Source organism: Pelodiscus sinensis, chromosome 2 (assembly GCF_049634645.1).
Source record: "Pelodiscus sinensis isolate JC-2024 chromosome 2, ASM4963464v1, whole genome shotgun sequence".
Taxonomy (NCBI): domain Eukaryota; kingdom Metazoa; phylum Chordata; order Testudines; family Trionychidae; genus Pelodiscus; species Pelodiscus sinensis.
Window position 1 is genome coordinate 255,353,066 of NC_134712.1, and position 279,518 is coordinate 255,632,583.

At 58.2% G+C, this 279,518-nt stretch overlaps 2 protein-coding genes across 2 annotated transcripts in view; both read left to right on the plus strand.

Moving 5' to 3' along the window:
- The first annotated feature begins 14,177 nt into the window (after window positions 1-14,177).
- On the plus strand, window positions 14,178-196,320 carry NBEAL2 (neurobeachin like 2). The gene is given in 57 exon segments (XM_075922980.1): window positions 14,178-14,525; window positions 76,796-76,884; window positions 97,216-97,380; window positions 107,910-107,991; window positions 109,545-109,669; window positions 110,004-110,086; window positions 120,182-120,267; window positions 122,923-123,229; window positions 124,947-125,053; window positions 130,854-130,937; window positions 134,963-135,046; window positions 139,733-139,831; window positions 141,979-142,559; window positions 143,500-143,632; window positions 145,627-145,746; window positions 147,651-147,978; window positions 148,331-148,413; window positions 149,884-149,976; window positions 150,758-150,929; window positions 151,085-151,218; window positions 152,964-153,123; window positions 153,291-153,393; window positions 154,201-154,354; window positions 155,309-155,467; window positions 155,575-155,734; window positions 155,865-155,950; window positions 156,881-156,975; window positions 157,157-157,298; window positions 157,301-157,570; window positions 159,894-160,072; window positions 161,341-161,500; window positions 161,899-162,036; window positions 162,199-162,504; window positions 163,012-163,161; window positions 163,979-164,136; window positions 164,472-164,596; window positions 164,776-164,896; window positions 165,730-165,887; window positions 168,862-168,995; window positions 169,470-169,577; window positions 172,701-172,796; window positions 173,783-173,907; window positions 174,529-174,669; window positions 175,603-175,733; window positions 177,778-177,887; window positions 178,017-178,134; window positions 178,233-178,330; window positions 178,531-178,647; window positions 178,899-178,988; window positions 179,639-179,748; window positions 180,133-180,305; window positions 180,737-180,831; window positions 181,591-181,707; window positions 184,693-184,854; window positions 189,284-189,432; window positions 190,562-190,697; window positions 191,579-196,320. Coding segments are annotated over 57 exon segments (8,142 nt in total). The 5' UTR covers window positions 14,178-14,474; the 3' UTR covers window positions 191,681-196,320.
- A 41,133-nt stretch (window positions 196,321-237,453) lies between these two features.
- LOC102462804 (tumor necrosis factor receptor superfamily member 16-like) overlaps window positions 237,454-279,518 on the plus strand; it is a 46,859-nt gene continuing 4,794 nt past the window's right edge. Inside the window, exons 1-4 of the mRNA XM_075922981.1 lie at window positions 237,454-237,746; window positions 263,016-263,148; window positions 265,380-265,757; window positions 274,862-275,078. Coding sequence (XP_075779096.1) covers window positions 237,687-237,746; window positions 263,016-263,148; window positions 265,380-265,757; window positions 274,862-275,078 — 788 coding nt within the window. The 5' untranslated portion in view covers window positions 237,454-237,686. The remainder of the gene's footprint in view (window positions 237,747-263,015; window positions 263,149-265,379; window positions 265,758-274,861; window positions 275,079-279,518) is intronic.

Below are 279,518 nucleotides of genomic sequence, written 5' to 3' on the forward strand. Positions count from 1 at the left end.
AGCACCCACCAGATGCATCGGAAGAGAGGCTCACTCCTCCAAAGAGTTTACAAATAGATGCGACAAAAGGAGATGAAGGGACTGACCCAAAGGAGAAGAACCAAGCTCTTAGAACGTCCCTTTGAACGTTCCAGCTACAAGGCCACACTTAAGATGGAGAAGGGCATGATTTTAATACTGGCTCAGAGCAAAGCTCACCAACCACTGACCAGTCCACAATGTAGCCCACAGAACCCAGCTCTTCCAAGGCAGCCTCCTCTCCAGGTGCTGACCCTGCCCAGCCCTGCTTAGCTTGTGAGAGAGAAAAGGGAAGCCAGCCACACTGGAATGTCTGTAGGGCAGGAGTAGCGTTCCCTGTAAGCTGAGTGGTGGGGCAGCTACCGAGGAGAGACTGAAATGCCACCCAACTGATTAGCAGAGTGCCCACCGCCAGCAGCATGTGTGTCTACTGGTGGTGCACATCCGCACATGCCCCAGTGCATATAAAATTTATTCTGCACGTGGATGGAAAAAAATAGAGGGAACCTGTTCTTGGAAGCTAAGCAGGGTCAGGCCTGGTTGGTACTTAGAAGAGTGACTGTCTTGGTGCTGTAGGGATGCTTCTGCCCACACCTCTGGATTTTTAAGTGCCTGGTCCTGCTCCCAATGAAATTATTGGCAAAACCCCAATTGACGGGCATGGGGGGGGGGGCAGGCTCCCTGTGCCCCTCTCTGTGGGAGGAGGCTCTTTGGCAGTTGATGCTGTAAAATAAGAAGCTGCCTCTCTATCTGGGGGCTAATCACACAGCCACCTGCTCCGCCCCCCATGGCTGGGATAAGCTCCGTGATTTCAGCGCTACTAGCAGCTCGGTTCGTGGGTTGCTTCGGGGGCTCCCAGCAGGCCCCGCCACACGTGGAGGGTGGATCAAACGGTGGTGCCAGCTGATTGCCAGCGCCTGTGCTGGGTGCCCTCCCCAGCAGCCAGGCCAGAAGGGAAGAGGTCCCAGCCCTACCAGACATGTCCCCTACTAGTGATGCTCCTGGATTCATGCAGCCCTTTGCCTCCAAGATGCCAAGGGTCTGGCATAGGGGCCTCTCCCAGCGCAGGGGGAAATCCCACGGCAAGCCAGCCCCGCACCCTGGGCACGGCATTTCAGGGTGTGCCAGGGCCGAATAGGAACGAGTGGGTAGGAGCAAGCCTAGCACACCAGCACCCTGGTAGCTCTGTGTGAGTGGGTAACACAATGGCCGATGGAATTCAATGTTGCTGAATGCTAATTAATGCACATTGGCAGTGGTGTGGCGGGAGGGGGACAGTTGCCCTTGGGCGCCACGCTTGGGGGGGCATCAATTTAGTCCCCCTCCGCTCCCCCTGTCATCCTTTAGCTCGCCTGCTCCTCCTCTGCCCGCCTTTCTGCCCTTCTGCCCCCAGCCCAACCCTCCTCCATCTCTGCCGGCGAGTTAGTGCATGCGGGGCCTTTACTTCTGGGCTCATAACACCTTCGCTACGCCTCTGCATATCGGAAAACCTAGTCCCAACTACCCGTACAAAAACATGGGGCGTGAATTAGCTGCTACGAGAGAGAGATCTTGGAGTCATTGTGGACACTTGTCCAGAAACATCCACTCAATGTGCAGCGGCAGTCAAAAAAGTTTCAGAGGGGTCGCCGAGTTAGTCTGTAACTGGAAAAACTTAAAAAACAATGAATAGTCAAATAGCGCTGTGACAGCGCGTCAGGGTTCCCTCCGATCCTGCACCCCGTAGCAGCCAGAACAGACTCCGCCAGCCAGTAGAACAGAGAAGGTTTATTGCTTCTCCAGGATACAGCCCAGCACAGACATGTCGTGGTTACAGGAGTCAGGGCCAGGATGCCTCAGACCCCTTGGGTTAGGGGGTCCCTCACCCCCTCAACCCTCAGCTTAGTCTTTTCCCTTTGTGTTTCCCAGCCAGAAACTGCCTCGCTCCCAGACCCTGCCCCCAGCCAGGTGGCCACCTCTGCCTCCCTTCCTTTGTCTCTCCCTCTGGGAAGAGCTTTATCATCCGCTCAAGCTGGACCTAGGTGTCTGGGCCAATCCACATGTGGGAATGTGAGTGGGAATCACACCTCACAGCACAGGGAAGCCCTGGGGTTACAAAGCAGACTGCCCCCCCACTACGTCACAAGCACCTTAAAGACTAAGTCAAAAAAGTGAACAGATTGTTGGGAATCATTCAGAAAAGGATAGAGACTTAGGCTACGTCTACACTGGCATGATTTTCTGGAAATGCTTTTAACGGAAAAGTTTTCCGTTAAAAGCATTTTCGGAAAAGCGCGTCTAGATTGGCAGGACACTTTTCCGCAAAAGCACTTTTTGTGGAAAAGCATCCCTGGCCAATCTAGACGCGCTTTTCCACAAAAAAGCCCCGATCGCCATTTTTGCGATCGGGGCTTTTTTGCGGAAAACAAATCTCTGCTGTCTACACTGGCCCTTTTGCGCAAAAGTTTTTTGGAAAAAGACTTTTGCCCGAACGGGAGCAGCATAGTATTTCTGCAAAAGCACTGACAATCTTACCTGAGATCGTCAGTGCTTTTGCGGAAATTCAAGCGGCCAGTGTAGACAGCTGGCAAGTTTTTCCGCAAAAGCAGATGATTTTGCAGAAAAACTTGCCAGTCTAGACACAGGCTTAGGGAGAGAATGTCTTATTGCCTCTACACGAACCCATGATACGCCCACATCTGGAACACTGTGTGCAGATGTGGCCACCTCATCTCGAGAAAGAGGGGTTGGAATTGAAAAAAAGTACAGCAAAGGGCAACAGAAATGATTAGGGGCATGGAACAGCTTCTGTATGAGGAGAGATTAACAAGACTGGGACTTTTCAGCTTGGAAAAGAAATAACTAAGGGGGGGTAGGTAGGATAGAGAGCTATAAAATCATGACTGATGTAGAGAAAGTCAATAAGGAAATGCTGTTTACTCCTCGTAATGCAAGAACTTGGGATTCACCAAAAGAAATGAACAGGCAGCAGGTTTAAAACAAACAAAAGGAAGTTCTTCTTCACGCATCACACAGTCAACCTGCAGCACAAACAAAGCATGTTGTGAAGGCAAAGGCTGTACCAGGGTTCAAAAAGGAACTAGATGGCTACGTCTACACTGGCATGATTTTCCGGAAATGCTTTTAACAGAAAAGTTTTCCGTTAAAAGCATTTTCGGAAAAATCGCGTCTAGATTGGCAGGATGCTTTTCCGCAAAAGCATTTTTTGCGGAAAAGCGTCCGTGGCCAATCTAGACGCGGTTTTCCACAAAAAAAGCCCCGATCGCCATTTTCGCCATCGGGGTTTTTTTGCGGAAAACAATACTATGCTGTCTACACTGGCCCTTTGGCGCAAAAGTCTTTCGGAAAAAGACTTTTGCCCGAACGGGAGCAGCGTAGTATTTCCGGAAAAGCACTGACGATCTTACATGAGATCTCAGTGCTTTTCTGGAAATTCAAGTGGCCAGTGTAGACAGCTGGCAAGTTTTTCCACAAATCAGATGATTTTGCGGAAAAACTTGCCAGTCTAGACACAGCCCATGAGTTCATGGAAGAGGAGTCCATCAATGGCTATTAGCCAGGATTTGCACGGAGGGTGTCCCTAACCTGTTTTCCCACCAGGATAACGATTCCCTGTTCTGTTCATTCCCTCTGGGGCACCTGGCACCGACCACTGTCAGAAGTCAGGACACTGGGCGAGATGGAGCTTTGGTCGGATCTAGCCTAGGCATTCTTGTCTTCTGCATCCCAAAAACCTTCCTAGGGCACTGCAGCAGGAATGGCAGATCCCTGAGGGGCCAAGCTGCCTAGCCTGTACCACAGCCCCCATCATCCCCTCGAAAGGGACGATACCAAACGCCTCTCTGCGTCAGTGCAGGAATGGCAGCGGCTCCCAGGAAGCGGGGAGCAGTGAGGAATGCAGAAGTGCTCAGTGGCAGACACAGATCTATACCCCACCAGGGCTATTTCTACCCTCCTTGTGCGAGAAAATATGCAAATGAGGTGGAATATCGCCGAGCCTCATTTGCATACCTAATGAGCCGCCATTTTGGCAGAAGAGGCTCTTGCGCCAGAGGGAGCTGTCTACACGGCCCCTTCTTGCGCAAGAAAAACCCTCTTGCACAACGCCGCCACGCCGATTATTTTCAGGAAGAACGGCGTTGCGCAAGAGGGGTTTTCTTGCACAAGGGGCAGTGTAGACAGCTCCTTCTAGTGCAAGAGCCTCTTCTGCCAAAATGGCGGCTCATTAGGTATGCAAATGAGGCTCGGCGATATGCCACGCATAGCCTCATTTACATATTTCTCGTGCAAAAAGCCGCGAGTGTAGACACAGCCCATGTGTGTCCTGCATGGGGTTTGCGTGTAGAATACTCTCGCCATTGTAAGGCCTCAGAGCTGCCTGCTGTAACGGTGGGCGCAGACCCTGGCAAGTCCTGATGCACAGGGTCAGACAGGCAGCAGCCCCATGGCTCCTGGCTGGTCCCATATACACCGAAGGAGCTTTCCTGGAAGTAGCCAGGTGACTCTCCTGCAGTTGCCAAAGGTATTTCTGCTCCTGGCTTTGACCTCAGCTTGATTTGGATTTTCCCTCTCGAGGGAGACTCTGAACTTTGGTAGCGCCCCCGGTCTGGAACCCAAGGTGAGCCCCTGGGTCCTGACTGCCCTTGCAGGGAAGCTGGTAGCACGGTTAGCATGGAGGTTAACATGTTTCCTTGAAGCCCCAGCCGTGGGCTTTGCTGACTTTCAAAACTGGAGTCCCTGTGTTTGGAAACAAACTTGAAAACATGGTCCGAGAGGGACCCGAAGGCTCAGAAAGCAGAAGGAAAATAAACAGAACCCCAATGTTCCTTTTTTTTACAAAACTAAACCAAACCAAACCCATGTGTGATCTGTAAGCCTGTCTCGTGGTTTGTGAGCAGCCGGGATGGGCGAGGCAGGGCGAGACACTGAGCAACTGAGCTGTTAGCTGCGGAGTTTCAAACTCGGTCCAAATCTGGCCCTGATCTGCAGTCTGCGGGAGTCTTTCTGCTCACGCCATTGGGTCTTTCGGGGAGGGGAGTGAAACCCACCAGGGGCCGGACAGGGTTAAAAACCCAGTTAGTCTCATTTGCTCCACCTGGGCTGTAATGAATCCCTTAGTTCAGTGGTCCCCAACACGGTGCCTGCGGGCGCCATGGCCTGGCCCCGGGCACGTGGCTCACGGTGAGCGCCGGCCCCAGGAGCACCGCGGATTGGCCGCCTGCGCTCTGGGCATGCGGGGTATGGGGGGAGCGCTGGCCCCGGGTGCGCGGCACTTGGGGGGGGCGCCAGGCCCAGGTGCGCAACACTTGGAGGGGCCGCCAGGCCCAGGTGCGCAACACTTGGAGGGGGGGCGCGCGGCGCTTGGGGGGGCGGCACCAGCCCCAGGCATGCAGCCCTTGGAGGGGGCACCGGCCCCGGGCACACGGCTGGGGGGGCGGGGGGTCCCGCCCTCTGGCGCCCAGCGGACGAACGGCCACGCCCCCTGGCGCCCGGCAACCTTAAATGGTTGGGGACCACTGCCTTAGTTGCTCCTCCACCAGAGGTGGGGCAGGGCTTAACACCTCAGGGGATAATTGAATAGACAGCTGGTCCTTCCTGGAAGGGAGGGTGGTCTAGTGAATCCCCCGCCAGACCTCCCCGCAGATCATTGACGCAGTGACGGAGCCATTCAAGTGGCAGTGCCAGGCTTGTACAGGCCTTTGCCAGCCCTCGGTACGTACGGTCTGGTGTGGAACTGCCTGTGTTAGTTGCCGGGTCCTTAGTTTAAAATGTGCTTTAAAAATCTTTCATTATATATTTGATTATAAAATCACATCTCTGAAAATATCCTTTCCCCCTCCCCCCCAGCTGCTGTCAGGCATAGGGTCACCAGTTGAACAGGCCCCATAAGTGCTAAGGACGGCCCTGCAGGGTCTCGGATGGGCATAGACTTGGGGTGGCTAGTCCCAGGCGCTGGGGTGGCTCCCTTCCAAGCCAGCAAGCGAAAAACGATCAGCGCTAGACCAGGTGCGTCTCCCTTGGGTCCAGCTGGCAGCACCTTTGCTCCGGGGCCCAGCTGTGCTGTCTTCCTTTGCCCTGCTTTCTCCCCACGCCGCCAGCCAGGCTGTCCAAGAGCTCACCCTTGCAATGGCTGCTCCATTGTTCAGCGGCTGGCCGTGGGCCAGGTCCGCCTTCCTGGCACGCAGTGCCGGGCCTCGTGCGGAGACGGCATTTCCTGGGCTGGATGTTGTCTCCTTCATCCCTCTCCAGGGATGGATTATCCAATAAGCAGACTAAATACGTGCTTAGGGCACCAGCAAAGCAGAGGCACCAAAAAAAAAAAGAGAGATTTTTTTGGAAAAAATGTGATATTTCCAAAAAAGCATCAAAGTTGTCATCGTGGGAAAAGTCAGAACTCCGCAGAACGCACTTTTTCTCAGCTGAAAAGAATATAAAGCCCTCAGAGAACACCAATGTGTCAGGACAGACTCGATTCACTTTCCCTATTGTGTACGGAAGCGGACGTGCTTCGTCAAGTCAGCTTCGATGAACGTAGCCAGAATTTTGCAATCTAGAAAGAAGCGATTTTAATTTCAGAAGACATGTCAGTTTTGTGTCATTTCGAAAAATCCAATTTTAGTTTACGGTTCGAGTATTGTTTTTATTTTGAATTACATTGGGGGGGGCACGATAATCTTTTCAGTGCTTAGGGCCTCTAAAAGTCTTAATCCGGCCCTGCCTCTGTCGCTTCCAGTCTCGCGGTGGGAGTGGGTGAGAGGACAGGGAGGGAAGCCGGGGCAGTGAAGAGCGGAGCTTGGCTGGAGGTCACCCGACCGGCCCCTTCCCATAGCATAGAGCGCTCCGCTTAGCCAGGGAAAGTGGATTCTGGATGCTTTGTCCTGGCTGAACCGCAGGGAGGGGAGAGGAGTTGCTCTGGTCACCTCTGCTCCTGTTCCACGCTTCTCAGGCAGTGTAAATGAGTTGAAGAGCGAGTGATAATACAGTCCCCTCTGTGTAAAGTAGAGAAACACCCAGCAGTGCAGCCCAAAACCAGCCTCCCTTATGATGGATGCTTTCGGGAGGTACAAAATTTCTGAAGGCCGGAAGAAAAAACCCCCCTTCTGCTGCTGAAAACCAGATCTCCTTGCTGGCATTAGCACACCCTGCCTTGCATGCCATGGCCGGCAGGACGGCCCTGGCCATCCCTCAGAAGCAGGGCTCTGGAAAACACCCGACCAAGCATTCACAGGTGCTCAAGCAGGCCTGCAGGAGGAGGGGCATGTGCCGGGGTAGGGGTCGCTGTCATTGCCTCTGTTTCTTTAGGTGGCAGTAAAACAGAATCTAGTTTCAGCTTCTAGCCATCGGAACTTGTTATAGAACCACAGAACTGGAAGGGACCTCGAGAGGTCATCAAGTCGCACCCCCTGCCCTCACGGCAGGACCAAGCACTGGCTAGATCATCCCTGACAGATGTCTATCTAACCTGTTCTTAAATATCTCCAGTGATGGAGATTCCACAACCTCCCTGGGCAATTTATTCCAGTGTTTAACCACCCTGACAGGTAGGAAGTTTTTCCTAATGTCCAACCTAAACCTCCCTTGCTGCAGTTTAAGCCCCTTGCTTCTTGTCCTATCCTCAGAGGCCAAGGAGAACAATTTCTCCTTGTAGCAATCTTCTACGTGGATATTCTTCTTATGCTTTTTTTTTCCACTTTGGCTGATGTTGCTTCCGAAGGAACTGCACTGCAGGTGCAGCTGAAATTCCAGGAGGGAGCAAATGGCAGAACGTTCACGGGAGTGTCCTTCACTTTGTAATAATCTACTGACTCCTCATTTCAGTGGCGTTACCATCTGCAGAGGGACAGGACCAATTTGCTGCTGTCCCACGCCACGTCTCCCAGGTGATGGGCATGTCGATAATACAGTGGAATGGGATATAGGGCAAACTGAGTGCCACTCGAAAGCCCTTTCTCCTGGCGATAGACAGTCAAAAATGTTTACAGATCAGCAGTTTTCCAAGTACAGGCAGTCCCCGGGTTACATGGATCCAACTTACATCGGATCCCTACTTACAAACAGGGTGAGGCAACCCCGCACTAGCTGCTTCCCCCCAGCAGACCAGGGAGACGCAAAGCTAGCGCCCCCCCCCCCCCCAGCAGACTAGGGAGATGCAGAGCGGCTTTTCTCAGCAGACACCTCAGCTTGAGAATAAAGGACTGAGGGAAGTGAGGTGTGGGAGAATAAAACTGAGCTCTGGAGAAATGTTTGGCTAGAGTTTCCCCTACAATATGTACCAGTTCCGACTTACGTACAAATTCAACTTAAGAACAAACCTACAGTCCCTATCTTGTACGTAACCTGGGGACTGCCTGTACACGCAACCCCAGGCATGTTAAACAAACTTAACTAGGTGGCCCTCAGCTGACAGTACTGCATGACCAGCTAATGCTCCGAACATGATGCCTGCTTCCTTTTTCGAATGCTGCAGATGACTGTAAATGGAAGCAGAGCTGCAAGTTGTTCTGCCAACACTGGCAAAAAATGTAGCCGTTCAGTAGCATTGATTCCCAGGTTGGTTTAGCACGCCAAAGGAGTTCCAGGAGGTGCTGGTAAAGAAGTCAGTATCCTGGAGGAAATCACAGGAATCCCAAAGGCATGCATCTAAAAGCGTCAGAGGGGGAGCTGAATTAGTCTGTAACAGGAAAAACTTAAAAAACAACCAATAGTCAAGTAGCACTTTAAAGACTAACAAAACATATAGATGGGACCATGAGCTTTCGTGGGCACAGCCCACGTCTTCAGATGACCGGAGTATAATTTACTTAATGTACATTACACCAGTGGTTCCCGATCTTTTTTATACCGGGGACTGGCAAGGGAATATTTGCATATTCATTATGGTCAGGGCTCGACGAGCTTATTTAATCTACTCACCCGTGGGGAGTAGATTACATCCCGGAAGATGTAAGTTGTGGGGGCAAGCGCGCTGCTGTCTGGCACCATGGGGCGGGCGCTGTGGGAGCTGGGCGCGCGGCTCCTGATGACAGCTGTAAGGGACGCCATGCGCCCCTTACAGCTGCCATCAGGCACCCCCCGTGGGTTGGTGCCCTGGGCAGCTGCCCGGCTCGCCCATGCCTCCGTCCGGCCCTGATCATGTTGAATGTCCGACTGAGAGTGTACACACTGTGCTTCATCCAACGGCAAAAGCAACAGAAAATGGAGTTCACTACTGCAGTGTACCCAGCCGGAGTTCAAGAATTGCCTGCTGCAGGCTCTAAGGTGGGGGTGGGGAACCTTTTTTGGGTTGGGGGCCACTGACCCACAGAAGAATCAGATGGGGGCCGCACAGAAGTGAGAAGAAAATAAAAACCTAACCCCCCTGGGCCTTAAGTTCCCCACCCCTGCACTAATGGGCGGGAAATGGTGACGACTGACGGAGAGGCAAAGAGCGGACATGTAGGTGCACTGAATGGGATTAAAGAGGAACAAACGCGCAGCCAAAAGGCGCTGGAAACGTGTGTCAAAAATGAGCTGCTGGATAGGGGTGTTGTTATTAGCATTCCTAGCCGCAGAAATGAATCACAGCCCAGATCGTCCAAAGCTGCAAAAAACGTGGCCCTATCAAAGGAGGAAGAAAGTGCTGATGTCAACAGTGATATGGAGACTCAGGCTGCAGATGTTAAACTTTTATGCAAAAGTATATTGTCCTGCAGGATGTGGGAGTTTCATAGCCGATGCTCCTCTCCCGGCTGCGTTCAGATTGCTGCTTGATGATGATTTATGTGAGACTTTGGGAAAGTGCAAATTCTCCAGGGTTCCCCAGCGGATGTTTGAATGTGACAGAACAAGGCATGCGTGCAGGCGGAGAGTAAATCAAATACACATGTCGCAAGGTCTTCTGAAATCCGCACCTCCTGGCAACATGACCAGCACTCTGAGCCACCCGACGCCTTTCGGTGCCACCATCACAGATGGCATGAAGAGAGATTAAAGAGACTGGGACTTTTCAGCTTCGAAAAGAGGAGACTAAGGGGGATATGATAGAGGTCTATACAATCATGAGTGGTGTGGAGAAAGTGAATAAGGAAAAGTTATTTACTTGTCCGCATAATATAAGAACTAGGGGCCACCAAATTAAACTAATGGGCAGCAAGTTTAAAACAAATAAAAGCAAGTTCTTCTTCATACCGCGCATTGTTAATCTGTGGAACTCCTTGCCTGAGGAGGTTGTGAAGGCTAGGACTATAACAGTTTAAAAGAGAACTAGATAAATTCATGGAGATTAAGTCCATAAATGGCTCTTAGCCAGTATGGGAAAGGAATGGTGTCCCTAGCCTCTGTTTGTCAGAGGGTGGAGATGGGTGGCAGGAGAGAAATCGCTTGATCATTCCCTGTTCTGTTCACTCCCTCCAAGGCACCTGGCATTGGCCACTGTCGGCAGACAGGTTACTGGGCTAGACGGACGTTTGGTCTGACCCAGTCTGGCCGTTCTTATGTTCTTATGGCTAATGTACAAACTCAGGACAGATGAGAAATGATTAACGCCTGCCACGATTTGGCTGAACACTTCATTATGAGGCTAGAGAGAGATCTTGGAGTCAGTGTGGAGAGTTCTCTGAAAACATCCACTCCGTGGGCAGTGGCAGTCAAAAAAGCAAAGAGAATGTGAGGCGTCATTAAAAAGGCGATAAAGAATAAGACAGAAAATATCTTATTGCCTCTATATAAAATCATGGTACGCCCACATCTGGAATACTGCATACAGATGTGGTCATCTCATCTCAAAAAAGATATATTGCCATTGGAAAAAGTTCAGAAAAGGGCAACAAAAATGATTAGGAGTTTGGAATGGGTCCCATATGAGGAGAGATTAAAAAGACTTGGACGTCTTGGACGTCTCTAGGGAGTCTCCATCCCTAGAGGTGTTTAAGTCTCGGCTTGACAAAGCCCTGGCAGGAGTTGATTTAGTTGCGATTGGTCCTACCTAGAGCAGGGGGCAGGACTTGATGACCTTCTGAGATCTCTTCCAGTTCTATGATAAGGGGATGGGTTGATGAGATAATATGATCTTGGTAACTAACTGACCATTCATTATCAGTGGGAAATAGGTCAATGGAGGGATGATAGGAGTTACTATAGAGAATTTCTGGGTGTCTGGCTGGTGAGTCTTGCCCACGTGCTCAGGGTTTAGCTGATCACCATATTTGGGGTCGTGAAGGAATTTTCCTCCAGGGTAGATTGGCAGAGACCCTGGAGGTTTTTCGCCTTCCTCTGTAGCATGGGGCACAGATCACAGCTGGAGGATTCTCTGCATCTTGGGACCTTCAAAGTATTAGAAGGCTTCAATATCTGAGATATAGGTGAGAGGATTATTCTAGGAGGGGTGGGTGAGATTCTGTGGCCTGCACCGTGCAGGGGGTCAGACTAGATGATCATAATGGTCCCTTCTGATCTTAGAGTCTATGAGTCTCAGCCTAAGGGGGGATATGATCGACGTCTATAAAATCATGACTGGTATGGAAAAAGTGAATAAGGAAAAGTTATTTACTTATTCCCATAATATAAGAACGAGGGGTCATCAAATGAAATGAATAGGCAGCAGGTTGAAAACAAACAAAAGGAAGTTTTTCTTCACTGAGCGCACAGTCAACCTGTGGAACTCCTTGCCGGAGGATATGGTGAAGGCTAGGACTTTAACAGGGTTCAAAAAAGAGCTAGATAGATTCATGGAGGTTAGGTCCGTCAATGGCTATTAGACAGGATGGGTAGGAACGGTGTCCCTAGCCTCTGTTTCTCTGGAGGTGGGTGACAGGGGAGGGATCAGGGAAGGATTACCTGTTGTGATCCCTCCCTTTGGGTACCTGGTGCTGGCCACTGTGGGCAGACAGGATACTGGGCTAGGTGAACCTTTGGTCTGATCCAGTGTAGCCGTTCTTATGTTCTTCTTTCCAGAAAGAAGAGACACCATGGGACTGCTTTGTTCAATACAAAATCCCTGATTCTACAAACATCTCCAGTGTCACAGTGAAGAAGCGACTGTCTGGAACTCACCCAGAGGACGTGTTAGCCGCATACCTTGCAGGAAACTCCCCAGCATGCGAGGAAGTGCTGGAAGACTTTTGCCATTAGGCGGCATAATGAAACCGCTGCCTCATCCTGTTGAGTGGCCTTTCTTTGTAGACCCCAGGCGGAGGCTGGCACTACAATGGTCTCGTCTCGCCTGCCCTGCGACTAAACTCCAGATTTCTGCCCAAGTGCTTGCTGGGAGGCAGCCCGAGAAGTCTGCAAGATTCCGAGTTTGTGCCGGCTGTGGGACTGGAATTGCTGATCTGATCTCAGAGATCTGGTCCTATCACGTGGACTATTGAAAGTGCCAGGTTCCCATGCCCTGTCATCTGGCCCATGGACAATTTTTATGCAGAAGCCCTGAGCTTTGGCTCCCCACCCGCCGCTGGGCTAGAGCCGCGAACAGCACGGCTGGCTCCCCGCAAGCAGGGAAGCTCCGCACTCTGCCTGCAGGTGCCGCCCCCGCAGCTCCCACTGGCTGGATTAAATTAAGCAAGGGGCCAGAGATTCCCCACCCGTGGAGCAGACGCTCAGCAGCCTACAGATGTTTGGCCAGCAGCCTGCCTTGTTCGGAGACGCACGCGTGCAAGATGGAGCGGAATCCGTGTGATGAAAGGTCTAGCAGTGATATCCTGCACTGATCGGACACTGAAGATGACCTGACCTGGATGCATTAAACGTGTTCGTTCCTACGCCTCAAGGCTAACTCCGCTCGGATCAATGTGGGATTTTTTTTTCAAGGAGGCCATGCAGCTCTGTGGTACAGAACAACAAAGCAGTTGATTTTAAAACATTTTCTCATGAGAACATCAGAACGGCCAGACTGGGTCAGACCAAAGGTCGGTCCAGCCCAGTGTCCTGTCTGCTGACAGTGGCCAATGCCAGGTCTCCCAGAAAGAATAGGTAATCACTAAGGGATCCATCCCATCACCCATGGCCAGCCTTGACAGACGCTAGGGAGACCAGCCCTACCCATCCTGGCTAATAGCCATCGATGGACTTGTCCTCCATGAATTGACCAAGCTCTTTTTTGAACCTGGTTGAAGTCTTGGCCTTCACATCCTCTGGCAAGGAGTTCCACAGGTTGACTGTGGGTCGTGCGAAGAAATACAGGCCGCCCTCGCTATAAGTCCAAGATACGTTCCAAAAAACTTGGACTTATAGCAAAACAACTTAAAGTGGGGAATTTTTTTCCCACAGCTGACTTCCATTTAAGCAAATTGGGGAGAGTGTTTCGCACCACTTGTAGCAGGGAATGGGAGGACTTATAACGCATCTGTTCCCACAAACGTCAATGACTTTAGTGTGGAACGGATGTATACCGGGGCGACTTATAGTAGGGATGCCTTGTACTGCTTGTTTTTCTGTTTAAACCTGCTGCCTGTTAATTTAATGTAGTGGCTCCTAATTATTGTGTTATGGGAGCAACTAAATAATTCTCCCTTCTCCAAAACATCAATGATTGTATTGACCTCTATCATATCCCCCCCTTCATCCTCTCTTTCCCAAGCTGAAAACTCCCAGTTTTATTAATCTCTCCTCTTACAGAAACTGTACCATAAGCCTGATCCTTGTTAAACACGGAGCAGTCCCCTAGCACCATAGAGACTAACATTTATATCTATAGTACCATGAGCTTTCCTGGGCAAAACCCGCTTCCTTAGATCATTATTTTGCCCTTTTTCTCACCCTTTTCCAAGTCCAGGAGCTCCGTTTTGAGATGGGCTGGCCACCTTCCTGGCTGTATTCCGGAGGTGGGCGGACCGTGGCTTTATAGAGCGGCAATTGGGTATTTTCCGTCTTAGTCTCTCTTTCTTAATGAGTCCCAAATCGCTTCCCCACACCGGTTGGCCCCTGTGGACTTTCCCCACGGCTGTTCGCTTCCCGGGCCATGAGTTAAACCCATGAACTCTTCTGTCCCTGTTGAAAGTCGCACCCCGACCTCCCGTGGACCTCCCACCCGCCCGTCCCACGCGTGTTTTTCCCCGCTCCGCGCGTTAATACTCCCCAGGGAGCCGCACACGCGGCCTTCCCCGGCGGATCCCCGGGGCAGAGCGAGCAAACAACCAGCGAGGGGCGGAGGAGAGGCCCGGCGGGGCGTGTCCTCTCCTCTTGCCCCAGCCGGGCGCGCAGGCTGGCTGGCGGGCCAGGTGGCACCTGGGGGCGGCTCCGGGCCGCCGCCGGGCGGTTCGCTAATCAGGTGCCAGCGGAGGAGGGGCCGCGCCCGGAGAGCTCAGCCCCGCCGCCCCCAGCAGCCATGGCGGAGTGAGCCAGGCGGGCGCAGCGCACGGGGAGCCGCAGCAAGTTGCCTGAGCCGGGGCCATGCGCCCTGGGCGCACGGGCTGGGGGCCGGGCGCAGGCGGCAGCGGCTGCCCGGGGAGCTAAGGAGGCGGCGCGGGGGAGGCGGCAGCATGGCTTCCAAGGAGCGGCTCTACGAGCTGTGGATGCTCTACTTCGCCAAGGTGAGCGGGGGCAGGGTGGGACGCGCTCCCCGGGGGGCGCCTGCCACCCCCTCCCGCGGGCTGGCCAGCGACCCCCTCCCCACTTGGTTCCGGGGGGGGGGCACCTGTCACCTGCTCAGGGCGCACCTGTTATAACCCTCCCCCCTCGCCCTGCCCACCCGGCATGGGGGGCGCAGCAGCAGGTGGGTGGATACCGGCTCGCTCCCCAACTGCGCGCCCTGGACTCGCCTCACCAGCCGCGCCCAGAATCTGCCCCCCTGCCCTGGAGAAAGCCCCCTCCCCCCTCTAAGCTTGGCACTAGTTTGGTACCGGGTGCTCGGCTCACCAGAGGGAACGCCCCCAGCCCGGAGCACCCCCGCGGGGGCAGCTCGCTCGCTTCCTGGGCTCGTGTTTGTTTGGACGGATTGGTTCGCATGGGCAGCCGCTAGCAACTGCTCCCCTGCGTGCCCGGGAGAGCCGGGATCCTGGCGCGGGGAAGTCCGGGCAAAGGGCTGGGAGAGCAGGCGTGCGCCCCGGCCGCACGTGGCAGCGCTTTGCGGGGGGCGCTTAGGGGTTACGGGCCTAGGACTCTGGGGGTGCCGCGATTCCGAACTGGCCCGGCGCCCCGCTGTCTGGCGCGCCCCTACCTCGGCTTCCCCTCGCCCAGGGGTGTGGTTTGCCCAGCACGCTTTGCTGCTGCCGTGCGAAAGACACCGAGCAGCCAGCAGGGGAGCTGGGTGGCCCCGGCGCGCTGTCACTCAGGGGCCCAGGGAAACGGGGGAGGGAAAAGTCCTTCCCTCGCTTGAGCTCCAGCAAAGGGGCTTTGGACCAGAGAAACTTTTTCAAAGCAGGAGGCTTTCTTCCCCTGGATGATCCATGCCACTTTGGAGCCGCCTGCTGCATTCAGACAGGCATTTCTTCCCAAGCCCTTCCCTTCCCTATAGACAGGAGGCTTGCTTTTAGCAGGGCACCTCGGTTAGCAATGAATGGGGCTAGGCCCTGTCCTTGCTTTCCTGTCTGTTGGGCTTTCTGCTGGCCCTTCCATCGCTTCTTTTTTGGTTTTCGTCTACAATGCACCATGCATCCTGGTTGCGTTGCAGGTGCTCTAAGGGCAACGTATTGGCGACGCCGGTTCCTTTTCAGATCTCTTTTTTTAAAGACGAAATGGTTTTGTGGCTTTCTTGCCTTGTAAAGATTTTTTCACCAGACTTAAATGCTGCCTGCAGTGGGGTTGGTGCTGCCCTTTGAAATGACATTGGGGATAGGAGACAACTTACTTTGTCCCTTCCAATTCATTTGGATTGCTGCTTGCAAAACACTGTTTTGTAAAGAGGAAGACAGGCATTGTATATTCATGTCAACAAGGGCACGTGGCTTGTATTCTTGTTTAATGCCTGTGTCTTCCCAGAACTCTCTTGTTTTGGGTACTAGCTGGCATTGGTGATAACATCTGACGTGTGCCTTATTTTATTCTGCTAGTGCCGCTCCAACAAGCAAACACGGCCCGTACAGTAGCGCTTTGTTTTAGTGTTGTAAATATGGCATCGGCTGGGGGAATTCCTCTTTTGTCTGGAAAAGGAAGTTTTCGTTGCTTTTCGCATCTCCGTAAAGTCAGCTCTGTGTTGTGAGGGAGTGGGACAAAAAAAGTCACTTCCTCACCTGCAGAAATCTTTTATAGTGCAAAATCACATGGCACTTGCCGTCTTCTGCCACCGGTTGCTTTTCTAAAGGCTCAGGCTTGCAGGGAACAAAAAGATACAGTTAGGGACAAAAGAGCAGCCCTCCAACTAAACGCTCTGCGTTTTGAGATCGATTTTTCTCTCCAGGACTCAGGATTCCATTTTACCACTGACTGTACACAGGTGATTGTGGCGCATGGCTTGAGTCTTGGGGAAAAAGCACCAACCTCGAAACTGGAGCATTTTGATTAATCAGTGCTAAAATGGGTGGTTCATCTACTCATAGCTGAACAGGTGTAGCATAACCCAGCCTTTGGTTTTTCTTTAATGGAGATCATAGAACAAGCAGGGACCTTGAGAGGTCATTGAGTCCAGTCCCCTGCCCTCATGGCAGGGCCAAGTACCATCCCTGATAGATTTGCCCTAGATCTCTAAATGCCCCTTCTCAAGGATTGAACTCACAATCCTGGGTTTAGTAGGCCAGTGGTCAAACCACTGAGCTATCAGTGCTCTCTCCTCCTCCCATGTCACATACTGGTCTTCCCTAGAATGGGAGGACTGACCCATCTCTTCCTGAACCTTGCTCCAGAGTTGGCGCAATCTTTCCCTCGGGGAGTGAGACGGTACTTTGAATACCGGAAAGACCATGGGCTTGGCCTGGCGCCTCGGAACCAAAAGCGGGTGTGATGTGCACATACAGCGCTATTTCGGTGTGTGTGTGTTACAGGTGACTTCAACTTGTCTTAAAAAGCAACCCCCTCACCCCTAACCAACAGCCTTTCAGAAACTGAAAAGGAGTAGCGATTGCCTGTAGCGTGGGTAGCCTTCAAGCAGAAATTCGCCCTTAACATCCTGGAAGGGTGCAGGGACTGTTCTTTGTCAGCCAAGGGGAGCGGAGGCTCACACAACAGTCAAAGTAGCTATGAATCACCGACTTGACAGGGTGCAGCGTTGCTGTTTGGAGTTACCGGAGATGGACGTGGCAGAGGGCGGTGTGAACAGAGAGAGGGAGAAGTAGACAGGAGCGTCTTGGCTTACCTCCGGTCGGTCACCAGTCCCCTGCGCTGTGTGAATAGGCACGAACAGCTGTAACTGCGGGCATCTGCGACCGCACGCTGGCTAACGGGGAGGGCTGGAAGCTGGATTTCAAATGCTAGCTCTGTTTGCAAGGGTGGTTTTTCGGATGTGCCAATGCAACTCTGGAAGGGCCTGCAGGGGGATAGGCCGTTCACTCTGTTAATACCGGATTTCTGTACACGTAGCCTTTGTATATAGCCCCTGTTCCCCTATACGAATACTTGCCATTAGAAATATCTGTACACCTGCACCTGCTGCCTTTGCTTGTTCCTAACACATGAAAAGGTCAATTGCTTGTCCCAGGAGCCTGGCTTTCCCCTTCTCCCCCCCCCCACCCTACATGAGTTCTTGGTTCCTGAAGGGTTATTCATGCCCCCCTGCCCTGTGAAAAATCCCTCTACAGAATCTCGGCGGAGGAGGGGGCTGCTGTTCTTGGATAGCACTCCGGGCTGAACCTCTCACCGCGAATGTAGGCCAGTCAATGCCATGGCCGGCCCTCTCCTCTGGCAGCGGCGCTTGAAATGCAAAGACGAGGACTCCCGCAGCGATCTCGTTATCTCTCTTTGCCATCCTAATGGAGCGCGCGGCTCGCCTGCTTTGATCCTCCGATTTGGGCTGCGTAGCCCGCGCCGCTCAGAATTCCGCCTCGCTTTCATTTTTCTGACTGGCAGCGGGTCAAACATAAAATCCGGGGGGCTGGGGAGGCGTCTGGGGAGACACAGTCAGCGTGGCGATGGTGAAGGGTGCCCTGGGTGCGGGCCGGTAAATCGACTTTCCTGTTGGAGAATACTTGACGCAGCTGGTGACTTCTCAGCTCGGGGAAACGCCCTTGTGCGTGGGTTGGGTGGGTTCGTTAACAGATCACGGCAGAGACTTCCTGGGCAGACTGATGGGTCCTTGGTGTTACGAATTATCTTCTCTCTGAGTTTGCTCTGGGAAGCACCGGGGAGCTGAAGATGATCACTGAAGTTGTCTCCTGCCCTTGTTGAAACACAGCCCTCCTGCGGTGGAGTGAAATGGGACTAGAAGGAAGGGGCCTTCTGGGAGGATGTGAGCTTGTTCCAGCTGCTGGCCGCCCAGCAAAGCCCCAACTGCTGCTGTTCGGCAGTGAGAGGATGGCTACGTTGAAATCCGAGCCTGCGGGGTGCATGACGGGGCAGCTCCTTGGCCGCAGCCCTCTGCCCGCCGAGCCTTTTAATCTGGCCCGCCCGTTCCCTGCGGCAAGGAGCAGCGCTGCTCAAAGTGACTGGCTGCTCCCTGTGGCTCTCTGTGCTGCGGGGGAGGAAGCTTCGCGTGCTGCCCCCGCCCCCAGCAAAATCTCTCAGCTCCTATTGGTCGGCTTCCGGTCAATGGGAGCTGGGAGATATTGCAGGGGGCGGGGGCAGCGTGTGAACCCTCCCTCCCTCCCCTGCAGACAGGGAGCCACATGGAACTGCCCCCGGGGGCTACCTGAGTGCTAAGGGCCAGGAAAAACTATTTCTCGAGGAGGGTGGGGAAGCCCTGGGCTGGGTTCCCTAGGGAGGGGGTGGAATCTCCATCCTTAGAGGTGTTTAAGTCCTGGCTTGACCAAGCCCTGGCTGGGATGATTGAGTTGGGCTTGGTCCTGCTTTGGACGGGGGGCTGGACTCGGTGACCTGCTGAGATCTCTGCCAGCCCTGGGATCCTGTGATTCTAAGCTGCTTAGGAAAGCGCCTCCCATCCAGAGCCTGCCTCTGGACTCCAGTGCCTCCCGCACCCTCCCAGACCCTGCCCTCCCTCCTACGTACCTTCCCCAGGCCAGAATCCTCTCCTGCACCCGTACCCCCTCCTGGACCCTGCACCCCAATCCCCTGCTCCAGCTCACAACCCCCTCCTTCACCCAAACTCCCTCTCAGACCCCACACCCCCTCCTGTGGTTCTGTTACAGCAACTGAAGGAGTCAGGTTAAAGCTTAAACAGTTACTATTTTATTGTTACAGGGTAAACTTAGTTGTTAAATGTTACTACTGTGTTACAGATAACACAGACACTACAAAGGACAGGACAGAAATTACACTAATAAGTCACTTACAGGTACCATGAAACCCTTTTGGTTCTCTGAGCTCTTATTAAATGCATGCAAATAGACACCTAGCAGGTATATATTCTCACCCCTGCGTTCCAAACTTGGCGTGGCCAGCGTCTTTCTCTCAATCCCTCGGGAAGAAGTAGGGCGAGGTTGGGCATCCCACAGACCTCGGGAGACAATCAATACCTGCCAGCAGGTATAGATGATTGGAGCTCAAATGGGGTGGGCTGCTGAACCTCTTTTATACCCCTTGGGTCATGTAGGCTTCTTCCTGGTTTCAAGTGGCCAATTAGGAAAAATGGCTTTGAACGCCAAGTTTCCCACAAAGGGTGCAAAGCATAATTTACACCTGGGAAAATGCAGACAATGGGCACCTCTGGTATGTGATGGGCGAAGATTCCTCTTCTGGGACAGTGCAGGCGTGTCAATTACTGGTACTAGCCATCAGGACGGCGGGAGGCCACGGGTCGTCAGCTAGCCCATTTACTGTCTGGTTTCTGTTTATGGTAGAGTCAGGGACAGGCAGCACACCTGTGTTCCCAGAGCATCAAAGGCTGACTGCCTTTCTCTTGCTCTCTGGGGGGGGGGAACCAAGATGGGGTTCGTGGAAAACCAAGGGGTTTGTGTCTGGCTACAAAGTGTCACCGCATAGTGTCCCTGCTACAGCAAGGAGAGGAGCAGGTGTGTCGGGTGGCACATACCAGCTTGCTCTACACACGTTTTGGAGCTCGGCTGAGGATTGCTGGGTTTTGAGGGACGTGAGTTGAGCTCCCTTTAGAACTGGGCATGTGGCCGTCTCCATGTACCAGCTGGCCTGGAGGCTGGTGGGGAGAGGACGTCTGAGGCCGGCTGGTCCCTAGAAAGCCACACTACCGCCTGGCTAGCCTCTGGAAGCCTGGGGGTGCCCGGAGCGCTTTAAAAGAGCGGCAGGTCTCTCGGTGGCTCATGGCAGGGCTCCGCTCTGTGTTGTCACGGCCCAGTGCAGCCATCGGTGGCTTGTATTACACAGCCGCAGGTGTGTACTTCCTGTTAACGTGTCTGATCAGCCAGGCCCCTCTCTGGGCCTTTGGCTGCAGGTAACCGGACCTGGCCTCTGTAGAGTTTTCCTGCGGCTGTTGACACTGCAGGGCTGGGCTGGGTTGTTCGTTTCCTCAACTGGCAGGAGAATGATGCAGTTTTGACAGTGAGAAAGCGGACGGGTAGGCCCAGGCGCGCGTCGGCAGGCCGGGTGTCTGGGGATGCCAGGCAGCTGGAGCCGGCTCAAGGTGCCGGCATCGGAGTTCTATAATGGCCCCATTTTCCAGACACGCTCCCCTTCATCCTGGCCCCCGTTTTCCAGACACGCTCCCCTTCATCCCGGCCCCCGTTTTCCAGACACGCTCCCCTTCATCCCGGCCCCCATTTTCCAGACACGCTCCCCTTCATCCCGGCCCCCGTTTTCCAGACACGCTCCCCTTCATCCCGGCCTTGTTTTCCAGACACGCTCCTCTTCATCCCGGCCTCGTTTTCCAGACACCCTCCCCTTCATCCTGGCCCCCATTTTCCAGACACGCTCCCCTTCATCCCGGCCCCCGTTTTCCAGACACGCTCCCCTTCATCCCGGCCTTGTTTTCCAGACACGCTCCTCTTCATCCCGGCCTCGTTTTCCAGACACGCTCCCCTTCATCCCGGCCTCGTTTTCCAGACACCCTCCCCTTCTTTGTCTGCAAGAGTGAAACTTTCTGGGTGCCCGGGCAGCTCCCTCGGTGGGAGCAGCGAAAAGGCCGACGTGGGCAAAGTGCGAGTCGTGTCTTCTGCAGCTTCTGGGCGAGCTCGGAACAGTCCTAGCTCCGAGCCACGCTGCACGATTGTGAGGCATCAGCCTGCCCTGCCTCGTCTTAGCCAGAAGCGCCGCTCTGCGCCCATTTGGCAACACTGCCTCCCCGGGCGTCACGGTCGATGTGGCGTCAGTGTAGACGCCGCGTTGCTTGTCGATTGTCCCTGGCTGTCAGGAGCCAGAGGCGCGGGGACATTTTTTGAGAGTGGGGACCCCGACTGAGACCTGGAGCGCAGCCGTGATATGCTCCAGCCCCCTCATCATTTTGGTTGCCCTCCGCTGGACCCTCTCCAATGCGTTCACATCCTTTCTGTAGTGGGGGGGCCCAGCACTGGACAAACAGAGTGAGGGGGGATTTGGTAGCAGCCTTTAAACACCTGAAGGGGGGTTCCAAAGAGGATGGAGAGAGGCTGTTCTCAGGGGTGGCAGATGGCGGAACGAGGAGCAATGGTCTCAAGTTGCAGTGGGGAGGTCTAGGTTGGATATTGGGAAAAACTATTTCCCTAGGCGGGTGGGGAAGCACTGGGATGGGTTCCCTAGGGAGGGGGTGGAATCTCCATCCCTAGAGGTTTTGAAGTCCCGGCTTGACCAAGCCCTGGCTGGGATGATTGAGTTGGGATTGGTCCTGCTTTGGGCAGGGGGCTGGACTCGATGAGTCCTGAGGTCTCTGCCAGCCCTGGGATTGGATGTTGCTCGGTGTTGCACGTAGAGAAGTGTGATCGGTGTGTGCACCTCGCAGTCTGTGCTGTCAGCACTTGGTCCCTGTCTCCTGAGCAGCTGCCTCTGACTTCCTGCTTCCTTCGAGGAGAGCCCTGTGGACGCTGCCCGCCCGGCGCGGCGTCTCTCTGCGACGGAGCGTGCTCAGCCCCCTGGGTATGTCTACCCTACAAAGTTAATTCGAATTAACGGACGTTAGTTCGAATTAACTTTGCTAGGCGCTACACTAGCGCTCCGCTAGTTCGAACTTAATTCCAACTAGCGGAGCGCTTAGTTCGAACTAGGTAAACCTCATTGCACGAGGATTAAGCCTAGTTCGAACTTACTAGTTCGATTTAAGGGCTGTGTAGCCCCTTCATTCGAACTAGTGGGAGGCTAGCCTTCCCCAGCTTTCCCTGGTGGCCACTCTGGCCAACACCAGGGAAACTCTATTGCCCCCTCCCAGCCCTGGACCCCTTAAAGGGGCACAGGCTGGCTACGGTGCCCGTGCCAGGTGCAAGCCTGCCAGCACCCAGCCAGCAGACCCTGCACCTGGCACGGCTCGAGCCAGCCACCCAATGCCCCCCAGCCCTCCCCCTCTTCCCGGGACCAGGCTGGCGGTTCCCGGGAGCTTGCCCGGGACCGCAAGAGGCGGGCACCCGCCTGGGCTAGTGCGGACATCGTGGACCTCGTCCACGACCTCCACACTAGGCACAGGAAAGTGGCCGGCTAGGGCAGGAGAGCTGCCAGCCTGGCCACCCAGGAGCAGGTGTGCATGAAAATCAAGGGGGTCCACTGAGACCCCCGACCCTGAGCCCTGAGCTTACAATGGCCGTACTGGGTCAGACCAAAGGTCCATCTAGCCCAGTAGCCTGTCTGCTGACAGTGGCCAACCCTAGGAATCCTGGAGGGGATGGACTGAAGACAGTGACCAAGCCATTTGTCTCGTGCCATCCCTCTCCAGCCTTCCACAACCTTTGGGCAGGGACACCACTCCTACCCCCTGGCTAATACCACTCCATGGACCCAACCTCCATCACTTTATCTCACTTCTCTTTAAACTCTGTTCTAGTTCTAGCCTTCACAGCCTCCTGCAGCAAGGAGTTCCACAGGTTGACTCTTTGCTTTGTGAAGAACAACTTTCTGTTACTAGTTTGAAGCCTGCTACCCATTCCTTTCCTTTGGTGTCCTCTAGTCCTTCTTTATGGGAACTAATGAAGAACTTTTCTGGATGCACCCTCTCCACCCCACTCCTGCTTTTAGAGACCTCTATCCTGTCCCCCCTCAGTCTCCTCTTTTCTAAGCTGAACAGTCCCAGTCTCTTTAGCCTCTCTTCATATGGGACCTGTTCCCAACCCCTGATCATTTTAGTTGCCCTCCCCTCTCCCAGCCTCTCTCTTCCCCTCTCCCACCTCCTTTTCCCCAGTCTTCCCGAGTTTTGTTCAATAAAGAGAGATTCTATTTTTGACCACAGGTGTCCTTTATTTTTTACATCAGGAAGGGGGGCTAGGGAAGGGTAAGTGGAAGGAGGTGAGGGAGGAATGGGGTACGAGCCCCCGATGGGGAGGACTGGGCTGGCTCTGCGGGCTTCTGGGGGTGGAAGCTCTCCTGCAGCCCCCCAATTGCCCCCTCTCCCCAGATGGCAGCCTGTGGCAAGTGCAGCCGGTCTGATGGCCGAGTGCTGTGATGTGCCCAGTGTGGGCACTCAGGGCACTCCAAGCCAGGACTGCTTTGCAAGTGGGGCACCCCTGAGAACTGTCTGTCCGGGGTGGGGGTCGGGTCCCTTTAAGCACAGCCCTCGGCTAGCCTGAGACAGCATCTCCACGCTCTAAGTCCTCCTCTGATGCCCTGCCGGCACTGCTTCCGGCCATCCTTAACCCCGGTTCAGGGTCCACTCAATGTGGACATGCTAGTTCGAATTAGCAAAACGCTAATTCGAACTAGTTTTTAGTTCTAGACGCGTTAGTTCGAATTAGCTTAGTTCAAATTAACTAAGTGCTGTAGTGTAGACATACCCCTTGAGAGCTCTCTGCTCCCTCTGTCTGACGCCCGCCTCGCTGCCGTCAGAGCGAGGGTAACTCACCACGGGCTGAGACCGGTTGCTGGAGCTTTTCTTAGAAACAGGTTTCCTCTCGACTCATGGATGGGGGTGTTGCAGGACAGTCTGGGGGAACCCCCGGGCCTAGTTAGATCTCAGGTCACGCTACATAAGAGTGGCCAGGCTGGGTCAGATCAAAGGTCTGTGGCTAATGCCAGCTGTCCCCGAGGGAGGGAACAGACAATCCCTGCTCCTGAGCCTGACTAGACAGGACAGTCAAATGGTGGGCCAGAGGGAGGATGATTGTACCCATTTTATAGACGGGGAGCCTGAGGCACAGAGCCCAAAGGCTTGATCCCGCAGAGGGCTGATCACGCTGAGCCTGACCTGGTGCTGGACGTCAGCCTGGGCATGTCGCCGGAGCATGTGGTAGAACCGAGGCTTGGCCCATGGCCACCCAGCAGCTTGCTGCAGAGCTGGGAGTGAATCCCAGCTCTCCCAATGCCCTTGCCCACAGCGGCCTGTCTCCTCCCGTCCCTGCTACCTCGAGCACATGGAGGGGTCAGCTGTCGGCTAGGGTTGCCAGATGGTTTCGGAAAAAATACAGGAAAAAAAAAAAACCATGCCAGGAAAAAGTTTGTTGAGCAAAAAAAAAAAAACCCCTGTGGCCCCTTTAAAAACTGCGTGCTGAGACTTTTTGGCCCTAACTGGCTGCCGGCAGCTGCCCACCAACTTGCCTCCCTGCACCGGACCGGACGGCTTCCCTGCGGAACCCGGTAAGCACTAGGGTTGCTAGGCTGCCTCCATATTGAGCCGGGCAGCCTGGGATTTTCGCCTCCTGTCTGGGAAAAAAATCAGGAAGTACCAGACGTTTCAGGTATCTGGTATTTTCTGAATTTTTTACCGGCCAGGAGGTGAAAATACCGGACCGTCCAGTTCACTACCGGACACCTGTTGGCAGATGAGCCCCAGGAAGGTCACTCATGCTGAAATCCAGGAACTGGGATTTAGGGGCAAAGCAGCCTGAACCCCCCCCCCCCCCCCGCCTCCCCACACACACCCTGTGGCCTGTGGCCACACTGGTCCTTCGCTGCTCAAGTCACCGCTGCTTCCGGTGGGGCTGCCTGTCCCTCCGTCTTCCTGGCTCCCTCTCTGATAACCACGCCGGGGAACTGGTCTCCTCGAGAAGTCCCTGTGTGCCCTAGCAGCCTTCAAGCCCCGGGCCGTGGGACCAAACGCGAGGGAAGCAGCCGGAGAGCAGGCGTGATCAGAAGAAAGCCAGCTGAGGGGTTTCCCCGATGTGCCGGTGGGTGCGACCAAAATTCAAGTGCCGGTAACCCCTGCCAGTCCGTTCGTTCTCCCCCGGGCCTGTTTGAGCCCCGCTCCTCAGTGTAACTGTCGGAAATAGGCCTGTGGGTACAGCACCTGTCCGTGTCACAGCTAGGGATGGGGATGGTTAACGGGTTAAGCAGTATGGGTGATGCTTACTGGTTATGGTTAACCAGCGGGGGCGGGAGCAGCTCCCCTGTACCACGCCCCTGCTCAAACGGTTAACCGGTTAAATAGGCTCTCTTCTACGTCGGCGCAGCATGCGGCCTCCTCGCGGCGCTGACTTTCAAAGCTTGTCTGCCCTCCTCCTTGGCAAGTGATGGGCCGTCACCGATTTGTTCCTAGCACCAGTACCCGCAAGGCAAAGGATTGCTCTGCTCCTGGCCCAACGGAGGCGAAGCCAGCACAGCTTACGAGCGGCTTGGCATCGCTGCCCCTCCGCCAGGACTCTCTAGCCCGGGGGTGGGGCAAAAGAGCCTCTGCGGGCCGGATTCGGCCCGCCAAGTGGGTGGATCTGGCCCATGGAGGCCCTGCTGCTGTCCCTGCCCCGGGCCGGCTGGGGAGCGCATGAAGCCTCTTCCGCCCTGCAAGGAGCACGGGGCACTTCTAAGTGCCCCGTGCTCCTTGCAGAGCAGGGGAAACTTTGCGCACTCCCCACCCCCAGACCCTGATTGGCCTGGGGGTGGGGGAGCACGGGAAGTCTCATCCCACCGCCAGGGGCATGGGTGCTTAGTGGGGAAGGGGGGCAAAGGGGCTCCCCTACCCCAAAACCAATCATGGTCCGGGGGTGGGGAAGCTCAGAAGCATCCTGGCTCCGCCCACTTCCCAAACATTTTTGAGGTGGCCCCCAGCAAAAAATGATTGGCCACTGCTGCTCTAGCCCCAACCGTGACCTGGAAAGACGAACAGCCCCACGTTTCTGGTTCTGAGGGGCCGCTCCAGGGACGTTCAACCGGTAGTGACTTGCATCAAGTTGCATTTGCGTGGGAACGGGAATCCAGTTAACTCACGCAGCGTTTTAAAGCGCATGGAAAGCATCTTAAACGTGCTGGATACATCAGAACGGAGTGAATCCAAACGTATTTTGCATCTGAAACGGGTTTAGTATAATGGAAATAGCTGTAGCTAGTGAATTGAGAAGGTTGTTTCTGGTCACCCCGTCTAGTAAGGTTTGAGCTTTACTGCATCTCTTTACGCCTTGGTTTTATGCATAGGTTGGAAGAGGGAAAACAAGCTCTCCTGCCTTTGATTCCCAGCTGGGTTTTGAACTCCGCATGAACTAATCATTTAACTGAATGAGATGAGCACACGGGAAGGAAGAAAATTGCCTCCTCTGCGAGTGCAGACAGAATACTTGTCTCAAAAGCTGGTTTAGCTCTTCAGCCAACTCTGGGTCGCTAGGGACTTCCAGCCGTTCAGGGCTTGACTTCCCTTCCCTTCAGTAGCAGATGTGTCCTGCTGGAATATTTTAGACGGGCCTTAATATTGTTGCCCTTCCCCCTTTTTTCTTTTTTAACCCAAGTGGTTTGCCAAAGTTTGGGTTTGCCAAAGTTTGGAGATGTTCTGGTTACGACGAGCAATTGGTGAGAATTGGGTACCTCTTTGCAATCTTCTTTGTTTACAAGGAATGTACAAATGTCTGCGTCTCTGAATACGGGGGGGAATCAAATAGTCGGAAAATTGCTTCTTTTGCTCACGGCACCATGAGCTGTCTACGCCTCACTTAGAAACCTCTCTGCATGTTTCTTCCAGGATCAGACACCTGGCTTTCAGCTGCCCCTCAAAGCTGTTTCTCTCAGAGCCTCTGTGTTCCTCCGTCTCTCACTCCCATCCTTACCCAAAAGGCTCCTTGGCAAAAGTTTGTGGCCCAGTTCACACCCCCTTGTCTTAGATGGGGACTTAGCCCTGGACTCGGTCGCCATGACAACGTAACTCTGCCCGGACCAAGATTTCACTCTGCTCAGAACGGTGCGGAGCATCACGTTTCAGTGTTTCTCTGGAAATGGGTGAATCGAACAGGCAGTGATCGATGTTCCATACACTCCCTCTGGGTATCTGGCATTGGCCACTGTCGGCAGACAGGAGACTGGGCTAGATGGGCCTTTGGTCTGACCCAGTACGGCTGTTCTTATGTTCTTAGGATAAGTCGTGCACTTGGGATGGAAGAATCCCCAGCATTGTTACAGGTTGGGGGCCGACTGGCTACGTAGCAGTTCAGCAGAAAAGGACCTGGGGATTCCAGTGGAGGAGAAGCTGGATAGGAGTCAACAGGGCGCCCTTGTCACCAAAAAGGCTAATGGCATATTAGGGTGCATTAGAAGGAGCATTGCCAGCAGATCTAGAGAAGTGATTATTCCTCTTTATTCGGCTCTGGTGAGGCCACATCTGGAGTATTGCATCCAGTTCTGGGGGCTCCCCCTACAGAAGGGATGTGGATGCATTGGAAAGGGTCCAGCGGAGGGCAATGAAAATGATTCAGGGGCTGGAGCACATGACGGAGGGACTTGGGTCTGTTTAGTCTGCAGAAGAGAAGAGTGAGGGGGGATTTGGCAGCAGCCTGCAACTCCCTGAAGGGGGGTTCCAAAGAGGATGGGGAGAGGCTGTTCTCAGTGGTGGTAGATGGCAGAATGAGGAGCAATGGTCTCAAGTTGCAGTGTGGGAGATCTAGGTTGGATATTAGGAAAATCTATTTCCCTAGGAGGGTGGGGAAGCGCTGGGCTGGGTTCCCTAGGGAGGGGATGGAATCTCTACTAGAGGGTTTGAAGTCTCCACTTGACCAAGCCCTGGCTGGGATGATTGAGTTGGGGTTGGTCCTGCTTTGGGCAGGGGGCTGGACTCGATGACTCCTGAGGTCTCTGCCAATTCTAGGATTCTGTGATAAGGGCCAAAAAGAGGATGGGTATTTAGAAACTTGGTTACCCTTTAAAGCGTGCTCGGCTCTCCCAGCTAGTGATCCAAAGAACCTGGCTGTTAACCAGTCTCGATTATGCAGTGAACGTTGAACAGCCCGGTGGGTGACTGTTTGTTGTAAAGAAAGGGCTGCAAGAGCTGGCACCCTTCGCTTTCCCTTTAAGGCTGGGGGGTAGCAGTGCTGCGTGCTGTCAAACAGTCACGATGGTCCACCCCAGAGGTGGCTGCAATGTGTGGATGAACCTGGTTTGTGGGGTGTTTGCGGGAAGCGCTTTGGGATCCCTTGAGCTGAGAGGTGGCGGGATAAATGCAAGTTCCTGTTGGCCACCGCCTCGGGGTCTGGTGTTATGTGTTCCAGGAAGAGCCTTCCCCGCAAACAGCTCTCATCATCCCCTGGGAGACGTTTCCTTGCGCTGCTCTGAGCAGGGTGGTTCGTGAGGGACTCAAAAGTCTGTGGCCGCTGCCTCTGTCCGTGAGGGAAGCGAAGCTGTTAGGCCCCGTCCTGTTCTCCCTCCCACGCTGTGGCGCTTCTGCCCACGTGGCCCCTGTGCTTTGGCAGAGCTCCCTGTAACGGTCCTCAGGGCTGCCCCGTGGTCCCCGCCAGCCACTGTTGGCGTCTCCTTATTGAGCTGAATGGAGTAGGTGGCCTCTGAGGTCCTTCCCACCCTGGGATTGCATTTACCTCCCATCCAGCGTTCCCTATAAGCTGGGCACTTGAGCGGCCGCTCAGGAGAGAGATTTGTATGCCACCCAGCTGATTGCCAGAGCGCCCACAGCTAATCGTTGTTTCTATTGGTGGTGCACATTCTACGTGCATCGGCGCACAACACAAAATTTATTCTGCGCGTAGATGCAAAAAAAATCTGCACTTGGTTAGAAAAGATTTCCGGGCAGTGTCCCCACTAGGGTGGGAGTGGGGGTTGCACGGCATGGGGAGGTGTGTGTGTGGGGGGGGGGTCTCACAGCATGAGGCATGGGGAGGGAGTCCACAACCAGCAGGCTGGGGGGGGGGGAGGTTGCCCAAGTCTCCACCTTCCTCCAGGAAGGTCTTGTCACTTCCAGGAAGCAGATGGGCCCGGGGTGGTAAGAGCCAGCTGCTCCCATAGGCCCTGGTGGCCTCTCACCAACCAGCGACATAAAACCAACGGTGGCACAAGGGCGAGGCGCACGGCAGAGATGCTGGGGCAAAAGGGCCCTTTGGGGATGCCCAAGTCGCCCCCAAGCCTCTGGTGGAGGAAGCCGGGGGAAGATCTGCGGAGAATGTGCTGGTCTCCTGGGGCGTGTCAGGCATTCGCCTGAGCCTGCAGAGTGCAGGGAGGAGGTGGAGACCTTTATGGTGCCTCCAAGCTCTTTAGGAGGGAGAACTCAAGGTCTCAAGCCCACATGAGAGTCTGTTCTTGTGCCTTCTGCTCACCCCTTAGCCCTGCCCTGTTGCGCCCACGTCTTGTTCCTGGAGCCGTGTGGATCTCGCACCGACCTGTCCCTGTCGGGGCTGGAAGGGGCACCCTGCTGGCTGGGCAGGGACTTTCTAACACCCTCTTTGTTCCGTCAACGCCGGATGCTCCACGGGTTGGTGACGGGTTCCTCTGTCTTCCCCTGCCCTGTGATTAGTCAGTTTTATTTAACGAGGCCCAGGCTGACTCTGTCCTTGGTGCTGGCCGACTCGTGCGCTGCCCTCTGACCGCGGACCCTACAGCTCTGCCTCTCAGGGAAAGCCCCTTCATCCCCGGTAGAAAAGACTTATGCAGCAAAACAGGACTCATGCCCTCGGGTGGGCTGCACAGCACGGGGATGGCTCCCACTGGTTGTATTGGTGCACGATCGGGCCTCACTGCTGCACACTGGTGACCGTGCGAATTAGTGACAACACAAGCCCATCAAAAGAAGTTGCCAACTTCATTAGCTGCCTGGCCCTTCACAGTCCCCTCTCTCTGTTAAGTGCAGCGTCCCTCTCTCTGTTAGCAACGGAGCAACCCAGAGAGAACAAATGCAGGTTTATTTACATCCCAGTATCAAGGAGCTGGCGTGTAAACGTGACGTGATTGGCCGGAGAGTGGGATGGACACACAATGTGTGTGCTGTCTGTAAGAGCCGTCCGCATGATCTCTAGGCTGGGAAGGGCTCCATTTTTAATTGCAAAATGTCGATAAATCGAGATATAATCCCCCACAGGCTGAAACATTTCTATGGCTGAGCAAAGCACGCAGCGAAGCAAAGTAAGACTTGGCAGGTGACTTTAGACTTTTGAATGAGGCTTGTTCCAGATTGTCTGGTGAATGCAGAGTAACAAGGACGAGCTGATTTGAGGATATTGGATTTGTATGATTTTGAATTGTAACGTTGATGGCTCGTGGCGCTGAGCGTCTTCGCCTGCCCTGAGCCGTTCTGCAAACTGCGATGGCGCAAGGACTCTGATGGACCCGTTTCCCGATCTCTGCCCTCTCATACGGTTACGTGTGGACAGGGGAATCCATTGAGCTTGTTCACTGTTGGCTTGCACAGCATCTAGTCCCACTCCTCCAGATCCCTGGCCCTGCTAGGAGATGCTGCCACAGGGCATTAAGGAAGAGCCTTGGGGAGGTGGGTATCGGGAAGCAGTGTGATTTCAGTACAGCCGGGTGGAGTGTCTGCTTCTGCTCCATCCCCATCTGGATTCTCTTGTGTCCTCTAAGGAGCCAAAACTCGGACTGACCCGATTGGCTTGCTTCTCCCTTCCCTGGGGGGTGACTCCTGACTCCCACTACATTGCCCTGGGTGCTTACCCTTTGGCTACGTCTACACTGCAGAGTGTTTGCGCAAAACCTGCTGTTTTTGCGCAAGAAAAAGTACAGTGGATTGTCAGAAGACAGGGCTTTTTGCGCAAGAGTTATATGTTTGTGTGGAGAGACAACAAGGGTTTCTTCCACAAGAAACCCCTATCGCAGTGTTTCTTAAACTGTGTTGCGCGGCACACCAGTGTGCCACAAGGCAGTTGGAGGTGTGCCACGGAGAACAACAGAATTCAAAATGGCCACCCTTAAAGGGACAGACTACTTTTTTTTTTTTGGCTTAATAATTTTCCTCTGACCCTTTTTTTTCCTCAATAGCTTTCCCTTCTGACCCTTTTTTTTTTTTTTTTTTTTTCCCCTTCCTCAACAACCAGCAGACTGGTGGGGAGGTTGCCCATGTCTCCACCTTCCTCCAGGAAGGTCTTGTCACTTCCAGGAAGCAGATGGGCCCGGGGTGGTAAGAGCCAGCTGCTCCCATAGGTCCTGGTGGCCTCTCACCAACCAGCGACATAAAACCAATGGTGGCACAAGGGCGAGGCGCACAGCAAAGATGCTGGGGCAAAAGGGCCCTTTGGGGATGCCCAAGTCACCCCCAAGCCTCTGGTGGAGGAAGCCAGGGGAAGATCTGCAGAATTTTAAAAAAAATTGTTTGTTCCTCAGTCTTAAAAAGTTTAAGAAACACTGCCCTATCGGAAAAAGCACAGGCGCTCTGATGGCCGTTCTGTGAATGGTCATCAGAGCTTTTTTGCTCAAGAGCATCCATGTCAGTGTGGACGCGCTCTTGCACAAAAGCACATGGCGGTGTGGACACGCTCTTGCACAAAAGCACATGGCGGTGTGGACGCGCTCTTGCACAAAAGCACATGGCGGTGTGGACGCGCTCTTGCACAAAAGCACATGGCGGTGTGGACGCGCTCTTGCACAAAAGCACATGGCGGTGTGGACGCGCTCTTGCACAAAAGCACATGGTGGTGTGGACGCGCTCTTGCACAAGAAGCCTGCAGTATAGACATAGCCTCCATGCCTTGGAAAATCTCTCTCCTATTTGTATCTCCCCAACGGTCAAGAGATGCTCTAGGGAAATCCATAGACACTCTGCCTAGTCCTTTTGCATCTGGCCTGCTTCTCCAGATAAACCTGCCTGATTCAATGCTCCCCTTTTAATCTCTTACTGGCGTATTTTTTCCTTTGCCTATCACTGCAGCTTGTACATATTTAAGATAAAGCGTGTTTGTGTGGTGCATGTGACTCTAGTGACTTCCGCTGACATACAACTGGTTTCTCCGGGCACAGTGCGTTTCTAATCAGCAAAGGGAAGGCAGAGCAGTGAGGAAAAGTGGCTGAGACCTGGGAGGATGCAAATTCTATTCATAGCTTGGCACTAATTTCCTGTGAGATTGTGGCGAAGTCACTTCACCTCTTCGTGCCTCTGCTTCCCAGCTGTGAAGGTGGAAATAAAACCGACCCTGTCCCTATGCAGGGCGCAGAGAGGATTCCTTAGCTTATTATCTGTCCCTCTTTGCCAGAGTCCCGAATGTGTGTCTCCTCCTGGTATGGCAGTATCAGCAATGCCATCTTAGGGCTTGTCTTTACTGTAGTGATCAATCTTCCGGTATTTGATTTAGCGGGTCTAGTAAAGACCCGCTAAATCAAACGCTGATGGGAGCCTCTGTTGACCATGGTACGCCTTGCAGTCATGACGAATAAGGGAAGTCGACAGGAGCGTTTCTCCTGTCAACCCCCCGCTGTGGGGCTGCCCCATAAAATCAATGTAAGGTACATTGACTCAAGCTACATAGTTTTCATAGCTGGAATTGAGTATCTTGCATCAATTTTCTCCACCAGTGTAGACCTGGCCTTAAAGGCTGTGAACATGCTAAACCAAGGAGGTGAACCCATAATTTGTAAGGTTGCAGTGTAAACTGTTTCAGGGGGTAGCCGAGTTAGTCTGTACAGGATAAACTTCAACAACAACAAATAGTCTGGTAGAACTTTATAGACTAGCAAAACATGTAGATGGGATCATGAGCTTTCATGGGCACAGCCCACTTCTTCAGATGACCCAAATGTTGGATGTCCAGAACTAAAATAAATAGGGGGGGGGGAGGAGACAAGAAGAGGCAGTGTGTATAAACAATATCAAGGGGAAATCCAAGCTGGAATGTAACAGGAGAAACAAATAGCCTAGGTGTTTATAGACTGTCTACATTGCCCAGTCTTGCGCAAGAACATAGGCAAATGAGGCGGGGCAATGAATATCACTGTGCCTCATTTGCATACTTAATGAGACACCATTTTTGCGCAAGGGTCTTTTGCGAAAGAAGAAGCAGTCTACACTGCTCCTTCTTGCGCAAAACCCCCTCTTGCGCAAGAGTCGTTCTTTCTGAAAATAAGTGGCAGAACGGCTTTTGCGCAAGAGGGGGCTTTTGTTCAAAAAGGAGCAGCAGAGTTAACTGCTCTTTCTTGCGCAAAAGCCCCTTGTGCAAAAATGGCAGCTCATTAAGTATGCAAATGAGGCATGGCGATATTCATTGCCGTGCCTCATTTGCATATGTTCTTGCACAAGACTGGGCAATGTAGAGTAGCCCTTAAGACTGGTGATAGAGATGTAGCCGTGTTAGTCTGGGGTAGCTGAAACAAAAGACAGGACTATGTAGCACTTTAAAGACTAACAAGATGGTTTATTAGATGATGAGCTTTCGTGGGCCAGACCCACTTCCTCAGATCAAATAGTGGAAGAAAATAGTCACAACCACATTTACCAAAGGATACAATTAAAAAAAAATGAACACATATGAAAAGGACAAATCACATTTCAGAACAGAAGGGGGGTAGGGGGGGAAGGTAAATGTCTGAGAGCTAATGATATTAGAGGTGATAATAGGGGAAGCTATCTTTGTAATGGTGTAAGGTAATTAGACTCTTTATTCAGACCTAGGTGTAAAGTGCCGAATTTAAGCATGAATGGCAGTTCAGAGGATTCTCTTTCAAGTGTGGTCTTAAAAGGCTTTTGAAGCAGGATGCAGGTAATCAAGTCGTTGAGACAATGTCCTTTCTGGTTGAAATGGCAAGAAACTGTTTTTTCTTTGTGATTCTGTCTAATGTCTGTTTTGTGGGCATTGATCCTTTGGCGAAGTGTCTGAGATGTTTGTTCAATGTACATAGCAGACGGACACTTTCGGCACATGATAGCATAGATTATATTTCTGGATGCGCAGGAATATGTGTTCTTGATCTTATAACTCACTTGGTTAGGTCCAATAATGGTATCAGCAGAGTGAATATGTGGACAAAGCTGGCAACGGGGTTTATTGCAAGGGAAGGTACCAGGGTTGGTATTAGTGTGGTATGTCCTGTGGTTGTTGGTAAGAACCCTGAAGACTGGATAGTCAGAAGAGGCAGATAAGAACCATTAGTAGGCAATAGAGAAGAAGGGTACTAACATCAGCTACTACACAGACAAAGAATCATTGGCACCTTCGTTGTTTGGTAGGTTGATAATGTCCTAGCCATCCGGTATCTTTATTTAATCCATTACATGAATATCACACTTGTGAATGAATTGTAGTTCCAGTCCTTCCCTGTGTATTTGGCTTGTGGAATTGGTCTGTAACAAAACAGCCACAGGAAGATCTGTTAATGAATGCCCAGGTCGATTGAAGTGTTCCCCAACAGGTTTTTGTATGTTCCCTTTACGGATATCTGATTTGTGTGCATTAATTCTTTCCCGTAGGGACTGTCTAGTTTGTCCAGTATATGCTGCAGAGGGGCATTGCTGGCATTTGATGGCATAGATCACATTCCTGGATGTGCAGTTAAATGAACCTCTGATTTGGTGGCTTATGTGGTTGGCTCCAGTAACGAATGCGCTTGTATAGATATGTGGGCAGAGTTGGCTTCGGGGCTGATGCAGGGCTGGGTTCCTGGATGTTTATGATGTAGCTGTGTAGCATGGTGACTGGAGAGAATTCGTTTCAGGTTGGGGGGTTGTCTGTAAGCGGGAATAGGCCTTTCCAAGGCCTTTGAGAGTGAGGGAACATTTTCCAAGATAGGTTGAAGATCAGTGGTCCCCAACACGGTGCCCGGGGGCGTCATGGCACCCACGGGGCCATCTGTGTGCGCCTGCCAAGTGCTCGGGGCTGGCCTGGCCCCAGGCATGTGGCGCACGGTAAGCACTGGCCCCAGGAGCGCCGCGTATTGGCCGCCCCCGCTCTGGGCACGCGGCGCATGGGGGGGAGCGCCGGCCCCGGGCGCGCAGCGCATGGGGGGGAGCGCCGGCCCCGGGCGCGTTGCGCATGGGGGAGGGGAGGCACCGGCCCTGGGCGAGCAGCCCTTGGGGGGGACACCAGCCCTGGGCGCGCTGCTATGGGGGGGCCACGCCCCCCCGCTCCGCTCCGCCCCCTGGCGCCTGGCGGCAGAATGGCCCCGCCCCCTGGTGCCCGGTGGACAAACGGCCCCGCCCCCTGGCGCCTGGCAATCTTAAATGGTTGGGGACCACTGTTGTAGATCGTGGATAATGCGTTGGAGGGGTTAAAGTTGTGGACTGTAGGTAATCACGAGTGGAATTCTGTTGTTTGCTTTTTTGGGTCTGTCTTGAAGTAGTTCATGTCTGGGTACTCTTTTGGCCCTGTCAATCTGTTTTTTCACTTCTCCAGGTGGGTATTTCAGTTTCAGGAATGCTCTGTGGAGATCCTGTAGGTGTTTGTCTCCTGTCTGTGGGATCGGAGCATGTCCGGTTGTATCTTAGGGCTTCGCTGTATTCAATAGATTGAGAAATGTGTCTGGGATGGAAGCTGGTGGCATGAAGGTAAGTGTAGCGGTCGGTGGGTTTCTGGTATAGGGTGGTAGAAATTTGTCCATTATTTAACTGTACTGTAGTATCCAGGGGGTGGATTTCCTGTATGGACTGGTCCAGGCTGAGGTTGACGGTGGGGCGGAAGTTGTTGAAATCCTTGTGAAATTCTTCAGGAGTCTCTTTCCCGTGGGGCCATATGATGATGGCATCAATGTAGCATAAATAAAGTAGGGTATGTCTACACTACAAAGTTAATTCGAACTAACGGACATTAGTTCGAATTAACTTTGCTAGGTGCTACACTAGCGCTCCGCTAGTTCGAACTTAATTCCAACTAGCGAAGCGCTTAGTTCGAACTAGGTAAACCTCATTGCACGAGGACTAAGCCTAGTTCGAACTTACTAGTTCGAATTAAGGGGTGTGTAGCCCCTTAATTCGAACTAGTGGGAGGCTAGCCCTCCCCAGCTTTCCCTGGTGGCCACTCTGGCCAACACCAGGGAAACTCGTATATGCCCCCCCTCCTGGACCCAGAGCCCTTAAAGGGGCACGGGCTGGCTATGGTGCCCGTGCCAGGTGCAAGCCTGCCAGCACCCAGCCAGCAGACCCTGCACCTGGCACAGCTCGAGCCAGCCACCCGATGCCCCCCAGCCCTCCCCCTCTTCCCAGGACCAGGCTGGCGGCTCTCGGGAGCCTGGCCAGGACTGCAAGAGGCGGGCACCCGCCTGGTCCAGTGCAGACATCGTGGACCTCGTCCACGACCTCCGCACTAGGCACAGGAAAGTGGACGTCTAGGGCAGGAGAGCTGCCAGCCTGGCCACCCAGGAGCAGGTTTGCATGAAAATCAAGGTGGTCCACTGAGACCCCCGACCCTGAGCTTACAATGGCCGTACTGGGTCAGACCAAAGGTCCATCTAGTCCAGTAGCCTGTCTGCCGACAGCGGCCAACCCTAGGAACCCTGGAGGGGATGGACCTAAGACAATGACCAAGCCATTTGTCTCGTGCCATCCCTCTCCAGCCTTCCACAAACTTTGGGCAGGGACACCACTCCTACCCCCTGGCTAATACCACTCCATGGACCCAACCTCCATGACTTGATCTAACTTCTCTTTAAACTCTGTTCTAGTTGTAGCCTTCACAGCCTCCTGCAGCAAGGAGTTCCACAGGTTGACTCTTTGCTTTGTGAAGAACAACTTTCTGTTACTAGTTTGAAGCCTGCTACCCATTCCTTTCCTTTGGTGTCCTCTAGTCCTTCTATTATGGGAACTAAGGACGAACTTTTCTTTATGCACCCTCTCCACACCACTCTTGCTTTTATAGACCTCTATCATATCCCCCCTCCGTCTCCTCTTCTCTAAGCTGAAAAGTCCCAGTCTCTTTAGCCTCTCTTCATATGGGACCTGTTCCAAACCCCTCATCATTTTAGTTGCCCTCCCCTCTCCCAGCCTCTCTCTTCCCCTCTCCCACCTCCTTTTCCCAGTCTCCCCCAGTTTTGTTCAATAAAGAAAGATTCTATTTTTGAACACACGTTTTCTTTATTTTGTACATCAGGAAGGGGGGCTAGGGAAGGGTAAGTGGAAGGAGGTGAGGGAGGAATGGGGTACACGCCCCCGATGGGGAGGATTGGGCTGGCTCTGCGGGCTTCTGGGGGTGGAAGCTCTCCTGCAGCCCCCCGATTGCCCCCTCCCCCTGGATGGCAGCCTGTGGCAAGTGCAGCCGGTCTGATGGCCGAGTGCTGTGATGTGTCCAGTGTGGGCACTCAGGGCACTCCAAGCCAGGACTGCTTTGCAAGCGGGGAACCCTGAGAACTGTCTGTCCGGGGTGGGGGTCTGGTCCCTTTAAGCACAGCCCTCGGCTAGCCTGAGACAGCATCTCCACGCTCTAAGTCCTCATCTGATGCCCTGCCAGCACTGCTTCCGGCCAGCCTTAACCTCTGTTCAGGGTCCACTCTGTGTGGACATGCTAGTTCGAATGAGCAAAACGCTAATTCGAACTAGTTTTTAAGTCTAGCTGCGCTAATTCGAATTAGCTTAGTTCGAATTCACTAATTCGAACTAAGTTAGTTCGAATTAACTAATTCGAACTAAGTTAGTTCGAATTAGCGCTGTAGTGTAGACGTACCCGTAGGGATCTTAGGAGGCAGGAACTGGGGAAACCTTGCTCAAGGTCAGTGACCTTTCCCGCAGCTGGTCACAATGTGTCTGACTCCAGTAGGCGTTGACGCAGCTCTGAGACGCTCCCCGCTGATGCTCCCGCCGAGCGAGCGCCATGCACGCTTAGCGATGCTTTGGGAGCGAACAGGCAACTTGCAGCATATTGCTGCTATCGGTGGGTTCCCACAGGTAGGAACTAGGAGGTCTAGCGACATTGTCCCGTGCTCTCCTGGCGAGCTGATCACGTGGAATCCTGGCTCCTCCCCCTGTAGACCAGTGTTCCCCACAGGAGCTGGGTGATGCGATCGTTGTGCATGGAGCGAGCGTGCTAGATGAGTTTGTGCTGTGAGTGCAGGGTTCATAGAGGCTGCCTGGTACCCGGGCCCCTCGGCATGGACTCTGACGCGGTATTCCCTGTAAGATAAGTGCTGGGGCAGCCGCCAGTGAGGTTCAAAGGCTGCCTGCTGATGAGCAGAGCGCTCACAGCCAGCAGCACGTGTTTCTACTAGTGGTGCGCGTCTGCACATGCCTAGGTGCAAGTAACAAAATTTATTCCACACCTGGATGAAAAAAAAATTGAGGGAACGTTGCTCCGGCCTTCTGAATTCTGCGGCTTTCCATATAAAGCAAGACGCTCCCACCCATGGAACACCAGTACCTGAGCACTGCCGCAGTAGGGCACTACACTGCTATAAAATCGTTGCAGAGTAGGGGGAGACCATGTGGCGGGGTGACCTGGTTTGGGGAACCGCTCTGCAGGAGATGGCTGAGGCTCAGCCGTGCTCAGCCTTCGATTTTGTAAAGGTGTCACTTGGTGTGGGTGTTGGGATGTGACTGGCTAAGCAGTGAACCGGTAAACTTCACCCATAATGGGTGAGGCTTAGCAGTTCCCGGTTAACCACTAAGGGCTGGAAACCAATGACGTAGTGGGGGGTACCTTGCTGGTTGCTGTGCTGGGCAGTGGGTTGTGAGTGACCTCCACTGGCTGCTGGCTGCAGCACGGCCCAGCAGGGCAGGGGATGAGTCATTATGCAAGGGGGCTCCGAACCTGTCTGACGAGTTATCTCCCAGGGAGCGGAACAATGGGAAGAAGGGGAGTGGAGCCCTGGCTGGGGGCAGGGCTGGAAGAGAGTGGTAGTTTTCGGTCTGGGAAGCAGGGGAGAAGGAGCTAGGGAGGGGGGCTGGGATTGTAAGGCTCAGCCACCCCCCATCTCAAGGGGGGGCACTGAGGCCTCCTAGCCCCAGTTCCTGTAACCAGATTACATCTGTGCTGTATCCTGGAGAAGCAATAAACTCCCTCTATGCTACTGGTTGGTGGAGTCTGTTCGTGCCACTACGGGGGTGCAGGAGACGGGAAAACCCCAACGTGCCGTCACAGTGGTTAACCAATTAACCGGGATTTTACATCCCTCGTTGAAAACCCCCGTGGAAGCCCTTGGGACGCTGGTGGTCCGTGGCCTGGACTGAACATGTCTCTGTGCTGAGGGGAATTAACACCCTGAGGTGTTTTTCTTCATTTCGACCCCCAGCAAAGGAACCTGAGCAGGCCCGTGAATCAGCACTGCCCTTGGAAACAGACACAGGAGAGTCAAAGGACGAGCTGCCCTCCCGCCCAGGATCTGAGTTTTAAGGTCCCCTAAATCAGGCTGACCGCCTCTTCTTAGACCCTTACCTGCCTGGTAATACCCTGGTGTGTTTCACCCCTGGATCGCCAAGCTCTTCCCATGGGCAGGGGATTCTGATCCTCTCCACCTGGGAAACTGAGGCACAGTTATGATGGAGGGTGAGTTACAAGTTATTGGCCAAGTGGGAGGCAGCGGTCTGACCCACTCCGGTGTCTTCCCCGGCCACCACTCCACTAAGGAAGGAGAAGGCAAAATCTTCCCTCCTCACGGCAGCTCTCCTCATCCGACGCAGCCTTGGAGGGGTAGAGGTGGGGAGGGCGTGTTCTGTGCCTTGGGGGTAGGGCCCCTGGGTGGGGGCCTCCCTGGCTGCAGAGTGCACCAGAGTCACCTGCACCCCTCCAATTGCTCTTGTCCATCCTGTGCTACCCCAAGGAGCAGTTCTCTGTGCCCCGAGCACGCGGTAGGCCTGGCCGTGCTCTCTGGAGCAGTGACCGCCTGTCATAGAACCATAGAGCTGGAAGAGACCTCAGAAGGTCATCAAGTCCAGCCCCCTGCCCTAGGCAGGACCAATCCCAACTCAATCAACCCGGCCAGGGCTTTGTCAAGCCAGGACTAAAAAATCTCTAGGGATGGAGACTCCACTACTTCCCTAGGGAACCCATTCCAGTGCTTCACCATCCTCCTAGGGAAATAGTTTTTCCTAATATCCAACCTGGACCTCTCCCACCTCAACTTGAGACCATTGCTCCTTGGTCTACCATCTGCCACCACTGAGAACAGCCTCTCTCCATCCTCTTTGGAACCTCCCTTCAGGGAGTTGAAGGCTGCTATCATATCCCCCCTCACTCTTCTCTTCAGCGCTCCACACTGGGGAGATTGGGTTGCTGGCTTTCGGCTATACGACAACGGCCTGGCGCATGCTTGGGGGACAGGGGCTTCCTTGGCTGCCTGCGCCCGTCGCAGGGCTGCGGTGGGGTTAACCCCAGCACCTTGAGCAGCTGTGAGGAGATGGGGAGATGTCAGAGCAGGCTGCCAAACGGAGAAAATTCCCCTCACGGCCTTGCTCATCAGACAGCTCCTTAGCCCTGCCGTAACTTTGTCAGCTCACCAACCCGGGAAGCCTGCCAGAGAACCTTTTTGAGTGGCTCCTGTGGGACGGTGGCATGTTAACTCCTTACAGACTCCTAGAACCGGAAGGCACCTCGAGAGGCCAAGTCCAGCCCCCTGCCCTCACGACAGGACCTAGCGCCGTCTAGAGCGGTGTTTCTCAACCAGTGGTACATGCACACTCAGGGGTATGCGAGAGACGTCTGAGGGCGAGTCAACACAACTGAAATTTGGAGAAAACGGAATTTTTGTTTGACGTGTTACAGCGTTTTATTATTTTTGTACTTTTGACACCCAAACATTTCATCGCCCGCCCGGCTACAATTAAGAAAAAATTGTACAATTGTAGAAAAAAATGGTGTGTCTGAAAACTGTAGGTACTGGGGGTACTTATAATTTTTTTTAAAAAAAGTTGAGAAACACTGATCTAGACCATCCCTGACAGGTGTCTGTTTAACTTGCTCTTAAATATCTCCAGTGATGGAGATTCCACAACCTCCCTGGGCAATTTATTCCAGTATTTAACCACCCTGACAGGCAGAAAGTTTTTCCTAATGTCCAACCTCAACCTCCCTTGCTGCAATTTAAGCCCATTGCTTCTAGTCCTGTTCTCACAGGTCATGGAAAACCCTTTTTCTCCCTTCTCCTTGTAAAACCCTTTCAGGTACTTATGGCAAGAGATGAGCGGGTAAATCATCTGCAGAATCCAGCTGTTCCTGCCTTTAAAGTAACTTCTCTGCTCTCCCCCTTGCTCCGCTCAGTGACAAAATCTGGTTGTTGGGGAGAGCAGAGGAACTTGACACTTAACCCTCTCCTCTCCAAGGCAAATTACAAACCGGCGTTAATCCCAGCCACGCCCTCGTGACACAGGGGTGTGTGTGTGTGTGTGTGTGTGTGTGTGTGTGTGTGTGTGTGTGTGTGTGTGTGTGTGTGTGAGACTCGCCCTCTGAGTCAGTTTCCTTACTTGTGAAATGTGATTCACCTGAGGCCACGGAGAGTGTCAAGCGGTAGAACTGGAATTAGAACCTCTTGGTCCCAGACCCCGCTGCAGAGCGCTAGCACCCAACATTGTTCCCAATTTTCATGCCTCTGTTTCCCCTCTTCCCTAGGACCCTCCCCTAGAGCATCGGTCTCTCCGGAACCGCCTTGTGGGTCTCTAACAGGCAGTTCTGGGTCGGGGGGTCTGTTCTCAGCAGGATTCTGTGGGTGGAAGTTTCAGATGTGGGACCTGCAATGCAGAGAGACACCCTGGGCCGGGGGCCAGAACGTGATCGGTTTCTTTTCACGTGTGCTCCTCCCAAAGAGAGGCAGCTGCTTGTCCCTTCGCTCAGGGGACAAAGGCCCAAAGGTGGAGGGTCCTGGGGCCCGCCCTGCTGGTTCCCCTCTTGTACAGAGTGGGGTTGGCGAAGGACTTTGGCTTGCGCTAGGAAATCTCCCTGCCGTTGGCTGCGGGACGGACGTTCGTGGCCGTTTCGGGCCTCGGTTAAAACACTTCCCCTACAAGCACTTTTCTAAGCCTGACTGATCCATCGCAGCTCCCTGGCCCCCTCCTCCCTGTGCCACCCCCCAGGCAGGGACCTTGGGGCAACTTCTGGGGGAAGGAAAAAGCCCATCTGGAAAAGGCTTCACTGGCTTGATTTTCCCTGGCTCTTGCAGGACCGGTTTTAGTAGGATCTAAGACCCCACTTCCCTGCAGCCTATATCTGCAGAGTTCTGCCGGCCTGCACAGAATTCCCTGCAGGAGTCACTTCCCGCTTGCAGGGAAGGCTCCGTGAGTGCGGTTGTTTGTAGACACGGCCGGCCGGCTGGCAGGGGAAGGAGGCAGGCCGGGTGTGGACGTGCAGAGCAAATATTTGACATCTGCCTGTTGCAAAAGTACACACCACCACCTGGCTACACCCCCGTGCGGGGGCTCCGCGGTTCTGCTGCTCTCTCCCCCGTGGGAACCAAGAGGGAATCGAGGCTCTTAAATCCCAAGGGTGGGTGGGTGGGTGTGTGTGTGTGTGTGTGTGTGTGTACGTGCACGTGCACGCGCACACACACCCACAGCCAGCTCCTTTGGCTGCACTTTCCCGTTTGGACTGTAGCCCACTGTTCTCCTCTCAAAGCTCTTTGCAAAGACGGGCCGGGGGTGGGGTTATAGAAGGCTATGCCGATTGCACCGTGGCCCTCGTGCCCTGTTTGGTGAGCTCATGCCGGCTCGCACGCGTGCCGTGAAGAGCGCCCGAACGCAGCGTGAGGATTTTTGGCTCCCTTCACGAAAGGAGCTAGCGGCGTGACAGCCGTGACTGGCTGGCGTGTGATCACCACGCAGTGGTGACCGGTTGCTGCCCGGCTGGTTACAGCACCTGCGGAAGTAGGAAAGGGGTCACAAGTCGGGGGGGGGGGGGTGAGGGCCCGGGGGATTCAGCAGTTCGGGCTAACCCAAAGCACTTCAGAATCATGGAGCTGGAAGAGACCTTGCCTGTGTCTTTCCCACTCTCTGGACGGGTCTGTCAGTGTAACTCGAGCACGCTGGTGTTCACACCCGTAGTGTCCTTGTGCAAGGCCACATTCAGCTGGCTGGTGAGTGTCTAATGGCAGAGGCCACGTGACCCCAGCCCATGGCGGAGCAGACAGGGGAGCAACGGTCTAGAATGCACGGGGCCCGTTGGGGTAGGAGGATCGTGGGTGTCAGGGACGGGGTGTGAGGGATGTTTGTGGCCGGCTGGCTAAGAACTGCCCACACAGTCGGCGTTAAAAACCCTGCGGTTACCCCTGCTCGTCCCTGTCTCCTCCCCTGGCTGCGCCTTGTCTTGGGGCACAGTTGGGTCCTTCCTGTAAGTTTGTGTAGCGCCCAGTGCGATGGGTCCCAGCCTGGCCGAGGCATCCGGGGGCTACCACAGTGTGTCCTGCTTTCCAGACAGGGTCCTGCCACGCAATCAGCATGGGTTGCGTGTACACACACGCACACACACACACACACACACACACACACACACACAGGCTCAGGCGGTGAGAGTCGTACCCCCCGCTGGGGAGACAGGCAATTCTTTTGGGGGGGGCCCTTGGCTGGATCCAGTGCAGGGGGCCCCCTGTGCTCTCCACCCTCTGAACCGTGCCCACGTGCAGTGTACATGTAACCCACACACCTCGTGTGGTTACCATGCAGTGACACTTCGACCACAGCAACAGCTAATGTCAAGAGATCTCTACAGCAGGGGATGGGAGCCAGCTGGCTTTGAGCTCGGAGCAGCGGTCACCAACCAGTCGATCGGGATCTCCTGGGAGATCTTGGAACCTCTGACAAGGGCTCTTGACTGGTTTAGCCAAGAGGCTGTCAAGTGCCTACACTTCAGCTGCCCCTCTCCCCACTGCTGCACATCTCCTGCCCCTCCCCCTGGGAGTCTCCTGCTTTCTGTGCAGGGCAGGGGAGGGAAAAGAGGGGTGCTGATGTCAGGGTGCCCCCTCTCCCATTCTGTATCCTTTCTCCACAGAGCAGAGAGGAGGCACAACAGGACCAGGGATGGAGGGAGTGTGCTGGCTGCTTTTGGGAGTGGTTCAGGGCCAGGGCATGAGTGAGCCTGCCTTAGCCCCACTGCACCACCCCCCAGGAGCCACCAGCAGTGCCCCGATGGAGCCCACATCCCAAACTCCTACCCCAGTCGTGAACCCCCTCATGCACCCCAAGCCCTTATCCTAGCTCTGAGCACCCCTGCATGCAAACATCCTGCCAGAGCCTGCCCCAAGAGCAGCTCAGAGCCCCCCTCACACTCCAGATCCCTAAATCCAAGACCCCCATCCCTCTGCCCCTGCCTGGTGAAATTGAGTGAGGATGGGCAAGAGAGGGAGGATGGAGGGAGCAGGGGCGGGGCCTTGGAGAAGGGGTAGGAGGGAGGCGGGGCCTTGGAGAAGAGGTAGGAGGGGGGCGGGGCCTTGGAGAAGGGGTAGGAGGGGGGCGGGGTCAGGGTATTTATATATGAGGTAGATCTTGGGTAGCACTTGCAATCAGAATGTGATCTCGTGCTTAAAAGGGCTGGAGACCCTGGCTCCGAGGGTGGAGGCCCCTATACGCCGCTTCAGAGGTCCCAGGTTCAAATCTGCCTGGGGGTGGTTACAGAGGCAGGGAGCTGGGTGGCCTTGCAGGGCCAGGATGAGGGTGACACAACCATCAGCGGGGACCCCTCCTGGTTAGGGTGCTGCGTGCTCTCCTGGCCCAGGGGCTGGGGGGGTTCATGCCGTTGGCTGCCTCCTGCTTTCCAGGAGACTAGCCCTGTCTGGTTGGCACAAGGGCAATGCGGGGCTGGCGGAGGGAAGGTTGACTTCTGGAGACTTGGGCGGGAGCGGGGGGAGGGTGCTCCTGGGTGGGGCGCCCCACCCTGCCGGTAAGCCCAACCCTGATACTTTATACCTGGAAACCTGGCTTTATGCCAGCCTACCTGCTCCCTAGTGCTGTGTGGAGCTGCCAGGATGCAGGCTACAGCCCACAAAAGGCCTGGCTGGCCCTACTGCCCCACATTAACCCCACCTCCCCCCCCCGCGCCTCAGGGCAGGGTGAAGGGGTACAGGTGGATTCACACACTGGCGGGGGGGGCACCATGGTCCCCAGCCCCCTAGCACGGGCTCTCCACCTCAAACTCCCACTGTGGCAGCAGCCCTGTGGGTCGGAGCGCTGTGGGGTTCCTGCAAGGAGGGGGGTGTCCCCCCACTGGTGGTTCCGAGCTTGGGGTAGGCCCGGGAAGTGGAAGCCGTTGTTTGGGGGGCTGGCGCAGCGTTCAGCTCCCCGGCTTGGCCTACTGGCTCCGGCCTGGCCCCGTCAGCAGGCTGGCTGCTCCGGGTCGGACTATCCGAAGCGTCCTGTGCTGCAAAGGGGCGGCTGGGTTGGTTTCTGGAAGCAGGAGCCTCTTCCTTCAGCCGAAGGACCAGGCTCGGGCTCGGAGCCCCCTCAGCCCCCTTATCTGGTCCAGCCTGGGAGCTGCGGGAGGGGGCCGGTCGGAGCTGGGAAGGCTGGACCAAGGAGCCCCATGGGGCAGGAGGAAACGGGGCAGGCAGGCCCGAGTCTCCGTGGGGGGAGGTGCTTTGCCCTATTCCCAAAGCCTCTGCCTCAGGCTGCGTAATGTTTGGAAACCTCCCTCCCCGGAGCAGCCTTTCCCTGCCTCTGAATGGGCCCTGGGCCAGGTTCCTGGGCACTTAGGGGCTTTATTCTCAAGCAAACAGCCCTTGCTCCCTGGAGTCGCTTCCTCTACAAAACCTTCCCCGCCCCATCGCTGCCCCCTCCCGGTCTCCCCTCCGGCTGCACGGCCAAGCCCTCTCGATCCCCCACCAAGAAGCCCAACTTCTCCGCCAAGTCCCTGGCCCTGCAGCCTGCTTCCCCCTCCCCTCGGAGCTGGCAGGACCGCCGGAGGGCTCATGCCGCTGGGTTTCCATGGCTGGAGGGTGGGGGAAGCACGTTCCAAAGGAAATTTTACTTTTTGACGCCCCCACCCAGCCCTGCTCGACGGAGGACTTGGAGTTTTATTTTTTGCAAAGCAACTGCTCCCATTGGTCAGTCTCTCTTGGTGCCCCAGCGGGTAAAAAGGCTGCGGGTGGGACAGCCCGGGAGGGCGAGTGTGTTGCTTGGTGCCAGTCTCCCTGAGGCGCTGCCCTGGTGTCAGGGAGGGGAGGGCGTGGACACCATGGGGGGAGGCCGGGAAGAGCTGGCTCCGTGGCCGTCACATGCTGCTTCCTTGGGTGGACGGGTGGCTTTTTGTTATCCAAGCTCTCTGCCACTTTTGCTGCCGTCGCCCAACTTCCTGCAAGTTCCAGGCTCGGCAAACATGAGTCCTGCTGCCGCTCCCGTTGAAATCAGCATCCCCCGGTGCCTCGTCCCCTCCAGGTTTGTTTGCGGTTGAGAAGGGGCCGGGTGTGGGTAGCCGCTGACGGAGGTGGAAAGCCGCCTGCAGCTCTCTGCCCCGCTGGTTCTGACAGGTGCCAAGCCGCCCGCGGCAGGGGCGAGGAGCCGTGTCTGTTGCACATGGCGTGCACATGCCTACCCCTTGCGGGGTGTGTCAGATATTTGCTCTGTGTTGCTTCAATAAACATAGGACAACAGCCACGAGAAGCCCATTCACAGAAGCCTGCCCAGTTCTTAGGGTCTGGTCTGAGCTCACGCTGGTTTCTTTGTGACAGTGAGAAGGAAAAGATCCGTTTGCACCATGCCGCTTAAAAGACCATCAGAACGGCCAGACTGGGTGAGACTAATGGTCCATCTAGCCCAGTGTCCTGTCTGCAGACGGCAGCCAATGCCAGTTGCCCCAGAGGGAGTGAACCGAACAGAGAGTCATCACGTGAGCCCATTCCCGGCCTCTGACATACAGAAGCCAGGGACACCATTCCGACCCATCCTGAGTAATAGCCATTGCTGTACCTAAGCTCCATGAATTTATCTAGTTCTTTTTTGAACTCTGTTAAAGTCCTGGCCTTCACAGCCTCCTCCGGCAAGGAGTTCCACAGGTTGGCTGTGTGAGGAAGTCCTTCCTTTTGTTTGTTTTAAACCTGCTGCCTATTCATTTCATTTGGTGACCCCCTAGTTCTTGTGCTATGAGCGAAAGCAAATAGCATGTTCTTGTTTACTTGCTGCACACCGGTCATGATTTTATAGACCTCTGTCCTATCCTCTCTTCGTCATCACTTTTTCAAGCTGAAAAGTCTTCTCCTATGACAACCGTTCCATACCCTTAATCATTTTTGTTGCCCTTTGCTGAACTTCAATTCTGATACCTCTTTTTTTGAGCTGGGGTGACCACATCTGCACTCAGTAGTCAAGATGTGGGCGTACCGTGAATTTATATAGAGCCGAGATGGCATTTTCTGTCCTATTACCAATCCCTTCCTTAACGATTTCCAGCATTCGGTTTGCTCTTTTTCGGTTTGCTGCGCATTGCGTGGATGTTTTCCGAGACCTGCCCACCATGACTCCAAGGTCTCTCTTGAGTGGTACCAGCTAATTTTAGACCCATCTTTGATATATATAGCTGGGATGATGTTTTCCAATATGCATGACTTTGTATTTATAAACTTTGAATTTCATGTGCCTTTGTTGAAAAGCTTGAGGGGGTAGCTGAGTTAGTCTGTACAGGATAAACTTTAAACAACAAATAGTCTGGTAGCACTTTAAAGACTAACAAAACATGTTGGTATTATGAGCTTTCGTGGGCAAAGCCCACTTCTTCAGATGACTGGAGTGTTGGGTGTCCAGAACTAAAAGAAGTAGGGGGGGTGGAAGAGGGAAGAAATGGGAGAGCGAGGGGAGAGGGGAAGAAACAAGAAGCAGTGGGTATAAACAATATCAAGGGGAAAGCCGAGCTGGAATGTAACAGGAAAACCAAAAAGTCTATAAGCACCTAAAGACTGGATCGTCCAAAGACTTTGTGTTGCTTAGTCACCCAGTTTGTGAGAAACGTCCTCTCTTCCCAGACTCTGAAATGACCTCTCCTGGACTGTCACGTCTTGGAATACGGTGACGCGGTTCGGGAGGCGGAGGGGGGGTGGGGACATAGAAAGAGAAGAGCAGCCAGTCGATCTGGGCACTGACCGAGATCAAAACCGGGAGAAAGGAAGAGGGGCGGATGTGTCTAACTTGGCCATTAGATAATAATTCCATAAATTCTTGGCTTGGGTAAGTGCAAGGCAGCTCAAGGTTGATCGTAGAATCTTAGGGCTGGAAGAGACCTCGGGAGTCATCGAGTCCAGCCCCCTGCCCAAAGCAGGACCAAGCCCAACTCCATCATCCCAGCCAGGGCTTGGTCAAGCTGGGACTTCAAAACCTCTAAGGATGGAGATTCCACCCCCTCCCTAGGGAACCCATCCCAGTGCTTCCCCACCCGCCTAGGGAAATCATTTTTCCTAATAGTCAACCTAGACCTCCCCCACTGCAACTTGAGACCATTGCTCCTTGTTCCGCCATCTGCCACCCCTGAGAACAGCCTCTCTCCATCCTCTTTGGAACCGCCCTTCAGGGAGTTGAAGGCTGCTCTCAAATCCCCCCTCACTCTTCACTTCCCTAGATCTGCTGGCAATGCTCCTCCCAATGCACCCTAATATGCCGTTAGCCTTCTTGGCTACAAGGGCCCCCTGTTGACTCAGATCCTGCTTCTCATCCACTGTCATCCCCACGTCCTTTTCTGCAGAACTGCTACTTAGCCAGTCGGTCCCCAGCCTGTACCAACGCTTGGGGATTCTTCCGTCCCAAGTGCAGGACTCTGCTCTTCTCCTTGTTGAACCTCATCAGATTTCTTGTGGCCCAATCCTCCAATTTATCTAGGTCACTCTGGACCCTATCCCTGCCCTCCAGCGTATCTACCTCCCCCTCTAGCTTAGCGTCATCTGCAAACTTGCTGAAGGTGCAATCCTTCCAGGTCATTAATAAAGACGTTGAACAAAACCCGCCCCAGAACCGATGAAGCAAAGGAGGATTAAGGGGAAAGGGAGGAACTAGCAGAGAAAGATCTGAGTCTGCATAGCAGGGGAAATATCCCAACAGCAAAACCTCGTGGGATATTCTCCCCAGGGAGGTCCTGGATGCAGTGGGTCAGTTAAAACGAGACTTAGTGAATGCCCTGTGGGGAATAGCCCCGCAAATTTAATAGCTTGAGTCATGCAGGGGGCCTGGCTGCATGTACGTGCTTATCTCCATGCAAAGGTGAGCCTGTGTCACTTTTCAGGTGCTTTTATGGATCTTTTTCTGTTTGTTTCAATCAGATTTTGTTTTGGTTTAATTTCAGTTGATTAGGACCCTGCTTACGCTAAACCTACAGGGAATGAGTGACGGGAGGGATCAGGTGGGGATACCCTGTTGTGTTCCCTCCCTCTGGGACTGTCGGCAGACAGACACTGGGCGAGATGGACCTTTGGTCTGACCCAGTCTGGCCGTTCTGATGTTCCTGTGCAGGGGCGTCCTGTGCTTAGAGAGCTTTAACAAACCCGGCTGGATTAAACCAGTGCAGGTTTGTGTGGACCAGGCCGATCCACGGAGGCCTCTCCTCGTCTCTACTTCCTGAGACCGATCCCCCTTGGCACCAAAACGATTCAAGCGTTGGCGCAGTTGCCTTTCGGTGAGAGACTTGAGCTCATCGAGAAGATGGTGAAGGTGGCGTGTTCATACCCACAGACCCTCCCTAGAGGAAAAACTGCCGGGTCCCTCAGGTCTCCTGAATCCAACGGAGAAGGGCCTATCGAGAGCCATGGATGGAGACCGGAGCCCTGGACGCAGAAATTGGAACGGAGGCTCAGGTTTTTGTCAGGGGGGCAGATGAGCCAGTGCTGAGGGAAACCGGGGCTCTCGATGATTTCCCGAGACAGGAGGTTGATTTGGAAGATGCTGTCGTCTTGCGCCAGCCTCAGGACTTGCTACTGGAGGGACAGGCTGGGCGTCCCTGGCTTGTGTTGTGCAGCAGGTCCGACTGGGTCTAGCTGGCCCTGCTGGTGTGCGGCGCTAAGCCCTGAAGCCTCTGCAAAGTCAGGGGTCCCGGGGACTGCCGCACTAAGGACACCTGGTGTTTGCCTCTTGCAAAACTGGCAAGGAAACTGCCCTGAGAACGGTTGGTGACTCAGAGGAAGAGGGAGGGCCTGGCCCCACCAAGCCTGTCACTTTGATAAATCTGCACTTTCCCACTCCGGGTTAGACAGGCCGGGAGGTGGCGAGAAGTCAGCCTCCCCCGCCCAGCCTGGCCAACCGCCTGGGAGGTGGAAAATATAGTGCTGGCCTGGGTGGGGGGAGGCTACTTCAGCTCCATTCAAGCTAAGGCAGGGAAATGCGAATGGGTGAGGCCATGAGCTATTCCCCCCACCCCAGCTCAGAGCCCTGCGGCGTGGAGTTCCGGGGTTCCAGCATCAAATCGAAGGGGCCTAGGGCTCCAGCCCCTGATGCCATCGAAGTAGTGGGGGCAGCATCCGGGAGCTCCAGGCCCCTTGAAATCTCCAGGCTCCGGGGCAATTGCTCCCTTTCCCCACCCTGGTCATCGGGCCTGAGGGAGGGGGAGGGCTGTGCCGGGGTGAGTGGGCATGGTGCCCTCTAGACACGGGCTTGGCAGGATTCTCTCGCGTGTCAGTACAAGCCCAAGTCCTCCTCCAGCACCGGTCCCGGCCTGTCCGCTCTGCAGCCAGAGCGTAGCTTCCGGCCTAGCCCTCTGACCGGCCATGGCTGCTGTCCCGCCGTTCCTTTGCCTCCCCAGCCCTGGGCGCAACTTGCTGGCCCAAACAGAGCGTCGCTCCCTGTCCCGGGGGCTCTGCGACTTCAGCATTGTTTGGAACAAGCACAAGTCGGCTCCTTGCCTCAGAAAAGACAGGCCTGATCTCTGTGGCGACGCCCCGGGACGTCGGCGGCCGAGGCCTGGCGCTCAGCCCGGAGGCGTGGCGATGGCCTCACACCCCACCCCCTGCAGTCACTGCACGTGCAGCTCGCTGGCAAGATTTGCTTCCCCCACGAAGAGGCTTGCCAGATGCTTTCAACAAAAATCCCGAACATGGCAAACTTTGTGGGGGGGGAGGCGGGGGAAAAAAAAAGGTCGCTGTGCCTTTAAATGGCCCCACGCTCCTCACGGATTCACTAGTCAGTTAGCTCACTAGTGAACAGACTTAAAGAAACAGCGCTGCAGAGCGAGGAACAGCAGCCAGGTCTCTGCTCCTGGCTCAGCCTCCTCCAGGCCTTAGAAAAGCATCTGCCCTGCCTGCTTGCTCATGAAGTCTGACCCCAAACTACTCAACCCAACTCCAGGAGCTTCTGGGTGGAGGCTGAATCAACCCAGCAACAGTAACACTCAACTCACTCCTCCCTCCCCTAACAGAGATAGCTCCCTGTTACTGCGTGGGTTACACACGCGGGAGAAAAGACCCCCCCCCCCCCCGCTGCCATCTTTCACACAGCACACTCCCGGGACTGCCTGGGCTCTCGGCGGCTTGGGGCCCCATGGAGCGGCTGCAGTTGGGAGGAGAGCGGAGCTCTGGTCAACTCGGGAATCCAGGTGCCACTGTGCGTCCCCGCTCTCCTAACCGTGATCCACCCCCTGCCACCCATTCCCAGCTTCTAGCAGAGGCTAGGGACACGATTCCTACCCATTTTGGCTAATAAGTATTGATGGATCTAACCTCCATGAGTTTAGCTAGTTCTTTTTTGAACCCTGTTAAAGTGCAGGCCTTCACAACATCCTCTGGCGAGGAGTTCCACAGGTTGACTGTGCGCCGCAGGAACAAAAACGTCCTTTTGTTTGTTTTAAACCTGCTACCTATTGAATTTTATTGGGTGATCCCTAGTTCTTAGGTGGATGCCCGTGACTCTAGCCGCTTCCTCCCAGGGGATCAGCAAGCACATGAAATAGCCCCCTCCCCAATATATATCTATATCCAGGAGCACCCTAGCAAGGGCCACGCCATTCCCGCCGTAGCCGGGAGCAGAGCAAAGCCGGGTGATGTCTCGAAGGTTGTGGAGGATGCGCTCGGCATGGCTGCTTTCCCGTGGTCTGTCGCTAGGCGGAAGCTCTGAGCCAGAGATCAGCGTGTCGGCCGGGGAAACCAAAATGACTAATAATTGTGGGTACCTCGGGGCTCGCTTCCTGGCGGGGGGGCTCGTTCTCAGAGGGCAGGCCTTGCACGGTCTGAATTGGGGGGGTCCCCGTTGGTGTCCACCTTCAGCCAAGCAGGTGCTAAACCAGGTGTGGGACAGGGCCGGAGAGCTAGGAACAGCCTGTCCAACCAAGGTGGGCCTGGAAGTGTTTCACTCCACTCAGGGACCCTTTCCAACAGGGGGGCGGCTGGAGACATGGACGGGATGTCCAACCACGGGATGTCCAGCCGCACAAGATGTCCAGCCACGACTCCCTGAGTGGATTTCGCGCTGACCAAGTAGCTGGCTTAGCTGAGCAGGCAGCTGCGTGCACTTTGGCTGAACGGGGTTTGTTGCAGCCATGGGAGAAGGCGGGGTAACCGACTTGCCGCGGCGAAGACGCTTGTGTTGGAGGAACGGCGGCTTGCGAACCTCTCGGGCTCGAGCGAAGGTCCACCCTGAGCTCGGCCCGAGCCCTGCAGCTTAGTGGAACGTCTCAGATTCTGCCCCTTTTCCCGATGGAAGGAGCAGAGCGGCATTGGTGAACCCCTTCCCCCCAGTGGCACGGCCCCTTTCAGCTCGAGTGCAAAAAAACCCCAACCCCCCCCCCCAAATTGGTGGCGCCGCGAGGACCCAAAATCAACTCGCCGGCACCAGGGAAGCAGCAGCACTGTCTGTTTGGGGCGGATTGCGAGCCGCGGTTATCGGTCAAAGGCTTCGATAGCGGGGATGGAGGGTGCCGGATCAAGGTGAAGGGTTGCTGCTGTTTGGGGTGGAAAATGGCACGCCCTCACGTTTTGCTCGCCCTCTCCGTGGAGCCGGTTTCGGTATGAAACGGCAGGGGGCGGGGGGCCCTCGCTCAGCACGCTCGCCTGTGGCTGTGTTGACAGGAAATGAGGTGGGACGGCGGTGCCGAAAGGTGTAAAATACACTGGGAGATGGAGCTGATTAGCTCCGGCGCGTCCAATCCCCGGTGGCGGAGGGTGACCAGAAATGTTCAGAGGGGGGGCGCAGGCAGGGCGGGGTGCTCGCACCCTGACACGCTTTGCGGTGGCCTGGCGTGCTCAGCAGTATTTCATCAGATACAGCTGGGGGCTGGCGAGGCCTACGGTGCTACTGTGATTAATCTTTTGGCCTAGAGCGAGCCGTGGCTTGTGCCTGTGCCTTGTCGCTTCCTCCCGAGCTGTTCAATTCCAGGTTGAACCTCTCTAGTCTGGTACCCTCAGGCCCTGACGGTGCCGGACTAGAGAATTCGACGGACCACAGGAGGTCAATATTGTCCAGCAGCATTTCCAGCATTGACCGCCCCTGCTTGCTGGGCTCTGAGGAGACATCTAGGGGTAAGAACATAAGAACGGCCATTTTGAGTCAGACCAAAGGCCTATCTAGCCCAGAATCCTGTCTGCCGACAGTGGCCAATACCAGATGCCCCAGAGGGAGGGATCACAACAGGTAAACCTCACATGATCACCCACCTCCAGAGAAACAGAGACTAAGGTCACCATTCCTACCTATTCTGGCTAATAGCCATTGATGCCACCATGAATCTATCTAGCGCTTTTGTGAACCCTGTGAAAGTTCTAGCCTTCCCCACATCCTCTAGCAAGGAGTTCCACAGGTTGACTGTGCACTGAGTGAAGAAAAACTTCCTTTTGATTGTTTTAAACCTGCTACCCATTCATTTCATTGGGTGACCCCTAGTTCTTATATTGTGGGAATAAGTCAAAAACTTTTCCTTATTCACTTTTTCCACACCAGTCATGATTTTATAGATCTCTATCATATCCCCCTCCTTGGACTTTTCAGCTTGGAAAAGAAGAGACTAAGTCTTTTTAATCTCCCTTCATATTGGACCCGTTCCAAACCCCTCATCATTTTTGTTGCCCTTTTCTGAACCTTTTCCAATGCCAAAAGATCTTTTTTGACATGAGGCGACCACATCTGTATGCAGTATTCAAGATGTGGGCGTCCCATGGTTTTATATACAGATTCTCTGTCTTCTTCTCTATCCTTGTCTTAATGATTCCTAACCTATTTGCTTTTTCGACTGCTGCTGCCCACTGAGTGGATGTTGTCAGAGAACTATCCACAGTGAATCCAAGATCTTTCTCTTGAGTGGTTGTAGCCAAATTAGCCCCCATCATATTGTGTATATATAGCTGGGATTATGTTTTCCAATGTGCATTACTTTACATTTATCCACATTAAATTTCATTTGCTATTTTGATGCCCAGTCACGTAAATTGGAGCTAAATCACAGCGCACAGCACTGAGAGCCAGGACTGGTGACTAAACAAACTTTATGAGACCGTGGGAAACTTGCCCACACCCACGCTAAGTGGACACCCTGCTAGCTAAAATCTGGACCACAGATGTTGCCGGTGCAGAGAGTGCCGGACTAGAGAGGTTCAACCTGTACTGAGATGGGCTGTCCCAGAGACTGCATCCTTTCCGCTCGGCTGGGCAGCTGGACTCTCAGGCTACGTCTACATTGGCACCCCTTTCGGAAAAGGGATGCTAATGTAGCACTTTGGAATAGGCAAATCCGCGGGGGATATTTAAATCCGAAAGTAGGAAAGTAGGAATAAGAAAGTAGGAATAAGAAATCCTCCAGAAAAGGCTTTATTTTCCGGAGAATAACGTCTAGACTGGCGCTTTTCTCCGGCTTTTCCCCAAGCTGGAAAAAAGCGGCAGCCATATTAATGCAAATGCCGCGGGGGATATTTAAATCCCCCGCGGATTTGCCTATTCCAAAGTCTACATTAGCATCCCTTTTCCGGAAAGGGGTGCCAATGTAGACACAGCCTCATGGTCCTGCTCTCTGCCTGCACAGCTCCTTGTGGCTGGCTGTCAGTAGGAAAGATGGTTGAAGCCGCCGACCGATCCGAGGGTTTGTAGGCTGTAAGGAGCCGTTCCAACCAGCCAGGCTGGGGTGGGTGTGATTCGCCCCTATAGCTGCATGACCGTGTCTCCATCATCCCCAGCCAACCTCATGGTTCCACTAAGCTAGGGGGAGAGGTAGATACGCTGGAGGGCAGAGATAGGGTCCAGAGTGACTTAGACAAATTGGAGGATTGGGCCACAAGAAATCTGATAAGGTTCAACAAGGACAAGTGCAGAGTCCTGCACTTGGGACGTAAGAATCCCCAAGCATTGTTACAGGCTGGGGACCAACCAGTTAAGTAGCAGTTCTGCAGAAAAGGACCTGGGGGTTACAGTGGATGAGAAGCTGGATATGAGTCAACAGGGCGCCCTTGTAGCCAAGAAGGCTAATGGCATATTAGGTTGCATTAAGAGGAGCATTGCCAGCAGATCTATAGAAGTGATTATTCCCCTTTATTCAGCGTTGGTGAGGCCACATCTGGAGTATTGTGTCCAGTTCTGGGCCTCCCACTACAAAAAGGATGTGGACGCATTGGAGAGGGTCCAGCGGAGGGCGACCAAAATGATGAGGGGGCTGGAGCATATGACCTATGAGGAGAGGCTGAGGGACTTGGGTCTGTTTAGTCTGCAGAAGCGAAGAGCGAGGGGGGATTTGAGAGCAGCCTGCAACTTCCTGAAGGGAGGTTCCAAAGAGGATGGAGAGAGGCTGTTCTCAGTGGGGGCAGATGGCAGAACAAGGAGCAATGGGCTCAAGTTGTGGTGGGAGAAGTCCAGGTTGGATATTAGGAAAAACTATTTCACTAGGAGGGTAGTGAAGCACTGGGATGGGTTCCCTAGGGAAGTAGTGGAGTCTCCATCCCTAGAGGTGTTTAAGTCTCGGCTTGACAAAGCCCTGGCTGGGTTGATTTAGATGGGATTGGTCCTGCCTAGAGCAGGGGGCTGGACTTGACGACCTTCTGAGGTCTCTTCCAGTTCTATGATTCTATGATAAGGGGATGGGTTAATGAGATAACATGATCTTGGTAACTAATTGACCATTCATTATCTGTGGGAAATATGTCAATGGAGGGATGATAGGAGTTACTATAGAGAACTTTCTGGGTGTCTGGCTGGTGAGTCTTGCCCACATGCTCAGGGTTTAGCCGATCGCCATATTTGGGGTCGGGAAGGAATTTTCCTCCAGGGTAAATTGGCAGAGGCCCTGGAGGTTTTTCGCCTTCCTCTGTAGCATGGGGCGCAGATCACAGCTGGAGGACTCTCTGCATCTTGGGGCCTTCAAATATCGGAGATATAGGTGAGAGGATTATTCTAGGAGGGGTGGGTGAGATTCTGTGGCCTGCACTGTGCAGGGGGTCAGACTAGATGATCATAATGGTCCCTTCTGACCTTAAAGTCTATGAGTCTGAGTTCCCCATCTGATGCAGGATTTAATAATTGGCTCTTCTCCTCTGTCTCCATCACTAGACACTCCTGTTTCTTCCTATACAGCGGGTCCCCGACTTACGAACGTGTTACGTTCCGAACACCTGCTCGTAACTCGATTTGTTCGTAAGTCGGAAATACGTGCTTTTACATATGGCCGCGCTGTTCGTAAGTGCGGATGGTCGTAAGTCGATGTGTTCGTAAGTCGGGGACCGGCTGTAACCGTATCTCTGCCAGGGCCCTATACTTGATTTGTTGGCTGCACCTCACTTAGTGGTTCCCACTAGCTGTAGATCGGAACGGGGAGTCTGACACCCCTCCGGCACTCCCAGGTGGGGTGTAGGCAGCAGGGACTTGACCCTGGAACACCTGTCTCGAGAGTGATTTTCCTGAGTGCGGAGACTGATTGTTGCCCCAGCCTGGCCACTCCCCGGATTGGTCCCCTGCACGATCTCGCTCTCGGCCGTGCACGGTGCTGAGGATGCGCCGAGAAGACGTGGCCTGGCCCCTCACGTCAGCCAAGAGAACGGCCCCAGGGCGAGTCTGATTGGCATCCTGTGGGGTTCTCGGGGAGGCAGGCCTAGCGCAGGGAATAGTGCCCAGACCCTAAGATGCCCGGACCCTGAGATGGCCCTGGCACAGTTAGGAAGGCAGCAGGCCAGTTCCTGGGTGTCCCAACACCAGCCTCCAGGCACCTTAATGTTCAACCATTGTTGCTACAAAAGGAAAAGCACGAAACCCGGGTCTTGGTGGTTAAGCTTGGGGAGGGAGGCCTGCGCTGCCATCACTTTAAAGGAGGACGCATTGCGCTGGCTTAGTGCGTGCCATGCCGCGCTGACGGTCCCTCACCCATCTCTGCAGTCCTGGCTGAGCACGGCCTGCAGGGCCACCCAGCTGCCTGCCCACCCAGCTCTGGCCTGCAACCAGACACATCCTGCCTTCAGCAGGAAAAGCCCTTGTGCCTTCTGTGGGTGGGCGTTCGGAAGCGGGGGGGCAAAGGGAGCTTGTGGGGGATCCATTTCTGCATCCCGCATGCAGCACCCAGCGGAGCGATAGTGGGTAGCAGACTCCCAAGGCTGCATGCCTGATCCTGCCATGAGAGGGACAAATTGGAGAAAGGGTCAGAGGTAAAGAGGATGAAGTTTAATAAAGACAAATGCAAAGTGCTCCACTTGGGAAGGAACAATCCGTTTCACACGTACAGAATGGGAAGCGACTGTCTGGGAAGGAGTACGGCAGAAAGGAATCTAGGGGTTGTAACGGACCACAAGCTGAATATGAGTCAGCAGTGTGATGCTGTTGCAAAAAAAGCAAACACGATTCTGGGATGCATGAACAGGTGTGTTGTGAGCAAGACACGAGAAGTCCTTCTTCCGCTCTACTCTGCGCTGGTTAGGCCTCACTAGGAGTATTGTGTCCAGTTCTGGGCGCTGCGTTTCAAGAAGGATGTGGAGAAACTGGAGAGGGTCCAGAGAAGAGCAATAAAATGATGAAAGGTCTAGAGAACATGAGCTATGAGGGAAGGCTGAAAGAATTGGGTTTGTTTAATTTAGAAAAGAAAAGATCGAGGGAGGACGTGATAGCCATGTTCCGGTATCTAAAAGGGTGTCATAAAGAGGAGGGAGAAAACTTGTTCATCTTGGCCTCTGAGGACAGGACAAGAAGCGATGGGCTTAAACTGCAGCAAGGGAGGTTTCGGTTGGTCATTAGGAAAAACCTCCTACCTGTCAGGGTGGTCAAACACTGGAATAAATTGCCCAGGGAGGTTGTGGAATCCCCATTTCTGGAGATATTTAAGAGTAGGGTAGATAAATGTCTATCAGGGATGGTCTAGACAGTATTTGGTCCTGCCATGAGGGCAGGGGGCTGGACTCGATCTCTCGAGGTCCCTTCCAGTCCTAGTATTCTATGATTCTAGGGGATGATGGGGGTTCTGCATAGGTTGCTAGGCAGGCAGGTGGGATTCTGGGTTGGAAAGGCAAAGTGGCGCGCCACGTGACTTCCCCGTTCGCCCGGCGCGTGGCACACCGTGGGGGTGGAGGGTTCCCAAAGCGGCGCATCTCCCCCTCGTCGCAACCCTTCCGTGCAGGCAGAAGTTGGCCTCTGACTCCTTGAATGCTCGGCTTGCCTGGCCAGGCTCAGCTGCTCCGGAGCTGCCGCGGGGATGGCGAGGCTGTAAACGTGCCACTCACCTTGACAACACGTCAGGCTGCTATCAGGGGCAACAAACATGCCCCCTTTCTCCCCCCGGCCACGCGCCATCTGGTGCCGCCAGGGGCTGGGAAGCTCAAGGTGCTGCAGCCTTAATGTCAATATTGACGAGGCAGGCGGAAGCCACGTGACTGCGGTGACGGCCGGCGTCTGTTGACTGGGTGGTTGTTCTTCCCTTAGTGGCAGGTCTCTGCTCTCGCCTGGGGGGAGTTCTCCCTTTGCACCGGTTTGCTCCGAGGAGGGATGATGGACTCTGAGTGGTTTGATGGTTCTAGGTGCTGCCGTGTAGCTGTTAGAAAAACAAGAGGGACCACTTAAAACACAGGGAGGAATCTCAGATCCGGCAACTCCCCAATAGCTTCCTTTTCCTCCTCAACCCTCTCCGCAAATCCTCTGCCCTCTCCGCGAATCCCCTAACTGTGCTGGAGCCAAATTGTGGCCTCTTCAGCCTTGAAGCTTGAAGTTTTGAGCATCCCGCTTCAGAGCTGCGGGTGTCTCTTGCTTGAGCGAAGGTAGGAGCGGTTACCACTATAGGGCTCATGACACACAGTGGAGGAATTACACTTCCATCCAGCAGAGGGCAGTGGTGCATACACTCCCAGCTGGCAAAAGCTGGAAGCGTGGGATGCAAAGCGTGCTGAAGAGCTGATAGAAGGGGCCCAAAAGCTATTAATGCGGGGAGTGGGGAAATTCTGGCGGTGGTTGTTTTAATGGAAATAAGCTCCCGGAGCCTCAGTCTGAGCAGCCGTTTTGTTTTGGGTGTGGCTTGCTCTCACTGCTGACAGTGAAGGCTCAGCAAACTGGAACATAAGAACGGCCAGACTGGGTCAGACCAAAGATCCATCTAGCCCAGTGTCCTGTCTGCTGACAGTGGCCAGCGCCAGGTGCCCCAGAGGGAGGGATCACAACAGGTAATCCTCACGTGATCCCTCCCCTGTCACCCACCTCCAGAGAAACAGAGGCTAGGGACACTATTCCTACCCATCCTGGCCAACAGCCATTGATGGACCTAATCTCCATGAATCCATCTAGCTCTTTTTTGAACCCTGTTAAAGTTCTAGCCTTCACCGCATCCTCTGGCAAGGAGTTCCACAGGTTGATTGTACGCTGAGTGAAGAAAAACTTCCTTTTGTTTGTTTTAATCCTGCTGGAGAGGTGTTGTGGGACTACATGGGGGTGATCCCTCCTTTTCGAGAGGCCTGCTTGTATCTAGGAGCTCTGCTTTGGAATTTGAACTATCCAAGCCCTTTGTAGAGGATGATGACTTGCTGAGTTGTTGGCCAGGCTTATAGTAAGAGCCCATTAAAAGTTCATAAAGAGTTAATAGAGAGGTTAATAAAACATTGATCCAACAGGTCAATAAGCTATTTCTAACCATCTAGACCAGTGGTTCCCAGCCCTTTTTTTTATTTTTTGAGAAACCCCCATGCCCCTCCCCTCAAAAAAGCAGGAAAACGTGTTGAGCAAAAAAAAAAAAAAAAAAAGATTGCCCTTTTAAGAACAATTGCCCCTTTAAGGTGGCCATTCTGAAGTCTGCCCTAGCCAGCCCGAGCTGCGTGTGTTCTGGCGGATGCCCAAGTGGACAGACGGACTGGGCTCTTTCTTCAGGGGTATTGACGGGGGGGGGGGGCAGCTGGATCATCTCATGCCCCCCCTGGAATTTCTTCAGTTTGGGAAGCCATGATCTAGACCATGTGCTGCTGGTGCAAGAGGAGCTAGATAAATTCATGGAGGAGGGGTCCATCAACAGCTCCTAGCCTGCTATTAGCATCCATGTGCCTCTGGCTCTTTGGGCTGGAGAGGGAATTGATTTACTTTTTTTTTCTCCTCCTTGGGAAAGGCCTTTGACTTACAGCTGCTTCCCCAGGAGGGCAGAACAACCCCATGGCCTTGCAATGGAGAAGACCCCAGCCTCTCCTGCAGGGCTGGAGCAGGGGAAGCAAGGCGATGTGCTGTGATTGGGCCAATACGGGGGGGGGTTCCAGCTTGCTGAGCGACGGCGCCTTGTTTTGGAAAACAGCATCGTGTCAGGTCGCCACCCTCCGGGAAGGGCCAAACAGTGCAGTGAACAGTCTACTGTGGGCTACTGTGTTTGGGTACCACTTGAACAAGCCCTGATGTCTGGGTTATTTTGGTGGCGGGGGGAGGTGGAGCGGGGGCGGGGCCTTGGGGAAAAGGGGCGGGGCCTCGGTTACCAGCCATTAGAAAGGTGACATTCCTGACTGGAGAGGAGATGCTTTAGGGGGTAGCCGAGTTAGTCTGTACCGGTAAACTGAAAAAACAACAAATAGTCCGATAGCGCTTTATAGACTAACAAAACGTGTCGGAGCGTCGAATACGCCGACGTTGGGTTTTGTGAGGTGCTGGAGATGGGCCAGCCGCTGGTCTAGAACTCCCTCTGCACCCCGTGCCGTTACTGCGGTTGGATATGGAAGGAAAGGGTCGGACGGGCTGCTGTTCTGGGAGGCCCTTTGGCCGGCCGAGCCTAGCTCCTCTCCGGACTCCGCGTCCGAGCCGTTCCGCCAGCGTGCAAAGGCCTGGGCGTACGAACGCGCCATCGATCTGCCAAGCTCGGAGCTGCCAAACAGGCTTTGCCAGCCGGGGAGGCCCGGGTGTGAGCCGAGGCCCAGGCCGGCTGTGTGAGCGTGCGTGTCTGGACGTGTATTTTCTGGGTGTTGCGTGCTGTGCGGGCTGAAGCACGCCCCCACCTCTCCGAGAAGGAGTCTCGGTGAGCGAGAGCTGCAGCGCGGAGAGCAGCGCGGGGCCCCGGCTGCACGATGGTATCTCAGTGCCTCAGCGGGGAGCGTGTGGTAAGACCCGGTCTCACGTGGCTTCAGCTCTGCCAGCGCTGCCGGGGCTTCCGAGCCCCTGGGGAGCTCACGCGGGAGTCTTGAGAGTGTGAGGCTCACCCCCGTGGCTCTGCTGGGATGCTGGCTTGGGGGCTGCCTCCCCTTGGCTGGGCATGGTGGCAATGAAAGGCTCCAGGGGAACCAGGCGTGGTCCTATTTCTAGTTAGACCCTGCCTTCAAAATGGTGCGTGAAAGTGGGGGGGTTAAAAAACGGATGTGAGGCAGTGGAACCTAGTGCACAGAGTGCTTTGATCGACTGGGTGACCTGGCTGGGGCACGGTCCTCTCGTGCCTCAGTTTCCCCCTCTGTAAATTGGGGATGATCGCTGGCCTTGGAAAGCTTATGAGCGCTACGGGGAAGAAGATTTGTGGAGGAAAAGCTGAATTTTGCCAGCCACAGGGTACCCTAGGGATGAGCTCTTCTCCCCCCCCCCCCCACCACCTCAAAGCCTCAGAGGAGGATGTCCCCACCCAGCCCTCTTCCTTCCTCTCAGCCTACGTGCCGTCGTCTTGACATTTGGGTCACGCTCTAAAAATATTGCCTAGCATTTTTATAGCACTCAACAGTCGGTTCCTTTCGAACCTGTCGAGAGACGCCCTCCTTAACCCTCCCAGCATCCCCGGGAGGCAAAAAAGTGCTGGTGGTCCCACTTTGGGAATGGGGAAACTGAGGCACAGGAAGGCGATGTGACTTGCTCAAGGTCTATGGCGGCGGTTGGATTAGAACTCAGGGCCTCTGCTGGACTGCAGCCCTGAGCTTGTCCTGCCCAAGTGGCTTTGCCCCTTTCTTCCTGCTGCCCCGTTTGCCGGATGGGAATGATATTTGGCGGCTCGGGTGTGGCTCGGGGGAGAAGGAAATGGCTCAAGTCATCCCCCGGTCTTGGCCGAGTGCCTGTGTGCCCGGGGAGTGTTGACTTGGCCTTTGGGGCCCGGGAGAAACTAGGGCAGAATGTCCGAGTGAGCGAATGTTTCTAGCCCCTCTGGAATCCCAGCCGCTCGGTATTTCTGGGCGCTGCCTCGTGCAAGGCCGGGCCCCGCTGGCATGGCCTTGGAGGCCACACCGCCGCAGTGTGCGCCGCAAAATGGAGTCCCCGGCAGAGATGACAACTTGCACATACAGAGTTGGGAAGCGACTGTCTAGGAAGGAGTACGGCAGAAAGGGATCTAGGGGTCAGAGAGGACCCCAAGCTAAATATGAGTCACCAGTGTGACACTGTTGCAAAAAAAGCAAACATGCTTCTGGGTTGTGTCCACAGGAGTGTTGTGAGCAAGACACGAGAAGTCATTCTGCCGCTCTACTCTGCGCTGGTTAGGCCTCACTTGGAGTATTGTGTCCAGTGCTGGGCACCACATTTCAAGAAGGATGTGGAGAAATTGGAGAAGGTCCAGAGAAGAGCAACAAGAATGATGAAAGGTCTAGAGAACATGAGACCTATGAAGGAAGGCTGAAAGAATTGGGCTTGTTTAGTTTAGAAAAGAGAGGACTGAGAGGGGACATGAGTGGTTTTCAGGTATCTAAAAGGGTGTCACAAGGAAGAGGGAGAAACTTGTTCTCCTTGGCCTCTGGGGATAGAACAAGAAGCAATGGGCTTAAACTGCAGCAAGGGAGGTTTAGGTTGGACATTAGGAAAAAGTTCCTAACTGTCAGGGTGGTGAAACACTGGAATAAATAAATCTCCAGGAGGTTGTGGAATCCCCATCTCTGGAGATATTTAAGAGTAGGTTAGATAAATGTCTGTCAGGGATGGTCTAGACAGTTTTGGTCCTGCCATGAGGACAGGGGACTGGACTCGATGACCTCTCGAGGTCCCTTCCAGTCCTAGTGTTCTATGATTAGTAGCACCAGATAGGGGACAGTCTAAACCCAGCCTGCCTGGTGCCTGTCCGTCTGTCCTCCCCGAGGCTGTGCCGCCGGCAGCTGGTGCTCCAGGCTTGCCCTGGACCAGCAGGGGCAGTGGCTAGGGAAGAGCTAATTGACGTTACCGCTTGCCCTACGGAAGAGGCTGCCTGGTCTACACTGGGGAAGGCCGGACTGAGCTGCCAGAGGTCTCATTCTCCTGGTTTTGTGCTCAGTAAGAGAATACTCAGCTGTGTTGTGCTGCTAGAGGCTGTTTGTGCTGAATGTTCTATTCAGGGGGTGTCCTGTGTCGGGCGGGGCTAACGTTGGGTTAGCCAGTGGGCCAGGGCCACCAGGTGGTACGGAGAATGCAAGGTTGATACCCCGTTAGGATCTGACTGTATTGAAGAGGTGGGTGGTAAGGACGCCACGGTCATGGATTTCTAGGGCAGATTTCGCCCACCATCGCGGGAGAGTGGATAACACAGGCCAGGGCATCTCCCCCCGAGATTCCCACCTGGAGGCCAGTAGCTTGCGGCTGAAGGAGAGCGGCTCCTTTATGAATAGCTTTGTGCATGTTGTTGCCGAGCGAGGAGCCAGGGAGGCCCTGAGGTGGGCCCAGCTGCTGAGGGCGTATGGAGGAGACGAAGGGTTTCTGTGCTTTGGAAGACTGGGGCGGGAGAGGCTGAAAGCATTCAGGGAAAAGGGGATCTTTCTTGAAGGGCGACGCCAGGCTGAGAGAGGCTTTCCTGCGCGCCGGGGCCCCGATCCTGGCGCTAAGGCAGCGAGAGCGACTGCTTCGGTGCGCAGGATAAACGACAAGCGCCCCGAACCAGCTTGAACGTGGAACAGCCTCCAGATCTTCCGCCTGGCCTGGGGCCAGTTTCCGTAGCTCCCTCAAAGGGACAGCGGCTTGGAATTTCTGGAGCCCCTGAAACCAGCAGAGCAGGCTGAGAAACGTGGCGCCCACCCGCCGCTAGTGGCCCTGATGACGGTGCCAGCAAAGCTGTTTCACGCGGGACCCATGGCGGGACTTGAACCTGCCAAGGTGGCATCCTGGTGCCGTTCCCCTGAATGTTGTCTGGGCTAACGCGGGTCCGTTCTTGCTCCAGCAGGGCAGGAAGGATGGCATCAAGGTGAACGCTCAGCTGTTGGTCTTGCATCCGGACTAGGGATGTACAATTGTGGTTAATCACTTAACCAGTTAATGTTTAACTGGTTAACTGTTATCCCATGGGACGGGTGAAATGGGGGGGGGCGCTCTGACCAGGAGGGGTAGCACCCCTTGCCCACGCTGGCCGGGTTGGAGCGGGGCTACCGCTTCCATACGGCCAGCTGGGGTCCTGCCTGCCCCCTAGTGGGCACAGCTGGGGTCCTGAGCTATGCCTTTATGGCTGGGGCTGCTGTTTGCTGCCCTGTCTAGGTTCCTTCCCCCCAGCCTGGTTAACCAGCTACCTATCCAGGAAGGCTAATGCTTACCAGGTAACTGGATAACCACTTACACCCCTAATCCAGACTAGTACTTAGCTCAAGGACTGCAAACCCTAGGCAGACCTTGCATGTAGAATAGTAATAGAGATGTAGCCGTGTTAGTCTGGTCTTGATGAAACAAAAGACAGGACGATGCAGCACTTTAAAGACTAACAAGATGGTTTATTAGGTGATGAGCTTTCGTGGGCCAGATTCACTTCCTCAGATCAAATTGTGGAAGAAAATTGGCACGACCATATATAGCAAAGAGATACAATCAAAAAAATGTGAACACACATAAAATTGACAAATCAGATTTTAGAACAGAAGGGGAGTGAAGGTGGGAGGTTAGTGTCTATGAGATAATGATATTAGGGGTGATAATTGGGGAAGCTATCTTTATAATGGGTAAGATAATTAGCGTCTTTGTTAAGGCCCATTAGTAAAGTGTCAAATTTAAGCATGACACTTAACCCTCAGCATTGTCATTCATGCTTAAATTTGACACTTTATGATCTGCCCAAGGTGGCCTAAGAGGGGAAGAGGTCAAGCCAGAATAGATCTCCTCTATCCAAAAAAGATACACTGGCATTAGAAAAGGATCAGAGAAGGGCAACTAAAATGATGAGGGGTTTGAAACGGGTCCTATATGAGGAGAGATTAAAGAGACTTGGACTTTTCAGCTTGGAAAAGAGGAGACTAAGGGGGAATATGACAGAGGTCTATAAAATCATGAGCGGTGTGGAGAAAGTGAATAAGGAAAAGTTATTTACTTGTTCCCATAATATAAGAACTAGGAGTCACCAAATGAAATTAATAGGCAGCAGGTTTAAAACAAATAAAAGAAAGTTCTTCTTCACACAGCGCACAGTCAACCTGTGGAACTCCTTGCCTGAGGAGGTTGTGAAGGCTAGGACTGTAACAGGGTTTAAAAGAGAACGAAATAAATTCATAGTCCATTAATGGCTATTAGCCGGTATGGGTAAGGAATGGTGTCCCTCGCCTCTGTTTGAGAGAGGGTGGAGATGGATGACAGAAGAGGGATCACATGATGATTCCCTGCTCTGCTCACTCCCTTTGGGGTACCTGGCGTTGGCCACTGTTGGCAGACAGGACATCAGGCTAGATGGACCTTTGGTCTGACCCAGTCTGGCTGTTCTTATGATCTTGTGCTTCTGTGCTCTAGCCACGAGGCCACTCTGCACCCCATAGATTCCCTTTTCTGTGTTGCCTCTAAATCCTATGGAAATGTTAAAACCCACCCCCCATGGCCAAGGAAGGCCGTCTCAGACAGTCGATAACTCCCCTGCTCTGTACGCCCCACGCCCGTGTCTGGCTCGGTCTCGAATGGCAGCGGTCTCGCAGAATGAGTGAGCCGGGGAGGACGGGTTAAGCACCTGAATACAAGGCAACCCGGTCAGACCCCGAGGGACCGGCCCAGGCAGCGGAAGGCTGATCTGATGGGGAGCCAAGCGCTGAAGCTCTGGGAGCAGTCTGCGGCGCAGCAGGCGAGCCAGTCTGTCACATCCTGCCTTGTGGCAGCAACTGGATTTGAATACAGGTCGCTTTCTTTTCTCACGGCCACCCCCTTCCCTTTCCAGGAAACGTTCGCCCGTGTGCTGCCGCGCCCACCGCCCCACGAGGCCGCGGTGTATCCGGGGAGCAGGCGCCACGGCCGCGAGCTGGATGCTAGTCACGCGTTAGAGCGAGACTCTGTTCCAGTCACATCTGCTTCAGCAGAGATATTCACGTTCATACTGGGGGAGCACTCAGGCCTTCCGGGGCTGGGCCCAGTTCTGCTAGGTGCTGTGCCAATGCCCCACCCTTAAGAGCCTGCTGCTTGAATTTCAGGGAGGGAGTGCAGTCTAGTAGCTAGAGCAAGTAGGACCGGCTTTCATTTCTGATTCTCCCGCTTACTCACCGGGCAACCTTGAGCAAGCCTAACCTCTGCCTCAGTTTCTCCCTCTGTAGGATGAGGGAGACTATGGCATGCCTCATGCTTACATTAAACAACATCCCTCCCAAAGAATCATAGATATGTGGTTTTCCAACTGTCGCAAGGCAGGAACGGAACCAGCTGCTTTTATATTTGATATGTTCACATGCCTCTATATGATACAAATAGCTCATGGGCGTGTCGTGACCCTGTAACAAGCCCTCTTGGTTTCACAGTAAAACGGCGCTGGCGTGTTCTAGTGCAAGGTGGATTCGAACCCACCTTCCCCCAACTCAGAGCCAGAAGCCAGGAGGGTCCAGCAGGCATAAAAACTGTGCTGCTGTTTAAAGTTATCAGATGCTCCTCTGCTGGTCCTCCTTCTGACTGTCAGCGTGTTCCATTGCAACACCACATCTTTTAACATTGGCTTCGCTGCTGGCTCTTTCGTAGGATCCAATTTCATGCTTCAGGGCGCCACGTGATTATCCCAGGGATCAGGCAGGCTCGGGGCGGAGGGGCTTACCCATACGCAGAATATGCAGTGACGTAGGACATCCGAAAACTTGGGGCACCACTGGGTCTTCATGTCCCCCCTCCTTTCTCTTCCTGTCATTAGGTTGGACATTAGGAAAAAGTTCCTAACTATCAGGGTGGTTAAACACGGGAATAAATTACCTAGGAAGCTCGTGGAATCTCCATCTGTGGAGATATTTAAGGGTAGGTTAGATAAATGTCTATCAGGGATGGTCTAGACCCGTGGTCCCCAACACGGTGCCCACAGGCGCCATGGCGCCCGCGGGGGCATTTGTATGCGCCCGCCAAGTGCTCGGGGCTGGCCTGGCCCTGGGCACATGGCGCACGGTGAGCGCCGGCCCCGGGAGTGCCGCAGATTGGCTGCCCGCGCTCTGTGTGCAGGGCGCTTGCAGGGGGCGCCGGCCCCGGGTGCGCGGCGCTTGGGGGGAGGGGAGAGCGCCGGCCCCGGACGCGCGGCGGTTGGGGGGGAGAGCGCCGGCCCCGGGCGCGTGGCGCTTGGTGGGAGGAGCACCGACCCCAGGCGCGCGGCGCTTGGGGGGAGGGGAGAGCGCCGGCCCCGGGCGCGCGGCGCTTGGTGGGAGGAGCACCGACCCCAGGCGCGCGGCGCTTGGGGGGAGGGGAGAGCGCCGGCCCCGGGCGCGCGGCGCTTGGTGGGAGGAGCACCGACCCCAGGCGCGCGGTGCTTGAGGGTGGGGGCGCCAGCCCCAGGCGCGCGGCGCTTGGAGGGGGCACCGGCCCCGGGCGCATGGCTATGGGGGGCCCCCGGGCATGCGGCTATGGGGAGGGGCGCCCCCGGGCGCGCAAGTGTCCCCGCCCCCTGGCACCCAGCGGGCGAACGGCCCCGCCCCCTGGCGCCCGGCAACCTCAAATGGTTGGGGACCACTGGTCTAGACCAGTGGTCCCCAACACAGTGCCTGCGGGTGCCATGGTGCCCAGTGGGGCATTTATGTGCGCCCCCCTAGCGCCACGCCCAGGAGCCCCCCCTGGGCGGCCCAGCAGCCCTGCGCGGCGCCCACCACACAAAAAGGACCACTGATCCAGACAGTACTGGGTCCTGCCATGAGGACAGGGGACTGGACTCCATGACCTCTCGAGGTCCCTCCCAGTCCTAGTGTTCTATGATTCTATCCTGCCGTCCTATGTCCCCCTACCGCCTCTTCCTGCTGTAGCCTGGTGAGTCTTCCTCCGGAGAGGAGCTCGTGAAATAGCCTTCTAGCAGGCCCATTTGCAGAACCCTGACCCTGTGAGGGAGTCATTCCAGTGGGAAAGAAGCCGATTGACTAGTCCGTCCTGTCAGTCATTTACCGCGAGTCGACAGGACCTTGGTTTAAAATGTGCCTTAATAATATTTCATGCGTGTGTTCCTGAAGATGATAAAATCACATCTCTTAAAACGTCGTCCCTGTCCCCCAGCCTGCAACTGGGCATAAGGGCACCAGTTTACTAGTACGGCGCAGGGTGCCGTAAAGCTTACGGATGGCCCAGGCATTGTGGGATTGATTCACAGGCATTGTGGGATTGATTCACATCAGGTGTTGGCTGCTGCAGGAGGTCGCTTGACTGGGCCACATCTGGTATGGAGAGTCTTGTGTGGAAGGAGTTAGCCCGCTAGTGACGCTGTTGTTTGAGTGCCTGTCCTGTGAGGCCCAAAGAACCCTCTTCTCCTATTGACTTGAACACCCTGTCCTATTGTCTGAGGCCTGTATCCTCCTATGAACCGCCTCCCCTTTCTCATCATGGCTTTTCTGGTTGCCCTGCGGTTTTCCTTAGGGAAAGGGGGGGAGAGCTGGCTTGCAGATCAGCTACCCTCCTTTGCCAGATGGCACGGTGTGAGCCATGGTGAGCTGTGACCTGGGCGGACGCACCCAGCGCAGGTTGGTTTAACCACCTCCTCTTGCCCAATATCCTGAGCAGAAAGGGGATTGCAAAACGCTTGCTTGCAATGTGGGAAGCGTTCAGGGGCCTCTGCAAATTCTTCCTCCTGTGGCTGGATGGGGGCTGCTTGTGGCTCGCTGCCTTTCCTCCGGCCCGCTGTTACGGAGAAGGGATCTGGTCTGGCGTGAGGAGAGGCGGGGCCAGGGCAGCCTCTCCCCACCGGGGCGGCTTGGGAACCTTCCCCTGGTTGAAAAGGGCCTGAGAGCCGACTAGTGCTGTGTGCCGAACTTTGGGGGCAGTCGGCCAAAGTGTGGGGCCCATCTCCAGTGCCGCGATTGGTAAATTATAAGGGCAAAAGGGACCCGGGGGATCACCTCCCCTCCTGTCTAGCACTGGCCACAGACTGAATCAATTCCTGCTTGAACCAGAGCAGAGCATCCAGGAAACCAGCCAGTCTTGATGTAAAACCTGTAAAACGTACCACAACCGCCCCCAGTCGGCTCTTCCAGTTCACAGCCTCTAGGCTTCATGTCACCGTGGAACGCCTGGCCAGATTGCACAAGGGTGGGATTCGGTACCTCTAGAAGCCGATCAAATACAAACGGAGAGTGGACGTGGGCAGAGGAGAAACAGAAGGCCCGGGAAAGAGGATGGAGAGAGGCTGTTCTTATGGGGGCAGATGGCAGAACGAGGAGCAATGGTCTCATGTTACAGTGGGGCTGGTCTAGGTTGGATATTAGGAAAAACTATTTCCTAGGAGCGTGGAGAAGCACTGGGCTGGGTTCCCTAGGGAGGGGGTGGAATCTCCATCCCTAGAGGTTTTGAAGTCCCGGCTTGACCACGCCCTGGCTGGGATGATGGAGTTGGGCTGGTCCTGCTTTGGGCAGGGGGCTGGACTCTGACTCCTGAGGTCTCCAGCCCTGATTCTCAGACCAGTCCATGTTAATCGGAGCACTGCCAAACTCCGCTTCCCTCCGTGGGATCTACAGCCCCCTCCTCCAGCCCTTGGCTGAGCCGTCAGCGGGTGAACTCTTCCGGTGTGCCCCCTCGTTCCTCGCGGCGCTCCCCCGGCGTGAGTGCAGGGCGCTGCGTGAGTTCCGTCGCGCTCGCTTCGAGGCGGGGGGCCAAGCTTTGGGGCGCGGTGCGCAAGCCGCACGTGGCTCCGTGTACAGGCGCCCCCTGCTGGAAGAAGACAGAAAACGGGGAGCATCCTAGGACGTCTTTCCTAGCCCTCTGGAGAGCTGCGACGGGAATTGTGTCCCCGGTGTTGGCAGCCTATGGGACAGCTCTAACCCGCAGAAAAACCTGTCATGCGGCAGTGTAACAGCATCACCCCCTTACCTCACGTCTACAAGTCCATCTGGGACTCGCCTCTGCCTCTGGTCCACCTTCTGCACTCCCTCCCCTCCCGGGAACCTGGCCTCTCTCCCTCCTGAATTGTGGAGCACAGAACATAGCTGGATGCCCTTGCAAAGCGTCAGCTGTCTGGGGACCCTTCTCGGAGGCGTCCCTGCGTGTAGGGCCTGGTTCTCGTCTTGCTGCCTGCGCCTATCGCGCTCCTGTGAGCCTGCCCTTTGCCCTCCAGGAGGCGTTCCCATGGCTGGGAGCTGGGCGACGAGGCCCAGGGGCCTGGCCGTGGGTCGTTCGGGACAGCGCGGTGCCAGAGAGCCGAGGAAGCGAAGGCTGAGCATTGAGGTTCCTGAGTGGCAGAGGTGCTGGCATTAGGAAAGCAGAAGAGGCAGAGCAGAGGACTGGGACCAGCAAGAGATGCTGGGGCTCTGGTGTGAGGTCCCCCCGGCAGGGATGCAGGGCTGGAACAGCAGGGGGCGCTGCAGGGCAGGAGCCGGGGCCCCTGGTGTCTGGGTCGTGGGGTGCCGGCTGCTTCTGGCTTGCTTGGGCTCCCGTCTCTGGCGTTGCGCCGTGAACGTGGGCGGAGCGGGGCCGGGGCCGGGGCTGCCCCCGCGGCCTTAGCGATGGAGCCGGGGAGGAACAAGCCGGCGTTGTTCTGAGACCCAGCAGCTTCCCCTCCGGCGGGTGCTGTCGAGCGAGGGTTAGCAGCCAGCGCCGCCTGGCACCCCGGCCTGCCCCCCGGCCACCGTGGCGTTGGGAGAGGAAGTGTCGCGGCAGCTTCGAGTGACTTGGCATTTCCTCTTGACACAACGCTTTTTTTTTTCTTTTTTTTTTTTTAAAGTTACTTTGTTTTGCTGCCTTTCACGCTCACGTTCTCCCTTTCCCCCGCCCCTTCCCGGAGCATCAAGTGGCTTTGCTCTCGGCATAGCGCCTGCATGGGTTCCCCGCTCAGGCGGCCGTCTCTGGATTTGACTTCGCCCTGGGTGGAGGATGGAGGTGCCAAGCTGCTGGAAGGGGTCTCCGGCCGTTACCTGCCAGGTAACACCTGGGCTTTGCCGTTGAGGGGACTGCAGCCCCCGCTCGAGTGGCGTACGGGCGGTGGTAGCACGCCGCGCTGCATCGGTGGTGGGTCTGTGCCGGTCAGGGGGCGTCCGCCTCTGATCTAGGGTTTGCCGGGGAGTGACAGGAAACCAGTTTTGCATCTGGGGCGTGAAAAGCAAGCGAGTCCTCGGAGCTTTCGCTTGCTCTCGCGGCGGCGGCGGGCGAATGGATCGGTCGCGTCTAGCGGGAGGGAGGCTAGAAAGTGGTGTGTGAGTGTGTCGGCTTTTCCTGGTCTGCTTGGTGCACACCTCCCTCTCCGGGAGCTCTGTGACTGGCAGGATCAGGCCCTTCGGAGGACACCCACTCCTGTTGCAATTGTCAGAGGATCAGCCTGCGGGCCGGGTATCTGCAAGGCTCCTGTGGAGCGGGAAGCCACTCCCCTTGGTGCGAGGCAGAGGTCCATGAGACTGGGCCCCAGCCATCTCTTCCTGTGGCGAGCAGCAGGGGTGGGGGTAGGGAGGAGGTGCGAGACTAGGAAGCTGGCCAGACCAGACATTGGAAAAGCCCCGACACCTTCACAAGGTGCACGCTGAAAAGCCACAGTGGCAAGAGCGCGAAATCCAGGCCTGCTGAACGATGGAGCAGGGACCCGAGTCTCTTGGTTCCAGAGGCTGGTCCAGACAGTCTACGACAGGGAGATGCGTCTCTACGAAAGCTGACGGCCCTTCCATAAGGGTGCGATGTCTCTGCAGCTTCCCTCCCTGTAAGCCCCTCCGTGGCGGGGCCTGGACTCGCCCTTGGCTTTCCTGGCCAAGTTTTTTGCGGGGGTAGCTGCCCGGGGTCGTCCGGACGTGGAACCAAAGGGCCATCGCGCGCCCGCTGGGCAGGAGACCCAGGGACTCGGGACCTGGCTCCCACGACGTCCGGATCTAGACGGGCGCGGAGGACCAGCCTGTTGGTTTGCCTCCCGCAAACTCCACCCACCCAGACTTGCTCTTAAGAGCGCCCGCGGGTCTCTCGGCTCCGGACCGGGGACTGTCGTGAGAGACGCAGCCAGTCTTCCTGCAGCTGCTCTGCCTTATCGGCCTATCTCGGCTGCAGCGCTGTGGTGCACCAGTGACGAGTGTCTCCGTGAAAGCGGCTCAGAGCTATCCGAGCTGATGCAGCATCAGATGGCTGTCTAGGCAGCCTTCCACTCGATGGAGGGAGGGGAAGCCCACACTGCTGCCCGGGCGGGGGCGGGGAAGAGCCCGCCGCAGCAGGGAAAGGAGAAGGGAAGAAAACTTGTGCAGCTGTCGGTCACCTGGGAAGCGCTTAGATACCAGGGTGATGGGCACCAGGCGGTGCAGCAGCAAGGGGGTGCAGAAGAAAGGGAGAGGTGCTCTCCTGGTTTCATATGTCCGTCTGACCCAGGAGGGTGGTTCTTGGGGGCAGGCCTGGATTGCCACGGGGTTGGGGCTGTGGTTCGTCTCCGTGAAGGTGCGGGTCGGTCTCTGGGTTCCACCAGGCCCTGTCTCACCCACGCGTGGGAACGTGCCATTGCAGCCGGGGAATCCCAGCGGCGAGGCCCAGTTCCGTGCCGCTCAGATGGCCTGAAGGGAGCAGAACCCTGCCTGCGGATTCCCCCACGGTCAGCGTGAAGTGAGAGCTCTCTGGCTGGGGCCCGGAGCCAGCTGGCAGGAGGTAGAGCAGTCTGCTGGCTGGGCTGGGGCCACCTCTCCGCCCTGAGCCGGGGGAGCAGCCTCCCGAGCCTGCAGGACGTCAGCCCGCCCACGGGTGTTCTTCGGCGACCCCGGCTTCGTCGGCTCCCGGTGCGGGTCTGTGTCTGCCGTGTCATGGGATCCACTCGGCTGCTACTGCCTCGGAGCCAGCCCATCTGGTCCTTCCGCTCACGCAGCAGTTCCGGGGTCAGGCCCGGCAGGTGACCCTCGGCCTATCTTCACGGTGCTGCTCCTTTCTGTTGCTTGTTTGCACCGCGTGGGCCGTTCCTCCCCTCCCCCAAGGACCGCAGGGGCAGCTTGTCTGATGAGTAAGGACAGAAGGTGCTTCCGGTCCCCTAGACTGGAGCTCTGAGTGCTGTCCCTGGCCACTCGGCCAGCTCGCGCTCCACTGGCGGCGTCCATAAAGCTCCTGCTCCTGGAGTCCTGTTATTACACGGCAGTCTCAGCTTCTGGGAATAGCGGCCAGCCCTCCTGCTTGTGGCACAAGACTTGACCATGCAACCTAAAGGCTCAGAAACCAGCCGGCGAAGCAAAAGAACCCAAAGGGCATGACAAACCTCAGGAGAGTCAAGGCGGGGGGAGGGGGGTCTCTCTTGTTGGATCAACTTGTGGTGGGTTACGTAAACTTTCATAGAACACTAGAACGGAAAGGGACCTTGAGAGGTCATCAAGTCCAGTCCCCTGCCCTCACGGCAGGACCAAGCACTGTCTAGACCATCCCTGACAGGTGTTTGTCTAACCTGCTCTTAAATATCTCCAGTGATGGAGATTCCACAACCTCCCTGGGTAATTTATTCCAGTGTTTAACCACCCTGACAGGTAGGAAGTTTTTCCTAATGTCCAACCTAAACCTCCTTTGCTGCAATTCAAGCCCATTGCTTCTTGTCCTGTTCTCAGAGGCCAAGGAGAACAATTTTTCTCCCTCCTTCTTATAATAGCCTCTGAGGTACTTGAAAACCACTATCATGTCCCCTCTGTCTTCTCTTTTCTAAACTAAAGCCCAATTCTTTCAGTCTTCCCTCATAGCTCTTGTTCTCTAGACCTTTCCGCATTTTGTTGCTCTTCTCTGGACCGTCTCCAATTTCTCCACCTCTTTCTTGAAATGCGGCGCCCAGCACTGGACACAATACTCTAGCTGAGGCCTGATCAGCGCAGAGGAGAGCGGGAGAAGAACTTCTCGCGTCTTGCTCACCACCTTACGGGCAGCTTTCGGGCTTACCGAGTGTCGCCGCTCGTTCCAAGACCAGACAGATGCTCGCTGGCTCATCCTTTGGAATGGGCGCGAACTGCTTGTGCTGAGTCATCTCTTTGGGCTTGACTTTAGCTGTGACACCAGACGTTTCCTGGACTTGGAGAGCTCAAAAGCTCGTTTCTCTCTCCTGCAGAAGTTGGTCCAATAAGAGATGGCTTGGCCCGCCATTGGCTAGGAACAGGTCACCAAGGTGAAGGCCCAAAACCTCTCTGAGTTCCCTGGAGGATGCTCTTTGCTCTCCTGTTTGGATGGCTGGCCATTCTCCGGCATGGTTTACGATGCGGCACATGGCAGCAGGTCTGTCATGGCTGGCTAGCAACATCCCCCTGCCTTCCAATAAGGGGCGTGAGTGGGACCATGCTCTGAGGATCTTAAGGTCCTGTCAGCTTACGGCAGAGCCTGAGTTGGCTGCTCTGTTACTGCTTGTGTTTGGAATTGGAGCAAGTTTATGGAACGTGCATTGAGTACCGGGCTGCAAACCACTGATCGAATCATAAAACACTAGGACTGGAAGGGACCTCGAGAGGTCATCGAGTCCAGTCCCCTGCCCTCATGGCAGGACCAAATACTGTCTAGACCATCCCTGATAGACATTTATCTAACCTGCTCTTAAATATCTCCACAGATGGAGATTTCACAACCTCCCTGGGCAATTTATTCCAGTGTTTGACCACCCTGACAGGCAGGAAGTTTTTCCTAATGTCCAACCTCAACCTCCCTTGCTGCAGTTTAAGCCCATTGCTTCTTGTTCTATCCTCAGAGGCCAAGATGAACAAGTTTTCTCCCTCCTCCTTGTGACACCCTTTTAGATACCTGAAAACTGCTCTCATGTCCCCCCTCAATCTTCTCTTTTCTAAACCAATTCTTTCAGTCTTCCCTCATAGCTCATGTTTTCTAGACCTTTCATCATTCTTGTTACTCTACTCTGGACCTTCTCCGATTTCTCCACATCTTTCTTGGAATGTGGGGCCCAGAACTGGACACAAGACTCCAACTGAGGCCCAATCAGCGCAGAGTAGAGCGGCAGAATGATGCTTTGTAGCGCACAGACGAGATGTGCAACCTGCCCCTCAGAGCTTGCTCTCCGGCAAGGATGAACCCAGCAAGCAGGAGAAGGGGGTTAGGGCTGCGCCTGCTTCCTCTCCAGGCTCTGCTGTTCAGGGCCAGGCTTCCAAAGGGCAGAGGGCTAGCGGGTCGTCTGCGGGCCAAGGCTGTTCAGAAAGGCAGGTGTGGTAACAACTGCATTGCACAACCTATGTGGTAATCTCCCCTCGCGCTCTCCGACCACAGCACTGCCGAGATGCAGCCCGCTCTGGGGGGGAGGCCTGCAGCCAGGCCGTGTGTGTGTGGAATGCCTCTGAGGAGGAGAGAGGGACCGGAGCCAAGGTTACTTGGGTGGACGGTCTCTGTTGAGCAGACGGGGGGCGCCCTGCGAGTCAGGGCACATTACAGAGCCATGCAGGGCTGAGCCAGCCTTCGGGATGGACCGTGGGTCCTTGCACAGCCTGCTGGTGATTGACGACAGTGCAGCGGGAGAGCTCCCCTTCTGGATTTGGGCCCTCCCAGGTGTATGTCACGTGGGAGGGAGCTCAGAGGCGGGGCCGGACTAAGGGGTGGGCTAGCCAGGCAGCTGCCCAGGGTGCCAACCTACGGGGGGCGCCCAGCTCCTGGCGGGTTGCAGCGGCCGCCCAGGGCGGGGGCCATGTTAACCCCCGCAGCACCGGCCAGCAGCGCCCTTCCCCCTGCGGCCACAGGGCTCTGCACGGCCAGGCACAGCCCTGGGCTGCGCGCCATCAGCAGTGGCTGGGCTGACCGGGCAGCGCATGCACCTGGAGGCGGGGCTATGCACCCTGGGGGCGGCACCGCGCGCCTGGGGCCCGGGGCACCAAAATGGTTCAGGCCGGCCCTGGTCAGAGGGGCAGCTGCTTATGGGACTTGTCAGCCTGGCAAGGCTCGGAGCCCATCGCGCCCCCGTCAGGTCTCAACGCGCTGCAGTCGGGGTTCCCGGTAAGCTGGGCACTAGGGCAGCCCCTCCGGGAGAGATTCAGATGCTTCCCAGCTGATTAGCACAGCGCCCACAGCCGGCAGCCTGTCTCTCTATGGGCGAGGCAGAGGGAGCGCAGCCGCCGGTCCCGCTCACTTTTCCACGGGTGGAATCCGTTTTGTGATGTGCACGGCGTCAAAGTCCTACGATGTCCAGTCCAGAGGGCTCTCAGTCAGGCCCCTCTCCTCTGCGCCCGGCTTGGGGGGGGGTGGCTACGTCGGGCTGATAGTTACTCCCCCCACGTCTCACCCCCTCCTTGCTTTGCCTTTCAGAAAGACTTGACCTACCTGCAGCAGTGGCTGGAGGCGTTTGTGATGAACTTTGAAAAGATCATCGGGGTGCAGTCTCTGGACCCGAGACGGTGAGTCTGTCTTCCCCCTCGCGGGACTGGGTGGGGGTCCTTCCACCGAGTGCAAACACGAGACGATCCTGCGGGCAGGGAAAGAACCCAACTCGAATAGAACCAGCTCTCCCGTGTGCGGAATGAGCCGGTTTCTCTGCCAAGGGGCAAGGCAGATCTCTAGCTAATGGTTTTCTTTAACCCCCCGTGAATTGAACGGTGCCGGAACAATCGCGCTTCGGGCGACTCCTCTGAACCCCCGCAGATAAGGAGAGCCCAGGGCTGAGACGCAAAGCCAGATGCGTTCAGCCGAGTGGCACGTCAGGCTGGTTTTAGCTGCGCCGGTAACTGACCATTCCCCAGGGAGGTGGAAGATTCTCCGTCGCTTGCCAGCTTTGTAAATAGCCGCCAGCTGAACCAGACACGAAAGAGGGGCGTGGTGGAGGACGTGTCGCTGACTTTCTCCCCCCTACGATGGTGGAGGTCAAGCGGGATGATTACAACAGGCTCTTCCAGCCCTTACAATGAAACCAACAATAAACTGTGATGAGCAACGGCACACGCTGCGGTGGGACCAGAACATTCCTCTGGGCTGGTCTCTCGAACAAGCCTTCACTTGGTCCTAATCTGACCATTTTCTGGGGGCTGAGGCTCGTAGCTGAGGGCCTGCTCGGATTTTAGTTGTTCTTTTGAGGCCACCCGGCAGGGAGCTGGTGAGTGCCACCTGGTTATAGTTGTAAAGTGAAACTGTCCTTCCAGGGCCTGCTCGGAGACGCCCCATATCCATTGCTGCCAGCGTGAAACCAAGCAGCAGCAGCACTCGAGCCATCTGTTCACGCTGAGTCCGGCACCTGGGAAGTACATAAGGCCAGAACATAAGAGTGGCCACACTGGGCCAGACCAAAGGTGCATCTTGCCAGTGTCCTGTGTTTCGACAGTGGCCTATGTCAGGTGCCCCGGAGGGAACAGAATGGGGAATCAACCTGTGACCCCTCTTCTGTCATTCATTTCCACCCCTGACAAACAGAGGCTGGGGACACCATTCCCACCCAGCCTGGCCAACAGCCATTGCTGGATCTATCCCCCACGAATTTACCTAGTTCTCTTTTGAACCCTGTTAAAGTGCTGGTCTTCACAACACCCTCTGGCAAGGAGTTCCACAGGTTGCGGGAAGAAAAACTTCCTTTTAGTTGTTTTACAGCTGCTGCCTATCAACTAGAAGGGTTACCCCATGAAATTCTTTTGTTATGGGAACAAGTAAATAACTTTCCCTTCTTTACTTTCTCCACCCCAGTTCTGATTTTGTAACCCTCTCTCATATCCCTGCCTTAGTCCCCTCTTTTCTAAGCTGAAAAGTCCCTGTCTTTTTAATAGCCCTTTGGCAGCTATTCCAAACCCCTCATAATTTTTGTTGCCCTTTTCTGAACTTTTCCCAAGCGCAAGAGATCTTTTTTGAAATGAGGTGACCACATCTGCATGCAGTATTCATGAGGTGGGCAACCCATGGATTTATACAGAGGCAATAAGCTATTCTCTGTCTTCCCTATCCCTTTTTTAATGACTCCTACCATTGTTTGCTTTTTTGACTGCTCGGAGTGGATGTTTTCAGAGAACTCTCCACCGTGACTCCAAGGTCTTTCCCTCGGGGGGTCATTTCATTCATTTAGTCCTTGTCATTTTGTACGGCGAGTTGGTATGATGTTTTTCAACGTATCATCTTCTTGGCGGGTATCAACATTAAAATGCCTTTGCTATTTTGTTGCCCAGTCATCTAGTTTTGTGAGAAGCTCTTCCCAGCCTGCTGGCACTGTAGCTAGTCAGAGCCTCGCGTCCTCCTCCGCCCCAGGCATCCCTTCTCCTGCAGGAAGAGCTGCGTGACCTTGCCTCGTGGTCCTGGATATTAGCGTGGGGGCATCGTTGTGCTCGGTGTGTTACCTGCAAGGGAGGTGTCTGCCCCAGCAATCTTCCAGTAACCATGAATCTAGCAAGGATCCACAGGAATGGACGTTCCTCTCCGGCTCCACGGCTAGCTGCTGTTGCCTGGAAGCCGAAATGGACGTGTGCTCCTGGGGTGGGCGTGTTTCCGTGCCTGTTCTGCGACCTGGAGGCGCCTTCTCTCTGGATGGGGCGTGCGGGAGCGTGGGATTGGACTGCAGACTCAGTAGAAGAGCGTTCTACAGGGCAGGCCTGAGGATGTGCCTGATTGTCTCCTGCCTCCAGGGGAGAGTTCCCCTTGCTCCAGCTTCGGGGCTCTCGAAAACCTCCTACGAGGGCAGAGTTTCTCCAGAAGCAGCAGCCCAGGATTGAGCTGTTCTGTGCCGGGAACGGGGCAGCAGGCGGAAAGCGAGCGACGCTTGCAGCAATCCCCCGAGAGCCCGTGGAGTCCGTTGTCCGCGTTCTCCGGGAGGGGTGCAAATCGTGTGGCTCACCTGTCGCTGCGGGACCACGGCGCAGGTAGCTCTAGCTGGTGCAGCTTTCCTTTGCGCGGCTGCAAACGCTCTGCTCTGGCCCCGACCCCTCTGCTACTCCAGTCTTGGGTCCCGACAATTCTCCTGCCTAAAGATCTGACTCATCCCTCCCTAAGCCGTGCTCTGTGCTGGGAGCCCAGAAAGAAAGCCAGGCTCCAGATATCAGCTCTATTTAGCAAGTCCCTTAATTGTTGTAATTGCCCTTGGCACCACTCTTCTCTCCCTCCCTCCCCGCCCATTAGCAATCAGCTAATCTCTGCACTAGGGTGGCATTCGCGGCTGCTCTCCGGCCGGCGTGACTCGGGCAGAGCGCGCCGGCAGTGGCGTTGTGAACCATCGCACGATGCATTCGTTCAGGCCTGCAATCGCGTTGGGCGAACGCGCTATGAGGAGAGGAGGGGTGGGATTTAGGGCATGCGAGTCTTCTGCGTCATGATGCTGCTGTTTGCCGTGCAGGCGACCAGCCCTCCCTGCTCGGGCGTGGCCTTTTGCTTGAGTTTTATGCCCTGAAGCATGGGGATTGATACGGGGCTAACTTACATGAGCGAGTGTCAGTGCGGATTCATGCAGGCAGCCACAACAGGGCTCTTAGGTTCCTGTCCTGGGTGAGGGGAACTGTTTTTGGCAGTGGATCGCTGACGTAGGAATGACCATGTGTAGAAACCTTTGCTTGCAGGTTTTACCGCCTGCTCCTCCGTCTCCCCCTGCCTGTGGTTAGCACAGGCACAGGGTCTATTTCCACATCCCTTCGCAACGTTTTGTCCGCGCGCTGCAATGGAACAAGCTGTCCTCGTGTCTTCCAACCTGCAATGCAATTTCCTGGTGGCTTCCCTCCTCTCGTAGGGGTGGGGCGGGAAGGCAGAGGGCTCAGTGTGGTACGGGGAATGGCGGTGGCCGCGAGGCGCTTTCCCTCTGCGGGGAATTTGTCACCTTCTGCAGCGGGGGGGCTGTCAGTTGGGTTTCCTTGTGCAGACTGCAGCGGCTCATCTCCATCTCTAATAATATACTATATGGAGTCAAGTATCAGAGGGGGAGCCGTGTTAGTCTGAATCTGCAAAAGCGGCAAGGAGTCCTGTGGCACCTTATAGACTAACTGAAGTGTTGGAGCATAAGCTTTCGTGGGCAAAGACCCACTTCGTCAGATGCATGTAGTGGAAATTTCCAGAGGCAGGTATAAATATGCAGGCCAGGATCAGGCTGGAGATGATGAGGTGGATCCAATCAGGGAGGATGAGGCCCACTTCTAGCAGCTGATCTGGAGGTGTGAATTCCAAGAGAGGAGAAGCTGCTTTTGTAGTTAGCGAGCCATTCACAGTCTCTGTTTAATCCTGAGTTGATTGTGTCAAACTTGAACTGTAGCTCAGCAGTTTCTCTCTGAAGTCTGGTCCTGAAGTTTTTTTGCTGCAGGATGGCTACTTTTAGATCTGCAATTGTGTGTCCAGGGAGACTGAAGTGTTCCCCTACTGCCGTGGTCCCCAACACGGTGCCCGCGGGGGCATTTGTGTGCGCCCGCCACGTGCTCGGGGCTGGCCTGGCCCTGGGCCCTGGGCATGTGGTGCATGCACAGTGCCAGAGCCGGCTCCAGGCGCATGATGAGCACTGGCCCCGGGCGTGCGGCGCTTGGAGGAGGGGGGGGGCGCACGGAGCTTGTGGGGGGAGGGGGCGCCGGCCCCGGGCATGGAAGGCGCGGCTATGGGGGGCAAATGGCCATGCCCCCTGGTGCCTGGCAACCTCCACAGGTTGGGGACCACTGCCCTACAGGTTTTTGTAGGTTGCCATTCCTAATAATAATACTATATGGAGATATAGGATCTCATAGAGCTGGAAGGGACCATGAGAGATCATTGACTGTAGTCCCCTGTGCTTGTGGTAGGACCATGTACCATCCCTGACAGATTTGCCCCAGCTCCCTAGATGGCCTCCTCAGGGATTGAACTCACAACACTGGGTTTAGTAGGTCAATGCTCAAGCCACTGAGCTATGCTCCCCCCCACTGCTTTGGAGCAGTGATCACCACCCAATAGATCGGGATCTGCTACTAGATCTTGCAGCCTTAGACGGGTGATCATGACAGGTTTGGCTGGGAAGCTTTCAAGTGCCAGCACTTCAGCTGCCCCTCTCAGCACGGCTGTGCTGCTCCTGCGCTCTGCCTTGGAGGGGTCTCTCACTCCCGGGAGCCTCCTGCTTGCTGTGCAGGGGATGGGAAGAAGAGGAAGCGGGGGCAGTGCTGGTGTCAGGGTGCCCCTCCCTCCACCCTGTACCCCATCTCCACAGAGCAGAGGGGGGCAAGGATGAAGAGTTTGCTGGCTGCTTTTGGGAGCGGTGCAGGGCCAGGGTGGGGTGAGCCTGCCTTTAGCCCTCGGCACCACCACCCAGGAACCACCTGTGGTAAGCGGAGCCCAGCTGGAGCCTGCATTCTGAACCCCTTCCCCAGTCCTGAACCCCTTCTGCACCCCAAATCCCTGCCCCTAGCCTGATGAAAGTGAGGGAGGAGGGAGTGAGCAGAGGCGGGGCTCCGGAGAAGGGGCAGGAAGGAGGCGGGACAAGGATGTTTGGATTTGAGGAAGATCCTGGACTGCACTTAAATTAAAGTGATCTCATGCTTTAAAAGGTTGGGGACCACTGCTTTAGAGGAAGGAGACTGAAAAAAAATTCTCCCAGCATACACTGGGGGAGTCCCTTCCTGACCCCTGCCAGGGGCTGGCTGAAGCCCTGAAGCATGAGCCTGGAAACACAAGATAGAAACCAGAAGTGAGTTTCAAGACCATTGTGTGTTCTTAGGGCTGTATATGCACGTTCTTATAAAGCCCCCATTACTGCATCACCCTGTGATGGCTCGGACTAGGCTTTGAAAGGCTCTGAAAGAATCCAAATGTGAAATTGTGGAGCTATTAACTGTGGTTCGCAACCTGTCCTTTAAATCAGCTTCTGTACCTAGTATCAGAGGGGTCGCGTGTTAGTCTGAATCTGCAAAAGCGGCGAGAAGTCCTGTGGCACCTTAGAGACTAACTGAAGTGTAGGAGCATAAGCTTTCGTGGGCAAAGACCCACTTCGTTAGTCTATCAGTTAGTCTATCCTCGCCGCTTCTGTACCTAGTGACTGGAAGATAGCTAACGTGATACCCATTTTCAAAAAGGCCTCTAACTGTGATCCTGGCAATTACAGGCCGGTAAGTCTAAGTCAGTACTGGGCAAATAAGTTCAAACTGTAATTAAGAATAGAATTATCAGATACATGGATGAACGTAATTGTGGGGAAAAGTCAACATGGTTTCTGTAAAGGGAAATCATGCCTTACTAATCTGCTAGAATTCTTCGAGGGGGCCAACAAGGAGGATCCAGTGGATATAGTGTACTTAGATTTCCAGAAAGTTTTTGCCAAGGTCCCTCATCAAAGGCTCTTTAAGTAAAGTTCATTCTCTTGGGGACACCCGGCATTGGCCACTGTCGGCAGACAGGATACTGGGCTAGATGGACCTTTGATCTAACCCAGTCTGGCCGTTCTTAAGGCCACACCCTGACCCAGAACAGGGCAGTAGAGAGGTCCTCCAAGCTGCCTAGAGTAGCTGTGTGGGAAGCAGCCAATCAGGGCCCAGCAGGTGAGTATAAGAAGAGCGGCAGGGCCAGACTGAGAGCAGTTCCTTGCTAAAACTGGAGGAGAGTGGATGGTGCTTTGGGCTGTCTGCTGGATTCCAGCAGAAAAAGGCCCCGTGGCAAGGGTGAAGAATGTGCTAGCGTGATAGGAACTATAGCAGCAGCACAGTTTATTTAAAGGGACGTGGTTGATGGCTGCTATCTATAGGGTCCCTGCAGTGGGCTCTGGCATAGGGGGTGGACTTGGGGAAGTGCCCTAGATTTTGGGGCACCCTAGAAGGGAAACTGAACTCTTTCGGGGCCCAGGTGAAGAACTGGGGCCAGAGGGTCGGGGAAAGAGCGGAGGAGGATGTGACCTGGCCCAGGACTGCTTAAAGAGCAGCGATATTTTGAGGGCGCCCAGAAGGAACTGAGACTATTTGGCCAGGATAGTGCGATAGGCCCTGCTGGACGGATGGGAGCATAGGAAGACCTTGCCAACGGCTCTGAAATAGGTCCCTAGTTGGATTTACCCTCCAGAAGGGGTTTGCTTTGCATTTATCAGGTGAACAGGCTGAGCGTCTTGGTGGAGGGTGGTTTACCCAAGACCCCCTTACACACCCCAAGGCCTGACCCTCGTAAGGAAGTTTCACTCTAGGAAGACTGGTGGAGCTCGGAGCCAGCTCTGTAGAGTCCCCGGCTGCCTCTCTTACCACTGGGCCGTTCCGATTCTGCTGGTGGCACACGTTACTCTGAGCGCTGGGGCTGGGGAGAACGTGTCTCGCGCTGAACTGGCTCCCTCAGATGCGGAGAAACCCCTTTGCATTCTGGGGTGTGACGGACCGGGCCGGGTCTGGCCACAGCTGAGGGTGTGCGCTCAGGGCAAATTGCTCAAACTCACGGTTCTCTCTAGCCCCCAGACTGGAGACCTTTCCAAACAGGCCACACACCAGTCCCACAGAGCGCTTCAGCTGCCTGCCTGAAGCCTCACGAGCTAAACCCCTCCGACACCCCAGCAATATCCGTGCCCCAGATGGCCCCGGGCCTCATACACAGGTGAGGGGTCTTAGAACCCAATCCCACCTACCCCGAACAAGTTCTGTCCGGTTCCAAGAAACCAGCCACAGATCCCTGGTCAATTTACACTCTGGACCTTACCCACAAATCATGCTGAGCCAATCCTTTAGCATCTAACAACTAAAGGTTTATTGCTACAAGAAAGAAAAGCATGAGAGTGAGGTTGCTAAAGTATCATACATTTCATGCATCGAATCTCCCAGTTCTCGATGCAGGCTCTAACAGAGATGTTACAGCTGCTGGCTTAAAAGTCCTTGTTGCACATTCTAGGTCAGGATGGGTCCACAGTTCTTTCCGGCTCTTTGATCCCTGCACTGCTGCCTCTGGGATGAAGTGCTGAGCTGAGTACCAAGATGGAGTCCGCCACATGGCCTGTTTATCCCTCCTTCCTGGTCTCTTCTTGGCTGCAGCAGGTCACCTGGCCAGCGGCCTATCCCTGTGTTCCCTGCTGGTAGCCCCTAGGTGTCGGTCACTGTTCCCGAGGTGTGTCCTTGGCCCAGTGAGTGCTATTGTCCCACAGGGCCTCGCTAATTAGCATGTCCATAGGCCGGGCTCTGCCCAATGCTCAACCACATTCAGAGAGACTTCCAGTCTCCATACAGATTACAGATTCCTAACTACACCCACAGTTCATTATCAGAGGGAAATAGGTCAATGGAGGGATGATAGGAGTTACTATAGAGAACTTTCTGGGTGTCTGGCTGGTGAGTCTTGCCCACATGCTCAGGGTTTAGCTGATCGCCATATTTGGGGATGGGAAGGAATTTTCCTCCAGGGTAGATTGGCAGAGACCCTGGAGGTTTTTCGCCTTCCTCTGTAGCATGGGGCGCAGATCACAGCTGGAGGATTCTCTGCATCTTGGGGTCTTCAAAGTATTTGAAGGCTTCAATATCTGAGATATAGGTGAGAGGATTATTCTAGGAGGGGTGGGTGAGATTCTGTGGCCTGCACTGTGCAGGGGGTCAGACTAGATGATCATAATGGTCCCTTCTGACCTTAAAATCTATGAATCTATGATATTATACAGATATATGAAGAGCAGATACAGAATCAGAAGAAAGTAAGCTTTTGTGTGACCCCTCACATGGCCCCCTTTGTACCACTTTTGGGGCGAACACCCCCCCAGAGACCCGGCTGCTCCCCTCACAATCCAATAACGTGACATGGGGTTCGCCTCTTGGATCCCGCGCGGGTCTATTTTCGGAAGGCGTCTGTGCGGAGTGGGGGAGAGCGTCTCATTGAGTGCCTAGATTAAGTAGCTTTAATCCCCTGCCAAAGGAAGCTGTCTCAAGCCCATGTCTTTCCCAGGCTGAGGGTGTTTTGCAGGGCTTTCAGCAATGTGTCCTGTCCTCGGTGCCTCTCCTCAGAGAGGAGCATGCCAGCTGGGTTTCAATTCATGCCAGGCCAGAAAAAAGGAGGCTTTTGGGCCAAGTCTTATTTGCGTGACATATGAACGCTGTCGAGTCCGAAATGCTCATTTGAAAATCCCCAGTGTGATTGTGAAGGGCGTTACTTCCTCGCTGTGGCAGCGTGCAGCTTGCAAGGCACAGCAACAGTGTAAGCTGGGGGGGTGTCTGAAGCTGCCCCCAGTTTCCCGAATGCTGTTACTCAGAGCACTCCTCTTCCTAGTCCGCCACATGTTTCTTGTCTCTCTTTCCTCTTGGATCCAGGCTGCGAGCATTGTGTGTGTCTGCTCTGGCCTGCAGTGTGGTAGAAGCAAATTTTGCATCAGAGAAACTGAGTTCTGTAGCAATGTGGATTTCTTCCAGGGTGCCCTTGTCGCCAAGAGGGCTAACAGCATATTGGGGTGCATTTGGAGGAGCGTTGCCAGCAGATCTAGAGAAGTGATTGTTCCCCTTTATTCGGCACTGGCGATGCCACATCTGGAGCAGTGCGTACAGTTCTGGGCCCCCCATTACAGGAAGGATGTGGGCGCATTGGAGAGGGTCCAGCGGAGGGCAACCAAAATGATGAGGGGGCTGGAGCACTTGACTATGAGGAGAGGCTGAGGGATTTGGGTTTGTTTAGTCTGCAGAAGAGAAGAGTGAGGGGCGATTTGAGAGCAGCCTTCAACTTCCTGAAGGGGGGTTCCAAAGAGGAAGGAGAGAGGCTGTTCTAACTAGTGATGGATGGCAGAAGGAGCAATGGTCTCAAGTTACAGTGGGGGAGGTCTAGGCTGGAGATTAAGACAATTTCCCTAGGCAGGTGGGGAAGCACTGGGATGGGTTCCCTAGGGAGGGGTGGAATCTCCATCCCTAGAGGTTTCGAAGTCCTGGCTTGACCAAGCCCTGGCTGGGATGGTTTTGTTGGGGTTGGTCCTGCTTTGGGCAGGGGGCTGGACTCGGTGACTCCTGAGGTCGCTTCTAGCCCTGGGATCCTACGATTCTATGAAGCAGCTGTGTTTTCCAGGTAGGGGTGAGCACATCCCCAGCACCCCGAAACTGGAGAACTTTGCTTAGCAGTACCTGTAGGGGTGGTGCTCATGCCCTGGGACCCTTGTTGTTTAACTATAAAGGGGTGCTGTTGTCCTGACCCCCCCCCCAGTTCCTTCTCCCTGTGCACAGCTAGAGTTGCTACTTGGAGTAGCGTTTTCAGTCTGCTCTGAGGGTTTTCCCCCCTCTAGGTGATAGTACTTGAGGTTGAGTTGAGTGCATGCAGAGTAGTTAGCTCTCACTGTGGTTCAAGCACCGTCCTATCTTGAGGTGCGCTCTCCCCGCAAGCGGCTTGTGTTTTGGTGAAGGATGCGCGGAGGGACAGCCCTCCGCCTGTAAGTCCTTCCAAGAGAGGCCTCGGGTGGCCGGAGCTGATGCCCCTTTTGCATCAGGCCTCCCAACTTCAAGACCCTCCTCTGATCAGCGGTTACCTTCCGACCCGGCCGGCGATGTCGCTCCACATTTGGACGCTGCCGTTTTCCCCCGTGAGAACGGGCAGTTCTCCCTCCTCTAGCGTGGTGAGGAAGAGGTCCCATAAAACTCATGGGGGCCTCTCCAAAGCAGAAGGAAACGCTTCCTCATCCTTTGAGGATGCGCCTTATTCCTTCCGGCACACAGGCTAGCGCAGGTCTCTCCAGCCGCTCCCTAGCACAGCGCCCAGGTCTGCACGGAGACGTGAAGTGAGGGCTGTAAATACCCGTTGACACAGTTAACCGGTTAAACAATTGCAATGATATTGTTGAACCAGTTAACCGTTCGAGGGCTGGGGCAGAGCAGCGGTGGTTGGGGTCCCTGCAGGGCTGCAGACCTACCAGGCACAGCGGGGGCTGCTCCCGTCCAGCCTGCCCCGGCTGGGGTCCTGTTGGCCGACCCATCGCGGCCAAGGGCTGCTCCAGGCAGAGGCTGCCATGGCTGGGGTCCTGCAGGCCAGCCCACCACAGGTAGGGAGACCCGTCAGCCATGGGAAGTGGGCTGCTCCACTGCACCGCAGGTAGGGGGACTGCTTCTCCCCTCCTCCCCCGGCCAGAGTTTGGGCAGGTCCAGTTAACTGGTTACCGGGTAAGCATGCAGGCAAGACTAATGCTTACCGAGTAACCAGTTAACCTTTTGCAGCTGAACCCCAGGTTCAGTTCATACTGAACTTAAGTTCTCATCCTAAATCCAGGGGTCCTAAACATCAGAAAGCTTCATCCGAAACATCAGCTGGTCATCTGAAGAAGTGGGCTGTGCCCACGAAAGCTCATGATCCCATCGACATGGGTCGTTAGTCTTTAACGTCCTGTCAGACGTTATTTGTTTTGTTGTTTGTTTTTTTAAGTTTATCCTGTACAGACTAACTTGGCTACCCCCTGAAGCTTCTTAAATAACCAGTGTGTAGCAGTAGGAATATACTATGGACCACCTGGCAAGAATGGCAAAATGCTTGGGAGATTAGGTTACAAAACCAAACTCCAATAATAACAGTTATCCCATAATGGCTGGTTACATGTCACCCGAGTGCGGCACGCAGCGAGATACTTTCCAGACACCGTTAGTGACTGTTTCTTGGATCCCACAAGGTGAGAGGCGATTCTTAAATTAGTCCTAAGTGGAGTGCAGGCTCTGGTCCAAGAGGCCGAACTGCTCGGTAATAATGTAGTTCAAATTAACATTCCTAGGATGGGGAATACCCAAGAAACCCACCACCGTAGCATTTAACTTCACAAAGGAAGTACACCAAAATGAGGGACTAGTTAAATGGAAAATGAAAAGGGGCAGTTACAAGAGTAAAATGCTTGAAAGCTGTATAGGCACTTACTTTAAAACCCTCTTAAGGGAGGCTCGTACTAGAGATACATCTCAAATAAAGAAAACGAGGACCAAAATAAAGTCCCCGTGATTAACCATCTCTTCTACTCTGTACAAAGACCAAAAAAAAAATCCTTTAAAAGTGGGAATCCTAGACTCGTATGAAACCTACAGCTGGAAGGAACGTAGAGAGGTCATCCTCATTCAGTCTCCGGTATTCCTGTCAGGACTAAGTCCAATCCTCTTGGAGAAAAATAGAAAGGTAGCTTAAATTCTGGGAAGTCAAGTGTAAAGCAGAAACCGCAGAACAATGAGCAAAAGACTAAAAAAAACCAAAGCTGTTAGTTTTATGTACCTCAGAAGCATCATGCCTTCCGAATGCTCAGCAGGCTATGGGCTGATGTAAGTGCTAAATAAGCACTCAAGAAAGATGAGAACTTTGCGGGGAAGCTAAATAAATTCTTTGCATCGATCTTCACTGCAAAGGCTGTAACAGAGATTCACACCTCTGAGCCTTTCCTTTCATGTGACAGGTCTGAGGAGAGGTTTTGGAACAAATTGAAAACATGAACCGGCACATTAAAATACTAGATGGCATTCACCCAAGAGTTCTGTGGGAACGCAGATACCAAATAGCAGAACTACTAGCAAGTTTGTAACTTCTCTCTTAAATCGGCCTGTCGGGGCTGTTGCCCACTCTGGCACTCCGAGTGCAGAAGGTGGGGACCTGTGACCATAAAATACCTTGCCTCTCAAGACTTCTGTTTTTAAAAACTCCATAAGGTCACAGATTCCCTGACCTTGGGCGGTAGCTGCCACCACAAGTGGTGGGGAAAAAAACCTCTTTCTTCTTGAACCCAGGAAGATTCACTTGGGATCTTCTTCCACAGGGCACCCCAAGCTTTTTTACCACAAACAGGGGACAGGCTAGCTCAGTGGTTTGAGGATTGGCCTGCTAAATGCAGGGTTGTAAGTTCAATCCTTGAGGAGGCTGTTTGGGGCAAAAAATTTTCAGGGATGGTACTTGGTCCTGCTGTGAAGGCAGGGGACTGGACTTGACCTTTCAAGGTCCCTTCCAGTTCTAGGAAATAGGCAATCTCCATTAATTTAATTTAAAAGAGATTGAAAATAAACAAACTGTAATCTCTGATAGATGACTTCTCAGTCTTAGGCATGCATACACCTCCTATTACCTTCCAGGACCTAAGAATCAGATCATAGTTTTTAAAAAAGGTGATTTTATTTGTAACCCCCTTTTTCCTCCGGGAGCAGGTCACACTCACAGGTGTGCCTGTGCGTGTGATGGCTTTAACATAAAAGGAGATCCTGAGTACCCCAGTGGTGATATTTAGTTGGGGAAACTCTATCCACCGCCTTGCTGCTGTCCCTTGCTTATAAAGAACATATAATGGCAGTGCCTCCACCTGGCTGGCCCTGTGCACGCTTAATGGTGTGCCTTGAGAGCCTCCAGAAATAAAATTATTCCAGCAATAATCTGGATCTAGCTACAGAACAATTACAAATCATAAATAGTATACATCTGATAGATTACAGTAGAAAGAACAACCTTTACGACGTAAAGGAATAGAACTGAACAGATTAACAGTGAATAACATTAACAAAGTACACAGAAATAATAGGAGAGTATCTATCTGGCATTTGCACTGCCCCTGTTTATTACACCCCAGAGTATGCCGTCCTCAGGACTCTCAGTGCCATACTCTTGCTTGCATGGGCACGCTTGAAGATTTTGCAGCTGGAGTGGATGATTCTGGTCTCCTTCTGTGTGCTGGGTGCAGAGTAGTACTTCTAGCCACAGGTACAGCCAAAGGGCAATCGGAAGCAGCCGGCTAGATTCCAGTCCCAAAGGCTCTGAATCCAAGTCTGTAGCTGCAACCTCACAGCTCCTGGACTGGCTAAAACTCCTCCACAGCAGCCTGGCTTCTCTTTTCCAAAAACAAAGGGAAGAGTCTACAGACTGCTGAGAGTCTCTCCATACATGTGGAGAGACCCAGCACCCAAAACAGAGTCCTTCCTTCCTGGTTTCCTCCAGGGCTCATGGGAATTGTAGTCTCCAGGGCTAGATTGCAGCACACAGGATCTTTCCAGAGAATAAGCAGAGGCACCTTTAGTAAGGGGGCTACATATTAATGAAACAAAAAGATATATTTGGTTGCTAGGTGTTATAGAGTAGCTGAAAGAGACAAATTAAAGCACAGAGAATTGTTTCCCTGGGATTAAGTTTGTTACAGTGCAGGGGTCGGGGGGACAAATGTATACCTGGGTTCAAAAAAGAATTAGACAAGTTCATGCAGGATGGGTCCATCAATTGTTAGCTGAGATGCTCAGGGACACAACTCTAGCTGTTCCTTAGCCTCTGGCTGTTCCTTAGTGCCAGAGGCTGGGATTATTTTGGCCTTGCAAAGGGTTCAGAAAAGGGCAATTAAAATGATTAGGGGTTTGGAACGGGTCCCATATGAGGAGAGGTTAAAGCAACGGGGACTTTTCAGTTTAGAAAAGAGGAGACTGAGGGGGGGATATGATAGAGGTCTATAAAATCATGAGTGGTGTGGAGAGGGCGGATAAAGAAAAGTTATTTATTAGTTCCCATAATAGAAGAACTAGAGGACACCAAATGAAATTAATGGGTAGCAGGTTTAAAACTAATAAAAGAAAGTTCTTCACACAGCATGTAGTCAACCTGTGGAACTCCTTGCCAGAGGAGGCTGTGAAGGCTAGGACTATAACAGAGTTTAAAAGAGAAGCTAGATAATTTCATGGAGGTTAGGTCCATAACAGGCTATTAGCCAGGGGATAGAATTGGTGTCCTTGGCTTCTGTCAGAGGCTGGAGAGGGACGGCAGGAGACAAATTGCTTGGTCATTGTCTTCGGTCCACCCTCTCTGGGGCACCTGGTGCTGGCCACTGTCGGCAGACAGGATACTGGGCTAGATGGACCTTTGGTCTGACCCAGTACGGCCGTTCTTATGTTCTTATGGATTGAGCAAGAGGGTCACACAATAAAGTGCCCTGTTCATCCTCTCTGAAACACCTGACACCAGTCACTGTTGGAAGACAGGACACTGGGCTAGGTGGACCATCTGGCCGTACCTATGTTCTTTATGTTAGCCCTGCTCCCAGCTCAATGAATTGAGTTCTTTGGGGCCTCGCTAGACTCTACGAGGGCAAGAGCGTTTCGGCCAACAGGCCAGTTCCAGGTGTGTTAGCCACCTATGGCTGGAGCTGCAGTCTCGCCCCTCACATGGAGCATGCGTGTGCCAGGCCCTTCCTGCGCCAGGGTGGGGGTCACACGGCAGTGTCCCCTGACTAGTTGCCACTGGCGATGCGGTTCTTGAAAGGAATCCCTCCACTCCATCTGTCCTTTTACAGGAGCTCCATTCACGTCTCGGGCAGCTTCTTTCTCCCTTCGGTGAGAACTTTTTTCCTTGTGGCAATAACATCTGCCCGGAGGCCCCCTTCCACGCCATTCTAAAAAGACAAAGTCACTTTGCAGCCACACAATCATCTTTTTATCTAGAGTTTTTTCTCTGTTTCACTTGAACCAAGTTACATCCCTCCCCGTGATTTTTCTCTGGCAAAGTTTGGCTTTTTTTCTGGGGAAGACTAAACGTTTCCGTTCTTCGTGCTGTTTCATACGCAGACTGAATGAAGAGGCAAGCAGCTAAGTTTCCTCTACGCTGCACAGCCGCGCAGCTGCCTACTAAGCCCCATGCAGAGGCTGAGGACTGGGACAGGGACACCTGCTGGAGCTGCTGCGGCCACGCAGAAGGACGTCTCACTTGACCCTGAGCTGCTAATGCCTCCGGCCCGCACACATCCCAACACCCTGCCCCATCCCAGCCTCGGAATCCCTCAGCCCCGCCCCCACCCCAGATTGCCCACACGTGGAATGGATTTTGTGACATGCCCCAAAAGTTTTTGCTTCTCGCTTGTGTGCACCCCCCCAATTGATTTTTCTGTGAGTCACTGGCCCCCGACCCAAAAAAGGTTCCCTGCCCCTCCATTAGAGGGTGCACAGGCAAGCACACGCTGCGTAGATGATCTCCGGGTGGTTAATTTCCTGTATCATGCCTGTCGAGGATGTATCCTACTATGGCCCCTCAAAGGGTGGAAGCTCATTCCATATAGTCCCAGGCCATGCCGATGACGTTTCTAGGTGATGTTCCTATATCGCACGTTGCTGATCGTCTCAATCTATCCTCCATTCCTATCCCCCATCCTCCAGCTCAGGACTTGCAAATAGTCATCTGCCTAAACATTGATCATCCAAGCGGAATGGGGGCTTACGGTCTCTGCAACAACATGGTCTACAATTACAGAAGTGCGCAGCATAACCATGGCTATGCAGCCAGGTCTTCCTGCCCCCCACCTTTCCATGTCCCCAGGCAGACCTGCAGCAGACAGATTCCCCCCGCCTTGAAGGGGAGGGAGCCTTCAAGGTGGCATGTGGTTTGGGGCTGCAGAATCGCAGGCGTCCACAGAGCCATGATGGAGACGAATGGGCCGGTTCACACTTCTCCAACCTATCGATTCAGGCTCTCTGCAGATTAAGACTGGCATTACCCCGGCAGTTCGTTGGCCAGGGTAGCTCATAGCCATGAAGGCTTGAAGCAAAATTCTGCTTCGTCCTGCATCGGGCGGATGGATTTACCTCACCGAGCTGGATACAGCTGCACATCTGTTATTGAGCCTATATTGCTCCAGGTAGCTACCTTCAGAAGCTTTACCATCCTATAGTAACCTCGTGGCCATGCTGTTGTGTGGCAAAGGGTGCTCCAGGCCACGGAGGGGTAAGCCAGACTGGCAGGTGGTACTGCCTACATGGGTAGTGGCGGGGATGGTAAACGGCGATGGGAGCATGAATCGGCATTAACTGACAGGCCAATCTGGCCAGAGGGGGATGCCTCCTGGTTGTTCTGTAGCTTTGATCCTGGAATGCATTGTCGCCAGAGAGGAGGGGGCTGCTGCGGCTTGCATCCAGGAAGATCTCTCCGACCTCTCTTGCCAAGCAAAGGAAGGGATGCGCTGGCATCCACAGGACAGCTGAGTCTGGCTGCCCCTTCCGGATGATAATTGGGGACTCCCCTGCGTAGATCTTCCCTGCAGGCCTGCCTGGGCGTGGACAGGGAGACGTGGCCCCGGTTATGCCGTATGTTCTGGAATGGCTCTGAGCCGTGGCTGCTGTGGGTGCGATGAAGCAAAGGGTGTGCACTGCAGCAAGGAGTAGCTAGAGAGATAGGGAGCTTGATGCAACATCCAGCGAAGCTTATGGAAAGCAACTGGGCATGCCACTTATAGGCTGGGCGACTTGCTGTCATAGTTGCGAGTGCTGACCAGCACCCGGTGACTAAGGGGTTAACTAATGCCTCCTGTATCTGGCCAGGTATGGGGTGGTCAGCCAATAACAATGCAGGTAGGAATTTCAAACTGGAAGAGAGGGGTTTTCCTCTCTCTGTTCTTTGTCTGAGAAGCAGAGCAGGGTCTTTCTAGTACTGAGGGAGTCGGGAGACACTTCCCTTTCCAAGAACAGACTTCTTACAAGGTGTAAGTAGGGAAAAGTTTAGCTAGTCCATCAGGATTGATTGTTTTCCTTGTTTGGGGATGTGGAAATAATGTCTGAGCTGGTTAAGTGGTTGTTTTTTTTTACTTCAGCCCAGGGATTTTCCCTGAGGATCTATATCATAGAATCATAGAACCATAGAGCTGGAAGAGACCTCAGAAGGTCATCAAGTCCAGCCCCCTGCTCTAGGTAGGACCAATCCCAACTCAATCAATCCGGCCAGGGCTTTGTCAAGCCGAGACTTAAACACCTCTAGGGATGGAGACTCCACTACTTCCCTAGGGAACCCATTCCAGTGCTCCGCCACCCTCCTAGTGAAATAGTTTTTCCTAATATCCAACCTGGACCTCTCCCACCACAACTTGAGACCATTGCTCCTTGTTCTGCCCTCTGTCACCACTGAGAACAGCCTCTCTCCATCCTCTTTGGAACCCCCCTTCAGGAAGTTGAAGGCTGCTCTCAAATCCCTGCTTGCTCTTCGCTTCTGCAGACTAAACAGACCCAACTCCCTCAGCCTCTCCTCATAAGTCATATGCTCCAGCCGCCTAATCAAATGATGGCTCTTTCCATCTAGCCACTTTACTAAGCTTGCAACTGTAGTTTTGTGTTGATAATAAAGGATTGTTTTCTTTTTTTCTAATTAACCGGGATTGGTTGATTGTTGTGTCCTGGAAGGTCTGTCTGTGTGTATCTGCATGCCTGACTGAGGGGTCGACGATCACAAACTGCAGCTTGTTTTTCTCTCTTCTTTTTCAAGCTCTTTTGGGGAAAAAGACCTTGGGGTACCCTGGGGTTGGTTTCAAGTGTCCACCCGTTTGTGGGTTAAAAAGCACTTGATGGTAGCAGCAGATTCCCCAAAATCTGAGTATTAGGATTTTTTGGGGGGGGTGGAGTTTATGTAGCCAGAGCCTGTGGAGGCAAGAGTTTGGAGTGCTCTTGCAAGCCCCCAACTTCTGTATTCATCATGCCAGAGTGGGGAACAGCCCTGACACTTGCTTACTGCCCCTATTCTGCTAGTGCGGAATGGGTAGCAGGTTTAAAACTAATAAAAGAAAGTTCTTCTTCACACAGCGTGTAGTCAACCTGTGGAACTCCTTGCCAGAGGAGGCTGTGAAAGCTAGAACTATAACAGAGTTTAAAGAGAAGCTAGATAATTTCATGGAGGTTAGGTCCATAAAAGGCTATTAGCCAGGGGATAGAAATGGTGTCCTTGGCCTCTGTTTGTCAGAGGCTGGAGAGGGATGGCAGGAGACAAATCGCTTGGTCATTGTCTTCGGTCCACCCTCTCTGGGGCACTTGGTGCTGGCCACTGTCGGTAGACAGGATACTGGGCTAGATGGACCTTTGGTCTGACCCAGTACGGCCGTTCTTATGTTCTTATGTTCTTATATGCCTCCCATGGCACCCAATGAGACACACCTAGGACCGTAGCGCTGCCCAGACCCTGGCCTCATGCACTGTGGATGTAGCCAGCCAAAAAAGAGAGAGAGTGGAACTGGAAAAGGAACAGACAAGGGCAACCGAAGTGATCAGAGGTATAGAACAGCTGCCGTATGAGGAGAGACTGGTAAGACTGTGGCTTTTCAGCTTGGAAAAGAGATGACTAAGGGAGGATATGACCGAGGTCTATAAAACCGTGACCGTTGAGAAAGTAAACAAGGAAGTGCTATTAACTCCTTCTCGTAACACAAGAACTAGGAGTCGCCCCATGAAATGAATAGGCAGCAGGTCTAAAACACCAGGAAGTATTTCTTCATACAACGCTCAGTTAACCTATGAAACTCTTTGGTAGAAAATGTTGTGAAGGCCAAGACTACAACAAGGTTCAAGGAAGAGCTAGATCCATTCATGGAGGGTCAGTCTATCAATGGCTACTTGCCAGGATGGGTAGGGATGGTTTCCCCAGCCTCTGTTTGTCAGAAGCTGGGAATGGGCAGCACTGGATTGTTGGCTCACACGATGATTCCCTGTTCGGTTCACTCTGTCTGGGGCAGCTGGCATTGGCCACTGTCCGCAGACAGGATCACGAACCAAACAGGCCTTTGGGGTGTCTCGGTAGGGCTGTTTTTACTGTCAAATAGAAACAACGTACGTAGATCAATCAATACTTTATCATATGCATATGCAGGGCTCGATAATCTCTGTAATCTACTCACCCGTGGCGAGTAGATTACAACCCAGAAGAGCCGGGTTCCAGCAATCTGTGCATGCGCAGAACGTCGAAGAGCACGGCTGGTGAGCAGGGTTCCCCACGGCTCCCCACGGCTTGGCGAGATGGTACATTACACACACACACACACACACACACACACACACACACACACACACACACACACACACACACACACACACTCTCTCTCTCTCTCTCTCTCTCTCTCTCCCCCTTGCCCCCACCTCCACCCCCAGCTTGTTGTTACCAATAGTGGCTCCCCCTAACTGCACTGGCCAGGTGAGTTAGATGGGGGAGGGGTGGAGCCAGGCTTCTGCCGATCCGGATCGATGCTCCGATGTTGACAAGACGAAAACCCGGGGTCCCTCTGCAAGATGCCTCATATTTATCCCTCTCATGCAGCCAATTAGTCATCACCTCGCCTTCTTTAATGCTGCTTCAGAGAGGGTCCTTCCAAGGGCAGGCACTTGCTGCTTGACTCCCAAGGCTGTCTGTATGTCCAGTCTTCAATGAGCTCACTTCATAGGTATTGTCCTTGGATCTGGCTCCCAGCCTCTCTCCATCCTTGCAACTGCTGCTGGAGGTGCTCACCTTTCAGTCTCCATTCACACCTCATTCATTTCAACAGGAGAAGACATTTTTCTTTACCTTAACTATTCCTAAGACCTATAACACACTGGATACAAGGTTTCTCTTCATACAAGGGATTCTATAAGCAGGAAAAAATATATCTAAAAGGACAAGATCTATAAAACGACTTACAAGTTTCTCTTAATACAAAGTTACATGAGAATGAGACATGGCTATATGGAAAAGTTACAGAGATTTATCCACATGCTAAGTACTGGGAGCATCAGTGAACTGGTGGTGACCATGGCCAAGGTATTTGCTTATCCTCGTATGACGGACAAAACTGGACATTTCTTACGGCCACTGCCTGGTCTGCCCCAGTTGGTGACCTGCTTTGTGTCTCATTTGTACAGACCGTCCGGGGCCGGTTTTGTGTTTAGCTGAGTTTGGTTTTGGGTAGCAGCTAAAGAATTGGTTGCTTCAGTTGAATCTTCAGTCCTCCTTGCCGTCTTGTCCCGTTGGGGCCCTGGAAACACCACTTTGACAGCCCAATGCACATGGTAGGGATGTCAAACCCCGGTTATTTAGTTAACTCATTAAACATTATGTTTAACTGGTGAACCGATTAAACAGGGGTGGGGGGCCACTCCATCTGGGGGGGGCAGCTGTTAGATTAATTGTTCTCCTCCCTGCAGGCCGGAAGATTCAGTCTCCGAGATCCCGCTGCTCCCACGCGACGTCCTGCACGTGCTGAGCCAACAGCTGGCGCACTACGTGGCCCAAATTGCCCGGGAGGAGGCGGCTGAGGCGGGCCTTGGCCAGGCGCTCCTGCACGTCAAGTTTTTTATCATCATCTGCAGGTAGGCGGACGAGACCAGTCATTGCTGCTTTGCACTCAAACGCCTCGGAGCACCGGGTCGCGCTTCCCGAAACCTCCAGAGCAGCGTTTCTTAAAGTGTGTTCTGTGGCACGCCGGTGTGCCGCAAGGCAGTTGAAGGTGTGCCGCGGAGAGAATCGAATTCAAAATGACCACCCTTAAAGGGACACGCCTCCTTTTTTTTTCTCAACAACTTTTCCCTGGAGGCTTTTTTTTTTTTTTTTTTTTTTTTTGGTCAACAATTTACAACATTTCCCTGGGGAATGGCCACCCTTAAAGGGGCAAGCCTTTTTTTTCCTCAACAAAAAAATTCTTGGTGTTCCCCATTAAAAAAAAAAAAATAGATTGTTTGGTGTTCCTCAGTCTTAAAAAGTTTAAGACACACTGCTCCAGAGGCAAGCGTGCGGGGCAGGGCCGCAGGATTTTGTCATCTCATAAACGATGACTCTTGTTTTCTGATTTCTGAGACACAGAGAGGGTCTGCCAGAGGGTCAGGCTGGAAGACTGGCCAGTAGAGCTGGGAGGAAATTCAAAATTCCTGTCAGCCAGGGCGTGGCTTTGGCCGCAAAAATCGGCCTCCCTTCCAGTTATTCGCAGTGGAAAAGGATATGGAGGACCTGTCCCCCTAGGGACCGAGGGGGATTCCCCTTTCAGAGAGCCAGCTGGGTATACAGACCCCAGGGCCTTGCTGAGTGAGCATGGCTTACGGTATAACAGTCAGGGAACAGGGGCGCAGGGCGAGTACGTGCAGGCGTTCGGGGCCGAGGCTGGAGAGGCAGAGGGGGAGCTGCGAGGCTGAGCTGAGGGCGTGTGGGGTTTTCAGCAGGGAAGAGGGATTGGTGTGGCAGGGAGGAAGGGGTGCGGGCTAATACCTACGCCCCTCGGGGTGGAGGGGAAGCCCGCACCAGGGGAGCGGAAGGAAACAGGCTTGGTCTGAGGGTGAAATAGGGAGCAAGCGTGTTTCTCTCCCACACAAAGCCAGTGCCCCCCGCTTCCGAGCTCCCCCCGCCAGGCTTTGGGGGACCCCAGGCCGAGCAATGTGCTGGGGAGGTCCCTGTAGCCATGACAGCCGCTGATTGTAGTGGCTAGCCCCAGAGCTGTTTCCATGGAAACCAATCCACCATCACTTGCGATGGCCGTGTTTAAGCTCGGAAAAGAGACTCGCTTCTCCCCTCCCCTCCGAGCGGCCGCGGCCCTTCGGCAGCTGCCTTCGGACAAGTTCTGGAGGCAGCCTGCGGTGTCCCAGGCCCCGGCGTGGAGATTTCAATGAAGTGCCCTGGCCCATGGCCGCGGGGGCTGCTAAACACCCCGCAGGGCATCCCGGGGCCAGCATCCCGTGATCAGCAGGACTTCCGCTGGAGACTTTAACCAGGAGACGAGAGCCTCACGAGTCCTGCTGCTTTCCTCTGCGTCCTGCCCCCCAAACACCCCACAAGCTTCCTGTGCGTTCCCATTGCTCTCCGGCCCTGAGGTGGAGGGGACCTTGCGTTGCTGCCGTGGCTAGAGGAGGGTGTAGGAGTGAGGGCACCTTGGCGTTCCCCCCCTGGCGTGTTGGATTCGGGGTACGGTTCTCGTCTCCCTCGAGCCTAGTTTCAGATCAAGATGCGCCAGGCTAGTTCCTGCCTGTGGTCGGTAGCCCTCCGCCCTGGCCTCCCCTTCCCCTTTCAGAGCACAGGCTGGCGGTTTTCCTTTCTGTTGTGGTGAGACCATCGTGTTCCTTCAACGGTTGCCGGCCTTGGCAACGCCAGGCTGCGTGGAGCCGTTAGTTTATCTGCCCACTATCTCGCCGCCCTGGCCTTTTGAAGTAGGGCGAGGGGGTGGGCCTGGGGCTACGTGGGGGGCAGGTGCTAGTGCTGGGGGGTGGCTCCGTTCTGCTTGGGGTGAGGTGCATGCAAGGCCGGTGCAAAGAGAGGGGGGGCAGCTTAATTCTCAGCCGCCTCGTCTCTTGGTGAGGGGCCTAGTCCTTGCTTACGTTTCATAGGAAGGGGGAGTGACAGAGGAAGCGCGGGGGGTGGAGGAGCCCGGGAAGGGTGAGAGGAGGGTGGCTGGAGGGGAACAAAGGCAGAATGCTGAGGCTACAAGGGCTCACCCTCCAGACCCCATCATTCTCTGCAATTCCCCACCCTCGGTGTGGCTCTTCCTACCCAGGTCTTTCTCTGGCCAGAAGATCAAAGCTCCTTGCCGTTGTGAATGGACTCGCAGTACCCCCAGGAGATAGGGCAGTGCTGGTATCCCCATTCTGTACCCAGGGAAACTGAGGCACGGAGGGACTGACTTGGCTGAGGTCTCTCTCCGCAGAGTGGCAGGAGTAGAACCCAATCCAGGGCTCTCGCCACCGGCTTACGCAGTGTCTGTCCCGTCCTTCCAACCCATCCCGCGGTACATGCTGGCAGCGCTGTTCCTGCCCCAGGTGCCAGCGGCGCGGCTGATAATGCAGCATTGAAGTATTTCACTTCACAGCCCCCCAGAGGGGCAGGTGTAGTGTTTCCCCATTCTACACGTGGCACGCCGGGGGCCCACCACGGCTTGGCTAGGCGCTCCCAGCATGACTCCGGCAGAGCTAGGGTAGACCCAGGAGTCCTGTCTCCCGGCCCTGCGAGACTCCGGCCCCAGCCCCGCTACGGGAGCCTTTGCTAGGGCGATGCAGCTGCATTGTCACTTTCTCTTCCTCCCCCTGCACCCGCAGCGAGAGTGAGAGGAGCTGGCGCGTTTGGGGGTGTGGTGTGGGGGGCAGGTCTGTTGGCTTGCCAGCGAAAGGGGAAGTGGTGCAAGCAAGGTAAAGAATAGCCGGCTCAATGCTTCACTCCTGGCTGCGAAGTGATGCCGCTTGGCTCTCAGCCACCACGGAGGGATCGGCTCCCCGGTCGCAGGGAAAGGCTAGGGATGGGGTGTGACAACCCGGCTCCCTCCGGCCACCAGGGAGGGCTGGGGTTAGGGCCATAGCACAGCAGCCCCGGCCCTCTGGGTGGCCAGTAAGGATTGTGTTGGAGTGGGTGGGGTTTGACTCCAGGGGGCGGGGCCTCTGGCAAAAGGGGCGGGGCTTGCCTTCCCCAACTGGGCCCGTGAGGACTATGCACCGGGAGATGGGCTACAATGCAGGGTAGCTCCTGGGGTGTAAGATACCTGGCTAGTCTGTGCTGGTGGATGACAGAGGGAGGAGGGTCTGTGTTCATAGCACTGGAGCACTGGCCCTGAAATCACTTCATTGCTCTGGGGCTTTGTCCCCACCCCCGTTTGTACAGGGCGAATGACTTTTCTTCCTCTCACACAAGGCCTTGTTTGTTTACATGGCATGCTGTTTTAGGGAAGCATCCGCCTGTACAGCACCTAGCATAGGGGGCCCCAATCCATCTTGGCTGGGTGTCTAGGAGCAGAGAAGCAGCCCGCTGGTGCTCAGAACAGGGCCTGGCTTATGCGGTTCCTCTCGCATGACCACGTGGATTCTTTCTCTGTGGAGTGAAAGAAGCCAGCGGCCATCAGGGGAGGGAAAAGGCTCCTATGGGGTCTGCCAGGCTGCTGATGTGTGGATAACAGGAGTGAAAACCTGGCATGTCAAGTGCATTTGAGCTTCTGTCTTTGTCAGCATTCCTAGCATCCTCCCTGTTGTGAAGGGGAAACTGAGGCACTGAGCAGGCAAACCCCTTGCCCAGAGCCGCACACGATATTGGCAGCAGAACTGAGATTAGAACCTGGGTCACCGTGCTCCCAGTTCCCTATTCTAGCCTCTAGATCAGGTTTCAGATGCTAAAAATGGCACGGTGGTGGATGTTCTCACTTCTTCCTGCCCTGTGTGCTGGTGCCAGGCTGGCTTGGCAGGAGATGGGGTATTGGTGGTTTTAGGAGAGGCTGTACGGCTTTGAACATTACAGCTGGCCTTTGGGGAGAGGACTATTATGTGATGCCCCGGTCACTTCCCATCTCTGTCCCTCTCTCTTTCGGCCTTTGTGTCTTTTCCCCCAGCTGAGGGATGGCCACGCTTTAGGATGATCCCTGAATGCAAACCTTGCTACCCGCCCGCGCTCTGAGTATGTCGACACTTGGGAGCCGGAGCTTATCCCGGAGTGGCATAAGGATCTTGAAGAAAAAGGGGTTTTTTTGGCGCAAAACAGAAACGGCTACACGGCTTCTTTTTGTGCAAAAACCCCTTGCACAAAAAGAATCGGCAGAAAATATGCTAATGACATTGCGATTCATGCTAATGAGTCCCTCATTAGCATATTTTCTGCCGCAAAAGCTTGTAGTGTAGTCATAGCCTAAGACAGGGGGTTTCAAACTCTGGGTTGCGGCTTGTAAGGGCAAGCTGCTAGCTGACTGTGAGACACTTTGTTTACCTGAGCATCTGCTGGTACTTCCGACTGCAGCTCCCATTGGCCGCGAATCGCCGTTCCTGGCCAATGGGAGCTGCAGGAAGCAGTGTTCTGATCTGCATCTCTTCCCGCAGCTCCCATTGGCTGCGAATCTCCATTCCTGGCCAATGGGAGCTGCAGGAAGCAATGTTCTGGTCTGCATCTCTTCCCGCAGCTCCCATTGGCTGTGAATCGCCGTTCCTGGCCAATGGGAGCTGCAGGAAGCAATGTTCTGATCTGCATCTCTTCCCGCAGCTCCCATTGGCCAGGAACAGAAATCTACAGCCAATGGGAACTGTGGTCGCCCATACCTGCAGAGGCTCAGGTAAACAAAGCATTCCACAGCTAGCTAGCAGATTGCCCTTACAAGCTAGAACCTCGAGTTTGAAAATCCCACCCTAAAACACAGCGCTTGTTTTGTTCTCTTTTTCCCCATCATAACTTGCACATATTTCTGTTTCCTGGGTACATTTTAATGGTAGACAAATTTAAAAATATCAGCTCTTCCGTGGTCTTACAAAACTCTCTTCTACAGCCCGGTACAACCCTCCATTAGAAAACATCGTGTGCTAGTGAGTTCCTCCTTCGTTCACCCCTACCTACACCCGGTGGCCTGCCCTAAGTGAAGCATGATAGCAGCATGACTGTTCTGTATTATGGCGGCAGGTAGAAACCCCATTCGAGATCACAGTCCCGTGGTGCTTGGCGATGTATGCCTTTAGTACAGTGTTTCCCAAATGGTGTTCTGGGGTACCCCAGGGTTCCGTGAAGTGAAAATAAGGGTTCCGCGAGAAAATTCCATTACAATAACATATTATTATTTTAAAAATAATAATGAATATTAAGCATTTATGAATTTTATTGAAAACAATTTTCATTTGTGTTGATCTCATGACCTTGTTTAGCATTTGTTTATTATTATCCTTACTTATTTGTGGTCTACTTTTTCAACTCCATATATAAGACTGCTAGTAGGGGTTCCACAAAATTCTTTTGAGTTTAAAAGGGTTCCGTGGCCAAATAAAATTGGGAAACACTGCTCTAGTAAGAGACAGCTCCTGCCCTGAAGCATTAATGGTATAAATGGACCAGACCAGGGTGGAAGAAAGGAAGTAGTATCCCCATTCTGTAGATGGGAAACTGAGGCACGGAGCTTTCACGACATGCCCAAGTTTGCGCAGGGAGTCTGTGGCTGGGGCATGTGCAGTGAGGACTAGTGGGTGGAGCTGGAGTCTGGGGCTTGGAGCCAGAACTGGGAGCCAGAGCCCAAGGTCAGAGCTGGTCTTAGAAGCCAGGGACTGGGAGCAAGATGAAAGAGGATGTGTCAGAGCAGCCAGCTGGGGATCTGCCAAGGGGCGTGCACACTTTCCTGGTGTCCCTGGGTTTATAGAGAGCACCGGCACTAGCAGCATGTCGTGTGATGCTTGGGCCCACGAGGCTCATGGCCTGTCAGTCGCCACTCAGCCAGAGCCGTCAGATGGCAGGGAGGACGTGTCAGCTGCCCGGGCATTGGCAGTCCCAGCAGGATCTTCATGCAGTCCTAGTCCCAGTAGGCGGGGAACCGTTTTTAGGTTGGGAGCCACCAGGGGCAGCAAGTGAAGGAAGGACTGGAGGAGGCAACCCCCCAGCCCTGCCCTCAGCTGAGGCCCTGCCCCCCATGGAACCCAAGCCACCTCCGTGCCCCCCCCCCGTGGGGGGAGGGGTACGGCCCGGCCTACTGGCCTGGAGCATGAGAATGGAGGAGGGTGCACATCCCCGGTCCCGAAGCACAGGGAGGGCAGGTGGCTCGCTAATCCTGCATCCCTGGCCACTCATCCTGCATCCCTGGCCAGAAGCACTGGGAGGGGTGGGCGTTTGGGGGCAGCAACCCTCTTCCCCCTTCCCTCTCCCAGAAGGCCTACAGTAGGTGTGCTGGGGACGGAGTGCAGGTGAGGCCAGGCTGGCAGTTTGGGACACCAGTACCTTCCTCCGCCTCGCATATCCACCACCCCCGGGGCTGCTGACCCACAGAAAAATCAATCAGGGGCCACACAGGTGAGACGCAACAAACAACAACAAAAACCCTCGCTGACATGGCCCCTGATTGACAAGGAGAAAGACACGCCCCACATTTCCCTCTCGCCAGAGTCTAGGGAGGCCCAGGCTAATAGATTTTGTGTGCTCCAGCCCTGTGGGGTGGCAGAGGGGGGAACCCCAACCCACAGGAGCCAGATCCAAGCAAGCTGGGGGTCTCATCCAGACGCCGGGCTTTAGGTTCCCCACTCCTGCTGTAAAGGATTCCTCCTTCCTTTCACATGCACGTCCAGAGAAAGCCCTCGCTATCTGCAGATTTGTTGTTTGTGGTTTTGCATATTCGCGGGGTGCTGCGCCCCACCCACCCAAGTGCATGACGCAGCACGGTGGCACTTTCAGCTGGCCCTCGTGAAAAAAGATTACGTTCTCTGAATTGTCCGTATTAACCATACGTCTGTATTAGCCAGACGTCCGTATTAACCCCTCCCCCTTCCTTATGGCACCGAAAAGAAACGCGAGCGATGCAGAGAATGGGCCAAAGGCTAAAAGGAGGGGGAAAAGGTGATGATTTGGAGCCAGAAAGTGGAATTATTGGCTACGCTTAACTTGCGAGTGGAATTCATTTTTAACTCCCACCATTCCATCATCATAATCGTCGTTATCGTTGGTCTTATCCCTGTCGTTGTCACCACCATTTTACAGAAGTCCAGCAAAAGGATGTTTGGTTTACTTTAGATATTGGCATGTGTTTATTGCATTGTTACTTGTACATATTAGTCGATTGCATCAGTAGCTCATTTTGCACAGGAAAAGGGCTTGTTTTGTGTCTGGAACGCCCCCTGCCCTCGGTATTCGTGGATTTCACTGTTCACGGTGAACTCCAAAACTGATCCCCCACCCCCAAATGGCAAGGGTCTCCTGTAGCGGATGAGTGTCTCTTTCTCTCTTCCCCTTCCCCCTGCTTAATTAGTGCTTAGCTGGGTTCTTAATGGGCTCAGCCAGTCCCTGACCACCTCCCGGGGAGCTCCCGCTGATTGGCCCGCAGCTGTGTGTGTGTGTGTGTGTGTGTGTGTGTGTGTGTGTGTGTGTGTGTGTGTGTGTGTGTGTGTGTGTGTTGAGGGGGGATGCTTTGTTTCAGGTCTGTGAACTCACCTTCTTGGATGGTGGTGGGGTCCGTCTGCCTCCTCTCCCCCCTCCCCTCCAAATTTTCCTGCCAGTGTCTGCCCTGGCGTCGGGGAGTCCCTTCCATTGGTTGCAAAGAGTTAAATGCAACTGCTGTCCCCTTTCCACCCATCCGTACCCGGCCTGTTCATGTGGGATATTCCTGGAAAGGGGCTGTGGAAACCCTTGTTTTCTCTCCCTTCCTGCATTCCTGTCCGCTGGTGCCTGCAGTCTGCCAGCGAGAGATAAGGAAGGGCTGATAATTGACTTGTGTTCATGGTGGAGCTCGGTGCCAGGGGCTCTAATTCAAGCCGAGGGCTTGGGAGACTTGGCAGCCGCCTTCCTCATTAACTGAGCACTGGAGGGTCCCTTTGAAGCGCAGCCGTGAGGGCCTCTCCACCAGCTACCTCCCGAGTCTCGCCAGGGCTCATCCCTGTCACACGCACACCCCCGATCTCAGAACGGGGCTGTCTCGCGGTGTTGAGCTCTGGAGACGGCCACTTCTGAATCACTGGGACTTGTGTGTGTGTGTGTGAGGCTTTGTGGCTGGTTTGTGCAAACCGGTGAGGTTCATGCCCTCTGGCTGGGCCGACCTGCTCTTGTGCTCTCTCTTAACCCTTGGAGCGGAGGAATTCCCACCCAGGGAGCTATTCCTTCAGCTCCCCTTAGTAAGACCACATCCCATGACCGCCCTCGCCTGCCGCACCCCCCACAGCCCGCACTGGGCTTCCTCTTTCTTCCCCCCAGCACCACCTCCCTTCTGCCAAAATTCAGGCTGTTGGGGACAAAACTCGAGCTTTCAGAAGGTTTCCCAACCTCAGAGTGTTTAGCCATGTGGTGGTCATTGTTGCCCCAATGCTATGGCTGGAGGTGCAGCCAGGACGGGGGCATTGGCATGAGCAGGTGGAGTTCACAGACTGGTCCTGCCAAGCAGAGAGGACTTGATTAAAATGGGAGGGAGGGGGGAGTTTTGGCAGAAAATTTAGTTTTTTCATGGCAAAAAATTGAAATTTTAGCTAAAACACCAAAGAATGAAAAATTCTGAAGAGCTGCCGCAATGCCTCATGGGAGTTGTAGTTTGGATGATGTAGTCCACTCAGGGAATCCACCCCAGCCGAACTATTTTATTCCATGGAGTCAGGAAGTGGGTGGGGTGCATGTCCCGGAGTGGCCTACATCTCCCATGAAGCAACATAGTCTCTCCCCTTTGGTCAGGGGAGGCTGTGCATCATGGGAGATGTAGTCCAACCAGAGAGCCCAGCCCGCAGTGAAGAATGACTGGGCCGGTGGGCAATATAGCCAAAAACTTCAGGTTTCCACACAAAGCAGATGCTTTTTCACACAAAATGGAGGGTTTTTTAAGAAAACAGTGTTCGTGGACCATTCGTGGCCTGCAGGTGCCTTGAGCGACTCCTCCCCCCGTGTCTGCCTGGAGCATTTGGCCTGTCGAGGTTCTCTCTGAGGGCCCCGCTGGACTAAGAGGTTGGTGGGAAAGAGGAGAATCTCTGGGCCCGTGATGGCCCGTTGTAAACAGGGGTAACTGGAACCGGCTCTACGCCAACTGCAAACCCGCCCCTGCCAGACGAGGCCGGTCAGCGCCTTTTACTGACCCAGCCCTGGGAAATTCGCTTGTCTCTAGCAGCATTCAGGTGGGATTGAGTGAATTTCCTCCAGGGAAATTGTGCGTGTGCCTCTTTGAGTCCTGATTGGAAAGTTCCTCTGGCTGAGAAGGGCTCTTGCCCCGTCTGACTGCCTCCATCCCATTGCTGGAGAGGTGTCTGGACAAATATGGCTGTCCTTTCCCCTCCTCCAGTTCACCACCTCCCTCCGTGGCAATTACCAAGGGACTTTCTTTGGCTTAGGGGAGAATCCGCCAATGCCTCTCTGTAGGCATGGCTGTAGCAGTGGGACTGGTTCTGCTTTCAATTCCCTTCCCATCAGTTGCAAGCACAGCTCTGCCTCTTCAGCACTCCATGCCTCCCCCTTGGGGATCTAGGGATGAACGCATAGTCAACCTATGGAACTCGCACAGTCAACCTGTGGAACTCCTTGCCAGAGGATGTGGGGAAGGCTAGAACTTTAACAGGGTTCAAAAAAGAGCTAGATAGATTCATGGAGGTTAGGTCCATCAATGGCTAATAGCCAGGATGGGTAGGAATGGTGTTCCTAGCCTCTGTTTCTCTGGACGTGGGAGATAGGGGAGAGATCACGTGAGGATTACCTGTTGTGATCCCTCCTTCTGGGGTATCTGGTATTGGCCACTGTCGGCAGACAGGATACTGGGCTAGATGGACCTTTGGTCTGACCCAGTGTGGCTGTTCTTCTGTTCTGTTGGGAATGAATAGAATGAGCAACCCTGCTACCATGTGCCAGCACTTAACTTCCAGTCATTGCTCCCTTTAAGCTCTGCACATGGGTGGCCGCCCATGAGAGAGTCCAGTGCTGCCCCAGTTGGTGAGTAGAACGCTCACAGCTGGCAGCCTGTGTTTCTACTGGTGGTGCACATATCTCAGTGCACAGAACAAAATTTATTCCACACACTCGGAAAAAAATTGGTGTGACAGTTGGTGCCAACAAGCCCTCTCTGCAATGCTAGTCAGACAGCAGGGCTGGCATTACTATGAGCTCGTGTTTGGTGTCTCCATCAGACTGCGCTGCCTTTAGGGTGCAGTGGAAGATCCATCTGGTTGAGTTACCTGCCCCCTGGACAATTTTCAGGGTAGTAGGATAATTGCTTCTTTTGACCCTCATTATGTGGCTATTGTATAGAAGTTGCCTCGAGCCATGGATAAATCCCTAATTAGCACGGTTATGGACTAATTCACTAAAAAACCAGGCACCGCTCAGCTGATCTCCCTCCCCCCTCTCCCTCCCCCACCAATCTATCACAAACAATGCAGTTCACAGCTTTCCCCTTTGCGCCCCTGATCTAAACCAATTGCAAGAATTTCTGATCCTCCCCCTTTTCTTCCTTTCTTTTCTCCCCTTGCAGGAATTTAGAAAATGTCCAAGCCGACAGGACGCCAGTTTTTATCCACGAGGTGCTTAGCTTGCTGGTTGCATGTACAGCCAAGGTAAGGGCCAGCTTTCTAGCATGTGTGTTTATGCCAGTCACGTGCCCAGTGAAACAAGGCTCTAGACTGGTGTTTCTCAACCCATGGTACGAGTACCCTTGGGGTACTCAAGAGACGTCTGGGGGTGCGTCAACACAACTGAAATTTGGAGAAAACGGAATTTTTGTTGTAAGTTTTACCGCGCTTTGTTATTTGTGTACTTTTTACACCCAAAAATGTCATCGCCCACCTGGCTACGATTAAGTTGTTTAAAGAAATGTGTTGCAATGGTAGAAAAAAAATGTGTGTGTCTGAAAACTGTAGGTACTGGGGGTGCTTATGTTTTTTTTTAAAGGGGTACTTTTTTAAAAAAAAAAGGTTGAGTGTGTGGCCATTGAAGCTGCAGTGTAAGCATGTCAATGTGTTTGGCTGGGATTTGACCGATGGCTGAAATCAACCCAACATGCCTCTATGGCTGATGGATATGAAGAGGCCAGCAAAACGCAAGGGTTTCCTGTGGCGTGTGCTTTACAGGAGGCCATAGTAGATGATCAATGATTCCTTCTGCCTTGTAATCTATGAACGTGGACTAGACTGACGTCACACTGGGGCCAGGACACCGAATTCTGCAAATAACAGCCGCAGGGGACATGTTGCCATGCTCTGAGCTCTTCCAGCCCGGACAAGGTCTCCTATGCCACCGTGTGTGGCTCTTGAGTGGGGCCACTATGTCGGGGTGAACTGTTCCATTATGGAGCTCACATTTTCAGGATTTCTTCTGGGGGGATTGCTGCAACTTGCAAGTTCTGAGACCTGTCCGGTCCCCTACCCCTGGAAGCAGATCCACAAAGAGAAACCAAATCAGATGGTTCCTGGGTTTCTTTTGTGTTATGGTGAAGAAAGGCAGCTTGAAAACGCTGCTGCCCCGATCCAGTTTGGCATGCGAGACTTAACTGGAGAGCTGCACCAAGACCTCATAAATATAGGGCAGGAAAGCTGAGTTCTTGCGAGGGGGAGGGATTTTTTTTTAACTATGCTTCATAGAAGTTGTTTTGGTAGCATTCATTTAATGCCGATGATGAATCAACACTGTGGAAAAAGAAGTTTTTGTTAAAGCCCCTCAACGCTTGATAAAATGCCCTGTGAGGATTTTCCTGTGTGTGTGTGTGTGTGTGTGTGTGTGTGTGTGTGTGTGTGTGTGTGTGTGTGTGTGTGTGTGTGTGTACACACATACGCAGCACCTTGTACACAAAGGCCCTTGGATCCAGCCTGCACGCTCCCGATGCTACTTTTTTAGCACAAGTAGTCACAATGAAGGTGACCTTCAGGAGCAGCTGTGACAGCCTCAAACACATGCTCTTCCACTTCCTCTGAAGGAGCTTATGAGCAAACGAGTGAAATTAGCCTGAATAATAAGACCGCGTTTCAATAGCCCTTCACATCTTCAAGGCACTTTTCAGCAGCATGACTGAATGTTAATGAAGATTATTTAGTGGGGGGGTGGGGAGGTGCAAAGGTTTTTTTTTTTTTTTTTTTAAATGCAGGAGATTAAGCAGGTTTCTCCGTCCTTGCAGCTAAAGAGCAGCCCGGAGCAATGTGCGCCCAGCAGGTCTCAGCTAGAGACGGTCACTGTCTATGCACTGCACCTCTATGAGTGCCTCTTCGACCCCTACCAGACGTGGAGGAGGCAGCTGAGTGGGTGAGTGGTGCGGGGCGAGGGTCTCCATTTGCTGTGGTCTGGGCGGATTTCTGATCGCTCGGCCGGTCTGCAGGTCACATTCAGCAAGACGCCCCGATCCGTTGCTTATAGGGCTGGGATGTCGGGCCGTGGGGATTCGAGGGCTCACAAGCCATGTGACTCCCCTGTCACATGGAATGACTCAGCTCTCCCTCACTGAGATGCCTTGGCCAAGTATTCAACCCCCCCCCCCCCCCCACCGACCATCTGCCCCCAACTCTGGTTTGCTCCCTGTTAGCTGCTCCCTGCCTGGAATCCGGTCTCACTCCCCCCTCTGCTTTTCCTGTGTTTCTAGGGAAATTGTCAGCATGAAAGAGAAGAGCAAATACAAGTTCGCACCAGCTGCTTTGCCTCTTGAGTTCAGCACTTTCTTCCAAGGTAAATGCCAAACCACCAACTCCCCCTGGTTGGAGGTCCATCTTATGTCTCTGTTCAGGGGCCCTCCTCTTCCCTCCCCAGGCTGCTGGAATGAAATGTCACCCTAAATTTCCAGCTGGTGGAAGGTCTTCAGTGGCCTTTGATTTCTCCCTCCCCAGCATCCTAAGGGTCTCTGTGGTTTAGAAAAGAACCAAGGGTGTGCACCAAAAACTAAACCATGCTTCTGCTTCCTAGATCGGTGCTCAACAGCCAAGACCCCCCCCCAGCCAAGACCCCCCCCCCAGGCAGCTGTGATCTGGCAATACGTATTGGGAGGGTGTATTTGGGAGGGTGTATTTGCATATTACCCAGAATCCCTAAGTCCCTGTAGCGTGGGGACTTAGTGCATTGTTTCAAATGGGGGGACTTAGTGCATTGTTTCAAATGGGGGTGGGGCTGATGAAACGTACCAGTCTGCCAGCTTTGGAGACTGGACCCACCTGTTCAGGCCTGCAGTGGCCCCATGGGGGTGCCCCTCTGCTGGGACTCTGAGCGTGTTCCTCCCAGCCTGCAGCGTTGGCCAGGTGGAGGTGGCTGTGGCTGGATGCTCCCCTGCGAGCGGCTGGGGTTTGTTCTGATGTGGTGTCGATGCTGGGCATGACCCCTGCAGGCTTCCCTAGCTGCCTCTTGTCCCCCCTGCTTGCAAGGAGAACTCTGCTCCCCTCTCCCCTCTTGGCAAGGCTAGGAACACCTTGGCCCCACACCCCATGGGGCAGTGTAGGGCAGTGTAGAGCCTAGAGCCTGGTGTTTCCTTCTAGGCCGGGTTCTCCCCACATGGCATTGCCTGGGAGCAGAGCACACACCGTCTTGGACTCCTCACCTCGCCTCCGGGGCTTCCTGGCCTCATTCCTAGGGGTAATGAATTTCCCACGCAGTGTGGTGCAGGGACCAGTTCTGTGGGGGCCCAGCTGCTCTGAGGAAGCCCGTGGGCTTTCACTTGTAGCCCTGGGGAAGCCCCCTCCCTCAGGGGGTAGGCTCTGAGGGGAGCAGACTGGCTGGCTGCGGTGCCGGTGCCTTCCACAGGGCTTGCCGTGGAGGGAGCTGGTCTGGGACCTGGCACTCATAGAATCCTAGACTGGAAGGGACCTTGAGAGGTTGAGTCCAGTCCCTTGCCCCCATGGCAGGGCCAAGCACCATCCCTGTCAGATTTGCCCCAGATCCCTAAATGGCCTCCGCAAGGATTGAACTCACAACCCTGGGTTGAGCAGGCCAATGCTCAAACCACTGAGCTATCCCTCCCTCTAGCCTCCTGCATGTCGCCCCGCTCTGAGGTAACCAGCAGGGACAGCAAGCCGGTACAGCCACAGACTCTGTGCCGACAAAGCCCGGTCCGGGGCGTCAGGGAGACACGGCACCGCCCCGGCACCTCTGCGGTGCTGCCTCCTCCAGCTCCCTCTGGAAGCAGCAGCCGCGCAGGAGAGCAGGGCGGGGGGTGGGGGGAGGGAATGGGAGCAGTAGGGCAGCTGGGGGAGCTGTCAGCATTCAGATCCTTCCCCCGCCCAGTGTGAAAATTAGCAACCCCCCCGCCCCCCGCCCTGTCCCCCGGCAGAGCTGCTCCTGAACAGAGGCTGTGGCGGGGTGGGGGTCGAGGTGGGACCGGGAGAGGCAGTGGGGAAAGCTGCAGAACTACCGGCATCTCCTCCAGCGGCTGTACCGCCCCCAGCTCCCCCTCCGTCAGGCAGCATGGGACGGACAGAGGGAGAGTGGGGGGGTGCTGAGCTGGAGGCTGTCACAAGGGAGGGTCACATGGCCCCCTTAACTGGTGTGCCCTATGCCCCCCCTCCCAATCCTCGCACCAGGAAGAAAATCACGTCCCGTTCACCTCTAGCGGTCACACCCCGACCCTCCTGCCCTTTGTGTCTCTTGCCCTTGGAGACTGTAGGCTCTGCGGGGCAGACACTGGCTTGTCTCCCGTACAACCGGGCCCGGATCAGCTTATGAATTTCAGCCCCCCTCCAGGAGGGGGCAGGGCAGCAGAGAGAGGGGGATGCTACAAATCGGGGCAATGGCATGGGTGCCCCCCGATCAGGTGGGCCCCAAGCTGGGCATGGAGGGACGGCTCTGCGGCCAGCACTGGTCCCCGACATGCAGTCTCCCCACTAGTGCGTGTTTGCCATCCGTGGCCAACAAGGGTCAGCCCTTGTCCTGGTCCATCCAAGTGGCAATTGACGCTCCGGGGAGCATGACCGGTCTTGTTAGCTGCCAGAAGAAAACAGCAGTCATGTAACCGCCACTAGGTAGATTTGAACCTGGGGCCTCTGGAGCTTAGTAGCGGAGTCTCCACCCTCTGAGCTAAAAGCTGGCTCGCAGCTGGCGCTGTAGAGGTCTCTGGGTTTTATCTGTTGTTATGGACTAAGCACCTCTGCCCGAGACTGTGAACCACACTAGGGCTATGTTTACGCTGGCACGATCTTGCGCCAGAAGTATGCAAATGAGGCTAAGCGTGGAATATCGCCGAGCCTCATTTGCATACCTAATGAGCCGCCATTTTTGCAGAAGAGGCTCTTGCGCCAGAAGGAGCTGTCTACACTGCTCCTTCTGGTGCAAGAAAAACCCCTTTTGTGCAGTGCCGCTATTCCTGAAAATAATCAGCGTAGCAGCATTGCTCAAGAGGGTTTTTCTTGCGCAAGAAGGGGCAGTGTAGACAGCTCCTTCTAGCGCAAGAGCCTCTTCCGCAAAAATGGGGGCTCATTAGGTATGCAAATGAGGCTCGGCGATATTCCACGCTTAGCCTCATTTGCATATTTCCGGTGCAAGACTGGCCTAGGTGTGTGGGTTACACTAGCACCCGGCCAGTCTCGTTAGCCACCATAAATAACCAGCGTGAGCACCCGGCCGGTCTCTTTCCTTTTTGAAAGCCCCCTTCCCCACTCCAGCTTGGTGACTTTTTACGTTGGAAACGCAGGTCTTGGCCAGCCCGCTGCTCTTGGAGGACTCTCTGGCTGGCCGGAGTGAAACCAGATTTAGGGAAAGGGATTCTTTTTGTTTGCTGTGGAACTTCTGGGTTTGCGTCACTCCCATACTGAGCAAGAGAGAGGCCTCTTTATGCACCATTCATCCATCTTCAGTTAAGTGCCAGTTTCTTCTCCCCCCAGGAAGTTCTGCTGGCTTGTTTTAGAAGTAGCAGATCTCATCTTCTCTGTTCTTGGGGGAAGTCTCATTGGAGGACTAGGGAGTTGGAGTAAGAGCTTTCTTAGCCGTCCACGGAAGGAGGTTCATGATTGTATTGGGTGTTTCTCCCAATTGTTTCTTGGGTATTGCTGTTAAATAGGTGATAAGCAAAACAAACACCTAATTCAGATGGTCTAAAACATGGGTTCCCAAACTGGGAGGTGTGAAGAAATTCCAGGGGGGGCGCAAGACGACTCAGACTCCCCCCTCCTATCAAGTTTTGCTGCCCCGGTCAGTTCCTTTTTTGGCTCAAAAAGTTTTGCTGCTATTCGGAAGGAGGGCGTGAGGTTTTTTCAAAAATCAAAAAGGAGGGCGTGATGCCAAAGTTTGAGAACCACTGGTCTAAAACCATTTTCATCCCTCCATGCTTTGCAGGAGTTGCTTCCCAGATGACACAACCTCGTTCCTTGTCCTGTACTTGGAAATCTTTCAAGAACAAGACCTGAATTTCGAACGTAAAACATTGTTTTGGGAAATAACCCTTTTTCACAACACTGTTAAGAAGGAAGAAAGTCCGCAAACCCTAAGCGTCACTGTATTTCCCAAAGTAACTGCATTTCCAAGTTACATTTTTAACTAGCGTGAGGGGGGGCTTGGTTTCATGAAATATCTCCCCCTTTTTCTCAATATAGCCCCTTGTTTTCTCAGATTATCTTGAATTCACCCAGGATTGACTGACAAATGGAGGCGTGTGCTATCGGAGATAAAACAGAGCCGGGATTACAGAGAAACCCTGGATTCACGCCCCGCTATATTGCAGATGGGGTACAGATCACAGCTAGAGGGTACAGATCACAGCATGGGGTACAGATCACAGCTGGAGGACTCTCTGCATCTTGGGGTCTTCAAAGTATTTGAAGGCTTCAATATCTGAGATATAGGTGAGAGGATTATTCTAGGAGGGGTGGGTGAGATTTTGTGGCCTGCACTGTGCAGGGCGTCAGACTAGATGATCATAATGGTCCCTTCTGACCTTAAAGTCTATGAGTTTATGAGATGGGTGAAATCCAAATCCGAATACATATTTTTGAAGAAGCCCTATGTTTTCTTGAGGGGCTGCATTGAAGCTGTGTGCTTTTCTTGTGGCAAATAAGCAGCATGGGGTAGCTCCTTGCATTGGGAGATTTTAGATCGGATCTTGCCTTAAACACATTGGACTGCATATGCGCACGTTGGAAGTGACTGGATAGGTTAGATAAATGTCTATCAGGGATGGTCTAGACAGTATTTGGTCCTGCCGTGAGGGCAGGGGACTGGACTCGATGACCTCTCGAAGTCCCTTCCAGTCCTAGTATTCCTACTATTCTATGATTCCTTTAACCTCTGTTCCCCCAGACTCTTGGGTGTAAGCTGCAGAAGCATTGGGCTGGATCCACTCCAGTAGCCCCTGATGCCAGGTGGGTGTGTCTCTTAGAAGGGGGCCTCGCTGGGTGACCCCTCCTTAAGACGACACACGTCCCGGTGCTTAATTTTACACCCCTGACGTAGGGCCCCAAGCCAGGAGGCTGTGAAGCTGTGAAATTTAGAAGAGCTAGGAGGAACCCTTGGTCAGTTTTGTTTTGTTTTTTAAATAAATCAAGCAGCCAGAGGTCGCACTGAGATTTGAACGCAGATCGCTCGATTCTGAGTGCTGACCGTTATACCATGCACGGCTGCCCAGGTGCAGAAAGTTAAGTATGCCTAGGTCTGATTGACAGCGCACGGCCAAAGGCCCTGAAGCTTGCAGTATTGTGGTTGGACTGGATAGCTTGAAGGACTGGCGTCTGGCTCATCAGTTGTCCCTTTCCAGTCGTGACAGCAGAAAAAGCCCCTAAAACTACACGGGAAGGTTTTTTCTCTCCATTTGACTACATGGTGTAAATCCCCTCGCCCAAGTTGAGCCATTTCAGTTATTTTTAGGGAGAGAAAAAATCCCTCTTGCACCTGGGCTGCTGTCTCACATCGCGGGTTCTGTCCCGGTGCCTGTTGGGAGCGAAGGCTATAAGCACAGCGCACCTGCGTGGTTGGTTAAACTCCCACCTCGTCCTCCAAAGAGCCAGGGTGCATCAGGGAACCCTCCCGAGCCCGTGTCCAGCACCCCGTCTCACTGATGGGCTATGACGTGCACGGTGAGTTTTTGCCCTAGAGCAAGCATCTTCAGATGCGTCTTTTCTTGGAATTAAGTGGAAAAAAAATCCTTTCGGGGTGGGAACCTGCTTCTGGGCTGTCAGGCCTTGTGGGGTTTTCAGGGCCTGGTGTTTGTATGGATGCAGGTAGCTGAATCCCTGACCTGCCATAGCATTGAGTCGTTTTGTACATACAGTTGGGTGATGTTTTCCAGTGGGCGTTACTTTGCTTTTGTCACCCTTAAAATTCATCTGCCATAATGTTGCCCTGTTGGTGAGATCCTTTGGAAGCTCTTCACTGTCTGCTTTGGTCTTAACTAGAGCAGTTTGGTATCATCTGCAAAATTTGCCACTTCACTGTTTACTCCTTTTTCCAGATCATTTATGAATATGTTGAATAGGACTGAGCCCAGCACAGACCCTTGCAGGACACCACTAGTTACCTCTCTCCATTCTGAAAACTGATGGGGACTAATTTAGCTATAACCGCTCAAATGAGAGATCTTGGAGTCATTGTGGAAAGTTCTCTGAAAACGTCCACTCCATGTGCAGCGGCAGTCAAAAAAGCCAACAGAATGTTAGGAATCATTTAAAAAGGGATAGAGAACAAAACGGAAAATAGCTTATTGCCTCTGTATAAATCCATGTGACCCCCACGTCTTCAATACTGCATGTAGATGTGGGCACCTCATCCCAAAAAGGATATCTTGGCATTGGAAAAGGTTTGGAAAAGGGCAACAAAAATGAAGAGGGGTTTGGAATGGGTGCCATATGAAGAGAGATTAAAAAGACTGGGACTTTTCAGCTTAGGAAGAGGAGGGTTTCTAGCCAGTGACCCACAGAGTTTGGTCAGCAAGTCACGCCAGCAGAAAGTTGTTGGGGGACAGTGTGAGACGTGATTACGGGACTTGGGGAAGGCTGCTCCAGGGACAGCCTACGGGGCGACTGACAGGAGGCGTCATTCTCGCTCTCGGTACTTTGCATCTGGGTTGGCTGGAGTGCGCTTAGTCCGTCTGTTATGTTTGTAGTTGGTCTGTTGCGCTTTCTCCTTCTCCCCCGGGTTGGTGGCATTTCCCCAGGGGTGTGAGGAACACACTCTCTGCAAAGCATGCTGCACAAACACTGCTGCCCAAAGGTCTTGTGGCATTTCTTGGTCTCTGGCATTCTGTGTGTGTGCAGCATTTTGCACAATGGGCCGCTGATCCTGGGTGGGTGATATCTGGAGCACGCGGTAACTCTCACAGCAACGATACGGTGACCGATGTTAACGACGTGCGCTTCCCAAGCTCTCAGTATACCTCGTAACGGCTGTGGGGGCTCAGGGTTAAATGGCCTGCCCAAGGACACACCGGGCAGTCTGTGGCAGAGATGGGAATTAAGTGTTTCTCTCAAGTCTCCCTCCAGTGCCTGAGCCACGAGGCCTCTGATGCTACCACGAAGGGGGGGACTTTTTGGCAAAGAAATCTAGGGTAAACGCAGGTTGTGACAAACCCGGCTCTTGGTCTCGTCTGTTTGCAAAGATGCTCTCTGGGGGGAGAAGAAAGATGATTATGAGCTAGCAGCCCATCCGTTTTCTGTCTCCAAGGAGAGCTCTGAAACGTTGAGTCTTGTGAAAAGCATTTTGCATTGCCTCCCATGTGTCCAGGGAGGGACCAGTAGCCCAGGGCTCTGCAGACCCCGTGTGTCTGGTGAGGGACCAGCAGCCCAGGGCTCCTCAGGCACATGGGTGAGCGGGAGGTCTTGGCCTCTGTTCCATGCCTTGCTCTGGGCCTGCTGGGACTTGGAGCGCTTTCGCAGTCGCTGGCGACGGGCCGTGCTCCAAGGATGAGAGATCAGGAGCAAGTGCTGGTCTTGTCCCACCTCTCACAGCGGGCGCCGGGCCCCTCGGCAGGAGGGCAAAGGAAACCGACCGTCTCTGCTTGACAGGTGCATGCTGTGCTCGCCGCAGGCACAAGCCGGCCGGACAGGTTCTCCCCACGCTGCCTCCGCCGGATTGGGGGCGGGGGGGTGGTATTCTCCTATCCTCAGTTCCTGGTCTCTCCACTGGCTCTGCCCCCGAGGGGGAGCTGATTGGAGGTGGCAGGAGACCCCGTGGCCAGAGATGAACGTGGTGGCTGTTTGGGGGCAGCAGACCCCCATAAAGGGTGGCCAGGTTGGGAATGGACCCCGGGTGGGTGCTGCAAGTCTCCTGGGACTTGCTCTATTGGCACGCGAGGAAGGCAATCCCAGGTCATGCTCCCCTTGGTCGTAACTCACGGGCCTCCCTTCCCCCCCATTACCCCACACCGGCTGTGTGCTAGCAGGATGCTCCCCTCCCTTTCGGAGGAGCCGTGGGATTTGGGGGGGCACCGCGGGAGCTCCTCGCTCTGGCTATGCACTGCAGCCGGCTTGCAGGCATTCAGCGGCGGGGGGTGTTTTGTGTCCCTGGTGCCGGCTGAACCCAGGGAGCTCGGTAGCTTGTCACTCGTCTGTGTGTAGCTTCCCGGGGCCCTTCCTGTAGGAAACGGTGTGTTTGGCGCGCTGGCTGCTTCCCGGAGGCGAGAGGCCGCCTCTCAGGCGGCTGCACGGCGAGGACTCAGCCAGCGCCCTTGTCACCTTCACAGCGCTTCCCGAGTGCCCGTCAGTTCCCCTTGGAGCTCACACACTGGGCTGGGTTTGATGCCGAGGGGCAGGTGCCCATCAGAAAGAGAGACCCTCTGCCCTGCCGGACCCCGCCATCCCTGTCGTGGGGGGTGTCATGGCTCCTTCCCCACTCTGGCACGATAAATGCAGAAGTGGGGGCCAGCAAGTGTACCCCAAAGCCTTATCTACCAGGCTTTGGTATAAAACTTCCCCCAAAAACTAAAAAACTTAGATTTTGGGAATAAAACTTCCGCTGCCACCACCCAAATATTAATAACGAGATTAGGGGAAAGATCATTTGGGAAATCTCACCCCATTATAAAAATCAGGACACACACGTAAGCAATGCCAGGTTAATAAAAAGAAAAGAGAAAACTTTTATTATTACAACAATATTCCTGTTGCAAGCATAAGGATGAGATGGAACGGTAACCAAATATACTCATGGAGGAATTACACCATGGGCTAGAAGTTAGTTAAAAAGAAAAGCCAAACATCTCTTAAGCAGTGCCAGATATCAGATCCCAGACCCAACCCGTAAAACAGTAAAGCCTAACGAAACTACCTAAACTTTACCCTACTTACAGAAAGTGAAGAATTGTTTCTTGGAGAGAGAGAGAGACATGCTTGTCCCTCTCTGTAGCTGCAGAGCACTCTCTTTCAGAGGGACAAAAGGAGAAAGGAAAAAACCCAAATTCCTTTGTCCCTGTTTGAAAGTCCTACCTACATTCCTACTGGTCACTCCACCTGGCTAGATGTAGTTAACCCCTTAATCCCCAGGCTGCTGGCTAACCCTCTTAATCATGACAGGGGGAAAGCCGTCCCACCCTCCCACAGCACCCCTTCAATCAGGGACAATCCATAGCAGTTGCAGTCTCTCTCCTGCCCTGCCTGGGGTGGCTCCGTTCCCTGTGTGCTCTAGGGGCGATTTAACCATGAGCATGATTAAAGGTCTAGAGAACATGATTAAAGGTCTAGAGAACATGACCAATGAAGCCAGGCTTCATGAACTGGGCTTGTTTAGTTTGGAAAAAAGAAGATTAAGGGGGGACATGATAGCGGTTTTCAAATATCTAAAAGGGTGTCACAAGGAGGAAGGAGAAAATTTGTTCCTCTTGGTTTCTGAGGGCAGGACAAGGAGTAATGGGCTTAAAGTGCAGCAGGGGAGGTTTAGATTGGACATTAGGAAAAAATTCCTAACTGTCAGGGTGGTCAAATATTGGAATAAATTGCCAAGGGAGGTGGTGGAATCTCCCTCTCTGGAGATATTTAAGAACAGGTTAGATAGACATCTGTCAGGGATGGTGTAGATGGAGCTTGGTCCTGCCTTGAGGGCGGAGGGCTGGACTCGATGACCTCTCGAGGTCCCTTCCAGTCCTATTATTCTATGATTCTATGTCGGGGAGCCGGGGAGAGCGTTCCAGTAGTGAGCCAAGTCCAGGGCTGGAAGGAGGGAAGCAGGGGACAGCCTCCAATTATGGGAGGGGAAACTGAGGCCCAGAAAAATTCTAGTCCGAGGCCCCCAGTGACTCAGGGGCAGAACTGGCAGCACGACCCCAGCGCTTGGTCTCGCAAGGGGCACTCACACCCCACCCTCGCTAGCATGATTTTCTCCTCCTCTGGGGACGTGGTGGGGGCCTGTGCCCTTAATGACTGTGGATTGTGTGGAGCGTGGTCACGCGAAGGTCTCATGGTGCTCGGGGCTCTACGTGCGCCTGACGCGAGCCAGTCGCTCTCCCATGGAGCTCACAGAAGGGAAGCTGAGTCATTGTCCCCTGGGGAAACTGAGGCCCCAACCCACGAAGAAGTCGACCTGAATCCCTGGGAACACTTTCCATTGATCTCTGTGGGCCACACACGCTGTGTGAGGCCCAGCCTGGCGCTGTCACCACGAGGCCAGCCTCTCCTCCCTAAAGAAAGCATAAACAGGAGAGCTCCTTCTTCCTCCAGTTGCCAAGCTGTTGGCATCCCCTGCCTGTCACCTGCCTGGCCACCGGTTCCAGCCTGCTCCTGCCCCTGCTTTTGCTCGGTGCTAAACGAGGCTGTCCAGGTGCCCTCCTGTGGGAGTTTGCGGTTGAGCTCAATGCACCCCCTTCCGGAGACAGGTGCCCCGTCTCCAGCTAACAGGCTAACGGGCTCGCTCCTCTCGCCCTTGCAGGTTGTTTCCAGGATGAGGAGCAGCTTCCCAAGGCGCTCCAGCTGCGACTCATCCACCTCTTTGGAGCCATTATCTCTGGAGCCAAGGTAACTTGTCCTTAGCTGCTGTAGTCCCCTCCTTCCCGACAGCCAAGCTCCGCCCCTCGGGAGGGGGCGTGGCAGTGGGCGGGGCCCTGTCTGGAGTGGCGGAAGGGGCGTGGAATCCCCCTCTTTGGAGGCCTTTCAGGGTTCCGCGGCCAAACGCCTGCCAGGCACGGTCTAGGATCGCGTGGTCCTGCCTCAGGGCGGGAGGCTGGACTGGAGGAGTCCTCGCGGTCGCTCCCAGCCCTGCATTGCTCGGACCTAAAAGCAAACTGAAATCCAAGCACCTGGGCAGGTGTAAACAGGCTCTGGGTGCCCCTGAGGCAGCTGAACCAAGAGCCGTGGAAAGATCCGGTTCGGATTTCATTGGGAAGCACTGGGCATGCTACAGAACGAGCTTTCCCTGGATCCCCTGGCCTGACAGTCCCAAAGGGGCCAGCGCTGCCTTTAAATGTTGCTGGAAGGGGGAAATCGTTTTATTCTAGCTGTGCCGATGGGCCCCTGCAAGATCCGGCCCACTGTGCAAGGTGCTGCACGTGCAAATAGGGAGAGAGTCCCTGCCCGAAGGAGCTCCCAGGCAGATGGCGGGAGAGGAGAGGATGCTGTCCTCGTTTTACAAGCAGGGAGCTCAGGCCTCAAGAGACTGCGACGATACTTAGCCACTGGGAGGCAGTGTGGTTCAATGGTTAAGGGCACTAGACTGGGGAAACGAGAGACCAGGGTTCTTAATCCCACCTCCGCCCCAGTGACCTTGGGCCTGTCACGTTCCCTCCCTTTGCCTCAGTTTCCCTGCCTGCAAAACAGGGAAGATGCTACTGATCCTGTTGGGCATGAAACATGCCATATGTCGCATCAACTGGCGAGCATTCAGAGTCCTGCCTCTGCCAAGCTGAGGGCTGAACGGAGTCCCTCGTCTCATCCCCCACATCTTTGTTGTGGTGGGGAAGGGGGTGCAGGACGAGAAGAGAGCCCTGCATGCTTTGGGGGCCTTAGGAATCTGAGGAGGGGCAGATAGAGGGAGGTGGGGAGTGCCCCAAGGATCAGTTCTAGGGACGTTTTTTTTCAACATCTTTATTAATGACCTGGATGAGGGGATGGATTGCACCCTCAGCAAGTTTGCAGAAGACACTAAGCTAAGGAGAGAGGGCTGGAGGGCAGGGATCAGGTCCAGAGTGACCTGGACAGATTAGAGAATTGAGCCAAAAGAAATCTGACGAGGTTCAACAAGGACAAGTGCAGAGTCCTGCACTTGGGTTGGAAGAATCCCCAAGCGTTGGTACAGGCTGGGGACCGTCTGGCTAAGCAGCAGTTCTGCAGAAAAGGACCTGGGGGTTACAGTGGATGAGAAGCTGGATATGAGTCAACAGGGCGCCCTTGTAGCCAAGAAGGCTAATGGCATATTAGGGGGCATTAGGAGGAGCATTGCCAGCAGATCTAGAGAAGTGATTATTCCCCTTTATTTGGCTCTGGTGAGGCCACATCTGGAGTATTGTGTCCAGTTCTGGGATCCCCACTACAGAAAGGATGCGGATGCATTGGAGAGGGTCCAGCAGAGGGCAACCAAAATGATGAGTATCAGAGGGGTCGCCGTGTTAGTCTGAATCTGCAAAAGCGACGAGGAGTCCTGTGGCACCTTATAGACTAACTGAAGTGTAGGAGCATAAGCTTTCGTGGGCAAAGACCCACTTCGTCAGATGCATAACATCTGCATCTGACGAAGTGGGTCTTTGCCCACGAAAGCTTATGCTCCTACACTTCAGTTAGTCTATAAGGTGCCACAGGACTCCTCGTCGCTTTTGCAAAATGATGAGGGAGCTGGAGCATATGACTTATGAGGAGAGACTGAGGGAGTTGGATCTATTTAGTCTGCAGAAGCGAAGAGCGAGGGGGGATTGGAGAGCAGCCTTCAACTTCCTGAAGGGAGGTTCCATAGAGGATGGAGAGAGGCTGTTCTCAGTAGTGACAGATGGCAGAACAAGGAGCAATGGTCTCAAGTTGCAGTGGGGGAGGTCTAGGTTGGATATTAGGAAAAACTATTTCCCTAGGAGGGTGGTGAAGCACTGGAATGGGTTCCCTAGGGAGGGGGTGGAATCTCCATCCCTAGAGGTTTTAAGTCCCTGCTTGCCCAAGCCCTGGCTGGGCTGATGGAATTCCTGCTTTGGGCAGGGGGCCGGACTCAGTGACTCCTGAGGGCTATTCTAGCCCTGGGATTCTAGGATTGTGGGTCACAGCCTGTCTGAGGCCGATTTCCAGCGGGGGCACTAGAGCGATTGCAGACACCTCCTGTGCTCTCCGTCCCTTCCCTCCCCTCCAAATAGCACCCGCCTCCCTGTGGGCTGCAGCCAGTAGAGGGCGGCCTGATTGCGGGGCATTATTTCCGCCTGACGATTACTGCCCTCTGCTGGACAGGGTTTGCAGAACAGACCCAAGCCGCCGAGCCTGTGATCAGCCACCCTTGCGGGAGTCTAGATGAGGCTAGCCCAGGGCACCGCCACCTGCTTTGGCCCAGATTCCCTGGGGCGTGCCCCGTGCCGCACAGAAGCGTGCTCAACACAGGGCGGGTGCGAAGTCCCCCTTTGGGGCTGCGTCTCTGGGCTCCGGGCCCTGAGCGCGGCCGCGTGGCGCTTGGTTTCCTCTCAACGGGCTGCTTTGTGTCCCCAGCAAAACGCCCTGCAGGTGATCACGCCGGCCTCCGTGGAGGTCCTCATGCTGGTGCTCAGGCGCTGGTGCTCCCCGGGGGACAGGGACGCCAGGGACCCCCGGCTACTGCAGCTGACCTTGAAGAGCCTGGTGGGAATGATTCACACCTTGCACACCAGCAGCCCGGGCCAGCGCCAGATGGAGATCAGGACCATTTTGGACAGCTACTTCAAGGTCCTCAACTCTGACCAGCCCATGGCCTGCCTGGAAGGCCCGCCGGCCGCTCACTGGGAAGAGGGCCTGATTACTCTCAGGGTAAACATGCTGGGTAGGTAGCCCTGGGCCTGGAATTCGGGGTTGGAGGCGTGTTTCCGGTGGGGGGCATGCGTCTGGGTGGTGAGGTTTTTCTGCAGGAGGTGGGTACGGTTCCCTGGCCTTCCACCAGGCTGATGGGAGCTGCCGGCCAGGTTGCTCTGTACCCCTTAGTAGGATGATGCAGGTTGTTCCGCATCCTAGGCCAGCAGGGCTCAAACGCCTCGACTGCCAGGACGGCTGCCACTAATGCTAGCGAAAACAGGGCACCGCAGTCTGCTGCGTTGTAACCGCCTGCCAAGCGCTGCCCATGCGTCGGCTCGCCTTCTCCGACGACGCCGGGCTCTGCCCTGGCTCCCGTGGCCCTGGTGCTGACTGAGGCCACGCAGCCTGATGTGACACTGTTCCGAAAAAAGCCAACGTGCTTCGGGGCTGCGTTGACAGGAGTGTGGTGAGCAAGACAGGAGAAGTCATTCTTCCGCTCTATTCCGCACTGATGAGGCTTGGCCACCGGTCTACTGGAGGATTGGCCAGCTGGTGGATTGGGTCCAGTTCTGGGCCCCACATTTCAAGAAAGATGCGGAGAAATTGGAGAAGGTCCAGAGAAGAGCCACAAGAATAAAGATCTAGAAAACATGAGCTGTGAAAGAATTGGGCTTGGTTAGTTTAGAAAAGAGAAGACTGAGAGGGGACATGAGAGCAGCTTTCAAGTATCTAGAAGGGTGTTACAAGGAAAGAGGGAGAAAAATTATTCTCCTTCACCTCTGAGGACAGGACAAGAAGTAATGGGCTGAAATTTGAGTGAGGGAAGTTTAGGTTGGACATTAGGAAAAACTTCCTACCTGTCAGGGTGGTTAAACACTGGAATAAGTTGCCCAGGAAGGTTGTGGCATCTCCATCTCTGGAGATATTTAAGAGCAGGTTGGACAGACACCTGTCAAGAATGGTCTAGATCAGGGGTTCCCAGCCTATGGATCGGGACCCAAATATGGGTGGCCATTACCAGGGCTCGCCGAGCTGCGGCGAGCCTCGCTCGCCAGCCGCGCTGTCCGGCGTTCTGCGCATGCGCAAATCGCCTGAACCCGGCTCTTCCAGGATGTAATCTACTCGCCACGGGCAAGTAGATTACATAGATTGTCGAGCCCTGGCCATTACATTTCAAAAGGGTCACCCAGTGTCTCCCATGTGGCTCTGTCCCCTCTCCTCCCCCCCGTTTTTGAATTGCCTTGGGTCACCAAGTCTTCCTGCATTGTCAAAATGGGTCCCCATCTGGAAAAGGTTGGGGACCGCGGGTCTAGATGGTGCGTGGTCCTGCCGTGAGGGCGGGGGCAGAACTCCATGACCTCTTGAGGTCCCCCCAGTTCTGGGTTTCTATGATTCGATGTAGGGGAGGCCTCGCTGTTCCTCTGGCATGAAATCAACATGCTCTGAGAGAGGCTTCCGCCTCACGTCCCCCCCCCCCCCCCTTTGCGCGTCTCTCCAGGAGGGGAGGATCACCCTGTAAAGGAGACACCCTGCTAGAAACCAAGCACCTGCTGCATCCCAAGTCTCCTTTCGGCCCTCCAGGAGCTCTGGGGGTGGGTCGTGTGGGGACCGTGAACTCTGCTATCGGGGGTGCTCCATAGCCCGAGGCTCCTGCGGGGGGTTTCCTTCTGCTCCTCTGGCTGGCGCGAGTCTCCAGCGGCGCTCCCTGGGCGGCTCGCGTTGACGGGCGGCTCTTCTCTCGCCGCCAGACGCGATTCCGGAAATGCTGAATTGTGGCGACCGGCCTGTCCTGCAAGCCATATTCCTTAGCAACAACTGCTTCGAGCACATCATCCGGCTGATCCAGAACAGCAAGGTACGCTCCCCGGCGCGCTCCGCGGCACAGGCGGGGGGGGAGGGACGCTTCCACCTGCCTGGAAGAGCCTGACGCTGCAGGGCTGGTGTGAGCGGGGGGCTTGTTCTAATCCAACCTAACCAGGCCGGGCTCTGCAAGAACGTGAGTAATTGACTTGGGGTTGCTCCTTTTCTTCAGGCCCATTAACTGTCTCTTGAGTCAGATCCCCTGAAGATCTGGAGCAGGCCCAGTGTGGGAGACTAGCTCAGCCAGCTCATGGAGCCTTGTACAGGCTCTCCAAGAGGAGTCACTAATTCATGTAAAAACGAGGAGTCCAGTGTCCCTTTAAAGACTAACGCATCTGTTAGGGTGTGTGGCAGCCCATACTAGCAATGCCTCTCTGCCACGACCATCGCAGCAACAGGGCTGCCTCGAGGCAAGCGAATAAATGGGCACACATCAGACATGAAGAATGGTCACGCCCAAAAACCTGCGCGGGAGCTTGTTGACCTCCCTGGACTCGCCGATTTGGGCTGGCAAGTTGCCATTCTCAGGCAGAAAAACTTCAAAACCGGACTGCAGAGAGGAACTTAAAACAAATAAAACAATACATCTGAAAACAATTTAAAACAAATCAAAGGAAGTTCTTCTTCACACAGTGCATAGTCAATCTGTGGAACTCCTTGCCTCAGGAGGTTGTGAGGGCTAGGACTGTAACAGGGATTAAAAGAGAACTAGATAAATTCATGGAGGTTAAGTCCATCAATGGCTATTAGCCAGGATGGGTAAGGAATGGTGTCCCTGGCCTCTGTTTGTCAGAGGGTGGAGATGGATGGCAGGAGAGAGGTCGCTTGATCATTTCCTGTTCGATTCACTCCCTCTGGGGCACCTGGCATTGGCCACTGTGGGCAGACAGGACACGGAGCTGGATGAACCTTTGGTCTGACCCAGTCTGGCTGTTCTTATGTTTAAATGCGGAGTCGGAATTCATGTGGAAATTTGATACCCTCAACCAAGGATTCAGTCGAGTGGGGAACCTAAGGCCGGGGGGCTGGATGCGGCCCCTGGCTTGCCTGGATCCAGCCCCCCATGTTCAGGGCTCCCCCCCAGCATTGGGGAGCCCACACTAGCACTCCAGGCTCCCCACCGTCCCATGGGGCTGGAGCACACAAACTCTACTCGCCTGGGCCCCCCCAGGCAAGAGAATGTGGGAGTGTCTCCCTCTTCCATTAGGGGCCGTAGGGGCCGCATAGGGAGGGCTTGTTTTCTTTGGGTTTTTTGCTTTGCACTTGTGTGCGGCCCCTGATGGATTTTTCGATGGGTCAGCGACCCCTGGCCCAAAAAAGGCCCCTCAGCCCTGGGTTAAATTAACACATGGAGTGGTTCTTGCATTAGAATAGGTCAGTGTTTCCCTGGCTTGGCACTGCCCCTCCCTCTCCCGCTCTTAAAGAGACAGAGCCTCTTTTTTTTTTTTTTTTTTTGCCAGACAAATTTTAACCCGGCAACCCTAGGGGTTCCTTGAAATTCAGGTTCTCTCAACTTCTCACTGCTGCTAGAGATGAGCCCCTTCCTTTCAGTTTTCATTAGCACCGTTGTCACACTTCCCCCTCTGAATCCCTCCATCCGTCCGCAGCTGAGGACGTGAGTTGTAGCTCATGAAAGCTTCTGCCCTAATGCTCTAATCCATTTGTGAGCCTTGAAAGGGCCCCTGGACTCCCTATTGGTTTTGCTGAAACAGACAAACACGGCTCCCTCTCTGAAACTAATTCTTGTGGTGCTCATCCGCCCGGACCCACTCTGGGTACATGGTAGCCTCCGCTTCACCCTCTTGTCTGCCTGTTGCCATTCGGATGGCAAGCTTGGGGAGGCAGACTGATTTCCTAGGTGTGTAGGGGAGGCTACTGCACACAAACGGATCATTGTCATTAGCATGGAGCAAGCATTGTGTCTCTGACGCTAACCCCCCACCACCAGTGCACATTAGAAATGCTAATCCACTTTTCTCAGGACTCGGCTGTCCACCCAGCTGTCCTGGCCAAATTCTAGCAGGGCCCTATATTCCCTGAATGTTTTCACTTGCGCACAGCATCCTTCACCTCTGTTCACTCCTTGCCTAGTATTCCTGTCTGCTGTGAGCCAGCACCCCCCAGAAGTGGCTGCCTCTCTGGGCACGTGCATGCAGATCCTGTCATTGATTAGTTGGGGAAAAGGCGGAAAGAGCCCAGCACGGGGTTTTGGGTCTGCAGGCTGCCTTTGGGAAAGAGCTGTTAACTTACAGAGCAGGTTTGCCCTGGACACGGGATGGATGCAGGTGCCACACTCCCGTTTCTAATCATAACGCAGAGATCCATCCCCGATTCAGCTGGCTGCAGTCGGAGACCACTTTTTAGTCAGCTCACTGTTAATTAAAAAAACCCCAACATCCTTTTTGCTCCTCGATTCACGCTGCCTGTCCTGCAATGGGTCTTTGGGGCTTGTCTCCCGCCAGGAGCGCTGTGTCGGGTGTCCCTCTTGCTGCAGTTTCCAGGACTGGCGAGAACACGCCAGCCTGTGTTTGGCCCCGTGCCTGTTCGTTCTGCCTGGAAAACCCCTTCAGTCCTTCTGGTATCCAAAGGACGATTTACATCCACTAGTAGCCAGCGGAAAGCGGGACCCTGCTGGAATCTTGCTCTCCCTCTCTTCGCCCGCGTGTTATTTTTAACTTGGGTTTAAACAAACCAGGTGCAGGCTGGCTGGAATTTTCCCGTGTATGGCGTTGCCGGGAGCGGTGGCTCAGAACACGCCCCGTGCGTGCGCCCCTGCCAGGTGCCTCTGCCCATGTTTGGCATTGAGGGAACATCTTGGCTCCCTCTTCAAAACCCAGGCTAGCTGGGGGCGTTCGTCACTCAGCAGCATCCACCAATAAGGTGCCACTCGGGCAAAGCCTGAATACCAGTGGGCACTGTTGCCAACACATGCAAGGAAGAGAGGGCCTGGGAGAAGCTGAAATTGCCCATGGTCCTGAGTAGCTGGCTAGAGCAATGATTCCCAATCTTTTTCCCATGGAGGAACCCCTAAAACAATTTTTCATATCCCAAGGAACCTTAGATATGAACTGACCAAAATAAAGAGGCAGTCGGTAGCATATGAACATTACTCCAGTATTGCCAATTGCTGGACAAAAATTCCCACGATATTTCTCCGCTCTGCTCTGCACTAGTTAGGCCTCAGCTGGAGTACTGTGTCCAGTTCTGGGCGCCACATTTCAAGAAAGATGTGGAGAAATTGGAAAGGGTACAGAGAAGAGCGACAAGAATGATTAAAGGTTTAGAGAACATGACCTATGAAGCCAGGCTTCATGAACTGGGCTTGTTTAGTTTGGAAAAAAGAAGATTAAGGGTGGACATGATAGCGGTTTTCAAATATCTAAAAGGGTGTCACAAGGAGGAAGGAGAAAATGTGTTCCTCTTGGTTTCTGAGGACAGGACAAGGAGTAATGGGCTTAAAGTGCAGCAAGGGAGGTTTAGATTGGACATTAGGAAAAAAATCCTAACTGTCAGGGTGGTCAAATATTGGAATAAATTGCCAAGGGAGGTGGTGGAATCTCCCTCTCTGGAGATATTTAAGAACAGGTTAGATAGACATCTGTCAGGGATGGTGTAGACGGAGCTTGGTCCTGCCTTGAGGGCGGGGGGCTGGACTCGATGACCTCTCGAGGTCCCTTCCAGTCCTATGATTCTATGATTCGAGGGGTATTTGGAATTGTTCACGGTATTTCAAAATTTGTATTTATTTATTCCACGATTTCTCGCGATGACGGTCTGTGGAACCCCAGTGTTTCGTGGAACCCTGGTTGGGAACCACTGAGCTAAAGCTACAAGAAGATTTGTTTTTCTTCTGGCAAAGCCGAGGGTCCCTGCAGCAGGTGGCGATGAGCCGGTGAAGGTGGCTTGGGGTTGGAGAGAGGAGACAAGCAGGTAGTCGAATAGGTTGAGACCTAGCGGCAGCTACTCCCTTCACCGGGTCTCCTTTTGGCTCTTCAGATCTGGGCCGCCGTGGGGTGGTTTTTACCCCTTCGCAGCCCTGCCGGGGCTCTCGGCTCTTCTCAGTGTTTCTGACCTTGGGAATCACCCGGCAGGGAGCGTGTCGCTCTCGCTCGGATGAGCTGAGCAGCCCCGGGCCTTCACCACAGGAGCCGGTGAGGGGGAGCTCCCGGATGCATGCAGGTCCGGAGCAGGTTGCCTTGTGGCAGAAGTTGCCTGGCGCTGGATGCTTGCACCATGCTTTGTGCACACTAATCAGCCCTTGGCAGGGGCGGGAAATGACGGCATAACACAGCTCTAGGGATCTTCGCGGGAGGAGAAGGGGGGTGACTTCCCGGATGCAAACTCAGGACCTCTTGTCTCCCCAAGTGCCGTGAGGGGGTCACGCCACTGACATGTGCCCTCCGGGTGCCCGTGTCCCACCCTGGCAGGTGGCACGAACCCTTTGGCACAGACTCCCGTGGCCTTGGCTGGGGCGTGCTTGGAGTCTCTGCCGCGGGCGGAGGTCTTGCGAACAGCCCTGCCTGCAGGCGGATTCTCAGAGAATCAAGTGCAGCTGGGTGGCGCTTTGCTCCCTGCTCCCCTGGCCTGCAAGACCAACCCTTGGGGAAGCTAAGAAATGATTTTCCCTCTCTCTCCATCTCTGACGTCCTGGCCAGGGGGCGTGCAGCCTCTGGGCCGCCTGTGGCAAATCTGCTGTTGGCTGCTTGGTCGGAAGCAGCTGCTGCCGGGAGAACAGAGTGCCGGGGAGGTAACTTACAATGGCCAGCTCTCAACACGGCCTTCCCAACGCCAGGGGCAGGCTGTTCCCCAGTGCTCCAGGGGGCTCCGTGCTGCTAGCAGCCACTCCGGTGCTCCAGGGAGGAAACCAGTGACAGCGGCACCAGGCGTTGGTCTCTGCCGGTCTCATCTGCCCCCCTCTGGAAGCAGCTGTGCAGACTGGCTGCGCCACTTGGCTTTCGGACAGTCGGGTGGGTGCCCTACCAGGTGACCCGCATCCTCCTGTGACTGTCCTCCCAGGCTCCCTCGGAGCATCCTGGTTTCCGGGACGTCCAGCTCTTCCCAGTCCCCTCTGGGTGCCCTGCTGACCTGTGACTGGCAGGAAAAGCTTTTTTGCCGATTCCCGAAGGCCTCGCGGTTCCCGGTGGCCACCGCTACGCTGTCTGTGACTGGCCTGTTAAGGCAGACCCCGCAATGTCAATGCCAGGCGTTTCCTCTCCTTCCTCCCCTCCCCCCTCCATGCTGCACCCTGCTCTCTAAAGTGAACGCGCAGGAGAACTACCAGCTGAAAATATTGAAAAAAATGAATCATTCTTCCATTGAAACCACTGGGCTTCCTGCCATTTTAATATATCGAACCACCAAGGTCATCTGTTCTTAATCGGGACAGTCTGGGGTTGCATCATTGAAAAGTACTTCACATCTGATGCTGCGGAGCTGAGACGTCATAAACCCTACGTCAGAGGCAGGCGGCCGTCCGGAGTTCAGACCCTGACCCAGGACCCGTGGGGAGGAGGGGGGAGGGGGCTGTGCTTTGGATCAGGCCCAGAGCAGGAGTTGTGACAAGCTGGGCTTGAACACAAGACCTGAGGGGAAACCCCATGGGAGTTCGGAGGGTCTCTCTCGCCCCGGCCCCTCTGGCTCGGGGGGCACCCACGTTGGAGCTGCGTCCCAGCGGTGGCGGAATGCGGCTCTGTCGACAGCCTGGCTGGTTACTCCTGCGCCTGTCCGCCGCGTGCTTCACCCTCTGTGTCTCCCCCCTGTGGCTGACGGAGCTTCTCTGACCCCCTTTCCGACAGCTCTACGTGGGCGGGGCGCGCCGGGCGGACGCGTCGGGGAGCGAGCTCGCCGCACACTTGCTGATGGAGAGCGATGTCCAGCAGGTACTGCCTGTCACTTGGGGGTGGCCCGGGCACCGCACAGACCGGGGGCTGCTTTCGCGAATGTCTGTTGTGCCACAACAAACCGGGTCATGTCAGCAGCCCCGTCCAGTCAGGGCAGGGGGAACGCTTTTGTCTGTGGCTCTGGGCCCTTTTCTCAGGCCGGGTCGGCCGGCACCATCCAGCAAGAGCGAGGAAGGAAATAGCGAGACCAGACCTGAGCCAGCCCAGTACCCTTTGGCTTGGCTGGGGGGGGAGATTTTCGCCCTTGCTTGGTGATTTCCGTTCCCAAGAGCTTTGCACAGAGGGGGAAACTGAGGCAAGGCCCCAGAGCTGGCAGTAATGGAGCAAAGGGGACGCCTGGCTCGCCACTCACCCTCCCCACTAAAGCTAATGTTGCCTGCATCCAGACCAGGACTAGCGCTCTGAGCAGAGCCAACAATAATGCTGCTCCCCCATGGTACCTGAGGGCCTCCCAGCAGCCCTGAGATAGACACAGGCCAGTATTCTCATCCCCCTTTGGCAGGTGGGGAAACCGAGGCAGGCTGAGAATTAGTCCTAGAGCAATGATTCTTAAACTGTCGATGCCCTTAAAGGGGCAGGTGACCTTTTTTTCCCCTCAATAACTTTCCCCTGACCCCCCCCTTTTTTTTTTCCTCACAACAAAAAAATCCTTGTTGTTTCTCATTTAAAAAAAATATTGTTTGGTGTTCCTCAGTCTTAAAAAGTTTAAGATACACTGTCCTAGAGTCAGGCCGTTCAAAGCCGGAAGGGCCCCCCCCCCCCCAGAACATCTGGCCTCCTGCCTGATACGGGCCCCCCACATCAGCTCCCCCCAACCCAAATGGGAGGAGACCCAAGTGTCGCCACCCGCAAGACACTGCAGCGGGATGGGCCCCGAGCATAGGATATTAGCGACCGAGGCGCTCCAGTGCCCGAAGCCGTGCAGTGGTAGGGGATTAAGTGAGACCCCCCTACCCCCGGCGAGAGCCCTGTGCTCAGGAAGAAGGCAACCCGCCCTTCCCCCAAGCCACGGCCAGTCTCAGCTGGGTTGAACCCAGATCTCCTGGGCCCCAGTCTAGCCCCTACTCTGCCCCTACCCTGTCCCGCCTGCCTTGGGAGCTGGGGCAGATTTCGAGCGGTAGCCATACCGCATGACTGGGCCCTGCCACGGTCTCGTGCCCACGGCAGGCCTGTCCCCGCTGTGGCTAGGTGGGAAATAACCCAGCCCCGTCACTGCTGGCTGCACGAGGCTCTTTGAACCGGCTCTTAGCGGCTCCCTGGGCGCGATGGCCTGGCGTGCCCCAGAGCCTGGGGGAAGAGAGCAGCCGGCGCTTTCCCGGGGTGCACCCTGTCGGCTGTAGGAAGAGGGTGGAGTCAGAGGTTAAATGGCAGTGTGGGGGGAGATCTTCCTTTGCCCCTGTAACGGGACCATGTGTACGCCCCTGATGCTGACATCCCCGGTTTGGGCACGGTGATGGCACGGTGGGGGTGAGTCTGCACCAGTTGCATGCGTGCGTGCGTGTGTGTGTGCACGCCATGGGAGTTTCCCGTCCCTCGCTCCGAATACGCCGGCTTGCTTGTGTGGAGGCTGAGGGGGAGCCGTCTGGCGCGGGTCGTGGTGACGTGCTCCTCAGCCTTCCACGGGCACGGGGGGGGGGGTGGGTGGGGAGGTGCGGAAAGGCTTCAGCTACTTCCTGTCAGGCCGCCGAGCCGAGCGCCGGGAGAGCAGCCGCCGGCTGGTGCTGACCGAGGCCCTTAGCCAGGAACCCTGCCGTCCCGGGGGTAGATTTCCCAGTGGTGTTGGCAGGCCGGCAGGGCCCTGTCCTGTCAGGTGCCAGGCCCCGTCCAACGCCAGCTGTTTCCGTGAGAGTTTGCCGGTGGGCAGGATTGGGCCCGCAAAAGCCACTTCCACGTGGGACACTCCTGTTCCAAATCTGATGCCAGCCGGCTCCCGGGGGGGCTACTGAGGGATGGGGGGGTGTCTTTATCCCCTCCTAGTTGCAAGGGCCTCCTGTGGCGTGGGCTCCCCCATCGGGAGCGACCTGCCCAACCCCCCACCCTCCTTGGGCCTGAATTCCCAGCCCGGGAAGAATGGGGAATGGCTGTTTGAGTAGTCGCTGGAGCCTGCCTGCCCAGCTGGAAGGTGCTGACCCGTGTTCCTGGCTTGCCCTTCCTTGTCGGCTCGGTAGCTAGGGAACCGAGAGAGGGTGGCTGGGCAGACTGGCCCTTCTGGCTGGCTGCCTTTGAAACGGAGCAGCAGCTTAGCCGAGGAGGGAGCCAAGACCGTCTCCTAGCAAAGGGAGGCGGGTAGCCGCTGGAACAGCTGAGAGGTGTTAGCAGCTGGTGGCACGATGCGGTTTCATTCCAGAAAACCCAGGCAGGCCAGACGGTTCTCTCCCCTTCCGGCGCCTGGCTGGCTCCGCGGGAAAGCTTACTGCGAAGTGTGTGATTCTCCCGCGCTTGCCCCGCGCATGAGCCTCTTGGGAGTGGGTCTTGCGGCATGCCCCGGGGGTGCAGCACTCCCAGAAGGGGGGCGGGGGAGCCCTTGCTGAGTCTGCAGAGCGGGGCGGAAGAGGAGGTGGCTGAGGTGAACTCCTCTCTTTCCTCTGCCTCCTTCGCATGCCTCCAGGCCAGGGGGAGAGCCTCAAGCAGCTGTTTACACCAGTGGGGCTTCAGGCCCCTCACGGGCTGCAGGGTGAGTGGGGTGAAAGTCTTTGAGGCCCAAAAGAGGGTCCGGGGGGGAATGACCTGGGTTGGGGGAGCAGGCCTGGGGAACCCCTCACCGACTCGCCTGTTTTGGGGTAGGACCTTGTCTTTGCTTCCGACCCTTCCTTCCCTCCAGGCCTGCACTCCTTTCGAGCTAGGGTTGCCAGATACTGTCACCAAAAATCCCCCACATGGCAGGATTGAGCAAAAAAATCCGGAGGGTCCACTTTTGTCGACAAAACCCTATAGACTGCAAGGCTCTTTCGAAAGAGGCTTTTGGAAACGCGCGTCTAGGCGACAAGCAGTACTTTCGGAAAAGCGAGCTGCTTTTTCGAAAGAGCGCACCCCGGGAGTCTGGCTGCTCTCTTTTGAAAAAGCACCGTTGCATTACAGAGCGCCGTTTTACAAAAGAGCGCTTTCGAAAAAAGCCGTTCTTCTCGTAAAACGAGGTTTTCCGCCGTCGAAAAAACAGCCGCCTTCTTTCGATTTCCTTTCGAAAGAACGTGGCAGCAGTCTAGATGCAGGGGAAGTTTTTTCGAAAAGAGGCCACTTTTTTTCGGAAAAACCCTGCCGGTTACACACACCCCTAAAGGCCTTAAAACAGCCCGCAGATGCAAGGCCCGGGTGTGCTGAATTTCTCTGCAGATGCAGACGGGGCCGGGTGGCATGGGACGACCACGCCACCCTGCGGTCACCTCCTGTCCCTGCTGGGTCTCCCCCGAGGAAGACGCTGCCACGTGGCCCTGGACATGACCTGCGGAGTTTAGCATTAAACCCAGCTGCATCTGAGCCCGCACCCCCCAGAGCTGGGGGCATTCTCTCAAACAGCTGCCCAGGGGAATCTACTCCCGGGGGTAGAGGGGACAATGGAGCCCTTCTTTCCTGCGGACCAGTCAGGCCCGGCTGTGGCGCTCGTCTGCCTCGTCCCAGGCATCCTACCGCTTTGGTGGCTCTGGGGAGCTCAGGGCGCAAGCTCTGGGATCCGCAGAACTAGGATCCTCCCAGCCGCTGACACCAGGCAGAGACCCAGCAGCTCCCCGGTGGCTTCACGATCCAGTTTCTCCATGAGGCTGGGAGACCTGCGGCCCCCCCCGGGCAGTCTCAGCTGACAGGGTCTGAGCTTGGCGCCCGTGTGCTCGCCAGCCTGGCAGCGGCCGACCTCCCCGGGCTCGGAGGCCTGGCAGTTCTGGGCTCGGCTGGTGCTGCGGTGAGGCGGCGGGAGGAGCTGTGGGCACGGGGCAGGAGTAGGCTACCGGCCCAGCAGATTTGAACCGGAAAGGGTCAGCGCCCAGTGATCCCTCGCTCTCCCCCGCCTGCAGGTGTTCGACCGCAGTTCTGACGCCATCACGGTCCATGCCATCAGCGTGCTCACCTCCATCATGAGCAATTCGCCCTCCGCCAAGGTAAGAGGGGGAGGCCTGATGGCCTCTGGGGTGCCGGGTGGGGGGGGGGGGAGCGGGATGCAACACGTCGGTGGAAGGGGGAGGGAGAGAGGCCAAGGGGAGAGCGCACTCCGGTTCTCCGGAAGCCTGTGTTCAACTCTCTTTCCCCACCCCGTGCCTCAGTTTCCCCATCTGCGAACTGGGAATCGTCACACGAACCTCCTCTACCCAGTGCTTTGAGATGGCTGAGTGACAGCCAGGAGGGAGAACACACTGGAATCCAAGCCTAGTCGATTGCCTGCTTGAGGAGGGTCTGGAGATCGGGTCCTAAGGGGAGGTTCTGCCACCCTGCGTCGGAGCGGTGTCCCCATCTCTGCCTCGTCACCTTGTTGGCCCCGGGACTCAGCGCAGCGTCAGAGCCCCCTCCCGGGGAAGCCTGGCTGCCCTCGGGCCCCTTCGCGGTCTCCAACGGGAGCTTCCGGCCCTAGAATTGTCAGTCGGGTGGAGACAGAAACCAGCCAAACTGCCGCTTGCGTGAGAGTTCAGTCTGGCCGCGCAAACACCTGCTGGCAGCGTGAACAGCCGCTCCTGGCTGCTGGCCTTTCTGGCGGAGGAGCGCCGGACCAGCTGAGGGACGGCGGTGTCAGGGGTAGTCCCGCCAGGCGGAGACGTGGGCTGGGGATGAGACGGTTTCTAACCAGCGGAAGAGTGAGGCCCGGGAGTGGCCTCCCCATAGACGTGGGGGCAAAGAACCGAAGTAGATGGAAGAGGGTGCAGGGTACGTGGCTGGTGGGGATGCCTGTGAAAGAGGGGAATGAAAGACCATGCTGGGCCCTGCTGGGAGAGCAGGGATCCGGACTCCATGACCCCTTGAGGTCTAATAGTTTATGACTATGAATTTGAGCTGACGTGGTCCCTATTCCCCAGCTGCCTGGCTCTGGCCAGATCTTTTTTTTTTGGACGGTTTTCTCCACATAGATGGCTGCGGGGAGGAATGCGACTGGGCTGCGGGTGGGTTTCTGCTCACCCCGTCAGACTCCCTTTGCTGCTCCCCGCGCGCTGCACCGCGGTTTCCCGGTGGGCTGCCGTGTCTGTGGCCTGCTCGCGGGGAGCTCGGTGCTGGCCACACTGCCGGGCGCTCGGTCCGCCGGGGGCTGCGCTGGGAGCCCCTCTGTTCGGTGCCGGCGGGACGAGGCCCCTGGGGCTGGAGAGCATGCGGGAGAGTTGCTCTGCGATGCAGTGCTCTCCCAGGCAGCCGTGTGTCGGGTCCGTGCAGGGCGGGGGCTGGCTGCAGAGGGCAGTGAAAGGGACAGGCTGCGGGAAGGCAGCAGGATACTGAGCGTAGATGGGAGGCGCACCGGGCGGGTGTGTACGGGGCTATGCGGGGTGTATACTCTGCTGCTCTCTCTCGGGGGTGTACTATCTACACTGCTCTTTATACTGCACACCCCCCCCAGCACAGCTGTCTACATCCAGGGCGGGGCCTCAACTGGAAGGGGTGGGGCCTAAACTGGCAGGGCGGGGCCTAATCTGGAAGAGGTGGGGCCAGGATGCTTCTGGGCTTCCCCAGACATGCTTGGTCTTGGGGTGGGGGACCCCTTTGCTCCCCCCTTCCCACGAGGCACCCATGCCCCTGGAAGGGCGGGAAGAGGCTTCGCACACTCCCCCACCCCCAAGCCAATCAGGGCTTGGGGGCGGGGCAGCCGGCGACGTCTCTTCCCACCCCGCGAGCAGCACAGGGCACTTCAACGCATCGGTGCTCCTGGCAGGGCAGGCGGAAGCTTCCCGCGTCCCCCGCCCACAGGCCGTAATTGGCCCGGGGGCAGGGGAGCGGCAGGGCCTCCGCGGGACGGATCAACCCGTTTGGTGGGCCGGATTCGGCCCACGGAGGCCCCTTTGCCCACCCCTGGTCTACGTGCTACGTAGTGTCGTGATTTCGAATGAATCCTCCGAGGCGGCTACTTTCACCGCGCTGGTGTTGAATGCCTGGGACGTGGCGGCTGGTTTTTCACGCCCAGGAGGATTCTGCTCCCAGGGCGTCCAGCCAGCGTGTGGCTCCATCCGGTTCAGATTCGACCGTATTCCCGGCGTGCCGGTTCCGTTGCGGTTCCAGCCACCGCAGACCCGTCACGGGGGGGTGACCCGTTCAGACTCCGCTCTGGGGGAAGGGAATTGAAATCGAGCCTCTTTGGGTTGGCTGGTTGGCGGGAGTTCGTTTTTTAGCTTGGCGCGGATGTTCCGGGGGGCCTCTCGCGTTGTCCAGGAAGCAGGAGTTCGGTTTCAAAGAGCGGCATGGCTGAGCCAAGGCTCCAGCTGCTCGTATCTGCTCGTTTGTCTCGAACCTCTGCCGCGATGGGACACGATGGCGCTTGGAGCCTCCGGTGGGGGACTGGAGGAAGGAGCTGCCCCGGGATTGGGGCTGGTAGGAGGATGCAGAAAGCTAGGGAGCTATTTCCTTTTGCCTCGGGCTTGAGGGAGCAGCTGACCGCTTCTCTCCCCCGGGGGCGTCTCCAGGGGCGTGTCTGCACTGCGCTGAAAGACCCGTGGTGCTGAGGCACGGACCCTGAGTCAGCTGCCCCAGGCCCTGGGAGTCGCTGCTGGGTAGGATTTGATTACTGTGGAGACATTGCTGGAGATGGTTCGTCTATCTCTGGGAGCCACCAGCTGCCTCATGAGTCATTCCAGTAGCTCCCCGAGCATCCTCTCCTTCCCTACTCTCGTGGGCTGGCCTCCTCCCTTTCTGTTTTCTCTTCTACTCCTCCTCCTCTTTTACTTGTTCCCATAGCACAAGAACTAGGGGTCACCGAATGAAATGTATAGGTAGCAGCTTTAAAACAAACAAAAGGACGTTTTTGTTCATGCGGCGCACAGCCAACCGGTGGAACTCCTTGCCAGAGGATGTTGGGAAGGCCAGGACTTTACTGGGGTTCAAAACAGAGCTAGATAGATTCATGGAGGTTAGGTCCATCAATGGCGATTAGACAGGCTGGGTAGGAATGGTGTCCCTGGCCTCTGTTTGTCAGAGGCAGAGAATGGATGACAGGAGATGGATCACTTGATGATTCCCTGTTTTGTGCACTCGCTCTGGGCATCTGGTGCTGGCCACTGTGGGCAGACAGGACACTGGGCGAGATGGACCTTTGGTCTGACCCAGTCTGGCCGCTCTTATGGGCAAGGCCTTTCTGAGAGCTTGCACAGGCCCATGGGTCATTTGGGCTTTAACAACGGCAGTCGGGTCAGAGTCAGGTTTGGTTTCAGTATTGATCTTACAAAGGGCAGAGCCTTTGTTTCACCTGGCAACCCGCATTCTTTTCCCAGCTCAGTGCAGGTTCTAGGTAGACAAACGTGGGGATTCCAGCTGGTTCTGGTGCCATTCCCTGTCTCAAAACACACACACACACACACACACACACACACACACACACACACACACTCCGAATGCCCATGGCGCACACCTGTTAACTACATGAGTCATAGAATACGGTTCCTTATCATCGACTGCTAAAATCGGACCGTGACTGCTCACACAAACACACCCTCTTCCTGCGTATACAACAGCTGACTTCTATTCCGTGGTTATCTCAAGAACACACCTTTGGGTCCCTTTGTCTTTTACATAGAAACATTCATCCCTTTCTCGTAGATTCTTATCCTCACACACCCATCCCAGATGTTTCTGGGTCACACACGGAAGCATGCCCGCGGTTTCCCGTTGTTGCTTTTCTTTCTGATGGTCGGTGGGAAACGTAATCAAACGTTTTGTGAGCTGGATTCCCATAGGACAGATAGTTAGGCTGGGGTGTGCGGTTACTACCTATTCTTGTAGAACTGTGGAATGATTAAAGATTGAATGATGAAAGGTCTAGAGAACTTGACCTATGAAGGAAGACTAAAAGAACTGGGCTTGTTTAGTTTGGAAAGGAGAAGACTGAGAGGGGACATGAGAGCAGTTTTCAGGTATCTAAAAGGGTGTCACAAGGAGGAGGGAGAAAAATTGTTCTCCTTGGCCTCTGAGGATAGAACGAGAAGCATTGGGCTTAAAATGCAGCAAGAGAGGTTGAGGTTGGACATTAGGAAAAACTTCCTGCCTGTCAGGGTGGTGAAACATTGGAATAAGTTGCCTGGGGAGGTTATGGACTCTCCGTCACTGGCGATATTTAAGAGCAGGTTGGACAGACATCTCTCAGGGATAGTCTAGATCAGGGGTTCTTACGCTGTATTCCGCAGAGAACAACAGAATTCAAAATGGCCGCTTTTTTTTTTCTTTTTCGCTCAACAAAAAATCCTTGGTGTTCCTCGTTACAAAAAATGATTGTTTGGTGTTCCTCAGTCTTAAAAAGTTTAAGAAACGCTGGTCTAGATGGTGCTGGGTCCTGCCGTGAGGGCGGGGGACTGGACTCGATGCCCTCTCGAGGTGCCTTCCCGTCCTAGTGTCCTAGGGTTCTAACTATTGAATCTTTGTTTAGGGTAAAATCTTTGTTTACCAATTTCCACCAGGTCTCTCCCCTTCTGTAACATTTTCCCACGGCAGTTTTCTTATTTCCAAAGGCAAATTTCCTTGCAGACTTGCCCGGGTGATGGGAATGACCAATTGCCGGCTTTCGGGAGACATTTTCTTGTATTGATCCCCTAGTTCCTGCTACTGTGCTGCTCACCCCTTATGGGATGTTTGTACACACGACACCCATCTGCACGCCTTGCTTGCAGGAGGTGTTCAAGGAGAGGATTGGCTACTCCCACCTGTACGACGTTCTCAAGAGCCAGAGCCAGCCCACCACCCGCCTGCTGGAGGCGCTCCTCGACATGGTAAGGACAGCACGCCGCTGCAGCGTGCCTCGGGGCTTCCCAGTGCCTGCCCCACACAGCCCAGCCCCCCTGCGAGATTGGGGGGATAATGCTCCACTACCATGTGACTCTGTCCCCTTCTGCGTGGGCGGCCGTGCGGCCTGGAAGCTGAGCGCTTGGGCAGCCACGCGAGAGAGATTCAAATGCTGCCCAGCTACTTAGCAGAGCACTTGTGTTTCTACTGGTGGTGCACATTTGCATATGTCTCGGTGCACAGAACAAAATTTATTCTGTGTGTGGATGGAAACAACTAGAGCAGTGTTTCTTAAAGATGGGTGGCAAACAGAGTTCAAAATGGCTGCCCTTAAGGGGGCAGAGTGACTTTTTTTTTTGCTCAACAAAAAAATTGTTGGGTGTTCCACATAAGAAAAAAAATTAAGAAACCCTGAATTAGAGGGAACCATGGGTGGGACAGGGCTAGAGGCTTGTACTGCCTCAGCCTGGTCCTTTGCCTCACCAGTAGAAGTTGATGGTTTCACAGCCAGAGGTCCTGGGTTGCTGGTGGCCCACCCAAGGCTCTTGCCGAAGCTGTACTGCCAGACACAGCGTGTCCCCATGTGCTACAGCACATCCACTTTCTCGCGGGCCGAACGGTGAAGTGATGAGATGCAGCTGGTCCCTTTTCACTCCTCAGTACAGTGGTGGTGTTTCCACGGGCCTGACCTTTGGCATTTGGTGGGAATTTGGCCCATGCGAAGGTGGCTCCCTGTGTGTGGCCACATGGTTGGTCTGGACTCATGCCAACCCCACCTCACGCCCCACCCTGTCCCTGCCTCGTGGGCCAGCCCAGCTGGGGAACCGCAGGTCTGCCGCCATGTCCTCGCACGGGAGGCCAAGGGCACGTGAGGGAATGAAACTCGCGACAAGCTCACGGTTAGGTAGCACGTCCGGCATCCTCAGTCCAGACGACCGTGAGAGACAGCACTTTCCCGCGAACGCCCCGGGTCCAGTGTGATACCCACACGCGCAGGGGGCCCTGCCCGCCGGTGCCACTGAGTCAGGCAGCTCCCTCGTGCCGGCACGCCCAGGCATCGGAGCACATGTTGTGGGGCCTGGTCCCCAAGTGCGTTCGCACGCATCCCAGGCTCTGGGGCAGATTCTACCAGTCGTCCAGGTCCAGCGTGCGTACGGGCCCGTGCTCGCGTTCAGCGCACTAGTGCTCTACGTGCAGGAGCGTCCTGGCGGGATGGGCCCCGCGATGATCCGTATCCTGCTCCCCGCCCTCCCTCCAGAGCTGCTCTTGTATTCGCCCGCCAGCTCAGTCAAAGCAGGGGGCGGGCGAAACCTTTGACAAAGGAAGAGTTCTCTCCACTTTCTATGGAATGGGACCCAGGGCTGCCCCAGACGCCAGGGCACATCCATAGGAACGGGGAGTAGGGCCCGACTCCTGCCCCAGCGCCCCCGGCCGTGTCCAAGCAAAGGCCCGAGGCATCCATTCCACCTGCTCGTTCAGGTGCCGCCTGCCAGGCCGAGGCCTCGGCTTTCCCTAGAGATCGGGATCGAGGTTTCTCTTCCTCCCCTGCAAGCGGCCCGATGACTCTGGCCCCAGAAGTGGGGGGCTGCAGAGCGAGCCCTTTCCCTGGCGTAGCAGGCGATGCCGAGGGAAGGAAGGGAGGCTCGCTGGGGAAGATGCCTTGAGAAAGGGGAGGCCTTGAGAAAGGGGGTTTGAACGGCGAGCGGGTATTTCCCCAGCCGCGAGAGCGGGGGCCGAGATTTCGGCCGCGGGTTTGACGTCCGTTCCAGCGATACCGTCGTCTGCCACGCCTGGCCCCTTCCTCGCAGGTCTGGGGGCGGGTGAGGGAGGATCCTGCCTGATCCGCGAACCGGTTAAATGCTACGTTTCGCCGGCTAACTGGTGAAACGGGGTTTTACATCCCTGGGGAGTGGGGAGGGGGCCTCCTTGCACATCTCCCTGGCAGCCGGGTGGAGCCGCTTCTGCCTCCCAGCCGGGTGCGCTTAGGGCAGAAGGGGCCGGGGCGAGCGGCCGAAGGCGCCGGGAGGAAAGGAAGGCCCAGGAGGAAGACAGAGCCCCGTTCCCCCGCAGATCACCCGGGGCAGGGAGAGCGCTATGGCCCCGGGACGTGACCCCGCGGTTTGTGTCTCGCCAGGCCGTCGAAGGCGACCACGCCGCCTTCCCCGTGCGGCTCATCCGCAACGAGCAGCCGCTGCTGCTGCTCACCGCCTGGCTGCCCGAGCTGGCGTCGCGGGACCTGCAGGTCTTCCTGTCGGACTGGCTGAAGAGGATCTGCGACGCCTCCCCGCCCAGCCGCGTGACCTGCGTCAAGGCGGGCCTGGTCGGCTGCCTGCTGGACGCCCTGGGCGCGGAGCGGGCGCTGGACCGCCAGTGCGCCGAGAACCTCATCTACCTGCTGCAGGTGCTGGGCGGCCTCTCCATCCGGCCGGGGGAGCTCCGCCAGCTCCTGCGGCTGCTGTGGACCCCGCCCGGGCAGGAGCCGCATCCCTACACCACGCAGGTCGTGCGGGCGCTCTCGGGCATGGCCAGGAGGGAGCGGTCCGAGAGGGCCCTGCAGTACTTCGACCTGACGCCCAGCATGGCGGGGATCATGGTGCCGGCCATCCAGAAGTGGCCTGGGAGCGGCTTTGCCTTCCACGCCTGGCTCTGTCTGAACGAAGAGCCCCAGGAAGAGCTGGATCGGCCCACCCAGCTGAAGCGGAAACAGCTGTATAGGTAGGGAGGGGGCAGGGGGCCGGGGGGGGGGGTTACTCTTGTCTCCTTCCCTTCCTGGGAAACCCGCTGTAGCTCCCTGGAGTTGGGAACCCAGCAAGCCCAGGGTTAAACCCGCCGGCCGCTGCCTCGCGAGCTGGTATTTGCCTGCTCCTGATTTAAAACAGTGGGTACCAAAGAGACTGCCCAAGGTTGCAATTTTTATCCCATCTCCCTCCGTAAAGAAGTTGCATCCCAGGCCAGCCCACAACAGGGCGCGCGCTTCCTACGGGAGATTTCTCAAAGGTGTTTCAGGGAATTGCTCCTCCAAGAGGTGGCGTCCCGGTTGCCTCTTGTGCGGTCGTCGCTCACCTTAGCAATGGCGTTGAATTCCTGCAGTGCTCACCCATCTCTGGAGAGGGAACTGGCGTCTGCCCTGACTCGGACAGTAGCACAACGTTGCATGAGGGGGAGTACGGCCCAGTGGTTAGGGTGCTACGCTAGGACTGGAGAGACCTGGTCCCTGCTCTGCCACAGACTTCCTGTCTGACCTTGGGCATGTCACTTAGCCTCTCTGAGCCTTGGTTCTCCCGTATTTGTGAGGATAGATCTGGTTCTGTGAGGGGCGTGAGGGAGGCCACATACTTAGAGCCGAGTTGATAGCCAAGCTCCTGCCAGGCCGAACTCGGCTCTCCCACCCCTAGCAGCCCCAGCGTGACTGCGGGGGTACATGAGGTCGCTTGGGGCAGAATCTGAAGACCACGGGGTCGTGGCTTCACTGTGAAGGGCTGATCCTTTATTACTGGGTGAGAAGAGCCCAGCTTGCTCTCAGGGTCCTGGGGGCAGGAAAACCACCCTGGGGCATGGAGACCCACTTCCCAGCCATTCCCTTCCACGTGCGCCCTCCCGGCTCCTAACACCCACGTCGCCGCTCTCCCTCCCTCCTGATGACGTCCCCCTGCAGCTTTTTCACGGCCGGCGGCACGGGCTTTGAGGCATTCTTCACGGCCGACGGGATGCTGGTGGTGGCGGTGTGCACCAAGAAGGAGTATATGACGGTGGCGCTCCCGGAGTTCCCCTTCAACGACTCGGCCTGGGTGAGTACGGCCCCCTTCCGCTGGCGTGGGGCACCCCCTTGCAGTGCAGCTGAAGGTCCCGCGCGGGAAGAGTCCTAACTAGGTTCACAGCAGAGCTGGAGAAACCCACGGCGGACAGGTCCCTCCGTGGGCATGAGGGCCCCGCTATCTTCACAGCTATGAAGAACGCGTCCCAGACCGGGAAATCTGCTGTGCCCCGGTGCCCCATGAAAGGGGGCTTCCTCCCGCCGACTGGGCCGGGAGAGGGCAGAACCTGCCCTGCTCTGGCGGGGGGAGGGAGACCAGACCAGACCCGCCTCTCCCCCTTGCAACCTCCTGCAGTTGCTGCCTTTGGAGTCCAGTCCTGAAGGCAGCACAGAAGGGAGGGTGACAATCCCATGCCCCCCTCCAACAGGTTTGTGACACCCCCCCCATAATCTCCTTTTGGGTCAGGACCCCGTGGTTACAACACTGGGAAATTTCACATTTACACAGTCGGAAACGTGCCATTTACCAGTGTTCACATCCTGTGGCTGTGAAATTGGCCGCAATGGACTGTGAATTTGGTAGGGCTCTTGCCAGTAGGCAAGCTGGCCAGGGATACAGCCCCGTGCTCGGGGTGCCAGAGGCTGGGAGGGGAGAGCCAAGCAGGGCCGGATGGGTGCTGTACGTGGCCCCTGAGGCTCCGGTATTGGCCACTGTGGATATGGGATAGTGGATGGTGGTCTGTCGGTCTGTCCACGCTGATGCGCTTCAGCTCCCCTGACCTCTCTCCCGGGCCTGCGCTGAGAGCTCGGAGACCGACAGCTACCCCGGCCACCGTCTGTGTGGCACACGCTGTGGCAGTGGCAGGCCTGCCCTGCAGCCGAGCCGCTGGCTGTCCCGGGCAGCACCTGCTCCCCTGCCGCGGGGCCCGCTTGGGCTGCGCGCGGGTCTCTCGCAAGCTGCTCCGGGCTGAGCCAACCGGCGCTGGCCCTGGAGACCTTTGGCGAATGCTTGAGCAAAGCGTGGGGCATTCGGGAGGTGGCGCCCGTCCCCGCGAGGCACCTCCGAGGCAGCGGCCCGGCACGGAGCCCTCCCGGATCCTGTGCGTCTTTCCTGAGGGCAGAGGTGCCTAACCTCCCTCGCTGGCCCTGGTCCCTTCTCACTGCGCTCCCCTGGGTTCCGTGGGGCGCGGTGTCCCCCCCCCCCCCCAGCCCTGTGGTTGCTTCTGCAGCCGGGCGCTCCGGAGAACGCTGCTTGTCCCTCCCCCGCAGCCTCAAGGACCTGAACCTCCGTTGATCTGGTAGCCGGGTTCGCCTTCCGATCCTGGGGCTGGAGGAGACCTCAGGAGGCCTCGAGTCCAGCCCCCTGCCCAAAGCAGGACCAACCCAACTCAATCATCCCAGCCAGGGCTTGGCCAAGCTGAGAATGCAAAACCTCTAGGGATGGAGATTCCACCCCTCCCTAGGGAACCCAGCCCGGCGCTTCCCCACCCGCCTAGGGAAATAGTTTTTCCTAATCTCCAGGCTAGTCCTCCCCCACTGCAACTTGAGCCCATTGCTCCTCGTTCTGTCATCTGCCCCCACTTAGAACAACCTCTCGCCAGCCTCTTGGGAACCTCCCTTCAGGGAGTTGAAGGCTGCTCTCAAATCCCCCCTCACTCTTCTCTTCTGCAGACTAAACAGACCCAAATCCCTCAGCCTCTCCTCATAGGTCAGAGCCCCCTGAATCGTTTTGCTCGCCCTCCGCTGGAGCCTCCCCAGTGTATCCACATCCGTGCGGTCGTGGGGACCCAGCATTGGACTAGGGTCCCGCGTGGCCCCGGTTCCAGGACGAGATGGCTTGGCTGGGCTGCGCCAGGCTCCTTGGCGAGTCCGGGAGGAGGGGGCTGGACCCCTGGGGCTCTGGCGTTCGGGGGGGGAATGGGCTTGCAGGCTGGGGGGCGCGTGCGATAGTCAGGGAAGGGGCAGGGCGGAAGCTGCCGTCCAGCCCTCTGGCAGGCCCTGACTCTCCCCGCCCGGTCTCCCCTGCAGCACTGCATCGACATCGTCCACGTCACCGGCCGCCGGCCCTTCGGCCAGAACCTGGTCCACGTCTACGCGGACGGGCAGCTGCGGCAGGTGGCTCAGCTGCGCTTTCCTTCCCTCAATGAGGTAACGCGGGGGGGCGGTGGCAGCCCCGTGCTGATCCCTCCCTCCCCGCGCACCGGGCCAGACCCCTTTGCCCTGCCGCCCCCGGCGGACTGGGGGCGCACCAGGCCACCCGCGCCTGGGCCGACCAGGCTCCGGACTCCTCCCCGCCCGGAGAAGTGGAGCCCAAGGTTGTTCCGTGGCCCCGGTGGCAGCGCCGCGTCTCCGGCGGGGTTCCCACCGCGCCACCCGCCTGCCTCTTGGGGCGCGGGGCTCTCCGCTGCCTCGGCCTGCCGGGCGCCGGGCGCCCCTCCCTGTGGCGGGGTCTGGAGACTAGGCCGAGAGGCCGCACGCCTTCCCAGACCGGCTCCCCCGTTGCCGGAGCGGCGTCTGTGACCAGCTCCTTCCCGGGGCTGCCTCTGCGGGCGAAGGGCTGTGGAGAGCTCTGCTTCCGAGGAGGGACTGAGCTAACCCGCAGAGCTAGGCGTCCCTGGCCATGGCCAGATCTGGCCTCTCCTTTCTCCCGCGGGTGCGCTTGGGGTGAAAACCATCCCCCGCGTGGCGCTGAGGGCACAGCTCCCTTGACTGCACCAGGCCAGGGTTTTCCCCAGGCCTTCTGTGGCCCTCGGCCCGGCAGTGGGGAGAGGGCACTGCTGAGGTGGCCGGCGGGGGCCCAGTTCAGCACAGCCCCCTGGCTCAGCCCCCCCCGGGGGAAGCGCCAGGCTGGAGGGAGACCGTGCTGAGCGGTTTTCAGGGGGTGAGCAATCGAGGGGGGCTCGGGGGAGGGTGTCGGGCCGAGGTCACTTCCGAAGGGCCTAACGGGACTCTGGGGGGGTGCCGGGAATGAAGAGGCCGGGCCCGGGGCGGTGGGGAGGGGGTGCGTCAGGAGAGCAGTCCCCGCAGTGCGCTGAGAGGGACGGGGCTGCTCCCGACTCGGAGCGTGAAGCCGCTCCCTCCTGGGCATCCTCCCGTCTGCTCCCGCAGCTGGTGGGGAGGGGGAAGCGTCCGGCTCCCACAGCTACGGGCAGCTGGCTCTCCCCAGGGGCCTGCGCTCCTCCCTGGTGGCCAGCTCGGAGCTGGGCTAGGGGGGCGCGTCGGGGAGCCTGCTGGCTCAGGGTCAGAGGCCGCAGTGGTTACGTGCTGGCCCGGCATGGGCAGAGACTTGGGGTGCCCATCGGCACGGGGAGCCATTTCCGCTGCACAGCAGGCTCCGGGCCGTCCCTGGCGCTCCGGGCCGGGGGACTGGCCAAGCGGGGCCGGAGTAGCCAGGCGGCCAAACAGGGCTCGGGAGGCTCTGTCCTTCTGCGCGGCATCTCTGAGCCGGGATGGGAACACATGGGAAAGGGCATCTCCCAGCCCCGTGCTGTAGGTCTCTGCGATCCAGCGCTAGCTGAAAACGGGACAGCAGGGCCTCCTCCTTTGCCCCGAGGGCGAGGGATTGGGTAGGTCCTACAGGAATAGGTCTCTCTCATCGCGGCTGCCTCAGATTCTGGGGTCTGAGCTGTAACGTTCGAGGTGCCTTTCTGGTACAGACCAGCTCGCAGGGACGCCCTCCCCAGTCGGCGCCGGGGCCGTGCAGGCTGAGGGGAGACACGTGTGTCTCCTTTCCCGCCACGGTCGCTCCAGGGGCGAGGGGTGCAGCGTTTTGGGGGCAGGAGGAGGGCTCCGTAAAGGGGGCTACAGGCAGGGGGAAGGAGAGCAGCCATCCGCCAGTCCGGTCTGTGGGAAGGTGACGCTTCCTGTTGGCACGGCGAGATCCTAGCCGAGGGCCCGGCCCTGTGGCGCCGGGTGCTGTACAAACTCACGAGACAGTCCTTGCTCCGAAGAGCTTTCAGCTCAAATGCCAGGCCAAGGGCGGAGGAGGTGGAGGAGACGCCTCCCCCTCCTCCCCCGGGCTCCGGCCGATCCTCCCCTCTCTCTCTTTCCAGTCGTTCACCTCGTGCTGCATCGGCTCCGCCGGCCACCGGACGACGACCACCTCCACGGCCTACCCCCCGCCTTGCCACTCGCCGGAGCAGGCCTTCCCCTCCCACCCCGCCCTCAGCCGCTCCCAGTCCTTCCCTGCCTCCTTGGCCACGCACTCCTGGACTCCCGGGGCCGCCCAGCCCCCCCGGGAAGGCCAGGTGTCTACGACGGTGGCGGGGAGCCAGGACACGGAGTGGGGGACCCCCACCTCCCTCGAAGGGCATCTGGGGTCGGTGTCCATATTCTGCGAAGCCCTCCAGCCGGCTCAGGTCAAAGCTCTTTTCTCCTCAGGTAGGGTGAGGATCTCCACGGGAGACTGTTGTCCCGGTGCGGGGGGCTATTCCGGGGGGGGCAGGAGGGATCGCTGAGCCCCCACCCCATGGAGGTCAGAGCTGTCTGACCCGGGCGGCTGCCGGCCGCTTTCCAGCGGGGAGGGATTTCATTCTTGGAAAGGGCACCAGCCAAACCACCAGTGGGGTCCAGAGCACGCTGAGGAATTCGGAGGAGCTGCCTCCCCCGCCCAGCCGCTGGGGGTCTAGGGGTGTTCTCCCCCCCCCCCCCCGGCAGGGAGGGAGAAGGTTGTTCTCCTCATGGGGAGCAGACCAGGGACGGCCCGTCGGTCACTAACCCTGCCTCCCCGCAGGACCAAACGTTACCTCACCCCTCAAGCCGGAAGGCGACTTCCTGGAGCTCAGCAGCAAACTGCTGCTCCACTACACGCCTCAGGTAAGCAGAGACCTTCCCAGGCACCCCTGCCGTCCCGTTTCCCGTCCCCGCCCCCGAGCAGCACCTCCCCCATCCCGTCACCACCTCCCCCGTCCCGGCACCACCTCCCCTGGCCTGGCATCACCACCCCCGGCCCTCCCGGGCACCACCCCCCCGTCCCGTCCCGTCCCGTCACCACCTCCCCTGGGCTGGCACCACCACCCCCAGCCCCCGCGGGCACCACCTCCCCCATCCCGTCCCGTCCCCATCTCCCCTGGCCTGGCATCACCACCCCCGGCCCTCCCGGGCACCACCTCCCCCATCCCGTCCCGTCACCATCTCCCCTGGGCTGGCACCACCACCCCCGGCCCCCCAGGGCACCACCTCTCCCATCCCGTCCCGTCACCATCTCCCCTGGCCTGGCACCACCACCCCCGGCCCTCCCGGGCACCACCTCCCCCATCCCGTCCCGTCATCACCTCCCCTGGGCTGGCACCATCACCCCTGGCCCCCCTGGGCACCACCTCCCCCATCCCGTCACCACCTCTCCTGGCCTGGCACCACCATCCCCGGCCCGGCCCCCCCGGGCACCACCTTCCCCATCCCGTCCTGTCACCACCTCCCCTTTAACTCGATCTCCGCAGCAGCCACTCAGGACCCCAGGAACGAGGAATACGCTGGCAGACGGGCGCCCCCGCGGGTGCTCGCGGGTGTGCCTGTGCTCCATGGCCCGGGTTCCAATCGAAACAGGCCAGGGGAAGTGGTCACTCTCATGTTCCATGGGCTCGGAGCAGTCAAGTAAATTGACCCAGGCCGTGCAGAAAGTGTGTAGCAGAGCTGAGGAGGGATTCCCAGGGATTCTGGAGTCCCAGCCCAAACCTGAAGGCCACTTATTTCGCTGTGTGTCTGGCTGTCTAGGACAGTGGCATGTGTGTGTGTGTGTGTGTCTAGCTGTCTAGGACAGTGGCGTGTGTGTGTGTGTGTGTGTGTAGCTGTCTAGGACAGTGGCATGCATGTGTGTGTGTGTCTGGCTATCTAGGACAGTGGGGTGGGTGTGTGTGAGTGTGTTTGTGTGTCAGGCTGTCTAGGACAGTTGGCATGCATGCGTGTGTGTGTCTGGCTATCTAGGACAGTGGCGTGTGTGTGTGTGTGTGTGTGTGAGTGTGTTTGTGTGTCTAGGACAGTGGCGTTCATGCCTGTGTGTGTCTGGCTATCTAGGACAGTGGCGTGTGTGTGTGTGTGTGTGTGTGTGTGTGTGTGTGTGTGTGTCAGGCTGTCTAGGACAGTTGGCGTACGTGTGTGTGTGTCTGGCTATCTAGGACAGTGGCGTGTGTGTGTGTTTGTGTGTGTGTGTAGCTGTCTAGGACAGTGGCTCATGCTGTGTGTGTGTGTGTGTGTGTGTGTGTGTGTGTGTGTGTGTGTGTGTGTGGAACCTGTGGGCATAGCCCATCGTGTGTTCCAAACCCCTGTCCTTTGCTTGCGCCCTTGTAGGCCTGTAAAAATAACATCTGCCTGGACCTGTCTCCCAACCATTGTTTCGACGGGAGGCTGACGGGACACCAAGTGGTGAACTGGGACGTAAAGGTGCGGTTCCGCCTCGCGCTTCCCCGGCTCTCGGACGCGGCAGGCACCCAGCCGACGAGATTGGGGCTCAGTGGGAAATGGCTTCTCGGTCACCCGAGGCCGCCGAGGCGCCGCTCTGTTCACGCCTGCTTTACCCTCGGGTGCCCCTTAGAGGCTCCCGCCCCCGCTTGGTTATCGCTCGGCGTCTCTGCACCCCCAACCCCTCCAGCTCCCAGACCGGTCGCCTGGCTCCTCGCCAAGCCCTCTCCCGCCCCCCGAGCCCTGCGTCCCAGGCTCCCGTCTCGGGAGTGCCAAGCGCTGGCAGGCGTGTGCTGGGCGGCGGGCCCGTGAGACCGTCTCGCCGCCCAGGGCCCGGCCGCGGTCTTGCGGAGCGACTCGCCCGGTGCGGAGCCAGGGCTGCCGTCCGCCGGCTGGTTTCGACTCACCTGCCCGGAGGAGGCGGAGACCCGTTGCTTCCGTTGGCCCCGGGTGCTAGTGCCGCCATGGCTGGTAGCATTAAGTGGGGGTCGGTGAGGAGGAAGCAGGCACAGCCGCTGAGCCAGGCACACAGGCGGGTTTTTGCACCGCTAAGCCCTGGTACCCAGGGCGGCTGTTTCCCCAGCTGCCTGTTGGGCTGCACCGCCGGCGGCTGGCTGTGGGCCTGGGCTGAGCAGCCTTGTTCTGTAGGGTCACTTTGAGTGTCGCTTGCGCTGCGACTTATCCGAGCGCCGCCTTCTCGGCGGTGGCCCCGTCCTGCTGCCCAGTGGATCAGCCAGGGCCCTGTCTCTTTCTCCTCCCATAGGACGTGGTGAACTGTGTGGGTGGCATGGGGGTGCTCCTCCCGTTGCTGGACCAAGTGGCGGGCGAGAAGAAGGAATCGGAGGACAGCCAAGAAACCCACGACCTGGTGGGGCCCGAACTGACGTCCTCGCGGAACCGCCAAGGCATGCTCATCCCGCTGGGCAAGTCCTCGGGTGAGCACCGTGGGGGCCGTGGCGGGAGGGCGGCCCCTCCATGTCCCGGGGGAACCCTGAAATGGCTGTGGGCCTGTGCCTGGGCAGCCAGCCCCCTGCCCGCCCTCGGCCGTACGCCCTGGTCCCGGGCTGACCCGTCTCGTCCCCTCCCACAGAGAGCAGGCTGGAGAGGAACGCCGTGGCTGCCTTTCTGCTGCTGGTCAAGAACTTTATCCGGCATCACCCTGTGAACCAGGAGAGCCTGGTGCAGTGCCACGGGCCGGCCATTATCGGAGCCCTGCTGCAGAAGGTGAGTCTCCAAAGCCGCCGGGCGCACGGGGCAGCTGAACCGGGCGGGGCTGAGCCCGGGGCGTGGCGCTGGGAGGCTTCTCAGCAGCACCCGGGATGTTTTTGAGGGGAAAAGGCAACGGGCCGCGTTTATTGGCAGGGCAACAGGACAAGCAGCATATGCAGCTCCACACACGCTATGGGTACGTCTACACTAGCTCGTTCGTTCGAGCTAGGTAGGCAAATGAGGGCAACCGGAGTTGCAAATGAAGCCCAGGATTTAAATATCCCGGGCTTCATTTGCATCTTCCCGGGCGCCGCCATTTTTAAATCCCCCTTAGTCTGAACTCCGTGCCTGCTACACGCGGCACGGAGTAGGTAGTTCGAATTAGGATCTCTAATTCGAACTACCGGTACACCTCGTTCCACCTCAGAGACGCGCGCGCGCACACACACAAACAGAGAGACACACACACAGAGACACGCTCACATACAGAGGTGCACATGTGCACACACAGACACACATGCGTGCGTGCACAGACGCGCGCGCGCACACACACAGAGATGGACACACAGAGGTGCACACGCGCACACATCTGCGTGCACAGATGCACGCACACACAAACGCACACAAACACAGACACACACACAGACATGCACGCATACACGCACACACAGAGACGCACAGACACACACACACATGTACACACAGAGACTCACGCACGCACACAGACGGGCATACACACGCATGGACACACAGAGACGTGCGCGCACACACACACACACACACACACTGAGAGACGCACACACACAGAGAGGCGCACGCGCGCACACACACACACAGACGCGCACACACACATTGGTCCCGCAGATGGTGCGTGGTTACCAGTCTCTCGTGGCTCACGTCCGTCTTACTGGCTTTGAGGCTTCTCCGAGGCCTGGCTTGCAGGACCGGACCCAGAGTCTGATGGCAAAAGCCCCCCGCTTGACACACGCAAGGTCCCGTTGGAGCGGATGGGTACGGCTGTGTCATGCTGCCGCCCTTCGTTCTACAAAGATGCTAATCTCCAGGTGTCCCACGGTTATCTCTGATGGTTGCTATCAGGCGTCCCATTGGCGTCTCTTGCTTGTCTCCCACGCTCGGGGGTCCGCTGGGCTCGTCGGTTCTGCACATTTAATTCAGCCGCGGGCACAGTGGCTGTTCCTGCTTATCTTCCTGCTCACCCACCGCCCCCGCTGGCCCCCCCCCAGTTCTGCGGAAAGTCTCAGGCCAGGCCGGCGTGGAGCCGGGACTGCGCAGGCCCGAAAGGACTCACAAGAAGCCAGCCTGGTTTGCGATGTGGCCGCGAGAAGCCGCTTCGTTGGTCGTGCTGACGGGACGGCGGGACCGTTAGCTGAGGTTGCCTGATCAGGACAGACGGGGTGAAAGAGCAGCCCGCAGAATATAGAAGCAGGTCGCTCGATGTCGCAGATACTCTTGTCCCAGGGCTAAAATGCACATCTCGGCCACAGCCCGTGGGGTGTTGAAGCCAGCGGGCCACGTCCCAGCCAGGATGCGTGGGACGCCAGGCGGTGCTGGGGGGAGGAGCAGACGCGGGAGCATACGGCTGGCTTGGTCTCCGAGCGGCAGGCCTGCCGCGACCTGCCATGCACCCCTTGGGTGTCTGCGGGAGGGCTGGGTTCCTTTGCCGTGGGTCACGTGACCCGTAGGGCCCAGGATGCCTTGCGGCGGCCGCCCGCCCAGCTCCGGTTGCTTTGCGCACGCAGGTCTCCAGCCTCCTGATGGACATGAACGTGCTGATGGCCTCGCAGATCCTCATGGAGCAAGTGGCGGCCGAGGGCCAGATCTTCCTGCTGCACCTCCTCTACCAGCACCTGCTCTTCGACTTCCGCATCTGGAGCAAGAGCGACTTTGCCGTCCGGCTGGGTGAGCACCACGCGCCCTGGGGGCCGGCTTCCTGGGGAGGGAGGGGGTGCCGGGGCGTGGGCCGGGACCGGCTGCCTCCCGGTGAGGCTTCGTTCGGCCGAGAGCCCCGGCCGCCTGGGCTCACCGAATACGGGCACTTCGTTAACCGGCTCCCTCCCCGCCGGCAGGTCACATCCAGTATCTGTCCAGCACCATCAAGGACCACAAGCAGAGGATCCGCAAGAAATACGGGGTGCAGTACGTCCTGGACTCCATTCGCACCTATTACGGGTGAGCTAACGGGGCAGCGACCGGCTCCTTGGCACCGGGCAGTCAGAGGAGCTGTTCTCTGGGCCCCGCACCCTTCCATTGCTTTCTCCTCTGCCGGGGGCTTCCGCAAGCTGGGGGAGGCTGCTGGGATGCAAGCCGCTTGGGCATTGGGGAAATCCCCACTTTAGGGGGGCTAGTCCGTGGTCCTGACCTCCCCTGCACCAGAACCCTGAGAGCCCCTCCCCCATGGCTGGAAGAGCCCGGCCTACCCCCCCAAAACATCACTCTCCTGGGAGGGGCTACGGCATGCGTTAGGAGAGGTTTACCCCCCCCCCAAGTCTTCGGCCACCCACCACCAGTGTTCCTGGTAAGCCGGGGATTTAAATGCCCGACTGATTAGCTGAGCACGCACTGTGCCCACGGCCGGCAGCGTGCATTTCTGCTGCTGGTGCGCATTCCCACGTGCCTTGGTGCACGTCACAAAAATTATTCTGCACACGGCTGGAAACCGTTAGAGGAGACATTGCCCACCGCCCACGGCAGATGTTCTGTGGCTGCTCCTTGGGGCTGGAGGAGAACGAACTCTCTGGCAAGAACGCTTTGCCCCGTTCCTGCCGCTTCTGCTCCTGCTTTCGGGTCCCCTGTCCCCAGCGTGTGCCGTGAGATTCGCACTCCATCCCCTTCCGTGGGTCACCCCTGGCTGTGGATTCCTGCCGCCCCAGAGTGCCTGTCACACACGCCCCGCTAGGCAAGGCGGCTCCAGCCTGGGACTGGAGGGGGCGGGGGCAGGCGTGTGTGTGGTGTCAAGTCCCTGCCTGTCCCACGCAGCGCACAGAAGGAGACGCCGCTTCCCACGGACAACGTGAAGACCGTGCAGATGTCCCTGTTCAGCCTGGTGAAGGATTTCCTCTGCCGCAGCTTCTCCGCCGAAGAGATGCAAAGTGCCTTCAACTACCTGGCTGGGGTGCAGGAGGAAAACCAGGTGTGTGGGGGGAGCAGCGCCGCTTGGTTACAGTGCAGGATTGGAGCTCGGGAGCACCGTTCGTTGCCTGCCTCGGCTGCAGAGCCTCTCTGGGCCTCAGTTTCCCATCTTGGAAAGGGGAGCGATCCTGCCGTCACCCTGCCTGTTCCGGCAGCAAGCGCTCTTGGTGGGGCTCTTGCCATGGGGCTGTGCAGCCCCACGGGGCCCGGCTCTGGGCACGACCGTGGAACAAAGAAGACGCCGTCAGCGAGACTGCAGGGAGGCGGCGAGCTCTCCCGGAGGCGTGAAGAACAGAGGCCAGGGCCTTGCCTCGAGGAGTGGCTCTTCCAGGGTCGAGCTGGAATCCGGCTGAAGTCAGTGGGGAGGGCTCTGTATATGTCTTTGGGGGGACGCGGTCCAGCCCTGCACCCCGGAGCCTGGAAGCCAGCCTGTGCCCTTTGTGATGGGGCAAAGGGCGGCTTCTCGCCAGCTCGCGCACCTGCAGCTGGGCTGGGCCAGGGTAAAACGCTGTGCACCCGGCAACAATCTGCCAGGCACGGGGTGCCCTGGAAGCTGACTGGCTGTTCTAGCCGGCCCGCGAGTGTGCGGCAAACAGGGCAGGAATCTCCAGCGCGCTCGCCCGCCGCGCGCTACCGATGGTGCGCACGGATCTGCTGCGCTTTGCAAAGAGGCCTGGGCACGCGACAGCAAGTCCCTGAGCTCAGTTAGATGCGGCAAGGGGGTGCACTGTAGAGTCACCCCCCCGCTTATGTTAACACCCCCCCCCCCCCCGGCGGGCTGGTGCCGGAGCTGCTTTTCCAAGCACGTGGCTCCTCCAGCAGCGCCGTGACACAGACTGTCCCACGGAATCCCTGCCCGTCGCGAGAGCCCTAGCCGTGCCACGGCTGGGGGGTGGGTGGTTGTGGTCTGGGGGGCTCGGGGCCCCGGTGTGACGGCCTGCCCGTGCAATTGCAGGTGTGCGGGATGCTGGAGGTGGTGCACAGCCTGCTGAAGGGGTCCCCCTCGCAGGAGCAGCTCTACACCTTCCTGTTTGAGTCGGGGAGCGTGGAGGTGCTCTTCTCGCTGCTCGTCCAGAGGAAGTTCTCGGACGACGTGCGGGAGAGAGTCTTCAAGGTGAGACCCGCGTCTTCCCGCCCTCCCCGGAGCCTGGGGCTGGCGGAGGCCTCTGGCCCCGCCCCCGGCGCCCGCCCAGCCTAGCGCCGCCGCTCTCCCGCCCGCAGGTGCTGTACAAGATGCTGAAGTACGAGAAGGCGCCCGAGCGCAGCAAGCACCGCCTGAAGCTGAAGGACGTGGGCTACCAAGGGCTCATCGCGTACCTGGGCGACATCCCCGTCTCCATGCTGCTCTTCCGCTGCCTCCTGGAGCAGGTCCTCGGCTCGGGTACGGCGAGGGCGGCGAGGGGCGGGCGAGAGGCTGGGGCGTGGCGAGCTGGGCTCAGCCCGGGGGCTGGGCGGGGGCCCGGGGAGGTCGTCGCGCCGCGTCCCACATCTTCTCCCTTCTCGCCCCGCAGACTCTCCGAGCTACAAGGACCTGATGGCCGTGGTGTACCTGTCCCACCGGGCGGAGCTGGCCGTCCGCCTGGACACCTGCCGGAAGGTAGGAGCCCTCGGGCGCTCGCGGAGCCGTGACGCCTGCCGAGTAACGCCCCGCGTGCCCAGCCCCACGCGGGCTCAGGCCCGGGCCTGGGGCATCGTCCTGCAGGGCCCCAGAGCTTCTCCGTCGGCTGGTTCTGTCAGCACCCGGGCCCCTGGCACCGGAAGCTGTTGTCCTCTGAAGGCGGCTGGAGATTTTCAGGAGCTGGCGCTCACCCGCTGCCCCGTGGGACGCCGATTGGCCCTGCGGCCCGTCCCCCTCGGTCAGGGCTGGGCCGTCTCAGCGGGGCCATGGGCTGAGCCTCGCTCCCTAGACAGGTGCCGGCAGGCTCCAGGGCCGAGTGCAGGCCGAGTGCAGTCACAGCCAGGCCGACGGGGTCCCTCGCTCGCCCCGTGGCTGGGTCCTGGCCCGCGGGGCTTAGACCCCAGCGCCCTCCCGGGAGTGGAGCAGGGAGCGACGCTGATTAGCGGGGGCTGCAGCCGCACGGGAGGGCAGCTGGCCCGGGGAGCCGGGATCGGGAGCGCCCGGAGGAGCTGGCCGAGATCCGGCTCAGCCCGAGCAAAGCTCCTCGACCGCCGGAGCGTCAGCTGCCCGCAGACCTGGGCGTGGGAAGGGGGCGGGCCCATGGGTGTTGTGGGGAGGGGCCATAGCAGGCCCTAGGAAGTGAATGGGAGACCCTGGCTGCTGGTAGTGGGGCTGCCCTGGCCTTTGGGTGACCCCCCCATAGCACACCTGGGACCCCCGAGGAAGCCCCCCCCACCCCACGGTGCTGCTGCATTGAGGGCCACGGGAAGCACCTGCAGACCGGGGGCCTTTGTGGGCCCCGCCTTGCCCGGGCCTCTGGGACAGCCGGGGAACGGGGCAGGGGGGCGTCTGCTCGGCCGTGCCGGGCGCTGGTCCTGACGGGCCCCGTTCCCTCCTCGCCCCTCCCAGCTCTTCCACCTGATCTACTCCCAGCACGACGTGGTGAGGCAGCTGGCCAGGCTGGCCGGCTGGCAGGACACGCTCACCAAGCTCTACGTCAAGGAGTCCTACGAGTCCCGGCAGCACAGCCTCAGCCTGGTGCTCTCGGAGCGGGCGGGCCGGGCGCCGGGCCTGGAGGCCGGAAGGGAGCCACCGGACTGCGCCAGCCCTGCCCCGGCCGACCTCCAGGACCTGGACGTCTTCCTGCCGACGGGCTTCGAGGCCTCGGACCACGAGTTTTCCGAGGGCTTCTCGGACCACTCCATCTCCCCGCCCGGCGGCGCCCGGCCCTTCTGCGCCTACCACTTCCAGTCCTTCGACTCCTTGGACCACGCCAGCCACTCCTCGTCCTCCAACGCCACCGAGGGCCCCTCCGGCGAGGGCCTCCCGTTCGACAGCGTCTACCACCCGCTCTCGCCCTTCTGCCTCTCGCCCTTCGACCTCGGCCTCGACCTGGCCAGCACCGGCTCCGCCGCCACGGCCGAGAGCGGCAACCAGACGCCGGGCAGCGTGCCGGGCACCCCCTCCCCCCTGGAGTACTTCAAACCCTTCCCGGGCCCGCGGGCCCGCAAGAGCTCCAGCCTCTCCAACGTCCTGGACGAGAGCAGCTACCAGGAGACGCTGCCCAGCGACGACGTCTCCAATACCAGTAACCCCCAGGTAGGCTGCCGCCGCCCCCCCGAGGGCTGGCCACGGAGCCGCCGCCCCCCGAGGGCTGGCCACGGAGCCGCCGCCCCCCCCGAGGGCTGGCCACGGAGCCGCCGCCCCCCCCGAGGGCTGGCCACGGAGCCGCCGCCCCCCCGAGGGCTGGCCACGGAGCCTCCGCCCCCCGAGGGCTGGCCACGGAGCCGCCGCCCCCCCGAGGGCTGGCCATGGAGCCGCCGCCCCCCGAGGGCTGGCCACGGACCCGCCGCGCCCCCCCCCCGAGGGCTGGCCACGGAGCCGCCGCCCCCCCGAGGGCTGGCCACGGACCCGCCGCCCCCCCCCGAGGGCTGGCCACGGAGCCGCCGCACCCCCCCGAGGGCTGGCCACGGAGCCGCCGCACCCCCCCGAGGGCTGGCCACGGAGCCGCCGCCCCCCCCGAGGGCTGGCCACGGAGCCGCCGCCCCCCCGAGGGCTGGCCACGGAGCCACCGCCCCCCCGAGGGCTGGCCACGGAGCCACCTTCCTGCTGGGGCCCCGGGGGAGTCCAGCAGGCGGGGCTGAGCCATGGGGCCGCCCTCTGCAAGAGGAGGGGTTTGTGTCCATCCCAATCTTGGGGGCGCCCTCTTCCCGCCAACACTGACACGTGCCAACCCCACGTGTCCCCCTGCCGTGTCCTGCCCCTGTGCAGGCTCAGCTTTATGGGGCCCCATGCGACCCACAGAATTGCTATTCATGGTTCTGCATCTTGGCAGGTCTCCTGTCGCAGGGTGGGGGTAGCAGGGGCAGGGAAACACCAGCGCAGGGGCCGAGAGCCACGGGGGAAACACCAGCGCAGGGGCCGAGAGCCACGGGGGGAACACCAGCACGGGGGCCGGGAGCCACGGGGGAAAACACCAGCACGGGGGCCGGGAGCCACGGGGGGAAACACCAGCGCAGGGGCCGAGAGCCACGGGGGGAACACCAGCACGGGGGCCGGGAGCCACGGGGGGGAAACACCAGCGCGGGGGCCGAGAGCCACGGGGGAAACACCAGCGCGGGGGCCGGGAGCCACGGGGGAAACACCAGCACGGGGGCCGGGAGCCACAGGGGGAAACACCAGCACGGGGGTCCCAGGGGAAACACCAGCGCGGGGGCCGGGAGCCACGGGGGAAACACCAGCGCGGGGGCCGGGAGCCACGGGGGAAACACCAGCGCGGGGGCCGGGAGCCACGGGGGAAACACCAGCGCGGGGGCCGAGAGCCACGGGGGAAACACCAGCGCGGGGGCCGGGAGCCACGGGGGAAACACCAGCGCGGGGGCCGGGAGCCACGGGGGAAACACCAGCGCGGGGGCCGGGAGCCACGGGGGAAACACCAGCGCGGGGGCCGGGAGCCACGGGGGGAAACACCAGCGCGGGGGCCGGGAGCCACGGGGGGAAACACCAGCACGGGGGCCGGGAGCCACGGGGGGAAACACCAGCCCGGGGGCCGGGAGCCACGGGGGGAAACACCAGCCCGGGGGCCGGGAGCCACGGGGGGGAAACACCAGCCCGGGGGCCGGGAGCCACGGGGGGGAAACACCAGCACGGGGGCCGGGAGCCACGGGGGGGAAACACCAGCCCGGGGGCCGGGAGCCACGGGGGGAAACACCAGCACGGGGGCCGGGAGCCACGGGGGGGAAACACCAGCCCGGGGGCCGGGAGCCACGGGGGGAAACACCAGCCCGGGGGCCGGGAGCCACGGGGGGGAAACACCAGCCCGGGGGCCGGGAGCCACGGGGGGAAACACCAGCTTGGGGGCTGGGAGCCCCGGCTCCCACTATTTACTAATTTCTCCATTTCCCCCCACCCCCCCACCACCACCACTCAGCCCTTGCTGTGAATCGTATCCCAGCCCCGCGTGCAAACAGGGCGCGGCAGGGAGACGGGGCTCTTGGCTCTGTGCGGGGAGACCTGCCCAAAGCTGTGTCTGGTGCCCGGCCGTTAACTGCTGGTCTTAGGCGCCCGGCGCCCAGCTCACACACGTCTCCTCGCGGGCTCCCCGCCCATGCCTTTTCCTGCGTGACGCAGGCCGGACACGGTGCTCTTCGGTCTCTACAGAGCTCACGGGACCCACAGGATCCCTGAGACCCATTTGTCCCCTGCTGCCCTCCGCCACTTGGCAGCCAGACGTCCCTGGTCATGGCTCTCGGTGCCGGCACTCCATCCCCGGATGCCCCATTCTGACCGGGTCCCAGCAGGGCAGGGGTGTCCCCCAGGGGGCGCCGTGCCCACCCTCCGCTCTGGGAGGAGCAGGCAGGGAGCTGAGCGGGCGGGGGGAACAGCTGATCTCAGCCTGTGCTTTGCTGCCCGCCTCCCCCAGCAAACCCCGGAGGAGGAGCTGTGCAACCTGCTCACCAACATCATCTTCTCGGTGACCTGGCGCGGGGTGGAGGGCTGGGACGACGCGGCCTGGAAGGAGCGTGGGCAGGTCTTCTCCGTCCTCACCAAGCTGGGCACGGCCTGCGAGCTGGTGCGCCCGCCCGACGAGATCAAGCGCAGGTGGGTGCCACTGGGCTCCCGACGGGGACCCCCCGGGGCAGGGGGCTGGAGGTGGAGAAATAGGGTCAGAATCAGCCCCAGTTAGGCCAGGGGGCCCGCGCCCCTGAGCTGTGGGTTCCTGGCGTGTTGCCGTGGGGCTAAGATGGCCTCTCGCTTGGGGGCTCACTGGTTCATTTCACCTCTTCTGGGCCAGGCTCCTGCCCTGAACCCTTTCTCTTCCCCTGTCGCATCTTGGTGGGCCGGGGCTCGGGAACGTGGCCCTTTGGGAACGGTGGTCAGAGAGCCAGCGCCCCCCAGAGAGCCCCCTGCTAGTCCAGCCCTGCGCCCCACACCCAGCTCGGCCCGTGCCCCTCGCTCCCGGCCCTGCGCCCCACACGCAGCCCGGCCCGTGCCCCTCGCTCCCGGCCCTGCGCCCCACACCCAGCCCGGCCCGTGCCCCTCGCTCCCGGCCCTTGCTGTCTCAGCCCTGCGCCCCCACACTAAGCTGGCCCCAGGCCTCTTGCTCCAGACTCAGCCTCCTGCTCATACCAACCCAGACCTCCTGCTTCCCCTCCTGGCCCGGCCGATATCCCTCGCCCCATCCTGGCCCGGAGCTCCCCCTCTCTCCTGGCCGGCCCTTTCTGTGCCCGGCTCGGGCTCCTCGTGTGTCCCATGAGTGGGGCCCGTTTCATGATGTCCCCACACACCGCGTGGCCACCCGGCCATGGACTTGACCTTGGGCCTCCGTGGAGGGGAAAAGCCGCCAGCAGCAAGGAGCGAACCCGTCTGTTCACGAGCGTCTCGTGGCAAATATCAGAGCCCCGGCCGGGGGGCTGCAGAACATGGGGCCCCGAGACGCTCCCTGGGGGGCTGGTGCTTGGCAGAGAAACTGCCTCTCAGGCACCTGCTGGCCTGGGACTCAACATGTGGGGAGCTTCACTTCCCACCTCTGCCACCGCTTGCCTGTGGGGTCCTGGGCACATCCCTTAGCCTCCCCATGCCTCAGTTTCCCCTCTGTAACATGGGGATGACAACACCGTCCTGCCTTGCAGCAGGGTGGAGGATTTTGAGGCTCTCGGTTGCTGTATTCGGGGGGGTCATGTGGGCCCCGGGAGGAGAGGTGGCATGACGGACACGCAGGTCAACGGACAGCTGTGTGCTCAGCGCCTGGGGGTGTCTGGAGCCCCCCTGCTCATGCGGCACGGGGGGACGAGCGGGTTGTTCCTTGGAGCCGGCCGCCCCATCGGGCGCCTGCGCTTCCCCCCCAACTCCCCGCCCCTCTCCCGCAGCCTCCTGGAGATGATGCTGGAGTCGGCCTTCACCGACATCAAGGAGGCGGCTCCGGCCGCCCTGCCCAGCCTGGCGCAGAACGTGCTCAAGCTGCTGCGGCTCCTCCAGGATTTCCTCTTCTCCGAGGGACACAACAACCAGGCCCTGTGGAGCGAGAAGGTGCGGCCAGCCGGGCCTGAGGGTGCAGGGGCCTGTCGGTAGCGGGTGGCTCTCTCCCCTTGCTGCCGTTCACGGGGAGCCGGGGCATCGGCTGTGGGGTCCCTGCTTCCTGGGGGGGGGCTCTCCCACGAGCGCCCCCGCCCGGTTCCCTCCCTGAGGTGGGGGAAGCACAGGGCAGGCCCAAGGGGGCAGGGTGCTGGGTGCAGGGCCCCGTTGGTAGTGGGTGGCTCTCTCCCCTTGCTGCCATTCACAGGGAGCCGGGGCATCGGCTGTGGGGTCCCTGCTTTGCAGGGGGGTGCTCTCCCACGAGCGCCCCCGCCCGGTTCCCTCCCTGAGGCAGGGGAGGGCCAAGGCCGCCCGTGCGGGGAGGGGTCACTCTGCCCTTGCTGTGGCCGCAGCTCTACGAGGGGGTGAACAGCCTGCTGGACAAGCTGGGCGTGTGGTACCACCTGGCCAACGGCACCTCCGACCTGAAGGAGATGGCGCAGATCGGCCTGCGTATCCTCATCGGGTACAGCGCGCTGGAGGAGGCGCAGGTGAGCCAGGCGACGGGGGCGCCCTGAGGGGAGGGGACGGGCTCTGAAGGGACGGGGGGAGGCTGGAAAGGGGGGGGAGGCTCTGGGGCACCAGAACTACAGTAGCTGCCCCCCATATTGGGACACCCCCCGGGGGGGTAACAGCCTCTCCCCTGCCCCCAGCTGCACTCGCTGGCCTACGTCAAGCTGCACAGCCTGCTGCAGACGGCCTCGGCCCCCACGGCGGAGGAGGCCTGCTACCTGCTGGGCAAGCTGGAGAGCCCCCTGAGCCGCGCCCTGCACCCCAAGTCGGAGGCCTTCTCCTGGCTGCTGCCCATCCTCCGCACGCTGCTGGACCAGTGCTACGCCAGCCTGCAGCTGCAGCGCCTCCTGCCCTCCCTGCCCCCCACCAACGGCAGCCCCACCTTCTACGAGGACTTCCAGCAATTCTGCACCAGCCCCGAGTGGCGGGCCTTCATCGAGAAGCACGTGGGTGCCCCGGGGCGGGGTGGGGAGCATGGGGCACCACTGCAGGGGGAGGGAGGGCTGATGAGTGGTTAGAGCTGGGGGGGAGGGTCAGGCGTGGGCTCAGTCCCCATCTCTGCGGGGGGCGGGGGCCGGCTCAGCTGTGTCCATGGAGTTGCTTTGTTTGACCACCCAGCCACGGATGCCAACAGCCAGGCCCCAAACCGGGATGTGGGGGGTAAATCCAGCTGAAACTCCGTGCCACCGTGAGGGGCGGGGGGGAGAGAAAAAGGGGTGGGGCTTAGCTTAGGGGGCGGGGCCTTGGACAATCAATCAATCACTGCCACCCAAGTAGCGGCAGCTGGGAGCTGCAGCCACTTGGAAACCCTGGGCCCCTCCACAATTGGAATTGACGGGCGCTCGCCGCTCGCCTTGTGCTAAGGCAGCGCCCAGGAAGTGCACGTCGCCCGCCCGGCCGCCTCCGCCCCAGCCCCGGCCGCTCACGGGCTCGTCTCCGTGTGGCCTTGGCAGGTGCAGCCCGTGATGGCGCAGTTTGAAATCGACACCTTCGCCAAGAGCCACGACCTCATGTCCAATTTCTGGAACTCCTGCTACGACGCCCTGATGAGCAGCTCCCTGCGCAGAGAGCGGGAGAAAGAGGAGAGCAAGAGGAAGTTCCAGGTCTGTGCCACTGCTCTGCGGCCCCCTGTGGCCCGGGCCCGGCCCACAACGCCGCCGCTCGCACCCAGACGGCCCGGCACACCGTCTCCCTCAGCAACCCCCTGCGGCCCGGGCCCGGGCCCGGCCCACAACGCCGCCGCTCGCACCCAGACGGCCCGGCCCACCGTCTCCCTCAGCAACCCCCTGCGGCCTGGGCCCGGCCCACAACGCCGCCGCTCGCACCCAGACGGCCCGGCCCACCGTCTCCCTCGGCAACCCCCTGCGGCCCGGGCCCGGCCCACAACGCCGCCGCTCGCACCCAGACGGCCCGGCCCACCGTCTCCCTCAGCAACCCCCTGCGGCCCGGGCCCGGCCCACAACGCCGCCGCTCGCACCCAGACGGCCCGGCCCACCGTCTCCCTCAGCAACCCCCTGCGGCCCGGGCCCGGCCCACAACGCCGCCGCTCGCACCCAGACGGCCCGGCCCACCGTCTCCCTCAGCAACCCCCTGCGGCCCGGGCCCGGCCCACAACGCCGCCGCTCGCACCCAGACGGCCCGGCACGCCGTCTCCCTCAGCAACCCCCTGCGGCCCGGGCCCGGCCCACAACGCCGCCGCTCGCACCCAGACGGCCCGGCCCACCGTCTCCCTCGGCAACCCCCTGCGGCCCGGGCCCGGCCCACAACGCCGCCGCTAGCACCTGGACGGCCCGGCCCACCGTCTCCCTCGCCAACCCCCAGCAGCCCCCTGCTGTAGCGTCTCCTCTTGGGGAGCCTGCCCGCCCTTCCCGACCCCCTTCCTGCCCCCCCAGCCCTGCCTCACTCTCTGCCCCCCGCCAGGAGCTGATCCTGGAGCCGGTGCTGAAGCGCTCCAAGCACGAGACCGTCCGGCACGCCACCGTCCTCAAGCAGCTCAACAACCACCACGGCGTGGTGCTGAAGCAGTGGAAGGCCCTGCGCCGCCTGCTGACCTCGCCGCGCTCCGCCTGGGCCGACCGGTCAGCACAGCGCCGCCTTCGGGCTGGGGGGCAGGTTCTGCCCAGAGCCCCCTGGGGCAGCCGGGGTGCGGCGGCCGGGCCCGTGGGGAATCCCACGCTGCGAGCTGAGCCTCGGTTCCCCCGGCTCCCGGGCTCAAAGCACGCTGGGGGCGAATGGGCCCCGATCCGGCGGGTCACGTGCTTTCGTATCCCGGCGGCAAGGGGGGCTCGCACGCCCAGGCATCCCGCGTGGGGGGCTGTTCTGTGGGTCGGGCTGCGTTCCCCCAGGCTGACTCCTGCTGCCCCCAGCTTTGGGGGTGCTTGGCGCTCGCTCACTCGTTCCCCCCACTCCCCAGGAACCCCCCAGAGATCCACTGGAAGCTGTCGAGTGCCGAGACCTACTCCAGAATGAGGCTGAAGCTGGTTCCCAACTACAGCTTCGACCGGCACTCGGAGGCTAGCGCCTTGCGGGACAACCTAGGTGAGCGGGGTGCGAGGCCGGGAGGGATACCCCTCGTGCCGGAGCCCCTGGCTGCCACGAGGCTGGAGCCTCCTCCGTCGGTATCCGGACAGGGTGCCGTGCGGGGGGACGGCGCCACTCCCAGCAGGCACGCCGCGGCCGGGCGGTGGGCCGGGGGGTTCAGACTCTGTCCGTTCCAGGCGCGGATCACTCGCACGGCCCCGCCGAGCCGCTGCCGCTGGCCGTGGCCAAGGAGGCGAAGGTGAGCGAGCTGGAGGACGACCAGCTGCCGGAGGAAGACCTGGAGTTCTTGGACAATCCGTGAGTCTCCTCGCCGGCCCGGGGCGGGGGTGAGCTCTGGTTGGCCGTGCCGGGGCAGGAATGGAGCACGCCCTGCAGCGGCCGGTCTCCGTGCTGGCCCGTCTCGGGGAGGGCTGCCTGGCCCGTTCGCTCCTTGGCTTTTCTGCTGGCAGCGTCACGGCCTCCAACCCGCCGTCGCCCCGTGGCAGGCCCGGACCCGGAGCTGGGGAACCTGCAGCCGTTACGTTGTGAGCGGGAGGGGGGGCAGAGACCACGTTAGGCGCGCGGGGCCCGATCCTGTGTGGGGTCTCCGGGCCCTGGCACAGCGTCGCTCCAAGACAGGGGCGGGCACGTCACCAGGGTCGCAGGCTGGTCCCAGAAGGGGCAGGGCGTCGGCCGGAAGGGGCGGGTCCCTCTAGGCACCGCTTGTGGGGAGGGGAGACTCCGTGCGCTCCCCTGTGGGGTGGAGGAGCACAGGAGGTCGCTCCCCTCTTCCCCCTGCCTGCCCCCGCCACGTGGCCCTCACTGGGGGAGGAGATTTCTCATGCTCCCCTCCCCCCGATTGGCCTGGGGGCAGGGAAGCACACGAGGTCTCTCCACCACCCCCCCGAGTTGTGCTGGGGGCGCTGCCCCCCCCGGACAGGCTGGCGCTCCTGGCGGGGGAGGCGCCGCGCTGCCGGGGCCGGTGTGGGCCGAGTGGCGGTGAGCGGCACGGTGCGGCCCGCGGGCGCTAACGGATCCGCTGCCCACGCGGCGTACGGCCCCGCGGCTCCTGCGCTCCGGCCAGCCTCCCGGGCAGGGGATGGAGGCGGTGGGCACCTGCTAACGCTCGGCCCCCTCCCCACCGCCGGCAGGGCGGAGCCCAAGGAGCAGAGCCAGCGGGAGAAGCTGGTGATCTCTGAGGACTGCGAGCTCATCACCATCGTGGCCGTGATCCAGGGCCGGCTGGAGGTCACCACGCAGCACGTCTACTTCTACGACGGCAGCAGCGAGAAGGAGGAGACCGAGGAAGGTTCGTGAGCTCTCGCGCACACGCACCGCCCCCTCCTCGGCCGCACCTCTCCCGCCCCACAGAGCGCCCGCTGATCCCCCCGCCCGCACCTCTCCCGCTGCGCAGAGCTCCCACTGAGACCACCGCCCCCTCCTCGGCCGCACCTCTCCCGCCCCGCAGAGCTCCCGCTGATCCTCCCACCCCGCAGAGCTCCCACTGAGACCACCGCCCCCTCCTCAGCCGCACCTCTCCCGCCCTGCAGAGCTCCCGCTGATCCCCCCACCCGCACCTCTCCCACCCCGCAGAGCTCCCGCTGATCCCCCCACCCGCACCTCTCCCACCCCGCAGAGCTCCCGCTGATCCCCCCACCCGCACCTCTCCCGCCCCACAGAGTGCCCGCTGATCCCCCCGCCCGCACCTCTCCCGCTGCGCAGAGCTCCCACTGAGACCACCGCCCCCTCCTCGGCCGCACCTCTCCCGCGGAGAGCACCGCCCCCTCCTCGCCCGCACCTCTCCCGCGGAGAGCACCGCCCCCTCCTCAGCCGCACCTCTCCCGCGGAGAGCACCGCCCCCTCCTCGCCCGCACCTCTCCCGCGGAGAGCACCGCCCCCTCCTCGCCCGCACCTCTCCCGCGGAGAGCACCGCCCCCTCCTCGCCCGCACCTCTCCCGCGGAGAGCGCCGCCCCCTCCTCGGCCGCACCTCTCCCGCGGAGAGCGCCGCCCCCTCCTCGGCCGCACCTCTCCCGCGGAGAGCGCCGCCCCCTCCTCGCCCGCACCTCTCCCGCGGAGAGCGCCGCCCCCTCCTCGCCCGCACCTCTCCCGCGGAGAGCACCGCCCCCTCCTCGGCCGCACCTCTCCCGCAGAGAGCACCGCCCCCTCCTCGGCCGCACCTCTCCCGCGGAGAGCGCCGCCCCCTCCTCGCCCGCACCTCTCCCGCGGAGAGCACCGCCCCCTCCTCGCCCGCACCTCTCCCGCGGAGAGCACCGCCCCCTCCTCGCCCGCACCTCTCCCGCAGAGAGCACCGCCCCCTCCTCGGCCGCACCTCTCCCGCGGAGAGCGCCGCCCCCTCCTCGCCCGCACCTCTCCCGCGGAGAGCACCGCCCCCTCCTCGGCCGCACCTCTCCCGCGGAGAGCGCCGCCCCCTCCTCGCCCGCACCTCTCCCGCGGAGAGCGCCGCCCCCTCCTCAGCCGCACCTCTCCCGCGGAGAGCGCCGCCCCCTCCTCGCCCGCACCTCTCCCGCGGAGAGCACCGCCCCCTCCTCGCCCGCACCTCTCCCGCCCCGCAGAGCACCGCCCCCTCCTCGCCCGCACCTCTCCCGCCCCGCAGAGCACCGCCCCCTCCTCGCCCGCACCTCTCCCGCCCCGCAGAGCACCGCCCCCTCCTCGCCCGCACCTCTCCCGCCCCGCAGAGCACCGCCCCCTCCTCGGCCGCACCTCTCCGGCGGAGAGCACCGCCCCCTCCTCGGCCGCACCTCTCCCGCCCCGCAGAGCTCCCGCTGATCCTCCCACCCCGCAGAGCTCCCACTGAGACCACCGTCCCCTCCTCGCCCGCACCTCTCCCGCGGAGACCACCACCTGCATCTCTCCCGCCCCGCAGAGCTCCCACTGAGACCACCGCCCGCACCTCTCCCGCCCCGCAGAGCTCCCGCTGATCCCCCCGCCCGCACCTCTCCCGCCTCGCAGAGCTCCCGCTGATCCCCCCGCCCGCACCTCTCCCACCCCGCAGAGCTCCCGCTGATCCTCCCGCCCGCACCTCTCCTGCCTTGCAGAGACCACCGCCTGCACCTCTCCCGCCCCGCAGAGCTCCCGCTGATCCCCCCGCCCGCACCTCTCCCACCCCGCAGAGCTCCCGCTGATCCCCCCGCCCGCACCTCTCCCGCCCCGCAGAGCTCCCGCTGATCCCCCCGCCCGCACCTCTCCCGCCCCGCAGAGCTCCCGCTGATCCCCCCGCCCGCACCTCTCCCACCCCGCAGAGCTCCCGCTGATCCTCCCGCCCGCACCTCTCCCGCCTTGCAGAGACCACCGCCTGCACCTCTCCCGCCCCGCAGAGCTCCCGCTGATCCCCCCGCCCGCACCTCTCCCACCCCGCAGAGCTCCCGCTGATCCTCCCGCCTGCACCTCTCCCGCCTCGCAGAGACCATCGCCTGCACCTCTCCCGCCCCACAGAGCTCCCGCTAATCCCCTCGCCCGCACCTCTCCCATCGCACAGAGCTTCCACTGATCCCCACACCTCTCCCACCCCGTCTCACCCCCTCTGATTCCCCCCCCCCCGACCGCACCTCTCCAGCCCTCACCTCTCCCATGGCATCTCGCCCCCTCTGATCCCCACCGCCAACACCTCTCCCGCCCCACATAGCATCCACTGATCCCTCCACCCGCACCTCTTCCTCCCCGTCTCACCCCCTCCGATGCCCCCTGCCCGCATCTCTCTTGATCCCTCTGATCCCCCCACCTGCATCTCTCCCGCCCTGTCTCACACCCTCCGATCTGCCTGCCCGCACCTCTCCTGCCCCATCTTGTAGCCTCTGATCCCCCTGCTCTTCGGAGTAGGCTAATCTCCTTGCTAGCCCTGCAGGAGAGTAGCAGCTATTGGCCGTGGTGCTGGGCATACAAGTAGGAAGAGACAGTCCCAGCCCTGAAGAGCTCACGGCCTCGGGGGCGGAAGGTGACTCAGGCGGGAGATGAGGAAGTGAGATGCGGAGGTTAAGTGACTTGCCCCAGGTCATGCGGAGAATCTGTGGCACAGCTGGGAATCGAGCCCAGATCTCCGGACTCCCAGTCCAGTGCCTGAACCTCGAGGCAGGCTTGGGCTCAGACCTAGGTGTGACGTGGGGGAGCCGGCGAGGCCCGGACGCTCCCCGGAGTCCTGCTCTGGGTCTGCCCACTGTGACGGTGGCTGGCTGAGGCGGGTGGGTGTCTAGGATCAGGCCCTGCAGGACTGGGGGCTGTCCTGGAGGGGGAGTACCAGCAGGCCTGCCTTCTCGCCTTCCCCCAGGCATCGGCTACGACTTCAAGCGGCCCCTGTCCCAGCTGCGGGAAGTGCACCTCCGCCGTTACAACCTCCGCCGCTCGGCACTGGAGTTCTTCTTCATCGACCAGGCCAACTACTTCGTCAACTTCAAGAAGCAGGTTCGCCCCGCGCCCTGCTGCTTTCCCAGACCTGGGCCCGCGACCCTGCGCGGCCTCGTGAAGTCGGGAATGGCTCACGCCTCTGATCCGGGGCCGGCTCCTCTGGGCCCCGTGATTTCATTCCTGATTTACACCGGGGGAACGGGAGTCGGGCCCCTGGGTCGCTGTCTCCTTCACGTGGTCTGTCCGTGTCGGTCAGCGAGGGCCCCCCGGCCCTGACTGCCCCCAGCCGGAGGGGTGGGCCCGACCTCGCCGAGGGGCATGGATCCCTCTGCTAGGGAAGGCTGTCGGGAGAGCTGGACGCTGTCGGCTTCCTGTGTCCGACCGGGGCATGCCCCGCCGTGCCTCAGTTTCCCAGTCTGTAAAATGGAAATTGAGCCTGATTCCTCTTGGCCAAGAGCTGGAGGGTCGCCTGGTTGGGGGCCGGACCTGTGCTCCTCCAGGTGCTTCAGGTGCCTTGTTTTGTCCCTGCAGGCTAGAAATAAGGTGTATTCCTGTATCCTGGGCCTGCGCCCCCCCAACCAGATCTACTTCGGCAGCCGGTCGCCCCAGGAGCTGCTGAAGGCCTCAGGACTGACTCAGGTGCCATTAGCGTCTTCCTCCCCCTCCGCGTCGCTCCCCTGCAGAGCGAGTGCGCCCGTCGGGGCTGCCTGTCGCCAGGCGGGGAGCCGAGAGAGCCGGGCAAACCTCCCCCCGCCTCTCGCCCTGCTGGTCCGGCCCTGCCGTGCCGAGCCGGGGCATGGTTGTGAGATCCGCCGGGCGGCCCGGCACCCGCCTCGCGCATCCAGGGACCGAGCGCTGGCTTGGCTCCCTCGGGGTCGCAGGGGATCTTGCGCAGGGTCGGCCGCTCGCTTGGCCTCCCGCGGGCGCCGGGTGTGCTGGCGGGGGGGGGAGAAGCCACGAGGCTCCCGGCGAAGGACTGAGGCCCAACGGGCCCCTCTGTGCTGGTTAGACGAGCAGCCTACGGCGGCTGCGCCCCGGGAGGGTCCTGCCCCGTCCCCAGCGTAGCCACTCCCAGCCCCCCAGAAAGTCTGCTCCCCAGCCGCATCCTCCCGCTGTCCCCCTCCACCACGATTCCCCTTCACCCCCCAGCACCCCCCCGCGATTCCCCTTTGCCCCCCCAGCACCCCCCCACGATTCCCCTTCGCCCCCCCTAGAACCCCCCATGATTCCCCTTTGCCCCCCCAGCACCCCTCCGCGATTCCCCTTTGCCCCCCAAGCACCCTCCCGATTCCCCTTCGCCTCCCCCCAGCATTCCCCCGCGATTCCCCTTTGCCCCCCAAGCACCCTCCCGATTCCCCTTCGCCTCCCCCCAGCATTCCCCCGCGATTCCCCTTTGCCCCCCAGCAGCCCCCCATGATTCCCCTTTGCCCCCCAGCACCCCTCCCACGATTCCCCTTCGCCCCCCCCAGCATTCCCCCGCGATTCCCCTTCACCACCCAGCAGCCCCCCATGATTCCCCTTTGCCCCCCAGCACCCTTCCGATTCCCCTTCGCCTCCCCCCAGCATTCCCCCACGATTCCCCTTTGCCCCCCAGTACCCCCCCACGATTCCCCTTCGCCTCCCCCCAGCATTCCCCCGTGATTCCCCTTTGCCCCCCAGCACCCCTCCCACGATTCCCCTTCACCCCCCCAGCATTCCCCCGCGATTCCCCTTCGGCCCCCCAGCATTCCCCCGCAATTCCCCTTCGCCCCCCAGCATCCCCCCACGATTCCCCTTCGCCTCCCCCCAGCATTCCCCCGCGATTCCCCTTCGCCTCCCCCCAGCATTCCCCCGCGATTCCCCTTCGCCCCCCCCAGCATTCCCTCGCGATTCCCCTTTGCCCCCCAGCACCTCTCCCACGATTCCCCTTCACCCCCCCAGCACCGCCCCGCGATTCCCCTTCGCCCCCCCAGCATTCCCCCGCGATTCCCCTTCGCCCCCCCAGCATTCCCCCGCGATTCCCCTTTGCCCCCCAGCACCCCCCCACGATTCCCCTTTGCCCCCCCCAGCATTCCCCCGCGATTCCCCTTTGCCCCCCCAGCATTCCCCCGCGATTCCCCTTCGCCTCCCCCCAGCATTCCCCCGCGATTCCCCTTCGCCCCCCCCAGCATTCCCCCGCGATTCCCCTTCGCCCCCCCCAGCATTCCCCCGCGATTCCCCTTCACCCCCCCCAGCATTCCCCCGCGATTCCCCTTTGCCCCCCCCAGCATTCCCCCGCGATTCCCCTTCGCCCCCCCCAGCATTCCCCCGCGATTCCCCTTCGCCCCCCCCAGCATTCCCCCGCGATTCCCCTTCGCCCCCCCCCAGCATTCCCCCGCGATTCCCCTTCACCCCCCCCAGCATTCCCCCGCGATTCCCCTTTGCCCCCCCCAGCATTCCCCCGCGATTCCCCTTCGCCCCCCCCAGCATTCCCCCGCGATTCCCCTTCGCCCCCCCCAGCATTCCCCCGCGATTCCCCTTCGCCCCCCCCAGCATTCCCCCGCGATTCCCCTTCGCCCCCCCCAGCATTCCCCCGCGATTCCCCTTTGCCCCCCAGCACCTCTCCCACGATTCCCCTTCACCCCCCCAGCACCCCCCCGCGATTCCCCTTCGCCCCCCCAGCATTCCCCCACGATTCCCCTTCGCCCCCCCAGTATTCCCCCGCGATTCCCCTTCCCCCCCCAGCATTCCCCCGCGATTCCCCTTGGCCCCCCCAGCATTCCCCCACGATTCCCCTTCGCCCCCCCAGTATTCCCCCGCGATTCCCCTTCCCCCCCCAGCATTCCCCCGCGATTCCCCTTGGCCCCCCCAGCATTCCCTCGCGATTCCCCTTTGCCCCCCCCAGCATTCCCCCGCGATTCCCCTTCCCCCCCCAGCATTCCCCCGCGATTCCCCTTTGCCCCCCAGCACCCCCCCACGATTCCCCTTTGCCCCCCCCAGCATTCCCCCGCGATTCCCCTTTGCCCCCCCAGCATTCCCCCGCGATTCCCCTTGGCCCCCCCAGCATTCCCTCGCGATTCCCCTTGGCCCCCCAGCACCCCCCCACGATTCCCCTTTGCCCCCCAGCACCCCCCCACGATTCCCCTTTGCCCCCCAGCACCCCCCCGCGATTCCCCTTTGCCCCCCCCAGCATTCCCCCGCGATTCCCCTTCACCCCCCCAGCATTCCCTCGCGATTCCCCTTTGCCCCCCCCAGCATTCCCCCGCGATTCCCCTTTGCCCCCCCCAGCATTCCCTCGCGATTCCCCTTGGCCCCCCCAGCATTCCCTCGCGATTCCCCTTTGACCCCCCCAGCATTCCCCCGCGATTCCCCTTGGCCCCCCCAGCATTCCCTCGCGATTCCCCTTTGCCCCCCCCAGCATTCCCCCGCGATTCCCCTTGGCCCCCCCAGCATTCCCTCGCGATTCCCCTTTGCCCCCCCCCCCAGCATTCCCCCGCGATTCCCCTTGGCCCCCCCAGCATTCCCCCGCGATTCCCCTTGGCCCCCCCAGCATTCCCCCGCGATTCCCCTTCACCCCCCCAGCATTCCCTCGCGATTCCCCTTTGCCCCCCAGCACCCCTCCACAATTCCCCTTCGTCTCCCCCATGATTCCCCTTGGGGGCCCCCCCCCAGACATCTCTCCCGCGATTCCCCTTGGCCCCCCCAGCCATCTCCGCCGCGATTCCCCTTGGCCCCCCGCCACGATTCCCCCTCCCCCCGCCGCCATCTGCACGGCCTGTTTCAGCGCCGCCGTCTCTCGCCCAGAAATGGGTCTACAGGGAGATCTCCAACTTCGAGTACCTGATGCAGCTGAACACGATCGCCGGACGCACCTACAACGACCTGTCTCAGTACCCTGTGGTGAGCGCGCCCGCCGGGCCCTTCCCCTCAGCCCTGCCCTGCTGGCTCCGCCACCCAGAGACCCAGGGCCCGGCTTTACTCCTCCTGCCGTGAGCCGAGGGGCAGGTCTCCTTTATCCCTACCCCTCACCCCCGCCGCTTGCACCTGCCGTGTCCCCCTGCCCTACCTGGCTCTGGCGCCCGTGTTGGAGTGCTGCCTCTGCCCTCCGCCTGCCCGCTTCTTGAGCCGCTCCAGAGCTGATGCCTGGGTCTGTGCCGGAGCCGCAGGCGAACGGAGACGGCTTGTCTGCCACGGCCCGGGGCACGTGTGTGCTCAGAGCGGCCCCTCCGCTGACTTTCCGTGGCTTTGCCTGTTCCCCGCGCTCCCCCCCGGGGCTGGCGGTGCGGCGTGGGCCCTCGACCTCGGCTGAGCCCGGCTCCCCCAGCCCGGTGTGGCTATTACCAGGCCGCCCTTCCCAGGGTCGCTCCTGCGTGGTCTCGGCAGCGCTCTGGCAGAGGCCTGAATGACTGGCTCTCCAAATGCGAGAGAGCCCAGCGGGCGCAAGGTTGCTCACAGCCGGCTCTAGCACCCGGCGCTGCTGCTGCCGACCGGCGCACAGCCTGCCATTGGGCCTGCCGGAAGCCGTTGGATCGGCTGTCGGGACGCAGGCCTTGACTAAACCGCGAGCCTGTTGTGCGGCTGCGGTGGGGTGGCGCCGGCAGGCCAGCCGGGTGGGGCATCTCTGCGCCGGGTGCTGTACGAACCTACAGCGATCACCAGGCTCCTCCTCACCGGCCCAGAGACCAGCCACGGCAGCTGGACGCCTGCTCTGGCTCTCTCGGGGGGTGGAGAATGGCTGGAAATCCCTCTGAGCAGCCTGGCCTGCCCCAGTCCCGTGCTCCGGGGAGGACGGTCCATTCCCTGCTCCCCTGTGGTGTGGAGGCCCCGCAGCAGGCTGGGCCCCGTCGGGAGCGTGCTAGCCTCTGACTGGCCTCTCTCCCGCGTAGTTCCCTTGGGTCTTGCAGGACTACGTCTCCGAGACGCTGGACCTGAGCGACCCGGCCGTGTTCCGGGACCTCTCCAAGCCCATCGGGGTGGCCAACGAGAGACACGCCAAGGACGTGAAGGAGAAGTGAGTGGCTGCCCCTGGGGGGCTGCGCTTGGACTCGCACAGAGCAGCAGGCCGGGGGGCTGGGCTCGGAGGGTCCCAGCGGCTAGAGAATGTGCCCTGGACATAGGGGCCTGACCCCGTGGGGCAGCCGAGGCTTAGTCAGGCATGGCTGGCGGATCGTGGCTGCCTCCCATCTCCAAGTGACTGAGCTGGGATCCCAGAGGAGCCTTGGTAGGGGCTCCCCATGAGCTGTGTGGGGCGCAGAGGGCTCCGGCGGTGGGGTTAGCCCCTGGGGGGAGCAAATGTGGCTCTGAGAGCCCCCGAGGGCAGCCCGTGCCAAGAGGCCGTGCGTCAGGTTGTCTCGTGCTTTGGGACGGCCGAGAGGCGCTTGGGGAAGGGAGTTTGCTCTGCGCTCTTGCTCGGGGCTCAGGAGAGGCCTCGGGCCTCCAGAACTGTTGCTCCTGCCCTTCCCGGGTGCAGCCAGGCCGGGGAGGGGCGTGCTGGTGAGGCCGGGCCGGCTCCGCCCTCCCCGATGCAATCTGTCAGCCCCTCAGCCCGGCCGGGGCGAGTGCCGCGCCGCCTCCCCGCTGGGATTCCCTCCCTCCCGCCCGCGGCTCATCCTCCGCTCCGGTCCGTGCCCAGGTACGAGAGCTTTGAGGACCCCACGGGCATGATCGACAAGTTCCACTACGGCACCCACTACTCCAACGCGGCGGGGGTGATGCACTACATGATCCGGACCGAGCCCTTCACCACCCTGCACATCCAGCTGCAGAGCGGCCGGTAAGACCCCTCCGGACTCACCCCCGAGAGCTCCGTTCCCGTGCCTCGCTCTTAAACCGTCCCGGTGCCCAGGGAGCTCCCCTCCTTCCTGTCTCGGCAAGGCCCTGGGGAGCTGGAGCTCAGGAGGGAAGGGGCTTTATTCCTCGCTCTGCTCTTGGGCAAATCCCGTCCCCGCCCTGTGCCTCGGTTTCCCCAACTGTACAGTGGGCGCAGTACCGCCGTGACGTGCTGGTGAAAGCATTAGACCAGTGGTCCCCAACCTTCAGTGGCTGCCGGGTGCCCAGGGCAGGGCCGCTCACGTGCCGGGCATCTGGGGCAGGGCCGCTCACGTGCCGGGCATCTGGGGTTGGGGCCACGCATGTGCCACGCGCTGGGGGTAGAGGCCGCCCTCACGCCCTGAGCCCAGGGCTGGCACCACGCATGTGCCATGTGCTGGGGGCGAGGCCAGCCCAGATCTTTCGGCAGGTGCACATAAATGTCCCGGCGGGTGCCATGGCGCCCGCGGGCACCGCGTTGGGGACCACTGCATTAGACGATATTTATCCCTCATTGCAAAATGTATCCCGGGGCCAGTTCTAGGCCTGGCCTCAGACGAAGCCGGGCGAGGGTGCGGCCGGCCTGTGGCCCACTGGGGCTGGGTGATCGTGGGCGAGGGGGGTTATCCGGCACGAAGAAAGCAAGAGGCCTAGAGATGCAGCCGTGTGGCAAAAGGGAACCCAGGAGCCGCTGGACCGGAGGAAACGCGGCGTGTCCTTGGCCGTCTGGGCACCCGGGGCGGGACCGTGGGGCCCATTGCCATCTCAGGGCTACGGAGCTGCAGGAAGGGACTCGCTGGAGTCTCCCGGTGCTCCGTGGCGGCGCTGAAGCTCCAGTTCTCCGGCGTGCCAGTCCAGAGCCGTCGCCACGTGGATGAACCTCGCTCTCTTGCCGCAGGTTTGACTGCTCGGACCGCCAGTTTCACTCGGTGCCCGCGGCGTGGCAGGCGCGCATGGAGAACCCGGTGGACGTGAAGGAGCTGATCCCCGAGTTCTTCTACTTCACGGACTTCTTGGAGAACCAGAACGGTAAAGGGAGTTCCCGGAGCGGCCTGGGTCTTGAGCCAGGGGAGAGGGCCCCCCTTCTGTGACTCCACTTCAGCTGATCTCTCTGGGGCGGAGAGGTGACTCGCAGGCAGATTGTCCCCACCCCGGCCTGGTCTCTAGGCCCCTGGCATGCCACTGTGCCCTCTCAGTCTCGCGCAGTGTTGTGCCTGAGCCGGCGGGGGCTCCATGCCCCAGAGCTCTGTGCTCTTCCCTACTGGGCTCTACGCAGAGCAGGGATGTAGGATGCACTCCCAGGAGGCCTGCCCGGAGCTGGAGGCTGGTGTGTGATCTATGGGGGCCCACCCCTCTGGCAGGCAGCCAGGTGAGCCACCCTGCCCTGAAGCATCCAGTGCTGTTGGCCCCAGGGTTGGGAGGCTGTTGATCTATTCTAACCAGACCCAGGTCATGGGATGTGGTGGAGCGGGTCATGAGCCACCCGGGCCATGGGATGTGGTGGAGCGCGTCGTGAGCCACCCAGGCCGTGGGAGGTGACAGAGCGGGTCTTGAGCCGCCCGGGTTGTGAGCCGCCCGTGCCGTGGGAGGTGGCGGAGCGGGTCGTGAGCCGCCCGGGACGTGGCAGAGCGGGTCGTGAGCCGCCAAGGCGGTGGGAGGTGGCGGAGCGGGTCGTGAGCCGCCAAGGCGGTGGGAGGTGGCGGAGCGGGTCGTGAGCCGCCCGCGCCGTGGGAGGTGGCGGAGCGGGTCGAGAGCCGCCCGGGCCGTGGGAGGTGGCAGAGCGGGTCGTGAGCCGCCAAGGCGGTGGGAGGTGGCGGAGCGGGTCGTGAGCCGCCAAGGCGGTGGGAGGTGGCGGAGCGGGTCATGAGCCGCCCGGGCCGTGGGAGGTGGCGGAGCGGGTCGAGAGCCGCCCGGGCCGTGGGAGGTGACGGAGCGGGTCGTGAGCCGCCCGGGCCGTGGGAGGTGGCGGAGCGGGTCGTGAGCCGCCCGGGCCGTGGGAGGTGGCGGAGCGGGTCGAGAGCCGCCCGGGCCGTGGGAGGTGGCGGAGCGGGTCGAGAGCCGCCCGGGCCGTGGGAGGTGGCGGAGCGGGTCGAGAGCCGCCCGGGCCGTGGGAGGTGGCGGAGCGGGTCGAGAGCCGCCCGGGCCGTGGGAGGTGACGGAGCGGGTCGTGAGCCGCCCGGGCCGTGGGAGGTGGCGGAGCGGGTCGTGAGCCGCCCGGGCCGTGGGAGGTGGCGGAGCGGGTCGAGAGCCGCCCGGGCCGTGGGAGGTGGCGGAGCGGGTCGAGAGCCGCCCGGGCCGTGGGAGGTGGCGGAGCGGGTCGTGAGCCGCCCGGGCCGTGGGAGGTGGCGGAGCGGGTCGAGAGCCGCCCGGGCCGTGGGAGGTGGCGGAGCGGGTCGAGAGCCGCCCGGGCCGTGGGAGGTGACGGAGCGGGTCGTGAGCCGCCCGGGCCGTGGGAGGTGGCGGAGCGGGTCGTGAGCCGCCCGGGCCGTGGGAGGTGGCGGAGCGGGTCGAGAGCCGCCCGGGCCGTGGGAGGTGGCGGAGCGGGTCGAGAGCCGCCCGGGCCGTGGGAGGTGGCGGAGCGGGTCGTGAGCCGCCCGGGCCGTGGGAGGTGGCGGAGCGGGTCGAGAGCCGCCCGGGCCGTGGGAGGTGGCGGAGCGGGTCGAGAGCCGCCCAGGCCGTGGGAGGTGGCGGAGCGGGTCGTGAGCCGCCCGGGCCGTGGGAGGTGGCGGAGCGGGTCGAGAGCCGCCCGGGGCCGTGGGAGGTGGCGGAGCGGGTCGTGAGCCGCCCGGGCCGTGGGAGGTGGCGGAGCGGGTCGTGAGCCGCCCGGGCCGTGGGAGGTGGCGGAGCGGGTCGAGAGCCGCCCGGGCCGTGGGAGGTGGCGGAGCGGGTCGTGAGCCGCCCGGGCCGTGGGAGGTGGCGGAGCGGGTCGTGAGCCGCCCGGGCCGTGGGAGGTGGCGGAGCGGGTCGAGAGCCGCCCGGGCCGTGGGAGGTGGCGGAGCGGGTCGAGAGCCGCCCGGGCCGTGGGAGGTGGCGGAGCGGGTCGTGAGCCCCTCTGCTATGTCGTGTTCCTTAGGCTTCGACCTGGGCTGCCTGCAGATGTCCAACGACAAGGTGAGCGACGTGGTGCTCCCCAAGTGGGCGACGTCCCCGGAGGATTTCATCCACAAGCACCGGAAAGCGCTGGTAAGGGCCTGCCTGGCACCCTGCTCCATTGCCCCCCACTTGTGGGGCAGAGATCCTGGGCTTGCTCTGATGGGCGGCCCAGGCCCGTGGCTCCCTGTGGCTCCCAATGCCCCGCCCTCTCCCCCACAGGAGTCGGAACACGTGTCTGCCCACCTGCACGAGTGGATCGACCTGATCTTCGGCTACAAGCAGCGGGGCCCGGCCGCCGTCGAGGCGCTCAACGTCTTCTACTACTGCACCTACGAGGGTGAGGCGCCGGGCCGGGCCTGGGCTGGGGGCAGGTTCCCTGCATGCGCCTGCCGCTCACGGCGCCCTGCCGCCCTGCTTCCCCCTCTCGCTCCCCAGGGGCCGTCGACCTGGACGCCATCGCCGACGAGACGCAGCGGAAGGCTCTGGAAGGCATCATCAGCAACTTCGGGCAGACCCCCTGCCAGCTCCTCAAGGTACCAGGAGCCGGGGGTGCCCTGACAGGCCCTACGGACAGAGCGTCCCCTCCCCCGGCCAGGGCAGGGCCACCCCCCCCCGTACCCCTTGGCCGGTTGCCCTTTGCTTCCTCTCTCTTCCCGGGGGGCTGGGCCCTGCGATCCCATTCGGGGCGAGGATCCAGCCTCTCCCTGCTCACTGGCGTCTCCCCTCCTGACAGGAACCTCACCCAGTGCGCCTCTCGGCCGAAAACGCCGCCCGCAGGGTGGCCCGGCTCGACACCTACTCCCCCGACGTCTTCGAGAACCTCCACCAGCTCAAGTCCTTCTTCGTCGAGGTGAGCGCTCTCCTCCCCCGGCCACAGGGCCCCCCAGGAGAGAGCACGAGGGAATCCTCCCCCATGGGGGGGGGGCGAACGAGAGGGGGAGAGATGGGGGGCAGTAGCCGGAGAGGAGCCACGGAGGGAGGGCAGACGAGGGTTCCAGGGAGAACGTGCCGTTACCTGGCTCTGTGGGGCGGGGACTCCGTTGTGGGTTTGTACAGCGCCTAGCGCGACCTGGTCCTGATCCGCTCTGTTCTCTCCCGCAGGGGATCAGCGACGGCGTCCCGCTGGTGCAGGCCGTGGTCCCCAAGAACCAGGCCCATTCCTTCATCACGCAGGGCTCCCCGGACGTGCTGGTGAGCGCCGTAGGAGGGCGGGGGGCTCGTCGGCAGTGCATTCGGGGGCTCAGCTCGGTGGGTCTGTAGCCCCCCCAGCCAGCACCGATGGGGGCACCTCTGTTAGGTGTCCGCTTTCCCCCGTCAGCCCGATGCACTCAGCACAGCGGCTGGCCGACTGGCGGGGCCGCAGCTGAGGCACGGCGCCATCGAAGGGACTTGCCTGGGGCCACACGGAGGATCAGTGGCAGAATTGGCCGCTGGGTCACCTGGCTCCCAGCCCAGGGCCATAACCCCGAGCCCGGCCTTCCACTCTCCCCTTTCCAGCACTCGTGTGGGGGACGCTCCTTCCTGCAGCCAGCCCCTGAGCCCGTAGGGGGGCCGGCGTCGCCCGGGGCTCCGGCTGCTCCGAGCTGCCATGCCGGCTTATGAAGCGGTGATTTGCCCTGCCGATGCGATTTGCCTCGGGTCACTAGGGAGGCCCGGACCCAGCTGGTAGTTGGCTCCGACGCCCTGAAATCCCGCAGTGTGGCGGGGCGGTCGCCTTGCTGCCCGGCCAGAGCTTTGCCTGCCGAGCGAGGCGCGACGGTGAGGTTCCGGCCCGCCCCGGGGCGCTCTCCCGGGCGTGGGGCTGGGACCCTGCCCGTCTGGACCTCTCTCTCCTTCCCTAGGTGACGGTGAGCGCCAACGGCCTGCTGGGGACCCACGGCTGGCTGCCCTACGACAAGAACATCTCCAACTACTTCAGCTTCACCAAAGACCCCACCGTCACCAACGCCAAGTGAGTCCGGGCCTGGCTGCTCCTGGCCGGGAGGCTTGGTCCCCGGGGAGTCTGCCCCAAACCCGCTCCCCTGTGCCGTAGGCATCCCCACGGAGCCCCCCTCCCTTCTTCCAGCAGCTCCAAACCCTCCCTGACCAGCCTGCTCTTTCCTGGCCTAGCCCCACGGCCCAGTCCTTGGAGCCCCTGGCCAGGTCTCCTCTTCGTCCAGTCCCTTGATCTCCGGCCATAGGCAGCCCTGGCTGAATGCCTGGGGGGGGGCGCTCCCTGCTTCGGACCCTCCGCCGCGCTGGCTGCCGCTGAGCGCCAACGGGCAGGCAGCGCTCCAGGGCGCTGCTCCGTCACCATGGTCCTGACGGCGCTCACCTCTCCTGTCTCCTCCGCCAGGGCCCAGCGCGTCCTCTCCGGCCCCTTCGCCCCGGGGGCGGAGCTGTCGGCCAGGACGCTGACCGTCTCGCCCGACGGGAAGCTGCTCTTCAGCGGGGGGCACTGGGACAACAGCCTGCGGGTCACGGCGCTGAGCAAGGGGAAGGTCGTCGGGCACATCGCCAGGCACATAGGTACGGGACTCGCGCCGCGGCTCCTGCACCGTCCTTCCAGGGGCCCGGCGCTCCGGGCACCTCCGCCTTCTGCCCCGCAGAGGAGCCGTGGAGGGGCCAGCGAGCGGCACCAGGACCCTGGCAGAGTCTCAATGCTTCGGCCAGCAGACGCCCAGTCCCCCCTTGCCCTTGGCAGCGCGTCCCTTGAGGGACCCCGCTGTGTTGGGGCGAGGAGTCCCCAACCGGAGGACCGTGGGGGGTTGAGAGACGCGGTGCCAGCTCTCCCAGCGGTCTCTAGCATCCACCCCTCCAGGGCCTGCGGGCCTGCTCGGGACTCCAGCGAAGGGGACCAGGCCGGGGGCCCTCACAGGCCTGGGAAAGGGGCTCGGTGGAGGTGGGGGCCGCGGGGGTCGGCGTCTCAGAAGCCTCGTCTCCCCTCCCCCTCCTTGCAGACGTGGTCACCTGCCTGGCGCTCGACCTGTGCGGAATCTACCTCATTTCGGGCTCCCGGGACACCACCTGCATGGTCTGGCGGGTCCTGCAGCAGGTGAGGGGGGCCCGGCTCCACGTCGTAGCCCGGGGCCGTGTCTGAGGGGCCCCTGGGCGGCTGGGGACTTCACTCGCAGGGAGGGGGGAGGGCTGGTCCCTGGGGCTCACTCCGGGGCGAGGAGAAGCTACTGTGTGCTCTGAGGGCGCTGACAGCCGGCCTGCCCCGGAGGGTCTTCCCAGCCTTTGAGAGCAGCCTGGTGCGCTTGGGTGGCCTGGCTGGGGGTGTGGAACTGCTCCCCCGCAGCTTTGCCAGGGCCCCTCAATCCTGACCTACAGAACAGCCAGCCCTGGGCCCGGGCCCCGTCCTGCCCTGCCCCTGCCATGCCAGCCCAGGGCCTCCACACCCAGCTCTGCCCAGGGCCAGCCCCCTCATGCCTGGCCCAGCCCCGGCCTCTCCTGAGCACAGGTGGCACCTCCCTCCTAGCTTTGTGGCCGTTCTGTGCCGGGCCTGGCTGCCTCCTGGCGGCGAGGATAAGAACGTGCCGGGCTTGGCTGAATCGGCTCTGAGCTCCGCTCCCCACCCGCATGGAGCCCCCGCAGCATCTCGCCCCTCGGCCCGGCGAACGAGGCCGTGCGTACTGCTCCAGCCTCACTCGGCCTGCGCTTTGCCAGCCGCACCGGGGGCTTCCCGGCCCCAGCCTCGGGCTAGGTCTGTCCCCTCACCTGCTGCCTCTGTGCCTTTGCCGGCCAGATCCTCAGCCGCCCCGCGGAGACCAGTGGCTCAGGATCTGACCCGTGTCCCCTGGTGTCTCTCCAGGGAGGGTTCTCCAGCAACCTGGCTCCCAAACCCGTCCAGGTCCTGTACGGCCACGACGCCGAGGTCACGTGCGTGGCCATCAACACCGAGCTGGACATGGCTGTGTCAGGGTCCCAGGTGAGGCTGGGACCTGCTGCGTGGTGGGGAGGGGCGGGCGGAAGTGCAACAAGAGTTTGCTGCGGTGCCAGGCAGCTGGGCCCCATTAGATGTGCCCCTTGGCTCCGGCACGTCTCCATTCTCCATTCTCCCCTCTGTTCTGAGCTAACCCTGAGCTCTTTCCAGAGCAGTTCGTAACGTGAACGGTGTCTCTGCGGTCAGGATGCTTGGTTACTCCTCACCCCTTAACCGCGTTCCCGTACGCTGCAGCAGTTACCTCCGGCTGGGACGGCACCCCTAGGCGCCCCAGGGGACAATACAAGTCACCAGACTCTTTTACTCAATTTGAATCCTCGTGTCTCTAGCGCCCAACATAGCCATGGGCCAGCGAGGCGAGTGACGGGGCTGCCCGAGCTCCCCTCCTGCATCTCCTCGGGCTGCAGGATTGTCGTAACCACGACGCTCTCCCCGGATAGGAGAGTGTGGCTACCTGGGCTGGGGTACCTAGGGTTTGCAGGAGAACCGGAGCGGCGCTTTGGTTGGCTGCAGAGGGCGCACACGGTTCTCGCCATCAGCGAGGGGCGTGGGAGTGTAAATCACTAACCAGTTCACCCCCCCGCGGATGCTTATTGGTTAATGGTGCCGGTTACACACAGTGAAGGCTCCTTCCCGGGAGCTGGGCGGGTGGGGGTGGACGGCCCCCTTCTCGGGGAGGTTTGGCTGCAGGCGCTGCAGTGTAAAGCTTACTTGAGTTTTAGACTGTCGCACAGTGCTTTTTTGTGACCGGCACCTCCGGTCAGAGCGTACCTGGAAAGAACAGAGCGTCCCAGCACCTCTGTACGCAAATGTCCGACAACTGGCTGGGCTGCGTGTCTTAAAGGAGCTGCATCTCTTAAAAGGGCAATGCCGGCCCCACACGTTTTTTTTTTATTTTTTTTTGCTCAACAACTTTTCCCCTAGAGTACCAGCACCTCCCTCCCCCTCCTCCCCAGCATGGGTAACGGTGCAATGGTGGAGATTTAGCTGTGTGTATGTGTCCCTTTAGTAATCCCGGGAGGGAAGAATCTACATGGCTGGAATCTACATGGCTGGTAACCATGGCTGGATACTAGAACTGGGAGGGACCTCGAGAGGTCATCGAGTCCAGTCCCCTGCCCTCACGGCAGGACCCAGTACTGTCTAGACCATCCCTGATAGACATTTATCTAACCTATGTCTCCTGGGATGCCCGTAGAGTCCCTATCGGCCGCTGCTTGCCCACCACTGGCCTACCACAGTCCCCCTTCCGGGGCTGCTCCCAGGAGGCCAGACGTGTGCTGGTCCATCGGGCGCTCGGGCCGGGATTACGTAGGAGAGGATTCCGCTAGCATGAGTCCAAGGCCCCAGTTGGCTCTGCTACGGCTGATCCGCTGGGCCTGGCCGGCCATACTGCCAGTTCCTCTAGTCTGAGCTACGGGAGAGCCAGGCACCCGACAGCTGCACGTATTACAGAGCCAAAGGGAAATCCAGTCTGACATGAAATCTGCCCCGGCTTCAGCCCTGGAAGCAGGCGTCCCTCGGCCAGGGGTTCCGGCAGCTTTCACATGGCTCGGATCAGTTTGGGGGTTCCCCGGGGCGCTTTATATATTCTGCTTTCGGGGCTTCGTAGCGGGGCCGCGCGCTGATTTCGAACAGAGCCGCTGTTTTCTCTGACTCGCTGCCACCGGGTGGCGCTGTGGCACAACAAATGGCTTCCCCCCTGCCCCTCTCCCAGGTGTTGAGGTTTCTTTCGGGATCCCCGCTTAATAGGAGCCCCCGTTATGAACAGGGATCTCGCCCTTTCCCAGCCAACTCGGGGACGAGTCCAGAGTCAGTCCCGTGCTTGTACATTTCAACGTTCCTTCTGGGTGTGCAGTGTGGGGAGGGCCCATGGTTAGCCGAGAGCCTGTCCCCTCGCCCACCTCCTGGTTTGGGGAGAGCCCCGTTTACACAGAGCCCGGCAGACGTCAGTCCAGTAAAAGATCACCGCCCCGGCTTGGTCTCTGTGCTTCTAGTGCAACAGTGAACCCCCTGAATCCTTCTCTTACTGCCCAGGGGACCCCGATTTACCAGGCAAACAAACGGGTGGGTGAAAACGCGGCTGTGAGTTTGGGGGCCAACAGGCAGTGTGCCCGGTTTTGCCTTCCGTCTCTCACAGCGAATTATTGACACCCAACCTCCCCGCCTCCCTCCTGGCCAGTTGTGGGTGACTTGGTGTAAGAAAGCGGGTGTCACTGCCTTTGGAGCGAAGCCAAGAGGGGAGACCGGTGTTACCCACCTAGGCAAAAATCCCTCCATTTCTCCCTGGGCCATTTTATCGTCTCGTCCAGAGGTGGTGGAATGGGGGGGGCTGCCGCACCCCCTGGCTTGAAGTGGTTTCGGTCACATCCGAGCTTTACAGTTTGGGGCAGTCTCAGCACCCCGCCTGTACGCACGGCTCCAGGGTCTCCCACCCTTACCCGCTCTGTCAGTCCTATTTACGCGTGGACTTTCCTCCCTAGGCAGACACTATGAGCGCAGGGGAGTGACTGCTTTGTGACTAGCTGTGGGTCTCTGCCTGCTGCCCCTCTGCAGGGGTCCGAGGCCACCTACAGCTCCCTGTATTTGGGCTGGTGATAGGTGCCAGCGTCCTGGGGCGTGACTGGGGCATTGGAGCTTCCTGCAGGACTTGGCGGCACCCTGGCCTGTCCTGGCTCCACCTCGCCAGTGTCCGGGAGTTTGTCCAGCTTTGGGGGTGTTTGTCTTGCTCCCAGGACCCCTTTTGTGGGAGGCCGGGGGGAGAACAACCGGAAACCTGCCCGGCGGCGATGAGATGGAGCCTTGACCCAGCTGGAAGGGCAGTGGTCCAGCATCCTCGGGGCAGGTGGAGAATATGGCTGGGGTTTTCAGAGGCCCAGGGGGATTAGGCACGCAGTGCCCATGGTGGCAAATGGGAGCACAGCGCCCCGTTGCCACGGTGACAGTCGAAAGGCCTTGTCGTTCTGGCAGGACGGCACCATCATCGTCCACACCATCCGCCGGGGCCAGTTCATGACGTCCATCAGACCGCCCTGCGAGAGCTCGCTGCCCGCCACCGTGGCAAACCTCGCCGTGGGCCCGGAGGGGCAGATCGTCGTCCAGACCACCGTGGCGGGGCGAGCCGCCCTGAAGGTGAGTGGGCCAGGCCGGGCGTGGCCTTTCCCCGTGGGACGCCCCCTGTGGTCAAGACCGGGCGTCGCAGACACGCTCCCCAACCCGTCAGGGTGCAGCGGTGGCGCCGCGCCTCGGAGCAGGCCAGCAGCAGCTGCATTATGATCCCTAATAGACATCACGGAGGCCTTATCCCTTTGGTAGGAACAGCTCACCCAGCACCCAGCAGGGAGCACTGTTCCACCGCACACCCACCACACACGCACCTTTCCCATTTGCTATAGAATCACAGAGCTGGGACGGACCTCCAGAGGTCAAGTCCTGTCCCCTTCCCCCCCACCCCTCCGGGCAGGGCCAAGCACTGTCTAGATCATCCCTACTCGATGTCTGTCCAGCCTGCTCTTAAATATCTCCAGAGATGGGGATTCCACAACCTCCCTGGGCAATTTATTCCAGTGTTTCACCACCCTGACAGGCAGGAAGTTTTTCCTAAAGTCCAACCTAAACCTCCCTTCTTGCAATTTAAGCCCATTGCTTCTAGTCCTGTCCTCAGGGGTTGAGGTGAATAATTTTTCTTTCCTCTCCTGGCCTCCTCCTCCTAAAAGTGCCCTTTTAGGTACTTGAAAGCTGAGATGCCTCCGGAGACGCTCAGATCCCGTTTAGGGCTCAGTTGGATGCCTGTGGCTGGCCTGTGCCACTCGGCTTGGGCTAAGGGCTGTTTAATTGTGGTGTAGACATTCAGGGACCCTCCCACCTCATCAGGTCCAGCCCAAACATCTACCCCTTCTCAAACAGGCTCTTAGTCCAGTCCCCGCAAGCCAGCGGCAGCTTATTAACTGCAATCTAGGCAGGCCCTGGTTTCACACCTAACGTCCCTCGAGGCGGCCGTGTGGCTGTAGATGTGCCGAGGGAAACGGAGAACTTGCGTCTGCCCTGGAGAAAATGAGCGCGAAGGGTCCTGGAGGACAGGGGCGGCTGGTTCGCCCGGGCACGGCCACTGCTTCGGTTCTAACGGCTTTGTCGATCCACGTGATGGCGGCACCGCGAGCCAGCGCCTCGATGCAGCGCCCTCGCTCCCTCGGAGCTAAGTGCAGCGTGCGCTGGGGCCTGTGGCTTTTCTGCCCGTCTGGTCGCGTTCGGGATTTGGCTGGTCCGTGAAAAGCGCAGCACTAGTCTTAAAAATGGCGTCTCCGCGAGGGATGTTAAATCTCGGTGAATTGAATTGTCGATAACCTCAGGAATTCTTATCGGTTACTCGACGATTCGATAGTCTCCAGGGCTGGGGCCAGCAGCCAGTGCGCTCCTGCCCCACTCCTGAGGAGCCCCCAGCCACTCCACGGATCAGAGGCAGCAGCACGAGGTGCCTGGTTGGGAGCTGGTCCATGAGGGGAGCCAGTTTAAAAACCAGTTTCCCTCATGGACTGGCTGCCTGTCATCCTGTGTTGCTGCCTCTAATAAAGAGGCAGCAGCCCCTGTCTAGGGGTGGGGGGGGTCTGTGTTCCCAGACCCGGTGCGAGCTGGAACTGAGCCGGGCTGCCTGCCGCCTCCCAATACACTTGGGCTGTGTCCAGACTCGGGGTTTTTCGGGAAAAGTAGCCTTTTCCTGAAAAAACTTCCCCTGCGTCCAGACTCAAGCCGCGTTCTTTCGAAATTATTTCGAAAGAACGCGGCTTTTCTTTCGATGGCGGTAAACCTCGTTTCACGAGGAAGAACGCCTTCTTTCGAAAGTTCCTCTTTCGAAAGAAGGCGTTCTTCAATGTAAATAGGGCTTCCTCGAAAGAGAGCATCCAGACTCGCTGGGTGCTCTCTTTCGAAAAAGCGAATTGCTCTTTCGAAAGATCCGCCTGCAGTCTAGATGCGATCTTTCGAAAGAGGCTCTTTCGAAAGATGCTTTCGAAAGAGCCTCTTTCGAAAGAAGCCTGCAGTCTAGACATAGCCTTGAAATGCAGAGCCACAGCGGGGGTAGGTCCCAGACCCAGCGTGAGCCAAGACTGAGCTGGGCTGCTGACCAGCCTGCTAAAAAATGTACTGCGGGGGAATGGGGAATGCCTGTGGTCTATAGCATTAACCTCTGTGAGCTTTTGCTTATCGGTTAATCCACTACACGAGTACATCCTGAGTCTCCGCCCTGTGGGGCTGCGGAGGCAGGAGTTTGCTCGCGCCTCAGAAAGGGGAGATTGTTCACTTCCAGCCCTGCTACGAAGGAGGAAACTGGTTCTTACCCCCTCACGTGTATCCCCAGGGGGCTTGGGTGGGACGTGCCCGCCCCACGGCCGATGCAGGCAGTGCAGAGGCCTTGCTGATGGCTGGCGTTGCCCTACAAGGTAAAACCTAGGCCTGTTTGAATGGGGAGTCATGGAGAGGCCGTGCTGTGCCCACCCCCACTGCCGTTCACCCAGCCACTTCCTAGAGCAGGAGTGGGCAGGGGAAATGATGTCGATTACTGATGTTAGTGGCTCCTTGTGGCAGGGTGGACCAGGCCCTGAGGCCCCCTGCCAGAGGCCCTGTGGTCCTGCCACAGCCTGCCCTAGAAAAAAAAAAGGCCATAGACAAGTCCTCCAGGAGGCTAGAGTGGCTGTGGTGGAACCGGCCAATCAGGGGCAAGAAAGGTCCTATAAAAGGAGCTGCAGGAGCAGCGTCAGCTCAGTGTCTCTGAAGCCCTGAAGAGGGGAAGACTGAGTGAGTGGCTGGCTGGCTAAGGGAGCGGAAACACCACGGAGAGCTCTGTGTGGGGCGCTAGTGTGAGAGTAGCTATTAATCACAGACATGCTGGAAGGGCATAACAAGTGGGGTGCCGCAGGGCTCTGTTTTGGGGCCGGTTCTGTTCAATATTTTCATCAACGATTTAGATGAGGGCATAGAGAGGACGCTTCTTAAATTTGCAGACGGTACCAAGCTGGGAGGGGTTGCAAGTGCTTTGGAGGAGGGGGTCATAATTCAAAATGATCTGGACAGGCTGGAGAAAGGGTCTGAGGTAAACAGGATGAAGTTTAATAAGGAAAAATGCAAAGTGCTCCACTTGGGAAGGAACAATCAGTTTTACACACTGGCTACGTCTAGACTGGCATGATGATCCTCAAATGCTTTTAACGGAAACATTTTTCGTTAAAAGCATTTGAGGAAAAAAGTGTCTAGATTGGCACGGACGCTTTTCCGCAAAAGCACTTTTTGTGGAAAAGCATCCATGCTAATCTAGACGCACTTTTCCGCAAAAAAGCCCCGATCGCCATTTTCGCCATTGGGGCTTTTTTACACAAAACAAATCTGAGCTGTCTACACTGGCCCTTTTGCGCAAAAGCTTTGTGCAAAAGGGACTTTTGCCTGAACGGAAGCAGCATAGTATTTCCACAAGAAGCACTGATTTCAAACAGTAGGAAGTCAGTGTTCTTGTGGAAATTCAAGCAGCCAGTGTAGACAGCTGGCAAGTTTTTCCACAAAAGCAGCTGCTTTTGCGGAAAAACTTGCCAGTCTAGACACAGCCATACAGAATGGGAAGCGACTGCCTAGGAAGGAGTACGGCAGAAAGGGATCTAGGGGTCAGAGTGGATCACAAGCTAAATAGGAATCAACCGCGTGACACTGTTGCAAAAAAAAGCCAACATGATTCTGCGATGCATTCACAGGAGTGTTGTGAGCAAGACACGAGAAGTCGTTCTTCCGCTCTACTCTGTGCTGGTTAGGCCTCAGTTGGAGTATTGTGTCCAGTTCTGGGCCCCACATTTCAAGAAGGATGTGGAGAAATTGGAGAGGGTCCAGAGAAGAGCAGTCAAAATGATGAAAGGTCTAGAGAACATGAGCTATGAGGGAAGGCTTAAGGAACTGGGCTTGTTTAGTTTGGAAGAGAGAGGACTGGGAGGGGACATGAGAGCAGTTTTCAGGTATCTAAAAGGATATTACAAGGAGGAGAAAGAACAACTGTTCTCCTTGGTCTCTGAGGATAGAACAAGAAGCAATGGGCTTAAACTGCAGCAAGGGAAGTTCAGGTTGGACATTAGGAAAAACTTCCTCCCCGTCAGGGTGGTTAAACACTGGAATAAATTGCCTAGGGGGGTTGTGGAGTCTCTATCACTGGAGATATTGAAGAGCAGGTTGGACAGACACCCGTCAGGGATGGTCTAGATGGTGCTGGGTCCTGCCGCGAGGGCAGGGGACTGGACTCAGTGATTCTCGAGGTGCCCTGTGATTCTATGACTGTGATGAACTCGGGGTAACACCGTAGTCGGGGGCAAGAACCTGTCTCCGGGAGGAGAGGCCCTGGAGGCACCATGCTCAGACTGAGACAGAGCGTGGGGATGGGCCCTGCTGGGGGTTGTGATTTCACACTAGGCGGTGGGACTTGGCCGGAGGCAGTGCAGGACCCCGCAGCCGGCCAGACGGGTGGGTTCGCGAAAGGCGAGTGCCCCACCCCCATGACACGCCACCGAGGCCCTGCTCCTCTGTCTCCTTGAAGGATAAATTTGCCCTGCACCTGTACTCTGTGAACGGCAAGCATCTCTCCTCCGTGCCGCTGGACGAGCAGGTCACAGCCCTGTGCCTCACCGAGGAGTTCGTGGTGCTGGGGACTATGCAGTGCTCTCTCCAGATCTTGGACCTTCTGAGGTAACTAGCCCCCCGCCAGCTCCCTGGCCCCACCGCCGCGAGGTTCTGAGCATCATGCGCCCGTGGTCCTCCGCTTCCAGCGAAGACTCCTCCTCGGGTGCGGAGTGTGTCCCACACCAGCCCGGGGGTAGGCCGGTAGCGTCGCACGTGGGTTTTGCACCTGCCCCAGGGTACCCCGCCGTCTTCGGGAGGAGGAGCTACGCCGGGCAGCCATTCGTGGCCTGGTTCCAGTCGGGGGGAGGTTAGGACGTGGCTGGTGCCTTGTGGCACAGAGAGCAAAGGGGCCACGTGAGTTAAGGCGCTGGCCTTCTCGACTGTGGGCCGAGGGTTCGGTTCCCAGCTACGCTTCTTCTCCAGCCTGGTCCCAGGGGATTCTTAGCAGAAATGTGACCCTTGATATCCTCGGCTGGCTCCCCCGGCCCAGAGACTCCGTCTCGGGGGCTCCTTCGGGGATTAGGCAGCCGATGCTTGCAGGAGGGAGCAAACCTGCCCGTGTCCGTGTTCGGTGGGATCTGGTCCCGCTGGCTCGTGGGTGGAGAGACGCGCCCGTTGTCACTGGCAGGGCAGGGAGTGTGGGCTTGCCGTGTGCGGCGCTTGAAAGCGGGTTGAGCACCCCCTGGGCACGTGGGTCTCCCTGGGAAAGGGTCTGCAGCACTGGCCACGTGGGACCCCACGTGTCCGGGAGGCCCGATCCCAGGGCCGTCTCTTGTGCCATGAAAGGTTTGTTCTGCCGGCCGGCCGGGGCCTGGAGAGCCAAACTTGGCTTCCTCTGTTTCGCGTGTCCCCGTCCCAAGGGGCCGCTGGGATAAAACTCTGTTCTCAGACACCGGCGCAAGCCAGGTGCCACGGAGCCGCATTTGTCCCTGACGCTGGGACTCAGCCACCCCCTCGACGGGTGTGGGAGCAGGAGTGGGAGCCGAGCGGCGTCGGGTCGGGGGGAACAGGCATGAAATGCAGTAAAACCCCCGGATCCGGCTCTGAGCTGGGGGTGAGGGTTAGAGACCCTGCTTTGAAACTCCTTGAGAGGAGGGTGGGTTAGGGCTCTCTGGCCCATCTGCCTCCTTTGCATGGACCCTGCTGTGTCCCCGGCCCTGCCCCACTCATTAAGCACCCCCGCCGTGCGTTGCAGCCTCCAACCCGCGGTGCTGCCGATGCCCATGAAGGTCCCGGTCCACAGCGTGTCCGTGACCAAGGAGAAGAGCCACATACTGGTGGGGCTGGAGGACGGGAAGCTGATCGTGGTGGGAGCGGGCCAGCCTTCGGAGGTAAAGGGACAGCCCCCACCGCGGGGCTCAGGGCGCGCCGTGCCCTTCCCACAGCTGCCCCGGGGCGGGGGCGCTTTGGCCAGGACACACGGGCGTGCTGTGGTGGCTGGCGGGATGGGGGGGGGGGTCGGGAAGGTGCTGCAGGCCCAGCCAGCCCCGGGATCCCCCACAGCCGAACACACAGTCTGGCCCCACCCCAGGGCGTGAAAAGTCTCCGCTCAGCTGAGACACCCTTAAGACAGAGGTTCCGTCTGCTCCACCCTGCCCTCTGTGGTGAGCGGCTCCAGCCCACGAGGGCCGAGCCGCGCTGTGAGACTCCAGCTCAGGGCTCTGTGACGTGGGCCGCCCCCTCTACAGACGTACGTCGGGTCCCCCCGATCCTGCACCCAGTCTGCAGCAAGAGGAGACTCCGCCCGCCAGTAGAACAGGGAGGGGTGATTGCTCCTTCTGGGTACAGCCCAGCACAGACGTGACGTGGCTACGGGAGTCAGGGCCGGGATGCTCAGCCCCCTTGGGTTAGGGGGTCCGTTGTCACCCCTAGACCCTCAGCTAAGGCTGCTTCCTTCATGTTTCCCAGCCAGCAACTCCCCTTCCCCTGAAACCTGGTGTTGGTCTTCACCTCTCTCCCTTTGTCTCTCCCCTTGGGAATCCCGTTATCTCCCCAGGCTGCGCCTAGGTGTCTGGGTTAATCCACATGTGGGTGAGTCAGTGGGAATGCCCCATCCCAGCGCAGGGGGACCCCAGGTTACAGAGCAGACACACTCTACGCCACAGCGGGGTTTATAATTTATTCCAAGGTGGGCTAGGGGCCCACGTCAGCTGGGCGACCCCCCCCCCCCCCCAGCTCCTCAGCCCGGCCCTGCCTTCTTCTCTCCCCACAGGTGCGCACAGGCCAGTTCCACAGGCGGCTGTGGCGTTCCACCCGCCGCATCTCCCAGGTCTCCTCCGGAGAGACGGAGTACAACCCGCCCGAGTCCAAGTGAGCGGACTGTCCCCCAGCAATACCGGGCAGAGGTGCCCTGCCGCAGGGGGTGTCTGAGGGGGGGCGGGCCCAGCCTCGCCACTCGGGCGTACCTGCACTTCTCCCGGGAGCACGGCGCTCGCTGGGACCTGGGTCCGTGGGCAGAGCGTGCCGAGCCGGGAAGCGCGTTCCTTTCCGCGCCAAAGGCCTGCCCACCTCCGCACCGGCGGCTCTGGCTGGCCGAGCCAGGATGCGGCGGACAATCCAGCAGCCCCCACTCCCCAGCCTGGCCTGTTTCCTGCAGAGCTTGAAGTGAAAAACGTGTGTGTTATTCTTCTGGACTTTCTCGCTGGACACGGAGGACAGGAAGCCCGCAGCCCGGGCTCCCCGCGGCCCAGCAGGGCAACGTTGCAATAGACGCGGGACGGTGACCATCGCTGCATTCTCAGTCCTTCTCGGGTGGCCTTAACCAGACCTTGTTGCACTACGTAGAGACCTCGTACCAAAACCCCAGCCTGCTGTCGGCAGGAGGCCAGGCTGCCACAGCGAAGCTTTAATGTGATGAAACTGGCAAGTGCCTGTCCTGTGGGCCCAGAAAGACACCTGCTAACTCTCGCCAATCAGCCCCGAGTCCTAGCTGTGTCTACACCCCGTGGGCAAAGAAGGGTGTTTGCTTTCACTGCGTTTGCGGTCTGTCTGCCTCTTCGACAGGGGCACCCGGATTCAGCAACGCTCCAGGCCCTAGGCATTTGTCTCGGGGCCTCTCCTAACATTCCTGTTGATTTATACCTTTTTTTTTTAAAAAAAAAAGCAAAAATAAATGTGCACAATCTTATTGTCTCCCGAGACTCGTATCTTTCAGGGAGCGTGAGCCGGCATAGCTCGTCGGACGACTGCACCAGCAATAAAACCCTGCCCTTTGCTACCGTGGCCTTCGGCCGCCTCGCAACGCCCTGCCGGCTGTCTCAGCCTCGCGTCGGACATCGCTGCTGGTAGGGAAGAGGACGCGCCTGGCCGGGAGAGGATCCGGCTGGCCTGCAGTCAGGGCAGGTGCAAGAGGAGTCGGGGTTCACCTCGCAACAACCACGGAGCTTCGTAAGAGGGCTTGCCCCAACCCTTCCCCCGAAAGACCAGCGCAGCCCTCAACGCGTGGCGTTTCTCACGGGGCTCCCTGCCGCCGCTTCGCCAGGCTGGGTGAAAGCCGGTGGAGGAGACCGTTTTGCGATCGTAACGGGCGTGAGAGAGCTGCGGCCGTCAAGAGGATCCCCTCGTATCGATCCCCTTCACCACTGCTCCGGGAGACCCCTCTGTCCCTCCGTCAGTCTGTCTGGGTTTGATCCTGAAGTGGCAGGAAATAGAGACGTTTGGGTTTGCAGCCAATGGCCAATGACACTTTCCTGCTTTTAATCGACCTTGGAGGGGATCGGGGGGGAGATGGCCTAGCCCTAACCCTAGCCCTACAGACTTGAAACCTAGAAGGACCCGAGTCCTGATCTCTCCCTGCGCCCAGATGTGTCGAGCCAGAGAGGGGAGGGGGCTTGGATTGGGCTAGAAGGAGCTGTCTGCGGCTATTGCGTGCACCTGCCCGCTCAGACGTAAATCGCAGTGGTGGGGCAGCCCAGCCATCCCTGCCAAAACGGGACGTTCTGTGTTCACAATGCAGCCATGAGCCCATCACCAGAGCGTCTGGCCCCCGAGCAAGGGAGCAATGGATCAGTCCCTGTAGGACCCAGTCACTGTAACTTAGCGGGAAGGAGGAGGGAGCTGCCACATTGTTCCTCACCTTTCCTCTCCACCGGGGAGTCTGGGTCGGGACACAGGCATCACTCTGCCCACGCTCCGGATGCGTCCGCATCCGAACAGCTGTGGAAGCCCCGGCTTTCCTGCCGCGTGCTGACACTTGCACCCTGGAGCCAGCCTGCTCTCCCTGCCCCCGGCCTGTCACTCTGGGTGAGGCGTGAGGGCGGGCAGGGACTTCCGCGCCTGACACCAACCCCTGTCGAACGGCGGCGAGGTTGGGATCTTGGCCTGAGCTTCACAGTCGGGCCCTTCTCCGTAACCGGCCGGAGAGGAGGGAGGGGAGATTCGGGTCAGGCCCCAAAGCTTCTGGCTCTGGCCCAGCTCTCTCCAGAACCAAATGAAACCTCACGGCTCCAGAGGGGCGGCCGTGAGGCGCGGTGTCTGTCCCCCTGCCCTGGCTCTAGGAAACGGCTCCCCCCTCCCTCCCTATTCTCTCAGGATGTTCCATGTGTTACTAGCATCACCGAGTAGAGACAGGGCCCCGCCACCACGTCTAGAGATTTCTCCTCCAAGCTGCAGGTCCCGGGGGAAGGTCTGTGGAGGGAGGCGGGTTGGTGCGAACCTCGGAGACGCTCGAGGAACGTTAGGCTCCGAGTGAGAGTCCCGACGGGCGCACGGGCCCTGTTTGCGAGCCCCTCGAGCAAAGGCGCCTTTGCTTTCGTTAGCCGGGACGTTGGAAGCCGCGGCACCGTCCGTCCTCGCCCTGGCCAGCGAGGCCTTGCTGTAGGGACCTGGACTTCCCACCCCGGGCTGGGAGGAGAGGATGTGGGCTCGCGCAGGAGGACATCTCTGCTGTAAGCCAGGGGGTCAACTGCAAACGCCGCTCCTCAGGGAAGGGAGGCTCTCGAAACGTGCTGCTGCTCGACACCGAGCCCTGTTGCGTGCCGAGGCTGCTCCCAGCCTCCTTTCTCCAGCTCCGGGCTGGAGGTGACTTTGTGATGGGGGACTGGCTAGACCAGGCTCTTCCCCTGCGCCGTGCCTCGGTTCTTGCTTCCCCCGCCCCCCAACTTGTGTAAGGAGAAGAACCAATGCTGGGGGAGAGACTGGAGCAACGCCCTCGCCTTCAGTCCCTGCCCGGAGACCCAGGGCGAGCCCCCGACAGAGCAATATTCGCAGCTTGCGGAAAAGATGGGTTGGAGCCTGCGGGCTGCGTTGTGGTCGGCGTGCACGTAATACGAGAGAGAGAGACTTGTGTAACTTTTTTTTGGAATGATGTCAATCTACAGATTTCTACCCTATTTCCCCCAAAACGGAGCTGTCGAAGTTTGGAGCTTCCCAGAATGCCCCTGGCTTTTTATAGAGCACTGAGACACCCTGTGGATGGGCCTGATCTCTTTAGAACTGGGCGGGCCAGTGGAAATCGCAGGGGGCTTTGCTGGCCCTGTCCTGAAAAGACTTGAATTCCAGGGGCACCTGCTCTCCGGCCGGTCTCTGCCGTGGCCTCCGTGAGAAGGGTTTTCTTCCTCGCCCTGCGCTTGGCTTGCACCTTCTCTGCTTTGGAGGGTGGCACCTGCCGAGCAATTGTCCTGCTCTTCCCAAGCGGGACTGCTCCCAGCTCCACCCACCCCTGCACGTGAAAACCCCCTCCTGGCGCGAGTGTCTACGTCACATGGTCCGCTCTGGGGCACGGCTATAGGTGCCCAAGTTTGGGGGAGGTAGAACTGGCCCCACGCCTGATCCCTGAGTGCAGTGGTATGGCTCTGGGGGGATTACATAAGGGGTCCCTACTTCCCCCCCCTTTATAGGGAGTGAGGGTTCCTGGTGCATCAGCCTTTTGGGGAAGTGACTTCAAACAACGGGCTTGACCAAAGTAGCACCGCTGGGTACCAAACTCTCTCCAGCTTGCAGTCATGCTACAAACTGGTCTCCAAGCACCCTGAACCGGGGGGAGGAGGGTGGCTTTGTGCCATATGGCATTAACGGATCCCCCGGTCTTGTCGGATCGCGTCCCAGTCTGACCCGAGCCCAGCTCTCGTTCCTGGGGAGAGGAGAGCAGCGTTCACTTGGGGAGACCGGCAGAGAATTTGAATAGTCCTGGGGTTGTGAACTCCCCATCTCTGGCCGTGTGGTCCTTCAGGCACTATTTTTGGAGCTGTTGCTTACACGTTTCCTTGAAACCCAACCTTGAGGCGAAATGGCCCACCCAAGTCTTTCACTCACGCTCCCGTCCCAGCTGCCCGGGGAGATGCTGTCCCGCAGGGAGAAGGGTAAATGAGAGACCCACAAAAGTGGTGCGTGCGGTACTCGGAACAAGGGATTTATAGTGTCGCGCTGGCTGCTGATTCTCTCCGAAAGCAAACTAAAGCACAATCCCAGAAAAATGTTTATGCCTTAAACTTGAAGAGGAGCGTGGCCCTGTTCTGTATGGGGATCGTTTGTCGGGTTTGCTAGCAACGAACGGTGTGTGTCATATTTAATAAACTTGATCAAGGAAGAAATGTTTCTTGATGATTCCTAGACCCTCCTACTGCACCCACCTAATGTGTGATAAAACTGTGCGCGTCTCTTGCATCCTTCACGGGAAGACCCCCAAAATGATGACAGTTCAGACTTAATTTACCCATCCGAGCTTTGGGAGTTTTACCCATGTGCCCAACGGTTTGGAAATTTGAACAATTTGCCCCAAGCCACGTTCCCTGTGATCTTTTGCATCCACACGCACATTTTCTCCGTCCATGTGTGGAATAATTTTATGTGGACCGAGGACGTGCGATTGTGCACCCACCACAGCAGAAACGAAACCGAGCTGCGGGTGCTCTGCTGATCCGCTGGGTGGCATTGGGATCTCTCCTGCACAGCCACCCGAACGCGCAGAAGTTTCCTGCAGCAGGGCAATTTCATCCACATCCACACATTGGGCCTCGTTTGTGTTACCCATTTGGGGGCCAAATTGGCTAGTGCCTGCCTTCTCCCCGCAGCGCACGTGCAGGTGGAGGGGGTGCTGAGGGACTAGCGAGGGACCAGCATGGACAGCGGGTGTTTCTGGGCTATCAGAGGCCTTCAAGGAAGCAGTGCAACGTGCCCATTGGAACGGTGGCCCCAGCCCAGTGACCGATGCTGTTATGCTTATAAGAAGCACACCGGATCGGTGTCAGGGGAAAAGGCAGCATGCTGCATTTATTGCAAATACAATGGGAAAAGCAGGGCGTCCAGGCATGCATCCTGCAGATGATCTTACAGTTAACAAGTCCCAGAGCGGTAGCTGTGTTAGCCTGTAACTTTAAAAACAATGGAAGTCCTGTGCCATATGCCATCAAGTGCCAGTGTAATATTTTGTACCAGCACCGCCCCTCTGCCATGTATAGTGGCCAAACCGGACAGCCTCCATGCCAAAGGCTAAATGGACACAAGTCAGACATCAGGAATGGTACCACGTGCAAATCTGTAGGGCCGTGTTTCTTAAACTTTTTAAGACCCAGGAATCCTAAACAATAATTTTTTTTTATGGGGAACACCAAGGATTTTTTATCAGAGGGGTAGCCGTGTTAGTCTGAATCTGCAAAAGCGACGAGGAAATTTCCACTACATGCATCTGACGAAGTGGGTCTTTGCCCACGAAAGCTTATGCTCCTACACTTCAGTTAGTCTATAAGGTGCCACAGGACTCCTCGTCGCTTTTTCAAGGATTTTTTGTTGAGCAAAAAAAAAAAAGGTCGGGGGGAAGGGTCGGGAGGAAAGTTATTGAGAAAAAAAAAGAAAAGGTCGCCTGTCCCTTTAAAGGTGGCCATTTTGAATTCTGTTGTTCTCCGTGGCACACCTCCAACTGCCTCGCGGCACGCCAGTGTACCGTGGAACACAATTTACAGAAACACTGCTGTAGGGGAATATTTTTACCTCCCTCGTCACTCAATCATGGATTTGACTGTAGCCATCCATCTACAAAAGAATTAGAGAGAGGCTACGTCTGCACCGCAGCGCTATTATCCCGAAATAGCTATTCCACGTCTTTTGAGTGCGCCCGTTATTTCGAAATGTAACAGGCTCGCTAGTCTGACATCCCTGTAAACCTCATCCCACGAGGCGTAAGGGTCGTTTCAGAAGAGCGCTTTGTTTCAGAGTAAGTGCTGTGACGTCAGCACCACATTTCGAAACGATATGTAATTTGCATCGCACCAATTGCGTCTCTTATTCCAACCTGCAGTTCAGGGGAGAGGCCGGACTCCCCATGACCCTCCTGCCGTGATACTCGCAGCAGAGTTGGGTCTGGCAACAGGCGCCACACGGCCCCTGCCCACGCTGTTGTTGGGGAAATGCGAGCCCTGCAGTCCCCACGGGTTAGACATCCACCGTGGCCCAGCCGGCTGCTACAGCTACTTCAAAGGGGCTGTCGTGGGCTCCTCTCCACCGTCCTGCCCCCAGCCTGCTCCCCGTCCTTGGCACAAGGCACTCTGGGGCAGCTGCAAGCCCTGTCCCATACCCGCCCACCCTTCCTCCATCCGCCAGCGGCCTTTGGCTGCAAGAAGCTGGATTGACTGGCCTGGAAAAGGGGGTCCTGGCCCTCCCCTTCCATTGTGCTCTCTTCACAGGCTCTGCCCTGGCCAGAGCCAGCAGGGAGCTGGAGGAGTTTGGGCCCCTCTGGTCTCCACAGACCATTCCCCCTGCCTCCTGGAGAGAGGGGCTGGCCCACAGGCGAGGGGGCTGGCCTCGGCCTCCTGAAACATAGCTTCAAGTCCCTGCTCTGGTGCAGACGCGCTGGGTGACCTGGCAGCAGACTCCGTGCCTCAGTTTCCCCTCTCTGACAAATGGGGGTGATCGCGCTGTCCTCCCTCCCGAGGAGGTAGCGAGTCCCAACGCTCCCCAGACTGTAGTGTGTTCCGGAGCAGTCTCTCTTCTAAGGCCGCTAAGGTGACTCTGAGGCCAACAATTCATTTCTCACAGCCCCCAGGCCCCAGATAACCCTTTAGGGAGTGCAGCTTTCAGCCCCTCCCACCTGCCCCCAGGAGTTCTTCCACTGTCCCTTTGCCCTGGTGCTCTCTCCGTGAGGCTGCAGGGGGCGCCCCGGGGCCAGCCTCCCAGGGGGGTGCCCTACGCTCCTGCCCCCCTCATACCAGAAGATTTCCCTCAGATGTTTCTGAGGATGCTAAATTAGTTGCAGACAGGAAGTGGCACGGGGAGAGGGGGGGAGAAGGGGGAGCCAGCACATTCCAGGCCTTTACAGCCTTTAATCACCCAAATGGGAAGCAGAGGAGAAGGCAGGAGAGAAAATGTGGCAAAAAATAGCCGCAGCCGGGAAGGCCGCGCTGGCAAGGGAAAGAGGCCATTTTGTCTTTGGGCTCCACACACTTCCTGTACCGCCTTGGGCATGTCCCTTAGCCTGTCTGTGCCTCAGTTTCCCCACTTGCACAATGAGGATATGGTACAGGGGCACAGTGGGGATAATAAATCCAGCCATTAATGAGTCCCGATTCGGCAGGGAAGAGAGCCCGAAATGTGGCTAGGTAGGTACATTGTCCTTGGTCCTGCTGGCTGTGAACAGACGTGGTTTTCGCCTAAATTGCGGCTCCGCCTTTGCCCTTCCGCAGACATAGGGGCTCACAGGAGAAATCGATGCTCCCTCTACAAAAACATGAGTGGTGTGGAGCAAGTGGATAAAGGCCTGTTTACTCCTCCCCATAACATAAGAACTAGGGGGCCACCCAATGAAATCAATAGGTAGCAGGATGAAGACAAACAAAAGGAAGAATTTCTTCGTGCAACGTGCAGTCAACCTGTGGAACTCCTTGCCAAAGGATGTTGTGAAGGCCAAGACTAGAACAGGGTTCGAAAAAGAAAACACGAGGCCCTGGTTCCAGCAGGGAGCATTCTCACTTATATCGTCCAGTCTCCCAGGACTTGTTCGCTTCTTGCTGCCCCACACTCCTCGTGCCGCCTGCAGGCAGGCGGGGCAGCGGATGCTTCTTTCCCGTTCCTCTGCGTTGCTGCATCGTGGGACGTCCTGCCCAGCCGCCGTGGCTCTGGCAAGCTCCCCCTGGCAGCTGCAGCCACGAGGGGTAGGCGGGGGATGGGGGGCAGCACTGGAGGGGAGCCCAGCAGCGAGACAGCACAAGGACAGAGCTGGGGGGGAGACTCGTCCTCTCTAGGCCTCCCCCCGAATAGAACTCAGGTGCCTGAGGAGTGGGGCCCGGTGGAGACCCACCGCCGGGTGATCGGCTGATCAGGGAAGGGGGTTGAATAGAGTCGCTCTCCCGTTTCCTGTGGGACCTCGACTATCCCCCCCCCCCACCCCGTGGCTGGGCTGCTGCAGGCAGTACCCACGGGGTGGGACGCAGGATGAGTCCCCCAGGCCTTGCCTTGCTCTAGGCAGTGGGGGGGGGGGGGTTTAGCAGCTCTTGGCTGGGCACAGTAGAGGGGCCCCGTCCCACACGGGGACAAGGCCCTGTTGTTGACACGGGCCCAGAGGCATCTGCCCCGGAGGGACTCCCTGAGCCCATGTGTCCTGGATTAGCCGCGCCCTGACTCAGTGGCCCCAGGAGTCCGGCCCGAGCGAGGACTCTGCAGCCCTGGCGGAGTGCTTAAAGCCACCGGGGCTCCGAAGCTGGGCTGAGCAGAGTGGGGGGGGGGCAGGGGCTAGTGCTCCGGCCTCATGCTGCTGGGGCCAGAGTCGGATCCGCAGGCAGCTCCTGCCATTGTGAGCATTTCGGGGCAGGGGCGAGGCGCGTCAGCGGGGCTGGGGGACCCAGGGCTGGAATGGGGGGTGGTGTGGGGCAGGGGCGAGGCGCGTCAGCGGGGCTGGGGGACCCAGGGCTGGAATGGGGGGTGCTGTGGGGCGGGGGCGAGGCGCGTCGGCAGGGCTGGGGGACCCAGGGCTGGAATGGGGGGTGGTGTGGGGCAGGGGCGAGGCGCGTCAGCGGGGCTGGGAGACCCAGGGCTGGAATGGGGGGTGGTGTGGGGCAGGGGCGAGGCGCGTCTGCAGGGCTGGGGGACCCAGGGCTGGAATGGGGGGTGCTGTGGGTCGGGGGCGAGGCGCGTCGGCAGGGCTGGGGGACCCAGGGCTGGAATGGGGGGTGCTGTGGGGCAGGGGCGAGGCGCGTCGGCAGGGCTGGGGGACCCAGGGCTGGAATGGGGGGTGGTGTGGGGCAGGGGCGAGGCGCGTCTGCAGGGCTGGGGGACCCAGGGCTGGAATGGGGAGTGCTGTGGGTCGGGGGCGAGGCGCGTCGGCAGGGCTGGGGGACCCAGGGCTGGAATGGGGGGTGCTGTGGGTCGGGGGCTAGGCGCGTCGGCAGGGCTGGGGGACCCAGGGCTGGAATGGGGGGTGGCGTGGGGCGGGGGCAAGGTGCGTCTGCAGGGCTGGGGGACCCAGGGCTGGAATGGGGGGTGCTGTGGGGCGGGGGCGAGGCGCGTCGGCAGGGCTGGGGGACCCAGGGCTGGAATGGGGGCTGCTGTGGGGCGGGGGTGAGGCGCGTCGGCAGGGCTGGGGGACCCAGGGCTGGAATGGGGGGTGCTGTGGGGCAGGGGCGAGGCGCGTCGGCAGGGCTGGGGGACCCAGGGCTGGAATGGGGGGTGCTGTGGGGCAGGGGCGAGGCGCGTCGGCAGGGCTGGGGGACCCAGGGCTGGAATGGGGGGTGCTGTGGGGCAGGGGCGAGGCGCGTCGGCAGGGCTGGGGGACCCAGGGCTGGAATGGGGGGTGCTGTGGGGCAGGGGCGAGGCACCCCCCCAGGCTGGGACGTGGCCCCAGGCCGTAAAGTCCTGCTCTGGCGTTGCCCAGGTTACGGGGTGTTGAGTGGGGGAGCTGAGCCGCTTCCAGCAGCGCCCTTAAGCACGGGCCCCCGGGCGAGGCAACTGGGTTCCCACCGGTGGCCGTGGCACCGGGCTGAGGCCCAAGTGCTCTGCTGGCTCGGCGCCACCGTGCCAGGGGCCGTGGCAGGCGCTTGAACGGGCCGGGGGGGGGTTAAGAGGGGGTGCACCCACCTACCTCGCCAAGCCGGCGTCTGTGCCGGTCACGTGGCGCAAGAGCAGTGGGACCGGCCTTTCCCGAATCAGTCAGCAGCCTCTGGTCCTGGGCTCCTTCCCTTCTCCGCTCCTGATCGGAGCCGGCTGAGGCTGTGGATGGCAGCTCACCAGGCCCACCTGCAGCATGGCGTGTGTCCGGTGCTTTGCCCTCCAGCCCCGGGCACGGACACAGGCTGCCCTGGCCCCCCGCCCTCGCTCCCCACCCCGTCCGCCGGTCAGCTCTCCCTTTCACCTGCCTTCCTTCTGGCTGCCGGAGCCGTATGCAGCGTGCTCTGGGTGGCTCTCAGAGCTGCCTGGGTTGGGGGCCGTGGTCAGTGCTGCCCCCAGTCCCACCCCTTCTGCTCGAAGCCCCCCCTTTCTGCGGGCACAGAGCACCCCCCCCCCCACACACACTTGGTCCGGGGGCCCTCTTGCCTCCACCCCAGATGTTTCCAGACGGCATCAGGGCGTGGGAAAGACCAACCCGCAGTCGACCCTCAAGTAGGGTTACCAGATGATTTCAAAAAATACCGGACATGCTTGATCTCAGATGGGGGGGACCAGCCGGGAGAGGAGCGGGGCTGGCCGGGAGGGGGTCGGGGGGTCGTGGGGAGCAGAGCTGGCCGGGGAGAGGAGAGCGAGGGAGGGGAACCAGCCGGCTGGTCCAGGCGCACGCAGATCCCGGGGCGCTGCCTGTCCCATGCACAGTCCTGGTGGGGCACACGGGCGAGTCCAGCCCCAGGAATTCCATCCGCCCCGCCCCTGCCCCCCTCCTCTCTACTGCATAGTTGCCTACAGCCTGGCTGGTAGACGCACTCACGCAGTGTCAACTACAGACTGATACTCCTGAGAACAAAACTTACTTAATTAGGAAATACCGGACATTTCTACGTCCGGTATTCTCTCAATTTGTTCCCCGAACCGAAAGTTCAAAACCGGACACCAGACAACCCGACCCCCAAGCTGTCTGCTGGCCCCAGCTCGCCCAGCCCCCCGCGTTCATGTACACAGAGGGCATTTCTTCAGGCCCCCAAGCGCAGGCTCTCCCCATACTTGAGGGTGCCCTAAGTGCCGGCCTGACTCCGAGTCAGTGGCATCTGTGAGCAGGGCACAGAAGCAGAGCCCTCCGAGCACTGAAAGCCTTTCTTGCACCACGAATCTCACCCAGGCCACCAGGCGTGACCCTCAGTCTCTCACGTGTCTTAGCCACCTGAGGAAAACAGCCACGCAAAGCGGCCAGGACACCGTGGGGACCAAACGCTCAAACTCGGTGCCCTTTGGTCCATCCCTTTCTCGCTCAACCAATCACCGGGACAGTGTGCCCCCCACCAGCCCCATGCTTCCTATGCTACGCCACCCCACGTCTGCTGGAAGGATGCTACGCCCAGAATGGTTGTGAAGAGCCGGGCACACCCACGCCTCTCCCTCTGCGCAGACTGCGTCGCCCACCCCAGAACATGCTTGTGGGGGTCTGATCTTGCAGCAAGACGTCTCTGCAGCGCCGATACGGAGAAAGGCCTACGGTCGGGATCAGAAACCAGTCTCTTCACACTGACCCCGCCGCCCAGCTTGGGGCCTTGGGGACCGATTTCAGATGAGCTAGGAGCAAGGGGGCTTCACAGCAGTGGCCCACGAAAGGGCCCACGAGTGGCGGGGGTCAAAGAGAGAGGAAAGCGGCTGCAGTCTTGGCTTAGCAAGCGCCCCAGCTGATAAAACGACTCCGGCCCTCCCCACCCGCCGGTGTTTAGTCTAATGCTAGGGTCTGTTTACAGTAGCTCACCGTTCTGTAAATAACCCTCCCGGACCGGCTGGAAGCCAGCGGCGGTGTCCGACCCTCACCTCTTGGGGCTGCTTCCCGGTGTGGTGATCAAGTCTCTGCCACGCGCCTCCTTGCTCTCTGGAGCTCACCCTTCGTTCGGATGGCCCTGCTCTCCTTCCGGGCCCTCTGTTCACAGCAAAGATTAGGGTTGCCAGGTGTCCGGGATTGGCCCGGACAATCCAGTATTTGCAGCCTCTGTCTGGTTAAAAAAACAGAAAATACTGGACATTTGAAATGTCCGGTATTTTCTGGTTTTCTCGGATGGAAGGCCGCTTGGGGCATTCTTCCCTGCCACATCTGGCTGGGGAGGGGGGAGCATGGGGATTTAAAGGAGGAGCGACTGGTTTGGGGTGTTTTTGTGCCGTTGGGTTTTTTTTTTTGCTCAACAACTTTGGTCTTTTTTTTTTTTGCTCAACCAATTTTTTCCCCACCATGTTCAGTGTTTTTTGTGAAAGAAAAACCCCTGTCAGGGTGGTCAAACACTGGAATAAGTTGCCCAGGGAGGTTGTGGAATCCCCATCTCTGGAGATATTTAAGAGTAGGTTAGATAAATGTCTGTCAGGGATGGTCTAGACAGTATTTGGTCCTGCCATGAGGGCAGGGGACTGGACTCGATGACCTCTCGAGGTCCCTTCCAGTCCTAGTATTCTATGTTTCTATGAAAGTATCTGGCCACCCTAGCAAAGATGCTTCTGAAGTGAAGACAAAGGGCGGACCCCCTGGGGCCCCTTTTATAACCTTGCCCGGGCGGAGAGAAATCCTTTGTTCTCCGGCACAAAGGCACCTCCCAAAACGGAGTCTGTCCGCATCGCACGTGACCGGCGCCATCTTGCATCCTTCAGAGCAGCTGCTGTACCCCTGCTTTTTGGAGAGGGGCAGGGCACCGCCCGGCTGTGGCGTTATCGGATTTTCGAATGAACATGGGGGAACATGCTTGCACCCCCAGTTGTGTGTTTGCCCCAAAGCCTGGGCCAAGCGAGGTGTCTCCGGAAAGCTTACGTTTGGCTGATTCTGGCTACGCTGCCCACATGCCTGTGTGAGTTTTGGGGGGGGATTTATGCGTATGGGCTCTGTACTTGTATTTTAGATGCTGTGTCTGGGGGACCTTTCTGGCCTCTCCATCTTGGACTCTGTGGTTGGTCCTCAGAAACGTGAGCATCTCCATCGTCTTGCAGAATTGGTGGAGTCCGAGTGTGTCTTTGCCCCAAAGGGTGTCACATGGGAGTTATTGATTCCCAATGCCTGGCAGGACCAGCGACAACCTAGCTCCTGCTGTCACGTCCAGTGTGGAGGAGTGGGGAGATGTGGCCGGGCCATTTTGGGGCCGGAGTAGCAACCCAGAAATTCCCCCGAGGGCTCTGTGTGGCACAGATGTTCGAGCTCTTGCTGTTGATTCTCCCTGATGGCTCAGCTTCTGAGAGCTGCCCAAGCAGGATCGCAGCTCATCCACGTGGTGTATTACAGGAAAGGTGTGTCCTTCTAGCCCCCATGCTGCATGTCTATATGTGACACCCTCCCCGCCCACCGGTGCAGTGGGAGCCTCTTGCAGGCCGGCTGTTGGACGGTTTTGATGGCTGGAAATCAGACGGTCCATCCTAGTTCTGATGGAGGCCAAATCCCATGAACTATATTGTAGAAGCAGGGGTCTCATCCAGTGCTTCTGACTTGCAGCCACCTCTGGGGTGAAACTGCCCAGGAAACTGGCTTTGGGGTTTGGAACAAAGTGAAGAAGGGAGCTGGAAGGGAGGGAGGCAGAGCGGTGTAGCCCAAGCTGCAAGGAGAGCAGCCGACGGTGTATAAAACTGCCCCTCCCGTGGCTTTATAAAACGTGGCCTGGGAGAACAACCAGCTTGATTTTGCAGAAAGCCAACAGCAGCAGGGCGCCCCCTAGGGTCCGTGGCTCAGCACGGACCCAGAGGAGGACACAAGACTACCCAGAGCTCTCCCGTGGACAGGGCCCTGCTGTGCTCAGCGTGACAGCAGGGCGGTGGTCTCCGTGCTAGCTGCAAATTAACCTAGATGCAGAGCTCCGAGGGGCTGCAGTTGGCGAGGGCAGTTGGAGGGAAACGGGCAACGAGATGGAGAGAAGCGTTTAGCCAGGAATGCCCCCCCCCCCCCATAGAGGGCAGAGCAACGTCCCTCATAAGTACCGAGAGCCCTTGGCCACTCGGAGCACAAAAGAGCCGAAGAGCCCCTGAAGCACAGGGAGCAATGGTGTTTAGCAAGGGACGCCACAGCCTCCCTGGCCTGGGAGAGAGGCGCTGCGTCTCCTTCTCCTTCCTCTCACGCAGGCGGGAAGGGGCAGGGAGGGGCTGCCTTGTGTCAGCTCCACCCTGCTGGGTTTAGCGAGAGTCGAAGGCCAAACCTACGCTAGGCCACAGCCGACCCCTCCCTGGTAAACCACGTCCCCCGCAGCCACGTTCCAGTCACCGCAGTGAAATTGGAGCGCGTGTCCTGCCGGGCTAGCAAACAAACTGGCACCAGTCGGCAGCAGGGCTGGCCTGAAGCCCAGGGAAATGCCATTGACTTCGGCGCAGGAGCATTCCCGCCCCGTCTGCCCCCAGGTCAGGGTGGGAGCCCCGCGTTGGAAACAAGGCTGGAAGGCGGCGTCCCTGGAGTCACGCCCTTTCTAACACAGCTCTTCTGTGGCGGTTTGTTCTTCGCCTGTTAAGCCGAGGCCGTTGGCAAAGGCCCCAGCCAGGCAGGGACTAAGGTTGCTTTATCTCCACTGGGAGTTTCGCCAGCGCTATGTCGTCTCCTAGGGAGCCCCCCAGCCGTCTGGTGTCCCCCCCCCCGGGCAGGTGCTGGAAGTAGGGGTTCAGGGAGTGCTGGCGTGACATGCTTTGCATATGCATATAGGGATATAAAATCCCTTTTAACGGGTTATCCGGTTAAAGGAGGGGGCGGGCGGCCCTCCGGTGAGGAAGCTGCTCCATCCCCTACCAGGTAACCAAAACTGATAAGTCTCCCCTGCTCATCAACCCCACAATGATCCGAGCCCCGCTGCCAGGCTGTGCCCAAAGTCTGGGGGGAGGGCTGGGTTTTGCTTCTTTATCTCCTCACACATTCAGCACCCTCAGACAAGGGTCTTCTGCAGAGCGGGGGGGGGGGAGGTTCCCCACAGATTTCCCCACACATTTCCCCTCTCCTGGCCATGCCACTGGGCCCAGGCTTAGAAGTGCTTCTGCAAAGATGGGACGGCCCTGGGCGCTTCCCCCCCCCCCCTTTTTCCACAGCTCCCTGTGGACTCCCATAAAAGCCAAAAAATGCCCTTGAAGTGCAACGGTGAACAGGCTGTAAATGCCACTCTCCCTGCAGCAGGGGCAATAAAACTCGGGAGGGTGGGGTCATTTCCTGAGCTGCCTCTCTCCGCTCCCCAGGGGGGGCTGGCAGCTCGTCTCTCACCTCCGCCCCCTGCTAGAAACGAGCCCCCAGGTGAACCCAAGGCTGCCTTTGAAGGGGGCTGTTTAGAAAGTGCCCAGCTGGGCCCTTTTGTCCCAGGACAAAGCCGGGCCGGAGGGTGGGTTTGGCATCCAGGGGCGAATTGCAGTTGCCTGTTGTTCGTTGGGGTGGGAAAATGAGGCAGGTTGGGGTGGCCCTGGCTGGGAAGGTGAGGGACCCTATAAGCGCTGACAGGGGTTGTTCCCACAAGGCCTTGCTTGCAGCTGCAGGCCTGCCAGGCCGTGGGGTGGCCGTGGAAAAGCCCCATGTGCCCCGACTAGAGCAGGAGAAAAGAAACCTGCCCTGCCCCATGGAGTAGCCCTCAGACCACTCACAGAGAGAGAGAATGCCTGTGCGCTACAGCCCGGGCTGCGAGCCAGCTGGCTTTTAGCTCTCGCTGTACAGCAGGGGTGGGGAACCTTTTTGGGGTTCGGGGGCCGCTGACCCACAGAAAAATCAGCCGGGGGCCGCACACGAGTGAGAAGCCAACAAGAAAAGCAGCTCCCCGCTGCCGTGGGCCCCGACGGAGGAGAAAGACCCTCCCCGCACCCCCCTCGCACACCAGAGCCGAGGGGGGCCCAGACGCGTAGATTTGGTGAGCTCCAGGGTGCTGGAGACCCAGTGCAAGCTGCCCGATGTTAGCTACAGGCCTGTGAGCCTCCAGGCCCGTTTGATCCGTGTTTCCGCAGGGGGGCTGGACGTGGAGAGGGGGGCAAAGCCCGGCTCCATCCATCACAATCCCCCACAGGCTCTCAGCCAGCCCCCCGCCACCGCCACGCTGAGCTGCACTGGACCGGGCGCACCGCTCTCCAGCTGCCTCGCAGCTGGCTGCGGCCACGGTCAGCCGTCCTGCGGAAGCCGTAGGAGTCCCCCGCACCTACGGGGACCGCTAGGAACCTGCCTTCCCCTGGCCTTGTGGCCCCACTGTCCGAGATGAAACCTCGTGAGGGAATGGGCTTTTCCTTTAGCGCCGAGATGGGAGCCTGCAGCCTCCGGCGGATGCCCCCTCTGCCCGGACGTGCCCTGCAGCCCCTCGTGTTCTGCGCGCCCCCCCCCCCCCCCCGGGCGCTGAAGCGCAGGGCATTAGCTAGGCTGGCAGGGAGACAATTCCACCACCCCGCCGGGCCGGCACTCGCTACCGCAAGGGCCAGGGGGTTTCCACGGCAAAGCCGCGGCTTGGAGAGGTGGCCCTGAGCGGAGTGGGCCAGAACCAGGGCTTGGAGCAGCTTAGTGTGTCTCGGGGGTTGCGGGGGGGGGGGGGAGAGGACTGATTTTTTTCACAGCCCTGAGCAATGTGAGGAGGTCGCCCTGAGATGTTGGTGTTGAATAGGCCTTAGTGTGTGTGTCTGTGCGTCGGGGAAGAATGTGTGTGTGCGTGTGTGTGTGTGTGTGTCTCAGAGAAGAATGCGTGTGTGTGTCTGTCTCAGGGAAGAATATGTGTGTGTGTGTGTGTGTCTCAGAGAAGAATATGTGTGTGTGCGTGTGTGTTTCTGTGACTTGGGAAAGAATGTGTGTGTGCGCGTGTATGTGTCGGGGAAGAGTGTGTGTGTGTGTGTGTGAGGGAAGAATGTGTATGTGTGTGTGTTTCTGTGTCTCAGGGAAGAATGGGTGTGTGGGTGTGTGTGGGTGTCGGGGAAGAGTGTGTGTGTGTGTGTGTGTGTGTGTGTTTCTGTGTCTTGGGGAAGAATGTATATGTGTGTGTGAGTGTGTTTCTGTGTCTCAGGGAAGAATGTGTGGGGGGGGTCATGTCTCAGGGAAGAATGTGTGTGTGTGTGTGTGTGTGTGTGTGTGTGTGTGTGTGTGTGTTTCTGTGTCTTGGGGCAGAATGTGTTTCTGTGTCTCAGGGAAGAATGTGTGTGTGTGTGTGTGAGAGAGAGCGAGAAGGGGAAGGGGAAGAATGTGACAGAGCCGGGGGTATGGGGTCCGGAGGCAGAGCAGGCCAGCTGAGACAGGGAGTGGGCAGAGGGGCCAGGCCGTGGGAAGGGGGCAGAGAAGAAAGAGCGGGGAGGCTCAGACGGGAGGGTTTCTGAGGAGGAAGACGAGGATGGGGGGGGGTTTCCAGGGTCCCCCACCATCCCTGCCCGCCTGGGGCTGTGGGTGGGTGAGGCGGGGGGGGGGGGGCGGAGATGCACAGCGTCTGGCTGGCGGTGCACGGAGCCGTCCCGACTAAACAACACCAAGGCAGGGGCCCTAATGAAAGCCACGTGGGCTGTGGGGAGGCGGCCGCGCAGCCCTGGGGGGTGCTGTGGGAGGCTGGCGAGGCGCCAGGGAGACCACAAGGCCCAGGAGGAGGAATGAAAACCTTATGAGGAGGAGAGAGTTCTTGGGGTAGGGGAGGTCCCAGACACCCTGCCCCCCGCTGTGGGGAGAGACAGGCAGCATGGGAAAAGGAGGGACAGAGCAGCTGGATCCACTCCGTGGTACCTCGGGCCTCCCCCCGAGATGGGGCAGCCCCGTATGGTCTCTGAGGTGCGATCGCTGGGGCCTCGCCGGCCCGCTCCCATGGCGACCATAACGGGTACCAAGCCCTACACTGACATGCAGCCACCTCTGGGGAGGAGGCGATATTTTAGGTAGCAGCCCCACCCCCACTGCCTCCTTCCTCCTCTGGCGAGGGGGCACCCCCGCTGTCCTACACCCATCTCTGGCAGCCCTGCCTCTGGACAGTGCTAGCGCAGATGTTCCCTGAGCCGGCGGGAGGGTGCAGACGGCCTTGCCTGACCCATCCTCCACCCTCCCAGATGGGGACAGGGAAACAGGTGTCTCATCGGCATGTGACCCCAGAGCCTCTCGCCTGCCCTGGGACTAGCCCGGCTGATCCAGGGAGAAGCTGGATTCGCTGCTCAGGCAACCACTGACTGATACCCAGCTAGCCCACGTGGACAGAGACGACTTATCCAGTAGGCACAGTGCCTAGGGCCCACGATACTTTTAGGGGCCCACGAAAATGTTTTAATTTCTTTTCAAATCAGAAAGGAAAAAAATGAACTTTTAGGGTTGAAGAAAATGTTTTAATTTTTTTTCTCACATCAGAAAAAAAATGAAACTTTTAGGGCCCACGAAAAGCTATTAAATTTGGCCTAAAACAGAAAAAAAAATGTTGAAGTATTTAAAGTTATATCAGACATAATTTTTAATATTTTTTTTTTATGGAGGAAGGGGCCCACGAAGGCAAAAGTGCCTAGGGCCCACGAAAGTCATAATGTGGCCCTGTACGTGGATGGTGGCGGCCGGGGTCCCTGGCTGGCAGGTTGGGTGGGAGCTCTGTGCTGCCACAGGAGGGAGAGACGGGGGTGAGGTAGTGGATCCAGGGAGGGCCCTGTGTCCTGCTTGGCTCTCCAGAGAGAGAAGTGCTCTGAAAAGTTCAGCTCAGCTGGGGACGTGGCCCCCTCAGCCCAGTTCCTTCCAGGGACCGCCACGGTCCGGGAAAGCCAAGGTCATTGAGCAACAGGGTCAGAACTGAATGTGTCTCAGCTGAGCCTAGACACGGCTCCTTCTCCCTTCCCAGGGCTTTCCTAGCAGGATCGGAACGTGCCACGAGGGGACGTTGTCCTTGGAGAGGACGAGGCAGTCCCTTCCTCCTGCTCGGGAGTGTCGTGTGGGGAAGAGGGTTCCAAGTCACCCCTTTGGGACACCGGTGGGCTTTTCCCCAATCGGAACTGTTCTGGGCACGGACCCCAAAGGCAACCCCCTTTGGTTCTGGCCAGCAACTTCAGAACTTTACAAACTGTTTCCCAGCCTGTGAATGTAGCATTTTCCTTTTGTCACTAGGGAGCGCATGTTCGCATGGGGATACTCCCTGGGGCAGAGTCAACCTAGCCCCTGGTGTAGAATTCATCCCTCAAACCGCCCATGGGTTGTGGATTAACTATGGCTATGTCTACACTGCCATTTTTTTGCAGAAGTGGAGATGCAAATCGTGCTCTCATTTGCATATCTTCTTCCGATTCTTTTTGGGGAAGAGATTTTGCCAATAAAAAGGGGGTTTTTTTTTTGACAAATGGGCCTGTCAACATGGGGCTTTTTAGCAGCAAAACCTTGTCCGCTAAAAGAATCGGGAAAAGATATGTAAATGAGTGCTCCATTTGCATATCCTCTTCTGCAAAAAAAAATGCAGTGTAGACATAGCCTGTGTGTCCAAGAGCCCCCCCCCCCCCCTTCCTATGGCTGCACGGGTATCTACTCTGAAGAGCTGCAGTATGTGTTTCTTAAACGGTATTCCGTGGCACAACAGAATTCAAAATGGCCGCCTTTAAAGGGACAGGTGACTTTTTTTTTCTTTTGCTCAATAACTTGCCCCCCGACCCTTTTTTTCTCAATAAGGCCCCCCCCCCCAACCCTTTTTGCCCTGACCTTCTTTTTTCTCAACAAAAAAATCTTTGGTGTACCCCATAAACATAAATTATTGTTTGGTGTACTTCAGTCTTAAAAAGTTTAAGAAACACTGCGCTATAGTGTTGCAAGTGTAGACAAGGTCTTAGTCCCTCGGGCTGGTAGCGATTTGGGCATCAGGGTAGCAGCTTTTCATCAAGGTACAATGTTTCCAGCCAGAAAGGCCTGTTGGCTCAGCTGGTCTGCCCCCCTGCATAACCTTGCATTGAGCCCAAAACCTCATGATGGACGAAAGCATCTTCCAAAGCAGGATCTAGTCCAGATTTCAAAACGCCAAGGTGGAGACTTCACCAATTTACTTTGTGTCATCACCTTTCCTGATTAAAAAAAAAGGGCATGCCCAGTTTCTAACTTGACTATGGTCGCCTTCAACTTTCCGCCCGCTGGCTCTATCCCTCCTGCCCAGCAAAGGCTATAATTCTAGCCCATGGCTCTTTAAGGAGCTGGAGTTGAGAAAGACCTTTGTGGGAACCTGGGCTATGTCTAGACTGCAGGCTTCTTTCGGAAGAAGCTTTTCCCTTTTCCAGAAGAGAGCTTCCAAAAAAACTTCTTCCGAAAGAGAGCGTCTACACAGCCAAAGCACATCGAAAATGCAATCTGCTTTTTCGAAAGAGAGCGTCCACACTGAATGGACGCTGTCTCGCATTTAAACTGTGATTGCTACGGATGGAGTGGCCACCAGGGCACCTGTGCTTTTTCCTCTTTCCTCTTCTTCCGAAAGAACTCCCTCCTCCCCGTCCATACGCGCCTTTTTTGTAAAAGAGCTCTTTCGAAAAAAGGCTTCTTCCTCATAGAAAGAGGTTAGGAAAGGGATAGAAAATAAGACCCAGAATATCTTACTGCCCCTGTATAAAACTATGGTACGCCCACATCTTGAATACTGTGTACAGATGTGGTCTCCTCACCTCAAAAAAGATATTTTGGCCTTGGAAAGGGTTCAGAAAAGGGCAACTAAAATGATTAGGGGTTTGGAACGGGTCCCATATGAGGAGAGGTTAAAGCGACTGGGACTTTTCAGTTTAGAAAAGAGGAGACTGAGGGGGGATATGATAGAGGTCTATAAAATCATGAGTGGTGTGGAGAGGGCCGATAAAGAAAAGTTATTTATTAGTTCTCATAATAGAAGAACTAGAGGACACCAAATGAAATTAATGGGTAGCAGGTTTAAAACTAATAAAAGGAAGTTCTTCACACAGCGTGTAGTCAACCTGTGGAACTCCTTGCCAGAGGAGGCTGTGAAGGCTAGGAGTATAATAGAGTTTAAAGAGAAGCTAGATAATTTCATGGAGGTTAGGTCCATAAAAGGCTATTAGCCAGGGGGTAAAATGGTGCCCCTGGGCTCTGTTTGTCAGAGGCTGGAGAGGGATGGCAGGAGACAATCGCGTGATCATTGTCTTCGGTCCACCCTCTCCAGGGCACCTGGTGCTGGCCACTGTCGGCAGACAGGCTACTGGGCTAGAAGGACCTTTGGTCTGACCCAGTACGGCCATTCTTATGTTCTTATGTTCTTATGTTTACCAATGTCGGAAAAACCCCTCTGTTCTTTCCGTTTATTTTCAGAGGAACCCCACTGCAGTGTGGATGTCACTAGGGTTTTGTCGGAAAAACGGCCGCTTTTCCGACAAAACACTGTAGTGTAGACAGACCCGCAGAACGCTGTTCTGAGACGCCATGAAGATCCTGCTCTCGAGCCAATGCTGAGATGCTTTGAGGCCCTTCTTTTGGAGTGTGGGTGTTTCTGCTTTGAGAGAGGGACGGAACGGAGCGGATCTAGGGACAGGGCTGTGCTCGGAGGACAGCAAATGGATAAGAAGGAGTACGGGTCCCACCACTCGACCAGGGCCTTCCATGGGGGTGAGCAGAAGATAGACCCTGATGATTCTTTTCCCTGTAGGTGTTCCAACCCGGGTCTGCCTAAAAGCCCCGCCCCCTCTGCCCAGAGGCCCCGCCCCCTCTGCCCAGAGGCCCTGCCCCCTGTCTGAGGCCCCACCCATACTCCACCCCTGCTCCAACCCCTTCCCTGAGGCCCTGCTCACCTACCACTTGGTGCCTTTCACCCTTCCCCAAGGCGGGGCAGTGGGGGGTGGTTGCAAAGTGAGCACCCACTTGTTTTTGCCCCATGGGTGCCCCAGCCTTGGAGCAGCCACAGAGAGGGCACCTGTGGATGAGAATTTTTCAAATGTAGACATTTTAAGAGGAAACAAAAAGGTAGGAAAATGTTGAAGGACATCTCCCTTCTTTGTTTTAACCAGCCCTGGAGCAGGCTGAAGTGTATGTGCCCTTTGAAAGTTAAAATGCTGAAGTTTCAAAACTTTGGTACACACACACACACACACACAAACAAATGTGGAACACAATTAAAACACATGTCTCTTTTTTAAAAATTTTGAACGTTTCCCCTGCAAATGACTTTAAAAGACTCTTTCTGTGAGGGACTTGGCTCCTCTCTGCTATGTGGCGACCAAAAGCTGAGAAGTAGCATTTCCAGTGACAGGAAGGGAAACTGAGGTGCGGAGCAGTGAAGGGACATGCCTGAGGTCACACAACATGACAGTGGCGGAGCCCTGCGCTTGTGCTAGTGGATATTAGCAGTTGTGTCTAGCCAGGCTCTGCAGCTCCCATTGACTACAATGGGATTCGCGAGTTCTATGTTTGAACATCAACTGCACAGAGTCTTCTACACACTACATATGCCATCCCTGAAATGCAGCCTGCTCTGGGGTAGAGCACTGCAATAAACTGCCACACCCCATGCTGCGCGGGCCATGAATCTCTCCCTCCCTGGCGGAGTTCTCCCTGCAGGAAGGCTTGGCTGCCAGATGTTCCCCTTCTGACATCGTTGCCTGGGGGGCAGGAAAGGCTCTGGGGATTGGGCCGACTTGGAAAAAATGCAACAAAAGCCGGGCAGGTTATTACCAGGGGAGGGGGGAAGGGCAGGGCTGGGGTGGGAAATGAGGCGCTAGCCGCCCGTGCACTCCGTATTAGAGCCCTCCACCTCTTCCCCCAGCCCCTGAGCTGCCAGGCCGTGGCCCTGATGGAGAGGGGCTGGAGGAATTGAGTTAGGAGCAGTCCCATGGGGTGAGGAACGTGGCGGGGAAGGTGAAGGGAAATGGGGTCATTCCCAGGGCAGAGGAGAATTAGCCCTCCGGGCTGTTCTTCCAACGCCAGGCGCGCGTTCACCTCTTCCCAGCTTGTTAGGACGGGACCCTGCCCAGGGTGAAACCCGCTTGTGCAGCAACGTGGTTCGGTAGTAAAAATGCACCGTGGCTGGGTGACAGGGCCGGCCTCACCATGAGGTGCACGGAGGCGGCCGTCTCAGGTGCCAGACTGGGGGGCGCCAGTAGGCCCCAGAGTGTAGAAAATTGTATCTGCTGCCGGTGATATGTAGGTAGCCGAGCAGTCCCATGAGAGGCGTAGAACAGGAAGAAGGCAGAATTGAGACCTTTCAAAGTTTTGGCCCAAGCGAGGGGGCATGGGGGCACCATTTGAGCTCCCCGCCTCAGGTGCCGAAATGTTGTGGGCCGGCCCTGCTGGGTAGGTGTGATGGACCGGGCCGGGTCTGGGCACCACTGAGGGTGTCCGCTCAGGGCGAATTGCTCAAATTTGGGGCTCTCTATAGCCCCCAGACTGGAGACCTTCCCAAACAGGCCACAAACCAGTCCCACAGAGCGCTTCAGCTGCCTGCCTGAAGCCTCACGAGCAAAACCCCTCCGACACCCCAGCAATATCTGTGCCCCAGATGGCCCCGGGCCTCACACACTGGTGGAGGGGTCTTAGACCCCAACCTCACCTTCCCCAAACAAGTCCTGTCCGGTTCCAAGAAACCAACCACAGATCCCAGGTCAATTTTTAATGATTCCTAACATCCTGTTTGCTTTTTTGACTGCTGCTGCACACTGCTACATGGACGTCTTCAGAGAACTATCCACGATGACTCCAAGATCTCTTTCCTGATTAGTTGTAGCTAAATTAGCTCCCATCATATTGTACGTATAGTTGGGGTTATTTTTCCCAATGTGCATTACTTTACATTTATCCACATTCAATTTCATTTGCCATTTTGTTGCCCAGTCACTTAGTTTGGTGAGATCTTTTTGAAGTTCTTCACGGTCTGCTTTGGTCTTAACTACCTTGAGCAGTTTACTAGTCTGCAAACTTTGCCACCTCACTGTTTACCCCTTTCTCCAGATCATTAATAAATAAGTTGAATAGGATGGGTCCTAGGACTGACCCTTGGGGAACATCACTAGTTACCCCTCTCCATTCTGAAAATTTACCATTTATTCCTGCCCTTTGTTTCCTGTCTTTTAGCCAGTTCTCAGTCTCTGCAAGGATCTTCCCTCTTATCCCATGACAACTTAATTTACATAAGGGCCTTTGGTGAGAGACCTTGTCAAAGGCTTTCTGGAAATCTACGAACACTAAGATCTGCTCTGGTTCAGATCTTAATACACTCAGTACTCTAAGATCTGCTCTGGGGCTGGCTCCTGGGATGAGTGTGGGAGATTGTGGCTGCCTCTGAGGGATGGGGGCTGCAGGAGAGCTGGCGTCCAGCGGCGTTACAAGCAGCCACTTGGGGAGCATGGGCAGTTGCTGTTGCAGGTTATGACCCCCTCCCTCCCCCCCCCCCCCGTGACTGCCTAGTCCTTCCCCACCTGCCGGCTGGTGGTCACCAGGCCTGTGGGAGCCAGGAAACGGGGCTGGTACGGCCCTTGAGGGGGAAGGCAGGGCTGGCTTGGGGCCAGGAATACTTCAGCATTCCCCAGGCCTGGGCTGCATTGTTATTTACGAGAGATGTCTCACCCAAATTAGATTTTGCCGGGCTGATGTTCTCCAGGCTTCGTGTCGAGATGGCTTCAGAGCCGGCAAATGTATTTCCTCCCTCCCCCCGGGAGCCTCCAGCCTGTCAGCATCTGAAAGTGGGAAGAATCACCGGCTTTTAAGTCACGCAGCTTTCTAGCCATGTGTGAGATACCTGGGGAAATGCCTCCCAAACTTTCCAGAGAGGGAAGGTAATAGCCCAGACCTCAGGAGAGGCTGGGAATTCCCAGCTCTTAGACAGCACTTTTCAGAGCGAAGTCCCATTTTACAGGGGGAAACTGAGGCATGGGAGACTAGTGGTTGAGGCAGGACTAGAATCCAGGTTTGCATCAGGCCTGCTCCCCCATGCTGTCTTCTAGGCCGCACTGCCAGTCACATCCTTGGTCAAGTCACTTCATCTGCCAGGACTCTTGAGCCTGGAAAGGCAAATTGGCCGAAGGCTGGAGCGCTAACCTAGATTTTGAGAGGCCTGGATTCGAGTCCCTGCCCCTCTACAGCTTCCTCGTGTGAATCGGACACACTCCCGGCCTCGCCGTGCCTCAGTTTCCTGCCCGTACAATGGCGTTCACTGCACCTCCCTGCCTCGCAGAGGGGTTGGGAGGATAAATCCCTTGAAGGCTGTGAGGTGCTCAGCACTTAAAGGCTGTTATCCCTTTGGGCCAGGTAGGAAACTGAGGCACGGCGCGGCTAAGGAAGCCTGTGGCTGACCCCGGCTCTCCCATGGGCCCAGCTGGTGCACTAACCACTGAACCCGCCTTCCTCTCGGCTGTGGGAGCCTGCAACGCAGAACGTCATTCCCACGGCTGCATTGCAGGGGGCACACGGCTCGGCCCGGACACAGCTGGGCTCCCCGCGCCGCTGCCCTATGGTTCGCAGGGAGCTCTGAGGGGCCCCGCTCTCCCTCCCCCTGCCTGGAGAGGGGAAAGGAAGCCGCCCCTAGCTGGACCCTGGCTCTGGGGAGTGCGGCGGCCGCATGCCAAGTGCTGCCGACACAGCCCAGGTCTCCCCACCAGGCCGAACAACCCCTGGACCCCTTCCCAGCCTTCAACCCCCCGGCACAGCCCTGGCCACCCGAGCAAGGAAGGGGCTCGGTTGCCAGGGACAGAGCAGGGTTCTTCGGGGAGGCGCAGAGCAGACACTGGCAGAGGGACGCAGGGAGGGCAGTAGACACCCTGCCTGCAGGAGGGGCACGGCCTTCTCCCAGGGGAGTTCGGCTGGGCTGGGGGAATTTGGGAAGGCTCCTTTGCCTCATTTCCTCTGGGGGGGGGGGTCTCTCTCCTGGTTCTTTCTCCTGCCTCTCTCTCCCAGCAGTGACACGTGGCAGGTGGAGAACGTGGCAGGAGGGGCGGGTGCTGCCCACATCCCAACCAGTGACCGGTGGACTGCGGTGGGACCAGCCGGGGCAGCTGCCCACGGGATGTGCGTGAGCCGGTGGGTGGGATGCATGGAGTCCAGCCCCGGTGGGAGGGGGCTGGTCTCAGGTGGGGGGCTTACTGGAGAACCCCGAGTAACCCACGCCAAAGAAGGGACACAACCATGGGTGGTGGGTGGATGTAGGGGTGGGGAAGGCAAGCCACCAGCCCCGCCCCTTCTGCCCAAAGACCCGCCCCAATGAGAGCCAAGCCCCTCCCATTGCAGAGCCAAGCCACCAGCCCCGCCCCTTCTGCCCAAAGACCCGCCCCAATGAGAGCCAAGCCCCGCCCATTGCAGAGCCAAGCCACCAGCCCCGCCCCTTCTGCCCAAAGCCCCACCCCGATGAGAGCCAAGCCCCGCCCATTGCAGAGCCAAGCCACCAGCCCCGCCCCTTCTGCCCAAAGACCCGCCCCAATGAGAGCCAAGCCCCTCCCATTGCAGAGCCAAGCCACCAGCCCCGCCCCTTCTGCCCAAAGACCCGCCCCAATGAGAGCCAAGCCCCGCCCATTGCAGAGCCAAGCCACCAGCCCCGCCCCTTCTGCCCAAAGCCCCACCCCGATGGGAGCCAAGCCCCTCCCATTGCAGAGCCAAACCACCAGCCCCGCCCCTTCTGACCAAGGCCCCGCCCCGATGGGAGCCAAGCCCCTCCCATTGCAGGGGCAAGCCACCAGCCCCCCATGGAAGTCTCCCCAGCCCTGGAGCACTGGAGTGGGAGAGGGACACGGCTCCAGCCTCCCCGGCCCTGGAGCAGGGGGAGCCAGCCCCCGCAGGGCTGACGCCGGGGAGGGAATGTGAGTGGGCCAGGCTGGCGGTTTGGGGAGGCCGCGCCTTCCCCTGCCTCTTACACCCACCGCCCACGGACCCAGCCTCCCCAGCCCCTGCCCAGCCACCTGCATCCAGATCCCAGGTCTGGGCACCTCCAGGCAGCCAACTCCCCCCCGCCCAAAGTGACAGGGGAGCCAGAGCTGCTGGGTCTCTGCTCCCTCGAGGTGCCACGTTGGCCGCCCATCTCTGCTTCCATTTCACAAGGGGGGCCCGGGGCTCCCCACGCTGCCGGCAGCAGGCTGCTCTCCCGCACGGTCACCCGGGGCAACGCGGGGTCCCGAAATCGGCCTAGAGGGGACCTGCGACGGGGCAACGCGTCCCGAGCATCTCGCCTCGCCTCCCGCCCCGCCCAGGGGTTTGTAAGCGACACCCGCGCCGAGGGTGGGGGCTGGGGAGCTGCCCCGGGCCGGAGCACCGCCCCTCGCGCGCCGATTCGGGCCCGGAGACCTCGCCAAGTGGCGCCCTTCGGGATGTTCCGTGGCCGTCACAGCTGGGTTGTGGGGCGGGGGGAGGAGGAATAGTCTCCGTGGCCAGGGGTAGAGGAAGCTGCCCCCGACCCTGCCCTCCGCTGCCCCCAAAGCACTTTAGAAAGTGGGACGGACCATGCCCCCGGCGGCGTCCCGGAGTCGCGGAGTGCTTGCGGCCGGCCGGCGTTTGCACAGCGCCGAGCACAGCGGGGCCGGGGGCTGTGGCTGGGCTCCCTCAGTGCCAGCGTAATGGGACAGTGAAGAACAATGCAGTGAGGTCAAGAAGCCCTGGTACCCAGTCGCACAAAGCACACTTCCTCCAGCCCCCTCGGCTCCCTAGCCCGGGGGCAAGCAAGCTGGGGCTGTATCGTTGGGGGGGATCCTGGGGTTGGGATGGCCTGACCTGCCCGTGCGGTGGTACCTGAGCCATCCCACACACCCTGACTGGTAACTGGGAGCAAAACTACCCACCACACACACACACACACACACACACACACACACACACTCCTACACACCAGCCTTGGCCCAACCTGCACACACACATTAACTCAGAACACAGCAGTCTACACACACACACACCCACACACACACACAAACCCAGAAAACAGAACAGCTTTGGCCCAGCCTGCACACACACACACACACACAGAACACACACACAGAGAACACACTCCTACACACCAGCCTTGGCCCAACCTGCACACACACATTAACTCAGAACACAGCAGTCTACACACACACACACACACACACACACACACACACACACACACACAGAGAACACACTCCTACACACCAGCCTTGGCCCAACCTGCACACACACATTAACTCAGAACACAGCAGTCTACACACACACACACACACACACACACACAGAGAACACACTCCTACACAACAGCCTTGGCCCAACCTGCACACACACATTAACTCAGAACACAGCAGTCTACACACACACACACACACACACACACACACAGAGAACACACTCCTACACACCAGCCTTGGCCCAACCTGCACACACACATTAACTCAGAACACAGCAGTCTACACACACACACACACACACACACACACACAGAGAACACACTCCTACACACCAGCCTTGGCCCAACCTGCACACACACATTAACTCAGAACACAGCAGTCTACACACACACACACACACACACACACACACACACAAACCCAGAAAACAGAACAGCTTTGGCCCAGCCTGCGCGCACACACACACACACACACACACACACACACACAGAACACAAATCCAGAACTCAGCAGCCCTCCCCCCCCCCCTCGCACTCCTACACAACAGCCTTGGCCCAACCTGCACACACACATTAACTCAGAACACAGCAGTCTACACACACACACACACACACACACAAAGCAGAGCAGTTTTGGCTCAGCCTACACACACAGACACACAAACTCAGTACACAGCCACCTACAAGGGTTGCCAGATGGTTTTAACAACAATACCGGACACACTTGACATTACATCACAATCTGCATTCCATCCTATTTAGAAAATACCCGACATTTCTATTTTCTCATTTATATTTTCTCAATTTGTTTCCTGAACAGAAAGCTCAAATACTGGACTGTCCGGTTCAAAACCGGACACCTGGCAACCCTACCACCCACCCACCCACCCACACACACACACACACACACAAATTCAGAACAAAGCTGGCTACGTACACACACACACACGCACGCACAAACTCAGAACAGTCGCCTACACACACACACAAACTCAGACCATAGTCACCTACACACACACACACACACACATTTAGAACAAAGCTGCCTACACACACACACACAAACTCAGAACACAGCTACCTACACACACACACACATACACACACGGAGAACACAGCAGCCTTGGCCCTGTCCTACACACACACATACACACTGTCCTACACACACACACACACACACACTCGGTATACTTCCCAAAGTCCTTTACAATCAAAGCTTCCACCACTTTGGGACTAGGAGACTGCTCGACAGCCTGTTAAATCTGCCTGTCAAGCCAGCGGCAAGGTGAGGGTGAGCTGCCCTGGCACCTTATTATATGATACCTGCTCCTCCTCCACCTCCCCATGTTTGATTAACGTCACAGACCCTACTGCAAGCTCCTTGGGGCAGGAATTGTTTTTTCCTTCCCATCTATTCAGGGCCCAGGTACAACGGGGCACTGGTGCTGCTGTCACTCAAATAAACAGCGTGGTGGCCAGTGTGGCCAGGTGGCGCTGTTGCGCACAGTCGTCCGGGTCCTCAGAGTGGGAGCAAGTGCTCAGTCTTGGATGAAACGCTGGGAGCGGTGTTCGCTAGAGGGAACTGTGTGAATGGCAGCGGTCAGGCGTTCGCTGCCTTCCTCGGCCTCGGATGAGCGTTAATTCCTGAGGCAATTGCGCCGTAGGTGCTGGGCTGAGATTCCTGAGCTAGTGGTTTGCCAGTCTCCCTCTTCCTGGGTGTAAATAAAGCAAGTTACAGCTGGGATACAGCCACACGCTGCCTGGGATTTCTTCCTCACTCAGCTCCATCCCAGTGACACCGCTGGGCCCCCCTCAAACAGCCCCTCTCTTTCTTTGGGGAACCCCCCGCCACGCACGCCTTCACACCCTTCCCGGCAGGTGACGAGGTCCAATTCTGTGTGGGGTTGCACCGGTATCAAGCGGGTGTCGTGGCACCCAAATCACAGCCCAGTTCTCTGGGCCACCATCACAAAACCACCCCAGTCCGGCTGGAAATGGATTGAACGGGCCACCACCCCTGCAGTGCAGGTTGGAGTAACCCAGTGGTCCCCAATGCGGTGTCTGTGGAGCCCGCCGGGGCATTTACGTGCACCCGCCTAGCGCCACCTCCGGGAGCGCGGCACATGTGCGGCCCCCGCCTCGGGCATGCAGCACATGCGCGGTGCTGGCCCCGGGCGTGTGGCGCGTGCGCAGCCCCCACCCCCGGGCGCACGGTGCATGAGCAGCCCCGCCCCTAGGCGGCCCGGCAGCCCCACGCGGCGCCCGACACCCAAAAAGGTTGGGGACCACTGGAGTAACCTCTCTAGCCATATGCTACCTGGTCTGAACATCTGAGAGTCTCAGCATTTGAGGCAAAGACTCGCTGGCCGTTTTGCACAGCCCCTAGCCCCTGTGCCTAGGGCTGCCGGGTGCTCCGATAGCACAAATAATATACAACAATCTGGGGGACATGGATTCCAGCCTGTTGTGCCGTTTGGTTCCTTCCCCCTGCCGCCCTGTCTCTGCGCAGGGGTGTCCGAACGAGATGCCGGCCTAGCCTAACGGCGTTCTAATCATGCCTAGTGGTTAGGTGCTCTGTGGGCACCGAGGGAGCCATGGCCTGCAGCACTGGGGAGGGGAAACGCAGGCACGGGGGAAGGAAGGCCCAGGCCCCTCAAGCTACCTAGAGGAGTTAGGCACCTAAAAGCATTAGCCACCCAATGCTGTTATCCACCCAACTCCCCTTAGAGCAGCCTGCCAGCTCCGGACAGCCCAGCCCCACCAATGCGCGTCCGGAAGCCCCTGCCTTTGAAACCCTGGCGGGTCTCCTCACATCCTGACCTGGGGGGGCGGCAGGGGGGGCTTGGCTATAAAACCCCTTGCTCCTTCCTGATAACAAAGAGCCTGGGAGATTAGCAGGCGGCCCGGGGGGACTCCAATTAGGCAGATAGGCAGGGGATGGGAACCGTAAAAAGATCCCGGCTCTTGAAAGGGAGCCAGGGAACGGGTCATAAAATGCGATTGCCCTCTCGGGCCCAGTGGGGGGACATTTGGTTACAGTTTGCCACTCTCTGATCTTCCCCCTCAATAGCCCCTTTGAAGTCCCTCCGCCCGCCCTTCTCCGCAGCCTCAGGATCTACCATTTGTTGGCGTAGGAGCCAAACAGCGCTCTGGCTAGTGGGGAGGGGAGGCCGAGCTGGGAGAGGGGGGGTGCATGAAATGAACAGGGAGCAGCCCCCCAAAGCCCACGGGGAGCTGATTTCACTGGGTGTGGGGGTGCCGGCGGGCGAGGGGCCTTGCACAGCCGGGTTGGATTAGACAGGCCTGGGGGGCTGGAACCGTTTGCACAGAGGGGGTGCTGCTGAGAGCCACTGAGCCAAGCTGGAAAGCTGGGGTCTGATGGAAAGTGGGGGAGGGGGCCGCCCTGCCAGCAGCCGTAGTCCCACCGCCTGCGCTGCCGGCGCTCCGGGGACAGCTGCTAAGCACCTGTCCTGCCCCGTCTGTCCACAAATGGAGGAGCCACGTCAAGACGCACGGTGGGGAGAAGGCTCCTTAGAGACCAGCCGTCCCCTGCCCACCTGTCTCCTCTCCACGGTAGGGTCTGGACACCCTGCTTAGCCTGGCCCAGATCTGAGCAGCCTCACTGCAAAGTCCTGCCTGAGTTACCTAGGTGCTGTGTAATTGCTGGAGCCATGCTGAACTGACACTAGCATCAGCGTCTTGGCCCCAGCACTGACACCCTGGAACTAGGGGCCACACGGTGGCTGTGCAAGCTGTGGGATCGCACGGGGTGAGCCGAGTGGGCAGGGGAAACTGAGGCAAGGAACCCTTTTCTGCATTGCTAGACAGACGCCCACGCTGCACTGGCGTGAGGCTGGAAATATTGTAGCGAAAGGAGTCCTGCTGAACCATAAGGGGGAAAGTTCTCCAGGCGTAGGGAGACAAGGTGGGGAGAAGGGATCTGGGGCAGCCTGAGCGAGGGACCAGCTGGCACTGCCAAAGGGCCCCACCAGTCCAGGCACAGCACCCGAGCCAGCCGTCCTCAGCCGTCGATTTCAGTGTGCAGAGGGATAGGCTGAACAGAGGCAGTATGGGCTAGTGGGTAAAGCGCCGGCTTGGGGCTTTGGAAACCTGTTGTCTGTTGTAGACTCCAATCCTTCTGTAGCCGGGCTACTCTCTCTCCCTGTGTGTGTCCAACGCCCCAGTCTCAGCTGGGTCCTTTAAATGCTGCCGGGACACAAAGCATAAGGTGTGTGCACCTGGAGGAGGTGGCTGGTGTCTCTCTGGCTGGTGGTGGTCAGTCTAGCAATGCAGAAAAGGATTCCTTGCCTCAGAAAAGGGGGAGAGACCAAAGTAGTTGAGCAAAAAAAAAAAGGACTCCAAGACTTATTAAGTGAAAAAAATAAAATAAAATAAAATAAAACAGCATGTCCCCTTTAAGAGTGAGTGCAGGGATAGGAACAGGGGAGAAGTGGAGCTCTAAGACCCAGGGGAGTCATTGCTTCCCCTTGGTCTTTTTGCTGGCAGCCATTTTGTGCCGGCAGTCTTGCAGAACCAGGTAAGCCTTGCGGAACCGGGGAGCTGGGAGTGTTGGGAGGCCGGGCGCTGCGTGTTTGTAGGGTTGCCAGGTGCCCGGCATTTTCGCTTCCTGGCTGGGGAAAAAAATCAGAAAATACCGGACATCTTAGGTGTCTTAGCAGGGGCGAGGAGACCCGAGCTGAGATGGAGGATACAGGTCACAGCCGAACTCAGAAGAGTGTGGCATTTAAGAATCTCAGAACAGCCTGTACAGAGTCAGACCAGTGGTCCAGCTAGCCCTGTGTCCTTAGCCCTCACCTGATGGCCCTGACCACCAGGAATTATCTAGTGCTCACTTTGGAAGCAAGAAAGGTTCGTACAGCACTGCAGTATACCCCACGGGACAGGGTGGGAGCTAATAGGTGTTCTCCATCTCTTGATCTTCCCTGTCTCCCCTGCCGTGGCCCGGAAAGGCCTTGTCTGCCTGGCCATCTTCTCCTGGGGGTGATTGCAACAGGGAGCCAAAGGGCCACGGGCAGAGGGCGGGGGGCAGAACCTGCAATCCACATCTTTACAGCCCGCCCCGGAACGTCAGGGTGCGGGTGGCAGCCGAGGGCCCTTGGGGGAAGCCGTGAGAGTTTCCTCTAGTGCCAGGAAATCAAAGAAGGCTGCGCTCATGTGGGCGTCTGCATTGGGGATACATGCAGCTGGGCTGGCCCACCATTGCAGGTGCTCTTCTCCCGTTGCCTGGACCCTTTCCCACTTGGAGTCCTCGCTAATGCAGCACTGGGTGTCTCTGCAGAGAGCCATTGTCCCCAGTGGGCTATCCACAGGACTGCCAGCCCCAGAGGGGTCAAAAACCGCCGAGTCTGGCTCACCAACAAGCATGAGATTGTGTGAAATGAACAGCTCTGGGATTCTTTGTATTTGCCCTAAGGGTGCATCGAGATCACATGTCGACGCTTGCTCCCCAGCCGGGGGGGCTAGAGATTAGCAAGACTGGGACTTTTCAGCTTAGGAAAGAGGAGACTCGGGGTCTAGAACATCATGACTGGAGTGGAGAAAGTGACTAAGGAAAAGTTATTGACTTGTTCCCATCACACAAGAACTAGGGGTCACCCAATGAAATCAATAGGCAGCAGGTTTAAAACAAACAAAAGGAAGTTTTTCTTCATACAGCACACAGTCAACCAGTGGAACTCCTTGCCAGAGGATGCTGTGAAGACCAGGACTTTAACAGGATTCAAAAAAGAACTAGATAAATTCATGGAGGTTAGGTCCATCAATGGCTGTTCGCCAGGATGGGTAGGGACGGGGTCCCTAGCCTCTGTTTGTCAGAAGCTGGGAATGGACGACAGGGGAGGGGTCACGTGATGATTCCCTGTTCGGTTCACTCCCTCTGGAGTATTGGTGTCTGTGGGCAGACAGGACACTGGGCTAGATGGACCTTTGGTCTGACCCAGTCTGGCTGCACTTCCATCCTTTGATCTAGGCCTTGTGTGTGCCAAGAGAGAGTTCCTGGTTCCAGCAGGGAGCGTTCTCCCTTGTATCATCCGCTCTCCCAGGACTTGTTCGCTTCTTGCTACCCCAAAACTCCTCGTGCCGCCTGCAGCCTGGCGGGGCAGCGGGTGCATCGTGGGACGTCCTGCCCAGCCGCCGTGGCTCTGGCAAGCTCCCCCTGACAGCTGCAGCCACGAGGGGTAGGCGGGGGATGGGGGGCAGCACTGGAGGGGAGCCCAGCAACGGGACAGCACAAGGACAGAGCTGGGGGGAGACTCCACCTCCCTAGGCCTCCCCCCGAATAGAACTCAGGTGCCTGAGGAGTGACGTTCCGGGGGTCTGTAAAGATGTGGACGGCAGATTCTGACCCCCACCACCCACCCAGCCACTGGAGAGGCTGTTACCGGCCGGGGCTAGAGCCGAGGGGTGGGATCGACTCCACGGGGGCCTCGGCTGGTTCTGGAGGGGACCTGGCAGGGAGCTCCGGGTGTTACTGGCAGGGGTTCCACAGGGCCAGCTGAGCAAGCTCAGGAAATATTTCCCAATTGCAACATTTCCCACAGAACCATGGCTCAGGGGAGGCGGTCCTCCCCCCCCCCCTCTTTCCCCACCCATTGCCCCAGGGTGCCTTCAGCAAGGCAAGGGCCTGACCCAGGAAAACAGCCGTGCCCCAACTCCCTGACACTGGCTCAGGCTGTGCCTCTTGGTCCCATCACTGCATCACCGCCCCTGAGCGCACAGCCTCCCTGCTGGTCCGCACACCCCCTCTGGTGACCCAGTGACCAGGCTGGGCCTGGCCAGGCTTGGCCTACAGCACTGCTGCACAGGCAGGCGGGTGTAGGAGCCCTGTGCCCGCGTGTCAGAGCAGCCAGGATGCTGGGCGGTGCCCCCAGGCCGGGTGTGGGTCCGAGGGACCCTCTGCAGCCAGCCAGCCGGCAAACTCAGCATTTCCCTGGACTCCCCATGCACCAAGGGAGGTAGCAGCAGCCTTTGATTCCCCCTCTGGGCCCGGCTGGGGTTGCACGAGTGGGAAGCAGTCGCATGAATTCCCTCGACAACTTTCTGTTCCGCTGGTGCAGGCGGGGGAGGTGGGGCAGGGGCTGGTCTATGGTGCGAGGGGGCTGAGGGTGTGAAAAGCCACCTTCCTAAGCCTGGCACCTCCCTCACCCCCAGGGCGTGGCCTGCAGGAGGACATTGCCAGCCCCAGCGACCGGGGCCGGGAGAAGTGGAGTCACGACAGTCCCCTTGCCGCAGGCTGCGTCTACACTCCTCTGGCATAACCCGGTGTGTAGGCCTCCCTGGCCACTGCAGACTCCCACCCCAGTGCCCGCAGGAAGGGCTGCAGAGGGAGGAGTTTCTGAGCCCAGGGACTGCCCCAGACAGACACCCCCTGACCACTGCCCCTGCAGAAAGGGGAGACCTCGCAGCTCCCCAGGGGAAAGCCCTGCTCCCTGTCCATCTCTGCAGGGGGGTGCTGCCCGTCCCTGGCCATGTGGTCGAGCTCCGGGCTGGCTTGCACTCCCCGGCTCTCTGGCAGTCCAGGCTGGCCAGCTTACAGCACTAGGACACACCCGCCTGGCTGGTCACCCTCCCCTAACACTGGCCTTACAGCTCTCCCCATCCTCTTTGCTCTCCTTTCTGGGCTTCAGCTCACCTGGGTTCAGTTTCCCACCGACTGGCTCTGCATGGAACAATGAGAAGCCACTGCTCCTGCAGCGTGCCTCAGTTTCCCTTTGCCAGGCAGCCTCCTAGCTACCTTGTGGGTTTGTGGAGGAGAGCAACAAGCCTGAACATGAGAGAAAACCCATCCCCACGACGTTCTAGATCGTCTCCTCTGGCTTTGCCTTCTTCCCTTCGCCGGCACTTTCTGCTCCAGTGTCTAAACCAGAATGGACGAAAGCTTAGTGGTTCCTGAAAGCCCCTCTTGAAACTGGGACCCCGCTGTGCTAGGGACTGTCTATACACACAGGAAGAAGCAGAGAATCATTGACTATTAGAACTGGAAGGGACCTCGAGAGGTCATCAAGTTCAGTCCCCCCCTCCCGGCAGGACCAAGCGCCACCTAGATCGGGGTGGGCAATAATTTTTGAAAATTTTGGAAGTGGTCCTGGGCTGCTCCCGGAAGGGGCGGGGCCTCAGCAAAAGGGGCAGGGCCAGGAGACTTCTTATGCTCCCCACTTACTCACCTTGACTGTCCTGGGGGTGGGGGAGCGCGTGAAGTCTTTGCCCCTCGCCCCCACCCTGGCAGGGGTGCACAGTGCCTAGAGAGAACCGCCAGCTGTTTTGCACTGAAAACTGTTTTGAACAGCCGGTGGTTCCCTCTGGTGCCACGTGTCTCCGGCGGGGGAGGAGACTTTGTGCACGCCCCCATCCCCGGGTCTCGATGGGCCTGGGGGCGGGGAGTGGCAGGGTGGCTGTGGGCCGGATCAACAGACTTGACCGTCTGGCTCTGGCTCACAGATGCCGTCTTGCCCTCCCTTGTTCTAGATTATCCCTCATAGATGTTTATCCAGCCTGCTCTTAAATATCTCCAAAGATGGAGATTTCACAACCTCCACATCTTAGGATCCCAACCGGAAGAGAGCGACAGTTACTCTGGGCGACCAAGCAAGAGGCTGCCCTGGAGGGCCTGGGATCTCCCTGCGATCCACCACCACGTCGGGGATGGTCACGGATGCTGCAGATCCCATCTCACGCTCACCCCGAGGCGCTCACTCACGCCAACGGGGAGGTCTCGCGCTCCAGTCAGGCCCTCTCGCGAGACTAGCGCCATGCTCAGGTGATGACCGGGCAGTCCGGTGGGCAGGGCGTTGGCGAGGGAATTCCCGTCCTAAGTGTCTATGTGACGCACACGCCTACTGGCTGAGGCATTGCCCCATGGAGTGGCCTACAGGGAGAATAATGAGTTTGCTTTACAGCAGGCATGTCCAAAGTCCGGCCCGCGGGCCAATTGCGGCCCGTGTTCCGATTTAATACGGCCCCCGCTTCCTTCCCCTCTCCTGGCTCCCCGGCGCTCTTTTGAACTGGCGCGCCCAGCTCGCCACCGCCGCGCCCATGGCCTCCGCGGTCCTAGAGCCTGCCCTGTAGGGCACGTCCGCAGCCCCGCTCTCCTGCTCGGCTGCGGGTTCGCCCTGCCCCCGGGCCGCTGTGAGGCCGGCGTGCCCTGCGCTCTCCGCCCGCCTCCGACCCTGCGGGCCCTCCGCCTTGGGGCTGAGAGTGCGGGGACGGCCCTCACGCATATTCACTTCTTCACATCTGGCCCTCTTTGAAAAAAGTTTGGACACCCCTGCTTTACAGCAATGCTTCCTAAACTGTGTTCCATGGCACACGGCAGAGTCAGAGGGGTGCCGTGGAGAACAACAGAATTAAAGGGGCAGGTGACCTCTTTTTTTTTTTTTTTGGTCAATAACTTCCCCCTGACCTTTTTTTTTTTTTTTTTTCTCAACAAAAACCTTTGGTGTTCCTCATAAAAAAAATTATTTGGTGTTTCTCAGTCTTCAGAAGTTTAAGAAACATGCTCTACAGCCTCAGCTGAGAGCCAGCTGGCTTGTAGAGCAAGTGGCAGAGGCTCTTGCACTAAGCTCCACACGTTTGCACGGGAGAAGTAAAATCCTGTTTAATCAGGTAACCAGTTAAACCGTATGTTTAACAGGTTAACCACTTAAAGAGGGCAGGTAGCGGGCTGCTCCGGCCAGGCTGGGGGCCCGCTGTGGACAGGGCTGGCCCAGCCAGGCTGGGGCAGCCCCTCACCAGCATCTAGTGTGTGGCTGCTTCAGCCCAGCAGGGCCACTGGTTAACTGGTAACCCATAAGTATCACCTGATAAGGAGGATGCTTACTGGCTAACCGGGTCACCCCTGACACCCAGCACAACTGGCTCAGATGGAACATCGAGGCGCTAACGTAGGATCACAAACAATAGCGGCGTCTCGGCTGGCCAGGTGGTGGGGGCGTGACGTGGGCCGATGCAAGGTAGCCTCAGGCTCGGGCGACACACTGCAGTCAGCACACTGGGTCTAGTTGCGCAGCCCAGCACGGGTGGCCGGTTGCTACACGCTGAGGGGCCAGCGCTCTCTTTCTCCTGCAGGGTGGCCGTGGGGGCCAGGTGGGCGGCGCTCCTGGGACCAAGGATGGATGCCCAGAGCCCATGGTGCTGGGAGCAGCAGGCGGGTTTTCACGCAATGCCTTCGACCTGCGTTTCTCAGCCTTTTGGATACTGGGACGGGCTTGTGGCCTTCCCAGACTGTGCTGGAGAGATCTCAGGAACCAGGACCCATCTAAGGGCTTCCATCTCCTCACCAAGTCAGCAGTGGGATCAATGGAGAAGCCGCCTGTGCTTTGAGAACTGTAGGTGGCAGGTGTATGTGAGAGGGCTTAGTGTGTGTGCGGGGGGGGGGGGGGGAGAGGCAGGCATGTTTTCCTGAGGGGGGTGTCTGTACCTGTATGGTAGAGAGACAGGAAGACAGACACACAGACAGTGTTTAGGTGCAGTTGTGTGTCCCTGTAGGGGGAGGGGGGGTGTGAGAGAGAAGCAGGCAGGCAGAGTTTCAGTGCCTTTGTGTGTCCCTGGAGGTGTGTGTGAGAGAGACAGCAGAGTTTGGGTATAGTTGTGTGTCCCTGGAAGAGTGTGTGTGTGTGTGTGTGTGTGAGGCAGACAGAGTTTAGTACAGTTGCTGTCCCTGGAGGTGTGTGAGAGAAAGAGAGAAACAGGCAGGGAGAGTTTAGGTGCCCTTGTGTGTCCCTGGAGGTGTGTGTGTGAGAGACAGACAGACAGAAAGGGTTTGGGGGTAGTTGTGTGTCCCTGGAGGTGTGTGAGAGAGACAGGCAGGGTTTGGGTGTAGTTGTGTGTCCCTGGAGGGGGGTGTGTGAGAGAGACAGGCAGACAGGGTTTGGGTGTAGTTGTGTGTCCCTGGAGGGGTGTGTGTGAGAGAGAGACAGGCAGACAGGGTTTGGGTGTAGTTGTGTGTCCCTGGAGGGGGGTGTGTGAGAGAGACAGGCAGACAGGGTTTGGGTGTAGTTGTGTGTCCCTGGAGGGGTGTGTGTGAGAGAGACAGGCAGACAGGGTTTGGGTGTAGTTGTGTGTCCCTGGAGGGGTGTGTGTGAGAGAGAGACAGGCAGACAGGGTTTGGGTGTAGTTGTGTGTCCCTGGAGGGGGGTGTGAGAGAGAGACAGGCAGGCAGGGTTTGGGTGTAGTTGTGTCCCTGGAGGGGGGTGTGAGAGAGAGACAGGCAGACAGGGTTTGGGTGTAGTTGTGTGTCCCTGGAGGGGTGTGCGAGAGAGAGACAGGCAGACAGGGTTTGGGTGTAGTTGTGTGTCCCTGGAGGGGGGGGTGAGAGAGAGACAGGCAGACAGGGTTTGGGTGTAGTTGTGTGTCCCTGGAGGGGTGTGTGAGAGAGACAGGCAGGCAGGGTTTGGGTGTAGTTGTGTCCCTGGAGGGGGGTGTGAGAGAGAGACAGGCAGACAGGGTTTGGGTGTAGTTGTGTGTCCCTGGAGGGGTGTGCGAGAGAGAGACAGGCAGACAGGGTTTGGGTGTAGTTGTGTGTCCCTGGAGGGGTGTGCGAGAGAGAGACAGGCAGACAGGGTTTGGGTGTAGTTGTGTGTCCCTGGAGGGGGGGTGTGCGAGAGAGACAGGCAGACAGGGTTTGGGTGTAGTTGTGTGTCCCTGGAGGGGTGTGTGAGAGAGACAGGCAGACAGGGTTTGGGTGTAGTTGTGTGTCCCTGGAGGGGGGTGTGTGAGAGAGACAGGCAGACAGGGTTTGGGTGTAGTTGTGTGTCCCTGGAGGGGGGGGGTGAGAGAGAGACAGGCAGACAGGGTTTGGGTGTAGTTGTGTGTCCCTGGAGGGGGTGTGTGCGAGAGAGACAGGCAGACAGGGTTTGGGTGTAGTTGTGTGTCCCTGGAGGGGGGGTGTGCGAGAGAGACAGGCAGACAGGGTTTGGGTGTAGTTGTGTGTCCCTGGAGGGGGTGTGTGCGAGAGAGACAGGCAGACAGGGTTTGGGTGTAGTTGTGTGTCCCTGGAGGGGTGTGTGAGAGAGACAGGCAGACAGGGTTTGGGTGTAGTTGTGTGTCCCTGGAGGGGTGTGTGTGAGAGAGACAGGCAGACAGGGTTTGGGTGTAGTTGTGTGTCCCTGGAGGGGGGGGGTGAGAGAGAGACAGGCAGACAGGGTTTGGGTGTAGTTGTGTGTCCCTGGAGGGGGTGTGTGCGAGAGAGACAGGCAGACAGGGTTTGGGTGTAGTTGTGTGTCCCTGGAGGGGGTGTGTGCGAGAGAGACAGGCAGACAGGGTTTGGGTGTAGTTGTGTGTCCCTGGAGGGGGGGGTGAGAGAGAGACAGGCAGACAGGGTTTGGGTGTAGTTGTGTGTCCCTGGAGGGGTGTGTGAGAGAGACAGGCAGGCAGGGTTTGGGTGTAGTTGTGTCCCTGGAGGGGTGTGTGAGAGAGAGACAGGCAGACAGGGTTTGGGTGTAGTTGTGTGTCCCTGGAGGGGTGTGCGAGAGAGAGACAGGCAGACAGGGTTTGGGTGTAGTTGTGTGTCCCTGGAGGGGTGTGCGAGAGAGAGACAGGCAGACAGGGTTTGGGTGTAGTTGTGTGTCACTGGAGGGGGGGTGTGCGAGAGAGACAGGCAGACAGGGTTTGGGTGTAGTTGTGTGTCCCTGGAGGGGTGTGTGAGAGAGGCAGGCAGACAGGGTTTGGGTGTAGTTGTGTGTCCCTGGAGGGGGGTGTGTGAGAGAGACAGGCAGACAGGGTTTGGGTGTAGTTGTGTGTCCCTGGAGGGGGGGGGTGAGAGAGAGACAGGCAGACAGGGTTTGGGTGTAGTTGTGTGTCCCTGGAGGGGGTGTGTGCGAGAGAGACAGGCAGACAGGGTTTGGGTGTAGTTGTGTGTCCCTGGAGGGGGTGTGTGCGAGAGAGACAGGCAGACAGGGTTTGGGTGTAGTTGTGTGTCCCTGGAGGGGGTGTGTGCGAGAGAGACAGGCAGACAGGGTTTGGGTGTAGTTGTGTGTCCCTGGAGGGGTGTGTGAGAGAGACAGGCAGACAGGGTTTGGGTGTAGTTGTGTGTCCCTGGAGGGGTGTGTGTGAGAGAGACAGGCAGACAGGGTTTGGGTGTAGTTGTGTGTCCCTGGAGGGGGGGGGTGAGAGAGAGACAGGCAGACAGGGTTTGGGTGTAGTTGTGTGTCCCTGGAGGGGGTGTGTGCGAGAGAGACAGGCAGACAGGGTTTGGGTGTAGTTGTGTGTCCCTGGAGGGGGTGTGTGCGAGAGAGACAGGCAGACAGGGTTTGGGTGTAGTTGTGTGTCCCTGGAGGGGGGGTGTGCGAGAGAGACAGGCAGACAGGGTTTGGGTCTAGTTGTGTGTCCCTGGAGGGGGGTGTGTGAGAGAGACAGGCAGACAGGGTTTGGGTGTAGTTGTGTGTCCCTGGAGGGGTGTGCGAGAGAGAGACAGGCAGACAGGGTTTGGGTGTAGTTGTGTGTCCCTGGAGGGGGGTGTGTGACAGAGACAGGCAGACAGGGTTTGGGTGTAGTTGTGTGTCCCTGGAGGGGGGGTGAGAGAGAGACAGGCAGACAGGGTTTGGGTGTAGTTGTGTGTCCCTGGAGGGGGGGTGTGCGAGAGAGACAGGCAGACAGGGTTTGGGTGTAGTTGTGTGTCCCTGGAGGGGGGGTGTGCGAGAGAGACAGGCAGACAGGGTTTGGGTGTAGTTGTGTGTCCCTGGAGGGGGGGTGTGCGAGAGAGACAGGCAGACAGGGTTTGGGTGTAGTTGTGTGTCCCTGGAGGGGTGTGTGAGAGAGAGACAGGCAGACAGGGTTTGGGTGTAGTTGTGTGTCCCTGGAGGGGGGTGTGTGAGAAAGACAGGCAGACAGGGTTTGGGTGTAGTTGTGTGTCCCTGGAGGGGGGGGGGTGAGAGAGAGACAGGCAGACAGGGTTTGGGTGTAGTTGTGTGTCCCTGGAGGGGTGTGTGTGAGAGAGACAGGCAGACAGGGTTTGGGTGTAGTTGTGTGTCCCTGGAGGGGGGTGTGTGAGAGAGAGACAGGCAGACAGGGTTTGGGTGTAGTTGTGTGTCCCTGGAGGGGGGTGTGTGAGAGAGACAGGCAGACAGGGTTTGGGTGTAGTTGTGTGTCCCTGGAGGGGGGTGTGCGAGAGAGAGACAGGCAGACAGGGTTTGGGTGTAGTTGTGTGTCCCTGGAGGGGTGTGCGAGAGAGAGACAGGCAGACAGGGTTTGGGTGTAGCTGTGTCCCCCTGGAGGGGGGGGTGTGAGAGGCAGGCAGACAGGGTTTGGGTGTAGTTGTGTGTCCCTGGAGGGGGGTGTGCGAGAGAGAGACAGGCAGACAGGGTTTGGGTGTAGTTGTGTGTCCCTGGAGGGGTGTGCGAGAGAGAGACAGGCAGACAGGGTTTGGGTGTAGCTGTGTCCCCCTGGAGGGGGGGGTGTGAGAGGCAGGCAGACAGGGTTTGGGTGTAGTTGTGTGTCCCTGGAGGGGTGTGCGAGAGAGAGACAGCAGACAGGGTTTGGGTGTAGTTGTGTGTCCCTGGAGGGGTGTGCGAGAGAGAGACAGGCAGACAGGGTTTGGGTGTAGCTGTGTCCCCCTGGAGGGGGGGGGTGTGAGAGGCAGGCAGACAGGGTTTGGGTGTAGTTGTGTGTCCCTGGAGGGGTGTGCGAGAGAGAGACAGGCAGACAGGGTTTGGGTGTAGTTGTGTGTCCCTGGAGGGGGGTGTGTGAGAGAGACAGGCAGACAGGGTTTGGGTGTAGTTGTGTGTCCCTGGAGGGGTGTGTGTGAGAGAGAGACAGGCAGACAGGGTTTGGGTGTAGTTGTGTGTCCCTGGAGGGGGGTGTGTGAGAGAGACAGGCAGACAGGGTTTGGGTGTAGTTGTGTGTCCCTGGAGGGGTGTGTGTGAGAGAGACAGGCAGACAGGGTTTGGGTGTAGTTGTGTGTCCCTGGAGGGGTGTGGTGTGAGAGAGAGACAGGCAGACAGGGTTTGGGTGTAGTTTGTGTGTCCCTGGAGGGGGTGTGAGAGAGAGACAGGCAGGCAGGGTTTGGGTGTAGTTGTGTCCCTGGAGGGGGGTGTGAGAGAGAGACAGGCAGACAGGGTTTGGTGTAGTTGTGTGGTCCCTGGAGGGGTGTGCGAGAGAGAGACAGGCAGACAGGGTTTGGGTGTAGTTGTGTGTCCCTGGAGGGGGGGGTGAGAGAGAGACAGGCAGACAGGGTTTGGGTGTAGTTGTGTGTCCCTGGAGGGGTGTGTGAGAGAGACAGGCAGGCAGGGTTTGGGTGTAGTTGTGTCCTGGAGGGGGGTGTGAGAGAGAGACAGGCAGACAGGGTTTGGGTGTAGTTGTGTGTCCCTGGAGGGGTGTGCGAGAGAGAGACAGGCAGACAGGGTTTGGGTGTAGTTGTGTGTCCCTGGAGGGGTGTGCGAGAGAGAGACAGGCAGACAGGGTTTGGGTGTAGTTGTGTGTCCCTGGAGGGGGGGTGTGCGAGAGAGACAGGCAGACAGGGTTTGGGTGTAGTTGTGTGTCCCTGGAGGGTGTGTGAGAGAGGACAGGCAGACAGGGTTTGGTGTAGTTGTGTGTCCCTGGAGGGGGGTGTGTGAGAGAGACAGGCAGACAGGGTTTGGGTGTAGTTGTGTGTCCCTGGAGGGGGGGGGTGAGAGAGAGACAGGCAGACAGGGTTTGGGTGTAGTTGTGTGTCCCTGGAGGGGGTGTGTGCGAGAGAGACAGGCAGACAGGGTTTGGGTGTAGTTGTGTGTCCCTGGAGGGGGGGTGTGCGAGAGAGACAGGCAGACAGGGTTTGGGTGTAGTTGTGTGTCCTGGAGGGGGGTGTGTGCGAGAGAGACAGGCAGACAGGGTTTGGGTGTAGTTGTGTGTCCCTGGAGGGGTGTGTGAGAGAGACAGGCAGACAGGGTTTGGGTGTAGTTGTGTGTCCCTGGAGGGGGGTGTGTGAGAGAGACAGGCAGACAGGGTTTGGGTGTAGTTGTGTGTCCCTGGAGGGGGGGGGTGAGAGAGAGACAGGCAGACAGGGTTTGGGTGTAGTTGTGTGTCCCTGGAGGGGGTGTGTGCGAGAGAGACAGGCAGACAGGGTTTGGGTGTAGTTGTGTGTCCCTGGAGGGGGTGTGTGCGAGAGAGACAGGCAGACAGGGTTTGGGTGTAGTTGTGTGTCCCTGGAGGGGGGGTGTGCGAGAGAGACAGGCAGACAGGGTTTGGGTCTAGTTGTGTGTCCCTGGAGGGGGGTGTGTGAGAGAGACAGGCAGACAGGGTTTGGGTGTAGTTGTGTGTCCCTGGAGGGGTGTGCGAGAGAGAGACAGGCAGACAGGGTTTGGGTGTAGTTGTGTGTCCCTGGAGGGGGGTGTGTGACAGAGACAGGCAGACAGGGTTTGGGTGTAGTTGTGTGTCCCTGGAGGGGGGGTGAGAGAGAGACAGGCAGACAGGGTTTGGGTGTAGTTGTGTGTCCCTGGAGGGGGGGTGTGCGAGAGAGACAGGCAGACAGGGTTTGGGTGTAGTTGTGTGTCCCTGGAGGGGGGGTGTGCGAGAGAGACAGGCAGACAGGGTTTGGGTGTAGTTGTGTGTCCCTGGAGGGGGGGTGTGCGAGAGAGACAGGCAGACAGGGTTTGGGTGTAGTTGTGTGTCCCTGGAGGGGTGTGTGAGAGAGAGACAGGCAGACAGGGTTTGGGTGTAGTTGTGTGTCCCTGGAGGGGGGTGTGTGAGAAAGACAGGCAGACAGGGTTTGGGTGTAGTTGTGTGTCCCTGGAGGGGGGGGGGGTGAGAGAGAGACAGGCAGACAGGGTTTGGGTGTAGTTGTGTGTCCCTGGAGGGGTGTGTGTGAGAGAGACAGGCAGACAGGGTTTGGGTGTAGTTGTGTGTCCCTGGAGGGGGGTGTGTGAGAGAGAGACAGGCAGACAGGGTTTGGGTGTAGTTGTGTGTCCCTGGAGGGGGGTGTGTGAGAGAGAGACAGGCAGACAGGGTTTGGGTGTAGTTGTGTGTCCCTGGAGGGGGGTGTGCGAGAGAGAGACAGGCAGACAGGGTTTGGGTGTAGTTGTGTGTCCCTGGAGGGGTGTGCGAGAGAGAGACAGGCAGACAGGGTTTGGGTGTAGCTGTGTCCCCCTGGAGGGGGGGGTGTGAGAGGCAGGCAGACAGGGTTTGGGTGTAGTTGTGTGTCCCTGGAGGGGGGTGTGCGAGAGAGAGACAGGCAGACAGGGTTTGGGTGTAGTTGTGTGTCCCTGGAGGGGTGTGCGAGAGAGAGACAGGCAGACAGGGTTTGGGTGTAGCTGTGTCCCCCTGGAGGGGGGGGTGTGAGAGGCAGGCAGACAGGGTTTGGGTGTAGTTGTGTGTCCCTGGAGGGGTGTGCGAGAGAGAGACAGGCAGACAGGGTTTGGGTGTAGTTGTGTGTCCCTGGAGGGGTGTGCGAGAGAGAGACAGGCAGACAGGGTTTGGGTGTAGCTGTGTCCCCCTGGAGGGGGGGGTGTGAGAGGCAGGCAGACAGGGTTTGGGTGTAGTTGTGTGTCCCTGGAGGGGTGTGCGAGAGAGAGACAGGCAGACAGGGTTTGGGTGTAGTTGTGTGTCCCTGGAGGGGTGTGCGAGAGAGAGACAGGCAGACAGGGTTTGGGTGTAGCTGTGTCCCCCTGGAGGGGGGGGTGTGAGAGGCAGGCAGACAGGGTTTGGGTGTAGTTGTGTGTCCCTGGAGGGGGGTGTGTGAGAGAGACAGGCAGACAGGGTTTGGGTGTAGTTGTGTGTCCCTGGAGGGGTGTGTGTGAGAGAGAGACAGGCAGACAGGGTTTGGGTGTAGTTGTGTCCCTGGAGGGGGGGGTGTGAGAGACAGGCAGACAGGGTTTGGGTGTAGCTGTGTCCCCCTGCAGGGGTGTGTGAGAGAGACACAGGCAGACAGTTTAGGGGCCCGCGTGTCACACCCCACTCAGCCCCGGGGAGCCGGCCGTGGGGCAGAGCAGCCGGCCCCGGGGGGGGGGGGGGTACCGGGCCGGGCGTTTCGGCTCCAGGCGTCGGGGCGCTCCCCGCGCCCGGAGTCCCGGCCCCTCCCGGCCCTCGGCCAGTCCCCGAGCCCCGCCCCGCCCCCGCCCGGCCCGGCAGCCAATGGCAGGGCCGCCCCCGCCCCCGCCCCCCCCCCCCGGCACTTTTACAAATGTAGGAGCTCGCGCTGCGCCCCCCCAGCCGGCCCGCTCGCGCCCTGCACAGGCCGGGACGAGGGGGGCTCGCAGCGCAGAGCTCTGCACCCCCTGGACCCCCCCCTCGGCTCCTTCCCTGGGGCCCGCGCGGCTGGGGAGGTCCCCGCCCGGACACACCCGCGGCTGGGGGGAGGGCGTTGGCCCCGCCGCCTGCAGCCGGACCCCGCGGCGAGACGTCTCTGCCCCGAGGCGGCGGGGAGGCGAGATGCCGCTGGCCCGGGCGCCCCTCTGCCTGCTGCTGCTCGGCCAGCTCTTCCCGGACGAGGTGAGCGCTCCCGGGACGGGCTGGGGGTTCGCCCCCGCTCCTGTGCACGCGCGCGCACTCGTGCACGGGAGTGGGGGGTGCTGTGCACACTCGTGCACGGGAGTGGGGGTGCTGTGCGCACTCGTGCACGGGAGTGGGGGTGCTGTGCGCACTCGTGCACGGGAGTGGGGGGTGCTGTGCGCACTCGTGCACGGGAGTGGGGGTGCTGTGCGCACTCGTGCACGGGAGTGGGGGGTGCTGTGCGCACTCGTGCACGGGCGTGGGGGTGCTGTGCACACTCGTGCACGGGCGTGGGGGTGCTGTGCACACTCGTGCACGGGCGTGGGGGTGCTGTGCACACTCGTGCACGGGAGTGGGGGGTGCTGTGCACACTCGTGCACGGGAGTGGGGGTGCTGTGCACACTCGTGGGAGGGGACGGGGGTGGCCTTCCCTGTTGCTGCTATCCCCCCGCAAAGTTTCTCCTAACTCGGATCGGGGGGGGGGGGGGTACATCGGTTTGCATGTTAAAGGGAGGTGAAGGGGGGGGTGAGGACACGACTGGGCGCAGCCCCTGAACGTTGCACGGAATTTTTGCACGGCGTAAAAAAAAAAGACTCGGGGCACTTCCGAGCTGAGCGGGGCCCCTCGCCAGCCCCCTACCCCCGCCAAGCCTTTCTTGTGTGGAAGGCGCTAGAAGGGATCGTGCCTCGGCGATGACTTTTTTGGCTCGGTCTGACTCCGGTTTGAGTCCGCTTTCGGCTGTCATGCCCTTCCCTGCGAGCCTCCTCCGTCCCGCCCGGCAGGAGAGTCAAACGCCTGCTCGTTCACACGCAGGGCTCAGACACACGCCCCACCGACCTTTTGTCTGCCTCGGGGGCCCGTGTGTCTCGCTCGCTCCTTTTTTTGGGGACTGGACAACCGGCGGGATCCCGGCGCTGGCTCTGCCCCATCCGGAGTGAGATCCGAATCCAGTGTGTGTGTAAATGAGAGGGAAAAGCGACGCGGGTGCCTCATTCATTCTTTCCAGTAAATTTCATGTTCGGATTAATGTGTTCCACATTTTCCCGGTCTGGTATTAACATTTTTGTACAGCCAGGCTCTGTAATTATGCGGTCAGCTCATATGAAAGCTGCATTTATCCTCCTGTATCCTTAGGAGGTAATTAACTTGCAGGGCTTCGTTTCTCTATTCTTATTAGTTGTGACTCGGAGAGACTTTTCGTTTAGTTGAGGAGGGGTTATGGGGGGGGCGCTGCGTCAAATAAAATAATGGCGCCGTTATAAAAAGCGGGGGTGGGGGGGGGACTTGCTTCCTGGAGGAGGGGCTGCGAAGAGGGGCTTGGATTTTATGTAGACCCTGCTTTGAAGAAGCCGCTGGGGCCTCGGGTTGTGTCTGTGTTCAGAGCAATGCTCACCCTGGTTGGGAAGGGCTGCTTTGTAAACTTTGGGGGAGCGCAGCGGGATCGCAGCTGCTCAGGCTGAGATTAAGGGGGGAGGAGTGTGTGTGTGTTGGGTCCTTGTTCGTTTCTTGGAAGATGTAAACACTGGGCCAGATTCATTAAGGATTCACTCGATGAATTTTTACCAACAAATAGTGAGAGATTTTTCATTAAATGTAGAAGGATCTATCCATCAGTCTATCCCCACACACCCCATCTGTCTGTCTGTCTATCCCCACACACCCCATCTGTCCGTCTGTCTATCCCCATACACCCTATCTATCTGTCTATCCCCATACACCCCATCTGTCTGTCTATCCCCATGCACCCCGTCTATCTATCCCCATGCACCCCATCTGTTTTGTCTATCTAGCTATCTATCCCCATACACCCCGTCTATCTATCCCCATGCACCCCATCTGTTTTGTCTGTCTAGCTATCTATCCCCATACACCCCGTCTGTCTATCCCCATGCACCCCGTCTGTCTATCCCCATGCACCCCATCTGTTTTGTCTATCTAGCTATCTATCCCCATACACCCCATCTGTCTTGTCTATCTAGCTATCTATCCCCATACACCCCGTCTATCTATCCCCATGAACCCCATCTGTTTTGTCTGTCTAGCTATCTATCCCCGTATACCCCGTCTATCTATCCCCATACACCCCATCTGTCTGTCTGTCTGTCTATCCCGATACACCCTGTCTGTCTTTCTGTCCATCTGTCTATCCCCATACACCCCGTCTGTCTTTCTATCTATCCCGAAACACTCTGTCTGTCTATCTAGCCCCATGCACCCTGTCTGTCTCTCTGTCTAGCTCCATACACCCCGTCTGTCTGTCCTTCCGTCTATCTATTCCCATACACCCTGTCTATCTAGCTAGCTATTTATCTATCCCTCCACTTTCTTTTTTCTTTTTCTTCCTTCTGACCTGCATTATGCCCAGGGTACAGATGAGAGGATCATAGTGGTTCCATTGGCCTTAAAACCTGTGGGCCAAATTCTCTGGTGGTGTGAATGCTTCCTTGACTGGGGTGGCAGTTTGCCCATTGACACCAGCAGAGAGCTAGTGCCTGGGGCTAAAACTCCTATTAGAGGCAATGGAAAGACTCTCCCTCCCGAAGCTGTTAATGGGAATTTTGGCTCAGGTCCATACAAGCACCATACGAGCTGCATACACCGTTAAATAGGGCCCTACCAAAAGCACAGCTGATTTTGGTCAGTGTCATGGTCGTAGGATGTTTAAAATAATACGTTGCATGACTTTAGCTGCTTAAATGTGATATTTCATGGGGTGGTAATTGGAAAGGGTCCTATAAAGGAATTGTGGGGGAGGGGTCACTAGATTGGGGGGGGTATGGTTCTCCTGCTCTTATATCTGCACTGTTGCTGGCATTCGAGCTGTTTTTAAAGCTGGGCAGCTGGAGAGCAGCAGCAGCAGTGCAGAAGTAAGGGTGGCATGCCATGGTGTTGCCACTCTTACATCTGTGCAGCCGCCTGCAGAGCCGGGCTCTCTGCCAGTGGCTGCCCTCGGTCCACCCAATTTGGCAGGCAGCAGCGCAGAACGGTGACAACTGTCTTGGGGTGGTATTGCCACCTTTCCCTCTGCCCTGCTGCTGGTAGAATGCAGCCTTCAGAGCAAGGTGCCCGGTTAACAGCCACTGCTCTCTGGCCACCCAGTTCTCAAAGCAACACAGCGGTAAGGCTGGCAATACTGCGACCCCTTCTAAAATAACCTTGTGGCCAGTGTTCCCTCATTTTTTTTTCCACCCATGTGTGGAATAAATTTTGTTCTGTGCACCAATGTGGGTGTGGATGTGCACCCCCATAGAAACACATTCTGCCAGCTGCTTCCAGCTGTGGGCACTCAGCTAATCAGTCCTCCTGGGTGGCTGCCGAAACACTCGGCTTACAGGAAACGCTGCTTGTGACACCCCCAACCCAGCAAGTCCCTTTTCGGTCTAGGGTTGCCAGGCGTCCGGTTTTGAACTGGACAGTCCAGTATTTGAGCTTTCTGTCCGGGAAACAAATTAAGAAAATAGACATGAGAAAATAGCAATGTCCGGTATTGTCTAACTAAGATGGAATGTAGCTTGTGATGTCATGTCAAGCGTGTCTGGTATTTTTGCAGAAACCATCTGGCAAACCTAGGGTCAGGGCCTCCAGTTCGAGAAATGCTGGTCTCCCCTATGAAATCTGTGTAAAAAATGCCCACAAAAGATGTAATTTCATGAGGGAGGGGCAGATTTCACAGCTGGGGGTGCGATTTTCATGGCTGTGCATTTGGTAGGGCCCCACAGATGAGACACCAAGCGTGTCCTGTGGGCCTTACGATTTAGGGCCCTGGTTTACAGAGGCGTTCTCGCGCCATTGGTCTCTGCTGAGTGCCCGGCCGGCTTGTCACTGGCCTCGGGTAAACCCGGTTTGGTCCACGTGGGCCTCCAGCCTGGTGGGGTGGGGTCGCAGGTTCTGCTAGTCGTGATCTGCCTAGGATCTGCTAGTCGCCTACTGGGCACTAAGGGATTCTCTTTAGAACCCCTCTCTGCGTGGGCTCCGTGTGGAGAGGTACAAAGGAGCTGGTTTTGTGGATGCAGGTGGGGTCAGGACTCACAGGGACTCAGAGAAAGCAAATGGGGTTAGAAGAGGTTTGTACTCAGCTGGCACACGCACACGCCCCTCTACAGGGACACACAACCACACACACACACACCCTCTCTTTGTGGCTTCCATAGGCCTAGTGCACATCCCAGGCCACCTTCCCTCCACTCCGCCCCTTCTCCCCCATGAGAGTCCTGTGTGTCCCTCTCCCATTCCGTCTTCTCCTCCCACACCAGGGTGCCCCCAGCCAGGGGCTCTGTGTGCCTTCTTCCTCCATATCAGCCCCCCCCCCCCCCCCCCGCACTCTCCCTCGGGCCCAGTGGCGCGCAGAGCCCTATTGTGTTAGGTGCTGTACATACTGAGCGAGTGACAGGCCCCACGTCGCACTCCCATGTCATCCGGCTATCCCCACCCAGTCATCCGGCTATCCCCACCCGGCTATCCCCACCCAGTGTCATCCGGCTATCCCCACCCAGTGGCCCCGGTAGCTGGACTCGGAGGTGAGCAGAGAGCTGGAAAATCTGGTGAGTGCCGAGTCCTGAGCTTTTCGGACACTTCAGCTCCGAGAACAAATGTGCCAACATCCCTGCAAAGTCCTCCCAGGCAGGCTGTGCACACGCACACTCGCCCACGCCGCACCGCCAAACAGCCGTGCGATGCACACGCACCCGTGCTGCTAGGTAGTGGGATACTGGGCCAGGGCTAGGGCGGGTACGAAGCAGCAGCACTCCGCGAACAGAGCTGGGCCGGTGGCCTGGACACACAGGCAGTATGTGTGTTTACACACGCGCAGAGCTCCTGGCAAAGAACCACGGAGGTTGTTTTCAGGCTCCCAAGGAAACCTCTTCTTTTGAGGGGCGCTAAGGATTTCCTGCCTGCGTGAGCTACTGACCCCTCCTCCCCTCTCCACACTTGTAAAAGCTTTGCCACCCCATATAAAGAGCAAATTTTCTTCTCCTTCTGCGGCCTGTAATTTTTCTTTCGGCGGGGAAATGAAACTCGATCTGCGCGGCCTCCTGTGATTTGCCGGAGAGTCTGAGCCGATTTCCTACGGCAGAGGAGGGTGGTTTGCACAGCGCACACATGGGTGTGTGTACACGCACGCACACCACAGCCTTGCACACCAATGTGTGCACACGCACAGAACCTGTAAAGTCTAGGACTCCTCGGCACAGCATAAAATGGAACCAAGGCCGGCACACACGCAGCACCAGGCTCGCTGCGACCCGGAGTCCAGCCTCATGCCTCTGGCAAGCACCAGACTGTTCAGGGGACAACATACGAGCCCAGATGAGGTCACCTCCTGGTCTCTAAACGTTAGCGCCCTGACGCGGGCAGCATCATGTTCAAAGACGCTCCGCAAGCCCGGCCTTCGGGCGGAAAGTTGACTGGCCCGTAGATGTCACTGAGCTATGAATCAGGCCCCGTCCGTCGAACTGGGCTGGCGTGTCGAGGGGCTGGCGTGATTTCACGGCTGTAAATCCAAAAGAGGGAGGAGGGTTACTTGGGGGGTGCAGTGACACTGCATATAGGTGGGAGTACGATGGGGCGAGCTTCAGGCAAAGTCTTTAGCGGTGCTGACTGCCAGTGAGCGCAGTTAAAACTTCCTGATGGATGGAGGCTTTTGTTAAGGGAGGGGAGAGCACAGTTGGCACGCCGCGTAGAACGGCTCCGTCTTTGACTTCTCTGCGGCTTGCCGCTTGGACCTGGGTGGCCACGTTCAAAGGAAGACGCGGGGGGAGGAGGCAGTGTGCCGTTTTGGACGGTCTGGCCTGGAACTCCCAAAGCCAGACCGGGTTAGGCGGGGTCCGAACACTTCATGCAGAGCCCTTCACGCGATGGACGCTCCGTGCTCCCGGAATGCGGCCACCTCTGGGGGGCGAGGGGTAGAGCGAAAAGTGCTTTAGCAGAGGGACCCTGTGCTCAGCGGGAAGGAGCCCTGCTTCTGTTACTATCCCGCCGAGCGCTGGAATGTCGCCCTCCCAGGCCATGACATGGGGCTCAATTCGAGGCCAGACAATGGTTGACTCTCTCTGTTTGTACAGGCCTCAGGTATTGATCCTGGCTGGAGGCCCTTGACAGCTGCCAAAATATAATAATCGACCCCTGGTGGATGAGGTCTAGACCAATGGCCTCGAGGATGGGGCGGCGGGGAGCTAGTTAGGCCTTCCGGGCCCGTTGGAAGGCAGGCTGGTTTTGTAGACTCCGGATTAGAAACACATTCTGCTCTAAATCTCTTACGTGAAACAGTCCCAGGCTGCCTTAAAATGGACGTTCTCTAGTCTAGAGGCGTAGCCCTTTCATTGGAGGGCTGTCGACGTGAATGTAGGCGCCCCCGTCCACCTGTGAGGCCGGTGGAAAGTGCCGTGTGGATGGGGAAACTGAGGCACGGGGCATTGGAGCAGCCCGAGGCCATAGCAGGTGTGTTGGTGGCCAAGCTAGGAAGAGAAGCCAGGTGTTCTGACGTTAGCTGCCAGACAACACTGCCAGTAAAGAACATCCCACAAGTTGGCACGCCAGCTATTTCATTCTGCAGGCAGCATAGCTTAGTAGAGGTGAGTGGTAACCTGGGCAGCAGTGATCGTGAGATGGTCGATTTCAGGATCCTGGCGAAAGGAAGAAAGGAGCGCAGCAAAATACAGACCCAGGACTTCAGAAAAGCAGCCTTTGACTCCCTCAGAGAACTGATGGGCAGGGTCCCTTGGGATGCCAACACGAGGGGGGGACAGGGTCCAGGAGACCTGGCTGTATTTTAAAGAAGCCTTATGGAAGGCACAGAAAGAAACCATCCCAAAACGCAGTAAGAAAAGCAAATGTGGTAGGTGACCCGCTTGGCTTAGCGGTGAAATCCTTGGTGAGCTTAAACACTAAAAAGGAAGCTAGCTAGAAGTGGGAACTTGGGCAGATGACTAGGGAGGAGAATAACTATAGTGCACGAGCATGCAGGGGTGTAATCAGGAAGGAGAAAGCACCATTGGAATTGCAGCTAGCAAAGGATGTGAAGGATAAGAAAGATTTCTACCGGCATGTTAGCAATAAGAAGGTGATCAGAGAAGGTGTGGGGCCCTTACTGGATGAGGGAGGTAACCTAGTGACAGATGATGTGGGAAAAGCTGAAGTACTCAATGTTTTTTTTCCCTCTGTCTTTAGACCAGGTCAGTTTCCAGACTATGGCACTCGGCAGTGCAGTATGGGAAGGAGGTGGGCAGCCCATAATGGAGAGAGAACAGGTTAAGGACTATTTAGAAAAGTTAGACATACACATGGGTCTGGATTTAATGCATCCGAGGGTGCTGAGAGAGTTGACAGATGTCACTGTAGAGCCTTTGGCCATTATCTTTGAAAACTCATGGAGATAGGAGAGGTCTGGGATGATTGGAAAAAGGGAAGTGGAGTGCCCATCTTTGAAAAAGGGACAGAGGACAATCCAGGGAAGTACAGACCAGTCCTCGTCCCTGGGGAAATCATGGAGGGGATCCTTAAGGAATCGATTTTAAAGCACTTGGAACAGAAGAAAGTGATCAGGAACAGTCAGCATGGATTCACGAAGGGCAAGTCATGCCTGACCAACCTGACTGCCTTCTATGGCTCTGTGGCCATGGGGAAGGTGGTGATATTCCAGACTTTAGCCAAGCTTTTGATACCGTCTCCTACAGTGTTTTGCCGGTAAGTTAAGGGAGTGTGGATTGGATACATGGACTGTAAGGTGGATAGAAAGCTGGCTAGACTGTCGGGCTCAATGGGTAGTGATCAATGGCTTGATGTCAGGTTGGCGGTCGCTGTCAAGCGGAGTGCCCGAAGGTTCAGTTCTGGTGCTGGTTTTGTTCAACATCTTTATTAATGGCCTGGATGAGGGGATGGATTGCACCCTCAGTTTGCAGCTGACCCTAAGCTAAGGGGAGAGGTAGATACGCTAGAGGGCAGGGATCGGATCCAGAGTGACCTGGACAGATTAGAGCATTGGGCCAAAAGAAATCTGAGGAGGTTCAACAAGGACAAGTGCAGAGTCCTGCACTTGACGGAAGAATCCCCAAGCGTTGTTACAGGCTGGGAACCGACTGGCTCAGCAGCAGTTCTGCAGAAAAGGACCTGGGGATGACAGTGGAGGAGAAGCTGGATCTGAGTCAACAGGGCGCCCTTGTAGCCAAGAAGGCTAATGGCATATTAGGCTGCATTAGGAGGAGCATTGCCAGCAGATCTAGAGAAGTGAGTATTCCCCTTTATTCGGCACTGGGGAGGCCAATTCTGGTCCCCCACTAGAGCAAGGATGTGGACGCATTGGAGAGGGTCCAGCGGAGGGCAACGAAGATGACGGGGGGGGGTGGGGGGCTGGAGCATGTGACCTCGAGGAGAGACTGAGGGATTTGGGCTTGTTTAATCTGCAGAAGAGACGCGTGAGGGGGGATTTGAGAGCCGCCCTCAGTGGTGGGAGATGGCGGAACAAGGAGCAGTGGTCTCAAGTTGCCGTGGGGGAGGTCTAGGTTGGATATTAGGAAAAACTATTTCCCTAGGAGTGTGGGGAAGCCCTGGGATGGGTTCCCTAGGGAGGGGGTGGAATCTCCCAAGCCTAGAGGTTTTGAAGTCTCCACTTGACAAAGCCCTGGCTGGGGTGATGGAGTTGGGCTTGGTCCTGCTTTGGGCAGGAGGCTGGACTCAGTGACGTGAGGGCTCTTCCAGCCCTGGGATTCGATGATTCTATAACAAGAATGTTGTTTATTACAGTGGTGGCTAGCAGCTGTCCCAAACTGCTGTAGCTACTGGACAGCACTGTCTCTCAACAGCCAGCCTCCCCACCCCCCACTTGGAGAGTCCCCTCCCATAGCCGTTTCCCTCCGCAGACCCACAGCTCTCCGAAATCCCACTTCTTGTCCACAGCAGGCCCTTGGCTCCCAGTTCCCCACTGCTGCTCCCACCCCGGGGTAGTAACAGCGGGAGGTTTGGGGAAAACAAAAAGTCTGGCCTGTCCCAAGGAATAATTTGCCCATTATCGGCTCATTCACACTAGTGAGGTGTGAATGCTAAAAGCGAACAATGCCCTTAATGTGCAAAGAGGGTTTCCTTTCAGGTTCTGGGCTGTTAGCCAATACCTGTTTAGCACAGTTCACCAATGTTCCCTCTAATTTTTCCCATCCATGTGCAGAATAAATTTTGTTAAATGCACCCGGCACATGCAAACGTGTACCACCAGTATAAACACCCACAGTGGGTGCTCTGCTAATCAGTTGGTTGGCACCTGAATCTCTCCTGGGCAGCTTACAGGGAACTCTGGTATACACCATGGTGAGAGGTATCAGGATAGCAGACATTACTTCTCTCGTACCTGAAAGCTTCCCCACAGTTCTGTTCCCCCAGGTCAGGTATCCACAGCACTTTGCAAAAATCAAGGCTGATAATAGGAACTCTGGCAAAATCTGTGAATGTTCCGGCCTGGTACAAGTTAGGGCCGTGAAAGGTTAATTGGTAAGCATCGCCATAAATGGGTAACGCTCGCTGATTTGGATTAACTGGTGGGGGCTGGAGCAGCTATCCTCTGGAGCAGCCCATGACCACAGGGAGCAGGGGCCCACCGCAGTCAGGGCCTGCGAGCCTTGAATCAGCGGCAGCCGGAGACCCTATGGCTACGTCTAGACTGAAGGTTTCTTTCGGAAGACGCTTTTTCAGAAGAGATCTTCCGAAAGAGAGCATCCACACTGCCAAAGCACAGTGAAAAAGCGATCTGCTTTTTTGAAAGAGAGCATCCGCACTGAATAGACGCGCTCTCACATTTCAGCTGTGATCACTACGGGTGGAGTGGCCGCCAGGGCACCTGTGTTTTTTCCTCTTTCCTCTTCTTCCGAAAGAACTCCCTCTTCCCCGTCCACACACGCCGTTTTCCAAAAGAGCTCTTTAGCAAAAAGGCTTTTTCTTCGTAGAATGAGGATTGCCAATGCCGGAAAAACCCCTCTGTGCTTTCGATTTTTCTTTCGGAAGAACACGATTGCAGTGTGGATGTAAGCGAAGTTTTTTTTGGAAAAACAGCTGTGTTTCCGACAAAACTCTGTAGAAGTCCCCTGCCTGGATCCCTCTCAGCCAGTTAACCCTAACGTTTAACTGGTCCACTGATTAACTGGGATTTTACATCCCTGGTACAAGCTGCTTCCTGGAGGAAAGCCTGCGTGTTTGCTCTTTGTATCCTACAGCTTTGTCTTTAGACAGTCAGTGTGGCTAAGTTCAGTTTGCTTGGTCTCTTGAACAGTTTTAAAATATAATTGTGCGAGTGTCCCAACGTCTGTGACACCTTTGAGTCGGTAAGAGCCAGGCAAGACCGTTACTGGATTGAGACATAGTGTAACCTGGGTCACTGACACTTAGACCACTTACAGCGTGAGCTAAGAACAAGGGAACTGTACAGCCTAGGGTGGGAGCCGGGTGGCTTTTAGCTCAAGCGGGAGAGGCTCCTACACTAAGCTCCAGAGATCCCCGGTTCAAATCCGCCTGGTGGCGGTTACGATAGCAAAGCTGGGTTCTGTCCCTGGCTCTGCCACTGTTGTGCTTTTTGACCCTGGGCAAGTCACTTTGCCTTCCGTTCACTGGTTTGTTTTTTTTAGTCTGGAAGCTCCGCCTTGCGTGGTATGAGCACTATGAGCTCAGAGGCCTCGAAGCTCCGCCTTACGAATAAACAAGAAACATGTGCTGGGTATTGATGGTCTCCCAGCTTCGTTACTCTTCAAGCCCCAGCATTAGTCATGCTTATGCATCAAAAACGAGAGCAGAGCTGGCGTCCGTGCCAGTGGCTGCGAGTTGTCTGCTCTCCCCCCGCTGTCCTGTTCGGTTGGGTGCAGGTTTTAATTTTGTCCTTGTCGCTACAGTTCTCACGGCTTGGGAAGGGGGGAGGGAGCATGAAAATCAAGCCAGCAGAGCTACGTAGGGTAGGGGTGTGAAAAAACACCCCCCTGCCCTGTTCACCAGAGCTATGTCGACCTCAGCCCCTGCCCAGACGTGGGGCCGGAAGACGGCTTCTTCCATCAGCGTCGCTCACTTCCTACTCCCGCGGAGATCCCCTTCGGCTGTGCCTACACTGCGGGGCAATGCCAGCCGGGCGAGAACTGCACAGCCACTCGGGGTGTTAATCGATGCTTAAAATGCTGAACGTTAGAAATGTTAACCAGCTACATGCGGTGGGACGCGGGCAGGGGGTTTCCGAACCGCGCCCGGAGACCAGCTGTACCCGCACGTGCTCCGTACGATACGTTTCCTCACCCGCACGTCCCGCCCCAACACCAAATGCCGGGACCCTCCTAGACGTGTTGAGGGTGAGGAACCCCGAGGGGCCAGTGTCTTCCACACTAATCCCACAGGACATCCGTTGGCGGCTCGGTTCACCCCTATCCCAGAGGCCTGCCCCTTCTGCGGCGTGAACCAGGCGTGCGTGTATCTAGAACGCGCCAGGTTGTAGCCCCCACTCCGGCTCCTCCAGACCCTGCTGAGGTTCTGGTTGCGTTTTTCCCTGCACCTTTTCATTCGTGTACACCCCACCCGTGGCCCCACACAGTCGCGGGGCCTCCTCATCAGCCGCCTCCTGGCCCTGGCGAGCGCCGCGATATCCCGCACCAGGAGGAGGATGCTGGACGGGGGGATTTTCTGCGACTGGGGGGCCGATTTCCATTCCTCCCCGGTCTCGCGCGTCTGGGCAGAGCTCCTCTGGGCCGTGTCCACTGGCTCCCGGGACAGCTCCGAGGGGCAGTGGGCGCTGTCCAGGGTTCTCTGCTCGGTGTCCCCGTCCGGTTTCCTCGTTTTTAACCTTTGACCCTCACGCCCAGGCCCTGTTTTTCATCATTTGTCCCCCGGAATCAGTTGAGCGTTGGGTCCAGTCGTCCTTCCCGCAAGGCTGGGGGAAGGGCTTTTAGAAGTTTTCAAATTGCGTGTGGCTGCATCAAGCCACGGGCAGGGTGCTGCTCAGGCAGGGCTGGGCTTGCCACGCTGGGCCACAGGCGTGGGCTGCTCTGGTTGAGCTGAGCCAGGCTGGGCTTGCCACGCTGGGCCACAGGCGTGGGCTGCTCTGGTTGAGCTGAGCCAGGCTGGGCTTTCCACGCTGGGCCACAGGCGTGGGCTGCTCTGGTTGAGCTGAGCCAGGCTGGGCATGCCATGGTGGGCCACGGGCGTGGGCTGCTCTGGTTGAGCTGAGTCAGGCTGGGCTTGCCACGCTGGGCCTCGGGCGTGGGCCACGGGCGTGGGCCGCTCTGGCTGAGCTGGGCCAGGCTGGGCATGCCATGGTGGGCCACAGGCGTGGGCTGCTCTGGTTGAGCTGAGTCAGGCTGGGCTTGCCACGCTGGGCCACAGGCGTGGGCTGCTCTGGTTGAGCTGAGTCAGGCTGGGCTTGCCACGCTGGGCCACAGGCGTGGGCTGCTCTGGTTGAGCTGAGCCAGGCTGGGCTTGCCACGCTGGGCCATAGGCGTGGGCTGCTCTGGTTGAGCTGAGTCAGGCTGGGCTTGCCACGCTGGGCCACAGGCGTGGGCTGCTCTGGTTGAGCTGAGTCAGGCTGGGCTTGCCACGCTGGGCCTCGGGCGTGGGCCGCTCTGGCTGAGCTGGGCCAGGCTGGGCTGGCCAGGCTGGGCAAGCCACACTGGGCCACGGGCGTGCCACATGGGCCGCTCTGGCTGGGCAAGCCACGGGCGTGGGCCAGGCTGCCATTTAACCAGTTACCCAGTAAGCATGCTGGTAAGGCTCCTGCTTCCCGGGTGACCAGTTAACCCTTTATGTCCCTAACAGCGCTGCAGCTGCTGACCCCGTCATGTAGACACTACCGGGGTATAAGTGCTGTGGCCAGGGGCTTGTATTTTCTCCTCCTCTCCTGGCAGCGGCCGGGTATGGGGAAGGGCGGGACGGCGAGCTCATGGGACAGAGCACTCGGACAGGCCGCGGAGGAGGAGTGGGGGCTGTGAAGGGAACACCCGGTGGGTTGGGTGTGCAGTGTGCCGGGGGGCGTGACGTGAGGGGAACAGCCTATCTAACAGGTTGGGCAGGATTGACGGGTGGGTGGGGGAGCTCCGGTTCAATGAGACTGGGGGGGGGGGGGGGAGGCTCTGTATGGGTCAGGCCTGTCACCAGCACAGTGTCAATAGCTGGGGGTGCTGGCCTGAGCAGCGGCGGGGCAAGGCACCAGCAGGGGAACAGCCAAGTCCCAAGCTGGGTGTGACTGGCAGAGGGAGGCGGGCGCCAGGTCCGAAGAGCAAGTGCGGGAGAGATTCTGCTGGGCTCCCTCCCTTGGCCTTGTCGAACCCGTCGTGTTACACGGGGGAGCTTCCCCCTCCACGTGCTGGCCACTCGCGCCTCATTGGGGCCTGCTAAGGAAGGAAGCCAGGTGGAAGGGTGGGACCCACGCAGGGAGATGAGCACTCATGGGGACAGTGCGATGCACAACGTGTGCACGGAGAGCAGGCGCGTGCGGCGCGCCCGTGTGCACGGAGAGCAGGCGCGTGCGGCACGCCCGTGTGCACAGAGAGCCGGCGCGTGCGGCGCGCCCGTGTGCACGGAGAGCCGGCGCGTGCGGCGCGCCCGTGTGCACGGAGAGCAGGCGCGTGCGGCGCGCCCGTGTGCACGGAGAGCCGGCGCGTGCGGCGCGCCCGTGTGCACGGAGAGCCGGCGCGTGCGGCGCGCCCGTGTGCACGGAGAGCCGGCGCGTGCGGCGCGCCCGTGTGCACGGAGAGCCGGCGCGTGCGGCGCGCCCGTGTGCACGGAGAGCCGGCGCGTGCGGCGCGCCCGTGTGCACGGAGAGCCGGCGCGTGCGGCGCGCCCGTGTGCACGGAGAGCCGGCGCGTGCGGCGCGCCCGTGTGCACGGAGAGCCGGCGCGTGCGGCGCGCCCGTGTGCACGGAGAGCCGGCGCGTGCGGCGCGCCCGTGTGCACGGAGAGCCGGCGCGTGCGGCGCGCCCGTGTGCACGGAGAGCCGGCGCGTGCGGCGCGCCCGTGTGCACGGAGAGCAGGAATGCTCGGGGCATGTGCCTGCACAATCAGGAATGGTTGGCACGAGTGTGCACGTGGAGCTCAGGAACCCTAGTGACAATTTTCACAATTACTTTCCAGGCCATTTTCCACTTGCTAAATATTCTCCCCTCCTCCGCCCTCCCCGAGTGTTGGCCCTTTGTTTTTTCCCGCTCCCCAAAGTCTTGCACGTTGGAATGAGAGCGCTGAGCCGTGTGCAGACCAAAGCTAGTTTTCCCAGCTGATGCCAACCCGCCCAGCTGCAATGGTGCTGCATGTGCGACGGGCCACTGGATTTCGAAAGGCTGAGTCACCGCCCTCGTGCGAGATGTCTGCTCGGAAGCGGGGCTGGGGAGCAGAGCGGCGGGAGCACCACAGGAATTTCACAGCCTGGTTCCTCCAGATCCGGACCGTTGTGCCCTTAAACGCAAGATGAGGGAAATCTCCCATGTGCCTCTTTGCAGCGTTCCTAGGGAACAGCCCCGAGACTAGCTCCCTCTGCACCCCCTTCTCCTCTCCCTTAGGCCTGCATTCGCATGCAAGTGTAACTGGGCATGCGTGACCAGCTTGAATTCAGTGGGATCTGGCCCCCACTGAACTTTTAACAGGGCCACAAGGAGGTTGGGGAGGTGGCCAACTCATTCCCCCCTTAAAAAAAAACAAACTCAAACCCAACTAAAAGTGGAAAAATACTGAGCAGAGGCCTAGAAGGGGGAGGTGGCCAAGCAAACCAACCCTGCACTCCCTTCTCCCCCCCCCCCCCCCCCACACACACACCATACGCAGCTTTCGCTCTCCACGGCCAGCATTGTGACCTAATGCAGTGTCGCATCCCCGCCCCCCAGTTTTGGCCAAGCCACCCCTCTGTTGTGATGAAAGGTCAGCTGGGCCAAACCGGAGTGTTAGACGCCTGCCAGGGACAGTCTAGAACAGGGCTACTCCACTTTGGAAGCACATGCCGAGGACCACAATTTAAGTGTGGTTACGTGAACATGCAAATATATGCAAATAGCTTATTTCACACGGACGGGCATGACTACAAAGATTAAGGCAAGACTACAACACACGCAGGCCCCGTTGAAGTCAATTCTGCTGATATTAGCAACATTCGATAGTTACCTACTTTCCACCCGTATGGCAGCACTTTTAATGAGCAATGACAGCCCGGGAACGTAACCGCTAAAACACGCATCCACGGGAGACCCTTCTGTGGACTCGCCATTATGGGATCGTGTTCCCAGTCGAGGCCACATAAGAACATGAGAACGGCCGTACTGGGTCAGACCAAAGGTCCTTCTAGCCCAGTATCCTGTCTGCCAACAGTGGCCAGCACCAGGTGCCCCGGAGAGGATGGATCGAAGACAATGATCAAGCAATTTGTCTCCTGCCATCCCATGTGTTGAGCCCACGTGAACCCAGACTGCACCGTGGGTGGCAAACAGGCTGCATGTTGAATAGCCCCGGTCTAGATGGGGCTGGGTCCTGCTGTGAGGTCAGGGTCCTGGACTTGCTGACCTCTCGGTGCCTTCCGGTTCTAGGATTCTGTGAGCGGCACTAGCCCATTGCACCCAGTTGTCTCTGTTTGGAAGCCCTCTGGGTTAGCCCCGCGACATGTGCGGAGATTGGAGTCTTGGGCAGTATCCCGAGTCTGCCCAAGACATGCTCCAGCTCTGGGGGTGGAGTCGATGTTTGGTGTCCCCAGGCCCCTGCCACCCACCCCTCATCCTGGTCAGATGCTTCTAAGTGCACAACCCTGAACCAGCCCACTTTGCTGCTCTGTGGGATTGACAAGGGTCTGGAACAACGTCCTGGGACGGAGTTGTGGGGCAGACACCCCCGGGCGCGTGAAGCTGGAGGGTGATCCATGTGTATCCGTTGGCGTGCCCGGCCCTCGCAAGGGTCCGGACTCAGTAACCCGCAAGGTCCGTGCCGCTTTTACATCCCAGTGAAAATCTTTCCCTTGCTCTCCGACCACACTTAGAAGCTCCCAGGAAGCAGACAAGGCCACTGTGTAAGAACACAAGTGTGGGTGGGGGGGGTGGGGGATGGGAAGTTCTCTGTTTTATCCACCACTAAGTTTTGGAAAAAAAAAATGGGGGGGGGAGGGCCAAACTCTGCAATTAGAAACTAAGCCCTGCAGAAGTGCCCAGCATTATTCATGGCGAGTGTAATCCCCACTGTATCTGACTGCTCATCTTGCAGGACACCTGTGCTGGGTGCGGGGCGGGCACGTGGTTGCTGATGGAGGGTTAACGCCTCACATGAGACAGCCTCTTGCTTCAGCTGCTCTTCTGTGTGTTTCAAGGCCTTGTTTGGAGCACTTTCCTGACCTGAGGAAAAGAGCTGAGTGGAGGTTTTTTTTTAAAAAAAAGCGCAGCCTCTTTAAGTGAGGCTGGGTGCTGGGTTTTAAAGAAACAGGGTTGAGGTCACCAAGGAGCCAAGCCCTCGGCTGGGGGAAATGGTCCGAATTTCTGCTGACTTCAGGGGTGCTGGGCTGAGTTGCATCCCCTGCCAGTCCACCAGGCACAGCCCGCAGCTTCGGGACGCACCTCAGGAAGGAGGCGCCGCCCGGGCCAGGCCGGAAGGGCAATAATAAAGCACCAGGCCAGATGCGGGGGAGCTGGCTGCCCACACCTCACGCAGGCCCTGTGCAGAAAATGGCATTACCCAGGTGTCAGAGCGCAGCACAAAGGACACGAATCCAAGCCCTGACCTCCAGCCGGTTATCCCTCTCCTTGGGCCTCAGCTGGGCCAGCTCGAATCTGGATCAAACCTCTCTGGCTTCTCTCCCTCGGCTTTCCCCCACCCCTGCTTTCTGTAGGCGCTGTGCCTTTAAGAGGGCCTGATGATAATTAACCATCTCCAGATGCCTGGTGCCAATTAATGTCTTTGTTCTTGGATACAGAGGGAAAATATTTAAAGGCGCGGCGCTTCTTGAAAGATGCAGCCAGCTGAATCCCTGTAGCAAATATGGATCAAGTCACTGTAATGTGATCGTCTCCTAAGGAAGGGGGGGAGAGGAGTGAGCTGGGGGGAGAGGTTTTGGCTTAATTAGAACAAGCTTTGACTCCAGTGGGGAAAAGAGCCGGGCTCCCACCTCGCGGGACAGTGCGGTTTTGTCCCGGCTGCAGGGATCGGCCCCAGCGGGATGGAAAAGCACGCCCCGGGCCAGCCAGGGAGTTTCACTGCACGCCCTCCTGCGTGGTTCGCAGCTGGGCTGCTTTCCGGGGAAGCGAAGCGGCCTGTTGCAGCCCCGGTGCTGTTGATACGGAGCCGGCAGGGAGGAGCCGTGGGGCAGGAGGCGAGAGGGGGCGAAGAAGGGCGTAGCTTAGCCCTTCTGCACAGTAATGGTAGAGCTGAGGCGGCCGTGGGGGGTTGGGAACCCGAAGGGCCGGGGGTTGCCCCTCTCAAAGATCCCTAGCTTGCCTTGTCTGCATGTGAGGGATTTCCTTTACATCCTGCGGTCGGGCCAGCTGCTGGGGTTGGGGGTTTCCAAAGAGGGCGTCTGCCCCAGGGCCTGGTGATTCAAAAGGGCTGCTGCCGTTGCTACAGCAGTGGTCAGATATCTCCTCCCCCCCCCCCCCCCCCGGGTCCCTTTAAATTGCCGCTGGAGCACTGGGTGTTCTGGGTGTTCGCTGGAGTAGCTCTGAGGGCTCGGAGAGGGGAGGAGCTTATGGGTTGGCTGCTTCTAGCCCCACCCCTTTCAGGAGCACAAAGCCCCTCCCACCCCGCACCTTGCCCAGGGACCTGACAAGTCTGTGGGCCCCCCTGCCAGCAATTCGGCATGGGATGTTCAGCCCACCCCCACCCCTCGCGAAGGTTGGCCTGTTCACGCGCCTGCCAACGGGCACGTGCACAGAGCTACATGCACACGGTAATATTCACATGCACACAAGTGCGTACAGTGCTGCCAGCCTCAAGCAGCTACAAATCAGGAGTCTGTCTGTTCTCCCCCCTCCCTCCCCCCGCCTCCAAAAAAGTCCTGAGGTTGGAGATTTTAAAAAATAAGAAGAAAGCGGCTTCTTTTTCTTTGCTGTCTAGTTTGAGCCTTCCGAGTCAGGCTTGGGTCACATTTTCCAGCTTTCCTCTGTAACAGGAGGGCCAGAATTGTTCCTTTTTTTTTTTTTTTTTTTTTTTAACGACTGCTGCAAATCTCATCAGATTAGCACCCCGAATTTTACCCCAAGGCTTGTGGTAAGGTCACGAGTGCTGGCAAGATGCACACACACCCAGGGCAGGGTTACGCAGCAGGGCTAAAGCCGAGATAAGCTACGCACTTGGAGCTACATCACTTGCGTACCTTAAGTGGAAATAGCTTATTTCAGCTTTTGGCGCTGTCTACACAACAGGGAAGGAAGGGAGAACACGCTTCCTCCAATTGCCTTTCCTCCTCGTAAAATTAGGGTTACAGGAGTCAGAGTAAGAAGTCCTCGAGACTTATATTATGTTGAAATAACTGCTTGGAGTGTAGACACGGACTGTTATTTCGGAGTAACGTCAGTTATGCCGAAATAACGCTGCTGTGTAGACACAGCGCCAGAGAGACTCGCTTAGAGGCTCCATCTGCACTGTGCATTGTTGCGCAATAAGATATGCAAATGAGGTGCGGGGGATGAATATTGCCCTGCCTCATTTGCATACCTAATAAGCTACCATTTTTGTGGCACGGGCTTTTGTGCAGAGCTGTTACTCTGCTTATTTTCAGGAAGAAGGGCATTGTACAAAATGGTTTTTTTGCACAAGAAGAATTAGTGTAGACAACTCCTTCTTGCGCAAAAGCCCATGCCACAAAAATTGCAGCTCATTAAGTATGCAAATGAGGCGTGGCGATAGTCATCCCCATGCCTCATTTACATATATTATTGTGCAACAATGCTCAGTGGAGAGGGAGCCAGAGAGTCTCATGCGGACAAGTGTGAAGGGAGGGAGTTCCAGGCACACACAGGGGCTTTTCAGCACAGAACGTGGTCACACACCTGCACGTAGGTATGCCAGTCAAAAATAAAGAAGGAAGAGTTATTTACTCCTCATTACACAAGAATTGGGGTGGGGGGCTGTCACTAAATGAAATTAATAGGTAGCACGTATAAGACAAAAAGAAATATTTCTTCAGACAACGCATAGTGGCCTTAGTTCGCCATTCGTCTGGATTCTGATCCGTTCAGTGGAGCCTGACATCCAGGGGGTTTGTGGGTGTGCTTCCCAGACACCGTGCGTCCATGACGCACCAGCCGTGAGACGCACCAGTGTGTAGTTGTGTTTACACGGGGGCCTTGTCTCAACCGTGGCCGTCGTTTTACACTGGGAGATGTGTGGGTGGGGAGGGGGGAGGGATGTTAAAGATTGGTGAATTGAATCGTCGAGTAACCTTGTGAATTCTTATCGGGTAGTCGACGATTCGATAGTCCCTGGGGGCAGGGCTGGCAGCCGCTGTATCAGAGGCAGCAGCGCAGGGTGCAAGGAAGGAGCTAGTCCGCAAGGGGAGACCGTTTAAAAACCAGCTTCTTTGGCAGGCTGGCTGCTTTTTGCCCAGCGCTGCTGCCTCTGATAAAGAGGCAGCAGCGTGGGGTGGCAACAGCCCCTGTCTAGGGGCGGGATCTGAGCACCAGGACCCGGCACGCCCCGGAACCGAGCCGGGCTGCTGGCCAGCCTGCTAAAAAATGTACTGGTTGGGCAACGCGCGTAGTCCATCACATTAACCTCGACGTTTTTGCTTATCGGTTAATCGGTTTCATCAACGACACTCTTACATCCGGGGCGGGGCTGCGGACCAGTGAATTTCAAAAAGCTTGAGGAGAAATCTGCATCTAACAACAAGGGAAGGAGGCAATAGCGTAGTCCCTCCAGCCATGCCTCTTGCAAGGGCCCGTGAGCGCCAGGCCACGGGCAGCCAGCGTGGACCCCCAAGGGCCAGTCAGGAGGCTACTGGCAGAGCCCCGGGGTCAGGAACCAGCATCCAAGGCCCACAGCAAGGCCAGGCCTGGGGCCCGCTCCCTGCCCTGTCTGTAATGCTCGGGGGATATGTTAGCCAAGCAGGGGAGCGGCCGTTTGCCTGCCAGCCCCCAGCCTGCCCTCCCAGCTCTGGGGTAGGGGCTGTAAAGGGAGGGGCCACTGGTCTCCTGACATTTATCAGAGAAGCCAGGATGGTGGCAAGGGGCCCCCCTGCATCTAACCTCCCCCGCCCCCGTCTCTCCCCCCATCGCCGCCTGTGGGCAAACGGAAAGTCGGAAACACTGGGAGCACACACTGGCTCGCGCGAAGCTCGGGGAGTCAGCTAGACAAGGGCTTTTTCTCTCGTGTCACTCGGCACCGGTTTCCTTCTCGTGCGAGCGGCCGTTTCCTTCCCTCTTCCCTTCTGTCTTGGTTTTTCTTTCCTCCTCTGTTCCGTCCGTCCCTGCTGCTCAGTGCTCAACAAACTTTTCACCTTCCCCCCGCCCTCCTCCTCAGCTCTGTGCAGCTCCCCCCCACAGTGGGGCTGCAGCTCCCGGGGGGGGGGGGTGGACGCAGATGGGGGGCAGGCCTGGATCAGAGCTGGGCGGGGCCCCCTCTGCACCCCCCCCATGTGTGTGGGGATCCAGCCCCGGCCATGCACCCCTCAAACGTTCCTCTGTGCCCCCTTAGGGGAGTTCTGTTTTAGTTCTTCCGAGGATTCTTTTCTTTTCTCTTTTTGGCTCCTCCACTCTGACCATTATCCTGCGAGATCCAGGTCAGTTTCATTAGGAAATCACAAAAGGTTACACCTGGGTGTACGGCTATGGGGGGCTAATGGGTGGGCTGGTGACTGGCTGGCAGAAGCTTGCAGACAGCTGTTCGCACTGTCCCCCCCGCTCCGACTCAGCTGCAGCCTGGTTCTTCAGGGGTCTGTGCTATGTGAGGGGAGATGGCCTTGGTTCTGGGATGCACCATAAATGTTGGGCTTTAACAAATACGCTGTGTCCCTTTCTCGGGGCAACTCTTTGCACTCTCTTTGAGCTACTGGAGGCTTGGCCCTTCCAGGTGCTATCTGTACGGCAAACACAGCAAGTCTGAGCTGGTGGCAGTGAGCATAACCATGTCAGTGTGCTTCTTACTCCTCTGGGTGTCCTGCTGCATTCTGGGAAAAGCCAGGCAGTCTCCCATAATGCCTCATCAAACAGGAGATGGGGCCCAGAAAGAGTCGCATGCAGGGATTAGGGCCAGGAGTACACTGGCTGCCCTGTCCCTTTGCTCCAATCCTGTGGCGATGAGTTCCACAGATTTCCTGCGGTTACATGACTATTCAATAAACCTAGTCACTACCTGTCATATTGGCATATCAAAGATATTGCACGCCTCAGGGCATCTTAATGTAGCACATAGAATGCGGTCCGCGCTAGAGCTGTGCAAAGAACAGGAATTTTGGCCTGCTGGAGTTTTGAGTTCACCAGCAATTCCAAAAAACCAGGTGGAAGGAATTCAGATCCAAATTTTGGGGGGCATTTTCTGCACACTGGAAAAGTAGGCAAACATTTTGTTTTGGGTCCAAAGAAATGTTTTGTCCATTTCTGGCATCTTTGCAATAGTCTGGACTGTTTTGTACATAAAGAACATTTGGAAACAAACAAACAAAATCGAAACAGGTTTGATTTTTTTTTAACTAATTTTCTTTTCACCTCAGCAATTGGTTGAAGCCAAGACACAAGCTTCGGTGTCCCTGGATCTGCATTTTTCAACCTCACCCCCCCCCCCCAAAAAAAGTTTTGTGAGAGAAATTTCCCCACGTTGCAGACAAACTACTGTTCTGAGGCTATGTCTATACTGTGTGTTTTTTGCAGAAGAGGAGATGCAAATGAAGTGCTCATTTGCAAATCTTGCGCTCTTGTTTGCATATTTTCTTCCGATCCCTTTTGCGGAAGAGGTTTTTGTGAAAAAAACCCGGCAGTGTAGATGGGGCCATTTGTTGGGAAAAAACCCTTTTGCGCAAGAGCCTGTAAAACTCCTTTTTTTAGGGAAAAGGGATCTTGCGCAAAAGGGGTTTTTTCGGACAAACGGCCCCATCTACGCTGAGGGTTTTTTTTCCCCGCAAAAACCTTCCGCAACAAGGATCGGAAGAGAACATGCAAATGAGTGCTTCATTTGCATTTCCTTTTCCCGCAGTGTAGATGTCGCTTGGGTGGTAACTTCTGAAATGTGGAACACGGTGAGTGCCGGTCAAGGCCCCACAAACAAGTTAAGGGAACGAGGCAACTCTATTTTCCTACCCTCCACCCCTGTGTTTTCTGATCCTACGCAGCTTTGCCTCCCCAAAGCTTCTGAAATCTGCCCTCTTCGGCTTTTGTCCCCGGCTCTTATTAATGACTCTCAGACCTGGCCCTTTACTCCAGAATCCTTGACGGTTTCCGCCCAGATGATATTAACCAGAGGGGCATTTCTGTTTTAATCTGGGCCCCCCGCTGTGTTTGTGGGCAGATGAATCATCCTGCGCCTGTTCACAGAGACTTGTCAAAGGGGGAGTGTGAAGATCAGAAGGGAACAAACAGGCATTGTTAGAAGAGGATTCTCCGACACACACACACACACACCGGGGCCCTCTTTGCCTTTAGGGCCTCTTGTCCTTCCTCCGATTTCTGCTCGGATATGGAAACTGCTTTAGGGCTTCACACAGGTGTCAGACCCCAGAGAGCCCTCTGCGGGGAGGAGACCCTCTTCGGGAGGAGGAAGGGCCCAGGAGAGGAGAGGGGGAAGGGAGAGGAGGCATCTGAGCTACCTGGGGCTACTTTGCAGGGGAACCAGCAAGATCAGCTGTGACCGACCAGCCTAGACAGGACCAGGCAGCTGGATCTAGTCAAGAGACCTGGACTCAGGGCCGGGCTGTACCACTGACTTGCCTTGGGACTCGGAGTCGTGGGGCTTTGCCACGCCGTGCCTCAGTGTCCCCACTGCATTCCTGTCAGTGCCCGCAGCACAGATCAGCTGTCTCCTGCCCTGGAGAGCTCGCCGGCTGGGGTGCCAGACCCAGATCCGGGGCCTGTGCCGGCTTCAGCTGTAGTGTTAAGTGTTGAGCCGAGAGAGCCTGCAGGAAGGAGAGGGGGCTGGAGGCCGGTGCAGGGGGGAGGCAGGGCCGGGCGAAGGAAGCAAACAGGGCGTGGGCACCGGTAGAAGGGGTGGGGAGAGGAACCTCCAGCTGCCGGCTGGAGCAGAGTACACAGCTTCCGGCTAGGAGGGGGCCCTCCCGGTTAGCCAGGGCCAGGCCAGCGGAGCTGCCCCCCGATGATCCATGCACAGGCAGGCCCCGAGAGCCCAGCCAAGAGCAAGCCCCCTGGACTGCTCTTAGAGGCAGGACGCAGCCAGGGAGACCCCGTGCTGCAGCATAGCCTGTGCCCAGTCAGCCCTTCCCTAGGGGGGCAGCCGAGCAGGGAGGCTGGGCAGGACTGGTGCTCAGCTGAGCCGGTGGCGCTTTTGGCTGATTACCGGCGTAATGGTGCTTGGAAACCCATGGGCAACACGGGGGGGGGGGGGGGACACGGATCTCCCTCTGACAGGCCCATGCCGAAGAACAAGGCGGTGGGCTGGGCTAGGGCTGTAGCAGTGCAGTCGATTCCCCGAAAAAGCGTATAGGTTAATCTACACGCATCCCCCCCTCCTGCCCAGGTACATATTTTAGCAGGCTGGATCCATCCTGGCTTGCCCGAGGCAGCCGCGCAGGGCAACAGGAAGCTGGTCCGCGAGGGGAGCTGGTTTTTAAACTGGCTCCCTCGCGGACAAGCTCCCGCCGGGTATCCCATGCTGCTGCCTCTGATCCAGAGGCAGCAGCGCAGAATGGCAGGGAGCCCCTCGGGAGTGGGGCTGGAGCGCACAGGCTGCCGGTAGGGTTGCCAGGTGTCCGGTATTGTACTGGACAGTCCAGTATTTGCACCGGACAGTCCGGTATTTGCACCCTCGGTCTGGTAAAAAAATCAGAAAATACCGGACACGTGCAATGTCCAGTATTTTCTGATTTTTCCGGCTGGGCACCGGACGGACGCCTGGCATTGGCGGGGGAGCGGCTGGGAGTCCCAGCTGGGAGGCAGGGCCACCGCGATTGCCGCCGGGAGCCCTCAGTCGGTGGAGTGTGAGGGGGAGGGGAAGCCTCCTCCTCGCTCATGCAAGTGCCTGGGTCAGTCCCTATCCCACTGGCCAATTTGCTCACCCGCCCACCTTCCCAGCCAGCCGGTTCTCCCCCACTTCCCCTCCGGATCTTCCCCGGTCAGCCCACCTGGACTCCCCCCCAGCTCTGCTTCCCGCCCCCCCTTTCTCCCGGCCAGCCCCGCGACCCCCGCCCCCTCCCCCGCCAGCTGTGCTTCCCGCTGGCCCGTTCCTCTTCCTGATCTCCCCGGCCAGCGCTGCTGCACCCCCACCCTCACCAGCTCTGCTTCCCGCCCCCCCTTTCTCCCGGCCAGCCCCACGACCCCCTCCCCCTCCCCCGCCAGCTGTGCTTCCCGCTGGCCCGTTCCTCTTCCTGATCTCCCCGGCCAGCGCTGCTGCACCCCCGCCCTCACCAGCTCCACTTCCCGCCCCCCCTTTCTCCCAGCCAGTGCCACGGCCCCAAACAACCCCCCCCCCAGCTCTGCTTCCCGTCCCCCTTACTTCCGGCCAGCCTCACCCCCTCCCGGCCAGTCCTTCCTCCCCCGATATCCCGCAGGCAGCCCCGTTCCGCCCGACCCCCCCCTCAACCTGCCCTGCTTCCCGTTGCCCCCCCATCTCCCCCGGCCAGCCCTGTTGCCCCCTCCGTTAGCTGTTTCCAGGCCCCCCCCTTCCCAGCCAGCACAGCTCCTTTCCTGGCCAGTCTTCTCCCCCCGCCCCCTCACCATGAAGTGTGTCTGTTTTTTTGTTTTTTAAATGACTACCTGGTAACCCCTAGCACTGATCCAGGTTCTTGGAGTCTTACCAAAAAAAAAACACACACACACACACACACACACACACACACACACAACTTTGGTCCCCCACCCCCTTTTTTCCTTCAACAAAATTTTTTCCTGGTGGTTTTTTTGGGGGGGGGGGAGAGGGGTGTCGGTATTTTTGTTTCAGCCATCTGGCAACCCTAACTGCTGGCTCCGCCCCCAGGGCCTATCGAATAGTCGACTAACCGAGAAGAATTGATGAGGTTACTCGACTATTCAATTCACCGATCTCTAACGTCCCTAGTGGGGGGGGGGAATAGTTTCTCCCCTGCTGGCTCCCCGGGTGGCTCTCTGAGGGTCTCTTGCTGCAGCCCCACACACCTCGCCTGCTACTCTCCGGCCAGCGTGGGCCCTGCCTCATTCGCCGTCTCATCACCCCTCTCCCCTGCAGGTGTGGGCCCAGCTGGATTGCACGAGCGGACGATTCGACTCCCTGGGGGCCTGCTGTGACCTCTGCCCCCAGGGCTACGGGGTGGCTGTCCCGTGCGGCAGCTCCAACACCGAGTGCGAGCCCTGCCGAGAGAGTGAGTGGGGGGACGCCGCGTGGGGAGCGGAGGGGTGGCCCTGGCCGCTAGGGTCTCCGGCAGCCTCAGAGGGAGCGGCAGACGCCCGCCCCGGCGGTCAGTTGTGGGGCTGGCGGGTTGCCGGGGGGACTTCCCCTTCCCCAGTCTGTGACACAGGAGACTCGTCTCACCCTGCTAAGGGCAGCCAGCCTGGAGCATCCCCACGCTGTGGGGCACGGGGCCGACCCCCTCCACGGGCACGGCGGAAGGGCCCCCACTTCTCCGCATTGGGTCCTGCCGGTGCAGGTGCTGCGGCCTGACGGACAGGCCCAGGGTCACCGGGGGGGGGGGGGGGGGGTAAGGGAGGGGCTGCCGACTTTCTAATAGCACAAAACCAAGCCCCTTGCCCCGCCCCTTCCAGGAGGCCCCGCCCTTTCTCCAAGGCCCCACCCCTGCTCATTCCATCCTCCCTCCCTCTTGTGCTGGCTCTCTCCTGCCCTCGCTCAGTTTCTCCAGGCTGGGGCAGAGGGTTGGGGTGCAGGATGCAGGTGAGGGCTCCGGGTGGGGATGCGCGCTCTGAACTGGGGCAGGGGAGTTTGGGCTGCAGGAAGGGGCTCTGGACTGAGGGGTTTGGGGTGCAGGAGGGGGCTCTGGGCTGGGGCAGAGGGGTTGAGTGAGGGGCAGGTAAGGGATCCGGCTGGTTGTGGACTCTGGGTGGAGCCAAAATTGAGCAGTTTGGGGTTTGGGTGCAGGCTCTGGGCTGGGGCTGAGGGGTTTGAGGTGCAGGAGGGGGCTCTGGGCTGAGGTGCTTGGGGTGCAGGAGGGGGCTCGGCTGGGGCAGAGGGGTTTGGGGTGCAGGAGGGGGCTCGGCTGGGGCTGAGGGTTTCGGGGTGCAGGGGGGGTTCAGCTGAGGGGTTTGGGGTGCAGAAGGGGGCTCGGCTGGGGCAGAGGGTTGAGGTGAGGAAGGGAGTTGAGGATGTTGGGTTCTGGCACCACTTACCACAGCTTCCAGGAAGCAGCCACCAGGTCTGAAGGGGGGCTGGGGAGTACAGCGATAGGGAGAGACGGGCTGGGATGGGGCTGCACAGAGAGGGAGGGGGTAGGGGAGCAGAGACGGGAAGGAAGAGAGGACAAGCGCCCTCAGCTGCAGGCTGTGCCCTCTGCACACGGGGCCGGGTAAGGAGCAGGGACCGACCCAGGGGAGCGGTAAGTGGGCCCTGCATGCGAGGGGAGCAGGGCCAAGGAGGGGGTGATTCCTCAGCCACTGCTCTGCCCCCCCCCCCCCATCCCCACTTGCTCTTCCTGGCCTGGGCCCACACCCAGCCCCACCCAAACCCAGCCCTTCTGGGCCAGAGCTGCCCGCCGAGCACAGCTTGTCAGCCCTGCCGCAGCTGCGAGACGCGGCCCCGGCCGAGAAACAGCCCAGCCCGATCCCCACGTGGCTCGTCCCTTCCTATTCAAACCCATCCTGGGGGCTGTTGCTGTGAGCAGTTAAACAGCTGCCAGGTTCCGTCTCAGAGGTGGGTGCATTTCACCGGCCAGTAAAGTGCAGTTGATTAACTGATAAGCAAAAGCTTACAGGTTGAGGCTATAGGCTACACTCATTGCCCCTCACCCCCTTCCAAGTATCAGAGACAGTAGCATGGAGCAACAGGCCGCTGGTCTTCGAGGGGAGCCGGTTTTTAAACTGGCTCCCCTCGCGGACCAGCTCCCCTCTGGCACCCGGCGCTGCTGCCTCTGATCCAGAGGCAGCAGCGTGGAGCGACCTGGGTATCCTTGGAAGTGGGGCTGGAGCGCACTGGCTGTCGGCCTCGCCCCCGGGGACTATAGAAGTCGACTAACCGAGAAGAATTCCTGAGGTTACTCGATTAGTCAATTCATCGAGATTTAACATCCCTAATAAAGACTCGCCGGGCAGGGGGCGGGGGTAGAGTTCCTCAGGCCGCGTGGAAAATTCTCTGGACGGTAGCAGGGCAAAACGGGGAACATTCGCGCCCCCTACTAGAGGGTGTGGCCGCTGCTACCCACAATGCTTTGTGCGGCAGTCATTCCATGGCTGAAATCAGACAGAGGCGGGCACATGTCTCCCCCTGGTGGTTGGCGCCTGTCAGTATAACAGCCTACTACTCCCGCCGGAGGGCGTTCCTCCTCCGGCTCATGGTGGCTGCTTGCTGTCTGGTCGCTCGGCGGCAGGGGCTCGTGGTTCTACCAGGCGTAGTGCTGAGCGCCGGGTGTGTCGCTTTCCACGGCAGATGGGACGTTCTCCTCCACCAGCAGCGCCACGGAGCCGTGCCGGCCGTGCTCCTGGTGCCCAGCGCACATGATGGTGGCCGAGGCGTGCACCCCCACCCGCGACACGGTGTGCGCCCCCCACTGCGCCCCTGGCCATTTCCTGCATGCGGAGAACGGGAGCAGCAGCCGGTGCCTGCCGTGCCAGGCGTGTGGGCTGGGATCCGGGGTCGTGGCACCGTGCCGGCCCACCGCCAACACCGTCTGCCAGCGCTGCCCGGAGGGCTTTTACTCGGAGGAGAAGAGCGCCGTGGCGCCGTGCCTGCCCTGCCGGCGGGAATGCAGTGAGGACGAGGTGATGATCCGCGGCTGCAGCCCGGTGTCGGACACCCTGTGCATGGGTACGTGCGGCTGGGGGCACCGGCGGGGGACAGGGGGGCACGGGGAGGCGAGCTGGCTTCTCTGGGTGGGCAGGTGGGCCTGGGGGGTGCTGGGCGTTGAGCTGCCCTGGGTGAGGCTCAACCTGTGACAGACCGCAGCCGGCCGCTGACTCCTTACAACCCCTGCGGCTGCGGCGTGCAAAGTGGTCGAGGCGTGGCGGTGCGTACCATGGCGCCCCAGACCCACGGGCCAGGCGCAGTCCAGACATTAACCCCGTACACACTGGCTACCGGTCTCTAGACCCATACACGCTGGCTGGTTGGACCCATAGAAACTGGCTACCGGTCTCTCCAGCCCCATACACGCTGGCTGGCTAGACCCATAGAGGCTGGCCATCAGTCTCTTTAGCCCCAGACATGCTGTCTGTCTGTCAGTCTCTCTCTAGCCCCATACACCCTTGCTGGCTGACTCTCTAGCCTTGTATACACTGGCTACTGGTCTCTCTAGCCTTGTATACGCTGGCTACCGGTCTCTCTAGCCTTGTATACGCTGGCTACTGGTCTCTCTAGTCCCATACACACTGGCTGGCTCTCTATCCCCATAAACACTGTCTACTGGTCTCTCTAGCCCCATATACACTGGCTACCGGTCTCTCTAGCCTTGTATACACTGGCTACCAGTCTCTCTATCCCTGTATACGCTGGCTACTGGTCTCTCTAGCCTTGTATACGCTGGCTACTGGTCTCTCTAGCCTTGTATACGCTGGCTACTGGTCTCTCTAGCCTTGTATACACTGGCTACTGGTCTCTCTAGTCCCATACACACTGGCTGGCTCTCTATCCCCATATACACTGGCTACCGGTCTCTCTAGCCCTGTATACACTGGCTGGCTCTCTATCCCCATACACACTGGCTACCAGCCTCTCTAGCCCCATATACACTGGCTACCCGTCTCTTTATCCCTGTATACACTGGCTACTGGTCTCTCTAGCCCCATACACACTGGTTTCTGGTCTCTGTAGCCCCATACATAATGGCCACCTGTCTGTCTAACCTTATACACACTAGCTGGCTCTGTATCTAGTCCCATACGCACTCTCCCTGCACACGCTGTCTGTCTGTCTGTCTGTGTTGGTCGGTCTGTCAGTCCGTGTGAAGAATGGGGGGCACGTTCCAGGGCCGAGGATCCGGGCCAGAATCGGAACGTGAGGCCCGGGCGGAGTGAATCCAGCTCCTGCGCTCTCGCTCTCTCCCCATCCGTCTCTCCCTGGGGTTTTGTTGGAGAGACACAGTTGCGTTTTTGTCTGCGAGGACAGAGTCTCCTTAGGTTGCCCTTAATCTCCCCTTTGTCCCGGTGGCTGCGTCTTTCATCCCGCTCGGCGGCGGCGGGGCGAGTCTGGGGGCTGGCTAATGAAGCGCTCCGGAGCGGAGGGCATTAAAGGGCTGGGTGGCAGCGCCATGCCGCGGGGGCAGCGCCAATCCCTCCGGGCTTCATTGTCTTCCCCGGGATTTGCCGCCTGCTTCCGTGCGAGCGCCGCCTCGCCGCGTTTGAAAGGGGGCCGGCAGGGAGGGGGCTCCGGGCCGGGGAGGGGGGACAGCCCTCCTGGAAGGAGCCGCGTCCTTGAGCCCTGGCGATTTCTGAAGGGGGAGAGCAGGCGGGCGAGGGGAGGGGATTGTCCCATAATAGAACAGCGGGGGAGCCATCTCTGTGCAATGATATGATGGGGCCGGGGAACGAAATCGGACCTGGTCCAAGGCCCGGGGCCTGCTGCATCGTGAGCCCCGGCAGGGCCACAAAGCAGAGCTTTCAGCTGCCAAAGCCCTGGGGACGTCGGCTTTCTAAGCACACGGCAGTGGGGGGAGCTTTTCTGGGGCGGGGGGGGCGTTGACCCACAGAAGAATCCGTCGGGGGCCGCACACAGTGCGACACAAAGAGCCAAACCAACCCCCACGGAGGCCGCCCCCAGTGGAGAGGGAAAAAGGCCTGCCCCACGTCCCCCTCACACCAGAGCCAAGAGAGGGTCCAGGCTGGTAGATTTTGTGTGCTCCAGCTCCGTGGGGCAGGAGCTGGAGTGTCAGCGTGGGCTCCCCAATGCTGGGAGGAGCCTTGTGGCCGGAACCAGGGTCTTAGGTTCCTCATCCCCCCGGGTCTTAGTTCCTCATCTCCGGTGTACAGAATTGTTCCTTACGAGGCCTGGGGTACGGAGATCCCTGCGTACGAGTGGGAACGTGGGTAATGGCTCGAGCACAGCTTGAGGATGGATCCTGGCCTGCTCCGAAGGTTTCTGCATGAGGCACGCTGGGAAGTCACGGTACCCGCCCCGTGCCTCAGTTTCCCTAGCTAGGAAATGGGGCTGAAAGGAAAGCGCGTTGGGCTCTGCGACCGAAAGGGGCTGCGTACGGGCAAAACATTGTGGGCTGCAGGTGGCTAAACTTGCACCGGACAGAAGGGCATTGGAATGGCGAGGCTTTTCGTATCCCACAATCCTCCAGCACGCACGACAGTCATTTGTGAGCTGTCTCCAGCATCTTTTGCCCATCGATCGGCACCTCCTCTTCCTTCCCCGGCCTCCTGCCCACTGCAATCAGCTGTTCCACGGCCCTGGGGAGGCTCTGGAGGAAGGAAGAAGCAAGGGTGCAGTACACTTGGAGGAGGCGGGGGAGCCAGGAGCTGAGTGCTGGAAAGTTGGCACCTGTCGCTGCATCCCCGGAGTCGGTGCCTGAGCAAGGAGCCGCGTACTAGCTTCAGAAGAGCCCCAGGGGGCTCCAGAGCCGTGGGCTTGCCACCAACCCTGCTCTAGCATCCCGCCTTCTGTCTTGAGTCTTTACACTGCAGGCCTGGATCCTCCGAGGCAGGTTGGTACCTGACTCCCTCCATCCAAGTGGTGCTATAGACCTGTGCAGAGCTAGGCCTGCGGAGCCGGGGCTGTCTTTGGCAGCAAGGTGCCCAATCTCTGTGATATAAATCATCTGACTTCTGCCAGCACTGCCAAGTTCCTGCGTGACTGGGGCGGGGCTGGCTGGCACGATTTGCCATTGCTAGGCACCAGGAACAGGGAGCCCGTGGCTGACAGCTGCGTCATACCCACATTTCTTCCAGCTCCCATAGTTTTGACGTGAGAGATCTCCAGAACATCCATTCCCCTCTTCCTCTGTTTTGCTGGAGCTCTTCTGGGAGAGGTTTTTTTAGGAGCTCTTTTCCTTGATTGAGAGAGCTGGCTGGTTGACGCGCTTTAACAGGAGCGTCCTTTCTCCCAAGAGTATGTTAGGCATTAGAGTGAAATAGATGGTCATGAAAGTTTGAACGTGCCGACTTAAAATCCCTTCCCTCTCCCAGTGGCTCAAACTTCAGGGCTGCGTGATGTCTTGACTAACTCACCGGATGGCAGCCAGCCTCCAATTTGGAATGTTTAAAAAAAAAAAATCCGGGGGGGGGGGGAACCCCTCCTTCTCTCATACAAAACCCTAAAGAAGTGCAACAGTGCGCCTGACTTCTGGGCAGGGTGAATTCTGGGAATGTCCCGTCAAGAACGGAGCCCCCCTCCTGGGAGAGGTAGGACGTGCTACAAAAGACGGGGCACGATTGTGCTAATGCGCTGTCATGTTGCTGCATATCCTGCCGCAGTCCGTGGGAACTGGAGGCCTGGCTCCGGGATGAAGGGCTTCATGCCCTTTCCCAGGGCTTGGGTCTTGGTCATCCCAAACTGTACCTGCCTTCTGAGCCATCTCAGCACAGGAGTGGAGGAGCAGCGGGCGAGGGAAACTGCTGCCCCTCCCACGCTTGACTCCCCCGCGCCCCCCTCTCCTTTCACGGGGAAACCAACCCCTTCGGCCAGTTCGGTGTTCAGCCCGACACCGCAAAGCCAGGCGGGACGGACGTGGGACGCTGAAATCAAGGGAGACGCGGTGGAGACGAGCACAGGAGGGAATGTCTCCCCTGCTATGGCAGGAAATGGACTGTGCTTATAGTAACAGGCTGTGCTGTCATGATTGCGGACGCTCGGCTGCCTAGTCTCTGAGCCTAGAAACGCCTTGTTTTGGACCAGCCCTAAAGGGGCTTGGGACCAGCCATAATGCTTCTCTGGCTAGTAAGCTCCTCCCCTTCCCCCCAGCATGCTTTGGGGATTCAAGGGCGGATGGAAGGAGGCACGATCTGTGGAACTCATTGCCACAGGAGAAAGATGTTTATGGGAGAAAGGAACCTCCAGGCTTCTAGCAGTCAGGATTTAAAATCCCCCCGGGCTTTGCAAGGGTGGAACCCTTAATACGTCGGGGCTTAAGGCAGCTGCTGTGCAGCAGAAGTCGAGAGGCGACTTTCTTTAGGGCGGCTTGACCCAGAACGGTTGCTGCAGGGATTCACGCACCTGCCGCTGAAGCAGCTGTCGGGGCGGAGAGGCTGGGCTGCACTGGCAGTCGGGCACTGCTTCGATTCCCCCGACCCCACCGGGATTAGCTAGCGCTGGCAGGAGGGGTGGCCCAAGGAGTCCAGAGGCGTACCGGAGCCTTTCAGAGCAGCCATGCCCAGTGTCTTTCACCGCCGGCAACTTGCACCCTGGAGCGGGTAGGGCCGTGGTGAGCCCAGCTATGTAAGGAGAGAGAGCATGCGGGGGGGGGGGGGGGGGTTGGGCGGCCCAGGGGGTGTATTCACTGGACAGCCGTCACCTGCCTGGAGCGTGGGGGTTTCGGGTGCAACCACATGGCTTCCCTCGTCTCATTCCATATTCCTAGTGTTACCAGCAAGGGAATGCAGCAGCTGGCTCAGTCCAGCCCTTCCTGGGGCTTGCATGTGAGCGAGCAAGTTCCAGCTGCCGGACGCCCCAACATGCAGCACACACACGAGGCATGGGAGGGCCCGATTCTGTGGCACGTGGCCCCCCCTCCCACGCCACCAGGCAAGCTTAGCGTTCAAGTTGGCCAGAAAATGGCTCTTCTGTCCGGCAGGAAAACGTGAGCGCCGGGGCAACGAAATTCTGCAAAGAGGGCAGCCTGACGCCGCTGACCAGGGTCTGTTTCCACGAGTTCGGAAGGGCTCCTTTGGATTTTGCCCTTTTCGCGGCCGTCAGGCTAATTCCAACGTCCGCAGGAACCAGCCAAACGGTTTCTTCCCAAAATGCCGCCTTGATCTCTTCTCGCAGTCGGGTGGGGTTGGGGTTTTTTTCATTTTCTGGAACGAAATTTTGTCAAAATTGCTACCCCTTTGCAAAAAAGCATGTGCTCCACTGAAATCGCATCTTCCAATGAAACCTTTTTTTTTTAAATGTCCAGCCAGTAGTGTTCCTTGTAAGCCGACTGCTTAGGCGGCCACCCAGGAAAGATTAGCAGAGCACCCACAGCACCCATGTGTTTCTACTGGTGGTGCACATCGGCACATGCCTCGGTGCACACAACAAAATTCATTCCACACTGGGGATGTTAAAACCTTTTTTTTTTTTTTTTTTTTTTGCGTAAACCTGTAAGCATTGTTTACATGCAGGAGTGGGAGGCAGCAGAGACAGCAGTGTGAGACCCTAACTCCCCACTCGGCTGCCTCTGTATCATCGTTAACTGTGTTCACGGTCACATCCCCATTCGGCACATGGATGGAAAAACTCGGGGGAATATTGCCAGCCAGTCGTTCTTAGCAGCCACGTCCTGCTCTGTACCGCTGCTGCCCGCAGTGGAAAATGAGCCGCTTCCTTGCCTCTCGTTAACACAACCCGGGCCCCAGCGTGCCAGGTGCTGTACATTCCTAGCCAGAAATATCCCTGGCGAGCAGAGCTTTCGCCCACGTATCTCCTGTCCACCCACCCCCCGCTCACGCTTCCATGCCACTTTCATCTCTGCGGGAGCCAGCGCAGCTGCAGGCTGTTGAAGTCAGAGAGGGACTCAAGCCAACAATTCCACAGCCGGGAGTCCTCGTCCAACTCTCCCCAGAGCTCGTACCTCATCCCCTGGAGACTCACAGACTTTAAGGCCGAGACTGTCACCCACCAGGCCTGCTTGGAGGAGAGCTGCCCACCAGTCCTCGGGGGTCCTAGTCCAGGGGACCAAGAAAAGCCGGAGATGTCACATTCTGAGTTGGAGCTGAAAGCTCCCTACGGCTCCAGGGGGGCCTGCACTCAGCTCTGTGGAGGGCTCCCCTGACCCCCCCCCCCCCCAAAGCGGACACCGAGGGACTCGGATTGCAATTCTCTGCCACGTGACCCTGAGCTCGGAGACCCTGCCGCCGGGCCGGGGGCCTGGCTGGAAAAGGCTGCTTCATTTCCAGCTCGCGAATTCCGCCAGCCCCACGCTGGCCCAACACAAGGGTCCCCCCCTCCCCAGCTCTAAGGGGGGGGCACAAATTCCCGCACCCAACTTTGCCGCTTCCAAGGCAGGAGGGACCCGGCCAAGCGGTCACCTCTCCAGCTGTTCCTTGGTCTGTCTCCCCCCTCCCCCAGCCCGGAGCCTGTCATCACCTTCCAGCCGCTGCGCCAGATGCTCCTCGCAGGCGCGGGAGGCTTTGATGTAGCCGTGCGAGGGGGCAGGAGGCGGGGGAGCCGGAGGGGTCTAGCGGGGCCAGAGGGGGAGGCTGGAGAAGGAGAGCAGCAGGCTCGCAAGCCCCTGTCTTTTTCCCAGCGCCCAGGGCTTCGTGCGGAGAATGCAGCCGGGTTTCAACCTCTTTCGGCTTCCACCGCATCGGGAGAAGGCGCTCGGGGCAGCGTGGCTCCCCTCCCACACTGCCGGGGTGGGTCAATGGGCCAGCTACCCCCCCACGGTAACGGGTGGAGGAAGTTTTAGCAAGAAGGAGGCAGGTTTTGTAGCCCAGGCAGGAGAGAGCTGTGTTCAGTTGCCTGCGCTGCCCGGCTATCCCTCCCTGCATGGTCTTGAGCAAATCACTGAATTGCTCCTTGCCTCAGTTTCCCTGCACCAAAATGGGGAGGAGGACGCTGCCCTGTCTGTTTCAATTGCCCCTCCCATTTTCATGTTGGCCCTGTTGGGATAGCGGTATCAACCCCAGACAATGCTCTCTTTCATTTTTTCCGTCTGGGTGCAGAATGAATTTTGTTCTGTGCACCGAGGCCTGTGCAGATGTGCACCACCAGTAGAAACACAGGTTGCTGTCGGGGGGAGGGGGGGGGCCTCTGCTAAGAGCTTGGGTGGCATTTGATTCTCTCCTGGGCAGCCGCCCAAGCGTACAGGGAACCCTGGATTCCCAGGAGATGAACAAGACAAGGCAGGGGAGGTAATATCGTTAATTGGCCCCTCTCCTGCTGGTGAAAGAGACTAGCTTTCGAGTGACACAGAGCTCTTCTGGGACCAGGCCAAGCCCCAGCGTGGGGCGTTGCATCCTGCATTAAACCCCCTGCAGTGTCGCGGGGAGTAACTGGTGTTTTCATCATCCCGTCCCAAACTGCTGTGTAGTGCAGGGCACTATGCTGCTCTGCCCCAGAATCAGCTGCATTTCACTGGCGGGCAAAGCAAGGCCTGGCCTGTAGAGGGCCCAGTTGTCCGTTCCCACCAGTTTTATGTAAGCTCAATGCCGCCGACTTAACAGAGTGACTCCCGATTTACACGGACGTGCGAAGCGCGTTGCACCCTTTGTCAGCAACCTTTGGGATGAAAATCACTAGAGACCGAGTCAACTTTTCCTCCTGCCAGACACTCAGCGCTTCCCTCCGGCTCCCTGAAATGGCTTGGATACGCCCCCATAAGAATGATTTTTAGCCGCCTGCTTAGGGCAGTGGTTCTCCACTCGTTTCAGTCCACAGACCACCAGGCCAATCCACGAATTTTCGTGGACCACCTCCTTTTTGAGACATGATCAAGAAGAGGAGACCACGAACATTTTGGTTTGTAATTGATTTCTTCCTAACAGATTTTTGGCTTGTCTTCTCGCTGACAAGCTTTTCAATGTTTGGAGTGGTACTTTGATAATGCACAATGAATATCGCTTTCCACAGCAAGGCGATCCCTCTGTTTGGACTTAACGTGCAACAAACACGAAAATCCAGTCTCGCACGGATACGTTGATGCAAATGGCAAAAGGAAATCTGACTGTGTGCGCTGACAGATTTGGGTAACTCCTGGTCACGTTGGCCCAAAATTTCTCGATGGTAGTCACGCCGTGTGACTGTGGACAATGGACCACCGAGAAAGTCCCATGGACCACAAGTTGAGAACCACAGGTTGATGGTATGACATACTAGCTCTTGGTAAACATCTATCAACCCACCAAACCCATGTGGGAGGCAGCTGTTCTCTCAGGGCATGTCTACGCTAGGAAACTCTTTCGAAATCACTAGATTCGACTTAATCACTCCCGAAATACCACAATCGAACTAGTGCGACCACACGACTCGAAGTGAGTTCAAAGCCGTCTCCGTTACTCTGGCTGCGCTAGCTCGGACGTAGAGCCTCGGGAAGTAATTACTTTGAACGACTCTGCAGAGTCGTCATTTCGAAATAGCACCAGCCAACCACACAACCGCCATTCTGAAATGATTTCAAAATTAGGATTATTCCTCCAGGAAAGCAGGAGCGCAGATTTCAAATGGGGCTCATTATTTTGAAATAACGGGCTTGGTCGTGAGGACTTGCCGCTTATTCATTCGACCTAAGGGGGGTTATTTTGGAATAAAGCCCAAGCGTAGACCAGAGTCCGGAGTTCCTTCATCACCCACCCTCCCCCTCCCCCCCGAGCCAGCAACAAAAAGTTTTGACAAAAACATTGTTGTTCGTCAAAAATGTTTGTGTGTTTGTCAGAAACCGTCCCCCCGACGTGCTGGTTTCGGACACCCCCAAAATTAAACCATTCTCAGGTTAAACCTCACAAAAGTTAGCTTTTGGGGGCTGGTGATTGCAAAAAAAAAAAATCCTCAATCTTGAGGGGGTTTTAAGGCAAACTGGGAGAGCTTCAGTGAAATGGAAATTTTGCCTGAAAAATGTATTTCTGTTGTGCCAAAAAAAGGGGGGCATTTTCAGGTGAAAAAAGTGTTTTGATGGAAATTTGCCCCCCAAATGGGGAAACTGAGGCACGCTGGGGACCAGTCTCGGCGGCTGACTTGGGGGAGCTGCTGGCTCACACTAGGCCCTCAGAATGGAAGCCGGGGCGAGCCCGGTTCTCTTTGCGTCCCCTCACGTTGCCGGTGGTGTTTGCTTGCAGAGAGAGAGCTGCAGATCCTGAAGCGCACCGAGGGAGACCCCCGCAAGGATTACCCCAGGAAGCCCCCGCTGGCCGAGTCGGAGGGCAGCGCCTCCCCCAGCAACTCCTCCGAGTTCGTCCCGCCGCTGCCGGACAACAGCAAGAACATCATCCCCGTGTACTGCTCCATCCTGGCCGCCGTGGTGGTGGGTCTGCTGGCCTACGTGGCTTTCAAATGGTACGTGCGGCTGGCTGCCGGGAGAGCCGCGGGCAGGAACGGGGCCGTGCAGACGTGGCCTGCTCCCACAGCCCCCCACAGCCCCACGGACTGGGCGAGCTGGTGTCCTCCTGTTGCGGATCCTTCTCTTGTTTTACCCCACTGATGCCCGGCAGAGCTAGGGTGGCCATCAGGGTACCTCCGGAATAGAGAACAGTTGCATTTGGTGCACGGGGGCCCAGGCCAGAGAAATGGGGGGCTCAGGAGTCAGGGCTGGGGTGGAGGGGCCCAGGGCAGAGAGATGGGGGGCTCAGGAGTCAGGGCTGGGGTGGAGGGGCCCAGGGCAGAGAGATGGGGGCTCAGGAGTCGGGGGGGGCTCAGGAGTCAGGGCTGGGGTGGAGGGGCCCAGGGCAGAGAGATGGGGGGGTCAGGAGTCGGGGGGTTCAGGAGTCAGGGCTGGGGTGGAGGGGCCCAGGGCAGAGAGATGGGGGGGTCAGGAGTCAGGGGGTTCAGGAGTCAGGGCTGGGGTGGAGGGGCCCAGGGCAGAGAGATGGGGGGGTCAGGAGTCGGGGGGTTCAGGAGTCAGGGCTGGGGTGGGGGGGCCCAGGGCAGGGGCACCATTTTGGGGGGGGGCTGCAGCCACACATACCCGGTTGCTGCTGCTCTTTTTCCTCTCGGGGAGCGAGGGGAAAGTTCACAGGCTGCAGCATCCTCCTCTGCCCTCCCCCCGGAGCAGAGCATCTCCCCTCGCTCCCTGAGTCCCATCCCAGGCAGGGTCTCCAACCTGCTTAAGCACACGGTCGCTCTTTGAAGTTGTCAGTCCAGGAGCTACCTCCCACCCAAACACCTCTGCCCTGTTCCTTTGCCAAGGCCCCACCGCTGCCTCACTTGGCCCTCCCCCCAACACCCCTCTGCCTCGGTCTCCCCCACTCTGCACAGCAGGCAGGCGGCAGCTCTGAGGCAGGGCGGTTGAAGTACCGGCACCCTCCTAGTCAAACCAGTCAGGGTCACCTGGCAGAGGCTCAGAGATCTACTTGTAGATCCTGCTCTACTGCCTGGTGACCACTGAGCTACGGGCTCCCCTGGCCTATACAAAATGCCTCCCATTTGACCCCAGGGCGCAGAGAAATATCATTATGGGAAACCGAGGCACAGCGCCGTGACATGACTTGCATTAGGTCACACACCACGTCAGTGGCACGGCCAGGAAGAGAAGTCAGGCGTCCTGGTTCCCAGCCCGGTGACATAAGCACTAGACCACGCTTCCCCATCACACGTGGGCTCCCCGGGCTTAGAAAAGACGGCAGGAGAGCGGAGGCGGGCCCTCCCGCTAGGAGCGGGATTTGTCCCACAGCAGGAAGGAGGAGAGAGACGATTCTCTAGGGGCTCAGCACAGGGCTGGGGTTCTAAGCCAGGTTCTGACACCGACTGACTCTGCGACCTTTGGCATGTCCCTTCACCCTTCTCTGCCTGGCTCTCTTTGGCTAGGGTCTGTGGTACCTCCCACGGGGGGGCGGACGGGGAGAAGCGATGAGCTAGGGGTTGCTTGGGAAGCACTTTTGATGCTGGAAAGCACCTAGGAGTTGAGCACAGGGTGGCAAACTACAGCCCGAGGGCCATGTCTGGGCCAATAGGCCCTTTTGTCCAGCTCCCAAGCTCCCATCGGGGAGCGGAGTCAGGATAGCCTTGGGGGGAGGAGTCAGCTAGCCCCTCTGCCCCTCGCCCCCGCAGCCAGCCCCAGTGCTCTGGGAGCCGGGGGGGGGGGGAGCAGTTGGAGAAGGGGAGGGGGCCGTGGCCCCTGGGCGCTCGGCGCTGAATCGGAGTAACCCTCGCGGGGGGTTGGGTAGCTGGGGGACGTAGCCAGCCTCTCCGGGGGTAGGTCGACGGGAGCTCTGCGGAAAGGCGTTCCAACCGCTGGCTGGGAGGCAAGAGCCAAGGCCGGCCCTGCACCCGCCCGGCTCCCCGCTCTTGCTGCCTGTGTTCGGGATTTATCTCCCCGGCCGCCCGCTTGTTTACATTCTTCATATTCCACTCGCACTGAGAGACTCCAGAGCCCAGGATGGCCTGCTGCTGCCCTAGAGATCATGGGCCCCCCTGTGTCTCCCCTGCCCTATAGATCATAACCCTCCCCTCTTACCTCCCTGGCCCTATAGATCATAGACTCCCCAGCCCTCCTCCTGCCCTATAGATCATAGATACACCTCATCCCTTCCCCTGCCCTATAGATTATAGATACCCTTCATCTCTTTCTCTGCCCTATAGATAATGGGCCACCCAGTCTCTTCCCTGTCCAATAGATCAACCCCCCCATCCCTTCGCCTGCCCTATAGATTATAAGCCTCCCTTACCTCTCTGTCCCTATAGATCATAGACTCCCCATCTCTCCTCCTGCCCTATAGATCATAGACTCCCTGTCTCCCCCACCCTATGGATCATAGACATCCCCTCTCTTCACTCACCCTGGATTCCTTTCCCCACGTCTCCTCCTGTCGGATGAATCAGAGTATTCGCTCTCCTGGGCCCTGGATGCGAACACTGGTGAAAAGGTCTCACGGGGGCGGGCACACACGTCTATCACCACCGTGTGAGCACTGATGAAAGGTCTCACGGGGTGGGCATACACGTCTAACACCACCCTGTGAGCACTGGTGAAAAGGTGTCTCGGGGCGGGCACACACGTCTATCACCACCGTGTGAGCACTGGTGAAAGGTCTCACGGGGTGGGCACACACGTCTAACACCACCCTGTGAGCACTGGTGAAAAGGTGTCTCAGGGGCCGGGCACACACGTCTATCACCACCCGGTGAGCACTGGTGAAAAGGTGTCTCGGGGGCGGGCGCACACGTCTAGATGTGGGGCTCGCCCCACGCACAGAGCCTACGTCCTGGGGCGCGCGATGGGAGGGCCCCGGCTCGACAGGCACCCGGTGGCTAACCACTGGGCCAGGCTGCCTCCGTGCCGAGTCCGGTGCCCGGCTCTGCTACCGGCTCGGGTGACGTGGGCCCGCGCCCTGCTGTGCCCGGTGTGGTGCAAACCCAGAGCCAACCCGCAGGCGAGGGCACTCAATCACCTCGCCCCCCCCGCCTGCAGATATCCCCCCTTGCCACCCGCTGCTCCCCTCCTCTCACTGGCGAAGCCCAGTCCTGGGAGCTGCCCGACGCCTCTCCTGAGATCCCGCTTGCTGGCGCCAGTGTGGGGAGGCTCAGTACCCCCCGGGATCGGGCCCTGGCCGCCCCCGGCTGCCTGCTGCCCAGCAGCGGCCGAGTCCCGCGCAGAGCCCCGGTGTGATGCTGCGGGGCAAGAAGTGGCTGTCATGCGTGCACGGCCCCAGCGTCACAGGTCTCGGTGCCACCAGGGGACTGGCACAAACCTAGGAAGAGCGTTAGGGCCTGAATCAACGGGGGGTGCGGGCAGAGAAACGGCCACGGAGCGGGTGTAGTGACTGGCTTGAGGCCTAGGCCCGCGCCCTGTGCTGCCCTGGGAGACCTTTCACCAGTGCTCGCACGGTGGTGTTAGACGTGTGTGCCCGCCCCCTGTGAGACCTTTTCACCGGTGCTCGCACGGTGGTGATAGACGTGTGTGCCCGCCCTGTGTGAGACCTTTTCACCAGTGCTCGCACGGTGGTGATAGACGTGTGTGCCCGCCCCCTGTGAGACCTTTCACCAGTGCTCGCACGGTGGTGATAGACGTGTGTGCCCGCCCCCTGTGAGACCTTTCACCAGTGCTCACACGGTGGTGATAGACGTGTGTGCCCGCCCCCTGTGAGACCTTTCACCAGTGCTCGCACGGTGGTGATAGACGTGTGTGCCCGCCCCCTGTGAGACCTTTCACCAGTGCTCGCATGGTGGTGATAGACGTGTGTGCCCGCCCCCTGTGAGACCTTTTCACCAGTGCTCGCATGGTGGTGATAGATGTGTGTGCCCGCCCCCTTTTCACCAGTGCTTGCATGGTGGTGTTAGACGTGTGCGCTCTGTGAGACCTTTCACCAGTGCTCGCATGGTGGTGATAGATGTGTGTGCCCGCCCCCTTTTCACCAGTGCTTGCATGGTGGTGTTAGATGTGTGCGCTCTGAGAGACCTTTCACCAGTGCTCGCATGGTGGTAATAGATGTGTGTGCCCGCCCCCTTTTCACCAGTGCTTGCATGGTGGTGTTAGACGTGTGCGCTCTGAGAGACCTTTCACCAGTGCTCACCCGGTGGTGATAGACGTGTGCGCCTGTGCACGGCCTGGCACTGGAGAGCTAGCCCTGGCCGGGGGCATTTGGCCCAGCACCCTGCCCGGGACAGGGAAGCAAGGGAGAAGGAGAGGGAGGGAGGCGGAGGGAGAGCCAAAGCAGGGCAGGCAGGCGGGGGAGAGAGATGGAAACAGCAGGAGGCTGCCCCCTCTCCCTGACCTGCCTCCCGCAGCCCAGCCCGGCCGAACCAGCTGTGCAGGGGGCAGGCAGGGATGGGCTGGGGGGT